Raw genomic sequence first — 220,000 nt, 5'->3', positions numbered from 1 at the left:
AAGTATGAAATAGCCAAGTACTCATCCCAAACTCGAAGTTTCAGACAACAAACACCTATGAGTGACTAAGAATCCTAGCTATGAAAAGTCCAAAAAGCAAACTATACCTCCCAAATCATATTTTTCTGAAAGGACACACCTATGAAAGGCTAAGAAATCTAGCTCAGAAAAGTCAAAAATAGCAAATTAACCATCCCAAATCATATGTTTCAGTCAACACACACCTACGAATGGCTAAGAAATCCTGCTCATAAAAGTCAAACTATAGCAACCCACTCACCCCAAATCATAGGTTTCAGACACCACAAACCTATGAAAGACTAAAAAATCCGGTTATGAAATGTCAAAAATAGCAAATTACATATCCCAAATCATAGGTTTCAGACAACACTCACCTATGAAAGGCTAAGAAACCTAGCTCAGAAAAGTCAAAAATAGCAAACTAGTCAACCCAAACTATAGGTTTCAGACAACAAACACCTATGAAATGCAAATAACTCCAGCTAAGACTAGACAAAAGTATTAAACAAACCAGTCAAACTAAAAGTTTTCTGACAACACTCTCCACAGAAAGACACAGAAATTAAGCTCAGACAAGTCACCAATCTAGCAACCCATATTGCACCGAACAGTGTTCTGACACCACACACCATCGAAAGACTAAGAAAACTAGCTCAGAAAAGTCAAAATAGCAAACTACTCATCCCAAACTATTGGTTTCAGACAACATTCACCTACGAAATACTAGAAAACCTTAGCTCAGAAAAGCCTGAAATAGCAAACTACACATCCCAAATCATAATGTTCTGACAATACAAACCTATGAAAGTCTAAGAAACCTAGCTCAGAAAAGTCGAAAATAGCAAATTACACATCCCAAATCATAGGTTTCAGACACCACACGCCTATGAAAGACTAAGAAATCCAACTCTGAAAACCCCGAAATAGTAAATTACACATCCCAAACTATTTGTTTCAGACATCATTCACCTACTAAATACTAAGAAACCTTAGCTCAGAAAAGTCTGAAATAGCCAACTACTCATCCCAAACTCGAAGTTTCAGACAACAAACACCTATGAGTGACTAAGAATCCTAGCTCTGAAAAGTCCAAAAAGCAAACTACACCCCCCAAATCATAGGCTTCAGTCAACGCACACCTACGAATGGTTAAGAAATCCAGCTCAGAAAAGTCAAAAATAGAAAATTAACCATCCCAAATCGTAGGTTTCAGTCAACACACACCTACGAATGGCTAAGAAATCCAGCTCAGAAATGTCAGAAAATAGCAACCCACACATCCTAAATCATAGGTTTCAGACACCACACACCTACGAAAGACTAAGAAATCTGGTGATGAAAAGTCGGAAATAGAAAATTACATATCCCAAATCCTAGGTTTCAGACAACACTCACCTATGAACGGCTAAGAAACCTAGCTCAGAAAGGTCAAAAATAGCAAACTAGTCATCCCAAACTATAGTTTTCAGACAACACACACCTAAGAATGGCTAAGAAATCCAGCTCAGAAAAGTCAAAAGTAGCAATCCACCCATCCCAAATCCTAGGTTTCAGACAACACACACCTATGAAAGACTAAGAAATCCAGCCCAGAAAATTCAAAAATAGCAAACTACATAACCCAAATCATCGGTGTCAGTCAACATACACCAATGAAAGACTAAGAAACCTAGCTCAGAAAAGTCAAAAATAGCAAACTACACATCCCAAACTATTGGTTTCAGACAACATTCACCTATGAAATACTAGGAAACCTTTGCTCAGAAAAGCCTGAAGTATCAAACTACACATCCCAAATCATAGGTTTCAGACAACACACATCAACGAAAGACGGGTGCACGGGGGGGGGCACAGGGAGGGCCTGGGGGGGCCGGGAGGCCATTGGGGGACCGGTGGAGGGCCTTTGGGACCCGTTGGTCCTTTGGGGGCTCGAGGGGCCTTTGGGGGGGGCCCGGGGATGGCATCTGAGGGTCGGTGGAGAGCGGTTGGGGAGCTGGGGCGAGATGGAAGCTTGGGGAACCATGGTGGCCCTTGTTGCTCCTTTTGGACCAAGTCCGACCGGTGGGCGCTAGATGGTCAGGTTGGGAGCCAGGGGATGGCCGGTGGGGGTCTTGGTGGGCCTGTGGGGGCACCGGTGGCTCTTTGGAAGCCCGGGGGACCATTGAGGACCGGGGGAGGGCCTCTGTGGTCCGGGGGCCCTTTGGGGGTCCGGGGGCCCTTTGAGGACCAGAGGAGGGCCTTTGAGGGTCTGAGAAGGGCGTTTGGGGGGCTGGGGCTCTTTGGGAGCTTGGGGGACCTTTGAGTACCGGGGGGCTTCCTTCGGGGTTGGGGTGGGGGATTGGAACCCTTTGGGGTTGGGGTAGGGGACCTCACAACACTGTTCAAATGGAACTTGTGTATTATAACGACCACAGAGTTTCACCCTCAAATTCTCTTCTAAAACCTTTCTTAAAATCTTCTTTCAAATGGCTCAAACTGTTTCGCCAAAATAATCCCATAAAATAGATAAAACGGTTTCACCCAAATAATCCATAAACGTAATTTCAGCGTGTTCCTTTTGTATGGCATCTGTGCGCTAACGCATTTCAAATTTCTAGGAAACCCTTTCCTACGTTAATCTCTTCATCTCATAAATTTTCCTAGCTAAACTATTAGGGTTTCGTTAGAATATCAATTTATCTCTCCGACTTAAAGCTCCGTGAAGCCGTATTTAAAAATAGAATTTCTATCTCTTTAGACTCCCGCATAATTCCAAGATAACATGTGATGTCAATTATGATTCCTGACACTAAAGATCAATGAAGCCCTTTTTAAAAATAGAATATTAATTTTTCTCTCTGACCTAAAGAACGTTTATCCCTCAGACCTAAGATTAAAGAAGCCTTAATGTTTCTTAATTCTCCCCTTCGTGAATCAATAATTTCCCCTAGCGATTATGTAAATAACTTTAAACTGTGCTATTTATCAGGTAAAGCTAACAAAACAACAATGAAGCCATGTTTGTTTCTTAATTCCCCCTTCCTCAGACCTAAGATTAAAGAAGCCTTAATGTTTCCTAATTCTCCCCTTCGTGAATCAATAATTTCCCCTAGCGATTATCTAAATCAAGTTCACAGGTGCTATGCTTGTGAATCAATAATTCCCCCATCGATTATGTAAATCACCCCTCATGTCATTCGCACGTGACCAAACAACAACAACAACAGATCGATTGACCTTGACACACCCACATTAGACTCGATCGATAATCCTTGAATAAATTATGTCCCGTCATCCCCACGCCCGTGAATCAATAATTCCCCCAGCGATTATGTAAATCACCCTTCATGTCATTCGCACGTGGCCAAACAACAACAGATCGATTGACCTTGACACACCCACTTTAGACTCGATCGATAATCCTTGAATAAATTATGTCCCGTCAACATTAAACTAAATTGTAGATGGCAGCAGGGGTGGGTGACACGAGTCAATAAGGCCCTTCTACTTATATATATATATATATATATATATATATATATATATATATATATATATATATATATATATATATATATATATATCCTCAGCAAAGCAAAGGCTACAGATATTTAATGCCGAATGAGCATATTTTTACGCTTCAAATCTTAATGTTCAAATCTCAAGTCACAACCGAGAAATGAAGACTTCGGATGAAATCTTGACAAACAAAGATTCGTTTGTCACGCAAACACAGGTTTGAAACAACGTTTAAAGAGGCAAAAAATGTGTGAAAATAAAGCATAAAATTGTCAAACACAAAAGTAGTCCATAATTATCGCTCACTCTATATTTTCTAAGTTTTGTTCGATGTTTCAAGTTTTGAATATCACGCTCGAAATTCGACAAAAGTCTTCTTTGGCAACTCTTTTTTCGCTGAAATTCAACAGCAATCAGCTAAATTACCAATGGATTGGTTGCGAAATATAAAAGTAATCTATGACTTAACAAAAAGGACGTGCATAGCCTAGATCTAAATTATATGCTAGCGGAATTGGAAAATTATGATAAGAGAGTCAAATAAGGTTTCAGAATGTAAACGGCTCTTTAGAATTTGACTCATTGTCAGCAACAATCTTATCTGGATTTATGGGAAAACGGAACATGAGATATGGTGCATACGATATTGAGCCATAAGATATGGTACCGCCAATGTGGTCCACCTTGAACGTATGATACCCATATTAGAACATTATTCAATAACTTAACGTCAGATATGAAGGGCCAAAAATAAATTAACAGTTTTCCTATCTCTACGTCCTATTATTCCCAACATAATGATACAACTAATTATGATAGCTTCTCTTGAACGTTGCTACTGTCAGTAGACGTAGATCGTGTTTGAAATAGATATTTGCTTGGCAATCCTTAGACTTTAGTAATAATCCTTTTATTTAGACACAAAGATAAAAGAATGGTTATTGCACACATGGCAAGACACACCCGAATAGAGAAGTTTTTCTGTGGCATATGTGGAAAAGGCTCGAACTGGCAGTCTGTTGTCCGGGTAGGACTGTATTAATATAGCAATTGGTTATGGTATTGTAATACTGCATGGACGCTACTAATCTCTTTGTTTCATGTTGCCTTTAAATTGTAGTATTGCATGCTTGTACATGCTCTAGATTAGTTTGGTTAATGGAAATACTTTCGAAGGGTGGGTTAAAATGCTACCTACCTTCTTTAACAAGGTTTCCTTGTTACCTTTTCTGCTGTCCTTCGAGAATTCTATAAATTATAGCAGATTTAAATCTATATAACTATTAGTGTCGGTAACTCCCAGCCAATCACTCACCTAAAAAACATATATGACTTTATTCTGCGGGCACCTCAAGCGAGTATTTCTCCATTGTACAGCCTGATTAAGGTGGTTTCCAATCCTCACAAGAGAGTATACGATTTTCTTTTTCTTATGACTGTCGTCCGGCAGGCCTAATGTTATTGGGAAAACCTAATGTTATTCGGAAAATATAGAAGTAAAGCTATCACAAGTTCTTTATATTCATAAGGAACTGGTTTTCCCAGTAGGTTTCACGTAATCATGACCTAAGGTATTCATGGGAGTTAATAAAATTATATTGCTGAAAGGAGAGTTGTATTTCAAATTAGACACGTTTTTCTATGCGTCTGGTTGAAAGAAGGATTGAAAATCACAAGGCTGGTTTCAACAGTATAACAGATATTACATACTAGTATATCCTGCGCAAACCTATGTATGGAATGATTATGGCTGTCAATGCGGCCGAGAAATTTTGTACAAGACGTTTATTTTCCAATCCAATAAATGAAACACCGAAACAATGCAGTATCTTAGTGTTGAATTGACTATATTCTTTTCTAAAAAGTGAACTTTACTTTGAAAAATTCCTCATTGCGGACAAATTTTGGAACATATACTTATTGCATCCATGTTCATTTCCTAATTTTTGGAAATAAATACGACCGTACGACACAATTCTTTGATGTCTCCGACTTAGACCCCTTTTTTTTTCTTGAATTTTTTTAAAGTTACTTCTTTTTTTTTAGCATTACTAAGAATTTGTAGCTGCATTGCGCATTAAGTTACGGCTTAAAGGCATATAAGAACAGATTTTCTGTCAATATTACTTTCCAAAAATATACCAGATTTCTAGCTCTACTCATGTTTACGCCATCTCTCTTTTCTACTGAATGCGAGATGATGTGGGCACACCTTCCCTAAAAAAAAAAACAACTACCAAAATTCGAACCGAATGAAACAAAAATACTTAAAAAATGGCTTTGCTATTTTGTGTTCGGCTTTCTAGTGCAGATTCAGAGGGTCGGGCTTCCCCCCCCCCCCCCATATTTTTCTTGGCGCCCTCATTCCGTGTTTTTTTTCTGTTTTTCACTCTTTTTTTAAATAAATTTGTCGATTTGGTCAATTATTTCCGCCCTTGTCACATTGCCCTCCCCCACCCCCCAAAAAAAGAAAATTGCTCTAGATCCGCCCTTGTCGACATCCCCCTCAAATAAACGAAGTTTTTGCAATGCATACATATATCCAAGTACACGTCTTCGTTTTTCTAGATTTGTCTTACTTAAAGGATCTTTGCCTTATTTTAGAACGTCCGGGCTTTTCGTGTTGATATAGTGATCAAGCTTTTTACATTGTAAATATATACCGTTAAAGTTTCGGTGTTTCGTCTATTTCCACCAAATTAGAAGTGTCTTAAGATCATTACCAAATTCTTAAAGTTCCTTTTTGACAAGTTTCTTTCAATATTTTACTTTTGCTTGATTCATTTCTTCAAAGCAATTTTGGGAGATGTTTCATCTGTTGATGGTGTTTTTCACTGTGGGGCCGTTCTTTTGCACTAAGATCTTACATCTAAGATCTCACATATTTCTGCAAAGATTTCTGTTCTTTAAACTCATCTTTGTTCTAAGATCTTACACCTCCCTGATGTTAGCAAAAAGTGTGGAGGACGCCGTCTTTCTGCCATATAGAACAATGATGAGAAAACTTTGATGATCTACTCATCATTGTTCTCAGACCGTTGATCAGAGCAGAATGATGAAAGACGTTTGAATAAAAACGACCAAAGATCTTAGTTCAAAGATTTCACTTTTAAGTGTTTTCTTACAAAAGATGTAAAATGTTAGCACATTGATGAGTGAAAAAACGGCCCCTATGTTTCAACTAACCCTTCCTTATCATTTGATCTGAGGCTACCTACAGCAAACCCTTCGGCAAATGTCTTCCTGATTCTTATTTTTAGCCACAATCGAAATTTCTTGGCATGACTTTTTCTTCTTTGCTTCAACTTAGAACCTAAGTTATATAAGTGGTATTGTTATTATTACGATGAAAACGAAGCGAAAGTAAAAAAAAACGAGCATGACATTTCAGTAAGATAGTGGAATAATAATTTTTTTCCCTCACTACTAATAATAAAGCCCGAATATTTCGGTTTGAGTTCCGAAAGCCTTGATCAACCGAAAGAAAAAAAAGAAACAAACAAAATACAAACTTAAAAAACTCACATCTAATGATGTTAATTAATATAACTATCACCATGCAACCTGGCAACAAAACAACAAAGCAGAATAAATAAGGTTGTCTATCTGATAAATGTAATGTCTTCAACTTTATATCGCAATGCCACAAGGCAACGAAACAACAAGACATGCCACATTTGATTGTTTGGCTGATATAAATTATATCAAAAACATTGAGTTGTTCTGAAGTTGTTGTCCACAAAGAGTTGCTCTTTTTGTATACATACTGCATGATATAACTGCGGTAATTTTTAGACATATGCGTTTGAAATTTAAATTAAGCCGATTTTCATGTTTTTTTTATACAGCTTATTCCTGTCATCGAAAAACGTTTTAAAACCAAAACATAATAAAGCCAAGTTAAATATATAATTCCATGTGTATTCAAGGGTGTTGGTATAGTTTTCAGCAGCTCGGGGGGGGGGGGGGTAAATGATGGTTTAGTGAAACACTTAAGAATGGTGTAGCTTTTTGTTTTGCATGGGGTCGAAACCCCAAATATTCTTGACCCTTATCCTACTTGCATACAAAACAATGTGCTTAAAAAGGTGTTAAGCGGAAAAAAAAGTTTAGTAATCGTACACAATGGCTGCATAATGTGAGTGAATAAAACGCCATACCCAGGAAAGGGTCATATCCAGTGGTTTCTCTTTCTTTCCCTTTGTAATGGCTATCGGATACCCCAATCCACATTTAGTGAGGTAAGTCGCTGATAGAACATAAATGAAAAAATGAACTTCATTACATAGATTTTTTGAATCTGTATACCCAGCTTTATATGTTGCCAATTAGCTTAAATATTTCTTAAGTTAGTGCTGTTTCGTGACTAATATGGTGTGGGGACTATACGTATTTTATTTTTAGAAACATTTCAAGAGAAGAAGTATTACAGCATATAAGGAATGAGCATTATGACGGACAACCTTTAGCGGCGAGTTTGGTTGGTCGTGACCTAACCTGGGCACTCACTCCTAAGCAGCCCGTATCAGGAAAAAATATTCCTGCTTTTCGATGTGGGGTCTGTAACCAGGTCTCTAACTGGAAACATGTAATCCAGGTATATTAGTGATGTAATGCTGTTGGTTTTGCTGTGGGAAATATATATACTTTTAAGACAAAGGATGCCCTTTCTTTTATTTGTTTTTTCCTTTCTTCATTACTAATTTTTTAAGCAATTGTTGGAGCGTTCATCGGGGATTAAGTACTCAATTAATTGAATTTTAATGCTTTTTATAGTTTTTTTGCTTCTTTTATGGCGTAATGCGAGTAGTAAGGCCATAGGCACTTGAAAACCTACACGCAAACCTACGCCTGAGGCATGGATATGTTTGGAGGTTCTCAAGTAATTGGGTTACCAGGGTCATTTGCCTATTACAATGACCTTCCGGTTTTTCTGGTAGGTAATTCTAATCTAGAGGTCAATACATCTTTCAAAGAGGAACGATAACGCAATACCGGTCCTAGTGTGATTGATTTTTCGGACAATTGCCTTTAGTCAAGAATAGTTTGTTAGGAGCGTGTCGTTGCTAAAGCTAACTCTCATTGGAAAAAAGGGGTATAAAGCTTTTTTGTTTTTGATAAGAATTGCACAATGAATGTATCGTTTGACGTGAGCATTTTTTATGAGCCAATCAGAGGTTGTTCAATATACGATAACTTGATTTGCGGTTGGGATTTGAATAAAAGAAATGGTTATGTTATTTGCTTGCATGTATAGGAATTCCCATGTTATTTGCTTGCAGGTATAGATATTCCCATGTTATTTGCTTGCATGTATAGGAATTCCCATGTTATTTGCTTGCGTGTATAGTAATTCCCATGTTATTTGCTTGCATGTATAGGAATTCTCATGTTATTTGCTTGCGTGTATAGGAATTCCCATGTTATTTGCCTGCATGATTAGGAATTCCCTTGTTATTTGCTTGCATGTATAGGAATTCCCATGTTATTTGTTTGCATGTATAGGAATTCCTATGTTATTTGCTTGCATGTATAGGAATTCCTATGTTATTTGCTTGGGTGTATAGGAATTCCCATGTTATTTGCTTGCGTGTATAGGAATTCCCTTGTTATTTGCTTGCATGTATAGGAATTCCCAAGTTATTTGCTTGCGTGTATAGGAATTCCCTTGTTATTTGCTTGCATGTATAGGAATTCCCATGTTATTAGTTGTTAAGTCCATTGCTTTGTGTTTTTACAACCAATCATGTTACACTCCCCACGGTATTTTAAAATATTTTTTGTAATAAAATGATACCCGAATCCACTTCCCCGCTTTTGGCTCCACTTAAAGTGATTCCAGTTCTGAATCTGCTGGCACCAACCCAGGTTCCAGTCCCAATCCCAGTTTCAGTGATTCTGGTCCTCTTAGTTTCGGTTGCGCCACTTCTGCTCCCTGATATCACCGTTCCGATTCCACCAAACCAGTTCCAAATTACATCAGTTCCAGAATTTATTATGCAGCTGTCCTCGTAGCAATCTATGGCAGGTCATTGACAGTACCTAGTTTATTATAGTTGGGGGGTCATTTGGAAATGGTTTTATATATTTCCCCCTGTAAAATTAAAACTTTTAAAACATACAGAGATTACCTTCTAAAAAGAGGGCAACCCCCTCTTTGCATTTTAGATGACAGTTAAGTTTTAACATCACTCCTTAGTTTTAGCAAAATATTTGATCTATTTCAATATCTTTTCATCTTTAATTTTATATTTTCTTGATTTCAATATTTTAATCGACAAGTATTTTTTACTCTGTTAGAACTATTTTGGATTTGTGGTAAGTATTTTTGTATTTTTTAAGAATAATTTATTGTTTTGTAAGAAATATTTTGGATTTCTTAGAAATTTTTTAACTTTTTAATAATTATTTCGGTTTCGTAAGAAAAATTTAGATTTTGTTTGAACTTTTTATATTCTGTAAGAACTATTTTTGATGTTGTTAGAAATCTTTTTGTTTTGTAACATGTATTTCGAATTTTGCAACAACTATTTTTTATTCTGTTAGTACTATTTTGGATTTGTCTAAAATATTGTTGTATTTCGTAAGAACAATTTTTGTTTTTTAAGAACTATTTTCGGATTTTGTTTGAACTTTTTGTATCCTGTAAGAACTACTTTCGGTGTTGTTAGAATTTTCGTGCTTTGTGACAAGTATTTCATATTTTGCAGAAGCTATTCTTAATTCTATTAGAACTATTTTGGATTTGTGTAAAGGATTTTTTCTATTTTTAAGAATAGTCTTGGTTGTTTAAGAAGTATTTTCGATTTTCTTACAACTTTTTGTATTTCGCAAGAATTGTTTCTGCTTTGTAAGAATTATTTTTGGAATATGTTTGAATTTTTGTATGCTATAATAACTACAGGGTGTTTAAAAAAAATGTACTCACACTTAGAATAGCGAGAAATCCTTTGTTTATGAATATACAGCAAAATGGAATAGCTTCAAATATAGAAGACAAATATGATTAGGAATCATGTTCATTAAGACGTGATTCATTAATGTGATTAAGGACACTGTTCAAGCGTCTGCGCTGGAAATGCCACATTCCAACACCAATTTATGCCCTAAACGAAGACGATCCTGACCGGTGAGTTGAATTCTGTGAATGGTACCTGGCGAAATGTGCAGAGTTTCCACACAAAATTGTTTGGAGTTATGAGGCAACCTTTAAATTAAATGGCATCATTAATCCCCATAATTGCACGTACTGGGCTCCTGTAAATCCTCATGTAACTCTTAAAGACCATTTCAACTTGCCAGGAGTAACAGTGTGGTGTGGGATATCTGCACTGGGCATCATAGGGCCATTTTTTATTACTGGAGCGGTTACTAATGAGAGCTACCTTAACTTGCTTCAGGAGTTTGTTGGTCTACAAATTCCTGAGATGTCTGGTGATGACGGCAAAATTTACTTTCAGCAAGAAGGTGGCCCTCACGCCCTTGGACTTCTTTCTGTGAGGATATCTCAAAGACGAAGTTTATCGCACAAAACCAAGAACAAATGAAGCTTTGAAAATGGAAATTGAAAGACAATGTCGCAATATTCCTAATGACCTGTTTCGTGATGTTTGCGAATCCCTTGGTGCGCTTTATCCGCGTTGTCTGGACAATAATGGCCATCAATTCGAACATTTGCGAACATAATTCCTTAATCACATTTGTCTTCTATATTTGAAGCTATTTCATTTCACTGTATGTTAATAAATAAAGGATTTCACGTTATTCTAAGTATGAGTACATTTTTTTGAGACACCCTGTTCTGGGACGTTGTTAGAAATTTAGTGTCTTGGAGCAAGTATTTGGTATTTTGTACCAAGTATTTTTTATTCTGTTAAAACTATTGTGGATTTGTGTAAAGTATTTTTTGTATTTACTACGAATAATTTTTTGTTTTGTAAGAACTATTTTGGATTTATTAGAACTTTTTATATTTTTTAAGAATTATTTCTGTTTCGTAAGAACAATTTAGATTTCGTTTGAACTTTTTATATTCTGTAAGAACTATTTTTTATGTTGTTAGAAATCATTTTGTTTTGTAATAAGTATATCGAATTTTGCAACTACTATTTTTTATTCTGTTAGTACTATTTTGGGTTTGTCTAAAAAAAATTTGTATTTCGTAAGAATGATTTTTGTTTTTTAAGAAATATTTTTGGATTTTGTTTGAACTTTTTGTATTATGTAAGAACTACTTTCGGTGTTGTTAGAATTTTAGTACTTTGTTACAAGTATTTAATATTTTTCAGAAGCTATTTTTAATTCTGTTAGAACCATTTTTGATTTGTGTAAAGGATTTTTTCTATTTTCAAGAATAGTTTTTGTTGTTTAAGAACTATTTTCGACTTTCTTACAACTTTTTGTATTTTGCAAGAATTGTTTCTGCTTTTTAAGAATTATTATTGGAATAAGTTTGAATTTTTTGTATGCTATAAAAACTATTTGGGATGTTGTTAGAAATTTAGTGTCTTGAAGCAAGTATTTGGTATTTTACAACAAGTATTTTTTATTCTGTAAGAACTATATTAATGTTGTTATAATTTTGGTGTTGTGTCACAAAAAAAAATATTTTGTTTTACAGCAACTAGTATTCTGTATTTTGCAGTAGCTATTTTTTTTATTATATTAGAGCTATATTTGATTTATTTTTAAATTACTGTTTTATGTGAGAAATATTTTGATTGTGGTTAGAATTTTTTGTATTTTTTAACAAGTATTTTGTATTTTGCCGCCAAAAACTTTTATTTTCTTAAAACTATCTGGGTTTTGCGTATATTGGGTTCGTTTTTTTTTAGAGTTAGTGTTGTTATTTAAAAACCATTTTCGAATTTTGTATTATGTGCTAATTCTTTTCTATGTAGTTATAATTTTCGCGGGTTGTTTCACGTTTATAATATTTTTAAGTATATATTTTTTATTGTGTAATAACTTTTAATAATTTTAGTTGTTTAAGAACTATTTTGGATTTTCTTACAACTTTTTCGTATTTTGCAAGAATTGTTTCTGTTTTGTAAGAATTATTTTTGGAATATTTTTGAATTTTTGTATGCTATAGGAACTATTGGGGATGTTGTTAGAAATTAAATGTTTTGAAGCAATTATTTTGTACTTTGCACCAAGTATTTTTTATTCTGTTAGAACTATTTTGGATTTGTGTTAACTATTTTTTGTCTTTTAATAATAATTTATTGTTTTGTAAGAAATAATTTGGATTTCTTACAACTTTTTATATTTTTAAGAATTATTTCTGTTTCGTAAGAACAATTTAGATTTTGTTTGAACTTTTTATATTCTGTAAGAATTATTTTTGATGTTGTTAGAAATCTTTTTGTTTTGTAACAAGTATTTCGAATTTTGCAACAACTATTTTTTATTCTGTTAGTACTATTTTGGATTTGTCTAAAATATTATTGTATTTCGTAAGAATAATATTTGTTTTTTAAGAACTATTTTCGTATTTTGTTTGAACTTTTTGTATCCTGTAAGAACTAATTTCGGTGTTGTTAGAATTTCCGTGCTTTGTGACATGTATTTCATATTTTGCAGAAGATATTCTTAACTCTGTTAGAACTATTTTGGATTTGTGTAAAGGATTTTTTCTATTTTTAAGAATAGTTTTTGTTGTTTAAGAAATATTTTTGATTTTCTTACAAATTTTTGTATTTTGCAAGAATTGTTTCTGCTTTGTAAGAATTATTTTTGGAATATGTTTGAATTTTTTGTATGATATAATAACTATTTGGGATGTTGTTAGAAATTTAGTGTCTTGAAGCAAGTATTTGGTATTTAACACCAAGTATTTTTTTATTCTGTTAGAACTATTGTGGATTTGCGTAAAGTGTTTTTGTATTTACTACGAATAATTTTTGTTTTGTAAGAACTAATTTGGATTTATTAGAACTTTTTACATTTTTTAAGAATTATTTATGTTTCGTAAGAACAATTTTGATTTTGTTTGAACTTTTTATATTCGGTTAGAACTATTTTTGATGTTTTAAGAAATGTTTTTGTTTTGTAACAGGTATTTAAAGTTTTGCAAAAAATATTTTTATTCTGCTATTACTATTTTGGAGGCTACTAAAGTATTTTTTTATTTCATAAGCCTGATTTTGTTTTTTAAGGAAAATTTTGGAAATATTTTGGACTTTTTTGTATTATGTGAGAAATACTATCTTGGTTGTTGTAATTTCCTTGCTTTTTTTCACTTATTTCATATTTTGCTGAAGCTATTTTTAATTCTGTTAAAACTATTTTGGATTTATGTAAAGGATTTTTTCTATTTTTAAGAATAGTTTTTGTTGTTTAAGAACTATTTTCGATTTTCTTACACTTTTTTGTATTTTGCAAGAATTGTTTCTGCTTTGTAAGAATTATTTTTGGAATAAGTTTGAATTTTTTGTATGCTATAATAACTGTTTGGGATGTTGTTAGAAATTTAGTGTCTTTAATCAAGTATTTGGTATTTTGCACCTAGTATTTTATATTCTGTTAGAACTATTGTGGATTTGTTTAAAGTATTTTTGTATTTATTACGAATAATTTTTGTTTTGTAAGAACTATTTTGGATTTTTTATAACTTTTTGTATTTTTTAATAATTCTTTCTGTTTTTTGAGAAATGATTTGGATTTTGTTTGAACTTTTATATTTTGTAAGAACTATTTTTAATGTTGTTAGAAATCTTTTGGTTTTGTAACAAGTATTTTATATTTTGCAAGAACTATTTTTTATTCTGTTAGAACTATTTTGGATTTGTCTAAAGTATTTTTATATTTTGTAAGAACTATTTCCGGATTTTTCTGAACTTTTTGTATTCTGTAAGAACTGTTTTCGATGTTTTTAGAATCTTTGCTATTTTTGAAAAGAATTTTATATTTTGTATTAACTATTTTTTATTCTTATATAACTATTTTTGATTCGTTTAAAAAAATTTTTATAATTTTTAATAATAATTTTTTTTTTTTAATAAATATTTTTGATTTTTTATTAATTATTTTATTTTTTAAGAATTATTTATTTTAAGTAAAAATTATTTTTAGAATACGTTTGAACTTTTGTATTCAATTAGAACTATTTGGGATGTTGTTAGAATTTTCATATTTTGAAGCAAGTGTTTTGTATTATGTAGCAAATGTTTTTAATCTGTTAGAACTATTTCGGATTTGTGTAAAGTAGTTTTGTACTTTGTAAGAATATCTTTGGTATTGCAAGAACTATTTTGGATTTTTTTTAACTTTTGTGTTTTTTTTTAAATTATTTCTGATTTAACAAACCATTTGAGATTTTTTTTTAACTCACATTAAAATTCGATTGTTAAAACTGAAAAAAGTTTTTTAATTTTCAAAATAGTTCTAGCATCAAAATAATGTGAGTTTCTTTTATATTGTTTCTTTTTCGTTGTTTTGCTGAGGACGGCCCTTAGATATAGGGTCGAAATATTCATTTAAAATTGCATTCCACTGTCTTATAAAATTTTCCCTGTTGTTCTACTTATTGTTTATGATGGAAAGGTAGTGTGGTCTTCGTCACCAGTACAGAAACTTCATTCAAGAAACGTGATTAAACACGTTTTGAAACTACATGCTATTTGTATGCCTTTCCTTGGCACCTTTCCAAACGAGCGGGGATTCCCCACTGGTTCCTACACATTGCAAAAAAAGTGAGCAGTACGAAAACTCCCCACTGGTTCCTACACATTGCAAAAAAAGTGAGCAGTACGAAAACTCCACGTTTTCAACCGGACTGGTTTTTTAGGGACCAATCGGGAGAGATATGTAAAGTCGACATAGCTTTATTTCATTTTTTTAAGGTTCATTTAGACGAGGTTACGTGGGCCCCCGTAACCTCCTCTCAATGAACCTGAAGAAAATGAAATAAAGCTCTGTCGACTTTACATATCTCTCCCGATCGGTCCCTAAAAATCCAGTCCGGTTGAACACGAGGAGTTTTCGTACTGCTCACTTTTTTTGCAATGTTTAGGAACCAGTAGGAAATCCCCGCTCGTTTGGAAAGGTGCTAAGGAAAGGCATACAAATAGCATGTAGTTTCAAAACGTGTTTAATCACGTTTTTTGAATGAAGTATCTGTACTGGTGACGAAGACCACACTACCTTTCCATCATAAACAATAAGTAGAAAAACAGGGAAAATTTTATAAGACAGTGGAATGCAATTTTAAATGAATATTTCGACCCTATATCTAATGGCCGTCCTCAGCAAAACAACGAAAAAGAAACAATATAAAAGAAACTCACATTATTTTGATGCTAGGACTATTTTGAAAATTAAAAATCTTTTTTCAGTTTTAATGATCGAATTTTAATGTGAGTTAAAAAAAAAATCTCAAATGGTTTGTTAAATCAGAAATAATTAAAATAAAAATACAAAAGTTAAAAAAAAATCCAAAATAGTTCTTGCAATACCAAAGTTATTCTTACAAAGTATAAAACTACTTTATACAAATCCGAAATAGTTCTAACAGATTAAAAACATTTGCTACATAATACAAAACACTTGCTTCAAAATATTAAAATTCTAACAACATCCCAAATAGTTCTAATTGAATACAAAAGTTCAAACATATTCTAAAAATAATTTTTACTGAACATAAATAATTCTTACAAAATACAAGAAGTTCTAAAAAATCCAAAATAGTTCTTACAAAACAAAAATTATTCTTACAAAATAGAAAAAATATTTTAAACGAATCCAAAATATTTCTAGCAGAATAAAAAATAGTTAATACAAAATATAAAATGCTTTTCAAAAATAGCAAAAATTCTAAAAACATCGAAAACAGTTCTTACAGAATACGAAAAGTTCAGAAAAATCCGGAAATAGTTCTTACAAAATATAAAAATACTTTAGACAAATCCAAAATAGTTCTAACAGAATAAAAAATAGTTCTTGCCAAATACAAAATACTTGTTACAAAACCAAAAGATTTCTAACAACATTAAAAATAGTTCTTACAGAATATAAAATTTAAAAAAAAATCCAAATCATTTATTAAAAAAAATAAATAATTCTTAAAAAATACAAAAAGTTTTAAGAAATCAAAAATATTTCTTACAAAACAAAAATTATTAGTAATAAATACAAAAATACTTTACACAAATCCACAATAGCTCTAACAGAATATAAAATACTTGGTGTAAAATACAAAATACTTGCTTCAAGACACTAAATTTCTAACAACATCCCAAATAGTTATTATAGCATACAAAAAATTCAAACTTATTCCAAAAATAATTCTTAAAAAGCAGAAACAATTCTTGCAAAATAGAAAAAGTTGTAAGAAAATCGAAAATAGTTCTTAAACAACAAAAACTATTCTTAAAAATAGAAAAATCCTTTACACAAATCCAAAATAGTTTTAACAGAATTAAAAATAGCTTCTGCAAAATATGAAATACTTGTCACAAAGCACGAAAATTCTAACAACACCGAAAGTAGTTCTTACAGAATACAAAAAAGTTCAAACAAATTACAAAAATAGTTCTTAAAAAACAAAAATCATTATTACGAAATACAAAAATATTTTAGACAAATCCAAAATAGTACTAACAGAATAAAAAATAGTTGTTGCAAAACTTGAAATACTTGTTACAAAACAAAAATATTTCTTAAAACATCAAAAATAGTTCTTACAGAATATAAAAAGTTCAAGCGAAATCAAAATTGTTCTTACGAAACATAAATAATTCTTAAAAAATGTTAAAAGTTCTAATAAATCCAAAATAGTTCTTACAAAACAAAAATTATTCGTAGTAAATACAAAAAAACTTTACACAAATCCACAATAGTTCTAACAGAATAAAAAAATACTTGGTGTAAAATACCAAATACTTGCTTGGATTTGAATACCAAATTCAAGACACTAAATTTCTAACAACATCCCAAATAGTTATTATAGCATACAAAAAATTCAAACATATTCCAAAAATAATTCTTACAAAGCAGAAACAATTCTTGCAAACAACAAAAAGTTGTAAGAAAATCAAAAATAGTTCTTAAACAACAAAAACTATTCTTAAAAATAGAAAAATCCTTTACACAAATCCAAAATAGTTCTAACAGAGTTAAGAATATCTTCTGCAAAATATGAAATACGTGTCACAAAGCACGGAAATTCTAACAACACCGAAAGTAGTTCTTACAGGATACAAAAAGTTCAAACAAAATCAGAAAATAATTCTTAAAAAACAAAAATTATTCTTACGAAATACAAAAATATTTTAGAAAAATCCAAAATAGTACTAACAGAATAAAAAATAGTTGTTGCAAAATTCTAAATACTTGTTACAAAACAAAAAGATTTCTAACAACATCAAAAATAGTTCTTACAGAATATAAAAAGTTCAAACAAAATCTAAATTGTTCTTACGAAACAGAAATAATTCTTAAAAAATATAAAAAGTTGTAAGAAATCCAAATTATTTCTTACAAAACAATAAATTATTCTTAAGAAATAAAAAATAGTTAACACAAATCCAAAATAGTTCTAACAGAATAAAAAATACTTGGTGCAAAGTACAAAATACTTGCTTCAAAACATTAAATTTCTAACAACATCCCCAATAGTTCCTATAGCATACAAAAATTCAAAAATATTCCAAAAATAATTCTTACAAAACAGAAACAATTCTTGCAAAATACGAAAAAGTTGTAAGAAAATCCAAAATATTTCATAAAAAAATAAAATTATTAAAAGTTATTCCAAAATAAAAATAGCTACTGAAAAATATGATACTTTTGTCACAAAACGCGAAGAGTATAATGACATCGAAAATAATTCTTACAGAATACAAAATTCAAAACTATTTTTTAAAAAACAACAATTATTCTTAAAAAATACAAAAACACTTTGCACAAATCCTAAATAGCTTTAAGAGAATAAAAGTTTTTGGCGGTAAAATACAAAATACTTGTTACAAAATACAAAAAATTCTAACCACAAGCAAAGTATTTCTAACATAAAACAGTAAGTTAAAAATAAATAAAATATAGTTCTAATAGAATAAAAAAAATAGCTACTGCAAAATACAAAATACTAGTTGCTGCAAAACAAAATATTTTGTTTTGTGACACAACACCAAAATTCCAACAACATTAATATAGTTCTTACAGAATAAAAAATACTTGGTTCAAAATACCAGATACTTGCTTCAAGACACTAAATTTCTAACAACATCCCAATTAATTCTTATATCATACAAAAAATTAAAACTTATTCCAAAAATAATTCTTACAACGCAGAAAAAATTCTTGCAAAATACAAAAAGTTGTAAGAAAGTCGAAAATAGTTCTTAAACAACAAAAACTATTCTTGAAAATAGAAAAAATCCTTTACACAAATCAAAAATGCTTCTATCAGAATTAAAAATAGCTTCTGCAAAATATGAAATACTTGTTACAAAGTACGAAAATTCTAACAAAACCGAAAGTAGTTCTTACAGAATACAAAAAGTTCAAACAAAATCCCAAAATAGTTCTTAAAAAACAAAAATAATTCTTACGAAATAAAAATATTGTCTAGACTAACCAAAAATAGTACTAACAGAATAAAAAATAGTAGTTATAAAGTTCAATATACTTGTTAAAAAACAAAAAGATTTCTAACGACATCGAATATAGTCTTTACGTAATATAAAAAGTTTAAACAAAATCTAAATTGTTCTTACGAAACAGAAATAATTCTTAAAAAATATAAAAAGTTCTAAGAAATCCAAAATAGTTCTTACAAAACAAAAATTATTCGTAGTAAATACAAAAAATACTTTACACAAATCCACAATAGTTATAACAGAATAAAAAATACTTGGTACAAAATACCAAATACTTGTTCCAAGATACTAAATTTCTAACAACGTCCCTGAACAGGGTGTCTCAAAAAAATGTACTCATACTTAGAATAACGTGAAATCCTTTATTTATTAACATACAGTGAAATGAAATAGCTTCGAATATAGAAGACAAATGTGATTAAGGAATTATGTTCGCAAATGTTCGAATTGATGGCCATTATTGTCCAGACAACGTGGATAAAGCGCACCAAGGGATTCGCAAACATCACGAAACAGGTCATTAGGAACATTGCGACATTGTCTTTAAATTTCCATTTTCAAAGCTTCATTTGTTCTTGGTTTGGTGCAATAAACTTCGTCTTTGAGATATCCTCACAGAAAGAAGTCCAACGGCGTGAGGTCCACCATCTTGCTGAAAGTAAATTTCGCCGTCATCACCAGACATCTCAGGAATTTGTGGACCAACAAACTCCCGAAGCAAGTTAAGGTAGCTCTCATCAGTAACCGCTCCATTAATAAAAAATGGCCCTATGATGCCCAGTGCAGATATCCCACACCACACTGTTACTCCTGGCAAGTAGAAATGGTGTTTAAGTGTTACATGAGGATTTACAGGATCCCAGTACGTGCAATTATGGGGATTAATGGTGCCATTTAATTTAAAGGTTGCCTCATAGCTCCAAACAATTTTGTGTGGAAACCCTGCACATTTCGCCAGGTACCATTCACAGAATTCAACTCGCCGGTCAGGATCGTCTTCGTTTAGGGCATGAATTGGTGTTGGAATGTAGCATTTCCAGTGCAGACGCTTGAACAGCGTCCTTCATCACATTAATGAATCACGTCTTAATGAACATGATTCCTAATCATATTTGTCTTCTATATTCGAAGCTATTCCATTTTGCTGTATATTCATAAACAAAGGATTTCTCGTTATTCTAAGTGTGAGTACATTTTTTTTTAGACACCCTGTAGTTATTATAGCATACAAAAATTCAATCATATTAAAAAATTAATTCTTAAAAATCAGAAACAATTCTTGCGAAATACAAAAAGTTGTAAGAAAATCGAAAATATTTCTTAAACAACAAAGACTATTCTTAAAAATAGAAAAAATCCTTTACACAAATCCAAAATAGTCCTAATAGAATTAAGAATAGCTTCTGCAAAATATGAAATACTTGTCACAAAGCACGAAAATTCTAACAACACCGAAAGAAGTTCTTACAGAATACAAAAGGTTCTAACAAAATCCGAAAATAGTTCTTAAAAAACAAAAATTATTCTTACGAAATACATTAATATTTTAGACAAATCCAAAATAGTACTAACAGAATAAAAAATAGTTGTTGCAAAATTCGAAATACTTGTTACAAAACAAAAAGATTTCTAACAACATCAAAAATAGTTCTTACAGAATATAAAAAGTTCAAACAAAATCTAAATTGTTCTTACGAAACCGAAATAATTCTTAAAAAATAAAAAAATTTCTAAGAAATCCAAAATATTTCTTACAAAACAATAAATTATTCTTAAAAAATACAAAAATACTTACCACAAATCCAAAATAGTTCAGACAGAGTAAAAAATACTTGTCGATTAAAATATTCAAATCAAGAAAATAAAAAATTAAAGATGAAAAGATATTGAAATAGATCAAATATTTTGCTAAAAGTAAGGAGTGATGTTAAAACTTAACTGTCATCTAAAATGCAAAGAGGGGGTTGCCCTCTTTTTAGAAGGTAATCTCTGTATGTGTTAAAAGTTTTAATTTTTCAGGGGGAAATATATAAAACCATTTCAAAATGACCCCCCAACTATAATAAACTAGGTACTGTCAATGACCGGCCATAGATTGCTACGAGGACAGCTGCATAATAAATTCTGGAACTGATGTAAATTGGAACTGGTTTGGTGGAATCGAAACGGTGGTATCAGGGAGCAGAAGTGGCGCAACCGAAACTAAGAGGACCAGAATCACTGAAACTTGGATTGGGACTGGAACCTGGGTTGGTGCCAGCAGATTCAGAACTGGAATCACTTTAAGTGGAGCCAAAAGTGGGGGAGTGGATTCAGGTATCATTTTATTACAAAAAATATTTTAAAATACCGTGGGGAGTGTAACATGATTGGTTGTAAAAACACAAAGCAATGGCCTTAACAGCAAATAACATGGGAATTCCTATACATGCAAGCAAATACCAAGGGAATTCCTATACACGCAAGCAAATAACTTGGGAATTCCTATACATGCAAGCAAATAACAAGGGAATTCCTATACACGCAAGCAAATAACATGGGAATTCCTATACACCCAAGCAAATAACATAGGAATTCCTATACATGCAAGCAAATAACATCGGAATTCCTATACATGCAATCAAATAACATGGGAATTCCTATACATGCAAGCAAATAACAAGGGAATTCCTATGCATGCAGGCAAATAACATGGGAATTCCTATACACGCAAGCAAATAACATGGGAATTCCTATACATGCAAGCAAATAACTTGGGAATTCCTAGACATGCAAGCAAATAACATGGGAATTCCTATACATGCAAGCAAATAACAACGGAATATCTATACACGCAAGCAAATAACATGGGAGTTCCTATACACGAAAGCAAATAACTTAACTATTTCTTTTATTCAAATCCCAACCACAAATCAAGTTATCGTATATTGAACAACCTCTGATTGGCTCATAAAAAATGCCCACGTCAAACGATACATTCATTGTGCAATTCTTATCAAAAACGAAAAAGCTTTAGACCCCTTTTTTCCAATGAGAGTTAGCTTTAGCAACGACACACTCCTAACAAACTATTCTTGACTAAAGGCAATTGTCAAAAAAATCAATCACACTAGGACCGGTATTGCGTACTCGTTCCTCTTTGAAAGATGTATTGACCTCTTGATTAGAATTACCTACCATAAAAACTGGAAGGTCATTGTAATAGGCAATTGACCCTGGTAACCCAATTACTTGAAAACTTCCAAACATATCTATGCCTCAGGTGTAGGTTTGCGTTTAGGTTTTCAAGTGCATATGGCCTTACTACTAATGCGTTGTCTCATTAGGTGTTATTTCATTATTTTATATTCAGTTTTTCTTATGTCTGTAACATTGTTGGATATGTCAAATAATTGTTGCAGTTTTAAAGGACCATAATGATATCTTTTTACATAATTATTATCGTCATATTTGCCATGGAGTTAAATTCATTTAAAATCATTCCACGTATTTACACTCGGTTAAAAACAGTTAATAGAGTTACGCCTAGTCAAATTATAAACAATAGGAATAGGACATTGAGACCAGCATACTTTGGTGTGCTTAGGTGCTCAATAGGGGGGGGGGGTAATTAGATAGGAACCCAAAAAGCAAAAAGCTGTGCCAGTGAAGATGAATATGTGCTTTTTTGTGGTTTCTAGCTTGTTTTGTGAGCATGGGCCAAAGAACCGGCCACCTTACCATAATTTTTTCTTAAATAGTGTCTGGTCTTTTTTTCCCGAATAGACATAAAAAATGTCTAGGACATACGGCATTTATTCTAACAACTTTCTTTGATAAATGAACTAAGTAATGGATACGGAAATTTCATAAAAAAATAACCCACCCGTTTGAACTGTAGCTATATTTAGGAAAAGTCCGCTAGATAGCATTTTAATTGCCGTGGAATTTGCCATAAAACTATGCTGTTTTTTTTACACTTTCAGGCCTGTTATACTCTTTTGATAACTCAACTGCCTATTAGTCATACAAGGTATATACACCAAACAAGATAAGGAACTGGTTTTCACAAATATACGATGAATGAAGTATGAATGAAAAAAGAAAATCATCCAACTTCCATAGGAGCCAGTACGCTGAATAAAACGAGAAGGACATAGCAATTTAATTCAAAGTTCTTTTTATGTCACAGTATTTTTTTTCTGGGAATATATAAATGACAGGACTTCTACAGAAAGCGACCTTCGTATCCTGACTGTGGGATACATTGTTATTATCCTTTCAGTCATTCATACGTCCCTTTAAACTAGACATGCGCAGTAGGATGAAAATAAACCTCAGAATAGACATCTATCTTGTCATCCGAGGGGTTTTGTAGAAGTGTGAGGATTTTTTCTTCTTCTTCGTTTTATTTCAATTCATACTTGTTACAACTTATTATTGGGAACAAGGGCTTGAAATGTTTCATTCCATTTCTGGTTTCATTATAAAGTTAGTCTTAAGTCGTGTTTTATTGTCATAGTTGTGTATTCTTGTTTATCCAGCTGTCAAGTTTTTCGAATTTTAATGAATCCACAGTATCTCCATTGTATTCTATGAATATTCATATAGTTTTGTCATAATATTTTATAACAAATATTATCACAGTATTTTCATAATATTCTCATAATATTGTATTTATTATCATAATATTGTCTCAATATTATAGTTCATTCATAATATTCATATAGTCTATAGTTTTATGAATATTCATAAAACTTACAGTCTTGCAGTCCTTGATCAAAATCTGATCAAAGTACGGACTTTTAAGCATGCGGCTGAGCTGCTATTTTTAATCTTTGTTAAATTTAGTTTAACTTTTATATATAGCGTCATTGTCGACTCAAACATGATGGTAATATTCAAGTTATTGAGAATAAAGTTCCTGACGATGAAACTCCAGAATTATCTCACGAAGTTGTTACGAAATTGAAACCAGAAAAGCAGAAATCCACATCAGACCGCAAAAAAGATTCGAATCTTACGGATATTAGCTTGGGAATTGGCGAGTCTGCAAATAAAAAAAGAGATCAAGGGAATCTTCAACCGACTGCAGTGAAAAAAGAAGAAGATGACGAGAAAGGTTTTTTTTTTTTGTCATTGTTGTCATTGTTTGTCATTGTCATTGTGGATTTATGTTGTTTGTGTGGACCTCACTTCCAAACTTCCCCATTAGGAATAGCAGACGACCACCACTTTAAAACATAGTTTGAGACTTGTTTAACAGCTCGAAGATTTCAGAATACGTCACTGAATAAAAATAAATAAAAAACAAAACAGTATTTTCACATTGTGGCCTGAACCTCGACGCAGGTTATATATATATATATATATATATATATATATATATATATATATATATATATATATATATATATATATATATATATATATATATATATATATATATATATATATATATATATATATTCCTTTGTAAATGAATTTAGCGTTTTTATACATATGAAAACTCTCATTTTTTATTCGTGTAATATGGGCCGTGGTTTGCTCTTTGTTGGATTACAATTTAAGATAAGATAAGATTTTATTCATTATCAATACATATACAATAATACACTGCGCTAGTCTTCCCAAAGGCTGCTTGGCCTGTAAATTAGGGGAGTATATACGGATCACAAACTCAGAGAACAATAGCCAATAACTTACTGAGAAAAAAAAAACCTACATATATAGAGTAAATAGATATATAGACTAATAAGTTTTATTTATAGAAAAAAAACGACGGAGTGACGGAGCTACTGCTCCAGCCATGACCAATAATGAAAGGAGGTTAAAGGAATAGGGATAGGCGTAGAAGAATATTTGACACCAAATGTACGTAGAGTACGAAAAAAAAAAGAAAAGTATAAAACAACATGAACATGTCAAGGTCCGCACTCAGTTTATTTTTATGTACTCTGAAATGCAATATTTTTTTTTTTTTTTAGTACCTTAATTTTGTTTAATTCATGTGGGATTACCTGTCATATTTTTGGTATATATATATATATATATATATATATATATATATATATATATATATATATATATATATATATATATATATATATATATATATATATATATATATATATATATATATATATATATATATATATATATATATATATATATATATATATATATATATATATATGTGAATGAATTTTATTTCCCACTAAATAAAGACAAGATGTCACTAGTGGAGTAAAAAATGGAAAAAAAATAGAGCAATAACACATAAGAAACGCACAGGTATATATATACAGGACAACAAATAAACACTAATATCGCAGAGCATCACAAAGTTCATTTCCAGTTAAGCTCGTATGTAACCTCTTTACTCTTTGCTGAACAACCGTGTACGGGTCGGGTATATTGTAACGGTTACTAATCGCTGTGTTATACTTCCAATGAGGCACTCGCAAGATAAATTTACAAAACCGGAAGAAGCAAGAACGTATTGTACGTTTATTCTTATCAGATAAAAGAGCCCAAAATGGAGAAAGCGCTAGCACATGTGGTGTAACCATCGCCGAAAACAGCTGGGCCCGAATCTGTCGACTACATGAAGCTTTCGAAAAGACAAGCATACCATAAGCTTTTCAGACTTTGCTAGCAAAATCATCGATTAACAAAGAACGTGTCGACTTAACATCCCAACCAATAGGGAGACCAACGTACACTGTGCTTGATGACGGTTTTACTATTTTGTCACCGAGTATTACTTCGGGGGCCGGATCGCTTCCTTTTCGATTAAACAAAATAAACTCTGTTTTACGCTCATTGCAAGACAGACCAATTTTCTCATATGAATTTTTCAGCGCCGTAAAATTCTCTTCAAAACGGGAAAAAGAACGATTTAAATTCAGAATATTATCAGCGTAATTCAATAATGGCAGATCTAGACCAAGATACAGAAAACTAGGCTTAACCACTTGCTGAGCTTCAACTATACTGATATTGTAAAAAGTTGGCGAAGCAATAGCTCCTTGACGGATCCCTTTTCGGACTGGGATAATATTAGAGGAAATTTTCATCCCACCCGGTAGACTAATCTTGACCTTCACTTTAAGTTTTCGATACAAATTACTAAAAGTGAGGACTACCGACTTGTCAAGACCACGGTTATTTGCACTCAACAACAGCTGGCTATGAAGACCGAAGTCAAACGCGCGACTTACATCTAAACCCGCCATAAGGATAGATTCACCGACACATATATAAGTTGTATATTTACTCTATTCCTATCTACCTTAGTTCTACCCTGGATGTTTAACAAAGGATCATAGACCATTGCTCAACACTTTTTCACTTTCGCCAAGTTGCCAATAATTTTAATCTAAAAATCAGGTGTCAGGTGTCTTATAAGATTGTACTTTCCAATACTTTCTAAGATGTTTCCAACAGTAGAGGTTGTGATTAAGACTTTTTCCTGCTAGATGTTTTTCTTGCATATCTTTTTTACATTAAAAAAAAAATTAAAACATAAATGTTGGACTCACATACCTGAATTGGATTCTCAACTTGTTGTATATATATAGATACATGCATTTGTTACACACTATATACCATGGTATAACAGTAGAGTAGAGAAAAGAAAATATAGTAACCCAACTTGGTGGGAATAAAGAGTTATTTACACTCTTCAAACTTTAAAACCCAAATTCGAGAACAAGAAACACTGTTTAAAACCGCTCATCCCATGAATCATGGATTAAATTTGTTCCTCCTCTGTCCATTTCACACATATGTTCCTGATTTTAATTATAGTTTCCTAAATCATTAAAAATCAACACTTTCCAAATAAAAGCGTTTTCAACGAAAAGTGAAGAGTGATAATGAAACCGAAAATGGCCTGAAATTGTTAAATGAAATTCTAAAACAAACAAAATTTAAAGTAAATGAAATTCAAGCTTAAAATTTCAAGCAAGAGGTACTTGCTGTTATTGGTTGAATTCATCCGTTCCTAACCATCCTGAGGAAGCCCGAGTTGTGCACTTCAAAGTGGTAGTCCGGTGGACCTTTCGACGAGCCACATGCCTCACGCAGTTGAACGCCAACGCACACAGGGTGCCGTGAGTTACGGTTAAATAAATTCCCGCGTATCACCTGAATGGAGTTATGAATGGTCTCTATAGTTTATCATCTACTACGGCGTCCCTGGCTTTAAGCGACATGCCCTCGCATCAAGGGATGCTGGCGAGGCCGATAAATGAGTGAACCATCCCAAGCTACATCAATTAAATAAAAAGGCCTCTTGGAGTGTTCTGTTGGAACGTAAGATCTACCAAAGAAGAGACAGACCGCCAAGTCATGGCCTATGAATTGCATAAATATAAAGCAGATGAAATCTACTCTTCCGAGACAAGGATTGTAGGTGTTTTGTCCGAAGATATAGCCATAGCAGAATCAAACGAGAAATATCGATTTCTCAACTCTAGAGTACAGGATGGATCTGGAATTCATGGAGTTGGATTTATGCTGAGCTCTTCTGCTCATCGTGCACTTCTTGTGTGGGTCCCTACTAGTCCGAGAATTGCCTTCGTCTGCTCAAAGGATAGACTATTTAACTTAAGCATCATGTTGGTATATGGACCAACCCGCGGAGCTGCGGAAGACCAAATAGAGGCATTCTACATGGAACTAGAGCATACACTGAAAAGTTGTCCAAAACAGGACTACCTTATAGTAGCAGGAGATTGGAACGGTCCAGTTGGCTCAACTGTCCAGTCACTGCATGATGTGATTGGCCGCTACACATATGGACTACGATGCCAAAATGGTGAGCGTATCATTCAAATTGCTCGAGACAATAAACTAGTGGTTGCAAACTCTATTTCAACACAAGACTTTACAACGCATCACTTGGTGCTCTAATGATAGAATTTAGCCATAATGTACTGTTTGATGAATCTGCGCTTATTAGCAGTGACTTAGATATAAAACAGGTAGTCCGAGAAGCAATTGAAATCAGACTTAAGATTAATAATAATATTTCCTTAAATAGGGACTTGAAGGAGTGTACACTAATTGCTCTATACACAAATTTAATGAAAAGTGATCTTACAAAATATTTTAAAAACCAATAGACATTAACACAGAACCGGTCACAAAAAGACCTTTGAGGTTAGCTGCCAAAAAGGCTGAATTAGCAATAAGAACGTGTTTTGAAATTATTTTTCTTTCATTTCATTGAATGGCCTTGTTTTACCTCACTTTCTTATCAGTCCTGGTTGAAGTTCCCTGAAGTAAGGAGGCTGAGACTGCTTTTGAAAATTTTTTATTTTTGGTTTGATTGGTCACATGTTGTTGTGAGTCTTTTTTCTCTTATATATTTTTGTCTTGCTGAGGACGGCCCTTGGACATAGGGCCGAAATATTCATTCAAATTATCTTCACTGTCTTACAAAAAGATTTCCCTATTCTTCTTCGTGCTTTTGTCGCCTGTACTGGATCCAGAGCATTTGGCGACCATACCCTCATAGGAGTAAAGATTCTTGTCCACCTTAGGACGAGGAAGAAGCAGCCACCAAAGAGAAGACTGAAGATCGCAAAACTGGATTCTGATCACATGAAACAAGAGTTTTGCCTTCAGCTCCAAAACAGGTACGGTGTCCTACCCACTGATGTACAAAACACCGAAGAATTTTGGTGGCAGTTTTAAAACTCAAACACTGAAGTTGCTTCCGATATGCTTGGCTACTCCTTCCCCTCGAAAAGAGCTGGATTTCCAAACGATCCCTAGAGTTGACTGAATAGAGACCTACTTCAAGCCACCTTAACAAGTAGTCAAAAGCTGAACTGAGAAAGCGCATCAAACAAAGCATATGAAAAGACTGTACCCATCACTTGGACGAAGTTACTCATAAACTAGAAAACGCAGTACAAAAGCCACGATTCTAGACGCCCCTATCAAATTCTCAAAGAAGCTACTGGAAAGAAGTCTTCTGTGCCTGACTATCAAAGATAAATAAGGCATACCATGACAGATTGTGTCCTAAAAGCTGAGCGATGGAAAATGCATTTTAGCGAACTTCTAAACCCCAGTGTGAACTTGACTATAGAAACGAAAAACAAGCCACCCTTGGTCTCAACGGAACCGTTCTGTATAGACACGTCTCCACCAGACCTTAACGAAATTATCAATGCCATCTCAAATCTCAAACGACACAAGTCTCCTGGCGAGGACGGCATTCCACTTGGGATCCAAAAAGCATCTTCCCGCCTAATTGCAAGCAAGCTACTGCCGTTATTCACGAGAATGTAAAAATCAAGAATTTATCAAAGGACTGGAAAAGTTCAGTCATCCTCACCGTTTACAAAAATGGTGAAAAGACAGAATGTGTTAATTATAGAGGAGTATCTCTCATAGACAATGCAGCCAAATTATTCGCCGCCATTCTACATTCCAAACAGGGAGAGATATGCGAACACGGGAATACCAGTCGGATTCTGGTCTCGCAGAGGATGCTCAGATCAGATTTTGTCCACTGCTTGATCTTGCAACAATACGAAAGGCACAAATCTCCCGCTTATGAACATATTCATAGAATATGTTGCCACCTTTGATTCAGTTGAAAAGAAATCCTTGTTGAAGATTCTCCTTGAAGATGGCATGCCACAAGAATTTGTTGACATCTTGGAAGCTTATTACGAAGGATGAATATCCCGAGTTAGAATCCATGAGGAAGAGTCGTCATTTTTCGACGGGGAGTGGGGGTGAAACAAGGCTGTATACTCTCACCGGGCCTCTTTAATTATTAAATTGATTGGATCCTCGACCATGCCCTACGGGGATTTGAAAGAATAGTACTTGGTAGAAATGTCAACTTGACGAACCTTAAATACGCAGACAACGTAATCCTTCTTGCGCCGGACCCAAACTCATCCCAGCAAATGCTTGACGAAGTGGTACATTTCTCAGCCTACCTCGGCCTACAAATTAAACGCGAAGAAAACAGAAGTTATTGATTTGAATCGCTACAGATTACCAACTAATTCTCAATGGTCTCCCACTTGAAAAGGTTGACAGTTTCATTTATCTGGGATCAGAGGTGGATTCGAAAGGAGTATGTGATCAAGATGTCAACAGAAAATTATCTACAGCTGAAGCAGTTTTAGCTCAACTTATAAACATCTCTGGGTCTGTCGAGAAATTAGCTTGCGAACAAAGATAAGCATATATAAGTCGACTGTGAGGGCAGTCCTACTCTCTGATGTTGATTTGTGGCCCATCAAAGCAACTCGCGGACGTGCTCTGAAGGTTTTTAACCACCAATGTATACTTTCAGTTTTGCGCTTCTGGACGTCAGATCAGACTTTGAACGACGATAACTGCCGACATCGTTTCAACATCGGCGAAATCTCAAGTGTCATCAAGCCCCACTGGCTCCGCTGGCTTGGAAACGTTTTGCGTCCCTCCCCCCCCCCCACGAAAGCCTCATTAAGCAAATACTTCTCGTTGAACCCTTACTAACATGGCGTAGAAGAAAAGGAGGGCAATTTAAAAATTGGTGGTCGCTCATTAAGCAAGATCAGGAGCCTCCTGAAGGTTTCCATATTTTCAGCCATAAATGGGACAAGCAGTGGCTAAAGTTTGCCAAAAAATTGACACATGACCGGCCATCATGGAAGACACTCATTCAGAAATTTCGTTTGGATGCCGGGTTAGGCGGAAACGTCTTGTCCCGCTGCAAGTGCAAGTAACTAGTAAGTAAGCAGAAAAATTAAATAAGTAAAATATAAATACAAATAGGAAAATATAAAGACTATAAAACTTAAGCTAAATATAAAATATAGATTTAAAACCACTGATTTGCGAGAAAAGCAGAAAAAAACTCCTCCTAAATTGACCCCTTTTTTTGCGTTGCTATTTTGAATGTGCCATAAATTCTCTTGAGTTTTAATTGCATTATGAGTTTAAATTTGGTTGTTGAGTTATTTTTGTTGTTGTTTTTGGAAATAAAAAGAGAAATAAGGTCCTCCAGAACCATTGCTAGCGCGTAGGGTGTCGAATATACGTTTCAATTTCTGTACTTTTTTACAGCGACAAGTAGCAATTCTGCCGACCCAACCTTGTGGCAACGGGGACTGATCCCTGGGCTCCGTAGGATTAAGCTATTGCGGGAATCTTTTTTAATAGAAGGAACTGACTGAGTTCAATTAAGTAAAGTTTACTGTTTTCAATATAATTCAGGGTTATTTAAATACATTTAAAACTATTTTCAGGCTTTTCTGTATATCCTGGAATGACTCATTTGATTTGTTCTTATTGTCCTTTCGTCTGCAAAAATTTCAGCGAAATGGATGACCATCAAATCCATCATCGACGAGAAGATTTTCCTTTGAAGTGCCTCATCTGCCACTATTATACCCATTCCAAAGAGTAAGTTTTTCTTGATTTCTTTTTTAATGCAGTTTACTGCGCTTTGACACCGTTGCCACCTACGCAGAAAATTACGTAAGGGGAAGGAGGGCTAATTTGTCAACACAGCAGAAAAAAAGGCAAATTGTATTAAACTTTTAATGGGAAAATTCCAAAAATCCCAAATTTTGAGGTCCAGGGGCTAGGACTCAAGAGGGGAACCGCATAAGGTATGTAAGTTGACCTAGTCGAACGAAACAACCCCCCCCTTGCAATAGAAAGTTAGTGAAAATTGAAGTTACGCGACGTTAACCTTGTAGTTTAAGATATGGCTAACCTAGATGACCTGTAATTGTTGCTGATAAATCTTAGTCCTTAATTTATCGGTCACTTTAATATAGTACATGTTATTTCTGGACTCCTTTAGAAAGAGTATTTTAATTCAGCAATTTGAAAATTGCTTCAAAGGATTATGGCTGAAAAGCCGTCACATTTCTTGTAAGTGGGTGTATTCACTCCTTAATGTCTGCTATACAACTCACGGCGTTCAATGACGACGTCGACGAAAAGGCTCTTGGGGATATGGAACATGTGTAAACAGCAGCATATGTAAAACATTCTGCAATTTAATGGTACCTTCAAATTGCTACGTCAGATCTAAGTTATCTTTTACACCAAAAAGCTTTGCTGTGGTATTTTTATCCCCTCGGGTCACTTAGTACAAGGTTTCTTCCATAGCGCAAGAATCTTATAAAATAACCTTGGACTGTATATCTTACGTTGAGTTACATTTTTAAGCTACAATACATTTTGCGGTTCCAGTATTTTCGATTCAATGAAAAATCAGACTTTTTGAGTAAATTAATTTAGAAAACTTATTCCACGAGACAAGTTTTTCAAAGAAAAGTAAAGAGCTCAATTAAGCCAAGAATGAGCAAAAATAAAATCAAATAATCTTCCATGCGTAAAATTACTACAAATCACTATCAATAAATAAATGAAACTCCAAACGAACAGAAATTACAACAAATAACCGAGTCAAACTCAAAATGAGCAAACATTAAGATGAGTAGGGCTGATAACCCCTATTCCTTCTCAAGACCAGAATACAATTTGCGCTTTACTGAAAAAAACAAACGAGCAAATCACCGTGGATTGTCAGTTAAATTGACATATAACGATATTTCTTCGTTAAGGTTTCGATAATTTTTATTTATGAAAGTAAGAAAGGTGAAAACATTCCGAATGTATTTTGTTTTCAGTAAAGCGCAAATTGTGTTCTGGTCTTGAGAAGGCATAGGGGTTATCAGCCCTACTCATCTTAATTTTTGCTCGTTTTGAGTTTGACTCGGCTATTTATTGTAATTTCTGTTTGTTTTGAGTTTGAATTATTTATTGATAGTGATTTGTTCTGGTTTTACGCATGGAAGATTATTTGACTTTATTTTTGCTCATTCTTGGCTTAATAAAGCTCTTTACTTTTCTTTGAAAAACTTGTCTCGGGGAAAAAGCTCTTTAAATTAATTTCTGTTCGTTTTTATATTTACATAGTCTTTTTCAAGGAAAAAAAACATTGTATATTTTTCCAGTTTTCTTCTATAAGAATCCATACTATGAGCTGCTATTTTCATGTTGGAGAAACTTTTTCAACAATTTTTAATCCTGTCATAAACAGTATTTTTTAATTTAATTGTATAGCTTCTGAAGTTGACCTGAAAAATAAAACTTAATATTACTCCCAAAAGATTCTATCTATGCTCTTTGACAACCTGGATACAATTACACTCTTTTTATTTATTTAAATTGTAAGAGCAGAAGTAGTAATGGTACTACTTCCAGTAATGGTTCTCGATATATTGCTGAGGTATCTTATTACCAACCATTTAACACAATGCCTTTTGATTTATTTTAAAGCAACATTTAGTTTTAAAAAATAATGGGCCAATTGCATAATTGTGGGGGGTCGGCATGCCTAATATCCCTAAAGACACAGTTGCTGGACTATTCTACTATGCTGAACAAAATGGCCGTCTCAAAATTTTGACTTGTTGCGTTTTTAAAATGAATTGGCTTGAGCGAAGGGCTTCTTGCCCTCCAATCTCTTGTTACTCTTAAAAAGCGCACCTGACATTCGCGCTGTAATTGGAGTGCAAGGGGGAGGACTTCCCCATTCATAATATCTATTAAAAACATTTTAAACAAGTAAAAACAAAGTGAAAACATTTTAAATGTATTTTTTTTCCGTAAAGGGCAAATTATTTTCTGGTCTTGAGAAGGCATCGGGGTTGTCAGCTCTACTCATGTTAATTTTTGCTCGTTTTGAGTTTGAATCGGTTATTTATTGTATGATTTAAATAAATAAAATACAGTTAAAATGTTTTTAAACTTTAATAATTTAAAAATTATTAAAATTATAAGTAATAAATGTAATTACGTGCATATTGAGCTGACAATCCACTGCCATTTTTACAGTAAAGTGCAAATTATGTTCTGGTCTTGAGAAGGTATGGGGATTGTCAAAGACATAATTTCCAGACCTTCCAACTACACTGAACAAAATTGCTATATAAAATTTTTGATTTGATGGCTTTTGGAAATTGATTTGCGTGGGGCGGGGCTGGTTGCCCTCCAGTCACTTTTGACTCATAAAAAGGGCACTAGCCCTTTCAATTCCCAATCGAATGAGCTTTTTTCGAAGTTTCTACGACAACAAGTGGCCACCTCCAAATTTCTATCAGATGCATTACGGGAAAATACGAGGTTGGGGGGGGGGGTTATCCACCCTCCGATTACCCTGAATCTTAAAAAGGGCACTAGAACTTCTGATTACCAATCCAATGAACCTCCTCCGAAGTTTATACGATCACCCTTTTTATATATAGGCTACCTTAAATGCCCCCAGGACATGGGTTTGGGGGGGGGGGCGTAAACCTGAGAGACAGAATTTCCTGTCCTTTCAATTACGTTTAACAAAATGATTATCTCAAAATTTGATTGGATTTTTTTAGGGAAATGGTGGGAGAGGGAAGACGGTTAGTTGCCCTCCAATCACTTTCGACTATAAAAAGGGCACTGGCCCTTTCAATTTCCAATTGAATGAGCTGTTTTCGAAGTTCCTACGACAACAAATGGCCATCTCAAAATTACTATCAGATGCATTTCAGGAGAATACGAGGTGGAGGGGGGGAGAGGGTATCCCCCCTCCGATCACTCTTGAGTCTTAAAAGGGGCACTAGAACTTCTGATTACGAATCCAATGAGCCCCCTCCTAAGTTTATACGATCACCTTTCTATATATACCTTATATGCCCCCAGTGCATAGGGGGGGGGGGGGTTGCCATCCTCAAAGACGTATTTTCTGGACCTTTGAATTACGTTGAACAAAAGGGTATTTCAAGATTTTTATTGGATGTGTTTGGGGAAATGAGATGTGTTGGGGAATTTTTATTGGATGTGTTTGGGGAAATGATGGGGGTGGGTGGGGGGTTAGTTTCCCTCCAATCACTTTTTCAAAGTTTTTTATTGGAGTGTTTAGGGAAATGGCGGGCTTGGGAGGGGGGGTATGAGCCCCCTCCGAAGTTAATACAATCATTCTTTCTATATACACCTTAGATGCCCCCAGGGCATAATTTACAACCCTTGCCCCGAGGGCTCTGAGGAGGTTTTCATCCTCTAAGACATAATTTTTGGACCTTTCAATTACGTTGAACAAAATGGCTATCTAAAAATTTGGATTGGATGGGTGTGGAAGGGGGGCTAGTTGCCCTCCAATCAATTTCGACTGGAAGGGCACTAGCCCCTTCAATTTCCAATCGAATGAGCTGTTTATCGAAGTTCCTACGACAACAAATGGCCATCTCAAAATTTCTATCAGATGCATGAAAAGGGGGGTGATCAGATGCATGAAATTTGCCACCCTATGTCGGTGAAAAGGGGGGGTTGTAATTTCACTAGTGGATAGAGCCTTTAGAATTTGTTCCCAGGAATTTCTGGATTCGGAATTGTTATACTTGAGGGATATTTTGTTTTGTAATAGTTATCCAATTAAGTTCATTGATAAAATAAATGAAAATAGACAGGTTAAACATGATAGTAGGGTTATTGGGTTGTCTCAGTCTGTAGATTTAGTTGTATCAAAAAGCTTCATTTCATTACCATATGTACCTGGTTTGGGTGAGAAACTTTCACGGGTTCTACGTAAATTTGGTATTGATACATATTTCCAATCGTTGAGGCCAATGGGTAGTTTTTTTAGTTCTGGTAAGGATTTAACCCGGGGAATTTTAGTAAGTGGGGTGTATAAAATTCCGTGTTCTTGTGGGAAGTTCTATATTGGTAGGGCTCACCAACAATTTGTTGAAAGGTTTATTGAACACCGAAATTCAATAGAAAAAACCCTACAATTAGGCAAGCCTCCAGAAACTTTCGTTTCAGCTTTAGCAGAGCATATTTGGCTTCAACCAGATCATTTTCTAAAATTTGATGAAGCCTTAGCTATTTCTAATGATAAGGGTTACACCCATTGGGCGAGAGAAGCCATAGAAATTAAAACACATATGTTTGCTAACCTTTCCATAAATAGGGACACAGGTAATTTAAATATTGACTCAATTTATGATAACCTTCTAAAAAGTGAATCCACAGTCAATAAGGGAGTTAAGATTTTAAGTAATCACCAGGGGACTATTTTACCTGTTCGACCAAAACGATTTGCTTCAGTAATAGGTAACACAGGGATTATTTCGCAACAGAACAATTAAAGTAATTTACAGTTTTTTTGTTTTTCCTCAGTTACTCTGGTGTCATCACTGAAGTAACTCTATATTAGCATCTTTTCCCTACGTGGATCAGTTTGCGCCAATTGTACATTTTTGTTTGTTTTTTTTTTGGTGGTGGTTTTATTGGTTTTGAGTTTTATCTTTTTTTTTTTTGTTTTTTTTTATCTTGTTATTCTTGTGTTTCTTTCGTGCTGAAGACGCCTTGTTTGTATACAGGCGAAATATCCGCGTTGTTTTTGTTGTTTTCTTTTCTCTCCACTGGCCACAGTCTCGTTTGTTTGTTTTTTTTTTAGATTTTTCTCTTTGTTGGTTTCTATCAGATGCATTTCAGGAGAATATGAGGTGTGTGTGGGGGGGAGGGGGGAGAGGGGATCCCCCCTCCGATCGCTCTGAGTCTTAAAAGGGCACTAGAACTTCTGATTACCAGTTCAATGTGCCCTTTCTAAGTTTATAGTATCACCCATTCTAATATACCTTATATGCCCCCAGTGCATAGGGGGGGGGGGGGGTTGCCATCGTTAAAGACGTATTTTATGGACCTTTCAATTACGTTGAACAAAAGGGTATTTCAAGATTTTTATTGGATGTGTTTGGGGAAATGATGGGCGTGGGAGGGGGGTTAGTTTTCCTCCAATCACTTTTGACTATTAAAAAGGGCTCTGGCTCTTTCAATTTCTAATCGAATGAGCTGTTTTCGAAGTTTTTACGACAACGAATGGTTATCTCAAAATTAAAATCAGATGCATTTCCCGAAAATACAAGGTGTGGAGGGAGGGGGTATCCAACCTCCGATCACTCTGAATATTAAAAAGAGCACTAGAACTTCTGATTACCAGCCAAATTTGCCCCCTCCAAAGGTTATACGATCATACTATTTATATATACCTTAGTGCATAACTTACAACCCTTGCCCTGAGGGCTTTGGGGGTTGCTATCCTCAAAGACATAATTTCCAGACCTTTCAATTACGTTGAACAAAATGGCTATTTCAAAGTTTTTTATTGGAGTGTTTAGGGAAATGGTGGGCTTGGGAGGGGGGTTAGTTGCCCTCCAATCATTTTCGACTATTAAAGCGGGCACTGCCTCTTTCAATTTCCAATCAAATGAGCTCTTGTCGAAGTTTTTTACGACAACAAATGCTATCTCAAAATTTCTATCAGGTGCATCTCGGGAAAATACGAGCTGTGAGGGGGGGGGTATCCACCCTCTGATTACTTTGAATCTTAAAAAGGGCAATATAGCTTCTGATTACCAATCCAATGAGACCCCTCCGAAGTTTATACAATCACCCTTTCATACTATTAACTTCGTATGTATCCACCCTCTGATCACTTTGAATCTTAAAAAGGGCACTAGAACTTCTGATTACCAATCCAATGAGCCTCCTCCGAAGTTAATACAATCACCCTTTCATACTATTAACTTCGTATGTATCCACCCTCTGATCACTTTGAATCTTAAAAAGGGCACTAGAACTTCTGATTACCAATCCAATGAGCCTCCTCCGAAGTTAGTACAATCACCCTTTCATTATACATCTTAGATGCCCCCAGGGCATAATTTACAACCCTTGCCCCGAGGGCTCTGGAGAGGTTTTCATCCTCTAAGACATAATTTTTGGACCTTTCAATTACGTTGAACAAAATGGCTATATAAAAATTTGGATTGGATGGGCGTGGAAGGGGGGCTAGTTGCCCTCCAATCAATTTCGACTGAAAGGGCACTAGCCCTTTCAATTTCCAATCAAATGAGCTCTTTTCGAAGTTTCTAAGACAACAAATGGCCATCTCAAAATTTCTATCAGATGCATTTCGGAAAATACGAGGCATGGGGGGGGGTATCTCTGATCACTCTCAATCTTAAAAAGGGAACTAGAACATCTGATTCCCAATCCAATGAGCCCATTCCAAAGTTTTTACGATAACTCTTTCTGTATATACCTTATATGCCCCCTGGGCATAACTTATAACCCTTGCCCTGAGGGTTGTGGGGGGTTAACAATCTCAAAGACATAATAGCTGGACCTTTAAATTACGTTGAACAAAATGGCTATCTCAAAATTTTGATTGATTGCGTTTGGGGAAATGGTGGGCGTGGGAGGGGGGGGGGGTTGTCTTCCAATCCCTTTCGACTGTTAAAAAGGACATTAGCCGTTTCAAATTCGAATCAAATGTACCCTTTTCGAAGTTTCTACGACAAGTTTTTCGATACGAAGTGCCCTAAAAAAAAAAAAAAATAATAATAATACATCGTACCCACATCACTCTTTACTTAGGCAGGGCTATTGCGCTGCCTATGAAAAAAAGGTACAAAACGATGGTCTTAAGCTCTGGTTACGATTTTCCTGGTTGATGTTCTGCAGGATAGCACATGTTACTAAAAATCTGCCTTCAGGATTTGTCTCCCTTGAGATAACAAGGCAATTGTTTAGTCAAATTTTTGTTATGCCAATTTGACAATTTTGTTTCTCGTTGACCAACTATCTCGGTTCTGTATATGTGAAACCTCTTGACTAGAAGCCCAAAACCATTTTATTGTTCTCCTAGCTGAGTTTATGCTGTAGTTAAATATTCTTTGCTTAGAATGTAGTGTTTTGTCAGAATAGGCTCTCATTAGAATTTATCTTAGCCTAAAGGCTTCATCACCAATTATTTTGTAGTGAAACACCATGTTTAAACCTTTTCATAATTTAGTCTGAGAAAACTATGTGCTTTTATTTTCAAGGGCTTCTCCGGAGCTGAGTTTTTTTTTGTTTTTTACATAATTTACCTCTATAGTGATAGTGAATTTATAATTATAATCCTAGATTGGCACTAAAAGAAGCCTGTAGAATAGAATTTTTATACATTTAGTAGTGATATCCGTTTTTGTCCGGTCACTGTATCCTTATGTCCTCTTTACCTAAAACACAATTAGGTCTTCTGAATCTTACGAGAAAATCTTCTTTAATTGTTTTCATTATAGTTCTTGAAGAAGGTTGCAATTCAGTTGGTTACAGGCTATTGTAAAGATTCGTCTAGGTTTTATTTATGATTTAACTAATTGTTGAAATAGTTATGCAGGTACCTCGGAAACCAATCCAAGCCTTAATTTATTTTAAGCAAGAAGGGACCAGGCTAGCTACCGAAAATTTATCCTGCAACACCATTTTGCACAGCAGGTTGATCTGTCCAAAGAAAGACAAGATTTCTGGAGCGAAAATAGGCGTTTAATCGAGTGGAATCTTTTCCTTTTTCATTTTGATTCTCATACACTGTAGAAAGCATCAAAATTTTGTCCTCAGAGCTGCGAAAATCTTCAAAGTTCCACAGCTTCCACACCGTATCAAAAAATTGCCTGTATCATAGGCAGCGCGCTAGCGCTGCCTAAGTAAAGAACGATGTGGGCACAATGTGTTTTTTCTTCACCCGGGCACTTCGTATCGAAGGAGTTGTCGTAGAAACTTCAAAAAGGGCTCATTCGATTGAAAATTGGAGTGGCTAGTGTCCTTTTTAATAGTCGAAAGTGATTGGAGGGCAACTAGCCCCCCCCACCCACACGCCCATCATTCCCCGAAACACATCCAATCAAAATTTTTAGATTGCTATTTTGTTCAGCGTAGTTGATTTCCAGATAGAAAATATGTTTTTTTAGGAGGACACTCCCCCACAACCCTCGGGGCAAGGGTTTTAAGTTATGCCCTGGGGGCATATAAGGTTTGTAAACAAGGTGTTGTCGAAGAAAGTTCAAAACATGCTCATTTGATTGGAAATTCGAAGGGTTAATACCACTTTTAATATTTAAATGAGTTTAGACGACAACAAGCCCCCCACGCCCATATTTTCCCCAAACCGATCCATTAAAATTTTGAGATAGCCATTTTGCTAACCGTAGTTGATTTCCAGATAGAAAATATGTTTTTGAGGAGGACACTCCACCACAACCATCGGGGCAAGGGTTTTAAGTTATGCCCTGGGGGCATATAAGGTTTTTATAGAAGGCGTTGTCGTAGAAACTTCAAAAAAGGCTCATTCGATTGGAAATTCAAAGGGCTAGTGCCCGTTTTAATAGTCGAAAGTGATTGGAGGGCCCCTCGCCCCCACCCCCGCGCCCCTCAGTCCCCCAACCACAACAAATCAAAAATTTTGATATAGCCATTTTGTTCAGCGTAGTTGATTTCTAGATAGAAAATATGTTTTTGAGGAGGACACTCCCCTACAACCCTCAGGGCAAGGGTTTTAAGTTATGCCCTGGGGGCATATAAGGTTTTTATTGAAGGCATTGTCGTAGAAACTTCAAGAAAGGCTCATTCGATGAGAAATTCAAAGGGCTACTGCCCTTTTTAATAGTCGAAAGTGATTGAAGGGCATCTAGCCCCCCCCCCCACGCCCATTATTCCCCCAAACACATCCAATCAAAATTGTGAGATAGCAATTTTGTTCAGCATAGTTGTTTTCCAGATTGAAAATATGTTTTTGAGGAGGACACTCCCCCACAACCCTCTGGGCAAGGGTTTTAAGTTATGGCCTGGGGGCATATAGGGTTTTTATAGAAGGCGTTGTCATAGACACTTCAAAGAAGGCTCATTTGATTGGAAATTCAAAGGGCTAGTGCCCATTTTAATAGTTGAAAGTGATTGGACGGTAAATAACCCTCCTCTCACGCCCACCTTTTCATAGGCAGTGCGCTAGCGCTGAATTTCGATTGGAAATTCAAAGGGCTTGTTCCCTTCTTAATATTCGGAAGTGATTGGAGGGGAACTAGCCCCTCCCCCACGCCCATAATTCTCCCGAACACATCCAATTAAAATTTTGAGATAGCATTTTGTTCAGCGTAGTTGATTTCCAGATAGAAAATATGTTTTTGAGGAGGACACTCCACAACAAACCTCAGGGCAAGGGTTTTAAGTTATTTCATGGGGTAGATAAGGTTTTTATAGAAGGCGTTGTCATAGAAACTTCATAAGGGGCTCATTTGATTGGAAATTCAAAGGGCTAGTGCCCATTTTAATAGTTGAAAGTGATTGGACGGTAACTAACCCCCCTCTCACGCCCACCTTTTCATAGGCAGTGCGCTAGCGCTGCCTAAGTAAAGAACGATGTGGGCACAATGTGTTGTTTTCTGGGTTTTTTTTTCTCCATACCCGGGTACTTCGTATCGAAGGAGTCATCGTAGAAACTTCGAAAAGGGTTCACTCGATTGGAAATTGGAGTGGCTAGTGTCCTTTTTAATAGTCGAAAGTGATTGGAGGGCAACTATTCCCCCCACGCCCATCATTCCCCCAAACACATCCAATCAAAATTTTGAGATAGCCATTTTGTTCAGCGAGTTGATTTCCAGATGGAAAATATGTTTTTGAGGAAGACACTCCCCCACAACCCTCAGAGCAACGGTTTTAAGTTATGCCATGGGGGATATAAGGTTTTATAGAAGGTGTTGTCGTAGAAACTTCAAAACAGGCTCATTCGATTGGAAATTCAAAGGGCTAGTACCCTTTTTAATAGTCGAAAAGTGATTGGTGGGCAACTAGCCCCCCCCCCTCCCACGCCCATGATTCCCCCAAATACATCCAATCAAAATTTTGAGATAGCCATTTTGTTCAGCGTAGTTGATTTACAGATAGAAAATATGTTTTTGAGGAGTATGCTCCACCACAGCCCTCAGGGCAAGGGCACTTCGTATCGAAGGAGTCATCGGAGAAACTTCAAAAAGGGTTCACTCGATTGAAAATTGGAGTGGCTAGTGTCCTTTTTAATAGTCGAAAGTGATTGGAGGGCAACTATGCCCTCCCCCCCGCCCATCGTTCCCCCAAACACATCCAATCAAAATTTTGAGATAGCCATTTTGTTCAGCGTAGTTGATTTCCAGATAGAAAGTATGTTTTTGAGGAGGACACTCCCCCACAACCCTCAGGGCAAGGCTTTTAATTTATGCCCTGGTGGTATATAACGTTTTTATAGAAGGTGTTGTCGTAGAAACTTCAAAACAGGCTCATTCAATTTGAAATTCAGAGGGCTAGTTCCCTTCTTCATAGTCAAAAGTGATTGGAGGGGAACTAGCCCCTCCCCGACGCCCATCATTCTCCCAAACGCATCCACTTAAAATTTTGAGATAGCCATTTTGTTCGGCATAGTTAATTTCCAGATAGAAAATACGTTTTTGAGGAGGACACTCCCCAACAACCCTCAGGGCAAGGGTTTTAAGTTATATAATGGGGTATATAAGGTTTTTATAGAAGGCGTTGTCATAGAAACTTCATAAGAAACTCATTTGATTGGAAACTCAAAGGGCTAGTGCCCTTTTTATAGTTGAAAGTGATTGGAGGGCAACTAGCCCCCCCCCCCCACGTCCATCATTCACCCAAACACATCCAATCAAAATTTTGAGATAGCCATTTTGTTCAGCGTGGTTTATTTCCAGATAGAAAATATGTTTTTGAGGAGGACACTCCCCTACAACCCTCAGGGCAAAGGTTTTATGTTATGCCCAGGGGGCATATAATGTTTTTATAGAAGGCGTTGTCGTAGTAACTTCAAAAAAAAGCTCATTCGATTGGAAATTCAACGGACTTGTGCGCTTTTTAATAGTCGAAAGTGATTGGAGGGCCACTAGCCCCCCCACCCCCAGCATTCCCCCATACACATCCAATAAAAATTTGGAGATAGCCATTTTGTTCAGCGTAGTTGATTTACAGATAGTAAATATGTTTTTGAGGAGTATACTCCGCCAAAGCCCTCAGGGCAAGGGTTTTAAGTTTTGCCCTGGGGGCATATAACGTTTTTCTAGAAGACGTTGTCGCAGAAACTTCAGAAAAGGGCTCATTCGATTTGAAATTCAAAGGGCTAGTGCCCTTTTTAATAGTCGAAAGTGATTAGTAATATTTTTTGTTGTTGTTGTTGTTTAGACCAGGGCACTTCGTATCGAAGGAGTTGTCGTTGGAACTTCGAAAGAGGTTCATTCGATGGAAAATAGAAAGGGCTGATGCCCTTTTTAATAGTCGAAAGTGATTAGAGGGCTACTAATCCCCCCTCCACTCCCACCCTCCCATTTGCCCATTATGTTTATAAACTAAATGTTGCCTCAAGATCAAATCAAAATGCACGGTGATAATGCTAATTCCCAATAAGACATCTCAGCAGTAGCCCAAGAACGACTTAGGGTATTATGTTCAAACTTTCGAGGCTACTTCTGCTTTTGAAATTTAACCAAATCAAAATAGCGTAAGTATATCCAAGCTATCAAAGAAAGTAAACAAAATTTTTTTGCGAATGGTATCAAGTTTTCCATTTCAGGTCAACTAGAGGAGGTATGAAACTAAGTTAAACAGAACCATTTGTGTCCAGATTTTTAAAATGGTGTATGTTTTTAAAAATTGCTGAAAATTTTTCTCCAGCATACAAATAGTAAGCCGAACTATAAATTATTAAAAAACGAAAAGATTTAACGTATCATTTTCTTTTTCCCTGAAAAGACTATGTCAATATAAAATGAACAGAAATTAATTAAAAAACTTTTTCCACAAAATTAGTTTTTCAAAGAAAAGTAAAGAACTGCATTAAACAAAAAATGAACAAAAATAAAACGAAATAATCTACAAAGCTCGAAACTACCACAAATCAGCATCGATAAATAAATGAAACCCAAAACGAACAGAAATTAAAATAAATAACCGAGTCAAACTCAAAACGAGCAGAAATTAACATTGGGCGCAAAACCCCTATGCCTTGCCAAGGCCAGAACAAAATTTGCACTTTGCTGAAAAAAATACAAATGTTTTTACTTTTATAACTTTAATAAGTCAAATAATTTTAACATTTTGATTACTAAATATCATTATATGTATATTAAACTGACAATGCACATTCATTTGTATTTTTTTTAGTAAAGTGCAAATTTTGTTCTGGCCTTGGAAAGGCATAGGGGTTTTGCGCCCAACTTATGTTAATTTCTGCTCGTTTTGAGTTTGACTCGATTATTTATTGTAATTTCTGTTCGTTTTATTATTATTATTGTTATTATTTTATTACCCATTATTAAACATACAAAATGTTGTAAATGGAGTAAAAGAAAAAAAAAAAGTAACATCAAATAACAACAAAATATCCGAAGAAAACTCAACTACAGAAAAACAAGATTAAGAACATTCCTACGACAAACAAAAAAGACAAATTTAAGTTATTGCAACATATAATGAAGAGAGGCTTGGTTCAAACGCCTTTGCAAATCGAACACGGCGATTCAGTACAGCTATAAGCGGGTCGGCTATACCATACTTCAGAGATATATTCGAATTAATCATCCAAACTGGAAGACGAAGCAGATACTTGCCATATCTGTAGAAAATAGACCGAATATTGCGGCGATCAGACGAAGTAAATATTTTCCAAAACGGAGATAGGGTTAGCACATGTGGCAAAACAAAAGCATTATTCACCCTTGCAAGTAGGAAACGGTTAAAGTGGCACTTCATTGAAACGAGAATTCCATAAGCTCTGGGTGTCTTTACAGCGAACAATGAAACAAGGCAATCGTGGGTTTCTTTAAGATCGCTACAAATTGGAAGGCCGAGGTACATAATCTTAGACGAAGACTTAATCGTATAAATTCCGAAAATATCATCAACTGGTACACTATCTTTAACGCGGCTATTAAATACGAAAACTTCACTCTTCTGGGGATTGAAAGAAATACCTATGTTACCATACTCCTTGCTCAAAACACGGAAAGTCTCTTCGATTTTGCTCGTTTTGGGTTTCATTTATTTATCGATGCTGATTGTGGTAGTTTCGAGCTTGGTAGATTATTTTATTTTTGCTCATTTTTTGTTTAATGGAGTTCTTTACTTTTCTTGGAAAAACTTATTTTGTGGAAAAAAGTTTTTTTTAATTAATAACCGTAAGAGATTATTGTTTATTGTGTTAAAGCCATATGAGCGTAATAATATTAAAAGATCACCGAAATTCAAGAAACACAACTTAACATAGGGAATTCAACGTAAGGTTTTACGTGACAATGTGAAAGTTCTATAAAACTAATTCATTACGTTTGTAATTAGCGACTTAATCAACTTTTAGATGAGGGAAAGAGCATTCTTTGGATTTGTTTATTTAATTTGTTTACGTGTGTTTCACTTCAGTAATCACTAGTATTGTTGAAATTTAAATACCCATCATCTTCGACAGTTTCTACCTTCCATTAAAAACTTGTTAATAAGCCGTCTGCCTGCGGTGTATGATGGTGTTTAAACATATGTCTAATATCATATCTCTAGTCCCCCCCCCCCACTGCTTGTCATTTGTCCATAGTATCACTGACTGAGAAACATCGAAAATAATTAGCACTTTAGTTATGTATACCCCTCTCCGCCCAAGGACAAATCCTCTAATATCTCCTATCTCCCCTCCATCTCCAAGGGGGGTCTTATCTTTTTTTAAACATATTTGATATTATACCAAATTAAAACAGAAGAAATGGGACCACTGAGAATGTTTATCCTAGGACCGTCTCGCAGGGGAATCCAGGCCTGTCTAGGGGCGACGTGCCACAAAAACAAAGTTCGAGGTAATTTTTTAGCTACTGAAAGCATTAGTTGCTGAAAGACACAGTGCCTCTTTGTTGCTTATTTTGTTATTGTTTTATGACAATTTTATTGTCTTTTGATTTTGATTTAAATATATCCTTTTTTCTTTTTATTTCCATGCTTTTACTCTGGGACTGAAGATTTTTTTTTGACAGCCTTCTTCGTGGAAGTAATAATTTTGTTACTATTCGCCTAATATCTTTGCAGCATATGCCTATATATGCTATGTATATATAGCACATACATACTAAGCAAGATATTAACGTTTTGACATAATTATTCTTGGCAAATTATAACTTGCTTCTTCTTTTGTGGGCAGCCCTGATGAGTCTAAAGTGACCGTGCCTAGATATTGATGTCTAGCTAAGCACACATGAGAACGTTTCTTAATAAATTTTGTTTTGTTCCAGGGACTTGAACCAGCATCATATTCTACATGGAGTTAAACCCAACGGTGAATTGACAATCAGTCTCGCAACACCGACAGTGGATCAGCAAAAAAGCGCGGTGAGGCTCTTTTGACTTACCAACACGAAGTCGTCTAAGAATATTTAGTCACGTAAGAAGGAACTAGTATCCCAGACTAACAACTATTACCAGATTTTTAACTATTTTAAAATTTAACAAAACTAACAAATTAGTTGGTTTCGATTTAGCTTCAAAATCTGCACTTGGTGTTTGTAAAGCTAGTTCCTGGGTGATAACAGAAAATTTTAGGACTTACCGTATGTTTAAGCGCCACATGGAAAGCAGAGGCTTAATCCAAGAATCATTCAGATTGGGCAAAGGTAGTTTCGAATTTGTGTGCTTCTTGAATCAGAGTTCAGTCAGATAATCAGCCAGAATCATATAGCCTGAGCAAATTCAGTTTTTATTTCGATCTGCTCTGTACCTCTATCGGGATATGAGCTGCAATCATCGTCGTAGAGGCAGCTATAGGGTGTGAGATTAGGTCGTACCTTGATTAACATTACGAACCTACCTGCTGAACGTCTCTCAATAGATCAATCAATAATACGAGTATTATGCTGTGTTTTCTTTCTTTCTTTTTTTGCTATAATAATTATTTTCTCAAATATTAGAGTATTTTTTGATCGGCTTAAAGATCCTTAACGCAGAAGTCGTGAAAAGGTCCCTAAGTGCCTAAAAGTCCCTAAGATTCCAGAAGTCCCCAAAATGGCCCCTAAAACAAGTCCCTATGGTCCCTATTTCTGTCACAAGAGAATCATTGATGAAATAGTATATTTTCTATTTCATTATAATAGTGTATAATAGTAATCGCTGATGAATCATTGATGAATAGTCTTATGAACATTAGGTGGCCGGTGTTTACACCCCAGGCGACTAACCCCCCCCCCCCCACGGAAAATACCCCCATGGAAAATACCACCCTGTGGAAAATACCCCTCTCCGGAAAATACCCCCTGTGGAAAATAACGCTTTCCAAATTTGAGAATTTTATTTGAGTTTAATATTTTTAATTTCTTTTGGGGGAAAGAGTTTTGGCACTTGTATATTATGCGCCACTCATTCAAGTTTATGCTGTGTAAAACTTGAGAACAAACCGGTTTCTTTGTTAGTTTTTTCAGCTTAGCGAGAGACAAGAAACAGAATATATGGCATATATATAATTTGGGCTATATATTTGCACATAAAGGGGGGGGGGGGTAAAGTATTTAGACAGTTTGAAATCAGAAAACGATTCTTTCTAGGTATATGGCCACTAAATATTACAGAAGAATAGCGAGGTATCTGGGAATTTTGTTAACTAGAAAAAAAAATCCAAGTATAAAGTAAATGTAACGTTTCATTTCAGTGTTTTTTTTTTCCAATTGTTAAGTGGTTTTTTAGTTAAACATCTAGAACCTAAACATTATGCCTTTACTAGCATAAGAAGAAAGGTAAGTAATTCAATGATCTACTTCTGTTTTTTTTTTATATAATAAATAATTGAGACAAAAACTTTGGAAAGTAGTGAAAAAATTGTGTCATGTTTATTAAAAGTGATAGTCATTAAGGGTAGATTGTCACTAGTGAAAAATCACTAGGGGTGGCAACCCTGAACGAAAAGGAATTTTTGGGGAACCGATTTTTTTTCGAGAAGACAGATTTATTGAAAAATTCCCAAAAATTCGGGGATTAGTCAAAGCCCTGGTATTTTCAGACAAAATCAGCCAAAAAATTTCACTAGGTCGAGAAAACTGCCAAGTAGCATTGCTACTACGCTACCCCACTTTTTGCATGACCCCCTCCCCCCCCGCAATGTGCAAATATGTAGCCCAAATTTTATAAGTCCAATGCATTCTATCACCCGTCCCTTGTCTTTGTATACTGTGAAACCAGTTTTGAGAGATCTAACCTAAGCGTAATTCTTTAGTGTTTCACTTAATCAGCAAGTGCAATTAAATACTTACCATTTGATAATAATTTTATTTTTTGAAGTCAGACAATACAGAAGTCTCTGGTCATCACGACCAAATTAAAAAAACAATTTAAAAATCTTTTGAAAACTACTGAATTTAAATAAGGTTGTTACCATCATTCTAGCATAAAACCATGCACTTGTAAACTGAACCAGCTGTGACAGAATAAATATCCAGAAAAGCTCATGGGAAATATGTAATTTGGGTTATATGCTTGAGTGTTAGGGAGGGGAAGTCAGGTAAAGAAAAGTTCCAAAGCTGCTGCCTGCCAGTAGCATAATTCAATGGACTTCCAGAAGCTACCGACACTTTAAGCAGAATAACTTGTGTTCTGACAGCCTTTCTTTGAGCAAATATTATTTTTATATGTAAAAATGGCATTTTCAGATAAAATCTGCCAACAAATTTGAAAACTGCGAAGTAGCATTTCTACTTCGATACCTTACATTTTGCACTGCGGCCCAATAGTAATAATGACATCACCACCCTTTACAAGAGCCTCGTTCGATTTACTTTACTAGTTAACTCATAAGACATATAAGTAGATTTTGCCGTTTTATTTGTAATTATTAGTTAACTTTTTACGTTTTATTTGACAAACGGATTTTTAGTTGACTAAAAAGCTAACAATGACACTACTATTAAGGATTCTATTAATATAATACTATTAAGAATTATCTTTAGGCGTCGCGGAGGGTGAGGAGGTGAAGCCACTTAGTCAATTAAGTTTAACGAGTAAGATGGAAAAAGAAGCTCTACGGCTATAAAATCGTATTTAAAAAAAAAAAAAAACAACGTGTCATTCACGTAACACTAGCACAGCCACTTACCAGCAATTCGCCACTAAACTATTACCTCAGGAGTCGGCGCATCACTTTTCACACGATTTGATACCCCAGAGACACGTATGAGCTATTCAGAACACATGCACAAGAAAAAAAACATTTGAACGTCGGTTAAAATTTCTGGAAACGCCAAAACTGCCCAAGTGGTCCTTGAGAAAATTTTTCAACATAATGTTGAAACAAAAAAGTGTTTTTCGGTTGCTGATTGCTAAGTTAGTGTTATTCTATTTTATAAGACTCGGTAGGGGAAAATCCAAATATTTGACCTGGGGGTTTGAAATCATGAAAGGGGAAAGTAAATTGTGGGAAAAAGAACTACAGGTCCGGATATCTACTTTAAAGATGCCTGAAACTGTATGCCATACAGGTAACAGCAAACCCAGGTTTTTCAGTAGCTTAAAGACTTGGTCAGTATTGGACTGCTCGAAAAACTGCTATGGTAAAAAGAATGGGACTGCTCGAGCAGCTGCTGTGGTAAAAAGAACGCAGCACAGTAGACTGTTAGCACTATCCCGAATTCGGTACTTATAGATTTGTATATTAATCATTCTGTGAGTTTCTATTTGTCCAAGAAGTGATGAAAAAGAAGCAAAAAAGCAAATTAGCCAATCATGAAACTGTAAGCAGTTGCTGTCGGCAGTTTTGTGATGACAATCGAAACGTTGTCAAAGCAAAACTGGATCAGGTATTCCTTTCTTGTTAATGACTGTAGCCAAGGCCAAGGGTGTTTTTACACATGTGAAAAAAAATTGGAAGATTACGAAGATAAGTCTGCGAACGAAGATTAGAATTTGGAAGCTACAGGGGTTAAGTATAGTTCTGGAGCGCGGGTGCTCCAAGAAACGGAGGAGGACGTGCTATATGTTTGCCTGATAAATTGACTACGGATTGTTTTGGGTACCAGACTGACTGACCGCATCTCAAACAATAAGCTGCATGAAAAATATGGTTCAATACCGCTTTCTGTGACTATAGTGAGAGAAAGGATGAGATGGCTGGGACACGTTCTGCGGATTGTTCTTGTCTGCCAACCGTCTAAGACCAAACCAACAGCAGGTCGTCCACGAATGGGACAGGAGGATGTCACAAGGAATGATCTGAGGGAAATGGGATCTTCTTGGATGGTATAAAGAGGGAGGCTTTAAACTGATTGGGATGGAGGAGAAGGAGCGAGTGCAGCTGTTTTAGCCTCAGGCGGCTTGATGCTGCAGTGAGTTGTTGGTAGTAGTAGTAATAATAAATTTCAACATCAAGATTAATCTATATCATATTTACCATTTCTAAATTACCTTCAAAAGGTGATTCTTCCTCACTTGAAGTTTTTTTTTTTTAAAAGCACGTTTTTGAATTTTCGGTTGCAATGGACTAGAGATCGTCCTACCTATACTAGGTTGTGCTAAATGCCGCAACCATGGTTGCAATTATAAATTGTTGAAAATAAAATTAATGGAAGACAAACCAATTATGTTAGTGGACGCAATAGAGTATGATTTTAGTTGACTATTATAGAGGAAAACGCCCATCAGAAATAATGTAGTCAATCATGAAACAGATTTCTGTTTCAGAAAGGCAGGGCGAAGCCAAGATTTTGAGTTTTGAGGGGGGATATAAAGATTATGGTGACAAAATTGTCCAGTTTGCTGACAAATGTGGACAAATAAGCTAAATTAACGCCAAAGACGCCTGAAATTCCAAGGCGTTGGCTATGCATTCCGACGTCTTGCAACTTTGGGGGGAGTCCACCCCTTAGCTGCGCCACAGCGGAAAGGTACCTTGTAATAAGTTTCATAGCTCTCATTGTGTCTTTACTCAAATCTCTAGGAAAACTTTTGTCTTTTTATCTTGCGCATTCGGATTCTCTACAGGGGAGAAAAAACAGCTTGGCTTGATTTATTGTTTTTTCAACTGCCACATGATGACACAGACTATGTTTCAAACAGTAAAGTCTACGGAAAAAGCGGTTCGATCCCTCTATCCAGGACTACGAGGAAAAAAAAGCTTAGGTGCTTGGGTAATACTTATGGATAACAATTAGTCAACAATTGTGCTTTTTGGCAATTCAGCTGGAACCAAACGAAAATCAGGACTTACTAGAACGGGCTTGAAACAGATCATAAAAAAGGACTGAAAGAATTTGGAAGCTCATAAGAAGAAGTAAAGAGTGAAGATCCGAATTGAGTAGAGGAGGAGAGAGTGCAGTTACGAGGACTAATGATCGTTTTGAGCTCAGATGAGTTGTTTGTTGCAGGATAATATTGTTACTGTGTAAAATATATCCTAAAATGAGCCATTCCTGAGGGTATGAACTCGGGTTTGTTTTTTATAGTTTCATTTCAGTGTTGAAATACTCCATTGCTTGTAGTGAATTCTAAATATAATAACGACTTTTCTCCATCTGTAAAATTAAGTGAGTTGAGGGATGGTTTTATAGCTTGACCCTTTGTTTCTTGTGTCTCTTACCCTATTGTCAAGCAAATACATCAGGGATTTTGTTGCATGTGTAAGATTTGACACCGACAAAAGCGAGAGGGTTTAAATTTCCTGTGGATAGAATACGTTTGATTAATGACTTGGCTATTTCGTCTAAATTGCATTATTCGGCAATTGACGAGGTGCGCTTACTCTTATGTTTTTATTTAATCTTTTATTTCCTACTTTTTTTTTTCTATGCATGTGTTTTTGACTGAATTGAACGATTTTTATGCCGTCATATGTATCATTGAAGTAAAACAATGAGGTTGAAGAAGTTTTGCTGTATGCAGAAAAATGACATTTTGCCAGGAAAAACCTAGTATGGCCATAGCGGTTTAAAAACTTACTTTTGTGTTTCATCGGCTGGAGTTCCCATGTGTTTTTTCTTATATTGGGCCTTGGTACAGTTATTTTTTCCCAAGATATTTAATCTAATTAAAGTTTCCATCTTTTTTTCAGATTCGTAAACAAGAAAACATTCAGATGAATCCTGAATTATCGGACAAACCAGATAATCCACCTCAAATAAATGTACTGCAATGTCAGGAGTCAGAAAATAGCTATGGAAACGCAGATAGTTTTGATAGCCATCAAAAAGATGACATCGGTGAGGCATACGATATTGACATTGACCCACTATCGTTGCCAATTCTTTCTGATTCTGTGACATCACAGCTTTCTGAAATCCCTCTAGTCTGGGTGTCCAAGGACTCAAGGTTTTTTAAGCTGTTTAAATGTCGTCATTGTCCATTTGTCGAGTCAGAGCTCGAAATTATTGAGAATCATGAAGCACAGCATTTCATAAGTGACGATTCGAAATTCAAGTGCAGCATTTGCAATTTAACGTGCAGTGACGTTTTCAGTCATTTAATACATACAGAGCTACATAGTTATTCGTCCACGCGTATTCATGCATTTGTTGAGCCACAAGTTTTTTCCTCAGTCCAGCAAGATCGTATTTGTGAAGCTGTTATAGCAAATGGACCTAGTCCTAGCCAAGTAAATGATGTTTCCTTAGATCCAGAAAGTGAGGAAAACAAAACTAGTGATGGACCTTCCTCTGTTACTGAGCTAGAGAAATACTGGTGGCAACTTGTAAAGAATTCAATAGAAGACGATGATAGGGTTGAAGAGCCTTCTGTAATCCGCTTACTTAGCAATAAAAAATCAGATTCTGTGATATCAGAATTATCCGCTTTAAGAAAAGAGTTGTCAGATGTAAAACAACAAAAACACTTTCCTATTTCGGGTTTAGACCTGCGTAAACATTTATCTGGTCATAATGAAATTATTGATGGCAGATGTAACACGCCGTCTTCATTTGGGGCCTTAGAGGGGACTAAAGATCCATGGCTTAAAGGTAATCCCTGGTATATCTACCCTACTTGTAAGAAAAATGGAAAAACTAAGGAAAGACGGTATAAATGTCCCAAGTGTCCTTCAGCTTTTGATAAACTTGATCAGTACAAAGTTCATATTCAACTCCATGGTTCCCAGCAGAAGTACAAGTGCACTGATTGTGACTATAGTGTCAAGTATTATGCAAATTACTTGCAACATATAAAGAAACACGAAAATCATAAACAATTGCTTACAGAAAGAGAACAAACTTTATCTGAAGGTGCTGAAGCACTGGGAGAAGATTTTAATTGTAATAAAACAAACGTCTGATGAAAAGTCTGAAGAGCGATCCAGCTCTAATCATCCACTAGTTACTTATACCCACATGCTTTACTTTACTGCTGATGCAAGTTGAAACTTTAATGTATAGCTTAAGTTTTTTTTCTTCTTCGTTATTGTACTTTTATTTTGATACTGAATAGGCTGAACTTTTAAGATTTTTATTTCTCGTTCCTGTCTGTAAGCTTTGTTTGAAAAACATCATCGAAGCTGAAGCTTTTCTTTTCGTTGAATAGTGTCGTTCGATTATATTTCGGTAAGCATGGCGTCCAATAGCCTCTTATCTCAATAAAACTTAAAAGGCCTTCATTGAGCCTTCAAGGCTCACGGATCAAGACTCGATTCTATGTACCGCCAAACATGCCTAAATTAAGGTCAGTGTTGTAAAATCTGACTTCTCCTTTTTGGAGTGACCCAACGTAGAGGAAGATGATCAGATATAAAATAGTCCTTTAGATCTAGCCCTAGACTTGTTTTCTTTAATTGTATTAGCTGTTGTAGTTCTCTCTTCTTCATAAGTGTTTCTTTCGTTGATTGATTCAGTTGAGTGATAGCTAGTCTTGAGTCTAGTTAGTGTTGTGTTATAGAGTAATTAGAATACATTAGGTGGAAAGTATGGTAGAAGGTTTTGCTTGGTGATTCAGCTAAGCTTCGTATTTCTAAAGGGGTGCTAGACATTGTATAGAGCAGGGTGCAGGAATTTCCTTGGATTTGGGTTCGTAATCGTAAAAAAACAATAGAGGGGCCATCGTGGGAAAATTAGAGGATGATTTTAAGAAAATGCGTGATTTCTGCGAAAAAAAAAATGGCTAACCCTTGTGTTTTATTAAATCAATTGCACATCAATGATGTCTATTGGGTTTGAACTCACCCAGTTTTGCACATTTCGGATGGCTCCTGAGCCCCCGAATTTTCTACCTAAATGACTACTCATGTTGCTGGCTCTTTATTCTTCTTCTTTTATGTATATGTTACTGGGAATGTCCGCAATTTGGCGAATGTCGACATTCACCGGTGAATGTCCAAAATATCTTTTTTTCTCCTTGGATTTAGTCAGCGTTGCCGGCCAAAGTTTTCAATTTAATGCAAGGTTTGATGATGACAGGTTAGGTTAGATTAGATTAGGTTTGGTTAGGTCAGGTTAGCTTGCCTAAGACTAAAAAAGCTGACTCGCAAAGCTAATTGAGTCCAAGCAGAGGAAAGGAATTTCGAACATTCACCAGTGAATGTCGACATTAACAAGATTTTGGATATTGACGGTAATATAAACATATGCGCGATGCCTATGAATCGAGATAGTAAAGTTTTTGCCTAAGCCAGTACCTTTTGGATTCGTCAAAATATGTCTAAAACAATATAGGATCATGTTGTACAAAACTGTAAGCGTCAAGAGGAACTTTGAGGAAATACACTTAATACAAAAAACCATGCAAATTTGGAGTCTGCTTTTATGATTTAAACTAATTATTGAATTTTAGCATGTCTTATATAATCACCATTAAATAGGGATATTGTATTTGAAGTACCAGGTACAAGTTGACCAGGATTGAACGAGAAAAAAAAACCCTGAAAAACTTAGGTTTTCAAACTAATGTATCAAGGCCGTATCCAGGGCAAGGGAGGTTACTGGGCTTGCCCCCCCCCCCAATTTTGGCCCGACTCGAAAAAACGTAATAAAATGCATAAAACAAATCTTTGTGTGCTTTTTAAAGTTTTTTGTACCCCCCCCCCCCCTGCCCGAATAAAATACAGGATTTGCCCTTGTAGTGGTGTAATATCTAGAAAATGTAGCCTTTTACATTTCGAAAAAAGGCGTATTTTCAAACAAATATATATCACAAAATTTAAGTTAACTAAAAGAAATGGACCCAAGCTAGACAAGCAAGTATATATACATCTGGTTTGCCTTTGCCTGTCCTCCTGCTCCCTTTTCCTCTTATTAGTTTGTAGGTTATAATTCCTCTAATATGATAAAGTAAGCTGTGATTCAGTTAATATACCTTTCTCTCAAATTTTTCCGAGCAAATAAGTAACCCTTGGGTAAAACTGGACTATTAGTAAATATGTAACAGCAGCAAAATAGCTATTACGACAATAAATTGATATTAAAATTTATCGGCAATAAATTAAATATAATTTCTTTTTTTTTTATAAGGTGAAATTTGAAATTTGGTACCAAGCAGGTCATAACTGAAACTTGTTTTACACATCGTATGCACTATTTTACACGCACAGTATCTGACACGGATCCAAGAAAGACGGTAGGAGTGACCTTCCCCCTCCTCCAAAAGAAAATCACCTTGAACATTGCTTTTTTATAGTTTTTTTTTTTAATATTATTCATTATCATGAATGACTTGTCTGTAACATAAAACGTAGCGTTATTAATATTATTAGTTAAAAATTTGTATTTCTTTCTCAGCCTTCCAGTTACCCCCCCCCTCCTCGAAAAAAAAGAAAGACGCGACTCTAGGTCCATGCCTGTAGAGTGTTCAAGCAGTAATCAGGAATGTTTTGCAAAGGATCTAAATTTGGAGGTTGTATAACTTAAGTTACTGTGTGAAGTATGCATGACTTAAGTTTACTTAAGTCAGTTTTTTCCTGAAGCTTCTTGAGCACTTACATTAATAAATTTCGAATATCGAAAATGCCCAAACTATTATCTGGATTTTTAACCAACAGTTCGTGTTTATTGGTTTGAACTTACCTGGTCGAACATATACAGATCTTTAGTGGGCTGTATTTGACACACTGGACATAGAGCTAAATATCAGTCGTATAGTGTTTAAATCAATGTCTAGTGTCCTTGAGATCTTGGGCTCAAGTTCCCCTTATTACTCTCCAGTTTTTGTATTGTCTAAACTAAATTCAGAGCAAATACTTTTAACCTAACATTTAACCAAATTTTCCCGTCTAATCTCCCAACCGTAAAAAGCAGAGAGTAGTGGTGCCAATTCACGAAAATGTGACGGGGGATGGGTGATTTATTTCGATTCTCTCCAATGAAAATACCAAAAATCGTATTTTGTTAATGAAAATACAAAAGGGGCATTGGTATAGATAGATAATTTTATTCCTATAAATTTATTGGGATAATTTTATAGGGAGGGGGAGGGGTATAAAAATTAAGTGGGTGGGGGAATGCCCTCTCCCTGTTGGCACAACTGGTAGAGAGGGGCAAAAAAATCAATCTTGTAAAATTGTTGTAGTTGTTTGGCTGTTGACGCTTGTGATTTTTTGCGTTATCCGTGCAATTAGTCATGCCATATTCAGTTTGTATTTATTCAGTTGTTCAAAAGTTTAAGCTAGTCATAGCTCTTTCAGTACTTTATCATTTTCGAGCTACGAGCCTCGAAAAGTTCATGATTCCTTATGAGATACACTTTTGTATGTTGATGGTAGTATGATAAGAGTTTGAATCCTCTGCTGAGAATACAAGAAACTTCTTAGGAAGTTTCACTTATTTGTGTCTGCAAGAAACAAGTGTTTTTTTCTCTCTTTTATGCATAACTCTTATTCAAGATACCGTAGTAGCATGAAATCATGTTTTCTATCCATTTTAGAGATGCATAAATTTTACGAAAACGAAGTTTTTTCTCCATCGTTTTATATGCTAGTCTGAAATAATTGCCGCTTAACTCCGTCATAAGCATTATTCATTAGTTGTGATTTTCATATAAAGTGAACTGCTGTAAAAAATCTAGTTTCATATTCATTTTTTCTCTTTTTATATTTGGTTATGCTATAAAGTCGTGTATATAGTAGATGAAGTTCACATTATTGTGCCTTTATAAGTTGAACTTTTGTGTCTTATTGATGAAATGTGATTGTACTACATTTGTTTGATTTAATATACCTTTTTTAAAAGTAATAAAATTATCATCGGTAAGTTGCGCATTATGAAAGAATAGGAGTTTTCTATATGGATATTTCAATAGGTATGTAAATTAAAAAAAAAAAACTTGGTCTTACATTATCTTACGCATCAATACTCTTAACAATTAGGCAAGGTTTTTCATTTCTGTTTCTTTTTAACTTGTAAAACGTTTTCCCACAGTCCTTTTTACTGCATGAAAACAAAAGCTAAAGCTGTGAAAGAGAACAAAAACCTTCCTAAAATTTCCCATTTAAATTATTTAAATTATTCTAAATACCCATAAAAACATAATTATGAATTACACTTATAAAGTTAAACTCATGCCATCTTTTCTAATGCCATCATTTTGCTACAATATATTTCTTCATCCATTTACCATCCATCTTATCTTAAAAATTCCAGCTCTGTAGGTATGTACTCAATAGTCAGGAGCCTGCTGTGGATTGACAAATTTTAAGATGATCTTTAACATAAATTCTTGTTGATATATGTAAATTCATGTTGATATATAAATAATTGTTGAAGTTAAAATTAACCAACTTCAGTGTATTTTTGAAATACCATCAAAACTACCCGTAAATTAGTGACAGTAGGACAACCGCCAAAATGAAGAATATAGCATTTCTCGTCCGAAATTGTACCTGTGTGCTCACCGTGTGAACTATTTAAAATATTTGCCAAAACTACGTTATATTTAGCATTACAGAGTCGATAGACAATCGACATTTTGCCGATTTTCATACAACCTGACTTAACTTCAATTGTTTGCTGACTTAACTTCAGAGCTCAATAAGCTGTAAGGCGTTTTTTTTACAGGTAGAATTTTTTGGAATATTTAAATATTAGCATAGGCGTCTTTTTTTTGGGGGGGGGGAGGTGTGGTGGCCCCAATAATTTAGAAAAAATATATAATTCATTAATTAAATTTAAAACTGTTGATCTTTTAAATTTGAACTTTGCTTTTAAGTTTTAGCAGATATTTTTTCCTGTTGTTAGTATAAGAAAAATAAAACGCGAAAAACAGGGGTGTATTGCATTTCCTACTGTGGTCTGCCTTAACATATATGCAATACCTTTGAAACTTCTTATTTTACACTACAGACACCAGAGCCTTGTCGTCATGAAATTAGGTGAGCCTAGTTGATGACAAAATTGCAAAAATGTTCTATATTTGCTGTTTTACAACTTGCTCAGGTCAAATTTGTTTTCCTGGTAGGGCCTAATGGCCTATATAAGATTATTTTACTCTCTAAAAACTATCAGTTCAAAATTAGATTTTCTTGTTTTTAAAACTTTCGAAAGTGGACATAATACACCCTCTACATCTGTAAACAGAACAGAAATGGAATCATTAAAAAATAAGAACATAATAATTACAAATAAAATAATACAGTGATTTTAATTTTCTGAATGAAAAAGAAGCAAAAATAATCGAAAGGAAAATATGAATTAGTGTTTTTTATAATAATATTCGTATTATTTCTAGATAGGTTAAATTGGTTGTAGTTTGATCACGAGGTTGGTAGGGAGGGGAGGGGGTACTTGATTCAGAATCCATATAATTGGTTTAATTTTTACTTCCAATTAGGACCATATTCAGATTTTTTTTTTTGGGGGGGGGGGGTGTAGTTCACAAAAGGATTTTTCGGGGAAGGGGGTACAAAAAAAACACCCAAAAATTTTTATAGTTATTTTTGCTAATTTTTAAGAGTCTGAAAAACATTTCAGGAAGCCCCTACCCCCCTCCCCTGGATACGGCCTTGCCATCCCATATCTAATTGAAACTCCAATAATGGCCCAAATTCTCTTATCTGTAATTGAAATGCCTCATAAGCGCTGATAACGTCATATTCTTTGCCTTTTCTATTCATATATTAATCGTAAATTTATAAATGCCTTTATTTAAGATACCATGCTCACTCTTCGTTATATACTTTTTTCTATATATGCCTCTCAATTCAGTGCCCCAGCCATTTAAACATTTTGATTGGAGGGCAACTAGCCCCCCCCCCCGCCCCTCATTCCCCCAAACACATCCAATCAAAATTTTGATATAGCCCTTTTGTTCAGCGTAGTTGATTTCCCAGATAGAAAATATGTTTTTGAGGGCAAGGGTTTTAAGTTATTCCCTGGGGGAATATAAGAACGATGTAGGCACACTATATCATTTATCATTTTTTTTCTTTTATAGAAGGGCACTTCATATCGAAGAACTTGTCGTAGAAATTTCGAAAAGGGCTCATCCAATTGGAAATTGGAGTGGCTTGTGCCCTTTTTAATATTAAAAAGTGATGGGGAGGCAACTAACACTCCTTCTACGTCCACCATTTCCCGACACACATCCAACCAAAATTTTGAGATAGCCTTTTTGTTCAGCGTAGTTGATTTCCAGATAGTAGTTATGTTTTTGAGGAGGAAAGTCCCCCAAAGCCTTCAGGGCAAGGGTTTTAAGTTATGCCCTGGGTACTAAGGTTTTTATAGAAGGTGTTGTCGTAGAAACTTCAAAAAAGGCTCATTCGATTGGAAATTCAAAGGGCTAGGGCCCTTTTTGATAGTCAAAAGTGATTGGAGGGCAACTAACCCCCCTCTCACACCCACCTTTTCCCAAAACATCCAATAGAAATTATGTTTTTGAGGAGGACACTCTCCCACAGCCTTCAGGGCAAGGGTTGTAAGTTATGCCCTGGGGGCTTATTAGGTTTTTTATTGAAAGCGTTGTCGTAGAAACTTCAAAAAAGGCTCATTCAATTGGTAATTCAAAGGGCTAGTACCCTTTTTAATAGTCGAAATTGATTGGAGGGCAACTAAACTCCCTCTCACGCCCACCAGTTCCCCAAACACATTCAATCAAAATTTTGAGATAGCCATTTTATTCAACGTAGTTTTAAGTTCTTGAAATTAGATCTTTGAGGAAGACATCCCCCCCCCCCCCCCGACAGCCCTCAGGGCAAGGGTTGTAATTTATGCCCTGGAGGCATATAAGGTTTTTATAGAAAGCCTTGTCGTAGAAACTTCAAAAAGGGCTCATTCGATTGGAAATTGAAATGGCTAGAGCCCTTTTTAATAGTCAAAAGTGGTTTGAAGGCAACTAACACTCTTTCCACGCCCACCATTTCCCTAAACACATCCAATAAAAATTTTGACATAGCCGTTTTTACCACGCAGTTTAAAGTTCAGGAAATTATACCTTTGAGCAGGACACCCCTCCCCCCATAGTCTTCAGGGTAAGGGTTATAAGTTATGCCCTGGGGGTATATAAGTTTTTATTGAAATCTTTGTCGTAGAAACTTGAAAAAGAGCTCTTTCGATTGGAAATTCAAAGGTCTAGTGCCCTTTTTAATAGTCGAAAGTGATTTGAGGGCAACTAACCCCCTCTCACGCCCACCTTTTGTGGTAAAGCGGTTTTATGGTATTAAGGTGAAGTTATGGTTGTTGCCTTATTTCTCCCTTTTAATGTGATATAACTATAACCCTAAGATAATTAAATTCTGGTAGCTTGGCTTAGGCTATAACCTGACTAAGGGGGCATCCCAGCTGGGAATATTCAAATGACTAGGATAAGTTACTAGAGAGGTTGACTATTATAACACACTTTTATTCAGCTAACATACACTAGCACAGGGTTAGATAATATGTATATATTTCGCTGGGACTGGTGGTCCCAGAAAAACAACAAGCATAAGAAATCTACAATAAGATATAATACAATAAGATACTTAGACGCTTACAATAATCTTACAATATTCCAAGATATTTCTAAATCAATGGACCAGAGGTCAGTCCGGCATAAAGTTAGTATCTCCCCGCCCCTTCCCATAAAATGTATCTTATACATCTTCTCAACCACACCTTATCGGGACCCACTGACGCACATAGCTGCGAAATGGTGATTTCTCAATTTCCTATTAAGCATACACACGCCAGGATGTGTTCCTTATCTTAATAAAAAAAAGGTATTTCTAAACTTTTGTATTTGCGTCTTAGTATTTTTACTAAATTCCAAATTTGACTAAATTAGAAGGCGTCACCACAATACTCCCCGTTTTGAGAAGAGTTGCCCCAACTCTCAATATTTTACTTTTAAAACAATTTAATTTTGTACATGGTTTACAGTCATTTTTGGGTCATACTGTGCATATATCCTCATTGGGTTTACTTAAGGTAATGTTTATGGCCAAATATATGCCATGTCTTTTTTTTCTTGGATCTCAATTTTTGGAATGTATCCTTGTTATTCCCTTTTCTCTCTTTTTCTTTTTGTCTGTAGGATTATAAAATTCTCTTTTAACCCTAATCCTTATATGCATCTTCTATTTTAGTTTGACCCACATTGCCTTAAGTATCATATTAGTGCTTGAGTTAGAAATGCCTTGGATAAATTATACATAACAATTCTGGTTTTTGAACTGTCGCATATTTTTCCAACACAAAGCATTTTCACATATTCTTTCAATAATATAAAGCCATTTAGGCTACGTAGCACTTTCTTTGATATTTTCTAGGCCTAATTAAAGTTCTGGTTTTTTCTCACCTTATAATGAACTGGTAGCAAAGTTCTTTAATGCTGCATACAGTTTCCAAAATATTAGTTGACCAGTTCTGGTTTGATTTCTGATGATATGAGCTGTTTGTATCAGGATACAATTGAATTGGCTTTGAAATTTGCTACTTTCCAAAAATGCATCAAAAAAATTATTGAAAAATTGGATCCGAAACGATGTTACGAAAAGTTGGTTTCCAAAAAAAAACTAAGGCTGTATCTAAAATAAATATTCACAATAGAATACAAACAAAGCATAAAGTTTTATATATATAGTAAAAAAACACTCAATTTTTTACATATCACTGCATTCGTTTTTTTTAAGCAGAGGTTAATTACTTTTACTTACTTCTCTCTTTTCACTTTGAACGTTATATGTCGCTTAACTAGAAACATTATATTTCTTCCTGGAAATTTTTTGCATTATCCTTTTTGAACTTCATATAGAAGTATTAATCAGTTAACGGATTATTACATCATAAAAAAATATTTGTACGTTGACTAGAAGTAAAAAAGTTTATATATGACATTAAATCACTAGTTAAAACTTAAAGTTACTTCTAAAATAAAAATACAGTGAGTACACAAACATTGTGTAATAAACTTACACAAGCATTGTGAAGTCACAAAACTTAGATTAAACATTTATCAAAAAAATACAATTGGTTAAAGTTTTAAAAGTTATTTTAAGACACTATATAGTTATATAACTAAGTTTTTTTTAATAAAACACTCAAAATACCAATTCAATATATTTATATGGATAGTTTAGGTTATATATATATATATATATCAACAGAAGTTATGTTGATACATAACTTGATTGTTTAAAAACCAACAATAATTATGTACCGTAACAATTTATTTAATCCCTGCAATATTTGTTCTTTGTACAACTTTTAAATAAGCCCGTCAAGACTTTTATCTGATAAGTCTTAACTTCAATTAAATATTTACAAAAAAAATCAACTCTAAAAAAAATAGATTTATCCACTATAACAGAGAAATGTGATTAGCCTCTTTATAAGGGCTTGACAATAGTTCTTATAACATGACTTTGCTATTAAAATTGATACATTTCAAATTTTATACGATAACAATTCCATATTTATTAAAGGTTTTCAAAATACCTTTATAACTATATTTTTTTCTATAACATTTGTTACCACTATATAAATTTTCTATATACAACTATATACATTTATTTTTCGCTTTTTTTTAATCTTTGTTTTACAACTTTGGTTCTATTTCGTACCAACTTGTTTCATTAACTGTTTTTAGCTCACTCTATGTCTGTTTGATTCTTCAAACTTATGAGCTTTTTAATTCTTTTTGAATTTCAGGTACTTGAGACAGTTTTATAACGTTTTCGCCTGTAATCTCTTTTTGTCAGCTTTAACATACCTTTTGGGACAAGGCTCCGCTTACAGCATAGATTTGATAAGCTCAAAATTTAGCTATTCAGCTTTTTTTTACCTGTTTCGACATTATCAACGTACTTGTGCCTGAATTTAAGGATTGCTTACCACAAGTTTCTTCTGGTTGCTCAATATACATTTCCAGGTTCTCTTGTCTGACTGCTATAGCTGAAAGAAGTGTTATGAACCTTCACATAACAGTTAATTATTTATAGTATGTCTTCTTTCAGTCATTGACTCAGTCTTCATTCAGTCATTGACTAGTTAACACAAGAGAGTTATATCGTACTTTTTTGGATATTTTAACTTGGATACTTGGTAAATTTTGCAATGGCTGTTGTCAGCTCTATCTTTTTTTTATCCCGCCCACTGTCATCAGTCGCTGCTGGACATTCGTACACACAAGGTGTGCGGACGTATTGAGAGAGAGATTTTGCTTATTTCATTTTGTCATGTGCCGAAGCTATGTAAGTGGGAAACCGGGCGTTTGCTCAATTTAAATATTACAAGCTGTGGCCTTGCAAAATTACGCGGGTGATACCCGTCAAAGATGATGGAAGTAATTATGAAGTTTGCTGTTACGGAACTGACGAAATTAAGTAGCGTCAGAGAATATATGGGCCTACGCGGAGAAATATGAAGAAGCGCTGAGAGATGGCAGAAAAATGTTCAGCAAGCAATAAGGCTATGTACGGAGGACTCGGAAGGCTTAGCTGGGGATTTATCTGAGTCAGTTAACTTGGTGCAGTCAGGAATTGTTAACCTTCGTGACGGCATACATGATGAAATTCGTAGGAGAGTGGAAGACCAGTGCAGGAGATTAGGGAGTTCTTCGGTGACAGAGAATAAGTCAAATTTTTTTTATACTGTTACGCAAGATGTCTATGAGGCGATTGATCTCCAATTCAAGGGTAAAGTTGAACTGATTGAGAAATCACTTTGCGATTTGCGGGTAAGAATTGTTTAAAATTGCGCAAAGCTCCAAAAGCTTGAAACTAAGCTGGATGATATAAACCAGTCTTCTCTTCTGACTAAGATCATTGTATCTGGGATAGACTCTCCCGCGCGAGATTTGCCTCACCTTGGTGAGAAAGTATTAGCTCGACTTAACAGTGAAAGGGGACTCAATCTTGATAAATCCGTTGTCAAAGGTGCAAGGCGTTTGGGAGGTGCCTCGGAAATAAAACTCCGATTGAACTTACATTTTTTACTGAGGCATCTGCAGTTGAGATCCTGCGCAATCGCAAGAACGTGAATGGTTTCTGAATCTATGTAAATGAGGGTCTAACCAGGGAAAGGCAAGAAATCTACAAGCTTGCGTGCAATAACTTTGAGTTGAAAAATGTAAGGACTTTACGAGGTGTGGTTTATGTCAAGTGCGGTTCGCAAATCATTCCGTGTAAAACGATTTCCGACGTAGTTCAGATTCGAAATGTGTCATATGAACCTGTCGTCTAAATTAAGAAGCGGTGAATATTTCTTTTCTTTTTTTTTTGGCTTATGGATCGTTTTCAGTGTTTTCTTGATTCTTGTTTGAAATTAGATGTTATTCTAAATTCAGCTACCGAAATTGATAAAGATATGCCTTATGTAAATAATCTACCTGAATGTGATTATTCTTCAGGCGACTTTCTATCGGATGAAACAAAAAATTGTGATTTTCCGATCCGATCGTTACATGTAAATGCCTTGGGATTACAAAGTGCATTCAATGAACTGAAGCTCTTGCTTGCATCTAGTCCTATAGACATTGTTGGAGTTTGCGAAACTTTTTTGTCTTCTAATACACCTCTTACAATGTTAGACCTGCCCGGGATGAAGTGTATTTCGCGTACAAGGTCAGATGCTGTATATTCGTGATGACTGGTCTTTTAGTATTCTCAGTGATTTGTCTGTATTTTATGAAGAATTATGTGAGACTATTTTTGTTGAAGTTGTACCTTTGGGCTGTAATCCACTTATTATATAATCCAGTTCGAACTGCAGCTAAGCTTGCAACAAAACGAATCCATTCAATTTATAATTAATAAAATGGTTGATGAACTTGTGAAATTTAATTAAGGGTTATGGTCCGGGGTGTTAGTTGACCTTTTAATGTTTTGGTCTAAGTATAAATATATTCTTAATTTTTGATAGATTTCAATTTATATACTGTGAGGAGGCGAGTAGAATCAATATAGACATTCAGTACATGGAAGTGTTTATTTAATATATTTCCATTTATATACTGAGAGGAGGCCAGTTGAAAGACATTCAGTGCATGGAAGTGTTTAATTAATATGTGAGTTTTGTTCTTATTTTTTTATTTTTTTCTTTCTTTTTTGGTTTTTGTTATCTTTATGTTTTTATTTTTTTTTTTTTAAATGTAATTTAAGTTGTTTTTTTTTTTTTGCTTTATTTATTTTTTTTTTTTTTTTCCGTTGAGAAAGGCTACCGGATGTGGGGCCGAAATATTAGGAGCTTTTGTGCATAATTAATTGTTTTGTAGTTCACTGCTTGTTAGAAAATTAAAACCCGTTTTTCGTGTTTAAAAAATTTTTTTTTTGTTTTTGATAGGTCTTTCCTAAGCCTATATTTATGTGTCCAGTTTTATTCAATAAATTTTACAGGTTTTTGCGCCAATTGCATTCTATGGTCAAATTCATTATCTCCTGATTTTTAAGGGGGAGTGGGGTTGTCTATTGTTGCAACCTGTATTTTTTTGAAAATATTTAAATTTCTCCGTCCAAAAATGTTTGTGTTCTAAAAGTACTGTATTTTTCAGTTGATTTTTAGAACACTTTTAGTTAAGTTTTGCGCCGCATTTTCTAGCCCAATTGTCCATAAAATTGCAATTTTTACGATATACTGGTTGCCAATTTTATCCTAGCTTTAATTACTATTTTATTTGCCAAAGAAAGGGAGAAAATAATTCCCTTGACAAGGCTGAATAACTTAGAATGTAGTTTTCGCTATCTGTGGCTTATTGATAAGCTTGAATCTGGGAAAATTATATGAATGAATTTATGTTCGTTACTGCATGCTTTTTCGTCGTATAATGTTCTGTTTAATTTAAAAATAAATGAATGTGTTTAGTTTGCGTTAGTGTGTCAACGGATTGGGATTTGAGTGTTTGGGTTGGCATAGGTGACAACTAGTTGTTTAAACCAGGGATCTCCCGTGCCAGTTCGTTTTCTCAGATCCAATACGTCACTAGAGTTAAAATTATAACCTTGAACTACTGTGGTTTGCTTGTGACGATTGGGTTTATTTTTGGCTTATTTTAATGGATTTTTTGTCGTTGGCTTTTATCTGCTGGTAAGTTTTCGGTTATAATTTATTTTTATATTGCTTTTCCTTTCTTTTACCTAGCACTTTTTTGTTTTCTAAGCTTATTCTAAGTTTCGCTTTAATCTTTATAGCGCTTAATTATTATCCTTATTTTTTTCCTTTTGTAACTAATAAAAAAATTTATTATATTACACTATAACTAATTATAATAAGATTACAGCCAGCTTATACATGTAGTGCACTTAATGGATAAACTCTTGCTGCATTTCCCATTATTATTATTTTTAACTCCCGTAAAAAGAATTGTTTCAAATTTGACTGGGGAGAGGGTCAAAGATGAGTAGATGCATTGTATGTACTTAACAACGAGAGACCAGCAGTAATTGACCTCACCCCAAATTCGCTGGCTTCCTATGACCCTGTTTCAGTAGTCTACCCTCCTTGTTTTCTTTTTTAACAACCAATTTTTTTTTATTATACATATCAAAAGTATTGCCTTTTAATTCTGGTTCTGAATATGCATAATTCAGTTGGTTTCACTACACCCATCAGAAGTTACGTGACAATAATTAATTTCTGTTATGAAACGTAATTTTTGATAAGTCTTATCTGAAAACCATTGACGAAGTCTTATTTCACCCTGGAAACAAAATTAGTGAAGGAAGCTGTGATGTCACTTATACCTGAGTTTCCTTTTTTCTGGGAACCTACGAATCTCTAGGCTATAATTTTTTAAGAGTTTGATTTCTTCGTTAATAATCTTTACTGACGAGATATATTATGTAGGAAACTTTGACGTTGTTAATATACCGATTAAAGAAAAAAATAGATTTAGATATTTCTTTTGAGGATTTTTTTTACTGGTTTTCTTTTTCCCAGGTTAACATTAGTTTATTTAAATACTAAACTACGGGGAGCAAAACTAGTTCTCCCTTTTTCCGTTTCCTGATCTTAATTTTGGATTCCAAATTTTGTTTCTCCTCTTTATAATATTAACCAGTTTTCCCGTGGTCTCTATAGTGTGGCTTACAACGCTCAGAATTTGAGCGTGGTTTTGTTGCTTCGTCCAATGTCTTTAGCCTCTGTTTCTTTTGACATTTGGCCTTTTTCATTAGTGATTTGGCCACTTGTGCTGCTGAAGAAGGAACTTGCTGCTGTCTTTCTGGCATCTTAACTTTTCTTCATAGTTTTTCTCTTAAGGGGGTTTTTCTTAACGATGGCCCAGGTTTAGTTATATCTGTTTCTGTAGAAGAATTATCAGTTTCACATTCTGTTAGCTTGCGTCTGGTAGATGGCATTTTTTTCCAAAAGCCATTTTTGTGTTAAGACTGTAGGCGAGTCTAGTGTATGAAATTCAGACAGTTCTTGGATTTCTTCCAATTTTTCTTCATCTTTGGACGTAACCCCTGGTTTATTATCTCTTAAACTAGTAGTTTGTTTTTTAAACTCTTCTCTCTCACTTTCACTGGTAGTATCCAATGGACATTGAACACCGCCCCTCTTCTCTTGTTTGTTGTAGAAAGTTTTTAGCCAAGACCGGGCTAAATATCATTTCCACTTCTCTCAACTGCTGTGGTCGTTAAAAAGGCTATAAAATTCATATGGCCTTCTGATATATACTGGTGCAATTGTTTCATCTATTTCTTCATCTGCAGAAATTGGCTCTTATTTTCATGGTTCTGGGAAAAATCCTTTTTTCATTCTACTATGGTGTACTATTTCTTCCTTTTCGTTTTACTGATGCTATAAATCATAGGTTAAGTTATTTGGTAGAATTTTTACAATTCTGTAAGCTCCATCCCATGTCGGTTTTAACTTTTTTGTCCCTTCCGGGTTGTTTTTGTGTACATAGACCAAGTCTCCTAAACAATAATTAGTCTTATTTTGGCTTTTTCTGTCATATTTTTCTTTTTGTTCTGTCTTTACACCTTCCGAATTGTCTTCAACCTCTTCCATAGCTTTTTTAATACGCATAACCCTTTCTTCTTTATATTAGTCCAGATTGTTATATATTTTATAATTCTTTTTTTCATCCATACAAAGTATCGGATTTTTTAGATGATGTAAAAAAATGGCGTTTCTTTTAAAGAACATAAAAGGGTCGTATTCACTTTAAAAACTACGACTGGTATGTGGTCGTCCCAATTCTCTTTTTCTTCCCTTACGTGTATCTTCAGCATGTAAGCTAATTCTCTATGTTTTCGTTCATCTTTTCCTTTAGCTGACTCCATGTACGATGAGGTATACTAGCGCCTTATACATAAATATTCCGTAATTTGTCTAATAATTTGGCTCTAAAGCATGGCCCATTGTCACTAAGTAAAATTCGAGGGAAAATCCCGTGTTCCAAAAATAGCCGGTTGACTAAAACTATTGCAATGGTTTTTGCCTTTTCGTCTTTGAATGGGAAAGCATATAAATATGAGTTGAAATGATTAAATATTGTTAATACACACCGATTTCCTTTCCTGAAAACAAGTAAACTTCCTCCTGTTCCTCAAATGTCTATAGAAATTAATTCTCCTACCCCTGAAGAGGTTGGGTACTGACCTAATTCAGCCTTAGGTGTCTTTGGTAGCGACTTTTGTTTGGCACACTCTTGACAGTCTGTAGGAAAGTTTTTACTTTTGAGTAAATTTTTGGAAAATGAAAATTCCCTTTTAGTCTACCAATAGCTTTAGCTTCTCCCATGTGACATCCACTGGTTGTGTGTGCCATCTGTGAAATTTCTCCTTCAGGCGATTTTGGAATTACTGGAATGATTTTTAATTCATTTTATATATATTCTTGTGGCGCTCTGTAATACCTATATTGAGATTTTTACTTTCATCCAAATCAAAATTATCTAAGTCCTTCAAAAAATGTTTGAAATGTTTCGGCACCTCTGTTCCGTTTATTAAAAAGGATTTCATGGCTGCAAAAAAATCATCTTCATTTTGATGATTCGAAATATTTGCCTTAGATAATATTTCCACCCCGCCCAGTTCGTCTTGGATGGCGGTTATCAAAATTCCTTCCGTATCTGGGTTTCATGATAAATAGTCTGGTAGAATGTTTCCACGGTCCTTTACATATATTGGGGTATATAAATATGCTTGAAGATGTAGTATCCATCTTGTCAGCCGCGCTGAAGTATTTTGCATCATTCGTAACCAAATTAGCGATTTTTGATCCACGCGTAAAATGAACTTTTTTCCAAGCAAAAATTGACGAAAATATTCTGTAAAACTAAAACTGCTAGACATTTTCTTTCAACCGTTGAATATTTTCTTCCTGCCTCTGCCAGTGACCTGCTGGCTTATTGGACTATTGATTCTACCCCTTCAGAATAAATATTTAATAACATAGCACCAATTCCATGTCTAGAAGCATCTGTTTGTAAACAGAAGTCTTGTGAAAAATCTGGTAGTTTAAGTATTGGCGCCTTTAATAGTTGCCTTTTTATTTCATTCAGCGCTTGTATTTCGTCCGATGGAAGCAATACAATTTGCCTGATTTTTTCAAAAGGTTGGTCAAGGGTTGTACTATTGTCGCATAATTTCTAATATATCGTTGGAAATAACTTAACAAACCACACACTTATCTGCAGCTTTTTTGATCTTTTGGTGGTTGTAATTGTTCTACTACCCTAAATTTTTCCGAATTTGGCGAAATAGTCCCTTAGTTTATCAGATGTCAAAGAAAAATTAGTTTTGGTACTACTATTTTTTAGCTTTTCTGGTTTTAATTTTAAGTCTGCTTTTTCAAATTTTCCCAGTATTCTTCGAAGTTCAATTAAATGGTCTTCCAGGTTTTCAGGAAACAAAATTACATCATTTAAGTAAGCCAAGGTATCTTTTTCTTTCTGGTTCGTTATATTTTAACACCAAATTCAATAGTCGACTAAAACAGTTTGGACTGAATGATAAGCAAAAAGGCATACGTTCGAATGCAAATTTTCTTCCATCCTTTAAAATTACTGGTGCCATGGGTATTGTGTTTGGGTCTAAAGCTATTAGCCAGTATCCCGTTACCACATGAAAACTTGTCTAGTATTTTGAGCCTCCCAGCGAGTCTATTATTGTATTAATTTGTGGTTAATTTCATAACACCCTTTACAGTGACTGCATTTAGCGCTCTAAAATATATGCATAATCTCCACGTATTGTCTTTTTTTCTGACGATTACTAGTGGAAAACACCGATCGCTAAGACTCTCTTTAATTATACCCTGTTCTTCCATTTCCTTTATTTGGTCCTCTAGCCATGGTTTTAACTGATAAGGTGTTTCATACGGTGATTTTTTAATTGGAGGGACCTGTGTTGGTATTTTGTTCGTGATTAAGTGAGTTAATACGTAATCTGCTTTGTGTCTTACGAATGTCCATCTAAAATTCCAAAGAATATTTTCCACCCGGGTTTTTATATTTTACGGTAAATGTTTTAGATTAAATTGTTGCAAAAAATAGTTTTGGTCATTCCATACTTTTCTTCCGGTTGCGGTTTCGACGATATTTGCTCGTGGCTAGTAAAATTTACGCTTAATTCCGAGCTGCCTAGTGATTTTATTTCTGAATTTGAAATTTTTTCCATCGATCCTACCGCTATTTGGTTTAACTTTACTTTATTATTACTTTTCTTTTGTATTTAATGTTGCTAACATTTGAGCTGATGTTCCCCCTTCTATTGTGATTTTCCAGTTTATTTTTAATTTATAATCCGTATTGTCACTCTCTTTATCTGTTGTTACGCAAACTTGCCTTTTAGTCTCGTTTGGCTGGCTTATGGTTATTGCATCAGTTAGGGGTTCCCATACGATCCCATATTTTCTTACAGCATCTTCTTTTAGAATACAAGGAAATGGTAGTTGCTTATATATTATCACAGCTACTGTTATTTTTTAACCCCTGGGATAACTTTTAATTGACTTCCCCCCAAAATTGTCAGCTTGTCACCTGTTACTGATGTCAGGGTTTCTGGCATCTGCTTACACGATTTTTACACTAGGAGGAAACCTCTTAAAAATCTCCTCTAATATTAATGATTTAGACGCACCCGTATCAAGCAAACACGGTAAATTTTGGAAACACTCAATTTTAAAACGACGCAAAATCGGTTGATTATTATTATTCGCATCTGTATCACAACACTCTAAACAAAAAATGGGTCTTAGTAATGATTCAGCTCTTTCGACCCTTACAGGCTGGTTTCTCCGTTTAAATGTCCACTGTTTGACCAAAAGTTTTTGGGGTTATCCCATTTTTCTCTAGCGTTACTATTTTGACCCTGGGTGTAATTTGCTGTTTGATTTTTAGGCCTAAATTTAGGAGAATTGCTCGGTGTTTGCCGAGTATTATTTGTTCCATGCCTTCCTAAATTTCTGCCCCCCTCCCCTGTGCTCTGAACTGGTGTATTGTGTCTTGTTTTGTACGTCTGGCCTTCTTTGGGTGTTGTATGCCGGCAATCTGCCGCATACTGATTTGGTTTGCCACAATAATAGCAATTGAATTTTTTCCTATATTGCTTGGTTATTTGCCCTTCCGAATGGGGTCTATAGCTATTTCTGTATATTCCTGACCTGCCACTATTTGCTCTACTATTTTCCTCGGGAGGAGGAGGTGGGTGCCCATAGTACTTGGTATTCCAAATCATTAAGGATCTAATACCATGGGATTGGTCGTCAAATGGGGAGGGGTCAGTCCATGGTGGGAGATTTCGGCCTTTCTCGCGCCTTTTTAGTTCACGATTTGGCTCCCCAAAGCTCACCCGCTTTTGTCCCCTTTCCTATTGTACACTTTCTTGGGTTCCTGTGTTATTTATTGACATCTGATCAAACTTTTTCATGGCCTCATCAATTTTTACCTCTGTTTCTACTAGGATTATAGCCTGCTCTAGATTTTCTGGTCTCCGTGATAATATTATTCTTAATAGCTTATTTGGTAACCCTTGTGTAAAAGTATGTAATTGTACTTTTTGTACCGTCTCGTCACTTCCGCCTTTCTCTAACTGTAAGCATACAGACTTAAAAATTTTGTCTGCATATTCACTAATACTAGTTGAGGTATTGAATGTCACTACCTCTGTTCTTAGCCGCTCGGAATCACTCGTTTCTATGAACGTTATTTTAATAGATTGAATTAGAGTTTTAATGTTCTTGGGTTATGTTTCCTTAATTGTTTCAAAGTGCTTAGGGGTGCTTCCCTTTAACCTAGCTGCATCGCATTGCTCTTTGACCTTCTCGTCAAATGTCTCAGTTAATTCGTCGAAAATTTTAATTTTTCGATAAACTCATCGACATCTGAAATTCCCGCGTTTTCTGGTATAATTTTGGCAATTTCAAGTACCGTTGAAACGAACGCCATTTTTTCATCTGGTAAAGCCATTTTATTTCAATATACAATTTTTATTTAGTCCGCTCCACCCAGTTTTTCCAACCGCCAACAGCTTTGGTAAAGTGGTTTTATGTTATTAAGGTGATGTTGTTGTTGTTGCCTTATTTCTCCCTTTATATGGGAGATAAACCATGGCCCAAAGATAAGTAAACTTTGGTAGCGTGCCTTAGGCTATGACCTGACTAATTAGGCGTACCAGCTAGGAGTATTCGAGGGACTAAGTTTAGATTGTAGAGAGGTTGGCTATAACACAATACTTTTATTCAGTTAACATACACTAGTACAGGCATTGGTAATATATATATATATATATATATATATATATATATATATATATATATATATATATATATATATATATATATATATATATATATATATATATATATATATATATATATATATATATATATATATATATATATATATATATATATATATATATATATATATATATATATATATATTCCGCTGGGACTGGTGGTCCCAGGGAGACAACAAGTATAAGAAATATACGATAGTTAATAGTACAATAAGATACTTAGGCACTTACAATAATCCAAAAATATTCCAAGGTATTTCTAAATCAACGGACCAGAGGTCAGTCCGGCATAAAATTAGTATATCACATCCCGTTCCCATAAAATGTATCTTTTATACATTTCGTTAACCACACCTTATCGGGGCCCACTGACGCACATAGCTAGGAAGTGGTGATTTTTCAATTTACTATTAAACATTCACATTCCAGGATGTGTTCCTTATCTTAATAAAAAGTGGTATTTCTAAACTTTTGTATTTGCGTCTTAATATTTTTACTAAATTCCAAATTTGACTTAAATAGAAAGCGTCACCACACTTTTCCCCAAATACATCCAATCAAAATTTTTAAATAGCCATTTTATTCAACGTAGTTGAAAGTTTTGCAAATTAGGTCTTTAAGGATGATAACCCCCCCCCCCACAACCCTCAGGTCACGGGTGGTAAGTTATGCCCTGGGGGCATGTAAGGTTTTTATATAAAGCGATGTTGTAAAAACATCAAAAAGGGCCCATTCAATTGGAAATTAAAAGGGCTAGTGCCCTTTTAATAGTCGAAAGTGACTGAAGGGCACCTAACCCCCTCTCACACCCCCAAACACATCCAATCAAAATTTTGAGATATCCATTTTGTTCAACGTAGTCAAACGTTCTGGAAATTAGGTCGTTTAGGATGATAATCCCCTCAAAGCCCTTAGCGCAAGGGTTGTAAGTTATTCCCTGGGGTCATATAGGGTTTATATAGAAAGTTGTTGTAGAAATTGTAAAAAGGGCTCATTTGTTTGGAAATTGAAATCGCCCTTTTTAATAGTCGAAAGTGAATGGAGAGTAATTCACCCCCCTCTCACGCCCACCATTTCCTCAAACACATTCAATGAAAGTTTAGAGATAGCCATTTTGTTCAACATAGTTGAAAGTTCTGTAAATTATGTATTCAAGGATGACAAACCCCCCAGAGCCCCCAGGGCAAAAGTTGTAAATTATGCCCTGGGGGCATATAAGGTTTTTATAGATAGAAATATCGTAAAAACTTCAAAAGGGGCTCATTCAATTGGAAATTGAGAGGGATAGCGCCATTTTTAATAGTAGAAAGTGATTGTAGGGTAACTAACCACCCCCTCACGCGCAACATTCCCCCAAACACATCCAATCAAATTTTTCAGATGGCCATTTTGTTCAACTTAGTAAAAATTTCTGGAAATTAGCCCTTTGAGGATGACACCCCCCCCCCCCAAGCCCTCAGGGCAAGGGGTGGCAGTTATGCCCTGGGGGCATATAAGGTTTTTATTGAAAGCGTTTCTTAATTTGCACTTTAGTGAAAAAAAATACAAATGAATGTGCATTGTCAGTTTAATATACATATACTGATATTTGGTAACTTCAAAAGGGGCTCATTCAATTGGAAATTGAGAGGGATAGTGCCCTTTTTAATAGTAGAAAGTGATTGTAGGGTAACTAACCACCCCCTCACGCGCACCATTCCCCCAAACACATCCAATCAAATTTTTCAGATAGCCATTTTGTTCAACGTAGTAAAAGGTTCTGGAAATTAGTTCTTTAAGGATGACAACCCCCCCAAGCCCTCAGGGCAAGAGTTGTAAGTTATGCCCTAGGGGCATATAAGGTTTTTATTGAAAGCGTTTCGTAATTTGCACTTTAGTGAAAAAAATACAAATGAATGTGCATTGTCAGTTTAATATACATACACTGACATTTGGTAATCAAAATTTTAACATTATTTGATTTATTAAAGTTATAAAAGTAAGAAAATTTACATTTTTTTAGTAAAGTGCAAATTACATTATGGCCCTGGGAAGGCATAGGGACTTTGAGCCCAACTTATGTTAGTTTCTGTTCGTTTTGAGATTCACTTAGTTATTAATTAATCTTTCTGTTCGTTTTTGGTTCCATTTATTTACAGATGCTGATTTTTTGTACTTTCACACTTGGTGGAGTACTTCACATTATTTTCGTTCATTTTTCATTTAATGGAGTTCTTTACTTTTCTTTGAAAAACTTATTTTGTGGAAATTTCTTTTTAATTAATAAGTGGTATAAACCTACACTCTTTTCTATTGTTATTAGTTTTAACATGCAGTACGAGGAGACCAAGCTTCGCTTGGTGAAGGGAATTTCAGAAACAAAAATGATATTCTGTGCCCCCCCCCTTTAAGAAATACTTGCCCTGATTCACATCCACACAAGAAAAACTGATCTGTAATTTTTATAGATATAGCTTTTTGTAACAAAGATCCAAAGGGGAAGGTAATTTTGAACTCTAAAAGTTAGTTTTGCCTCTTTGATTGGTATCCCTGACAAGTTTTAATTAATCCGAGGTTTCTGCCACTATGCTGCCAAGATTTATTCAAATTTTCTGGATATTACTTATCAAACATTGCCCGATGGTTAAGTTAATAATTATTTTTTCGGGTCTAATAGATCCAAGGCATGTAAAAATTCAACCTCGAGAGCAAAGTGGCACAGTGATAGACAGCGATACCGCTTACAAAACAGAAATAATTCTTACAAATACAAAAAGTTCTAACAAGATCCAAAATAGTTCTTGCAAAACAAACTTATTATTACAAAATGCAAAAAATACTTTATAAAAATCCAAAATAGTTATAACAGAATAAAAATAGTTGCTGCGAAATACAAAATACCTGCTACAAAACACAAAAATTCTAATAACATCCAATTAATTCTACAGAATATAAAAAGGTTCAAACAAAATCCAAAACAGTTCTTACAAAACAAAAATAGTTTTTAAAAAATAAAAAAAAAATCTAACAAAATACAAAATACTGCTTAAAAACAGAAATTACTCTTCAAAGATGCAAAAATATCTTATAGAAATCAAAAATAGTTCTAAAAGAATAGAAAATGCTTGCTGCAAAATGCAAAATACTCTTCAAAAACGCAAAAATTCTAACAACATCCAAAATACTTCTTACAGAATACAAAAAAGCTCAAACTAAATACGAAGTAGTTCTTAAAAAACAAAAATTATTCTTACCAATTACAAAAATTTTAACAAAACCCAAATAGTTCTTAGAAAACAAAATTATTCTTAGCAAATACGAAAATATTTTACACAAATCCCAAATAGTTCAAACAGAATAAAAAATTGTTGCTGCAAAAATGCACAATACTTGTTACAAAACACACAAGTTTTAACAACATCGAATATAGTTCTTACTGAATACATAAAGTCGAAAAAAGTCCAAAATAGTCCTTAAAAACAAAAACATTTCTTAGACAGTACAAAAAGGTTCTAATAAAATCCAAAATAGTTGCTACAAATCAAAAATTATTCTTACAAAATAAAAAAAATACTTAGCACAAATCTGAAATAGTTTTAAGAGAATAAAAAATAATTGCTGCAGAATAACACAAAAAATCTAACAACATCCAAAATAGTTCTTTCAGAATACAAAAAGTTCTACACAAGTTCAAAACAGTTCTTACAAAACAAAAAAATTATTCTTACAAAATAAAAAAACTTTACAAAAATCCAAAAAGTTCAAACAAAATAAAAAATAATTGCTGCAAAATACAAATGCCTGTTAAATAACAAGAAAAATTCTAACAACACCCAAAATAGTTCTTACAGAATACGAAAAAAGTTCAAACATAATCTAAAATAATTCTTACAAAACAGAAATAATTCTTACGAAATACAAAAGTTTCTAACAAAATCCAAAATAGTTCTTAGAGAACAAAAATTTTTTCTACAAAATACACAAAATGTTTTACAAAATTACAAAATCTCTAACAAAATCCAAAATAGTTCTTAGAGAACAAAAATTATTTCAAAAAATACACAAAATGTTTTACACAAATCTGAAATAATTCTATCAGACTAAAAAGAGTTGCTGCAAAATACAAAATACTTCTTACATAATGCAAAAAAGTTCAAACTAAATCCACAATACTACTTTAAAAACTAAAACAATTTTTACAAAAGAGAACAAAGTTCTCACAAAATCCAAAATACTTTCTAGAAAATGAAATTAATCTTCAAAATACAAAAATACTTTCACAAATCCAAATAGTTCCAACAGAAAAAAAATTGCTGCAAAACATGAAATACTTGCTACATTACACTAACAATCGAGCAACATCTAAAATAGTTCTTACAGAATATAAGATATTCAAGCAAAATCTAAAATAGTTCTTACAAAAAAAAAAATTCTTATCAAGTACAAAAAGTTTTAAATCAGAAATAGTTCTTACAAAACAAAGTTATTCTTACAAAATAAAATATGCTATACACAAATCCAAATAGTTCTAAGAGAATACAAAAAGTTCAAAATAAATCTAAAATAGTTCTTAAAAAACAAAATTATTCTTACCAAATACGAAAATACTTTACACAAATCCAAAATTGTTCAAACGATAGTTCCTGCAAAATTGCAAAATACTTGTTAAGAACCCAAAAACTTAACAACATCGAATATAGTTCTTACAGAATGCATAAAGTCCAAAAAAATTGCAAATAGTCCTTACAAAACTAAAATATTTCCTACATAATACAAAAAAAATCTTATAAAATCCAAAATAGTTGCTAAAAATCAAAAATTATTCTTACAAAATAAAAATACTTTAAACAAATCTGAAATAGTTCTAACAGAATAAAAAATAGTGGCTGCAAAATACAAAATACTTGTTACGACACACACAAAATTCTAACAACACCCAAAATAGTTCTTACAAAATACAAAAAGTTCTAAACAAATACAAAGTAGTTCTTAGTAAACAAAAAATTATTCTTACAAAATAAGAAAACTTTAAACAAATCCAAAAAATTTCAAACAAAATAAAAAATAATTGCTGAAAAATACAAACACCTGTTAAATAACAAGAAAAACTCTAACAACACCCAAAATAGTTCTTGCAGAATACAAAAAAAAGTTCAAACAAAATAAAATAGTTCTTACAAAACAGAAATAATTCTTACAAAATACAATAAGTTCTAACAAAATCCAAAATAGTTCTTACAGAACAAAAAATTTTCTTACCAAATACTTTACACAAATCCAAAATAGTTCTATCAGACTAAAAAGTGTTACTTTAAAATACTAAATACTTCTGACAATACACAAAAATTATAAAAACATCCAAAATACTTCTTACATAATACAAAAAGTTCAAACTAAATCCATAATAGTTCTTTAAAAACTAAAATAATTCTTACAAAATGGAACAAAGTTCTAACAAAATCCAAAATACTTTATAGAAAACAAAATTAATCTTCCAAAATACAAAAATACTTCACACAAATCCAAATAGTTCTAACAGAATACAAAATAGTTTCTGAAAAACTCAAAATACTTGTTACATTACACAAATAATCTAGGGACATCAAAAATTGTTCTTACAGAATATAAAATGTTCCAATAAAATCCAAAATAGGTCTTACAAAACAAAAATAATTCTTACAAAATATAAAAAGTTTTAAACAAATTCGAAATAGTTCTTACAAAAAAAAATTATTCTTACGAAATAAAAAAACACTATACACAAATCCATATAGTTTTAACAGAATAAAAAATAATTGATGTAAATTAAAAAATAATTTTTAAAAACACAAAAACTCTAAAAACATCCAAAATACTTCTTACAGAATACAGAAATTTAAAAAAAAAAAATCAAAAATAGTTCTTAAACCAGAAATAATTCTTACAAAATGCAAAAAGTTCTAAAAAATCCAAAATACTGCTTACAAAACAACAATTATTCTTACAACTCTAGTTCTGAATATTTTCCAAAGAAGAGAAAAAAGTTACACTTCTGTTTTGGATTTTTCCATGGAAGAGAAAAAAGTCACGTTTAAGTTCTGAAATTTCGCAAAGAAGAAAAAACAGTTACTCTTCTGTTCTGATTTCCCCCAAAGAAGAGAAAAAAAAATTAAACTTCTGTTCTGATTACACCCAAAACACTGACAAAAAGGTTCAAATTCAGTTTTGAATTTTTCCACATAAAAAGAAAAACTCCAAACTTCTGTTCTGTATTTTCCAATCTGAACTGCCAAAGTCACAATTTGGTCACGTTGCTATGCACCGTGATCTATGATCTGGGAATTTTTTGGCATCATTCTAACATCATACACACACAATGACTGATATGCTTTCTAGACAGTTTTGATGAGAAGTTTCCAACTTCTCTTCTGCATTTATTCAAATAAAACTGGTATTAAGGCAACAAACAATTTGCGATTTTTTGTTCACGAAATCAAATACTTCACTCACGTCCCGATTTCTGTAATCTATTAATTTAAAACCATAGATGGTGTCGTTTTTTTTTTACTACCCAAGTGCTACAATCTTTTGTTCACTAAAATCATAGAATATAAAAAGTTCAAACAAAATCCAAAATAGTTCTTACAAAACAAAATAATTCTTACAAAATGCAACAAGTTTTAAACAAATTCGAAAGAGTTCTTACAAAACAAAATCCAAAATACTACTTACAAGACAGCTACACTTCTGTTGTGGATCTTTCCATGGAAGAGATAAAAGTCTCACTTCAATTCTGAATTTTTCCAAAGAAGAAAAAAAAGTTACATTTATGTTCTGATTTCACACAAAACACTAAAAAAAGTTCAAATTCTGTTCTGAATTTTTCATAGAAGAGGAAAAGCTTACACATCAGTTCTGGATTTTCCTATCTGTACTGTAAAAGTCACCATCTGATCTCGTTGCTGTGCCTCGTGATCTATCTTTCCGGGAATTTCTGGGCACCATTCCAACGATACACACTGTGATTGAGATGCCTACTAGACAGATTTTAAGAAAAATGTAAAAGTTCTCTTCTGTATTTATTCAAATACAATTGATTTTAGGCTAAAAACAATTGGGTTCGTTTGGGCTCAGTTGGCGGGTGCACACACTTACTGAGCCCAAACGGCCCTAACTCAAAAATCATTTAACATAATGTAACTTAAGTGAAAAATCAGTTGTGTTGCCATCTATAACTTTAGTGAAAAAAGATGGTAGCACTTGGATAGGAAAATAAAAACATCACCATCTATGATTTTAAATTCATAGATGACAGAAATAGGGAAGTGAGCGAAGTATTTGCTATCGCGAACAAAAAATCCCAAATTGTTTGTTGGCTTAAAATCAATTGTATTTGAATAAATGCAGAAGAGAAGTTGAACACTCCTCTTTAAAACTATCTAGCAAGCATGTCAATCACTGTGTGTGTATGATGTTACAATGATGCCTTGAAATTCCTTGATCATACATCACGGTGCATAGCAACGCGACCAAATTGTGACTTTGGCAGTGCAGATGGGAAAATCCAGGACAGAAGTGTAAGTTTTTTCTCTTCTATGGAAAAATTCAGAACAGAGTTTGAACTTTTTTTCAGTGTTTTGGGTGAAATCAGATCAGAAGTTTAATTTTTTTTCTCTACTTTGGGGGAAATCAGAACAGAAGAAATATATAGTCGTTAATCAAGGCCTTATCTAGGCGGAGTACCATATTTAGACCCCCCCCTCCAACAAAGGGGGGAGGTTACCAGGTTTGACCCCAACCCCTCCACACCGAATTTTTGTCCCACTCGGTAAAACGAAACCAAAATGCTTATAAACTAATTTTTGACGTGTTTCTTAAGTTTTATAAGGCGCTCAGGCGTTAAAAAGGGCAGTGGGAAAACGGTGATTTAAAAGTTAAAAGGAAACAGAAATGAAAACCCTTGCCTAATTGTTAAGAGTATTGATACGTAAGATAATGTAAAAACAAGTTTTTTTTTATTTTGTTAAATTTAGTGGGAAAACATACCTATTGAAACATCCATTTAGAAAATTCCTATTCTTTCAAAATGCACAACTTACCGATGATAATTTTATTACTTTTTAAAAAGGTATATTAAATCAATCAAATGCAGTACAATCACGTTTCATCAATAAGACACAAAAATTCAACTTACAAAGGCACAATAATATGAACTTCATCTACTATATATACAACTTTACAGCATAACCAAATATAAAAAGAGAAAAAATGAATATGAAACTAGATTTTTTTTTACAGCAGTTCACTTTATATGAAAGTCACAACTAATGAACAATGCTTATGACGGAGTTAAGCGACAATTATTTCAGACTAGCATATAAAACGATGGAGAAAAAACTTCGTTTTCGTAATCATTAGCAGGCTTATGTTTAGAAAAATTTATGCATCTCTAAAATGGATAGAAAACATGAACTTGCCATTATTTCATGCTACTATCGTATCTTGAATAAGACTTATGCATAAAACAGAGAAAAACACACTTGTTTCTTGAAGACACAAATAAGTCAAACTTCCTAAGAAGGTTCTTGTATTCTCAGCAGACGATTCAAACTCTTATTATACTACCATCAACATAGCAAAGTGTATCTCATATGGAATCAAGAGGCCCGTAGCTCGAAAATGATAAAGTACTAAAAGAGCTATGATTAGCTTCAACTTTTGAACAACTGAATAAATACAAACTGAATATGATATGACTAATTGCACGTATAACGCAAAGAAAACACAGACTTCAATAGCCAAACAACTACAACAGTTTGCAAGATTGATTTTTGTTGCCCCTCTCTGCCAGTTGTGCCAGCAGAGTAAGGAGCATCTCCCCACCCCACTTAGTTTTTATTCCCCTCCCCCTTTCTAGACAAATATCCCTTTTGTATTTTTGTGTACACAATACGATTTTGGTATTTTCATTGGAAAGAATCGAAATAAATAACCCATCCCCCGTTGCATCTTGAAAAATACATTTACCCTGGTTCGGTAATTTTACTGAACCTTTTACTGGTTTGGTCGTCTCTGGCTTATGTTTGGCCACCAGACAAAAGAAAAAGAAAAGTAACCAGGGGAACATTAAAGCTTATTTTCGGCTATAAAATTAAGAAAGAATATGGTCATTATAAAAAACTACAAAATGAATTTCATTAAGGTTTTAAAAAAAACTAAAAAGTGTTAATTTCAAATTATACATTGACTTATCAACACCAAAAGTAAGCCGATCCGCTAATCTTGGTGTTCTACCTTTCAGTGGTGGCAGTTTTATTTAAACTTCTGTCTTTAAGACACTATCCATCTTGTCAGTTAGCGCAAAATCTCTTACTCCAGTTTCTTTCCAAAAGTGGACCTAAAGTTCTTCAGTTGCTACTTTTTGATAATGATAATATTCTGAACAGAATTCCCTTTCTTGCTCTTCAGCTCAATCAGAATGTAATCACCAGCTTTGACTTTCTCAGTGTCAAATTAGAAGTTGCTGGTAGGGGGCTTGTCTTCAATGTCTATGCTGGGGTCTGAAGAATCGTTGTATACAGAATCATCGACGTCAGAATCGTCACTCTAACTGTAATTCTTGTTGTGAGAGACACGCTTTGTGCTTTTTAGTCTTTTCACTTGTCTGACTTTCTTCCGTTCCAGGACTAGGGCTTTTTGGCAGATACAGCTTTTATCCTAGCAGTAATGCATTCTTTAATGGGGGTTGCAGTGAGCACTTCTGACTTTTTCATATTTTTTTCCTATTGATGTTTTGGGTTTGACTTGATTGATAAAATGCGGCAAGTAAAGCAAAGAATGAGAGGCAGTCATGCAGCCAGAAGTGTTTTCTGAGCTGATCTTGATGGTTCCTGGTAAAACTCCCCTGAGTAAAATTTCCGGACACTGTTTTTGTGGGGAAATAAGTAGAGGAGGGACTGTGTTCCCAACACATTAACACCAGCACAAATCGCGGTCAACTGACCTCTTTCTGTTGAGTGACCTTCCCTCCTTACTTCTGGCCTCGCTGTGCAAACATTTTACCAGGCTTGTGGATTTTTTCAGACCTGATTCGCCAGAACTTCAAATTTCTTATGGTCTGAACATGTGTTTATATAGGCCTCAATCCAGGTTGTAAAAGAAAGCTCCTGCACTCTTATAGTTGAAAGCAGTTGTCCGTCATAGGCTTGTACTTTTTGGCGCTCTTACTGATAGAGTTTTAAGGCAATCCATAAAACCACGGTACCAATCTTTGCTTGTAATTCCTCAACTGTCTCCACTGCCTTTGCAGTTCTGTTATCCGGTACTTTTATGCTCTTAATAATGGCATAATTGCATGCAAATTTACACGCTTCTAGGGGAATACAGTCAAAAGCATATCGGCTATCGTTTTCAAGTAAGTTTTGTCTTTTTTCTTGTTCCTCTGTAAATATTTATCATGTCTTGTAACAGGGTGTAAAGAAATTCAGGTCCAGACTTTTTTGAGGGATATTCAGCTTCTCAACTTTTTTTTGTATATAGTCTTGCAGCGTTCCTCTAGGGACACCCATGGTACTTCCAGAGAATCCAACTGACTTCTTGTAGAATAAGACAGAAAAAACTACTACTTTATTTTCTTCTGGATCACAGCCACCTTTCCTTCTTTTGTCCTCTGTTTTACTTTTAATAATTTTATCTTGAATGAAATTTAACAGGAAAAAATAGAACTTCAGTTCACCTACTGTTCTGAAAGGATTAAACAACGCCAGAACTGATCACGTTTTGGGTTTTAAACTTGCCTTCAACCTTTAAATATGCTGTTTACACAGCTTTTACAAGCAGAGCCTACTTTTGGACACCTTGGGACGGAATGCCGAATTTCACTATCCCACGGGATGAAAAAATACTAACAGCAAACTGGTGAAGATGGTACGTCTCGGAAGCTGCCAAAAACAGGCAAATAATAATAGAATACAATATGAGTTTTCTAGTATTCATAATTAGGCGTAGGCTTTCAGACAAAATTGAACAAAATTCCAGAGTTAATCACCATAAAACCTGATCCAATCTGATTTTTTTGGTAAAAGTATTAATTAAGGTCAGACATTTTAAAAACATACATTGCCATCTTGCAGAGCGTTTATAACCCACCAGAAGCCCCATAGGTTTTTATATTGAAACTGTCTGCTTTGGCTAAACGTGAGCCGGTCTCCCCTATACCAATTTTGATATTTAATTTTGCCCAACTGTAAACTTTTAAATTGAGTTCTTAGAAGAAGCTGTTATCTAACCATAATGTGGTTTGTGTCAAATCGCTTTTGTGGTGTTTATGTTTTCTGGAAATTGGAAGTAGGATAGTGGGTCTCTTATGTTATACTGTTTCGGGAAAAGTAGAACATGGAAAATGCTAAAGGCCGAGTTTTAGTGATATATAGAATGACTAGTTTCTAAAGACCTATATTCAAAGGACATCGGGAAGTATTAGTAAGATCCCCCCCCCTCCATCACAGAAGTGGAGGCCCCCCTCTACACAAGATGCTGCCTACGCCCATGTATATATTTGCACATTAAGGGCGTGGCGTAAAGTTAGGTTAAATTAGGCTAGGTCACTTTACTCCTACACCCCCCTAATGTACAAATATATCCAGCCCAGTCAAAAATTTTAAAAATGTGTGAAAAATTCAAATTTTTTTCAGAATATGGGGCTATGCTTAGGCAACGAATAGGTACTATTTGAAAGATAAAAATGGCTTTAAACGATTGTTTTGCCTGTTATTTCAAGCAAATTTATGGTCCTATGTCAATTTTAAGTTCTTGGTCAACCTTCTTAAGACCATGGGCGGGTGTGCCTTGTTTGCCTCTTTTTTAAATTCTTGATCAGCATGCATAAGACTCTAGGCAGGCATACCTTTCCAAAAACAAAACTGACAAGTATGTGTCCAATAAGAGAGTCATTCATACTTTTGCCATTTACCCGTGCCCCAGCCATTTAAACATTTGCCTCTCAATTACTTGGACTATCTGTCTTGGCTTTTCTCTGTCTACAATTACCCAGCCCAGTCTTGACGCAACCTATGCAACCTATTGCCCAAAATACTTGATAACTTCAATTCAATTATTGTCCCAAATTAGCTCAAATTATATTATTATATAAACTAAAGTATTTTATTTTCATGATATTTTTGCATATTCAATTAGGATTAACATACGTTTACTTCTTGGGTGTGTTCCGTACAAATAACACGTACCTCTGCTTTTGAATAAAGAAGCAACAAGACCAATACTTTTCGAAATTTGTAAATGTGGGATGAATGTTTTCTATGAAAACATAAAATGGCAATTTTCAAAATTTTCACTGATGTCCCAGTAATTATAAGAGCTTAATTAGAATAAAAAGAAAATACTTTCTATGTTTTTGGGGGGAAAAACTAAGGTTATGAATCGATAAGGAAAAAAATTAAAAAGAAAAAGCAAATATTTCGATTAGATCACCGATAGCCAAGTTTCAGTAATCGTGGTATAAGCCAAAGGTACCAATTCCAGAAAATACAGGAAGGAAGCATGGATTTTGATTCTCTGCACAGAGGCGCCAATTAGGGGGGCAGGGGGGGGCCATGGCCCCCCTACACTTTGAAAATTACCTTCTTATTTATATTTCACAGCTATTTTCTATTTTAGCTATGTGCTATATTAAACCAGCAACTGGTCCAATAAATACGACCAACAAACTGGTGCCCTAATTATATAATCTTGTTTTGAAATGTCTAAGAGCGAGCGTGTCTACACTATTTTATTTCCGAGTAGGGTTCATTCAAAACTAAGCTTCATGTGGTCAGTACCCGTTTGTTATTGTTCTTGTGAAGAATTCGTTGTAAACTATGAGTTTTGTATATTGCCTTTTTTAGTAGCTGTGAAAGGAAATGTGTTCTAGGGTTTCAAGGGGTTTTGGTCAGCAGATTCTTGACGTTGTTGAATAGTTTATGGGATAACTAGTCCCAGTGGAGTGTATGGGACTGTCGTGAGCAGGAAATGTAAGTGATTGGTTTATGGGGTTTCCAAGCGGGGTAGTTTCACCGTGGAGTATGGGAGTGATTTTCTAAGTGAGTTTCTACGTGTTTCTTCTGTTCTTCTCTTGCCGTGTCTGAGTTATTTAATTGTCTAATACTCTTTTAAATATGTATAAAAAGCGACAACAAACTGGGGATTTTTTTTTCGGTGAAAATGTGGAAGAAAAATGAAGAAACTTTAGTGCAAGAAACTGGCAATAGTGTCAGCGCCCAAAGTCTCGGGTTAGTTGAGATAAATTCCCCCACCTGTGACATAATTTCGGAAACAAGCGGAACAATAAATGGCTCCGATCAACATGAAAGTTCGGTCTGCATCGCTGAACCCCTTGCGGGTTCCAGTAGCAGTCAAGAAACTCTCTCAGATATCTCTCGGACGCGTCACGACAAACCAGCTCAACTTATTCTTGAGAGATATCCGGCTTCCATTTCTAACGGAAGGAAATTCAGTGCACATGACTATAAGACTTATGAATGGGTTGAATACTCAAAAAACTTGAATTCCGTGTTTTGTTTTGCTTGCCGACATTTTTCTATGGGGACTCTAAGGGCTGGAGAAACTGCTGGAAGAAGGGCTTTCATTGAGTCAGGATTTTGCAAGTGGAAAGACAGTTCTGCTATATTAAAGCAACATGATGATTCTGAAAGACATAGGCCTTGTATGTCAGCATGGACGGAATTTAAGATAATGAGTACTGGTACTTCGAAATCTATAGCGAATGCCTTAATTCAATCCAGATCTCAAGAGGTTCAGAAAAATAGAGATCATGTGAAGTACATTTTTCGCGCTATTTGCTTTCTTGGCCGCCAGGGTCTTGCTTTGAGGGGTCATGACGAATTAGAAACATCTGCAAACCGGGGTAATTTAGTTGAATTGATGGAGGACATGTCTAAAGGTGACGAAAAGCTGAAGGCCAAGTTACAGCGCCGATATGGTCACTATTGCAGTCATCAGTACCAAAATGAGGCAGTTACACTGATAGGAAATGCCTTGCGCCAAGATATTATTTCAGAAGTAAAATCAGCTAATTACTTCGCTATTCTTGTCAACGAGACAAAAGACGTTTCTAGAAAAGAACAATTAGCGATTCTACTCAGGTACATATCAAATGGAAAAGTAGTGGAGCGACCAATCGGCTGCTATCACATGCACAAATTAGACGCCGAGAGCTTATCCACCTCGATTTGTGAAACTATAGAAAAGCTTGGTGTTGATTTAATGTTGTGTGTTACCCAATTTTATGACGGCGTATTCGTTGTGAGTCGGGAATTTAACGGAGTTCAAGCAATGCTTAGGGAGAAGGTGCCTCATGCAGTTTATTTACACTGTCACGCCCACAGATTGAACTTGGTTTTGACTGATTGCCTAAAAAATATCAGTGAACTTTCTGAATTTTTCTCTGTGGTGCAAAGACTTTACGCATTTATATCATGCAGCAATACTCGTCACGAGCTATTTGTGGAATCCCAGCGTATTAGCGGGCAAACAGTCTTGGAGCTAGAGAGGACCGTCCAGACTCGCTGGTTTTACGCAGTCCGCTCTATTTCGAAGGTGAAGGCCAGATTTGATTGTATTGTTGCTGTGCTTGCCGCAGTCTCTGATAGTTCCAACGGCGAGGCAGCGTGTGAAGCAAAAGGACTACTGGACAAAATCAACCCTGCCTCTTTTGTTTCAACTTTACACATAATGGAAAAAGTATTAGTCATTGTAAATTGTTTATCAGAGCAACTTCAATCCGGAAGTTTGTTGATTTATAAGGCACTTGCACTGATTTCTGGGACATATGAGACACTCCAAAAGTTGAGAAATGATATCGAATGGAACAACTTAAGCAAAAACATATCTGAATTCTTAGCTTTAAACGATATCCAGGAATCGAAATCTCCACAATCTAAAACCAGTGCTCGAAACAAGAGAAGTCAAGCCATTTCCATTCGTCTCAAAGCCTTTCTTTCAAACTCAACAACCGGTAAACGCAATATCAGTCAGCCAGTTAAATCAGACTGCGGTAAACTTCTGTACTTTGAGGTAATAGATCGTTTCACGAGTGAGATGGACCAACGTTTCATGCAGAATATGCCTCTGCTCGACGCTTTATCTGCCTTCGACCCCTCAAGTTCCAATTTTCTCGAAATTTCAAAAGTGGAACGAGTTATGTGTCATTATCCAGAGATTCTCGGTGTTGACGACCATGCCATAGAATCCCAGCTTTCTCTTGCGAAGCTGCATCTGTCAAAAAGTGATATTTCAAAAATGCATCTTCTTCGAGCTATCGAAATCTTATCCGACCTCTCAGTTGCCTATTCTGCAGTGCTAAAACTGATGAAGCTAGTTGCTACTTTGCCTGTGACCACTACCAGTAATGAACGATTCTTCTCGGCATTAGGGCGTGTGAAAGACTATCTGCGATCGACGATGGGAAACGACAGACTCAGTAATCTCATGATAATGGCCGTTGAAAAAGAGGAGGTAAAGAAACTGGATTTGGATAGATTAGTCAACGATTTTGCCAAGCAGCGACCTCGCCGCTACCCCCTGTTTTAGGTATGTTTGCTAAATGTTGTTCTTTTTTTTGCATCTTAATTAAAAAACAAAATCGAAAAAAAAATCCTTGCCCCCCCCTACATTTTCGTGAATTGGCGCCACTGTCTCTGCATAAAGATTCTTCTTCTTCTAATTCACAGCAGGCGGGCTATTCAGTTGGTACTATTTAGCCCTCACTACTTTTTGCATAAAGATACAAAAAGATATTTTTCAAAAATTTTAAGGGTAATTTTTGATGGAGAAAAAATAAAACGTCAATCTAAAGGTATTGTTTTACATCTATGGGGTAATTCCCTTTCTGTAGGTGCCCCTGTATATAACATGGTAAATAAAAAAACAATTATTAATTAAACTGATAAAGGGTACTATAATTCTAGTGATTTCTATTCAATAATCCAGTGATTTATGTGCTAATTTAGTGATTTTTTCAAGAATCTAGTGTTTTTTTTTCACTGGTTGCCATCTCTGCCCCTGCCTCGACTGTCTGTCTGAAAGAAAATGTTGAAGAAGAAGAAAAGCAAGAGCGGAAAAAGTTAATTCAATTAAAAAGTTAAGCTTTCTAATTCAAGTGGTTCAATTCCCCTGTCCCCTCTTTGCAGGCATTGTAATATGAATAATGAAACCATTGCCTATTTGAATGTAATATGCTGACGTCTGCACAACATACCTTGCTTTCTAAACTGTTAAAATACTTCAAACACCACAAAATCCCACTATCAGTCAAGAGCCTAGCCAACTATACCTGTACACAGAGCATAGAAATCGACATCTATCATCTTATATTTGAACTCCTAGAGTCGAAAGATCTGCTGAAAGATATCTGAATATATCTAATAAATATGAGGCAATCAAGCCAGTAGCTCTGTAGCCCACAGAGTGAAGCAAAAGGAAAAGGGCTAAATAGTGTTACTGAAAAGCCCGCCTGCTGTTAAATAGAAGAAGAATTAATTCACAGTCCAAAAGTTAAAAAACTCCAACCAGAATAGCATGTTAGAACTGCATTGAGCCTTATATCCACAGCAGTGCATAAAAAAGGTCACAGACTTCAGCAATCTCTGTACCTCTGTGGTGCTTTTTTTTGTTATACTCTTAAGTGTGAATAGTGTAGACCTGTAGGCTAGCACAAAATCAGGTAGGCCTAGATTTCACAACCAGGGCTAACTGATTATTAAAATAGCATTGGCAAATTTTTACCAAATCATATTACGGTAAAGTTCTACCAAATCATATTATTGAGTTTGGAATAAAGTGAATACACCATTTGATAACTTTTTTTTATGCTGATTACAAATAGCCTATAATAATCATTTCTAACATAAATAAGTTTCAGCCCCCCCCCCCCTATGTATGCCAATTCAGGGTTAGGTTAGGTTGTAGAAATATATACCCTGAATTGGCATATAGCCTATAGGGGGGGGGGCTGAAATTCATTTCCAATAGAAATGATTACTATAGCCTAGCCTATTTGTAATCACCATAAAAAATGGCGGTAAAGTTCTACAAAATCATATTATTGAGTTAGGACAAAAGTGAATAGGCCTACACCATTCAATGCCTTTTTTTATGCTGATTATGAATATAATAGCCTAATCATTTCTATTGGAAATGAATTTCAGCCCCCCCCCCCTATATAGGCTATACCTAACCTAACCCTGAATTGGCATAGAAATGCTTATTATATTTGTAATCAGCATAAAAAAAAGGCATCAAATGGTGTAGGCTATTCACTTTATTCCTAACTCAATGATAGCCTATGATTCTGTAGAACTTTACCAAAATGGCATTGAGTGGTAAATTCACTTTATGCATAGGCCTAAGTCAATAATATGATTTGGTAGAACTTTACCCATATTATTGACTTACAAATAAAGTGAATATACCACTTGATGCCTTTTTTTATGCTGATTACAAATATAATAATCATTTCTATTGGAAATGAATTTCAGCCCCCCCCCCCTATATATGCCAATTCAGGGTATATAGTTCTACATTAGGAGGGGGGCTGGGTGAAGTTTAAACTTACCTCTCATTTACATCAGAAAAAAAATTGCCCCCCCCCCTAATGTAGAAAAGTATTCCCTGAATTAGCATATATAGGGGGGGGGGGGGGCGGAAAATAAATTCCCATATAAATGATTACTATAGGCCTATTTGTAATAAGCATAAAAAAATGACAGTAAAGTTCTGCATGTTTGAGATCCGAGATGTTAAAATCAGCTACACGCTTCCCATCTAGGGGTGGAGAAAACAAAATAGAGAGCCAGGATGCTCATCTACTGGCTTTGACTGAATGCATACATAAAAAATCTGATTGTAAGCTGCTACACATGCCAGAAAAGCATAGCAGGAGTCTACAAAAAGAGCCACTAATCTGCTCACCAGTATCAGTTCCCCCATGGCAACAAGTTGCCTGTGACATATTCACCTGGCATGGAGCCAGCTACCTCCTAGAGGTAGACCACCATAGCTGCTTTTTTGAAACTAATCCGTTGCAGGATTTAACATCAGCAGAAGTAATTTTGAAACTGAAGTCACATTTTGCCTATCATGGAATACCCCAGGTCATGATGTCCAATATTGGTATTCAATTCATGTCCCAAGAATTCAAGAGGTTTGCCAGAGACTGGGAATTTGACCTAAAAACTTTGAGCCCAATATACCCCCAGTCAACTGGATTAGTAGAAAAGACTATCAAGACTTGTAAGAGCATCATGACCAAGGCAAGTGAAAATGGATTGGACCCATACCTTGGTATTCTGGAATACTGTAACATCCTGGTTGACAGCTTAGCTGCCCCTCACTAATGCTCATGAGCTGCCAGCTCTGCTCAAAACTGCCATGCACGCAAAAGCAATTGGAAAAGAGAGTGGTATAGACTTCTGAATTTTGGCAAGCAGAGAGATTGCTCAACACAGGTAGAAGTCTTATCATGACTGGCATGCTAGAGAACATCCCAACTCAGAGGAGGCAACCAGGTTTTCTTCAGAAAACAGCCAGAAGCACTGTGGAAAAGTGGGAAATTATAAAAGAGGCAGATGAGCCTAGATTGTACTAACTGTCATCTAAAGATGGTGTGATTCTTTGCCAGAACCAGAGACACCTAATCAAAGTAGCCTCTCATTCCATGCCTGATGATAGACCTGCCATGGACTACACCCCCCCCCCCCACAGGAGCTGTATCAAGGTCACTAAAACAAAGTCGAGTTACTGATCGCCCTGACACTATCACAAGCACAAGTCTGCACAGATCATTGTAGAGATTCCCGACAACTGCCACCAAGCCTGGTATGACTGTAGTTGAGCCCCACCTGCCTGATGGCGAACCTTCCAGTATAATTCCAGCACAAGCCACAGCTGCTAAGGCTACGAGATCTGGCAGGGTAGTGAAGCCACCAGAGAGACTAAACCTATAAAGAGTAACCAAGTAATAATGTGACCTTTGTGTCTAGTGTTGTTCTGCCAAAAACCATTGCATTGATGGCAGTTGATGGGAGTGAACCTTGCGCCTCTGTAGTGTTCTTTTGTGTCCTGCAGTGAGTGATAATTTGCAAAGTAATTAGCAGTTAGTGGAGTGAGCCTAGTGCCTCCATGCCTAGAGGTAAAAGGTGCTCATGCTTTTGAAAATAGCTGAAGGAGGATTTAGCATTATGTGATGCCTTGCTCTCATGCTTGTGGTCGTTCACCAGCTTGCTATTACGTGCTTATGCTTATTTGCCTTTATGCGCTTTTGCTTGCTTAGCTTCGCTTATAGTGCTCTTTATCATAGGTGCCTGGGTTTTGAATAAAGATTTATCTACCAAATATTGCAACTCCGTAGCACAACACATCATCTCAGTGACCAATCTTGTAATGTTGGTTTGGAACAGAAGCAGAGACTGCAGAGGCAACATCAACTGTACCCAATGGTGCCAGTGTGCAGGGAGTAAAAGAGCATTTTATGCAGTTCCCTGTGCAAGCAAGCTTTGAAGTAGAAGCATTCAGAGCATTAAATTCATCATCACTGACAACTTGCACAAGTCCATTTTTGCTCAAGTTTGCTCAGGTGACCTAACCAAATTAACCACTGAACAAAATATTCTGAACTATGCTTAATTCAATTGAACAATATCTTGCAGCCACTGTACATAATTTATTGTAAACATTCGACAGTGGAATTTTCAGAGATTTACTTAATTATTGCTTATATTAGATGTAATTACTATTGCCTCATGGTATCATTTTGCAGCATGCCAGGGTACTTTCCCTGGCACACTAGTGTGCTGGATCCTAATATTTGGGAACCAATGGCCTAGAGCTATATCTAGCTCCATTAAGGGATGACTGGTATGCAATCATAGCAATTGTTGATTTGGAAATAATATTGGATATTACATCAGATGAGGGAACTGTTTGAAGTAAACCCTAAAAAGTTCTGAAAACTACTTTAAAGCCAACAAAATACTAAATTATCTCATTCCTTTCCCAAGGAACCATTACTTCACATTACCCCCCCCCCCACCTTCCCTCTGATAAATAGATGTACAGTCCACCTTAAATACTGCCTTTGTATTTTACAATAACACTACTCTTTTCTTTGCTGCTCGAGGAGCACTCACCATTGTAAATTGTTTACTTTTGCTTTTTGTTATTACAAAGTACTATGTCCATATTTGAGGTCACCACCTGATATAGATCTCACAGTAAAATGTGTGCTACAAAGTTCTGCCATGGGTCACATTTCCACCACGCATGGTATTGTCCCTGCAATGCTTGGCACATTTTGGTCAAGCTTTGCGTGCACCACCTGGTGTATGTGATCTCTGAAATTTGGCACCCTGCAGGCAGTATATGAAGTGGGCTGTGTATCTACTCATCAGGGGGCCTGGCGAGGTAAAGCAATGGAACTTTAGAAATGAGATAAGTAAATATTTTGGTTGTTCTAGAGTATTTGTCTGAATTTCTCAGGGTGTCCGTCAAAAGGTCACCTTCCCATTGTCTTAAGTATTCATGAGCTTTGAAGAGAGAATCCAACTTTCAAACGGTATTTGATTTTCCTTGTGATCCCATATTGTAAATAATTTAATATTTAATTCCAGCAATTTTGTCAAAAAAGACTAGCAAATTCCTGTTTCAAAGATTCTAGAATTTTAAAAAGTTTTTTTTGTGGTATGTATTCAGTTAGGCTGCATAAACACCATTAGGGTGGGATGTGTTTTTAAATTGAAATTAGTTATTTGTTAGGTCTTTCATAATATTTGAGGACATACCAATTTCTAATGCAAGTACATGCAAATAATGTAACAGTGATATTGAAAGTAATATAAAAATAGTTAACAAACATTGATAAGATTTCCAGAGCTTCTTCCAGAATTGCTGCATCCCTCCCCTACCCCCTAATGACAAGACATAGCCTTTAGCTATATTGAAAGTTTGTTGACTTTATTTGGTTTTTAATACTTAGGTTTTGCGACAATCTAAATGGTGTGAGTAGGATTTTAAAGCATAACCCTTTTCCACCAACAAAATTGAATATTAAATTTTTGTTTAGATTATAAATATTTTGTTTCACTGATAATCCAAACCATGAAAATAATACTGTCCCGGTTACAATTGGGATTTTGAGTTCACAATCTAGATCGTGAATTTTACGACTGTTTGAAAAAAAGAATGTAGACATTGTTGGGTCATGGGTTAGGTTTATAAGTTTTGTTGTTCTACAGTTTGCTGTTTGACAATCCAGCTTTGTAACTGGTTTTATAAACTTTGTAACTGATGATCTTCAATATTGTTTAAAGAATCTGGATTGTCAGATGGGAATGTCTTATATTAGTTGCTTTTCCAAATTAAAAAAAAAAGATAAACATTTCCTTAAGTTTTTTAAGACCTTATAATGAAGAATTTAGCAGACCAGTGAGGCTCAAAGCTCTTTGCTTAGGTCTTGTGTGGGTTAAATTGTAGGTAATGGGGTTTTGCTATCTTTGAAAGTAGTTGAGCTAGGAGAAATCAAATCTTCAGGAATAAACTCAGAGCCTACATCTTGTCCTGGCAAGCTGTTATAAGGCTATGTCTAAGGCTTAGAAAATTGCATAGAAAGCTTGGTCTTATCTAGCCTAAGGAAAAAAGGATTTTCCTTAATTTCAGTGGTCTTCTTTTCTTTGAGTCTATATTTGAAAACACAATTCCAATGATTTGAGCAGGAACTTAAGCCTTTTTGTTTCTTTTTTAAGACATATTTTTCCACATCCTATAAACTGTTACAAATAAATCAGAATTCACTACCACTCAAGTGGTGCACCAGCTGTTGCGTGCTCAAAGTGTACCAGACATTGCAAGGACTTAGTAACATGTGGCAGAACTGTGCAGCATGCTTGGTGCTCCAAGATGTGCACCAGGTGCAAGATACCCCCCTTTCCCCTCCCCCTTTACCCCTCCACGAAGTTCCAGTTCCCTTTATTTCCTTACTTGTGACTTCCTCCCATCCTATTCAAGGATGACTTGCTTTTTATTTGGCACCAGGCGGCAGCGGCGTCCCGAGGGGGGGGAGGGAGGTGCGTGCCGCCCTTCCAACGGTTTTGGCATTCGGTAAAATTTTCGTCGAAGGCAGAAATTTCGGCAGAAAATTTGCAAAATTGCCCGAACTTTTGCAAAATTCTTGATTTCTGCAGAAAATTCGGCATAAATCAGGTAGAGATTCGGCAAAATTTACGAAGATCGCCTCCCTCCCCCCAGTGAAATGAGTCTCGGGACGCCCCTGCTAAGCAGACAACCAAAAAGCACGATCCTTGCCAGTCTGTTACCCTTCTTCTTTAAAATATTGCCAAGCCGTCTTTACCTTTCTTTCATTATGTCCCTAGAAAGTGGGATCAAAATACGTTTTTCATGTAGCTTATTCTTTGATATAGGCCCATGGTCTGTTAAATGAGTATTGAAGACTATCCTTAGAAGGTTGTTCTTGAAAACATTTTAAAGCCCCCATATTTTAGCACCATACTTGATCCCTATCAACACCTTTACTTCCAAAATCCTAATCTTAGTTTACAGGTTTATCTTCCTTTTAAACTTGTTCCAACTGTGACACAAGTTCTCTGTGGGACACCACAGAGGACCAACTATCATCACTGAAGCTGGCAGACACACAATTCATCCTATTGCTAGCTAGTACGGTTTAAGGTATTTTAAGGTAAAAATCATCTTGTGCTATGGCTATTCATTTGTTTACATATTCACTGCATCCATCATCTTTACTATTAATACGACCATGGTAAGTGAAGCTATCCAAATGATCAATTCTCCTGTTACCCAATATTGGCTCTTCATCCTTATTACCAAAAAGCAAAAAATCTATAATATTTTTCTTTTGATGTCTTTGTTGGTTTGTGCTTATTTCTTTCTGAAATTTCTGAATATAATGACATAAGAATACTGTCATTATAGACCTTAGTTCTGAAGAAAGATAGACTAGACTGGTATTATTTATGAGTGATAAGTTCAAAAAAATATGCAAACGAACGAAGTCAGAATTGGGTAGGCTATGGCCTAGAGTTGTATAAAGAGAATTTAGGGGGGAGGGGGTTGGGCATGTAGTTATGCTAGAAGCAAGTCTGAAAATCCATTAAATGGAAATCTTTTCATGTAACAATGCAGGAATTTGGTTATTATTCTGTTAACTTCAGAAAAGGAATCTTGTACCAAATTTATCAGATAAACAATCACTTTTCAAAAAAGGTGTCTTTAATATCTTAAACGTAAGCATTTTACATAGTTAAATGGAACTTGTAGATATTTTTGTGATTTGATATTTGAACTAATTTCTGAAAGTATCTTTCATCTGGACCTAGACTACTATTTGCTTTCAAATATAAGGTAATGTACCAGTTACCATCATACAGGTTCTGAGGTCTCCCAAATTTTAGCTGTTTGGTTGTTGAATTTACACCCATACTAACCTCAAACACTAAAATGCATCATGCGTGTAAAATAAGATTAATCTTCATGTTTAAAAATTAGTGTTCTTGGGTTGAACTTTTGTAAACCAGTCAAAGAAGAATAGGCTAAGCTGCAGAAAATTAGGTATTCGATTGTGAGTATAAAATTTTTAGTATTAGAACTACCAATGTGTTTTTATGTGTGTTTTGCTTATATACTTTATTGTTGAGAATGTATAAACTATCAAGTAAATGATAATTCTTCAGTGCATTGTTTGCACAAACTGTTCTACAGAAAAAAGACAAAGGAATGAGCAAAATGGTCAACATTTTTATCTTTTCTAGCAAACAGAAAAATGATGGATTACTGGAATCACTTTGACAGACTTGGTTTAAGTGAATCAAAACTTGACCCTGACACATACAAACTTATGATTTTATTCTGCAAATGTGCAAAAGAGCTTGGTATAAAGGATACCAGAATTGCTAGTTTCCAGATAGCATGGAGCAATCTGTTGCTTCAAAATGCACAACTGGAGAGGGAGTTGGAATCGATGTTAGCTTTCAACAATTTTTGGAAAGCAAAAATTGTCAAAGCTGAAGGGCAATTAAATGTACTGCGACAGTAAGTGTTTCTATTTATAGTCACTGGGAGAGTAAATTGAAATGTCCACAAAAAATGGGCTGTTTTAATAATTCTTATCACAGTGGTCACGTTGTACTCTTAGCTCTGTTTTTGGTCATCAAATCACTAAGGACTGTCTCTACTTTAAATTTTAGTAGAATGACTCTGGTAAAATTCTTCGTGAGTTTCTCAGATCTCCAGCAGGAGAGGAAATTAGTTTTGTAACAAGGCACAAAAATATCTTTTATCTGGCAGCATTAAACTCAGTTTTTGCCAATTAGGAAACAAGCCCTTTAGGAACCCACAAACAGGAAAATTGTTATTTAGTTTTTTTGCTTTGTATTAAACGTTCACATACAGGCTATGGATATTTTCCTTTTCCTTCTTATTCTGTTATTATTATGATCATGCCTGCAGAAATAGGGAGGAAAAGGATTAGATTAGCCCTGCCTTCTCTCTCTCTAAGATAGGTCCAAAGGACTATCTCTCCTTGGGAAAATTTTGGCCTGATAATTTCTCTTTCTTGTTTGTCCTCTCCTTTAAGGATCTTTGTGAATTGCATGTAACGTATGCCTATGCATATAATATACCGTAGAATGGGGTTACTTTGGTCCTGTGGAGTAACATTGGTCCAAAATCTTAAAAAAGATTTATGAGTCCATATTTTTTCCTAGGCTTATAATAGGTTGTTTATTTGTTGTGAAAATAAATAGGTTGTTTTACAATAGGTTGTTTATTTGTTGGTTGTTCTGTTGTTATATTGTTATGAAAAATCTCTGACCCAGCTGACATTATAAGGCTAGTTTGTTTGTTAAAAAAAAAAAAAAATTGGCAATTGCAATTTTTACATTTTTTTATATCATCAACCAAGTGTCCTCCATAGTTACACTTGACGATAAGCCAGTGGATTTTTTCAAATAAGCTGTTTGCCATGGACCTTAGCCACAAGCACTGTGAAAATTTTGGAAAACAACCAAGATGTCACTTTTTACAAATAAGGTGAGGTAACATTGGTCCATGGATGGTTTTGTACTAATCAACTTATATGCCTGCCTTTTGAGGTGACTAAGTTCTAAGGTAACTAAGATGCCAAGAAATCCAAGGAGACTGCTGGGAGCAAGATTTATCTCAACTATACACCGCATATCCTTGAGAATGCTCTGAGAGATATTGAGAATAGAAAATTAACCCAAAGAGCTGCTGCTGAGAAGTATGTAATCCCCAGAAGTACCCTCATAAACAAACCAGAAAAGCAACACCCATAAGATGTTGTAGATCCGCTGTGCTAAACAGGGAAGAGGAAAAATACTTGGTCCATTCTGTATGCTATGTATCAGAGTGACTTTCCATTGGACTGGTACGACCTTAAGTTTTTAGTGAAAAGTTGTTTAGATAAATGTGGCAGAATTGTCAAAAAGTTTCAAGGAAACTTTTTGACATCTACCAGGAATAGAATGGACAAGAAGCTTCTTGAAAAAGACTTACAGTTTTAAGTGAAAGATTTGCTAGTAACATCAACAGAAAAGAGCAGAGGCCTCACATTATTACTGAGTATTTCAACTATCTGAAGGAAGAGCTTGAAGGTGTTGACCCTGAGGGTGTCTATAACTTTGACAAGGCAAACCTTACAGATGATCCAGTATAATAAAAAATCTCATAAAACTAGGCAGCCCAAAATCCAGAGTCGTCAATACTTCCAAAACGTCAATTTCACTCATGATGTGTGGAAATGCAGCTGGGGAGGTGATCCCATTAATGGTGTATTCAAAAGTGTAGGCCTATGGTCCACATCGATAGAGAATGGCCCAAAAGGTGAATGATACAGCAGGTCAAAAATCAGGATGGTTTGATACAATTTACTTTGAAAACTTTTTTGAAAATCTATTGCTTCCCACACTAAAGAAATAGGACATAAAGAAGATAATTATTTCCGATAACATGTCATCACATATCAGCGTGTCTGTTCACAAAATGTGCAAAGAACGCAACATTCGTTTTGTCCCACTGCCAGTCAACTCGAGCCACTTAACACAGCCACTTGATGTTGCTTACTTTCGTCCAATGAAAATAGCATGGCAAAAGACACTTAGGTTCAAATTAGTTAAAGGCTCCAGAAGCACAGGTCTTCCCAAAAGTGATTTTCCGAGGTTGTTGAAGGAACTTTTGGATGATGTTCATGAAGGTAATGGAGCAGCGAATGTAATATTGGGATTTCGAAAAGCTGGAATTGTCCCATCTTACCCCCAGGAAGTACTAAAACGGTGCCTATTAAACAATCTATGTCATAACGAAATGAAGTCTCATGTTAATGTTTTTTTCATTCTTTGCAGTCAAACTGATCTTTAAAATACAAATGTTGGACCAAAGGTAGTTAACCAGTACTAGAACTATCGAATTATGCTTAAGATATAGGAGGCCCAATGTTACCCCACACCCTGGGGTAAGATTGGTCCAAACATTAAATTAAAAAAAAAATAGAAAGTGAATAATCAAAAAAAATATGGAGGAAACTATTTCCAGAGAGATAATCCCACAGAACTCCAAAGACTACCCCGTAAAATCAATCCCACATATTGATTTACAGGCTAAAGTGTACGAAAAATGGTACAAAGTAATCCCATTTTACGGTACTTTGTAATTTGATGTGCCTGTGCTTAATTCTAAATGTGCTCAACTTGAAAGAGTTTTGCAAACTTTGATCATTCAATGCAATTGTCAGGTGTCTATAGAAAATCCTTAAAAGAGTGTTATGAATTTTATAAACTATAATGTTGGCTTTGAAAATTCAAAACATATTGAATTATAATGGCACATTCTAGCGGAAAATGAAAAAAACTCCAAAATTATTTTTTCCGGGGAAGAAGAGTCTGTTTAAATAATGACAAAAAATCACATTGCCTATCCATCATACATAATATAATAAGACAACAAGGAATTCTTTGAAGACAGTGAATGAAATATGACCTACTGCTAAAGGGAATATTTTGGCTATTTGACTAATGGCTGTCTTCTGCGAAAGATAATGTAAAAGAAAGAAAATAAACTAACTCACTCTAAAACCCATCGATAAAACCATATATAAATATTTGATAAAGTTTGGCCTCAATAAAACCACAAAATATATAAAAATTTGATAAATTTTTTGCCTCGTTACCTCACAAAGTATCGCGCAAAACCAACAATAAAGGTTATTAATTCATGTTAATCTTATTGATTAAAAATTTGAACAATTCCTTATTGCAATATTTGCTCTTTTTGCAGCTAGCCTTGTATGCCTCTTGGATACGGGTCCATTTTGATTGGCTACCTATTTTGTTTTCTATTGCGTAGTCATTTCTTTTTATCATTAAATTTGTGTACATTGAGTTGAATGCGTACTCATCCAAGCCTCTATTGAAGGATGTATTATTATTTACATTTTTCTTTATTTGAATTGTTTCGTCTCATAGAATTGATTCGCTGGGACTACCAAAAATAAGATTGTTTAAAGCTGAATCAAAAGGTATTGAACAACTATCAGAATTTAGTGCTTTTGTTTATGCTTTCTTTATGTTGCTGTTAACGTTTTCTTAAGTTTTGATGTATTTTATTAATTTCCACAATTTCAAGGTATTTCGTATAACCCTCTTTGACGGGTAACTGGGGTTTTGTCTTTACCAGAGTTAAGAAAATTCTTTACAGTTGAGTTAATTTTAAGAATTACAGATAATTTGCTTTTAAACAGACTTTATTCAGTTTTATAGTAAATTTTGGAGTGTAAAAGTAGTAAACCGCGTTTTTTGGTCTCTTTAAATCACAGTTTATATAATTATCCAGTATGATCTTTCCCTATCTCACCCATTATAAAAACCCGGACCAAGGTGTGAGTGCTCCAGAGAACTTTTTTGCAGATAGAAACATAGGCGGCATCAGATCTTTTCAGGGGTAGACAAGTCAGACTGTGATCTAATCGGAAACAAGTGGAAACCCGCTATTACGAATAATGCACTTTGTTGGAAACAATCGGAAACAGACTAACCCGCTAATGCAGAAAGAAGTGGGAGGAGCTTTTTGTTCGCACCGAGAACGAAGACCAGAAATGATCTGCGATAAGCTTACTGGATAATTATATGAACTGTGCTTTAAATATTCTACAGATATAACAGATCTATAGACTAAAGCAAATCTTTTGCCAAATAAGATATTACTATTGATAATTTTTCAGTGCCAAAGAAGCCCTCATACACAAATCCAACTTGGAAGCAGTAAATTCAAAGAAAAAGTTGCAAGAGATTAGCATGTTTAAGAGCAAATGCGGAGACTATGAGCAGGACATAGCCAGACATAAGGTAAAATAGCCAGACAGATACGGTAGTTTTGAACAGCATTTCTTTAAGCTTGAACCAGAGCATTTCTTCTAATGGCAAAATATAAGAGATTTGGATTGCCTCATGTATGATACGCTCTTTAACTCAAATTGACACAAGAACGTATTACATTAAAGAAGACATCTGCAGGCCAAAGCATAAACACAAAGATAATCTTGTCTCAGTAGGTATTCCTTAAAATAATTACTAAATGTAACTGCAGCTTTTGGGTACTATAAGATAAGCTACTGATTTTAATACAAAATAATAAAGATCTAATTATGATAACAAAACAATAAAAAAAACAACTGCAAAACGTATAAAAGATTTGTTTTTCCGTGTGTCAAATTTTAGTGTTGCCTTCTAAGAGTTACATCAAAACACGCCTTTATATCTCTGTTTATTTCTGTCCTATTTTATTCTTGAAATATCAATGATAAAAACTTGAAACTATTTAATTACACTTTTACAATGTTGTGCCTCTTCACAAAATGGCTCCCTAGGGCTGTAGCACGAGTCTTAGTAGGACAGCCAAATGGTGCAAATCACACTTTTACAATGTTGTGCCTCTTCACAATGTTGTGCCTCTTCGTGCTGCATCCCTAGGGCTACAGCACGAGTCTTTGTAGGACAGCCAAATGGTACAAATCTGCTGAATATTACCTAGTCCTAGTGTAATAGATTTTCTGCAGTTATGTATTTTCCCAGCTTTTGAATTTGGTTTAGTTTATCTAATAAAATCGCGCTTACTTCCATGATTCTGTGTGTTTAATATGTTTTAGTGCATCTGTTATGACAGCTTTATTGCAATGACTAATGATCCCAATTCCTTAATTAATCGGTTTATTTCTTGCTTAATGTTGAATTTAGATTAAGGAAGATGTGGATGAAGTATAAGACTGGACGGAGGCATTTTCTAATTTCAGCTAACGAATTATAAATAATTCGTCTGCTAATAGGGCCCCTGTATAATCAAGAGAGCTTTTTTGGGTATTTGAATTTTTATTGATTGAAACTATAAAATGTCTAATATTCAACTTACTATTGTGTCCTTAAATTCCTCTACATATCTCTGTCTGGAACTAAATATAGTGTACCTTGAAAACGGGCTAGGGAAGACGTGAAAGACAAGACTGAAAGTGTTGGGTTAAGAACAACTGAAAAAAGGGTCGACAGAAGATGGCATAGCTGAATACAATGGCTTACATTCATTACCTTGTGGAGGTGCTTCATTCATTCCATTTTTTTTGGCACTTAAAAGATCATCGCACTAAAATCAAAAATTGAAGCCTAGCCACAGAAAGTGTATATGAATAGGACGAAAAAATCTGATCAAAACACTTAAAAATGGAGCCAAAAAGGCTTTTAAAACACAGGTCGCTATAAAAATTTCATCACCAATAAAAAAAAGCATTAATTAGATCCCATAGAAAGAAAAGGGCTATGGTGTGTCTGCACTTGCTCATGAGGTCCCAGTTGAACAAGTTTTGATGACGTAAGAAATAAGAGTGCGTTGTTTACAAGCTCATCATTCGCAAGAGTCAACCTCAGTACGCTCCACTGTCGTTCCAAGTTCAAAATGCTGCTCAAAGGTTCAAAATAAGGTATTCATCTGATATTTCTGTTTTCTAATGGGATGGAAGGATGTCAAGTACTTCGTGAGTTGGTGTTGGATGAAAAAGTAGTCAAACTTTTTTGAATGAGAATGAAATATTATTTTATTGCAGCTGTTGGATAAAATAATTTATCAGTTCGAGAACTCGCTAAATCACATAGAATTGATAGATTCGCATTTTGAAAAATAAATCCTTTAGTTCAAAATAACGAAAATATATAAATCTTCTAAAATTATCGTTTCATCAATCGTTAAGTTAGTATTAAAAATAATACTAACGTTAAGTTAGTTTACGTTAACGTTGAGTCAACCGCTAAGTTAGTATTAAAAATAATACTAACGTTAAGTTAGTTTACGTTAACGTTGAGTCAACCGCTAAGTTAGTATTAAAAATAATACTAACGTTAAGTTAGTTACGTTAACGTTGAGTCAACCGCTAAGTTAGTATTAAAAATAATACTAACGTTAAGTTAGTTTACGTTAACGTTGAGTCAACCGCTAAGTTAGTATTAAAAATAATACTAACGTTAAGTTAGTTTACGTTAACGTTGAGTCAACCGCTAAGTTAGTATTAAAAATACTAATCTAGGTCTTTCGAAACTTTATATTCATTCATTTATAACTGACAAAAAATCAAAATTTTCCATCAAGAACTTATTCAGGATTTTTTTCGGTGGGGGCGGGGGTACAAAAAACTTTAAAAAACGCATCAAAATTTGTTTATATTCATTTTTGTTACATTTTTACGAGTCGGACAAACATTTTGGAGGATAGGGGGGCTCAATTACCTACCCCCCCCCCCCTGGATACGCCCTTGTTTTCCGGACTTGAATGAAGCTATATCCACTGGCTCTTAGTTGAGTTTCTTCTTTAGTATAATACAGGAAATTTTGAGCAGTGTATGTGTCTTATCCTTTAATAGACAAGCCATATTTTACTTGGAAGTGATCAAAAATAAATAAATAATGACGCATATCTGAATAAAGTTATAAAGATTGTGAGCGTATTTGCCCAACAGTTGTTTACGTTTGACGATGTATTACTATGGCTTTTAAATGTGTAAGTCAAGCAACTATTTTTTAGTAATTAATATTTTATTGCAGTCACCTATCCAAGCTTAAATTTGTTAGGTTTAGAGAAGGAGGGATAAACATGGAGCCCCTTCCCCATTTGGATGCATCTGTACCTACTATTTTCATTTATTTAAATGGACTTCAACACATTTGTATTGTTAATTAGGTCCTTATTTGCTATAATGTTTAAATTGGAAACAGTTTTTAATTTATTTTCCATGTATTCTTTTTGTTTTATTTTTGCAGAATAATTTAGAAGAGGCTGGCTATCACGAAAGATTAAACCATTCAAACATCACAAAAATGAAAGCTGAGCATGATTCTTTAAAAGAGGAATTGAAAGAGACGATCAAGGAAGTTGAGTCCTATCAAGATTTGCCACCTGATTTAGAAATGGCCCGGTTCAAAGTTGCAGAAGCCAAGAGGAAACTTGAAAAGCTAAAACAGAAGATTGGCAGGGAATGCCCAGTAGCACCGTGATATTTACATAAGTGTATTTTACTTGGTTTTCAAATTATTTGTCAATTTCAGGGAGGCACAAATGAGGCATATTATAGTTTAAATCTTCAACCTGTGTGAAATGTATATGACAGTATTGAGTCTAAGCTATTATATCCAGTAGTACCGTGACAATTTACGCAAATGTCTGATTACTTGATTTTCAAATTGTTTGTCAATTTCAGGGATGCACAAATGAGGCATATTATAGTTTATATCTTCAACCTGTGTGAAATGTATATGACAGTATTGAGTCTAAGCTATTATATCCAGTAGTACCGTGACAATTTACGCAAATGTCTGATTACTTGATTTTCAAATTGTTTGTCAATTTCAGGGAGGCACAAATGAGGCATATTATAGTTTATATCTTCAACCTGTGTGAAATGTATATGACAGTATTGAGTCTAAGCTATTATATCCAGTAGTACCGTGACAATTTACGCAAATGTCTGATTACTTGATTTTCAAATTGTTTGTCAATTTCAGGGATGCACAAATGAGGCATATTATAGTTTATATCTTCAACCTGTGTGAAATGTATATGACAGTATTGAGTCAAAGCTATTATATCCAGTAGTACCGTGACAATTTACGCAAGTGTCTTATAGTTTATATCTTCAACTTGCATGAAATGTATATTTATTATTTTTTTTTTTGGGGGGGGGGCTATGCTTCAAAAAGAATGCTTCTTTGATAGCTCACTGAAACTGAATTTGAATTTCTCCCCCCCCCCCCCAAAAAAAAAATAGAATAAGTGTATGTATATATTCCTATCACATTGAGATGCCTGTATGATTTGTCTATATATTATTCGTATCTTTGAATAAAAACCAATTGTTTTATATTTAGCAGTGATTGTTATATATCTTAGCGATTAAAGAACAGGAATAAATACAACAGTTCGGTACAAAATATCGATACTTGCTTCATTTTCAGTTGGTTTCACATCGCATGTCGTGTAAGCTACGCGATACACAGTGCCCTAGTTTTTTTTTCAAAGTTTGTACCAAACTTGAATCAGTTTTTCTTACATAGCTTAAAAGCTTCAATTTATTCAAGGAAAAAAAATGATGGACTGCTGGTACTTCTTCACACCTACTGACATCTAAATATATCAGAGCCAGGTCTAATTTTTATTTCATACGGTGTTTCAGTGATTTAATTATACAAAATCACAGCACATTGTAACAAGTTTTGGACAATTGAACTTTGAAGCTCCTAGCTTATATCAAACGGGATGCTAGACACCGAGCTTTGAACCTTGTCAAATTAAAAAGGAAACAGCTAGGAGTTTCTGAAGCCAATACAATGCACCTAAGTTGAACCATGGATAATATTTTATTTGTATTTATTTGAGACGGTTAAATACTTTAAAACTTTTTTCCCGCTTGTTTATTTTAATAATTTTTTTTTATTTGAAGTGGATTTTTAGGAACTGTGCCCCTTCACTTAGATTGTCTGTCGGTCAACTCAATATTATAGCCAAGCTTGCTGATTATGTTGGGTTTTATAACTTCTGCGATAATTTGTCAGGATATTACCAAAATAGAAAACGACTCATAACTCGAGCCCAAGCCAGTAAGATTTGCAACTCTAGTCGTTTAAGAGTCACTTAATTTTTTCGATATTTGACTTGGTTTTCTAACTTTAGACCTTAGATCCTCCTGTGCCGCCAGAGACACCCAGGGCATTCACGAAGAGCCGCCAGTCGTCCCGCATATGCGCCGCCGCCAAAAAATTTTCCCAATGGGGTTGTATCGTTGTGTGAATGTTGGACAGGCCCCATTGATATCTGCGACGCAAGATGTGTTTTGTTCGGAGACTTGGTTTTCTCCTTTTTCATAAAAAGGATTTACCTCTTTTTCTAATTAAAATATAAATTGCGATGGTCGTAATCAGAGATAACTTCGAATCTTTCATTGCAGCCTGAAAATAATTTTTTTTTGGGGGGGGGGGGGCTGAGTATTGAGTTAAAACTCTCAATAGTGGCTGAACTGTTTTCTTTTCGAGGGAGAGAAGAGGGGGGCTTTGTAATTTCCCCCACATAATCTTTCGTAGCATTTAATGAAAAGAAGAAGCAAGATTGCAATTTTCGGCCAAACGGCCCAGTTAGCCGAAAACTGGGATCTTTAATGTGTGAGCAACAGAAAACAAACACGTCACTAAGAAATAACATCAAAGAATACAAGGATATTTAGAAAATCCAAACTACTTATAAACCTCTTGATGTGGCAACTTTCAAGTAACCTCTGTCGAAATTAAGAATACTGGCATCATAGATAGCGTACCCATTGCGGGGTCAAATTAACAAGCAATTGCCATAACACCAGTGGCATAAGCAGCATAGCGATAAAGAGTAAAATAGAAACAAAAAATTTTGACAGCTCTTGCATTTTTCTTGGAAACGCTAGCTAGCATTGTTTTTTCCTGGAGACCAACCTGACTTTCCAATACTGTCAGTTTCTCCTTGCGCTTCAGATCATGGCCTAGACCTTTTTTGTTTGACATTATTTCAACTATAATTATTTCCCCTGTGGATCACTATCGTCAAAGAGAATTTCAGTGGAAGCTAAACAGTTAAAGTAGGCATCTTGTGTTTTTTTTTTTCACATAAAAGTCAGTAAAGGGATCATGCGGAGTCACTCTTTTCATATCTAGTCACTTTTAGATGGAAAAAGCCACTTGTCTCTTTTTACAAACTCTTAAAATAAGATCTGGTGACAGCGTTGCTAATTGTATGTTAATTGACTACTGGTAAAAATTTTAAATAAAGGCATCAAGAGGGATTGATGCCACGTGCTTCTGGAATTCTTTCCGTTTCACTGTGGCCTATCTTGAATACTTTGTATTCAAGGTGGGCCAGGGCTCTTGGCCGACTTTGGGCTCTTGGACCCTACCGAACACCTGTATCTCTAGGGGTGTACCAGTGTTGCTGATTGGAAAGTGCCTTTATGTTTTCGGTTTACAGCAAAATCCTAAGCTGTGCAAAAGGTTTTCAGACGCTGAGCAGTAGCCTAATAGTGACAGCGACAAAAATCAAGTTACGCTGAAACTGAACCCGGCTCAATTACGATTATCTGTTAGTCTGAATGCACATGAAGGCTTTGGAAAGTCAGTAAAACTCTTGAGTTCGTCCTGATATGGGCATTAAAAGTTGTAAACTCAAATCTTTCTGCAACTTCATGTCAGACGTCGAAAAAGCTTTTTGGGCAATGTTTGGAACAGGAGTACCGGGGTGAATGAAGCACTTTACCCCTACTTTAGAGAGCTCCTGCTAACCGAACTGAGATAATATTGTTTTGTTCTTGTATGCGACGAGACAATAAACACAAAGAGTCAGAAGGAACTGTAGATACGAGTCTGATTTGGTCTGAAGCGGGTGGGAAGCTTGTCGACAGGCATTTGAAGACTTTTAATTTGCCTTGCTATAGCTGATGATCTTGCAGGCGAGTTATGTGACTCACCATTGTTTGTCTTTAGAAAATATGCACACTTCCAGTTCTTATAGACCTGATATATTTAAGAAAGTACTCAAAAGTTTTGATAAAAAGACAAGGATTAATATTGGCCGAAGTGGCTTGGTGAACATAGTGACTTGCAAAATCTACTCCACACACAATGCGTTCAAGAAGACTATGGAAGAGCTGAGGAATAGTTCCTCTAAGCCATTCGTTTCGTTGCAATACTTCCATTGGTGGAAACCAATGGCCTAGCAGACTAGAGGACCTGCAGAAAATCCAAAAAGAAAAGAGTTTACCAAAACATATCTCAACAAGCTGGGTTACACTTGGCCCGAAAGCGGATCGACTGCTAGAGCAGTGGTCAGCCCACAGGGACTTTCCCCTCAAATCCATTCCCAACAGAATCCTGCTCTTATGAAGTTGCCAGCAAGTTTTAAAATAGCGAAAATTTTAAAGCGAGAGACAATGAAGGCGGAACTCACACAGATCTACAGTCTCCTCCGGTTTTTCGATTTTTGCACGGGAGTGCTGGCGTTGAGCAACGTCTTTCGAAGCCAGTTCAGATTCTCAGTTATGAAAGAAACGGAATGATCGAGAAGTTGCTGAATGCTCGACTCACTATTGTCGATTGTGTCAACATCTTTTGAGGGCCGAAAAATATCCCTGTTGCAAAACATTAATTTAGCCAGAAGGTCAAAGAATAGCTTCCAGCCTCTCCTCGAGCAAGAAGTCGGGAAGAAAAGGGTGAAACAAGACATAAGGGAGATAGAGGAAATAATTATCAGTCACAGAGAAATTGAAGAAACGAAACGGAAATTACGAACTCGAGGAACAGGAAGCTACTTTTTCTGCAAAACAGAAACATTCAGACAAGTTACTTGGAGCTGGATTTGAGAGTTTGAAACAGGGTCTTTATAGTATGGACTCTGACTTGGAATTGGCTAAAACAATGTTGAAATCGTATATAACGACTAGAGGAGAAGAAAAAGTGTTAGAAAATTGTTCACTCCATCAGCAATCAGATCGAGAAACGAAAACAGATTTAGATCGATTGTTTGGCTTCCAAAATATTAGTTTGATTTCCATTTTACGTGTTGAATTCAAGCTATGATTATTATTCTTGTTTTTTATACAGAAAAAAAAAAAACGAAGAAACAAAATGAGAGAAAGGAGTAGTATTAGAGAAAAGTAGAAAACCAATATTTACCGGTTTACTACTATTTCTGACCCTAAGGATCTTTGCAGTTAATCACTTTCCATATCTAAATCCCATTAAATTCACTCTTCTCAACAAGTCTACCCCGCACAACCATTATAAGTAGTCTAGTCAAATCAAATGACGAGAATTGCTTGATCATACGCCATTAAAGGTTATATTACGTATTTGATGAAAAAGTGGCTGTCAAAAAGAAAATAATAATAAAAGGAAAATTAATTTAAACCACGACTCATGGGAGACTGATGACAGAGAGCTCCAGTGTCTCCATAAAAAAAAAAAAAGCACCATCTAGAGTTTCTGATTGGAATGCTAAAGCTGCTTATCATTCTTAATTTCACTCGACAACTCTCTGCCTTCCTTCCCAAATTTTTTTGAATGCAAGTAGGTACGAGGTTATAAAATTTGGCGACCCACCCCATCCAAAAATAAAATTTGATTACAAATTGTTAGAAAAAAATTATTTGTTTGCTTATTTAATACACATAAACTTCAAAATAATTGTATAAGACAAATACATGAAATTAATAATTATATTCATTTAAAACTTCGATAATGGAAGTAAACATTGTTTCCTGTGCGATGGATGACTTTGTTTGTCACTACACATAGATTTCGGATTATCGGTAACGACATTAATCCTATTCCCAAATTCGCGTCCAATGTTATCGAATAAGTATCAAATTGTTTCGATACTTATATTTTTAATCTCCGAAGGCTGAGAAAACAACTTTACACGAATAAGTGGTGACAAAAAGCATTAAAATTTATATTACTTTTCGCTTACGCTTGGACACTTCTTTTGACATTACTGCTACTACTAACAACGTACTGCAACACCAAGCCGCCTGAGGCCAACACAGCAACCCACGCTCCTCCTCCATCTCAATCTTACAGCCTCCCAAGAAGTTCTGTCATCCGCAGAACTTGTCCAAGCTATCTCAACCTTTTTCTCATTGTAGCTCTAAAATACGTTTGAACTACATTTTCGTAGAGCTTATTGTTTGAGATACGGCTAGTCAGACGGGTACCCAAAACAATCAGTAGACAATTCTCTGGAAAACATCTAACAAATCCTTTATCTTTCGGAGCATCTACGCTTAAAACCATGTTTGACCATGTCCATCACTTTAGCTTCCAATGTTTTAATCTTGGTTCTTAGACTTACCATGGCAAGAGTGCTAAATATGCATTTCTCTTCAGCTTCCCCTTTTCTTTGCTATGAACTTTTATGTCACATTTTCTGGGAATGCTAAGAAATGCACATAAACAATTTATTTTTGGACGACCGAATTCTTTTCCGAAAATTACTTTGTCGTACAACTTAAAAAAAACTTTTTCGCATGCGGATCAATGGTCTGCGTTACGCAGGTACCGATCTCCTGATTCGATGCCTTCGGCCGAGAATGCAATGCGTACTTAGGGGCAAATCATCCGACGCTTCCTGTGTTTTCCCTCAGATTTCTCCAGGTACCCATTCAGAGCTGGTTCAACTCTGGCTGAGCTTATAGGGCTTAAACCCTCTAGCTTCTCGGACGAGCTATTCAACTTACCAATGCCATGAGTGCCCCCCAGCAATCTTTCAATGTTTTAATAATTCATTTCTGGTTATTTTACAACAAAGTTATATTTTGCAGTCTAATTGTACTGTTTTTAGCATTCCCATCTTTGAATATTAAAATTTTTCAGGTAATTACATTTCATTTGAAATTGCTCCAGAAAGAAAATATGAACTTTTCTGTAGAAAGCGTTTGGAGTTAAGTTTTTTTTTTTACAAGTTCTGTCTTGAGCCAATAGCTACCATGCTATGTCCTTGCCACATTCCACAGAAGTTGATTGACATCCCTACGACGTATCCCTCTTTAGCTCTAGTTTAGCGCATAGCCAAACTAGGCTGTGCGCTGTTCTTTCCTTCATATTGTTCTTTGGCTAGGAGAAACATGAAGAAAATTTTAAAATAACTTATTTAGCTTTAAAAAAACAAAAAAACTAACACAAGGTTTTGCAGTTTATTGAATACAAACAAATATAAAAACCCTACAAAACACGATAGAGCTTTGTATTAACATACAGTGATTTTTTGTGTTTTAAATGCTCAATTTACATATTGGTATACAAAATACTTAAATAGTTTGGACTAATTCAACATCCTGCTTTCAAATTTTATTCTTTTACGGCTTTTTTATGTTTATATGGAACAACGGCTTAAAATATTAAAACAAAATTACAGAAATTTAATTTAATTTATTAAATTTGTCGAAGACCATGCAAACATAATTTCAGCTTCCCACTACTGAGCAAAATTCATTGAAAAAAAAAAAAAAAAAATTTTCCTATGTTGGCAGTTTACCACTGACCGTGAGCAGATCAGATACGACACCAGGACGGGCAAAATTATTTCAAATAAAAATACAGTTCTACAATTGTTGTTAAGCATAAATACTATACTCCCTAGTTAACAATATACTTTTTTGGATCTTCTGTCTTGATACTAAGGGGGATAATTCACTAATGCATCATGACCTGGATTCAGACGAAATGAAGATTCTTATTTGGACGTTTCTTCCATTGTTTCTATTTTTGATTCTGAGTCAACCTTATGTTCCGCCATGACAACTTCTTCTACTTCTCCTTTAGCTTTCTTCTTTTTGTGTGTTCTGCAAATCAGAAATATATACCATGAGAAATTCAAACAATTTCTCGAGTTTCTTTCTTAATATGCTCACATCATGCCAGTACAGAGGGCTGTTTTTTCCCCAAACTCTATACAGAATCACAGAGAAATGGGTTTAAGTGTTGCCATTAATATTGTATAATTAAATAAAATAATTCTGATTGTTATTCGTGATACCAAGGATTACGAATAATGAGTTTCATTCGCCTGGTCATTATTTACATTGACTGCAAATGGTAAATCTGGCCTCCGCAGTGTAAGGCCTGCGGGCCACTTTAGACTACGGCCCAAGAAGGCTTTCGTTTACAGACACAATCTCGGGATAAAAATTTAAATAATATCCTCCTGTTGGTTCTATGAAAGAAAAAAAAGTTCTAAGAATAAAACGATAAAGATATAAATTTAATTGTTAGGGTGTTTTTCATAAGACAACTAACATAGGAAAAAACAAATCTACTTCTGAAAAAGCTCGGTCGCTAGCAGTTGTTTGAAACAATCTTGGTACATGGGGAACAAACAATATAAAATTTAAGCTGTTGCTTTTCAATATATTTGCTCCATACCATATTTATATAGTATATTGATTTATTATAGATTTATTAATAACCGCTTGCTTTTTCTCATTAGCAGGCGGCGTTAGGATTCGGTTTTGTCGTTTCTGACAACAAAGGGTTTTCGGCGATTGACCAGAGTATTCGTTATGAAGCTAATTGTTGTCGATCTTTGGTAACAGAAAAGACAAAATATAGTCCCATAAATCCCAACTTTTTTGCCCAAATATATTAATTCAATGTATTCATGTGCTCATTGATTATGAAACTCGGTTGCCCTACCAACAATTTTTGAGTTACGTTGACAAAAAACAAATAATGAAGTTTTCTATCTTGGGAATAGTAGTTACTCCCATCATTAAAAATCCCTGGAATACATATCCATCGTTGAAAGTTGAAACATTTGGTTTTGACTACTTTACAAAAACGGCTAATCTAGAAATGTAGCAAAGGCAGCTGAAATTATACCCCAACAACAACACTGTTAACAACATCTGTTAAGATTAAAAAACGACAGGGTGTATTTAATAGAAGTACTACAATTTTACAAGTTTAACTAAGATAAGAATTTTAAAAGGGGAAGAGCATTCCCAAAAAAAGAGGGAAGAGCTTCCTTTATCAATTCAAAAACGTTCATCTACTCGAACGAGAGCACGCCTTACCATGACTGTCCAGCATATAGGGAAACAACCATATGCCAAAAAATATCTATAGAACAGTCAAAAACAGGCCGGATCATTATTAATAAGTTTTAATACCTAAGAAACACTACAATAGTCCAAACTAGAGAACAACTTCTTTTTATATAGCGTTATTACCTTGAAAAGTTTTTTTTTTGTCGCTTTCCAAAAATATTCATTTTCTATCTAAATTTATTGGTCCCTATCAAACTAGTAGATTGGAGCAGGGATACGTTTAGTTAACCAAATATTGGAATAATTCCAATTAATTTGGAGTTTCCAGTGAAACTGCAATCGATTCTCTGACATAAAAATAAAACAAGTAATAGAATCATCACCGTCTATTTCCTAACATTTAATTTGCAAAATGCGTCAGACAAAAATAAGAAACCTTAGAGGCTGTTGACTTAGGATGGCTAAGACACTGATGTCCTTCCAGCCTCAAATAGTTTAACAGCATTCACTATTATCAGAAAAGTTTCCAGGGACGTTGCGGATTTTAGATAATACATTTCACCCTACATCAGTTTTATTCTACCAGCAGGCATTCAAACATAGTGGAACTCACAGATAGTGATCATTAGTAAGACACGTCAAAAGTCGAATATAACCAACTGCAAACGGCTTTTTCTGTCACTGGCTGAACCTTACTGAAAATCTGACAATCCTAATACCGTCCGAGAAAGGAGTTGGATCGTTTATTTTTATCCTGTCTATAATGAATGTTATGAGCTTACTTAGGCTAGAGTCAGAGAGCTATACACGCAAGAGATTTGTTGCTTGCCAATTCACTTAAAAGTGGCCATGGTCATAACAGCGGTAAGTCACATGAGTGATAAGAACTTCATCCTGGCAGAAATATCACCCGTTTCTGGCAGGGTTGCTGCATTGTAGACGGAGCAGAGGAAAAGCGTTCTATTACAAGCCGCTTTTGAATCAGTACTGTACAGAAAGAAATGATAAGGGTCATATAAATAAATATGTTCGATCGTCGATAAAGCATCATCGCTTTTTGTGTGTCGGATCGAAACCCATACCATCCGGCGATGGAGTCTCTCAATACAATGAGCTGCCAGAGCTATCAGGCGAGGACATAAGCCTAATGACCAACTGGGAAGAAACCATAGGGAAATATCCTACATTTGCGTCTTTAAGAATAAGCATTAAAACATTACAATCACGTCGGTGGTAGCAGTGTAGCAGAGAATATTTTGGCCCCAAAATAGGAAACATTAAAGTCAAACAACTTTTAAATCTTGTGCTTTAAAGCGCAATTTCTGACATGTTTGCTACACTTTTTTACCTTTTTTAATTGAAATGGACTTTAGTTGAACCAAAGTCGAATCGATTGTATTTGGTTGAAAATGGCACGTATACAACTGCATGGAGATTGTTGTTTGACATACGTTCAGTCAAATGGGTGCCTAAAACTATCCGTATGACATTTTCCCTGGAAAACTTTAACAAATCTTCCTCTGCCTTGTAAAGCACCCACGTTTCAGAACTAGTAGCTTCCAATATTCTATTCTAATTCGAAGACTTACCTTCTTATGCTTCAAAACTCAAAACTGTGAAAAAAACCTCTGGATCTTCGCTATTCTACTTTTTTCATTTTCATTGGATTGACGATATTTACTAATAATAGTGCCCAGGTAAGTGAAGCTATCCACTTGATCGATCTTCTCGTTACCTAACATCACCTCTTCACCTTCGCTTAATCCTAGTATAAGATTTCATATGTTCTTAACATTAATTTTCAAACTTATTCTTGCATTCTGAACTCTCTAAATCTCAAAAAGTTCATCATATCATTTTTACCTAGGATACTCAAGTCCTCTAAATAATCCAAATCTAGGAGAGTTTTACCTTCTCATTTGATTCCAAGCTCTCCCATAGCCTTTGCCGTGGTCCTTAGGACAAAGTCCATCAAAACAATCCATACAAACAAGGATAGGACAAAACCTTACTTAACTCCAGATTCAACATCAAACCAAATGCTCACACCCTACATTAACCGGAGCGGTACTGTTCTCGTAAACAGCGCTAATCATTTTGATGTACTTATCTGGTATATCATACAAGGATATCATGAAGTATACAACTGCGCATCCCTAGGTTGGAGACATAAACGCAAAACCCCACACGTTCTTACTTTTATTGCAGACACTGGAGCCATTATTTTTGAACAGTGCCCATGCCTGTTTATTTGCTGTTCTCTGTCAACTTTCAATCTACTCAATTTTTTCGTCTTCCTTTTTTTTACGGTGAACTTAGGTCACTACTAAGGTATTAGCATTAATGTGGATCTGGTTGTAACCTAACACTAAAATTATATAATTTTTTTTTTTTGTGATAAGTCAGTGTTTTCAAATACCCACTATTACGTCTTCTCCGCTTTAGGTCACTGACTTTTCCTGAACTTGGAAAATTTCTCTTTCATTGGATTTCATACATCATTTCAAATGTTTCTTTTTTTTGTGGGTTAATCTAAACCTGGTTCAATCTAACCCGCGCACTATTTAAACAGGTGACAGTAAACCCATGAAAAACTCAATCCAGATTGAGCCCATCTGCCAACACCCAGGTTAGCAAAAATCAACCCATAGAAAAATTAAAATATGCAAAAGCTAATTTCTCGACAGCCCGTAATAGGAGACCTGGTCAAAGGCATAGGGGCTGTATCCGTAGGGGTTTGGCTTACTTTGCCCGTTCAATATTATTGGGGTTGAGTTTGCTGGATCGAATCTTCTGTAAGTCCCCCCAACACACACACACATAAACTTTTTATAATATTTTTATCTTTTTCAAGTGAGACATAACTTTTTTTTTAACATTACAGACCCAGATACAAGAACTAAAAATAAAGCCGTTAAAGGGAAAACAAAATGAAGGAAAAAACAAGCGATTAGGTTTGTGTCACACATTTAGAAATGCACGATAAATGAAAAATTTTGTTTTTGTTTTGGTTTGGACAATTGGGTTTAAGAGGTAGTGGTGCTCGTCCGGAGATAGTTCCCATGCAATTTGGCGCATGATGAACGACCCTCCAAGTGCCTCTAGATATCCAGCTAGCCACAGGGGAACCAAGTGCACCTAGGGACGGTTGGATTGGCAGCCCTCCTCCCGAAACCCTTATTGCTACGAATGGAATCAGATTTAATTCAGCCTCGGATATGTATTCTCAAATCCCGCCTCGACCCCGGACCGCCCAAGGACGATCCCCTCTGAGCAGTTTACCTACCTTGGTTCAATTGTCTGCTCAAACGGAAGCCTAGATGCCGAAATATCAGCAAGATCGGCAAAAGTAAACTCTGCCTTCGGTCGCCTTCTAAAAACAGTCTTCCATAAACCCCAGATCAGCCGCCTCACCAAAGCACGAATATATTCTGCTTCGGTTGCCAGCGTGATGCTCTATTCTGCCGAGACTTGGTCGCTGACTCAGACACAGACGCTGAAGGTAGATGCCATCCAGACGAAACACCTCCGAAAAATCGAACGCTCCCGATGGTCCGACAGGGTACGAAATTCGGAAATCCTCAGGTCCTTCAAACTCCCACCCGTGTCCTAGCAGCTTGAGTCTCGCTCGCTGCGTTGGTATGGTCATCTGCTCCGTCTGCCTGTCCAAACACCCGCCCAGCTCATCTTCGATTCTGACCCAGCTGCAAACGGCTGGAGGCGTCCTAGGGGAAGACCACGTATCAGATGGGCGGACGTCATCCGTGATTGGCTCGCCTCCAGAAACATCAACCCGGCTGAAGCGACAACCCTCGCCCTGAACCGACCACTCTGAAGAAGAATGACGGCGCTGACGACTGGTTCCCTCTACGCTGGCGACGCTGTCGAGCAAGAGCTTTAAGTAAGTAAGTAAAAGTTTAAGAGGCATCCCACCGTAAGTGGAATCCCTTATATTAAAATTTAAGCAAGTTTAAAAGATTGATTATTAGCAGTCTTTGGAATGATTTGTTCTGCGTTTTATTTATACAACGGATACACTGAAGGATTTCACCACTGTTATTGCAGAGCTGACATTGAGGCGAGGTGAGTAGGAAGAATTAATAGAAGGGGAGAAGATTACACATACCTCTGGTCTTTTCTTCCGCCTTCTCCTTCGTCTTCAGAATCAGAGAATTCATTGTCTGGTTGCACTCGCTTATCAGAGGCTCTGATTGATATCCTTTCATCTGAATTTTGTTTTTCTTCATCATCTGATTGTTCATTGATCGCGTCCTCTGGTATTGCTAAAACATTCATATTTTAAATTTAGAAGCAAATTTGTAAAACTGATTGCAATATATTGTGTATTTTCATCAGGCCTCCTTAATTTAGGTTTCTCGGCCCATATCTAGTTTTTTCATTTTCTGCATTATTGTTGATGTTTTTTTTAGCCCTTCCTCCGTAATCCGCGCTCTTTTCTTTGTTCTCTGATGACACTATTCAAGTCATACAAATAATTCTCAACGACAATAATTACTACAACTATAAGTAATTGTAGTTGAAGACTCGGTGCAATGATTATAAAAATCTCTACTTTCTGTTAGTCCTTTCCACATGCTAAAATCATTACGATACTGGTTAGTTTATCATTGCCTTTCGTATTACGTTTTTAATCCGTCAAATATTTTTTTAAAGTATTTGGTTATTATTTCTGAAACCTACTATTTACAATAATGGTAAGCAACAGAAAGTATAGAAGTATACATGAAATTTCGAGAAGAGCAACACCACACCCTAGATTCTACTGCTAATACAGACCATACGAACTAAACTGAAAGTTCATTTAATCCACTATTGTGTAACACCTGATTCTTAGACGGGGAGGATAATTTAGTAAGCCCTACCAGACAAAACCTGTCAAAAACTAACTAAATTCTGCTCTATCTTGTGAACCCAAAAACACTTATTGTATATTAATATACATGCAATTGGCTATGTTGGTAACTCTCAACTGTAAAAACAATCATTAGACGTTGTACGACGGATACCTGAATCTACTAAACAAGTATTTCTTATTATCTGACTATACAGTAAATCAAGGCCGTACCCAGGATTTTTTTTCGGAGGGGGTTTTACAAAAAAAATCGGGGGTGGGGGGGGGGGGGTTCTACACAAAAAAAACTAAAAAAACGCATACAAAATTTGTTTGTATCCGTTTTTGTTACGTTTTTACGATTCAGCCAAACATTACAGGGGGGGGGGGTCAAACAGTGTAACCCCCCCCTGGATACGGCCCTGCAGTAAATAGGTTTCAGATCCTCAATTTTGTTTTTCTTTTTTTAGGTCAGCAGCCCAAGAGGGCACTGCTGCTGACTAAGTTGTAGTTCCTTTAAGCAAAAAAAAAAAAAACTATTTGCAATGTGTTGTCATGCGACAGCGGAATTTTTTGTGCGCTTTTTTATAATTTCCACAATAAGCCATAAGACTTACCGCTATTGGTAATAATAAAATAGGTCGCATATGACCTGAGAACTGGGCACTATTCTATCTACGCAGGCCTCATAACGCCAAACGAACAATACAATTATTTACGCAAAAAGTGTTCTTCTACATTTTAAAAATAACTTGTTCAATTCTCAATAATCTCATTAATAAAATATAAAAAAAAATTATCCACCCAAAAACATATTTTCGTTTTAAAACTACTAGTTATCGTAAATTGACAAATTTGCAATCACTATTTATCCAGAAAACACCTCAATTGGGCAATGGGCATGAAGTGTCATTTTATTTGTTTATCTTTATGTGTGTTAGCTCAACACAAGTTGGACCTCCCCGCTAATCGATTACAATACGCCTTCACCTGAATGCTCAATAGCCTGAAGTTTTCCCTGTTTTAAACCCATAGACCCCCAAGCCCCCTCCTGGTGCATCAGGTGACAGCAGGATTTATTTATTAAATTAATAATCAGTTTTGACTAACTACTGAACTGACTTTTCATGGGAAGTGATTTTGCACATTTAGATTTCAAGCAGCACAAAAATTCCAGTTAAGGAAAACTTAATGAGAGCGATTATGATAAACAAGGATCATTTCGACCCAATAAAAACCGTACTTGTGAGCAAAATGTGCACTTCCCTAGTTTTATAATGCAAGAAGAATTTGCATATATATCTCTACTTACCTCTACTTAACTCAATTTACAAATAATTAAATGGGTGTTACCTCTATCTCTACTTAAATTTACAAAAAAACCCGTGTTTTCTTTGAATGCAGCAATGAAAAAAAATAACCTGTCTAACAATAAATGCTGTAAATGCCTGTTTAACAATAAATTGATCTGTTTAACAGTAAATTAATAAATATTATGTTCAATTACCTTGCATTTGAACTCCAGGTGCACAAGGCAACATTCTCAGATTCTCAAAAAGCCTTGTCCTGTAAGAGACAAAATACGCCATATCATAACCGCAATACATTTGTAATTTTAAAAAGCACAATACAGACGAAAAAAAGAGGGAGAAAAAAAATATTATAAAGCAATTGAAAATCGTTTCACCAAGTCCGAAAATATTAAATACTCTAAGAGAATTGAAGAGACGCGATAGAGTCATAGATAGAAAATATCTATCAATGTAATTGTTTATATCGGTAACTCTTAGCCTACTGCTAATCTTCAGCTCTGAAAACAATTTTATGTGTAGTTTCTGGAAGTTTAGGCTGTTTTGTCTCAAGGCTTGGGAAACGTAAAACTTGATAACTTTTTTTTAGAGGGGGAAAATAGAGGGACTGAAATTTGTGTAGAGGGGAAGGCCTTTTTATATCACAAAAAAGGCATGCACTATGTTTTTCTCTTTTATGTCTTTCATGACTTCTTGCCCCAAGGTCTACCGATCTATAAGGAACACTACCTACGAGTTCAACGCCATTTACGTGAAGCAATCCGTGCTTAGATTTGTAAACAATTCGTGGTTTTGCATTACGATAATACATCAACTCACGCCTCATCCTCCGTATTTACCAGATATTTACCATCATTTACCATCATCGAATTTACCATCAACTCCGATGTTCTGTTAATAGACATTATGAAAACGGGAAATACGAACTTCCTGGGAGGGTTTAAAGAGGGAGGTTTTGAATACACTGGGATGGAAAAGGAGCGTGCGTAGCTGTGGTGACCTAAGGCGGCTTGGTACTGCGGTGAGTTGTTAGTATTATCTTTTCTCTTATCTTTATTTATCCGACACTGTGATTTACTAAACGAACTAAATAATAATTGAAATAGATTTTGAACTTATTTTATAGTATAAAAAATTGCGATGACTATTATTAGCATCAGTAATATTTTATTTACACTTAGAACATCACTGGCCTGGAGGGTTCTCCATAAAGGATTGTCAAAATATAACATATGCTTGTTTTATGTAAGAATAAAGACTAAAAAATTTCATACGTAAAACATAAGAGGATTGGATAGCCAATATTTTTTGACAAATTTCTAAAATATTTTATTTGTATCAATCCTAAAACCAATTTACTTTATCCCCCCCCCACTCTCTCTAATGGTCAGATATATAGCCCAAATTATACATTCTATATGCATTTCTCCATTGATTTGCTTGTTTACCATTAAATTAATTTGAAGAAAAGAGTCATGTATAGAAAATTCACTGTATATGCACAACTCAGGGTAAGGCCTGTATATCTATCAGGGAGGAGGGAGGTTAAAGTTTATGGGTATACCTGAAGGAATGATACTCGTAAGTATTTTAGAATGCTTTAAATAAGTTTCCAAAATTCTATAGGTTTCTCTTCATGAATAAAATGCATTTTTTGACAAAAACTGCATCTTCATATGCAAAATGACGAACGAAGTAATGCATCATACGTTATAACCATTAGCGACGTCATTGAGTCGTTGCAATGACGTCAGATACTAATATATAAAGAAGCATACTGTCAAGTCGCCTCATTAGTCAGGGTTGCAGCGGTAGCTGCAACCCTGACGATCACGAGACGATCACGTCCAATACTAAGAAATACAAAAGCCCATAATTCCTAAAAGTAGTGTCAGATCAAAACAAGAAGCACACTATTAGAACCGCCTTGTCCGAAACCTCTATATAGGACACTTACCATCCCTTGGCTTGAATAACGACGAAAAATTTATTGACTTGAAAAACAAGAAAATTCGCTTGAACTACAATATTCTGCAGATATGGCATCTTTTTTTTTCTCCCCCTCTTTCTCTTCAGCTAGCAGGGCACTGGAACATCATAGAGGGCTGTTCAATGGCTCATTTTAAAGGAAATTGATGTATTTAAAAACTTTTTATAATTGACAAAAATAATTTTTAAAATAGAATCAATTTTTTACGAAAAACTGCATTTTCATGTACAAGATTCATGAATGACGTTATAATCTTAGTTTGTAACCAAATATGGCGCAAAAGTAAATGCATTATTATGATGTTAGCTATAATGGCATCAGTGTATTTTTACATATTTTCAGTTCAGAATCGCTAAAGTTATTATGCAAACTGCAAAAATTTTTATAGTGTCTGAGCAATAGTATTTACTTTTTAATTCAAACTAGAAAAATACTAGTTTGAGATCATTTCATCTCTCACTTCAAAGTTTATAATTGTTACTTTAAAAAGTGGCTTAAGTAAAAGTGATAGCACTGAATAATGGTATTATATTATAATGAGCAGTTAAATCCTGAAGGACGAAAAATATCTGACAAAAGAGAAGAACAGCCGAAAAACAATGAATTAGAAAAGTCATGTGGTGAACAAAGCAATAAAAACAACCAAAAAGAGACAAAGAAATGCGTCGTAATGAGTGGGGCAGCAATCAAACGTAAAATGGACAATCCAGACACTTTTGAGCAGCCTAAAATCAAAAAACGTAATTTTAACCGTTGTGACAGTAAAAGTAGCCTAGTTGCTACTGACGAGGATATCACGCTACGCAATGCATTACCGACTGGATCAAATTCACAAGATGGGATGAAAGATAAAAAACATAAGACTGTTGAAGAAATTTGGGATATCTGGCGATTGAAATTTGGGGGATCTTCAGCATTCAAACGTAAACTGGACAGTCCAGACAATTTTGAGCAGCCTAAAACCAAAAAAACAAATTTTAATCATTCTGACAGTAAAAGTAGCACAGTTACTACTGATGAAAATATCACACTGCTCAAAAAGTCACTTGGCGAAAAAAGATACAAGAATGACAAAGACGAATATTGGAACAGCAAACAAGAATCAACAGAGCAAAACAGCAAACCTATTTCTAGTCCTAGATAAGAAAAATTAAACACGACAGGAAACCACACAGTCGAGGCCGGATCAAATTCGCAAGATTGGGTAAAAGATAAAAAACACAAGACTGTTGAAGAAGCATTTGGGGGATCTGGATTAGAGAAAACACACCAAAATGAAGTGACTGAGCATCTTATTGAAGAAACATATTTGCCAAAAATACCTTTAGAAGAATCTGTTCAACAGCCACAAAACTCGGACCACGAGGAAGGATTAGATCAAGGCAGAGAAGAAGAAAAAGAAGAGTGCGCCAGTGATTTTAATGTTAGGAGGGAGAAGAAAAAAAAAGAAAAAAGAAAGCATCGAAAAGAGAAGGATGAAGGTATTGTTGATAATGAAATGATGACTCGTCTTATTAATCAGATGAAATCAGCATCGGATGATGATCGGGAAGCGAATAAAAATCGTCAGTTAGGCACCCAAAAAATTTCAATGCTTCCCCTTGTAGTAAACCAGTTAAGAAAATCTGATCTACAGTTTGCCTTTATTAAGCATAATATTCTTGGGGTTTTGGCCGATTGGCTTGCACCTATGCCTGACAATAGCTTGCCAGCTTTGACCATTCGATTTAAAATTTTACAAGTGCTCCTTGAATTTTCTTCTGTGGATCAGGAAACACTTCAACAATCAGGTATTGGTAAGGCTGTGATGTATTTATATAAACATCCCAAAGAAGTCAGAGAAAATAAAAAAATTATCGGTAAACTCATCGATAAATGGGTTAGACCTTTTGACCTTCAAATAGACTCACGACTACTTTCTCACGAAGAACTTGACCAAAGATATACAGAACAAGGGAATTGTCATCGGTCAGATCATGAATTCATAATAATCGGAATACCTAAGGGGAGAGAAGTCAAAAAGGGAGAGGAGCAACTAAGACCCGGTGACCCGGGTTGGATCAGTCGAGCTCGTGTTCCTCAAACCTCCACTAAGGATTATGTTAAGAGACCTCAGTATTGTGTCAATGGGAATATTTCCATTGACAAACGAAAAAAGCGTTATGAGCAGATGTTGAAAAAATATAAAAAATTGAAAAGTTTTGGTAAACCTCCTAAGACCTTGAGTAGAGATGGGACATTCAAAGACATTCAACCCCCTATGGAAGAGAGAGATGAGGGAAAAATACCTGAAGAAGATTCCGTTCAGGCACCTCAAGACTCTTAATGATTTTGACTATGTTGGCAAAGAAGAAAAGAAAGCTTCAAAAAAAATGATATGTACAATAGTAATAATTATTAGTGAGATGAAAACAGGATCAGATAATTATCGGGAAGCAAATAAGAAACCTTAGCCATGCATCAAATGTTTATATCTCGAACGTGATAAACCACTTGAGCAGGTTAAAATAGTTTCAAGCCATTTTTTAGCTTAAAACCTTGTTTTAAGCCAATATTTTTACAGACAAACGAATCTATGAGTGAGACAAGTATCTTCGATTACCATATCAAAACATGCTATTAGTGGATTTAATTAAATTGACAAATATTAAAACGAGAACAAGTTTAAACAAATTTTTAGTGTCAATAGGACATAAAGGCATTTAGAGTAGTATTTGCTCATAAGCCATTGTTAGTCTTAAGGTATGGTGTGATGCAAGTTTTTTCCTTCTTTGGCAACTAAGCACATCTTAGATTAAAGCCATTGTTTGGCTACTTTGTATTTTGCTTACTTTTTTTGAAGGAATATTATTTCCTTTCAATTAGAAATACAATCAAGTCATTAGATGGGGAAACTCTATAAAACAAACAATGGAGAGAATTCAAAAAATTTATATGTGGTTTTGATCTTAATATAGCCATCATCAGAGGAAAGCATGGAGAAAGTCTTGGAGTTTACTTTGGTGTACCCTTGATTAGCTTGTTTTATAATATTACTTGCCCGGAAGTGGAGCTTTATGGGGATTGTAGTTATTTTTTCCTGCAATGTTCGTTTGAATTGTAGATGATTCAACAACCAAAATACTTCTTGTCTCTCTCCACTGCGAAAATTTACTTTTGCGGTGGAATTTTTTAATATCCATTTGGATTTAGCACCCATAGCCTGGAGAGCATGATATTCAGAAATTTTTGTGCACAGATAATGTTCTAAAGAGTAAGAATCGATGATATTGCACTTCAATTTTCCTGCGCTTACACTTAACTTTTTATAATCTTATTAATCGTCATTATATGTGGCCTACCACTTTTTTGAAAAAAAAAAAAAATTCATATTTGTTTGTTTAACTCTTCCTTACGAGTTCGACTGTAAGCATGGATTTCAAAAAATTTTGATATATACTTATTTAATCTGATTTGTAAATGATTCTGATTCAGGATTCTTTCTGTTTTGCTTTTTTTTTTTACAGAAAATACCACATAAACACGATCAACCAAGTACTATGCTAAAAAACACAAGACTAATCAATTTTGTATCTGAGGGCCTTGATTATAAAAAACATAAGTTTGCTTGTGTAAAGATTGCTGTGACTTTAAAATACTTACTTTATTTTATCCATGTATTCAGTAGTATTTTGATTCCCCATATTGGATGGACTAATATGTAGCTTAAAATCTGGCCCAAAATATTCGAAGTAGTCATTATATGGCAGTTCATTTGCAATTTCACAACTGAGAGCCACGGAGGTTTCATAAGTCCAGCATCTAGCTACGTTTCGAATTGTGTATCCACCGCCTCCAAGAAGCAAAAGTGGTACGCTAAGTTTCTTGAAAAACTCAACACATTTTCCATGTCCTATAAGAAAAATCAACAAATCAATTAAATTAAAACATGCACAGTGAGGCAATAGCTAATGTAAGAGCTCTGTTTCAAATGAAAACCTTTAGCTTGTGCAATGTTATTATTCTTTTTTTTTTAGCGCTGATTTTCACTATTAGCTTATTTAGTAGCGCTAACACTGCCAGGGCAAAAGTAGCTCGTGACTGTGTTTTCCAACGCTGCTCTGAAACTGGTCAATACTGCTTAAACGGATAGAAAAAGAAATCTTGATAATGTCTGACCAGAATGAAAAAGTGGGAAATTAATCGATCATAAATTTACTAATATTTGAGCAATCATAGACAAGTTACGGACATTTTAGTACGAGAGACACTAGGACGTCTCGAAACTGGACTCTCATTTGTCCTCAAAAATTTCCAGAGGCCAAGTTAGTTTAAACTGTATAGCCTAGACTAGGCTCTCCAAGGCTCCAGAATAATTTTGTATACGCTAGGATAAAGAGTGAGCCAACTGGATTAGAAGGAGATGGAATTGAAACCACCTAAAATGTGACTTGCGCGATAAATGACCAAACTCATTACATTTAAGTGTCTTACAAATACAAAAATGGATTAAAAGAACTTAAAATTCTTTGTGAAACTTCATGAAAATCAACTTTACCGGAAGTTGTGGTGTACGTTTGAGGATACGAGCACTTTTTCAACCACTGACATTAATTTTTATATGTTTAGACTAATGGTTTGTTTATAATGATTGTAAGTTGAGTATATAATAGAGGCATATTGTACTGGCACGTTAACAAATTGAGAGGTAGTAGTCAATCCGGACTTGTCCCAGTTAAAGATAGGAATGGGGTGGCAATTAGCGATAAGACAAAAGCTAAAGCGAGATGGGCCGAACATTTTGAGAATTTGCTTAACCGAGATAGAGTTGCAGAAAAAAATATAGAGGAAACGGAAAAAGTTTGTTAGACCTTGGATGTGAAGGAAGATTTGTTTTGTGATGATTAAATAAAAACAGTAATAAGAGGATTAAAGAATAATAAGGCTCCAGGTGCTGATAGGGTGGTAAATGAGTTTCTTAAATATGGTGGCTCTGAGGTTAGAAATAAGTTATTGGAGATTATGAATATGATTTTTGAAAAAGGGGAAGGACCTAATGATTTTAGGAAAACCTTAATTAAGCCACTTTATAAGAAAGGTGATAAAAGTGAGTGTGGTAATTATCGAGGCATTAGTCTGGTCTCTGTAGGTAGCAAATTGCTTAGTAATATGATACTTTTTAGACTGAGAGATGCCGTAGACAAAGTTTTAAGAGAAGAGCAGTGCGGTTTTAGAAAAGGTAGAGGATGTGTTGACCAAATTTTCACTCTTAGGTTAATAATTGAGAAGTGCCTAAGTTTTCAAACACCTTTGGTCCTCAGTTTTATAGATTATGAGCAAGCGTTCGATTCTGTTGATAGAGGAGCTTTAGTAAAGGTTTTATTCTTGTATGGTATACCAGACAAATACATTAAAGTGATTAGTGCTATGTACGAGAATAACACTGCTGCGGTTAGGGTGGGAAGTGAGGTTGGCGGCTGGTTTTGTATTAAATCGGGAGTTAAGCAGGGTTGTATTCTATCCCCCTTTATATGGATTATTTTGATGGACTTTGTTTTAAGGAGCACAGGAAAGGCAATGGGAGACCACGGAATCAAATGGGGAGGAAAAAGTCTCCTGGACTTGGATTATGCTGATGATTTAAGCATCCTAGATGAAAGTGTGAGCAAAATGAATGAAGTTTTAGAGGTTTTGCGAGTTCAGGGTGCTAGTATTGGTTTGAAAATTAATGTTAGGAAGACCAAGTCACTAAGGCTAGGAATAAATGAAGATAAAAAGGTGACGTTGGGTAATGAAAAGATTGATCAGGTGGGCAGTTTCACTTACCTTGGTAGTATTATTAGTAAAGATGGTGGGAGCAGTGAAGATGTTAAAAATAGAATAGCCAAGGCTCAGGGTGTTTTTTTCACAGTTAAAAAAAGTCTGGAAGAATAGGAAGATAAGTCTGCAAACCAAGATTAGAATCTTAGAAGCTACAGTGATGACAGTGGTCAAATATGGCTCTGAAGCATGGACGCTCCGAAAAGCGGATGAAGATTTGCTAGATGTTTTCCAGAGAAATTGCTTAAGGATTGTTCTGGGTACCCGGCTGACTGACCGTATTTCAAACAATAGGCTATACGAAAAATGTGGTTCAATATCGCTTTCTAGGTCTATAATGAAAGAAAGGTTGAGGTGGTTAGGGCATGTTGTTCGGATGAAGGATGACAGATTGCCGAAGATTGTTCTTTTCGGCCAACCATCTAGGGCTAAACGGAAAGCAGGTCGTCCCCGTCTGGGTTGGGAGGACGTCATAAAGAAAGATTTAAAGGAAATGGGAACTTCGTGGGCGGGTGTAAAAAGGGAGGCTTTGAATAGATTGGGGTGGAGGAGGAGCGTGCGTAGCTGTGTTGGCCTCAGGCGGCTTGGTGCTGCGATGAGTTGTTAGTAGTAGTAGTATATAATAACCATTCGTATGCTATTCACGCTAAGTCAGTAGTTTTACAAAAATGGTTTATTTTCAATAGTCCAGGAATAAAGAAGACACTACTCGGGACAGATATGAAACTAGACTCTCCTTAACAAATGTACGCTCAGAATATATAAACAGAAATAGATTAAGACCAAGAACATGAAATTGACCTCTATGGTATAAGTAATCTAGTGCATAGTACGCAAAGGACCCCTGGTTTACTACAAACCATAGTTCTTTACGATACATCATAGCAATTGCTATTACGATACATGAGAAAAAGGTGGTCGTAAAAATATCTAGGTTTATGTCCTTTGAACTTAACAAATATGTGTCCCGCATGATATCTGACTAATAAAGAAATACACATCGATAATGAAGTTCACAACGAGCTGACGAGAAAAGGCCGGATGTAAAAGGCTGGATTTGTTCCGGTGCTGCGAGATTGGTTGGAGGCTTCGATCCGTCATAAGCTCCTTTCCTCCGTCCATATTACCGAAAAGAAAATACTGCTTGCGTGGCCTCATAATTGCACCAGATTGAGCCTTTCACAAGTTACTTAAGCAAAATCGTGGCCGCAAGTAGTGCTGCACGGTGGCCTTGAGAAGTAGCACCCCTCGAGTAAATTATAGCCTAGTATAAGACTAAGCATTTGCACAAGATTCTGATTAATGGTATTCCTGTATGGTATACCAGATAAACACATAAAGGTGACTAGTGCTATGTACGAGAATAACGATGCTGCATAGCCTCATTCCCTATCTTAACAGATAGGAAATGAGGCTAGTAGCTGGTTTCGTCTTAAGTCAGGAGTTAACCAAGGTTGTATTCTATCCCCATTTATATGGATCACTTTGATAGAGTTTGTTCTGAGTATAAAGGCAATGGGAGGACACAGAATCAATTAGGGAAGTAAAACTCTCCTTGACTTAGATTATGGTGATGATTTGATCATCCTGGATGAAAATATTAGCAAAATGAATGAATTTTTTTGAGGTTTTGAGAGCCATGGTGCAAGAATAGGTTAGAAAATTAATATTGACAAGACTAAGCCACTTAGACTGGGAATAAGTAATGGCGAAGAGGGGATGTTGGGTAGCAACAAGATCGATCAAGTGGATAGCTTCATTTACTTAGGTAGTATTATTAATAAGGACAGTGGGTGCTGTGAAGATGTTAAAAGTAAAATAGCAAAGGCCCAGGGTGGATTTTTTCACAGCTGCAAGAAGTTTGGAAGAATAGAAAGATAAACATACAAATCAAGATTAGAATATTGGAACCTAGAGTGATGACAGTTGTTAAGTACGGTTCTGAAGCGTGGGCGCACCAAAAGACAGAAAAAGATTTGCTAAATGTTTTCTAGAGGAATTGCCTACGGGTATTTTTTTTTAGGTACCCAGCTGACTAACCGTATCTCAAACACTAAGCTGTACCGAAAATATACTTCAATCCCACTTTCTAAGGCTATAGTGAGAGAAAGGTTGAGATAGCTAGGATACGTTCTACGGATGAAGAATGACAGATTACCAAAAATTGTCCTTGTCAGCCAACCATCCAGAGTCGAACGGAAAGCAGGTCGTTCCCGAATGGGATGGGAGGATATCGTAAGGGAAGATTTAAGGGAAATCGAAACTTCCTGAGAGGGTGTAAAGAGGGGGGCTTTGAATAAATGAGGATGGATGAGGGGCGTGAGCGGCTGTGTTGGTCTCAGGTTGCTTGGTACGGCACGGAGTTTTTAGTAGTAGTAGTACTTCGTGGACTATTTATTACAAATTTGTGGATCTGTATAGATTGTCCTTAAAAATTATATTAACCTTAAAAAGATCTAAAGTTGACATAAGGCACAACGAACGGCATCAAATCTTGTTGTTTGCGATTGGCGTTTCCTCTCCGTATTCCATTTCACGTTTGTACTCAACCTTATGTTTTTATGGCTATTAAATACTATCTCTACTATTAAATTTGATGAACAGCCACTATTTGAAAATTTAGCCTAAAATGTCGTATATAGAACATCCCCACTGAGACATTTCTTTCGTTAATGTCTGGCTGAGAAAAATAGTCAAGAATTTACAACTGGAACTTTTATTTCTTCCTTCCTGTTTCGTAAAACTAGTCGAATTTCAATAACTCATGTTACTGTGCTAGCGCTCGACTTTATGTATTAACTAACATTAATTATTTCAAAAGACGGAGAGATATGTGGAAAGAGAGAGAGAGAGAGAGAGAGAGAGAGAGAGAGAGAGAGAGAGAGAGAGAGAGAGAGAGAGAGAGAGAGAGAGAGAGAGAGATACGAAGAAGATAAGTAACTTTTAGTGTGAGATTGAAGCAACCAAGACGATCACCACTTAAGCTGTCAGCACCGCACTGAAGCACGACGGCACTTGGTTGATAGGTTTCCATAACTTTGCTCATGATAGGAACAAATATTTGTTCATAACTGTCGTCATCTATACCGTCTCTCAATGGAAAATTAACTGCGTAATATTTCCCTTTTCCAGCACCAATATCCTAGAATAACCAAACAGTTTGTAGCAGTTAGTTATTTATAACCGCAGAAGGAAAAGATGAGTTACACGACAAAAGGAATACAAAACCCCTGCCTCCTCCCTCTAGATACCCAAAAGTTGCAAAAAGCACCAAACTCTGCAATATTTGAAAAATACATAAATCTTTTCTGGCAAACACAGCTTTCTGCTAAACTCCCATCCTCCCCTGAAAAAAATCAAGCAAAATTGTGACTTTTATTTCCGTATGTAGCTTTTGAATGTAGCAAGAGGAAAAGACGAAAAGCTCAGAGTGGCAGAATAAAAATATTCGAAGTAAAAAATTAAAACAATTGTTCGGTAACAAATTTAAATTTAACATATATTTAGGGTTTTAATTTACGGTACTTAGTGCATTTAGGGTTTCTACAAAATAACCGAATAAAAATCCCTGACTTTTCCTTTCTTTCTTTTTACTTTTGCTTTAAAGGCGTTTCAATGAGGTCGAGGCAAAGATACTATGGAGCCATCTGCTCCTAAAATTAAGCTACAATTCGTAATATTTTCTTTGATACATGATAAGGAACCTTTTGGTTTGGCTTCAATAACCGATTTTTAAACAATAATTTCTAAAGTGTTGTGAAACCGTCAATACCTTAGTTACAAAATGATTTACAACAATAATACGAAGAACAAAAGGGAAATCTTTTTGCAAGACAGTGGAGATAATTTGAATGAATATTTCGGCCCTATGTCCAAGGGCCGTCCTCAGCAAGACAAAAATATATAAGAGAAAAAAGACTCACAACAACATGCGACCAATAAAACCAAAAAAGTGAAAATTTAAAAGCAGTCCTAGCATCCTTACTTCAGCGAAGTTCAACCAGGACTCTTTTTTTTTTTTTTCTCCATGTACCGTCCCCAAAAGATATGTTTCAAAAAATACGAATCTAATGCCCAATTTTCAATATGTTCCACATAAATATTTGCCAGTAACCCGGAGAGGGGAGCACCCATCGCTAAGCCCTTAATTTGCTGGTAAAAAGAATTACGGAATTAGAAATATATTGAGTATTTGTTACGAAGTTTAACCAAGGTCATTAAGACATCACAATCTATTCCTGCTGCTGAAGCTTCTATTAAGTGATAATTTTCTTTGATTTTATTTTCTAATAACTGTTCAGATGCTGTGACATCAATATTTGTATACATTGAAACAATGTCAAAGCTACTTATAATTGTATTTTCTGAGATATTTACGTTTTTGAGTTTTTCAACTAAATCTACCGAATTACATATATATGATCTTTGAGAGTAAAGCAAAGGTTTAAAGGCTGTACATAACCATTTCCCAATATTGGATGTGGGGGCTTTCGTACAAGCTACTATGGGCCTTAAAGGAATGCCTTGCTTATGTAATTTTGGTAGACCATAAAACTTTGGGCAAAAGCTACCACGGGGGAAAAATGTATTGTATAGCTGTGGAGTAATTTTACCATTTCGTTTTAAACTTTTTAATTCATTTATAATTTTGTTTGCAAATTGATCAGTATGATCGTGGGTTGTAGTTCTATAAATTGTCTCGTCATTTAAATGAGAATAAATTTTTGTATCGTAATCTGTCGTATCCATGACAACCAGAGAATTGCTTTTATCTGCTTTAGTTATGATAATGGATGAATCTTTACGGAGATTAGATAGTATTTTTAGGTCATACAAATTATCTGGTTTTTTACCATCTGGGTTGGGTATAGATGTATAAAATTTGTGCACAGAGGATTCTAGAGAGGAAATTAAACCTGCCACAGGGACATGTCTTGGAAGAAAAGAGAATTTTGGACTTTTTTCGAGAATTTGAATTTCCTTTGGTTCAAGCGTTCTAGAGGATAGATTAACAACAGCCGGTCCAGGAGTGAATCTTGGAATGCAACTAGGTCTATTGCTATAAAATTCATGTCTGAGGTTTTCTAAATTCTAAATAAGTCAGTCCCTTGTTAAGTTGAAACCATGACTAAACAAATTTCTTTCATATCTAACAGCATGGCTAATATCAACAGCGGACAGATTTTCAATTTAAAGGTTTTCTAAGGATTTCCTTTTATAGAAAATAGAATATCTTTTTTGTTTTTTGTCTTTAATGATGTGTATTAATGATTTAAATTGTAGTGTGCGAGCAAAGTACACTTCTTTCCTGGTATTTAAGTGTAATCTGAATATTAAAGACTTGGTAATGAGACTTTCAATTTTGCAAGATTCCAAGAATTTCTGCTGGTTAATGATAATAGCATGTTTTTTGCCTAAATTGATAAAGTAAAAGATATCATTGGTCAATACCTCCCCATAAGCAAGACGAAAATAGCGACGAAGACCACACTGCCTTTCCATAACAAACAACAATAATACGAAGAACAATAGGGAAATATTTTTGCATGACAGTGGAGATAATTTGAATGAATATTTTGGCCATATGTCCAAGGGCTGTCCTCAGCAAAATAAAAATACATAAAAGAAAAAAGACTCACAACAATATGTGCCCAATAAAACCAAAAAAGTGAAAATTTCAAAGCAGTCCTAGCATCCTTACTTCAGCGAAGTTCAACCAGGACAAATTGAACTTCGCTGAAGTAAGGATGCTAGGACTGCTTTGAAATTTTCACTTTTTTGGTTTTATTGGTCGCATGTTGTTGTGAGTCTTTTTTCTTTTATATATTTTTGTCTTGCTGAGGACGGCCCTTGGACATAGGGCCAAAATATTCATTCAAATTATCTCCACTGTCTTGCAAAAAGATTTCCCTTTTGTTCTTCGTATTATTGTTGTTTGTTATGGAAAGGCAGTGTGGTCTTCGTCGCTACAAAATGATTTTCAACGGGAATGAGACAACCGCGTAATAAAACTACGAACAAAGTCAAATATAAAAATAAAAACTGAGCCAATTTCATATATGGCATGTGAAGAATATTCCTGTGGGAACAAATTCTTACGGACATTAGCCTAAATTTTACTTCAACAGATAATACCCGCGAATACGCTGACCAGTAGTTTTCAATTATTAAGAAAAAATCCAACACGTGGCATGAAAGATCCATCCAATTCAAAATATCAACAGTAGCCTACTGTTCTAAGATCAAGCAAAAAAGCTATTTCTAGAATCTTTATTTCTTCAGTTTCCGTTCCACCACTAAAAGCAACCGAAATGCATTTATCATTTTTCTTCGTAGTTTCGACTATGACTCATTTCCTCATTTTGTTTCTGTGACCTGATGCCATAGGCTATACCTATCTTAAAAGAGTCAAGCCTCGAGCGAGTCACACTATCAAACTTCTGAACTATCTCAATCTATGCATAGGTCAATCAAGATCTTTTCCTGTAATTTATGTACTGCCGACAAAAACCTCACTCAACCTTGAAGTTACCATGATTCAAGGTTTAAGGGGATTTTTCTGATTACCAGCCAAAAATCAGAAAATTTACATCCGTTTTCCTTCAATTTTCGGCTCAATCGCCGAAATGGACGAATTTCAACGACTCAATCAGCATTTGATCGGGAATGTTTCGATTACTTTAATGCAGATGTACTTAGCGAAGTCAAGATACTGCAGGCGAGAAGGTAGAGCATCGTCTTCCAAAACTCTTTTTAGGATTTTTCAACAAAGAATCCAGCTATAAGTTTCCAGAAAGGAACAAGATTAGCATTAGGTCAGAAGCTTTGAGGCTGTATTTTCTGCTGTCGAGACATTAGTTAAGCTATTCTTTCCGTTAGAGGTGTGAGAAATTCTTCGACAGCCAAATAAAGGAAAGGAGACAAAGCAACTTTGAAGTCTCTCGAGAATAAGCTAACTGTCTCCAGCAACAGTTTGAAAAATATTGTCTTAAGGAGGCCCTACAACGGTGAATCATCTTGATCAAAAGCTTCCGTCTATCGATTGACTCAGGCATGATTGAGCGTCTAGGAACCTGTTTAACGCTGGAGTCAAGCGTTGACGGTGATTGATAGAAAATTTGAAAGACTCAATCATTTTCATCAAAAGCAGTGTGTTAGATTAGCTTTGGTCAAGATTTAAGAGTCGTTTGAAGGTTGGTTAAAACACACGTCAGTCGATTGACGATCAAAATGATGGACCGTCTGATGGCCTCCTTTAGCATTTATTAAAGTGTCCTGAAATGCAACAGCCACGTAATTTTTTTAAGCAAGGCAACAGTAATCTCACGTTCAGATTCAATTTAGGACAAATTGAACTAAATAAATTATAGCACTTTTTTTTTAATTATATAGACAAAAAGTGACAAAATGCTTTTAATTTGGCAAAACACATGCGGATATTCCTTATCAAAACAGAACCTACAAACAGCACAGACCATTTTGATTAAGTACACACTACCGTGAGCAAGGACATTAATCATATTTTATATATATATATATATATATATATATATATATATATATATATATATATATATATATATATATATATATATATATTATATATATATATATATATATATATATATATATATATATATATATATATATATATATATATATATATATATATATATTAGTTAGTTCGTTTTGCAGAGGTAATCATAGTTTCCAAAATAAATGGTGCACAACAATCTTTTAGGAGTCAATTGAAATAGTGATAATAAAAAAAGATACTGGTGGTATTTTTATAAGCTGAATTTATTATAATTTAGTACAAAGAGATTCAACTCACATTCTTTCGTCTTAGCAAAAGATGAATTGGTTGTCCTAATACAAATCAATTCAGTAGATACGCAAGATTAGCCGCCAGGGAAAGAATTCATACCCAACCCAATTTTAGAATCGTGTTTCATTTGTGGCTTGTTTTTGTTTATTCATTTTACTCCTTCTATTCAGGCCACTTCAAAAAGTTAGTTTTTTCTTTGGCACTGAGGACGGCTTAGCAGAAGTCTTTCAAAAAAAAAAAAAAAAATATCTGCTTTATGTTTTCGCTGGATGAAAATTACCCTTTGAGTTGCATTCCCTTTTGCGTTTGTGCATTTTGTTCTCAATACATTTTTTTTTTTTTTTTTTTTTTTTTTTGTGACAAGAACTACAACTGTGGCATTGCTTGCTTCGGTCATTTAAACAATAAAATTTAATCTTGTCTAAAAAAACACACCAGTTATATAAACGACGTTATTACAAAAAACGAGTTACAGAAGGCAAAACTCACTCTTAAATCCCCAGTTCCAGGGAAATATTCCCCATACTTATGAAAAGAGACGGTCATCACTCTATCAGTCGTATAAAAAGCTTCTTCAACGCCATCTCCATGATGAATATCAATATCAACATATAAAACTCTCTGGTGATACTTTAAAAGCTCTAAAATGGATAAAACTATGTCGTTCACATAGCAGAAACCGGAGGCTTCTGATTTTTTAGCGTGGTGAAGTCCACCAGCCCAATTGATGGCTATATCTGTTGATTGTTTATTGAGCTTCACTGCACCTGCTACTGATCCACCCGCAGATAACTGACAAAATTCGTATAATCCGTCGAAAACGGGACAGTCTTCACCAACATTAACTGAAATAATTAACGTTCTGTTAGCATTATTTTCATATTTTCTTCTCAAATGCAACAATCATTTAATGATGGTATTAAAGCATAAACTGATGTGAAAATACCACTCTTTCTGGTTACTCAGACTAACATACTGAGTTTAGAACAATCAAACGTAAACGGCAAAAAAATGGTAAATCATATACAAAGCGATAGAACAAAGCTAACGTCACAGGCCTGAGCTAAATCGTTCAATTACTGACATATCAGGCAGTTTATTGTATCAAACTGTACGTAAAGAGCAACCAATGCTAATACTAAACAAAATTCTGAAAACGGTATTGAAAAACAACATTCACAAAAAATCTATGTTTTACTGTAATGGCAAAAACAATTAAGTTTAAAGTAAGCCACAAAAAGCTATGGTCAGAGGAAATGTGCATATCTCCAGAAAAAAGGGAAACATGCATTAGAAGGAGTAAAATCTTGATGAAAATTTCATCATATTCAACATGTCCAAGAATCTGATACCCTAGGTTTCAAGTTCTTATTATAGAAAATTCAAAAATTTTCAGGTTTTCCAAAGAGTGTCTATTGTTTTTTTCTTGTTGTTTCTTGTCCCAGGAATGATCGTATCGAGCCAGTGGACATAGAATATCGATACAAAGTTTTAGTGCCCTTTAAAAGTAACAACATAGATGGTACTACAGGACAGGGTCAATTTCTGCCATTTTAAACTGTCAATCAAAATTCTTGGTCCAATCATGGCCAAAATACTATCGAGCAGAAATTGTGACACGGCCGATCGATACAGAATTACTGCAAGACTACATACATAGCCTACTATTTCATATAAAACCATACTGATTTCTGCCAAACTATGGCCAAACTAGGACTAAAAGACTATCTAGTAAAAATTATGAGACGGCCAAACGACTTAAGAGCTAATGAAGCCTCCCAGTTTTTAAAGTTTTCAGTATTGCCCAGAAAATTGGAGGGGAAGGTGAAGGGGCCAATAAGACATTTCACAGGAAGAGGAGGTATCCAAAGCCTCGAAAATTCATTTCTAGGGCAAGATTTTCTAACTTTTTGTGAAATGGATTTTAATCAGTGGAATCTATTCATTTGGAAGAATATACTGGAACTAATCACGCAATATGGATGCTAAGGGGATAATAGCTCCCCAATTATTAAGGAATATTTGTAGTGTGAAATAACAGATTACGTTTACATAATACTATTTGGTGGTTTGACAGACTTTTCATGGTTAGTAAGAAGGACATTGAAAACTGTAAAACATTGCAAACTATTTTTATGCATATATATAAATATATAAATATATATATATATATATATATATATATATATATATATATATATATATATATATATATATATATATATATATATATATATATATATATATATATATATATATATATATATATATATACATACATACATATATATATATATATATATATATATATATATATATATATATATATATATATATATATATATATATATATATATATATGTACATACGATGCTTATACGTTTATCCTTTTGTTTGATGCCCTGATGCCACCTCCCCCCCCCCCAAAGAAAAAAGATGGCATATCATAAACTTGCGGGCACAAAGGATGTTTCACAAGGGAGCAATATTTTCTCAATGTACAAAAAAAACGTTAAATAAAAAATAAATGCTATTAGTAAAAATAAACATCGACGAAGAAAGTTGAAATGGACAGGAATTATCAATTTAGAGGGGCTCGGCCCCCCGTAAAATTAAATTTACATACACACTGCTGTAAGAGTAAAGAAACTTGATAAATTTAGAAACAAAAGTTGAAAAAACTCAAAAAGGGGGTGCAGCTCCCATCAAGGTCGACCATAAAATTCAACCTGTCTGAGAACCATAGAGCAGAAGTTTCAAGCTCTTATCTACAGAAATACACACACACACACACAAACAAAACACCCTCCCTTAGCCAGGGATGTATACTGTTTTTTTTTTCAAGGAAATATAATAGAATATTACAAGAGTAAAATATTAGAAGACGGCTCATTCAAAAGAGAATTTGAACTATTAGAGTCAGCTTTAAGCGATAAAAGAGATCACACTACAGGAGTACCTGCTTATGCCGTTTTGCGCAACAAAACAACAATAATGGTCAAAAAAAGGTAAAAATCTGTTGAATGAAAATTAAGATAGCCAATAGGTTTGGATGTATTAAAAAATGAATTTTATGACTTCCCAATTTCAAAGAGCATACTACAACTTCACACAAAATGAACTACCATTATAGACTGCTCAGTCAGTATTATTAAGGGCAATACAGCATTGCGTGGTTGTGCTCCAGTTATTAATGGTCGAGTCACTTGGTTTTACCGACACTGCGTGTACTATATCTGACGTACTTTCTTATCAGTAGGCTATCACCTTTCACGCCTTTGTCCTTTTATTGGAAAATACGAACACATTTTGCCAAAGACCTTCCAAAAATAAATTGCTCAGGAAAAATATTAAAGCTATTGTGAACACTCAAAATTCATTTCACCCAAATCATGAATTCATGTAGAATGGAGAAAAAAAGCAAGAAAAACTTACATCTTTGCATCTGTTTATTATATTCTCCCATATTATCAGGTCGAATACTGCGAAGGAAACGAATGTAATCGTCACTATGAAACTTTGTTATTTCATCGGCCGTTGCTTTATGAGGACGCTGAAATGAATATTTTCTGAACATTAGATTACACAATCATTTTATAAAATATGAGTGACTGAACAAGCAGTAAGTACGCTGAGTCTGGGCAGCTTACAGTTGAATGAATTCCCACACAACTTCTGAATTTCAGATGCCAGGTGAGGCAAAAAATACCCAATCCTGTTGCAGGTACAAGTTAGTAAGTAGGCAGAGGAACAAGACCTACCAGCTTAATGAAAAAAGTTTCAACAACAATTACAGGTAAAACTGTTCCTATTTACAGGCAAATAGCCTTTAGTTACAGGGGGAAACGCAGACACTTAAAATCATTACGTATTCCAGTTCCTTTTTCTTTTATTTCTATGTTGACAAGATCGAGAATAGGATTTTGCTGAAAAAACGACGAGCCTGTTAGAAATACCAATTTGATACCGCGAGAAAGCACTGTAGTCCAAAAAAGAGAAGGCAAATGGTACGGTAAAAGTTCAAAATTCTTCAAATTTCTGGCAGAAAAAGTGGGTGAACCAAAAGGCTAATGTTTTTTCTCCTTTTTCAAAATTCTATTACAATCAGACGAAATCAGCTATTTTTTTTATTTTGCTTTGTAAAGTCTTTGTATTCTGTTTTCTGCTCTGAATCAATTTGTTTGTCTCAGATGAAGTGAGAAAATGAACTGGGGGCCCATCTAGGAGGAAAAAATATACAGGCCTCCCGCTATATTTTTTGTGAAAAATATAAACTTTGTGAACTTTTGACCACAAAAATATGAACTTTTGATGGCGGTTTTTATGAACCAATGATAAACCTAAATTTAAAATATGAGCACCTCAAAAACTGCCCGTGGGCACAAAAAGTTTCAGTTGGTGTTTTGCTATAAAAAGTCGTGCCTGGTATTATCAAAATCTTCTCTGATATTATCAAACATTTTGTACCATCTATTCAACTATAATTACAGATGTCACCCTAACTGGTTTTTAAGCTAGATTACAGGCATGATTTTTTCCCTAAGACTAAAAGATAGCTTACTACAAGTAGATATAGGGACAATATAGGAAGCAAGTTAGACGCAAAAATTTCTTTTTGAACAAAAGAAATGTATGTTAACAAAACATACAGTGTTACAGTTTGAAAGGTTTTAAATAAAACCCTTGCACATTTGCTTTGCTTGTCCTTTATAAGGACAAAGACAGCAACCGCAAGTGCTTTTCAGCTGATGACAAAAAAATTATGAACTTCATGAACCTTTTTTCTAAATTATGAACTATTTATGAACTTAGGTTAAAAATATAAACTTTTTTCATAATTATGAACCCATTGGGAGACTGGAATATATCATTCTAGTAATGGTTGGTTATGAGGATAATCGTTTCAACATCTATTCAAGCAAATTTATCAACAACCTTCATGGGTACAACAAAAATCCTCAATTGCAGCAGACAATCGAATGAAGCTTTTCAACAAGCATTATTTAATAGTGACAAATTTACTGTTGAAGATAACTATCTGTATGAGTGAACATAACATGAATTCATTTTATTTCCAGTTCTTTCTTCACTTTTTTTTATTTTAGTTTTTTACCCATTTCTATTCTCTACTATTTCGGTAAAAACCTTCTGAAAACAGGATTACCAATAATTCAAATACCATACTATATAACGATACATTAAGGTGGATACAAGCTTTTTTATGGTCGATTTATGATTACAAGCAATTTATCAATCCTACTTTATATAAATAATAGTAGGCGGAATATTATTAGTTGATAATATGATGTTAAATTAATCTTTCAAATTAATTACTGATCTTAAATTATAGTCTCAAAAATCATTTAATATGCACTTACTCCAATCATTTTTATACAATCCTGAAAAAGGTTTGTGCCAGCTTTGCTTCACACTCAGACTATCTGTCTTGACGGCAACTTGATTTCAATTCAAAAATCAATTTTTGAATTAAAATCAAGTTGCCATCAAGTCATGGCTAATTGTAGAAAAAGCAAGACAGATAGTCTGAGTGAGAAGCAAAGCTGGTATAAACCTTTTTCATGATTGTATAAAAAGGACGCATTCGTGCTCAGGTTGTTAACATCTTTTTTCTAATGCTCTTATTTGATTTTGCTTGTTTAGAGGACTAAATTCCCACAGATAATTTTTCCAAAGATTAAATATTCAAAGAAAATCACAAACCCATTTAAAATACCAAGGACATAAAATTAACCCATTTTTTGCCCCTTGGACCCAAAATTATGAGGTTTTTTTTCAAAATTAGGAGGCTTTAGAGCAGTACCACATTTTGTCAGTGTTACCACGTTGAATCGTGAAAATAAATATGAAGAAATAATTGGAAAAATTTGACAATGTTTTTTGTCCATAAAAATTGAACTTTAACAATCTGCTAATTCCCAAGGATACATCTTCAAAGGAAAGCTCTCTGATGCCACATGTTCTTAGTGTCCTTTGTTAATTTTCCACTGTTTTTTTTTTCTTTTTAGATTTGGTGCCTGCTACTACCAAAAACTGCATAACTACAAGTAGATGTCGTTTCCATTAAAAACAGAACTGAACTGGACAGTTGTAAAACTGTCCTTAGTACTTCAAAGCTAGGAGATTCATCAAATACAAGTAATGCTGTGACAACTAGTTGTGGAAATAAAGGTAGGTGTGATCTTAGAATGAAGTATAACAAACAAGATTTTGTTTGTATAGAATATGAATTGTTATGTTAGGACGAAACACAAAAAAGTGATTATTGCTTAAAATATTAACCAAAGTAAATACAGCAAAAAAAAAAAATTACCAAGCACTTTTTCTAAAACAGTTATGTCTCCAAACACATCAAAACTGAAAAAAAAATTCTCTACTATCCAGAGAAATGAAAAAAATAAGACTGAAAACAAAAGCATGGAATAATCATGATATGTCTGATTACTATTCAATGATGATTATCTACGGCGTTACTGTTTAATGGTTTCAATTTTTAGTCTTAGCATATTTTTTTTTTTTTTGGTGACAGGAAAAAAAATTTCCTTTTTACATTTGAGTGAATTTGGAAATAAAAGCATCTTTTAAAGTTTTTCATTAACATACACTAATCAGCTTGACTATCAGTATATTGACGAGCAAATTTAAGTCCATCTAATAAAATGGATGGATCATAAGGACACCCCTCCTGATAGAATCAGAAAATAATAATATATGAATCCACTATGTTGTGTTTAGCCCCCTCCTCCTTCCTCTAGAATAAGTTGTGATTTATCTTAAAGGTTGTACCTCTGTGTATCAATGGGTAGGTCAGTCAAGACGCTTAACACCAATACAGAATTTTTTTCTTCAAAAAAAAAGAAAAAAAAAATTCAGATTTTTTCACTATTATTTAAAGCCACATTGTTTCTTTTAAATATTAAAAAAGGTAAATCAAAACAATTACTTTTCAGCTGTGTTGATGAATATTTTATTAGGAAGGAGCCTAAAAGATATAAAACAGACTGTAGTAAAAAGTTTATTGGGCTTACGTAAATTTCCATTTTCCTATACAGACCATAATTGAGTAACAAATTATGAGTCATCCTTATACGGTGAGGCTTCATGGGGTGCCCTTGGCCATAATAATAATTGCCAACATCACCTTAAAAATTAAAAGAATAGTGTGTTATTGTCAAAACTGTAAAGATAAATTTGTCAAGTAACACAACTTGGAAGACTGGGTCAAGGCTTAGCCCATCACGATTTTCTGAACTGTATCACCATAAAACCAAAAACCCCAAATTACTTAAATAAAATATTAGTGTAGGTTATTCAAAGCCCATGGGAGGAATAATTGTAAGCAATAATACCGAGGAATAATTGCATTCATTACATGACTCATAAATGCAAGAAGAAGCAACAAAGTTGATCTTAGCCAAGGTGACAAATAAATGCAAACATAAACGAAAAAACGTACTGAACTGTTAAAAGACCATCCCACAATTTACTAATTTCTAAGATTTCCAAAAAAATAAGATTATAAGGGATACCGTCAAGATTCTTTGGAATTGTTTGGGGTGTTAAACTATGATCTCTGCATAGATATGTGTATTTTCCATAACAGAGAAGTAAACTAGGGCTTGCATTAAAGTGCACAATTAGACACAGGAGATTTTATTACAAAAGCCTGTTTTTTTAAGAATAAGAAAGACATACTGAGCGTTAGCTCTTATGAGAGGTATTGGACGACACTTAAAACAAAAGGCAATGAACAAAAAAGAAGGAAACAAATTAGTTAAGAAAGAGAAAGACAAAACCAAACAAGGTCAATTTTCAGCCTTCCAGTATTATTTACTGGCTGAAATTCGCCACAGTCATTTTATCTTCTTTTTTTTTAATTCGTTTTCTTTCGCTTTTGCCGTGCTACATATAGAGCCAGTATATCTTCAGAACGTATTTATAGAGGATTCTTTCAAGAGGAAGGGGGTACACAAAAAAAGTGTTCAAGAGTCAGTTTGACCTGGAGCATGATAAAAAGAGAGCACCATACCCTTGGGCCAACTGTTGTCAAGAGGGAGCATTCTGATATTTACAAGATTAGGGCGGCCATTCTGAAAGATGAAAGCCCATTTGCTTCTGAAGATAATAGGATACACAATGTAGTCACTCATGCTTATATCTCTAATGAATATGTATCGTCAATTTTACATGCATATGTGACTGTTCAAAAGGTGTATAAGAATATGTTACAGAGCAAATAAATGGAGACCTCAGCCTATGCAGTAAAGAAGGAGATCAACGAGATGTTCATAATTGGAAAAAAAGATAACAATAATGTTCCAAGACAAGACAGTGGATCTCAAGAAAACTAAGAATTTGTATGACAGACTGATGATCCTGGCAAATTCCAGCAGAGTCACTAGCCAGAAAGAGGCTATTGGGAACTATGAGTTCATATTCTGAGATCAAGGGCCGTTTTTCCACCAGACTTACTTTCTCAGGAAAAAAATTAAAAAACAACAGACACACTGTTGATTCACCAGGCTGTCCTTGCATAAGAGCAAAACCCACTAGATACACAGATATTTTTTTCTTTTTCCCAGGCGTCCCACTGTTAGTCATAGCAAACTATTATCCCATGCTCAAGAACACACTCATATCTATGGTATATGGAGCTGTGGAGAGATTCTACATGGAGGACAATAGGGAGAAAAAGAACAAAAGCTTTGCCAGCCATCCATGCCTTTACTAAAGCTGATAGGACTGGAAGGTCCTCTGGTATCAGAGAAGCGACCTGGCTGAAAGTGTACACAAAGGCAAATAATGATGTTATCATATTCCTACCCTACAGCTACCTTGTACCCTTGAAGCTCTAAAAGACATGTTCTGAGAGTCTGTGAGGATAAGCCAGCTTTGCTCTGCAGGATCACCAGATGAATTCCTTGCAGATAGGCTATGACAAGGCAGTTGTGATAATTAAAAGTGCAACATATGCCATTTTGGTCAAAAATGAGTTATGTATGTGTCATGGGTAAACTAAGCACAAGGAATTGAATGGTGGTGTCAGAATTGTCTTATCTTGTACCGTTACGAAGATAAAAGAAACATAAGTTATGTATATGTCATACACATACAGAGTTCAGTGAGGTAACACCAAAATTGAATTGGATATTATTCCTGCCTGGGTTTATTTTGGTGAGGTCATAATTTATTCCAAGTGAGTTGTTGACCTGAGTTAACTTTAAGAGGATTATAAAATGGAATTTACTTTGCTTTTAGTTTAACCTATATTTCGATATTTATTAATTCAGTATTTTTTCTTGAATTAATATTGAGACTGTTTTATTTGTGCGGTGATTGCGATAGTCATGAAAAGCTCTGACGAAACGCCTGAACTTGTATATTCTCCGGTTCTGAATTTTATTCAAAGCAATTTACTAAGCGGAATTGAGAAGGATATTATTAAAAGACCTGGTATGGAGTTTTTTGACGTGAATATAGTCAAAGAAGCTAAAAGTTTACTGTGGCAAATACGTGCACCTGAATCAGATTGCCCAGTACGTAAGGGGAACAATGCACTTTCTAGTCATTTTAGTGACATTATTTCTCTGTTAAGATCTCTTGACAGTAGTGACACTTTTGTACCTATGTTTGTGATAAAGCGACCTACAGAGGTGCCATGTCTCCCTGCAAATGCTTATACTTCTTTACTCTCTAAGTTTAATGAGCTGCAACGAGTGGTTGTTGAAATGTCAGGGAAACTTGACAATTATCAGTTGAATTTTTCTCAATTACCCAAACCTACCCCAGCAATTGACACTCATGCGACAATTATTGTCTCAAATGTGCCTTCAGATCTGTCTTATCCGATTAAAAGCAAATTTGTTTTCGATCAAATAGCTGGGCATGAATTAGTTTGTATTGTGAAACCTGTTAAAGACAGATGGTATGTCAATATCAATAAATCTGCAACTGAAGATTTTTGTACTTCGGTTCAGATCTTTATTACCGGAGCAATAGTTAAAGTACGATCCAAGCGCTTTTTTGGGATTCTCAGAGGTTTCCAAGTTGATGCTGACCTTTCAGTTATTAATAGGCTTCAAGGTATAATAAGTGCAAATTGACTGGGCCAGACTATGTCACTTAAGCTTGAATTTGAAGACTCCTTCACTCAGTCTCCTTCTTTCAAAGAAGAAATTAAAGTTGGATATGAATTTTTTTCAAATTCACGTATTTAAAGAAATACCTAAATGCTGCTTCAAATGCCGAACATGCGATCACTTTCAAAGTGCTTGCACCAGCAATGTCCCGAAATGTGCCAGATGTACTGGGCCACATCTTTCCACAGAGGAGATTTCTTGTAGCGCTGCTTCCAAGCTTACTAATTGTGGTAAAAATAATACTTTTTATAGCTTATCCTACCCTGTACCTACGGAAATAACGTCATGCTTCGACCTTTTGTAATGAATTTGGAATTTTCAATAATATCGCTTCATGTTAATGGTACAAAGAATAATGACTTTGTTATTGATGAGCTCTACAATAATTTTGATTTGGTCTGTCTACAGGAGCATCTTCTTACAGACTTTAGTATTAATGTTTTGCGTCGGAGCCTTCATCATGGTGTGTGTTTTACTACTGCCAGAGCCACAAGAGGCCGCCCATCCGGCGGGCTAGCTTGTGTTTTTAAGCGCAATCCTAATTTGGTTTCGCCGGTGATTTTTTACTCAGATGAGTTTTTTTGGCTGTTTGTATGGGCACTATAGTTTTCATTAATTCTTATCTGCCTTATGATGACCGTTCTTCCAGATCGATGGCTAGATATGCTAAAGCTTGTAACACGTTGAAGTTTTTAGTGGAAAAAATTCTTTCTATTTCTCTAGATTATATGATCATTGATGACTTCAATACGGATATAAATAACTCATCAGTGAGAAGTGATTCGTTGTTAGATTGCCTTCCATCTTATCATATTATACCCAAAACTCATCCGTTTTCTTACATTCAACATTCAGGCAGTAAGAGCAATATTGATCACATTATTTTCTCAACCTAGTATTACTACATCAATAGTGTTTGTATATGCTGAAGAACAAGACTTAGACTATCTCCCTATCTCACTTACTCTTACACTGAATTTAAACCCTGCAAGTTTTTGTAAAGTACCCGGTCTTCAAAATGGTTTGAAAAAAGTAATTGGAAGAAAGCTGTTGTTCCTCTCTACGCGTTTACACTAACAAGCCTGCTATCTGCTATACGAGTTCCCTATCATCTGCTTCAGAGCTCTATACAAGAGAATTGCGAAAAGCACCTGGATTGCTATTATAATCAAATAATTAAATGTCTAAAAGATGCTGAAGCAGTTGCAGTGCCGCTGCAACATGTTAGACGTGGTACGCAAAAACCTATTTGGTCTTTAGATCCTAATTTAAAAACTTTGAAAAATAAAGCTAAGGTTTGGTTAAAAGTCTGGAATGAATGTGATAGACCGCCCCGTGGAATTGTATCTGACCTTAAGCGTAAGACGTGCAGTGAATATAAAAAATATCTTAAGTCAATGCGTTATCGTGGTATGAATTTTCCAGTGTCAAAGAGAGAATGGCGAAAAGTTATTAATTCTGAGTCGATTAGAAGTGATATGCCAAGTAGTGATTGTCTTACTGCATCTGCTTGGTATGGCCATTACTCGTCTATTTTTTCCAATGTTAATTACCGTGTGTATTCTTTGTATTCTCATTCTCTTTCTGCTATTTTTAGTACCCCTCTATCTCAGTGTCTTTGTGTTATTATTTCTCTTTCATTCATAGTTGAAGAAATTAAGAAACTCAGATCAGACACCTTTAATAATGACGGCATCTCTAGGGGTAACCTTTTATTAGATTGATCCCCCCCTTAATGGCTAGCCAAACCCACATCCCAAGATTCGTATTTATACATCAAGCGTGACGGGGAGTTTTTTGTGTGGTAATGTCTATTTAATTGTAGAAAGGATGAATTCTACTTTTTATTTGCTCTTCTTACAAACCAATTACTGTCTCTTGCACTTTTAGTAAAGTTCTTGAGCATGTATTACTACCTTTTGTGACTAATAATATGCTTGAGAGAGATAACCAGTTTGGATTTAAGCTTTAAGCCCGGAGTAGGTTGTCAACATGCACATCGTGTATTATCTTCTTTTTACTCCTTGAAAATTCTTCTAAGGGAAGGAGTATGTATCTTTGTACTTTAGATCTATCAAAAGCTTTTGATAGTGTATGTAATAGTCAGTTTTTTTCTGCTCTTTGTGGTTGCGGTGTCAATCTATTGGTTATTTTGCTTCTTCAGTACTGGTACTCTAATTCTTTTCTTTGGCTGAAATCTGTACCAGCATCTATTATTAAATAGAAAAGAGGTTTAAGGCAAGGTGGAGTTTTATCTCCAACCTTTTTTAATTTATGCATTTCAGGAGTTCTGGCAAAGATATCGGCTACCTATCTCTCTGGTTTTTCTGATGTTTCATACCTGGCTTGCGCTGATGATCTGCTTCTTATAAGCCGTACTAAAACTGGTTTATCAAAAATGGTTTCTTGTGTTGCCACTTCTTTTTCAGACATAGGCCTTTCTCTTAATGTAGATAAATATAAATTTCTTTCTTTTAATAACATTTCTAGTACTTCCCTTTGCTGTAGTGGCTTTACTACCCCTCTCATAGATTCTCTTCGATGGCTCGGTATTTCTATTACTAATAGTCTCCCAAGCTTGCACCAGCGACAATCTCAGATATTAATGTGAAAATTTATTTAGGATATTCTAAGATTGTTGCCAATAGAGGTAAATATAATAAACTCGCGTTGGCCAAGCTCTATTCAACTTTTTGTGACCATTCAATTCTTTTTGCTTCTTGAATTTTTCTCTTTCTGAAGAAAAATGAGTTAAAAAGAATCCGGATTAATTATTTTATATTTTGTAAATTTTTGTTGTTTCTTCCACCTTGGACCAAAAACCGGGTAATTATTAATAAATTTATTGTTCCTAATATTACCGAAAAACTGGAAGCACTACACAGAAAACTTTCAAATACTGCTTGTAACTGTTTTTCTCCGCACCATCACCTTATCAGAGCCTCGTTTTCAGGTACCGGATTTGAACATGGGTTGCTATTGGGTTCTACATCAAGCGTTTTTAGGGTTGTGGGTTCAACACGTATCCGCTTCTAAGCATTTTCAGCTACCGGGTTCTTCCCGTGTTTGAACCCGGGTTCCTTGAATCTGGAACCCGCGGAAATACTGGGTTCAAACCCGAGTTCTGCATTCATTGGCAATAAATTCAAAACCGACTAACCATCTTCAATTCACAGCCCATTAGTTTTGCTCATTGGCGTCCCAAAGAGTTAATTTTTAATTGAAAATCAAGTATTTTGCAGTAGGAATCAAGACATGGCTAATTGTAGAAAAAGCCAAGATAGAGAGTCTGAGTAATTAAGAGGGAAATCTATTCCTCAGCATCAAGCATTTTCAGCTACAAAGTTTAAACCCCGTGTTTTCCTCGAGAACCTTGAGAAAACGCTTGATGCACTAGACCAGAACAACCCGTGTTCGAACCTGCTGAGCCTGAAAACGCGGCTCAGGTTTTTTCAGTCGTATAAGTTATTTTTCTTTTATTTGTTTAGTTGTTTTTCTCTGTTTGGTCTTTCTATATTTTTTAGTATTGTAAAGAGTGAGTAAAAATCAAATAATGATAATAATAATGACAGCTTGTGTCCATATTTCTGGATATTACTGCTAATTAGACTCTGCAAGTTGTCAGTTTTTTCTCTCTTCCTCTTTTCCCCCTCCTTTCATGTTATTTCTTTTTTGTTTTAGTTTCCTTTAAATTATTATGTGTTACACTGTAACTGGTAATCTTTGATTTCTATATTGATTTATGTTGCATTTTATGTGTTTTTCCTCGTGATACTCCACATATTGTACCTCTGTACACTGTGGATTAGAAATAAATAATAATAATAATAATTGGTCAACTAAGTACAAGGAATTGAATGATGGTGTCAGAATTGTCCTATCTTGTACTGTTACAAAAATAAAAAGAAACATAAGCCTCTAAATGGCGTATCTCTTTTTTTTTCCGGTCTTTTTGCAATTCAGAATGACAGAAGAGGATTATTTTATGGAACTATAACAAGGGGACAAGGCATCTGTCTCCTTTTTTGTCAAGGAAAAAGGAAACATATGCCTTAAAATGGAACAATTTTGAATTCGCTCGGAATAATTGAATTTAATTTATACCACTGAAAAAAACATAAAAAGCTGGTTAAGAATATGTTCCTTTATCCCTATTAGCTTCACCCTTCAGAGTGACCACAGCCAACAAACTTTTTCCGTTTTTTTTTTGCTCTACTGACAAGTTAAAAAAATGTAATTATTGTTTATTATATACATAACCTATCCCTATATCAAGCTGTTGATAAACCAACTAGATATAGAATCTTCCAGATCTCAATCTTATTACACCTTATTTTCTTTAATAACCAAGAGCTTTTGGAACATATTGGGTTCTTACCTACCATTAGTAAAAGTGACCACATAGCTGTAGAAATACTGCTCTGTCTAAAGACTGTGACTAATCGATTTATTAAAAAGGTGTTCACAGATTACAATTCTATCAAAGAGGAACTGAACATGGTAAATTGTAGTGAAGCCAAAGAAATTAAGAAGCAGCTTAATAAAAAAAAAAGAGATCTGGGAAAAAAAAGCAATGGAGTGTCCAGACCTGTACAAGAAGTTCAAAAGAGCAAGAGATAAGTTGAGAAATTTAACCAGCAAACTTTGCCAGAACCATGAAGCCGCACTAGCCTAAGAATGCAAGCAGAACCCAAAGAAATTTTGGCAATATGTGTCATGTGAAAGTCCTGGTCGGCGATCAGTATCTAAACTAACTGCTTCAGGAGCTGAACCAACAGATGTCAAAGAAATTGCAGATGAACTGGACTGCCAGTTTCTAGTAGCACATCAGATACAGACCCACCCAATATTTAGCCCACACAAATCCACCATCCAATAGAGGCCATTGAGATTCTTAGTTCAAATATCCTCAAATGATTTAAATTGCTAGATGTCAGCAAATCAGTTGGGCCAGATAGGTTACATCCACGTCTTCTAAAAGTAGTTGCTGAAGACATTCTCAGATTCATATTGGAATCCAAGGGAGAACTTATTCTTGGTTTCTATCATATCTATCTGGTTGACTTATCTTGGTTGATCCTCTCTTTTCCAACCCGTCTGAAATAGAGTTTGGTGTTCGACAAGGATCTGTGATTGAGCTGATACTTTTTTTAATTTACGTTAATGACCTTATAAATGCAGTTTAAAGCCTAAAACCTACCGCTTGGTGTTGTCTTTGTCAACCTGCAACTGTCACTAGTTGTGGCAAGAGTTCATCCTTCTCTGATACACTTATAGCTTTTGCGGATGACAGTAGTCTTGGCACAGCTGGCGAAAGTAAGTCCAATCTCCGTTTAAATATGGTTGCCCATTTTGAAAGGGTTACTCAGTGGTTTGAAATTAATTAATCTTGCCTTAAATGTTGGAAAGTCATGTTTTCTTATTTTCTCAAGAGTGTCAAGGGCTTTTTCTGGTTTAAATAAAATACATGCATCAAGGGCTTCTCTTAATAGGTCTAGGGATCATTGCGTTTGATTCCTGGGCAGCTTGCTTGATGAAACTCTCTTCTTCAAGCCTCATATTAACCTCATTAAAATGTAAGTCTCCAGAAGCCGCGGGATCCTTAAAAAATTGAAATACATTGTTTGTTTGGTGATGTAAATTTATTATTTAAAAAATGTTTGATGAATGTATTTGTTTAATTTTTTTTCTAAGTATTGTTTCTCCCCTGTTTTTTCCTGGCCATAGATCCTTACAGGGGAGAATATACTGAAATATTTGTATTTTTACGTGTAATTTAGTGTTGATCTTGGTATTTGGTGATATATTTCATGTTTTGTCTTTTTCAATAATAAATTCAATTCATTGCCAAGCGACTCTCCCAATTATTCTAAAACTCCCAATTTACCATACCAAGGAAGTGCCAACTGATTCGAAAACAGCACTTGTCAACCCTGTGTTGAAAAAGGAAAATAAATCCAGCATTGAAAACTACTGTCCCATAAGTGTAACTTCTGCTGTTGTCCAAATCCTGCAAAGAGTGGTAAATGACTCTGTCATGAAGCATCTCTAAGTTAATGGGATACTATCACCCGGCCAACATGGTTTTCAACCAGGAAAGTGTGGAGAAACAAATTTACTTGAGACTTATGATGCTATAACAGACCTGATTGATCAAGGCTTACCTGTGGATGTCTTGTTGCTTGACTTTGCAAAAGCATTTGACAAAGTTCCACATCCACACTTGAACAAAAAAATTATGTCATGTGGAATTAATGCAGACCTTGTTGGCTGGATCTCAGCTTTTCTTACAGATAGAACACAGAGTGTGAGGATTTTACTGATGAATGAGAATAAATCCTCTCTGAGAGATGTGGAGCTACCAGTTGTGTCCTGCAGGGTAGTGTCTTATGACCTACCCTATTCAATATCTATATGAATGATATTTTTCAATCAACTACAAATCATCTAACTCTCTATGCTGACAACTTAAAGTTGTTTGGTGCAGTCAATCATGAGCCACTACAAACAGATCACAGCCATATTCAAAACAGAGCAAGAACATGGAACATGAGCTTCAATGTTGACAAATGTAGTGTTATAAGCCCAACCCAGGTTTTAAGTATACTATGGTCAATCCAGCTGTAAACAATATTCAAGAGCTGCAAAGAGTAGATAGAGAAAAGGATCTTGGAATCATTGTTGACAACCATTGTAAATTCTATTCAAACAGCAAGAAGACTGTGTCTCCTGCATATCCTGTGCTAGCACTCTTTTTGTGAGGTTGTATAAGGCCCTTGTCAGACCATTGCTTGATTTTGGAATGTGTATAGCCTAACCAAGATATAGAGGTGACATACAGCTTCTGGAAGGGGTGTAAGGAAGAGCTGCAAATGCAGTATCTAAGAAGAAATACAAGCCTTATGATAAAATTTTGAAGGAGCTGAAATTGTGTACACTGATTTAACAACAACAAAGAGCTTATATGCTTATGACACATGAGCCTACTTCACAAGACTCCCCACCCCCAATTTATTTGTCAATTTCCCAAAATATTGGCAATGCCTGGAGAGGACATTAAAAGAAGCTGTTCAAGGCATCTGTCAAAACTTGACACCAACAAGTTTTTCTCCTGCCATATAGTGAATTGGTGTGCTGGATTTACGATTCTTTGTCCAAGAGGGCAAGAGTTTGAATCCTAGTGTATCCAATTATTTGGTTTGGGATGGGCTCAATGGCGTGACTCTGTAGGCTCAGCCAGAATCAACCCAGCTCTAAATGGGTACCTGGAGAAATGATAGGAAGTATATAACTTGGGTAAAATTCTACTTTAGCTACTTTTGGCTATCTTGAAAAGGGGCAAGCTTTGGAAAATGAAAATTTCAGGGATGGGTCTATAGGATAAAGTGTCTCCCAGGAAGGTATTTTGAAGCACAGGTAATTTTTCTTTATTCATATTATTGACTTACAAATAAAGTAAACATACTACAGTAGTTGATGCCTTTTTTATGCTCTTTCCTAAAATAATAATCATTTTTGTTGGAAATGAATTTTACCCCCCATCCCTATATATACCAATTCCAGTTGGTGGGTAAAAGTTTAAACTTACTCTCATTTACATCAGAAGTAAAATTTACCCCCACACCCCTAATGTGCAAATATATACCCTGAATTGGTATATATAGGGGTGGGGGTAAAATTCATTTCCAACAAAAATGATTATATTTGGAAAGAGCATAAAAAAAGGCATTGAGTGGCATGTTTACTTTATTCCGAAGTCAATAATATGAATAACAAAAAATTTACCTCTCCACTCTTTCTCCCTCTAGAGGGTCCTGGAATTTGCCTACATGACAGGTTTATTACCTATTGAAATTTTGACAAAAAAAAACATTTTAATTCAATTTTCAGTTTTTTTTTCTCTGGCTTTAATTCTGAAAATACAACTCCTGTTATTTGAGTAAAATTTTAAGCCATATCAATGTTTTTTTTTCAAAATTTAGGAAATGTGTTTGCATATTTTCAAAACCTTATAAATTGTGATTCAGCAAAGTTGTGAAACTGAAAACAATTTTGTTGTATTTCGTTTAAGCAGAAGATCTATTTTGTAAGGTTTCACTTTTATAACACACAGATTTTTAAAGGTTATCAAAGGTCAGGTCCCTCTAGAGGGAGAAAGAGTTGAAATAGGTACTTCAAAATACCTTCCCAGGACATACTTTAGCCTGTAGACCCATCCCTGAAAGTTCATTTTTTTTTTAACCTAATCCCTTTCCAAGATAGCCAAAAGTAGCTAAAGTAGAATTTTACCATAACTTGGACTATATATCTACAAATTAGGGGGAAGGGAGGTAAAGTAAACAAAAAAGGCCTCATGAAAAATGTGTTACTATTATTATGTGGACATCCACCACATGGCTAATATGGGAGTAAAGTTCATTTGTGATGCAAATGGATGTTATATTTAGATTAAGGATGCAATTCTATGTATATTATTGCACATTAGGGGGGGGGAGGGTATATATTCTGTGAATATATAGGTTCTAAGAAATTCATGAATTTCTAAGAAAAACTGGAAAAATGAATTCGGGCCAGACACATGTCTAAACATGGGATTCTAGCTAGACACACTTTTGAATGCTGCTTAAGCAGTGTTCACAAGTATGTCTAGCTTGAATCCTATGTCTAGACAGAATCCAATGTCTGGGCAATAACCATTCACAAGTAGAATTTGTTGCTTAGATAAAACTATAAATTTAGTTTCAAATTGTCATTTCTAGCCAATCAAGAGAGCTTATGCAGGCAAAACTTTCAAAATTGTAATCCCTATTTTTACTGTCACAAGATAATGGATGAGATAAGCAAAACAATTGCCTTAGTGTGCTTCACTATTATGTCTGGTGTTGCATATGTGCCTAAAATGAAAAAAACAATTAACAAGAAAACAAAAACTTAATTTCAATTTTATAATGTAAACATAGACTATATAATGAAAACAGTGGATCTTGACACATTCTGATTGGCTGTAATCAAACATCCTAGACATTGAGTTCTAGAGTCTAGCCAAGCACCTGGTAAATATCTACAAAGGAATATTATTTGTTTAGGACTATATTGAATACACTATTTGATGGCCTTTTTATGCTTATTAAGAATATAATAAGCATTTATATCGGAAATGTATTTCAGCCCCCCCCCCCCGATATAGGCTATAAATGCTTATTATATTGATAATCAGCATAAAAAAAGGCATTGAATGGTGTATTCACTTTAGTCCTAACTCAATAATATGATTTGGTAGATATTGACCAGCACCTTGTCTAGCATGTCTAGCTAAGCGCTAAATTTTACTTGTGAACGGTTGTTGCCTAGACATTGAATTCCACCTAGACACATGCCTAGACATGGGATTCTAGCTAGACACACTTATGAATGCTGCTTTATATCCAGCTGGACTCCTAGGCTTAAAATACTGGTTGGTTGGTCGGCTAATTCAAAGGTCAGTATATAGGCTATATACTTGTGCTTCATATTATAAAGTAAGAATTGTTTTCTGAGCATCTTTCCTTTTATCCAGTTACTTATTTAGGCTTATATTGGAAGTGCCTATCAAAGGCTACTTGAAATGAACATTAGAAGGTATGGTATTAGCTGGTGGAGTAGACCTAGCCTAGGCTAATGGATTCATCTTTTAGCTAGCAAGATCATCTAAACATCAAAAATCTACCAAAAGCAATTATCTGTGATATCTTTAAGGAAACAGGCTTAAAGAGAGGAATCCCTTGTCCCTCTGTGCAGCTAAAGCTGGATTTTTATTATGTGACTTGTACACCCTCAAATAGCCTACACCATTGAAGGAATGTAAGAAATCTCAAAGAGAAACACAAAAATAACATAACTTAGATGGTAACTTGAATATTAACTCACTGTCATAATAGTAGCAAACTCTTTTTTTACTGTTGCTACTCATGTCAAATGATATTAGCCTATAACCCAATTCCAATTTTTACAATGGACAGTAATGTACATGTACACCCTCAAAATTTAATTTCTTCCACTTCCCCTTAAGAATAGCACTTCTAGGGAGCGCTGAATTGTTCGATTTTAGGCGTTGTGAAACATTGCAAAAATATATTAGTAAGTAGTAACAGCTTAAACAGCAGACCTTTTCATAAATACTTGAGTGCCTTTGATATTTCAATCTCGAAAAGTCTATCTTTAGGAATATCCCTAATCTAATATGCTTTAGAATCAGATAATAGTATTAGGTTACTGGTTTTACATTGTAATTCAATAATGTGATGCTATTCTTTAAAAACATTAAACCTCTTTCAAGAACAGTTTGAATTCTCTTAATTCTCGTCAGCTCATTTAGTTAAACTTCTACTTGAAAGTGACTTAGAGACAATATTTTTTATCCACTTCCACCTACTCTAACATAAAACTTCAATCCCCCTTGCCCCATCTCCCCCCAGCCTTTCTAAAACAGAACCTAAGAGTTTCAACTTTATTTCCCAAGCCATATCCGAGAAATGCCGTATATATTACTTTAAGAATTTTGATACACATCTTAACTTTTGATTTAACTCCCGCTCAAGTCATAATTAAGGTCACCTACCTCATCTTCTCAATAATCGCCGAAAGTTCTAACTTTATTTTCCTAGATGCTCAAAAGATATTGCAGATATGCCATTTTGATAGACTAGTGACGCGTAATGTCTCCTGATTTACCTTGCTACTTAAATTTACATAGATTATAAGTTCCTTAAGAGCTGGTAATGTACAAAATTCTGGCAGATCAGAGGAAAAAAATAATTTATTATGTAATAGTTTATTATTTAAACCGTAGAGATTATTTAAAAACTTGGTTCATATAGCAGCTTTTGATTTACTGATGAACCTCCGGGAATCTTTGTCTAGCGAACGATGTGTAAATTCTTTCCTGTAAAAACCTATCGTTGAACAGGCGTATGTTTTTAAGCCGAACAGGAAGAAATTGGTCTTTTTACGAGATTTTTTTTTAGGGGGCGGGGGCCCCAAGGCTTATGGTTGTAAGTTTCAAATTAATCAGAGACAACAAAAATTGAATACCCAAAATCATTTCTAAGTTGTGTCTTAGAAGAGTTTATGGCGGTAATAAACTGTTATCAAGTCCATATTAGCCTGACCAGGTACAATTCGAAGGAGGTTTTGTTACTCGCGACAAGTAAACTAGGTGTGGAGTGTCCGACTCTAAAAAAAAGAAGAAAAAAAAGAACTATCGGAACTGCGTAGAAGCTGGCTCCTCAAAAAAAAATCAACATCTCTATAGCCCCGTATTATATCTTATAAAAAGTCTATTTAGGCCTATCTTAACAAGGTAACAAAATCGAATGGACCTACCAGTAATAATAATAATAATAATAATGATTTATTTACCCACCATCTACAAAAGATTATTATAGTGGTGCAAGGAAAAATAAAGGGAAAATAACTAAATACACCAATAAATAAAAAAAAAACAAAAAAACACGAGTGATTATTGGAGAAAAATGTCATCTATTCAGTATCACTTTTATCAGAGACATCTCAGGGATTATCGACCATTCTTTGACAGGATTCATAATTCCAAATTTTTTAAGACAGGAATTTCGGTTCCACTTGGGAATAAACAACAAACTTTACATATCTAAAATAGCACTTATTATTTTTGTCTATGTCACTTTCGGCAAGTAGATGAGTCGCACCGGCGAGGTTTTGGCAAACTGGGCGATAAATATAAGCAAGTGATTTAATGGAGTATCGCCCCCGATTTGGAACAACAATCCCGTAAGCACGTTTAATGGCGAAGGTCGTGTGCTTCACAATGGATTTTCTGGTTTTGTGGAGCGATTCATAAATCATTAACCCGAGGTATTTCAACTATGGCACAGCAGGGACTGAATGATTTACAAGAGAAATACCATCGCTCTTAGCCGTGTTGAAAGCTAGAAACTCACAATTTTCAATATTAATTAAAAGTCTGGTTGACTGAAATTCGTTTTTAAGTATGTTTAAGTTATCTTGCAAGTCGATCTGCTGAGAAGAAGAACGTCATCGGCGTAAGCTATATAAGATTAGTCGGTATCGTGAAGTAGAAGAGGTGAAGAGATATGGTTCAGAATCTGAGAGATTGCATGTTTAAATATGGCAGGACTAAGAACACTGCCTTGCCTCATGCCTCACGAGTCCGTTGATTTTGAATTTAAGTTATCAAGTATTTTGCAGTAGGTTGCATCAATACATGGCTAATTGTAGAAAGAGAAAAGCCAAGACAGATAGTCCAAGTAATTGAGAGGCAAATGTTTAAATGGCTGCGGCACGGGTATAATCATGTGCCTCTGGACAACCAACACCTTTTTGGAATCCGAGCTGGTTATATCCAAAAAGTCCGGTGTCAAGCTAGGGAAAAATAGCATATTCAAATATTTTTCTCAAAATGCACGATACACTGATAGGTGTGTAAGATTTACAATCATTGGTGTTTTTCCCTTTCTTCGCAACCAATGTTATAATTCCTTTTAGGAAACTGTCGGTGACAATGCCCCTAGTAACGCACATTTGTAAAAAAAAGTGGAAGATGAGAATACAAGCTATCAGGTAAGTTTTTAAAGTGCATTATTGAAAGGCCGTCAGCGTCTATCCCGGTCTTACCTTTGGACAGAGTTTTTCTTAAGGTGGTTTTAAGCTGTTTCAGGGATATAGCGACAACGTAATACTGTCCTGAGAAATGTCCAAGCCAGCTAAATGACTTTCCAATTTCTAGAAAGACGAGATGCAGCTTGCCATGATATATATTCCGATGAGGGTCTAGAGCATAAATAAACGATTCGGTGCTGAAAACCCCTTTCGGCCTCCTTCTTGTGTCTCAGTGACAATGTTTTCCTTATCTAGCAAGCACCCTAATCTAGTATCTAGAACATTTTTCTGAAATTTTACTAAATGTTGCCATTCGTATAATAGTACAATCACTGCTATTTTGCTATTATTTATGAATATTAAAGTCATCTCTAGAATCTAACTTTTGTTGTGACAATCTTCCTTGTTCAATACTTTTTTCGTTAAATTTCGTGATGAGATAATCTAAATAAAAATTTCATTCTTTCATATTTTCTTCATTTTTTTCTTTTTGTGCATAACCACGTAAAAAACATACAATGCACGGATAATAATATTTACAATCATCATCCCTTCTACTACTTTTCTACAACAATTTTAACAACAACAGTATCATCTCAGATTTTTTCTTGAACAAATTTCACAATTCATTCCTTCATTTTTTTTTCATAATCACATAAAAACGCACAATGCACAAATAATATTACTTACAAATTTCATCCTTTCGACCACTTTCCTTCAAACATTTCAATTACCATCTCCAGTCTCATATATTTATGTTTGACCTCCTATCAAACAGTTCGTGGTAACGAACTGTAAGTAAGGAGCGACTAGGCCTAATAGTAACTGAAACTCTAAAATGTGGAATTTTGATACCAATAGATACATCAGAAGAACTGGATTTTCATGTTGACTCCAAATATATAAGATTTATTAAGTTTAATTTTGACAATCAAAAATTACGATACTTAGAAAGCTTTCCTGATTTTCAAAAAAAGGGAAATCACTACCAAAAAGTCAAGTAATCACAATGTAAATCATACAATCAGATTCCCCTACGACACTTCTTTTTTCCACAAAGTCGTCTGATAAAGTTTTTAGATAGCCATTTAGTTCAGCATAGTCAAATGGTCCGAAAATTATGGCTTTGGGGATGATACGATCCCAACAGCCACAAGGAAAATGGCTGAAGCCTATGAAATTTACCCATTGTCTATATCTAGTATTTGTTATTGGAAATTATACAGACATTTTTCAGAGGGAGTTTTTTTCACGGGGATAATATTCCGTGTAGAGGAAGTTTCCGGGGTTGAACTTCCCAGGGGAAACTTTACACCGGGGAATTTACCAAAATTTCTGTACGACATTCTTTTTATTCGTCTTATTTTTTTTTTCGGCGACTCAATTTTAAATGTGGAGATGTTCTAGAGGAATTGTCCAGGGGAAATTTTCAGCGGGGATGGGATTGTCTGGATGATTTTTCCAGGAGGGGAGGGGGGACGTAACTCCCTACGCGAGAATTTCTCTATGAGGGAATTTTTCATAGAAGAAAATTTCCGTTGTGGTGGGGGGGAGGGACTCCCTGGGAAATATTTTCACGGAGAGGTTGGGATTTTTGGCATGATTTGAAAAACGATCAGAAATTAAATAAAACACAAGTCGTTGTTCAAATGAAAGTCTGCTAAGGGTCTCTTTTTCAGGCGGTATCGTCTGCAAGAAATTTTCCGAACATAAATTGTTCTGTAGACGAGGGGTGCTGTCATTTCCCCAATATCTCCTTTTTACTTTAAAGTTCGAATTTTTACCCCAATTCTTTAATTGAAATGGGTAATCAGAAGCTTTTTTAAAAGTACTAAAAATCTTTAATATGAAGATTGAGGTATCGAGAAGGGGACAGCCCCCATCATATACGGAATAACTTCAGTTCATTTTATATTTTAATGTTGTTCCCCTATTTCCAACTGAAAAAAGTCGTTTTCTAAAAGTTTAATCCATAACATAAGATCAACTACTAGATTTCCTAGCTTTTTGCTTTTACATAAGCTTCTAATATCCTTTATAAACTTATAGTGAAATGGACACTCAATGAAATAATGGTGTACATCTTAATTCTTTACTTTACAAGCCTAACAAACAGGACTATCCATCTTCTCTACTCTAAATAGCCGAACATTTGTACTTATGTAATCTGATCGATAACGGAATAACAGTTTGAAATTTCTCTTATTCAACTTGCTATAAATATTAAATTCAAAGCAATTAGGTTTTTCTGTGTAACAAGAAAAGTGTGGCTTAAATCCCCTAATGTTTCCAGTCTCTTGTTTTCTCAGTCTTCTCTGATTTCACCTAAACTTAACCTATACAGTTTAAGGATTATATTACCGCTGTTTTCGCAAGTTTCTAGAAGCCTTGGTTTTTATAGCCAAATTGTAGAAGTATATGGTGACTAGTTTCTTGCTTTAAAACTAGAGCTACAATGGAGGACTTTAATTTGTCGATGGGGTGTGCTGCTACTTCCAGGCATTTTAAGATCTTGGAGAGAAATCTTATTATAGCACGAGGAAGTCTTATAGAGAACGACGTGGGAGTAATTTAATTTTGCAAGCAGTAATTTAACATTGTTCAGTGTTATTGTTTTTCTTAGTATTTGTTTTAGTGTACATGGCAACTGGCTTCTAAATACATGTATTTATGTGTGTATTCCTTTTATATAAGCAGCGCTACTTCACAGCCTATTATTTACTGCCAAGATTGGCTTAATCAAAACAGTTTGAATTTTGACTTTCTGAGTAGTTTAGTTTTCTTGGAAAAAAAAATTACATGTATAAAACAATTTTAGATCATTTTATTAACTTACGTTACTTACCATGGTTCCCGGTCATTTTTGGGGGAATACATGTTGGTCCAAAAACTTACCATTTCTGCGAGTACTAAAAATTCTGGTACATAATTTAAAACAGGCTATTTCTCAATTTCTTTATCTCCAGCCCCATTTAAAGATTTTTTTTTATCTCGAAGATGCATTCCGTCTCCGAAAATAAAATTGGGAATCATCTGGTTTGGTTGTTTAGGAATGCCCAAATCTAATACCTGGAAATGCAAATTTCAAAATAATTAAATAGTAACTGTTTAACCTTTTTTTAGTATAATCTTGGTTAAGAAAGATCCTGTTTTGGTTGTCTAGAAATAATTAAATTCGTGCATGTGACAGTCAGCAGGTAACAAGCATGTTTGCCGACCACAAAATGCTCCTGGAATTAATTTGATATGCAATTGATTAAGAGACATCTACCAGTACCCTATAAAGTACCTTCTCAAAATGAATTGCAAAGACCCTTCATAAATTTAATGCAGACTTTGCTCTAAAAACGCATTTTAAAGTTTATAAAAGGCTTTTAGTTTACCTTTGCCCTACTGTTTTAGTGTCTTATATTCATAGCTTGTTATTGCAAAACCTTTATCACTCTATTGCAACTGATTACAATTATTTCAATATGTAAACAAAGCTTAATTGCCTGCTAAGATTTAAACTCTGCTGTTGATAAGAATAGTGGTAAACGTCGGAGTTGAGTTTCCAGTGCAAGAGTAAAGAAATGCTATTTTTATTTTTTATCTTGTCATTATCGGTAAGTTCAAGTAGTCTTGTTTAACGATAGTCCAACTCAAACTAATATTACATTATTAATTCATAGCTTAATCAAGAAGGTGAGGTATTTATTTTTTAGCCATGGCGTACACAAAGTAAAGTCTCATTTAAAAAGAAGGCCCAGCGCTTTTTTCAGCACTAGGTTTACTGTTAAGGACAAGATCTTTGTTAAAGCACTATGCTTCCAAAGCCTATTTTATGCTAGTATTGATATTCCGAAGGGAAGATGCATTACAATAAAGCTCTTAAACAGGACATGTCTCTGGAAAATAATAATATTTTTTCAGCTGAAAGTAAGGAGCAACTTTAAAAGTTAAGATGAATAGAAATTATTCCGTATTTGAGGGGGCTGCCCCCTCATCAATCCCTCGCTCGTCAAGCTACAGTTTTTTAGTGATTTAAAAAGATTTCTTATTTTATATAAACGGCTCTTGTGTTTAAGGAGGCGTCTTAAAGAGTTAGGACAAAAAGTCAAACTTTTGCGTAAGGAGCGATGTATTGACGAAGGGGCAGCCCCCCTCCTTTATGGGATAATTTCTGTTCATTTTAAGTTTTAATGTTGCTCCTCACAGTCAGTCGAAAAAAACTTGTTTCTGATTGTTCTTTAATTTAATTTCTGATCGTTTCTCAAATGATGACTGTAGAAACCACCTCCCTCTTCAATAAAAATTCCACCCCACGAAAAATTCCTCCATGGAAAGCTTCTCCCGCGTAAAATGCGCTAAAAACATTTAACTGCCGTTCGAATAAGCCCTCTCCCTATCTTCTAAAACTGTTGGTTCGATACAATTATCCTTGGGAAAAACAATAAATAAACACGTATCCGTGATCTTACCTCTGGCAAAAAATACAAAATTCAGCATTTTTGCAGATGGCAGCCTGAATCCTCTAGAGTAGGTTTGTCTGATACGCTGAATACGAGGGTGCGACTTTCATCAATATTTCTTTGGGGGTATTTCCTCACTTCAAAATCAAGCAAATCTTCTCAAGCTTGAATTCGATGGATGACATTCACGCATCTGGTTTTTGATGGAAATTTTGATGGAGAGTTACTTAGTATCACAGTTCCATATAGACATTTGATAAGTTTACATTTATTCAAGTTTGAAAAATGTTCTATTATATAAAGTGGTTTCGACTATTGCAACTTGAAGGAGTTGATAGTGATAATATGAAGACAAGAGTCCCCAATGTAGTAGTTTAAATTGGAAAGGACTCTCGACTAACATTTCAGTGGGATGAGATATTCGGTATATATGTTATACATTTGAGTTAATATAAGTTGGAAGAACAATTATATTTCGTTTCAAAAGTGAATATAATATATATATCCACACTACAACATGAATTGAATGCAATCATGAAGTACATTGAAGAGAATGGATTCACTCACCTCAAGAAAAAAGAGTGAATATATATATATATATATATATAATCTGATGAGGTCAGTGCCTGCGTGAGAATAAAAGTAAACGAGATGTGTCGAAAGTTTGATGCCGGATTAGGGGCTATCGCGGATAATATCAAACTTGCATCTGAACTGTGTGCTCAGCAGCTCGCGGGGTTATCGCAGCATTGTACTACCATAAGCGACGCTATTTCCCAGGGCTCACCCACTCCCTGTTCAGCAGCGAATCCGCCATCAAAGCCACTTTACTCGGTGGTTGTGAAAGCAAACGATATGCCGCCTGAGTTAACGTCCCCACAATCCCGGAAAGACTTCATTGCAAAGGTTTGCCCAAGCGACGTAAGCTCCGATTCTCTTACTCTGAAACGTAACAACGATGAATGGAAGATTCTTGTCCAGTCTCGAGATGCCGCTACCCAACTTGCAGAAGCAATGAAAAGGAAGAACATAACCACTAAAGTCAAAGTTCCCCAGTTTGTCGGTATCATGAAAAGAGTACCCTCATCAGTTAGCGAGAGTGAACTCTGTCAAATTGCTGGTTGCGATAAAGTGGCGCAATGCGGATCTACGAGAGCGTTCAAGTTATTCTATGCAAGTCGACAAACACTTGAAAACGCTATCGCGAACCCGCTGAAGATTTGTTTAGAACTGTTCAGGATTGAAGAGTTCCGCTTTCTACCGAGGAGGTGTTTCAAGTGCCATGATGTTGGTCATTTAGCAGCTGACTGTTCGCAACCAGAAAGGTGTTCGCGCTGCGGTGGCGATGGTCACAGCTCTAGTAAGGACAACCCATGTAGTAATCCGCAAAAATGCCTAAACTGCGGCTCTAGTAGACACTCTTGCTACCATGCCGCTTGCCCCTTTAACAAAGCCCAGCCTAACACTAGCACGTAAATGGAAAATCGAATATTCTGCTGGAATATGAACGGTAAAGTGTTGGACAGAATCCCCCTTCTAACTGACCTTTCTAAAGAATATAACTGTATTTGCATACAGGAACACTTTCTGACCGATGATAGTGTAAACCTTCTAAAGTTTTCCTCGGATATGCATTACCTCGTTCAACCTGCGCGAAGATCTGGGACTCGGGGTCGTCCCTCTGGTGGCCTAGCCATAATCACGCGCTCTAACTCGGGGCCCCCGTGTGTGTCGAGCAGAATGAATGGTTCCAAGCTGCCAAAATGCATGGCGTGTTTTTCGTAAATGTTTACTTACCAACCAATTACAATGACATCGCTTCAGAAAAGAAGTTTGCAAAAGCATGCCAGAAGCTCGGAAAGTGCCTCCTCAGTGTAGTCCAGAAATCATGCCCTGTTATAATTCTTGGTGACTTTAACTGCAATCTCGACGATCATTCCTGCCCTCGGGCTGTACTATTGCTGAGCGCCTTACCAAGCGGATTTAAAGTTGCTAAGAAGGATAAGTGCTATTCCTATATCAGTACCGCAAAAACCGTCTCAAATCTTGATCATATAGTAACTTACAAACTGGACCTAGAGTCAGTCTCGGTTGGATCTGACGGTGCCTATTCGGATCATTTACCTCTCTCTTTTGCAATACCAGCCGTCAGTCCCCAGTGTGCTCCAAAAACCAAGCCTGAGCCAACACGTGATTGGAAAAAAGTAGTCCGTGAGCAGTTCCAGCTCAATTGTGAACAAACTTTGAAGAAAATTAAAGTGCCTTTCCACCTCCTACAGTGGGATTGTGGCCTAACGGAAAGCGAGATACGCCTGCAACTGAACATGTATTTCTACGAAATTTGCCACTCCTTAAGAGTAGCTGAAAGGGTTGCTTTACCAGTACGTAGCGTCCGACGTGGGTCGCGAGTGAAAGGATGGGCCTCTAACAGTGAGCTTGTGAAGGCACGAGCAGCTGCCAAGTTCTGGCTGGGGGTTTGGCACGAGTGTGACCGGCCAAGAAGCGGAGTAGTCAATGAATTGCGGGTTTATACAAAACGGCGGTTCGCGAAAGAGCTACGAAAACATCGTAGTAGCCTTAAACGAGAAACAGTTTCAAAAATCATTGAAAACCCTAATTTGGTCTGGAAGCTCCATGCCAGGCCTGTAGAAAGTACGGGACAAAATGCTAGTGATATTGATGAGGAAATATGGGTAGATTATTTTGCTGCTGAATTCTCCCCACCAGATGAAGTGAAAAATAAAAAGTTTAGCGAAGAGCTCGATCAGCTTATGACGAAAGAGCATAATTACCTCGTGATTTCTAGTGCGAAAATAACCCACCTTTGTCAAAAATTAAAGAAGAAATTATCCACCGGTGCCGACCAAATCTGTGCTCTACACCTACTGAATGGTGGTCCAGTTCTATCGGAGCATTTAGCAATAGCTTACCAAATTATACTAACACATGGTATTGTACCGGATATTTTCTGTTTAGGTGTGATCACTCCAGTTTTGAAAAAGGGTAAACCTGCTCATGAACCATCGTCATATAGACCCATTACTGTATCATCTGTGTTTTGCAAGCTATTTGAAAAGCTCATAATTTTGGACATTAAAGCTAGTTGCAAAGTGCCTCCCCACCAGTTTGGATTCCAAGCTGGCTTAGGATGTGCCCATGCCTTGCATGTAGTTGCAAATGTTCTACTGGATGCCCACATTTCGAAAGAAAGCCTAACTATAGGTGAATATGATGTACGGCGGGCTTTTGATTCGGGTATCCATTCTCAGAATATGGTTGAGCTGAGAAAGTCCGGAGTTGACCGTGCTATTGTCAAACCCTTGAACGACATGTATAGTAGGCTCAAGGTCCGTATTAAACTGTCAGGTAAATCAAGTCGTAGGTTTGCTGTGGTGAAGAAAGGTATACAACAGGGAGCCGTATCATCACCTGATCTGTTCAACAACAGCATATCGACGGCCCAGTCAAAAGTGGCCCCTTGCTGTATTTTTAAAGGCATTGACGTGTCCCTAGTTGGGTTTGCAGATGACCTTCTAAACTTTTCAAGAATTTTGTCTTCTTTGGACTCTAACTTTAAAATTTTGGAGATGGAGTATGATGAAATCGGGTTGAGTTTTAATGTGACAAAATGTGAAGTACTGTTATTTAACTGGAATGACTCTCAACCCGAAATCCAACTGGGGTCACAGGTGGTCATGCCCTCTAAGTCAATTGTATACCTGGGTCTGCCGATCGGTGAAACTCTTCAGCATACAAGAGCACTGCTTGTAAAGCACATCGAGAAGAAGATCAGGTCAGCTTATGGAGCTTCGGTTTCCTCCAAGCGTAATCTAAATAGGTCGCTGCGTGCACAAATATTTGTTGCTGTTGCCTTACCCCATGTTCTTTACGTTTCGCCGTTCTGGAAGTTACTTACAAATTCGAATAAAGTAACTATAAGAAGAATATTCTTCAGGTACCTCAAGTTCCTACTGGAGATGCCATTAAGAACAAGTAATTCATACCTAACGAGGCGGTATTCAGTACCTGACCCATTTACTGCGGTGGAAGCGTGTCTTGAAAAGTACCGTGATAGAGTAGAAGCGAGTAACCACCAGTGGACTGCCATTCTTACATAGTTGTATTATAGTTCCTTCGTGATTATTTTCATTTCAAGAAGTTTCGTTGTGTTTTGTATGTGCGTTTTCTTCTCTTTTGTTTTTTATCCGTCTTTTGTTCAATTGTGACAGGTTTTTCCAATATATTTATTTATTTATTTATTATTTATATATATATATATATATATATATATATATATATATATATATATATATATATATATATATATATATATATATATATATATATATATATATATATATATATATATATATATATATATATATATATATATATATATATATATATATATATATATATATATATATATATATATATATATATATTTTTTATATATATATATATATATATATATATATATATATATATATATATATATATATATATATATATATATATATATATATATATATATATATATATATATATGTATATATATATATATATATATATATATATATATATATATGTGTGTGTGTGTATATATATATATATGTATATATATATATATATATATATATATATATATATATATATATATATATATATATATATATATATATATATATATATATATATATATATATATATATATATATATATATATATATATATATATATATATATATATATATATATTTTTTTATATATATATATATATATATATATATATATATATATATATATATATATATATATATATATATATATATATATATATATATGTATAATTTTATTCTATTAATACATTTCTGACAATAAAATGATTTATAATGATTTGTTTCATTGTTAAATATCTTTGTTGATCGTTTACTCCTCTCCCTAGGGTACCAATAGACGTTGAGAGTGTACACAAAGTAGAAACATTCTTCGTTCTCTGGCTTTGTTAGTATAGTCTATAACCGACAGTGGGAGTGTCAAAAAAAAATATGGATGAATTTGAGAACAAAAGATCATGCGGAATCTTGTGATTTTGGAAAAATTTTTGAATCTAAAAGATCAATCTAAGAAGTTATCAGCGCAAAAGAAAATATTTTCTCGAAGAATACTTGACGATAACATAGACAATGAGTCTCCAACTTTGGATTATTTTATGAGGCTTTTACGTTTGGGCCAAAGGGATTTACTCAATTTATTGACATATTAACCAAAACAAAACAAAATGATATTGTGGATTTGCTTTTTAACACTGCCTAAAAACATTCAGTTTTCTATGTTGATTTAAGACTCTATCCAAATAGTTTTTTCAGTCTCTGGTTTTTCGCGAGAACGATCGACAACTCAAAAATCCTGTCCAAACGCGTATAATTGATTTTGACGTCACTCGATTACTTCTCTCTAGAAAAAAAAACATTAAATAAAAAAAAACAAGTTTTTTTTTAACTGAAAGTAAGGAACGACGTTAAAACTTAAAACGAACAGAAATTATTCCGTATATAAAAGGGGCTGTCCCCTCCTCAACGCCTCGCTCTTTACGCTAAAGTTTTTCATTGTTTAAAAAATAGAGTTGTGAGATAGACAAACTTTAGCGTAAAGCGCGAGGCATTGAGGAGGGGACATCCCCTTACATATACGGAATAATTTCTGTTCGTTTTAAGTTTTAACGTCGTTCCTTACTTTCAGTTAAAAAAAACTTTTTTTTAATTTAATTTTTGAACATTTGAATTAATGCAGGTTTTGATTTTGGCTCACCGTACATGAATAATTAAAACAAAATTTGTATATTAATTTTACTTTTATTTGTTTAAATGGCTCTCTCGAAACTTGTTTAATTTTATTTACGAAAGTTTTTATTAGTAATAAATATACGTAACGTACGAATTAACTTACGTAACGAACTTCTATATTTATATATTTTTAATACATATATTAGGGGGTTCGCCCCCTAGTCAATACCTTGCTCTTTAAGCAAAAGTTCGAATTTCTTTCCAGTTCTTTAAAAATGACCCCTTAATCGCAAATTCCGTTAATTAGAATAAATAGCTCTTATGAAAGTACTAAATAATCTTTGGCTTAAATAGCGACGTATTGACTAGGGGGTGAACCCATTCATATAGGTAATATTTTCTGTCGTTTTAAGTTTTGATGTTGCTCCTTACTTTCAGTCGAAAAACTTGTTTTTTATATATAATTTCGGATATTTTTTTTAAATAATGCTGGGAAATCCGGCGCCCCCTTCATAGCAATGAACCTTCCCCCATGAAAACTTCCTTCATGGAAAGATCCTCCCACATAACCCCCGACCCCCCCCCCCCTACCAGAAAAAATCCCCCTGAAAACTTCTGTATACTTCCCAATAACCAATACTATATGTTAACATTAGGTAAAGTTCATAACTTTCAGCCCTCCCCCTGGGAACTTCGGGGGATTAACTCATCCTAAAAGAAATAGTTGTCATATTTTCAACCATGCTGAACAAAATGGCTATCTCAAAATTTTGATCGGGTGACTTTGGGAAAAAAATGAGCGTGGGAGGGAGCCTAGTTGCCCTCCATTGTGTTGGTCAATTAAAAGGACACTAAGACTTTTAATTTCCGTTTGAATGAGCCATCTCACCATATTCTAGGGCCACTGGGTCGATACGATCACCCCTGAAAAAAAAAAAATAAATACGCATCCTTGATCTTTCTTCTGGCAAAAAATGTAAAATTCCATATTTTGTAGATAGGAGCTTGAAACCTCTGCAGTAGGGTTCTCTGATACGCTCAATATGATGGTGTGATTTTCATTAAGGTTCTATAGCTTTTAGGGGGTCTTTCCCCCTTTTTTTCGAAAATCAGCCAAATTTTCTCAGGCACGTAACTTTTGATAGGTGGGACTAAACTTGATGAAATGAAGTCAGCATTAAAATCTTATTCTTTTGATATATGTATTGGTATTAAAATTCAGTTTTCTACAGTTTCGGTTACCATTGAGCCGGGTCGCTCCTTACTGACAGTTCGTTACCACGAACTGTTTGAAAGAACGTTCGTTTTGTTCACAAGTCTGTTTCTATTTGGTGGTGTAGGAGTCAATAGTGAAAAAAATGTTCTACACATACCCACTATGCTTATATACATTGGGCAGCTGGTCATCAAGTGAGAACTGCACTATTGTTGATGACTGTAATGAAAAGTGTAGGTTATGCAATCCATGTAAATTGCATAGAGGGTATGCGAATAAATTAAGGACTGTTATTCCTTTCTTGAAGAGGTTTGTAACTCTCACACTAGTGGATATCAATGCTCCAATTGCCACTATCATAAGTGGGATCAATTGGAAAATACTTAGCCTGATATGATTAAAAAAACACTAATCGTGATTTCAGTTTATTTCTTAGACATTGGTACAGTCGTGGATTTAAATTGTTTTGGGAAGAAAAATTTGGAAGACGTTTCAATCGTAAAAAAAACAAGAAAGTCGGGTTTTTACGTCATCGTTGTGCGGATAATGGTAGATATGATTATAAACCTCCTGATTTTTATTTGACTGTTACAAAAAGTGGTTCTTCACATGAGAATAACGTGTGTGGCATTACTTCGAATAAGCAAATTGAAACATGTCAATTTTACAATAGGAATAAAAATAGTATCATTGAGTTCACTAACAGATAAAATAAAACGAAGTTACATTATATTGTAGAAAATATGACCCTGACTTTGCACACTGGGATCAGTCAAGTTGAATCCCAATGATCTGCCAACACTAATAGTTGTCGCTGACCACCTAAATAAAGAAAAAGAAGATATTCTAGAAGATGAAGACAAAAGACATTTTTATTGTACAAAAATGTTTTATTAATAAACAAATTTACATACATTATTAAAACACTTTATTCTTAGGGTACTAAAATCAATATTACACAGGTAGAACAGGATATTTTCTACTATGAAGTCTTTCAATCGAGGATTGCCTACATAGATATTGAGAAATTGATTGTAATTTTAGTCATAACATCTATAAATAAAACATAATAATGCGTGAAAACCACAGCTTTTGGTTGATAAATCTTGTGCTCGCTTCCAAATTTGAACAATATAATTCCCACTTCTTTCAAGGAAGTTTTTGCGTTGAAGCGTGTAGAATGCATAGACCAAGGTAGACCAAGAGGATAAAAAATATATTCTTCGGTGTTTTAAAGATGCGCAGCCAATTGCCCGTTTTTACATTCAACGGTCTACTATTAACAATGATAATGCTATCGCTAGCGTTATGAATTTGTTCAAGGAAATCCGATGGTATACAATAGGATTTGTAATTAGAAATGTAGGGATCCAAATTGAATACATTGATTAGTGTCGAGTGTACTGCACATTGATTAATCTACTGCACAGTCGATGAACTACTATTAACAATGATAATGGTTTTACTAGAACTATGAATATGCTCAAGGAAATCCGAGGGTATGCAATAGGATTTGTATTCTGACATGTATGGATCCATGTAAGATAGCCTACATTTATTATTTGATTTGCGTTCATGATGCCAAATGTAATAGAACACTACCGTCGGGGGTAATTTCCGAATAGTATTCAAATTGATCTAGTGAGATTAATGCTACAATCTGCGTCAGAGGTTCGGCAAAGTTACAATCTAAACGTACAGTACCCGTTCGGACAATACTCATATTTTGAGTACCAGACAAGTCCAATACAATGATACCGTGACTTCTTCTGGACATTGTGATGGTTATACCATTGTCAAATAGTTGTGAATCTCGATCCAAGGATTGCATTGTTAGTTCATATAGGGTCCTATAGGATTTATCAAAGGATAAATTTTAGAGAGGAATTCCATTTACTTTAGACACAAGAGAGGAAAGTCCAAACCTTTCAAATTCATATGGGAAACTTGTCCGTGATCCTACGGCACTGGCACTTTTTCCAAAATCCAAAGCAAATTTTTAAGGAATTTCACCATTGATACACATAGAGTCGGTGTAGGTACTTGAACCCGTGGGAATATGTCATTGGGGATTGTGTGATGAAGGAACAGTTTGATATTATTGTCAGTGGGTCTTAATTTTTCAGTTTCCAAAGCAACAGAATTCACAACCTGTTTTTTTCGTACGTGAAGTGCTGCCGAGGTGAGACTGACATTTGCGTTGGGTACTGCATTAAGTGTCTTTTCAAGATGAAATTGGACGGGTCGATGTTTAACTTTATGTCAATCTGAGCATTAGGAGGCATCCATTGAGGTATAATAAATGTTTCATGATTTAATTAAGCAACTAAATGATACTCCTTGCTCACCGCCCAAGTGAGTTCACCATCAGTATCAACATTCCATCTATAGTCATAGCCCATCGCCAGACCTCTCAATCTCTTATTGGACTTTGTAGTCATCAGCATAAAGTGTATTTAGCTTGTATAGTTTGTTAGATTTTTGCTAGTGGTCACCATTGTTCCATTTATGTAGACACTTGTTTGTCTAAACAAATTGTGAAGGATACAGTTTTCATAGGATAAGCCATCGGTAAGGGTGGGAAATTGACTGTCAGAATCTTTCGTCGTCCCAACTCTTAAAAAAATAAATCTGGATGATAAATCTAAGAAATAGTCTTCATTAGAATAAATTTGACAATATATGTTTTCAGAGAGTGGTTGTTGTGGATAGAATTGTTCATAGCAGCCATGTTTTACGCTGACATCTACACTTTCTGCATTGAAAATATTTAGAGATGAGGGGACTGTGGGGTGGGATTGCTTGTAGGTTAGATATGTCATTTCAGTCTAGGAAAATAAATCCTTTTCGATCTAACAATTTTTTTCCCTTGGTTTCTTTTTTTTCTTCGACAAAAGTAATGTATTTCATTTTAGACCTGATTAGAGACTGATGAGTGATGGGATGTTTCTCGATCTTTTGAAAATTTTTTCACTTTGTTGTGATCTCAATCGCTAGCCAAGGGATCGTGCATTAGTCCTGAGATTTTGCAAGACGCTTTCCTTAAAATCTTTGCCAGCACCCATTCGTGTAGTGTAGAGAATACGAAATCTGCGACAACAAGAACAATTTATTTTTTTTAGCCAGGGGTAGCGCAGAGCGAAACAACTTTGCAAACCAGCTTCCAAAGCCATAGCCCGACATTGATGTACGACCCTTGAAATAGTCAATTCAAAGACCAATTGTCGTCGTCTGAGAGTAGCAGCAATCAATATCAGGACAAACAAATATATTTTTTATTTTAGCCATCTCGTTGTTGAATGGGTCGAAAATGACATATAATCACAGCCAAACCTTTGGTGATTGATAAAGGATCACCTAATTCACTTCTTAATGCTAACTGACAAAGTTCCAAATACAAAGTTTGTACAAGAACATACTGAAGACGCTTGATATTGTAGTGATTAAGGTGTTCGTTGGTGGTTTATTGCTCAAGAAGACGTAGGAGGGGACGTTGCTATTACCAACTCACGATGTCTCAACAAAGGATGCATAAAGAAATATACAACTGTTCAAGGAGAAGCCGGGTGGGTACTCTGCAAAAATATAACGATCCGTCCCGCTGGCAGTTCCAGCATTTTTACCATTGATTATATTCTGTTTAAAGCAAAGAACACCTTTCAGGTTATCGTTGACATGAATCATTTCATTGTCAATGGGTGAGCTAATGTAAATCTTGCCATGTTCCGTTGAATAATTAAACTGGAAAGCACCATTCTTACGATCAGAAATTTTTCTATTGATTACACAATACAAATCAGTCATACTACCAAATTCTTTTTATTTTAGTGTGACATAGGAGTTTTCACCAGAGTTAGGTTCTTCTATCCATTCATAATCCACAAGGAGTGGCCAAGCGAGTAGTATAATTGTTATCTCATATGTACGATCTTTTTTTCAAGATATCATATTTATTTTTGAGAATACAATCGACAAGAGTAACTTCATACATTTCCTTATTCAATTTGATGGCGGGGGAGAGTTTTGTCCAAAAATTCCTTGTTTTGTTCAAATCATTGTAGAGGAGATCAGAGACATTAAACATAAACGACACATAGAAATCACTGGGCATTTTGTACGTATTCAGCAGATATCCAAGAATCTAAATCAGAGTTGCATCCTAGACAACAAATAAAATTACTGTTTCTTGCCCCTATGAGTACAACTCTTTAGTATCTTTTTGATCTGATACATTCCACTCTTTTTAACTTTTTGTAATTCATAATCATAAAAACCACCAAGAATCTCATCATCTTTCAGATCAAGTAGATGATACGCTACGGGTTTAGTGTCTAAGACTCTGGACCCTTTTAAAAGTTTAGTGGACCATAAGTAGCTCTCCTTTTCAAAAACATTAGCAGTTCGATTGATTTGAACAGTATCACCAAAATTGAATTTCTTCTTTTTCACTTCCCTCCTTTCATTGGAATATTGCTTAAGAAAAATGTCAAGTGTATTGCCATCCCCTCGATGAACCTCCAGAGGGGTAGAATTGGATAGAGATCGATGAAGGCGTTGATTATAAATCAACATGATTTTATCCAAAGCATCAATAACTGCAGCAGTATTTTCAATTTTCAAAATCTTGAAATTAAAAGTCGAATAGTTCTTATCAATCGCTCAGCCAATGCTGCCTTCATTGGAATATGACTGTGATAGAGCATAGTATTATATTTTAATAAAACCTTCTTTACATGTTGATTAACAAATTCACTACCTAGATCCTTTAAATCTTCCTATAACAATCTTGTTCAAAGATGGATTCAAGATCTTTAACAACTTCATCACCTCTCTTTACCTGCAATAGAATAGCACATGCAAAGCAACTAAAATACTAATTTTAAGTAGAATGTACTTGCATGGATCATTGTGACGCCGTTGAATCTCATTTAGATCTGCTTGTAATATTTACAATGGGTAATAGGCTTTATTTTCCTGATACTGACTACTGCGAACTCTTATGATTTCAATGTAGGGTTTAACTTGCTTAATTCTGTAAATACTCTGGCCCTAGCTTGTTTTCAAGTCCGTTAACTTGAGCAAGTGTCGTGGGTTACCTTAAACTCCCTAATTCACCAAAATTCCCATAAAAATGATTCAAAACTTCAGCCATTTTGAACGCAAACACGTAGTGAAGTGCCCACTGCCCTTTTGCATACTAAAAGGTGAGGGTGATGCAATGATATTGAGACGCCTTCACTTGAGTCCCTTTACTATCATCAAATCCTCATTGCCACTTGGTGTGCTAGCATTTTCACAAAAAATGATCTAAAATCATCTTTTGATATTTGACTAAATTCAATTAATCGTTTTAAATTATGTTTATTACCAATAAGACTTTTTGGGAAGTTTTACGAATTTGAAAATTCATACAAATAACTGTCAAATGAAACAGTTCTTTGACATTTTTTTTATCAAAACTTATGTAAAATCAAGTAGATTGTAGGTCATGTCGTGCTCACTTGCCTCACATGCCGATGTTCACTTTCAGCGAGATAAGTCAAAAGTCTTTTACATTGCTCACGATGAGATTGAGGCATTAGGTCTGCAACACTTTATAAAACTTTTAATAATGATGAATTTTCTTTTGGTAGAGATGATGGCGGTTGTGGCGGCAGTGGTGTTGAAGTTTCTGAATTTTGAGTAATTTGGCTTTTATTATCAATAACATGTACATTGAGTAATATCTCAGGGTAGAGTTTGTTTGTCGACTTGTCGAAGTACATTTGGAGCAATCGTTGTAGGCAATTGTCTCATTGTTAATGAATTTATTGAGACTGTCCTCGAAGTGCTCCTTTGGTAAAAGGGCAAGTTCTATTGTAGTCAATTTGTTGGGTTTGGCCATTTTTCGAAGGAAAAATGTTTACAAGTCCTCCATTGATCTGCAGTAAAAGTGTAAAGAAGCTATTACCCGATTAATTAAGCCGTTTTCTTTTAACGTCGTTTCTGTTGATTTTAGCTACTGTTATTGCACGTACAAGTGAATGATGTTGATTTGCCTGTTGCTTAACTACTTCTGGAAGTTGAACATTGCCTTTAATTAAATTTAAACGAAGGTCTGATATGAGACTAATGAATTCTCTGTCAACAGCGTGTTTGAGTATGGCCTTCCTAAGCCACAGTTTTTTTTGAATTGCCTAGGAAGGAGAATATATGTCTGTTTTCATGTAGTTTCTTCAGTATCATGGACTCAACTAACGGTCTTTTTACTGTTTACTGGAAGATATAGGGTAATTTCATGTCAGAAATATCAGTGACTACACGTAAATTTTCGGGTATAATCTGATTGAGGTCCAGTAGAAAATAACCATAGGGCTTATTTGTAACCTGATTTTATACTGACAGTAGAAATTTTGGTTCACCAGGATATGTTTGTCTTTTTAAATTATGAGGGAACTTGAATTAGTAAGCACAATTCAAAGCAAGTGTCCTCATACATTTGCCCTGATGCAAGAGATTGTTTAGGACTAGGGCTACGGAAATATATTCATGATGAGATCAGACAGTATATAATTATAGCATCTCCTGAGACTTTCCTTCAAAGGATTAAGCTAAATCATCAATAATCAACCAAGAATTTGGTTCAATTATATTAACAATTTCAAGTCCCTGTTTGAATTTTGTGTCTGGTGCAATAGTCTTTATGTTATCACAAGACTCTTGCCAGACGCTGTAGCAATAGTAAATGTTTTTTGGATTTTCAAACAATATTTTATCATGATTTGAAATTATTTTTGTTAAAAGTGTCATTTTGCCAGACATTAATTGCCCGCAAAGAAACGCTCTGAATTGACTTTTAACTACTCTCCCCCAATGTCAAAATACAAGTAACTGTAAAATAATTCTATCCATTGAATACATAATAATTTCGTATGTTCGAGAACGAAAAATTAAGAATAATACATGTTTTTTTGTCTACAATAAAAGCACTACAAAATTGTTTAAAAAAACACTTGAATATCACATTTACAACAATACAATTACACTTAGAAAGGGGCCCCGCCCTCAAACCCCCGAAAGAGCGCAGCGGCTGCTGGCAGTGGCCGGCTAAAAGCCGGATACATCCCCCCTTCCAGACCAGCAATGGGCATGGGGACGAGAAAATAATTAAAAAAAGACATTTTTACTCGTTTTTATATATACAAAAGAAACACTGATATACAACGACAGCTGTACCTTGCTAGGAACATAAAAAAAAACTTTAGAGATGGGATAGAACCTCCCCCCCCAACCTAAGGATATAAATCTTTATGGATCCCCCTCCCCTCCCGCTATCTATTGAATTTTATCCAGATCAAGACAATGTCTATATTCTACACAAACATCTCTGTCCAAAGTGATGTCCATGGGATAGCAACTTTACACCGTACGCACATACATAGACTTTATCTGATACGGATGACATGACATTTTATTCCACTCTGTGTAGTCTTTAATTTTTACAAAGCGAATCGCCATGACTTTTGCTCTTAGACAGAGATTAATTTCCACACAGTTTCTATATACACTCATATCGATTTTTTTTTTCACACGGACCTAGGCACCCCCTTACAGACTTTGTTTATTGTCTCTTGATATAGTTGCGCACAGTACACCTTTGGACCTTTAAGTACACCATTGGAAATCAAGTCGCTACCAGTCTCAAATGTTAAAAATAATAATTTATTTGGGGCCTGGCGCTTAACTAGATCGGGGTAAATGGACTCATCCCAATTACTAAAGTCCCTTCGAGTGCTAATATGCATATCTTTTTTCAAATTTTCTAATAAATTTTCTGCTTTAACTCTTAGCAAAAGTGAATCGGTATTCCCGTAATATGCTTGAACTTGTACCTCACTCGGCCATTGGCGCCTCTACACATGGTAATTGAATTCCAACACAAGTTTTTTGAAATGTATAAAATTGTGCTATCAGCAGTCATATTATTATTTAAAAAACACTTCGTTTTTCAACTGTAAAATATAAATAGTGTGAAATTTCGATCGGCAATGATCGGCATTCTTTTGGCTCGGTTATAACGTCACAAAAACTCCCATTGCTCACACTCTCGCATATTACAAGGGAAATATACACCGATTACAAGTAAAATATACTTATATGGACAATTTTGACGTCTTTCAATCTCGTCTAGATTCAAAAGATCTGCTTGTAATATACGCAACGGGAAAAGGCTTTAGTTTTTCGATAATGACTATCGTGAACTCTATGATTTCGATGAAGAGTATAACTCGGGTCAATTTATAAATATTGTGTCGCTAGCTTCCATTGAAATTCAGTGATTTGAGCAAATGTGGTGAGGGAACTTAATTTTCCCACTTCACCAATATATTCACAAAAAAGCTTCGAAACTTCTGCCATTTTGAACTTAAACACGTAATGAAGTGCCCACTACACTTTTGCATACTACCGAATAAGGGTGATGCAGGGATATTAAGAGGCCTTCTCTTGCATCCTACCACTCGCTCAAAATCCTTACAACTAGCGTTTCATTTGGAGTGCTAGCGTTTTCTAAAAATGATTGAAAGTCATCTTTGTGGCCAATCTTGTGATCAATGGAATGGCATATGCATAGCGACAAAAGAAACTGATTGCAAGTAAAATATACTTGTATAGACTATTGTGACGTCTTTGAACTTCCACTGGAGTCAAAGTATCTGCTTGTAATATATACAAGGGGAAAAGGCTTTAATTTTTCGATAATGAATACCACAAACTCCATGATTTTGATGAAGCGAGTAACTTCTGTTACTCACTTCTGTCGCGTTCATTCTGTAAATGTTCTGCCCTTGCTTCTTTTTAAGTCCAGTGACTTAAGCAAGTTTGGTGGGAAAACTAAAACTTCCCATTTCACCAATATTCCGATAAACATGTTTCAAAACTTCATTGATTTTGAACGTAAAAACGTAGTGAAATATCCACTACCCTTTTGCATACTACTGAGTAAGGGTGATGCTGCAATACTAAGACGTCTTCGCTTGCATATCCCCACTCGCTTCAAATAATCCCCACTTGGAGTGCTAGTATTTTACAAAAATGATTTAAAATCGTCTTTTGATATTTGACAATATTCCATTAATCCCTGTAAAATATGTTTATTGATAACAAGACTTTTTGGGAAGTTTGATGAGTTTAAAAATCCATGCAAAAGATTGTTAAATGATACAAGTTTTTTGCGATTTGTTATAAAATCTTATATCAAATCAATTATATTGTAGGTGTTGCCGTGAACTATAATCTGATTCCTTTTACCATCAATTTGGACAAGTTGATTTTCGGCAGGATAGGTCAAGAGTCTTTTACATTGCCCTCGATACAATTGAGGCAATAGGTCTGCAACACTTGTCAAAACTTTAGACAGTGACAACCCTTCTTCTTCTTCTTTTGATTGCCATGGTGTCAAAATTTCAAAATTTTGAGGCGTTTCCTTTGTGCGATCAATGACATTTACTTTGAGTGGTTTTTCGCTGTAGGGTTTATGCCTGTCCCCTCGTTGAAGTGCATTTTGAAGCAAAAGTAATTTTTCATCGTCGGCAATAGTCTAATTGTTAATAAATTTACTGGGATTGTCCTCCAAGTGTTCTTTTGCTGAAAGGACGGTTTTTATTCGTTTCGGCTTGTGGGGCCTATGCATTTTTTTTTAGAAAATACTGTTTACAAGTCCTGCAATTACCGGCAGTAAAACTGTGGAGAAGCTACTAACCGCTTAAAGGAGACTTTTTATTTTAAAGTTCTTTTCTCTGCCTTTGCCTGCCAGGGAACGCACAAGTGAACAATGTTGCTTTGTCTGTTGCTTAACTACTTCTAGCAGTTGAACATTACACTCAGTGAAATTTAAACAGAGCTCTGATAATAGATTAATGATTTCTTTATCAACACTATGTTTGAATAAGGCTTTCCTAAGCCTCGGTTAGGAATTACCTACAACGGAAAATAAATGACTGCTTTCATGTTTAATTGTCGAAAATATTGGTGACTACACACTAATCCTCGGATGCGTTCTCATCGAAATTCAGTAGAATGTAACCATAGGGTTTTTCGTAGCCTGATTGTATGCCTAAGGTAGTAATTTTGGTTCAACGGAATATATTGTTTGTTTAAAGCTATGAGGGAACTTGAATCATGAACAACCCAGTAGATGATATAGTAAGTACAATTCAAAGAAAGTGTCCTCATACAATTGCTCTGATGAAAGAGATTGTAGAGGACAACTGTTACGAAGTTTTTTCATAATGAGATCGGACTGTGAATAATTGTAGCTCTTCCTGGGACCGTTCTTCAATGGATTCTGCCGAGTTATCAATAATCAACCACGAGTTTGGTTCAATAATATTAAACGCGTCAGGCCCCTGTAAGAATTTCTTGTTTGGCGCAATAGTCTTTGTTTTTTCATAGGACTCCCGCCACACGCTGTAGCGATACTAGATATTTTTTTACTTTTCTCAAAACATTTTATTACGATTTTGAATTATTTTCGTTAGAGTTGTCGTTTTGCCAGACATTGATTGCCCGCAAAGAAACGATCTTATCGGAGTTTTAAATTGATTCATATTACTCTTCTCACTGTCAAATTACTACTAACTGTAAAATGCCTCAATCTCTAGAATAAATAATAATTTCATATGTTCTAGAAAAAAAAATCAAGAATAATACGTTTCCTTTATTGACCATATCATATTTTTTCTCTTTTTTACATAAAAAAGGTATTTTGGAAAACAAAACATTTTATTTAAATAAAATATGCATTTCAAACCCCTAGAAGGGTCTCCCCAGAGGGTGCTGAGATGACTGTGGCGGCCAGCCGAAAGCCCTATACCCCCCTGGAGGCCTTTGCAGCCACTGCGGCGGCCGAAGGTCGGGTCGGGGCTGCAGTGGTGGTAAAGTATTATAACATTAAACGCTTTTTATTTAAAGATATAGAAAAATACACTGGCATATAACAAAAACTCTTTCTTGCGCACGGAATAAACTTAAACGCACTAAAACACTGCTGACATGGTAAAAGGACCCCCTGCTCCCTTCTAATATTGGATTTGCTCCAGACCGAGATGTTGCTCGTATTGCCCAGATTCATCTCTGTCCGAAGTAAGGTATTGTATATGGGACGGTACCTTAACTCCATCCAAACACACAGAGAATCTGTCCGATATGGCTGAAATGGTATTTTTATTGCTCTAACACAGTTTTAAATTTTAAACTGTACAGTTTTTAAATTTTAAAGAGCAAATCACCATGACTTTTGCTCGTGGGACTAGACTAATTTCTACATAGTTTTGTATAAACATTCATGCCAAAATTATCCTTCACATAGTGTGTAGGCCCTCCCTTGCAGACATTTTTGATTTCTTCACTGTTACTTTGCACACAATACACCTTCAGTAGTTCAGACCGGCAAACACGCTGTGCGAAATCAAGTTGCTCCCCGTCTCATATTTTACAAGTAAAAGTTTATTTCGGGCCTGGTACTTCACCAACTCTGGGTAAATGTACTCGTTCCAATTGGTGAAGTCCATTTGAAAGCTGATTTGCTTACCATTTTCCAAACCATCTAGTGGATTGTCTATTTTAACTTTTAACAGCAGTGAATCAGTGTCTCCTTGATACACTTAAATTTGTCCCTTCTCCGGCCATTGTAGCCTAAACACATTGTAATAAAATTTCATTATGAGTTTTTTTTATATCTCTACAATGGCAATGGCAGCGGCAATTTTCTTATTGAAAACTACTTTTCTCTTTTTTCTATGTAAAAAGACCATATTCGAGTCTTTGAGGGTAGATTATGTAAAGTTCAGATCAGCAATGATTCGAGCATGATCTTTTAGGTCTGTCACAACGTCACAACGACACCTATTGTGCAAATTCTTGTAAATTTTACCGAAAGCTGGATTTCAACTGAGTTTAAAATTTCTTTTTCAACCTTCATTTTTGTTTCAGAATTTTTACTGACAAAAGTACCATTAAACGTCTTTAAATAGGGTTTTTGGTCGAATGAGAGCTCTATGTATTTTTGTGACCTTGAGACCGTTGGCTAATATCCATCTCAAAAGAACGTGATTTAAAACCATATTCTGTTTCGAAGAAATATTTTGCGGATTCAAAGAGTCCTTAGTCACCGGTCTGTTTATACACGGGAAAAAAATCTTTTACCAAGTCTTGAAATTCCACTGGTATTTCACCATCAATTTCAAAAAAAGCATCTTTGCGGTCCATTCTCATCAATAGTGGAAATCTCGGGGAAATTGGCAGCACAAGGATTGTTCAGCCATTTGTTATTACCACACGGCAAAGAGTAATGAGACATTGCCGACGGAAAAAGGGATTTCATATTCAGAAGACTGCATACGAAATTTCAGCGGTGCGTTGTCCAGTCGGATCAGTTTCCAGGATACGATCTTCGAGGAAAAAGATACCCTCCCCTTATAGGTCTCGATACAAATAGATGCTGATCCACGTTGGTAATCAAGCCTATTTCCTCTTTATTGATTTTAAGGATTAAATCCATCACCAGACGTTGAGTTGAAAAATAATACCTCAAACCCAACCCTAATTCCTCGTCGATTTTATCCGTGTTTTTATGCACAATATCCAGCAACGTCAATACATCACTTGACAATTACATTTTACAATAGCCCCCCCCCCCCATTTTTACACTCTACCTTAGCCCAAACCCACTTAGCAAATTCATAGTTGGTAGTTGTGCATTGAGAATCGTGAAGTGAGATCATAAGACGATACGATGGATGGCTATTTTCCCTCACGATGCCTTGAGATGGAGATGTTGTAATCATACGGCTATATGCCCTTACACGTTAATAATTAATACATTTCATTTGGAAAGCGCAGCTTAAGAAGGGGGAAACTATTAAAATTTTCGCTTAACTGTACTTGAATTAGTTGACTTAGGGATTTGGGGAAGAAACTAAAGAAGTTAAAAAATGGATTTTATTAAAGCACGTATTACCATAATCAATTGTTTTACATTTCAATTCTAATTGTAACAGCTTCTCAGATGATTTGGGTATGATATTATATGAAAAAGAAAAATATACCTTTTGGTCATCTACAGCTTCACCTATCTCCAATCTTGCCAACGCTGGTAATGGGAGTTTCAAATTGGAGTTGGAATTGCGCATATAAACAGATAGAAAATATTGCTGTTTAAATTACAGTAAAGTTTAAATTACATGATTTATGGGCCAATATACGGAAGTTACTCCCCCCCCCCCAATACAAATGGGTTGCTCAAATTATCATAGTCGTGAATTGAATCCCTCCCGCGCTACCCTCAACCAATTTCCCCTTATAAACCCTATACATTTGTTTTGTTTTTAATGGCCAAATCATCCTCTGGTGATAGGGTAATTTGATAGGCTATATTGCATAACCGTGAAATTGATTTATTTGCAGTCCAATAAGTGCTGCCATGGCTACGTCCATACAATCCTTCCCACTCAAAGTCTCAAAAACCTCTATCAATTGCATGGCATTACACAAGTCTCTTTGGAAATGGGCATAAGAGACTACAATTGGTTCATGTTTTTCAACACGATTTAAATTTGATGGATCGTACACATCTATGGGTTGCTCAAATTATCATAGTCGTGATTTGAATCCCTACCCTCAACCAATTTCCCCTTATAAACCCTATACATTTGTTTTGTTTTTAATGGCCAAATCATCCTCTGGTGATAGGGTCATTTGATAGGCTATATTGCATAACCGTGAAATTGATTTATTTGCAGTCCAATAAGTGCTGCCATGGCTACGTCCATACAATCCTACCCACTCAAAGTCTCAAAAACCTCTATCAATTACAGGGTATTACACAAGTCTCTTTGGAAATGGGCATAAGAGACTACAATTGGTTCATGTTTTTCAACACGATTTAAATTTGATGGATCGTACACATCTATGAGTTTGGCTTCGAAGTCTAAAATCACTTTATCACTCTGTGGAAGTGAATTCTAAAAATCCTTGAATCGCAAGATGGCCTTGTCACCGCTAACCGTTTCCAAAATTTGGTACCAATGATACTCGTAATGCCTCATATGATGTTTAAGCTTTCTTTCGGTACAGAATCTAGAAAGAGACATTGGACAAAATGAGCAAGCAACCCGTTGATTCCATTTCCCCTGACCTAGAACCCGACTAATATATGTTATTGGAAAAAATGTCCAATTGAATAGGGTGTACTTGCAGCCGCATAAAAAAGCCATACCCAGTGTTTCAAAAATTCAATGGACAGAACCCTCACTTGATATATTACCCCCTTATTAATTTTGTGCTCACCCCACAAAAATATTGCTAAAATGGAGCGGCAAAAATGGTTGGGCCTAGAGGCGTCAAAGCTTTAAATCCGGCCTGGGTGAAACAAAATCTTGAGCTGGTGAGCTTTCAGAAATAAATATAATTATATACCTAATATTCCGTTTAATTTATTATTTCTTACCAACTCTGTATTTTAGAATAAAAAAATATTATTGAAAAGGAAATTTTGAAAAACTTGAAACTTTCGCAATCAAAAACAAACAGAAATTAATTAAAATAAAAAAAAACTTTCCGAAAAAGAAGTTTTCCGAAGAAAAGTAAAGGCCATATTAAACTTAAGATCAGAAGAAATAGAAACCTACAATAACTAAAACTCAAAATAACCAGAATTTACTATTAAAAAATAAATGAAGCCCAAAAAGGAACAGAAATTAAATAAACAATCATAGCAAAACAACATACAACAGGTATTAATATAAATTAATAAATAAATCTCATAACGATTAAAGCTTAAATCGAATGTGCAAATCAAGCTTAAAATGAACAAAATATTTGCCTATTGCGGCATAAATGAAACCCAAAACAAACAGAAATTAAATGAACAGTCATAGCGAACAAAAAAACAATAGTTACTAGTAAAAATGAGTAAATAAATCTTAAAAGGAGTGAAACTTAAATTGAACATGCAAATACAGCTTGAAAAGATCAAAAATCTCTGCAAAGAAGAGTTCGGGTTTTTCCTCCTTCTTTCACTGTAAATTTTTAAAACCTACTGCGTAACTTGTCGCTTATTTGAAAACGAATTATATTACAAATATTTTTTTTACCTATTACAACATTGAAACTAAACATAGAAATTACGGTAAAATTAAATTTTGAACTGATGAGCTTTCAGCCATTAATATCATTATATATAGGAAATATTTAGTCTAATTTTATTAATTCTTTCCAAGACTATCCAAAACAAATATAGCTTCACTACAAACAAGAGTTTGAATACTTCCCCCTTCCCTAGCTGTAACATTCTAAAACCTACTGCGTAATTGGCGTTTTACTGAAAACGAATTATATTACAGATATTTTCTTTTGTACCTATTACAACATTGAAAATAAACATTGAAATTACAGTAAAATTAAATTTTGAACTGATGACATTTTAGCCATTAATATCATTATATATAAAATATTTACTTTAATTTTATTAGTTCTTTCCAAAACTGTTCACAACAAATATACCTTCACTATAAACAAGAGTTTGAACACTTCTCCCTTCCCTAGCTGTAAAAATTTCTAAAGCCTACTAAGTCATTGGTGCTTCACTGAAAACAAATTCTATTTTATTTTCCAGTTATTGCAGCATTGAAAATGGAAATAAAATTACAGTGAAATAAAATCTTGAACTTATTATCTATCAACCATAAATAGCATTATATATCAAACATCCAGCTTCTTATTTGTACTTTTCAGGACTGTTCCAGTCACATATAGTTTTCAGTAAAGCGCTAATGAGCCAGTAAGTTTTAGGCTTTTACAGTAAAAGAAGGAGGCAAAACCCAAACTATGCCTTGTAGAGATTTTTGCTCGTTTCAAGCTGGATTTGCATATTAAATTTTACTCGTTTTAAAATTCATTTACTCTTTTATATTAGTAACTATTGTTTGTTTGTTTGTTATGATTGTTTTTTTAATTTCTCTTCGGTTTGGGTTTCATTTATGCCTCAATAGCAAACTATTTTTTTACCTTTTAAGCTTAGTTTGCATATTAAACTTAAGCTTCAATCGTTTTGAGATTTATTTATTCATTTATATTAGTATCTGAGTAGAAAGGGGTCAGGAGGTCCGGGTCGAACCACGTGGTTTATGGTTTTTGTCAGTGAGAATGAAAAAACAGAATTTTTCTCACTTGAAAAAACAGGAATTTTCGCACTTTTATGGATGTTTCTTGGACGACGGTCAATTTATTTGTTGTTTTTCATGGATGTCAACAGTAATTTATGTCTGTTTTATAGTTTTTGTCAGTGAGAATGAAAAAACAGTATTTTTCTCACTTTGATGGATGTTTTCTGAATTATTGAATCTAATGGGGACAGAGTCAATGACACTTCCTTCAAGATCTTGTTTTGTTGTTGTTTTGGCCAAGTGCACGCTAAGGGCGAATGTTATGCCGTCCAGGAATTAGGAAACAGTTAGATCACGTGTTTCCTTCTCAGCCAATCAGCGAGTCAGTTAAATCTCCTTTCTCAGCCAATCAGATCCTCGCTTACATATGGTTTTCCCCGTTACATAACAATTCACCCTTGAGATTTTGTATATAACTGGCATGCATTGTGATTAAATTATCAGAAATTATTGTGATACAGTTGAAAGAACAAGAATGGATATTATTGATGAGCTTGAAGTATTGGGAACCTCAATTCACCATGTAAGTTCTGTTTTAGTACATTTTCATTTTTATTTTCAAAATAAAATTATTTTCCTTGGTCATGCTCCAGTATATCTAAGTCCACCATCCCACACAATGCAAACATCACTATGCTATCTTTATACTAACTAGAAAACATAAAATATGTTCTCTTTAGCACATAAACCTAACCCCTCCCCCACTGTTTTACAACGATATTTCTCGCATTAGAAATAATTCTCTTTTAGATAAATTCTTGCTTTTCTGTATTGTGATTTAAAGTGTCCACTGACTTCTGTTAATTCTTAAGGCATTATGCCGCTCTGTCTTGACATAATGCTCTGCGCGAGGTTATAATGAGTTTGTCCCCTTTTTCCTGTGTGTTTACGATAGCGGCAGCCAAGTCAAAGGAACTGTTTCTCCGTCAAATTAAAACACTTTCCGACAATTGCAATAATTAAGCGCAGACCTATGCACTCTCTATTTGGATAAGTGAAACAAACTATTTTCAAATTAGTGTCTAACACTATCTTTGGTACATTAGGTAAAAGGGGGAGGGAGGGGGCAATGCCTAGCTTCTAACAGCTTCGTTGTAAGGGCATTATGTAAAAGGGGGAGGGAGGGGGCAATGCCTCAATTCTATCGCCATCATTGTAAAATGAATACAAACTGTTTCTTCGCATGAAAAGTAAGGGGGGATTCGTTGTGTAGACATGTACATCCCTTTGACAAGAAAACTAATGTGTAAATATATGCGATGCGTCTCTAGGCATGTTTTTAATTTTTTTCAAGCTTTCTTTCGATACAGTTTCTTTTATATTCCCAGGCGGGGGAGGGCGTGAAAACTATGGTTTTTAACTTTGAAATGGAAGGCCAGAAAGAAAAGTCTTTAGGAGATGCATGAAGCTTATATTATGCGTAAATTGAATAGCATTTTAACCTATGTTTGCAAAATTTAGGCCTACAGGCCGCTGGGTTAACGATCTTTTTTTTATCTAATTTAAAGCCTATAGACTGGAACATTTAATTTTTTCTAAATGGTAAAAATAGAAACATTGATTTCTATCCTAAGGCTATAGACTACTGATAGTCATGATTTATTTTTTCACAAGTTGTCTAATAAAAACGATTGATTTCTAAGCCTTGACAATAAATTCTTTAGAAGGGGGTAATAATTTTTCTTCTGGAAAAAAAGGGGAAAATTATTTTCCATACTAAATGTTTTCTTCTTTTAATGACACTAGTGAAGAATATGTGTCGCCTCCCACTGAAAGATCTAGGGTCCAAGATAAAACCCCTATGAAGGCAACAGTTGTTCAATATGGCCGTTGGCCGAAACCCTCCAGCTCCGCGCTGCCTGCTCAAGTTTCATCTGTGCAGGCAACAATGCAGCCTGGAAGAAAATTAAAGAGAGAGTGGGCGGCTTCTTTCCATGGACCTTTAATACCTGTCCCGTCTACACAAGAGCGTGATGTTACCGCACCGTCCATCCTCCAACACAAGCTACCCGGGCCATCTGGCACTCAAGTGCAGCCAGGATTTGCAAATGTGAGCATTTTTACCTCTAGTTATAGAAATATATATCTATTTCTTCCAATGTTTTTTTTAGTCTTTTCTTTTTCACTATTTTTCAACACTGTAAAAGTGTCTGTCAGAGATAATTAATTTTTTTTTATTTTCTCTATAGTCCTACAACCATTGTTTTAAATTTCTCCGATCCCCCCTCCCTCGGAGATATCTAAATATAATGTTTTTTTTTGCAAAGAAACCGCTCTTTTTCTAATCTTTCGAATTTTATCTGTTCCCCCCATTGTAGGCATCTTCACTATTTTAAACCTTATAACAATATTTTAAGCTAATTTTCTAGTTTACTACTTTCTCACCATTTGAAACTCAAAATGCTATTTTTCGCCGTGAATATTATAGTTTTAATTTTTGGCATAAGGCTCCGCACAGACATATAAATAGATCTGTTTCACCCCTTTTCCTGTTTTGTTCTATGATTAGCGGTTAGTGGCTAGGCCAAGTCTAGGCTTTCTATGCTTTTTACATAATTCTATGTTTGTCCAAAAATAGTGAAAGTCTCTGCAAAATTAGTGAGAGATAGTTTGGACATCTTAATTCTATATTCTATGCAAGGTCAAAAACTGTTAGACCCCCCAAAAATAATACGAGTTATTTATGACGGTGCTGAAAAAGGGGGCGGGAGTGTGTTTTTTTCTCGATCAAATTAAAACGGTTTCATGCAGACACTTTCAATAATTAAACGCAGGCTTGGGAAGCGCCGCGGGAAGCGCCACGATGGCTGGCTCGGAGGGGGAGCATTAAATAGTAGAAATTGGGGGGTGGAGTTGTTTGAACAAAATCAAACAGTTCCTCCTATGTCATGTTTTAAAATGTAAATATCTTATATTAAGTCGGAAATTGGAACTTTCAGAATATCGATAGAGTAGGGAACAGTGAATTAACCAAATGCTACTATGTGCATACTGCTACTACTACTACTACTAAGTGCGTTTTAAATAATACATAAATAATAATCCAAATTTTAAACAGTTGGGGTGATTTGAACACTCTGAAAATAAGCTATTTTTCATTTATAGGTTGCATTGATCCCATACTCGTCGTCATCATCATCATCATCATCATCCTCATGAGTTGTAGAAGGAGAGGACGAGACCTATGGGGCTCTCCAACAATTCATAATGGAGCGACTGTGTACTGGAAATACCAGATAATATTGATGATTTTTTAAATGATTTTCATTTAAATGTAGATAATAGCACAGTAGAGCAGGGGGACTTGAGTCAAAACACCTTGTAGCTTTTGGACGATTTTACAAATGAATTAACTGGGAACCCTCCTCCTCTAGCCTCCGATACCCTAACGAATCCACTTCAAACAACTGAAGTGGAGCATTCGCATACCCCAAATATTGAACAATGTGGGGGAGGGGTGTTGATAATATACAAGAGGGGGAGGGGGGTAATGTCCAATTTACAACTTTTCCCGAATTTCACTTATCTAATACAATTTTAAATGCAATAGCTGTCTACACTGCAACTTTTGGTGACCCTTTTAATTCACTTATGGGGGGAAATTTTGTGTTTGACCCCGTAGAAATTGTGCATGACTATGTAGATAGAATTCGGGCATTGGTGGAGAACCAAATTCAATTGTGGGGAGGGGGGAGGGATTCAACTAAGGTTTCAATTGTTTTAAAGATGTTTTATTTAAATGAGGGGGAAAGTGAAGTTTACCATCATTATATACATTCCGAGATGCGTTTGATCTATCCAAATTTAGAGAATTTTGAGTGTGTTTTTGCGAGTGGATAGGTCAAATTATTGCGCATCTCGAGAACTTTAACGAAAATGGGCGCGGCTCTGTTTTTCTTTATGTTGAAAATTTAAGCGTTAATATTTGTAAATTTAAGAGATTTTATTTTATGAGGGGGGCTGGGGGAGGGTCTGGGAGGTCAATAGTTTTAAATTATAATCCAGATTTAGTAGATTGTCAAGGTGTCCAGAAGATCTGTTTTGAAACAGCTGAAAAATGTTTTAAGTATGCTTTCCCCATATCAGCATTCGAGCCTCTAGCACGTGACGCTACTAAGACGAATTTAGATGATTGGGCTGTACATGGGAAGGACGGGTCCAATTTTCCCATTGTAGATTTCACTTGTTTAGAGGGGAAATACCCAGTAACGCTAAGATCCATTGATATTTTTGAAAGGGCTAATGCTCATTTAAATATCGGCGTTACTGTGGTTCAGTATGAAACTGAATTTGAAGATGGGGTTCGTTTCAAAAAGAAGGGGGTGGTATTCCCAGTATGGGGCCCGTCAATTGATTTGGTCAAACACTGGGTTTGGTTGTTGTACACACCACCATCTAGTGACCTTGCCAATGCAATTGGTCATTTTAACCCTATCACAGACATCAGTAGAGTTCTGGGAGAGGGTAAGAATAAGGGGGTATGTTTCTACTGTCCAACATGCCTCTCTAGATTTTGGACTGAATTAAAGTTGCAAAATCACATGAGGCACTGTAGACGGCATGGCTACCAGACAGTGGAAACGGTTTCAGGGGATAGGGCCATTTTACATTTTAAAAATTTTCAAAACACCCTCCTCCAGTGCAACAAAATATCTTGAGACTGTGAAGCTAAGCTGGTGGTGGTGAATAATCCTCGATTTTCAAACCGAATCAAAGAACATAAGGCCATTGCAGTGTCCCATACCCATGCCCGAAGAGACAGTTCTAACACCATACTGTTGATAGAAATAGTAGAACCATTGGATGAGGAGGACGAGTGCTTGATCAAGGCACTGACTAAGATAATTGGCACGGTTAATGGCGCTATTTCTCATTTGAGAAATAGCCATTATCCAATGGTGTTGTCTGCAGAGGATCGTCTCGCGATTAAAAATAAAAAAATATGTTGGGTTTTTAAGGGGGAGTTTGAAGAGGGGGATAAAGGGACTAAAGGGAAAAGAGGGGCGGGGAGGGGGAAAGACAGATCATAATTACTGGTGGCAGCGACTTACATCTGTGGGGAGTAGTTTTAAAGGGGTAGCGCATCAATCGTGTAACTTAAATGTTAACCAGCAGTGTTATATCCCAGTTTTTATTCACAATTTATATTAAGTCCTAAAATTTATTTTACCGGAACTGGTACGTATGCACAGGGAGGGAGGGGGAGTACAGTCCATGGGTAAACAGTTCATTTACCTATAACATTATTCCCAAATCGGCCGAGAAGTTGTTGCTTCTCGAGCTGAAATGGCAGGCAGTGGATAATGGGCATACGTGTTTGAATAAAATCAGGTTTTTAGATTCTTTTAGTTTTTTTCCCAAGTCATTGAGTCAATTGATTCAAGTGCAGAAAAGCGAAAATTTTTATAGCTTTCCCTTGCTTAAACAGCACTTTCCAGACAGTTAAATGTATGACCTATTGACCTGCAGAGGTGTATACGCATACGACTATTACTGTTCTGGCGCTCGCTTAAGCGAGGTGAAACTACCTCCAATTGAAGCTTTTACAATTCACTCACCAGTAGTTAATGCACAGCCAAGGCTTATGAGTTTGCCAAGAAGGTTCGGGATAAGGAAAATTTTAAAAATAGGTGGTATAATTGTAGAATGTGCTTGGCCAGTAATGTTTTAACTCTGTTGGATATAGTCTGCAAGAACACAGACCAAATCTATTCAGAGTTCGGGTTAGATATAGGCTACTATTTTTCCACACAACATTTGGTGATGGATTTGATTTTAAAAATTAGTAGGGAGGAAATAGGCCTAATCACCGACGTAGATCAGCACCTTTTTGTAGAACGTTTAATGAGGGGGGGGTATATTTTTCATGGGGATTGCGTCTTATCTACTAATCCGAGCGGGCAAAACAGCACCGGTGCAAAGTCAAATGCAGTTTTCTTGGAAATGAACTCATTGTAACCCTCGGCAATGTCTCACTACTGTTTGCCGTGTGGGAACTATCAATGGCTTGAGAATCCTTGTGAGTTCCCCGACATTACCACCGTCGAGGACAATGGGCCGCTATGATGGTTCTTTGAAATTGACGGGCACATTCCACTGGCGCTTCACGATTCAGTCAGAGATTTTGTTTTTCCCTGTATCAATCGGCCCGTCAGCAGGGACTCACTGAGCCCCTACAATCGATCATTGGTCGAGGATATGGGGATGCACTGCACCCCCTCTAAGCAAAAACTGATTGCTGATTTGGACCCTAAGGAGAATATCGTTGTTCACCATGTGCTTTTGCACTGGATGGTGAGCAATGGTCTCAAGATCACCAAAATACATAGGGTCCTGCAGTTGAATCAGTGACCATACTTGAAGGCATTTATCGATACTTTTGTCGATAAACGCTCTAGGACAAACTCCAGAGTAGAGAAGGAAATGTACAAACTCATTCTAAATTCAGCGTTTGGCAAAATGTGTGAAAGTGTACGTAATAGATCTCGCTGCGACGTCGTGACTGACCCTCTAGAGTGTGCACGAATTATTGCCGATCCCAATTTTACATCGTTCACGAGCATAGAGGCTGGCATGGTTCTTCTACACAGGAGAAAGCGAAATGTGGTACTGAACAAGAATATAGCAGGCGGCAGTTCAGTACTAGAAATTTCCAAAAAGCTCATGTTGTCGTTTTTTTACAATGTGTGCAAGGTGCAATGGCCATGGGAGGGGGAGGTTCAAGTTTACTATGGGGATACAGATTCTCTGCTGTTAAAGGTAAATGGGACCGAAGATTTATTGGGTGATCTAGAAAAGGGGGAACACATCAGCTTGCGGTTGGATTTCACCAACTGGTATCCATCCCTCTACCCCGAGTTGATGAAACGTCAAGCCCCCAACCAATTATTTATGTTAAAATCAGAGACGGGGAGTGATTTGATATCCAGGGGGGTGTTCCCGCGTCCCAAAGTTTATTGCGTTAAAACTCATAATGGGGATGAAAAGCAGGCGTGTAAAGGGGTGCCTACACATTTTGTAAAGAGCAATTTCAACATAAGCGTGTACAGAGACTGTGTAGAAAGTAGCCTAGTGCCGAGAGCACAAGTGCTTGCAATTCGCTCTCTACAATATAGAAATTATACTGTGAGAGTGGAAAAAAAATGCAATGTCGTGTATATCCGACAAAGTCTATGTGCTCGAGAATGGTGTAAGTGTCCTGCCTCATGGCCACTACCGTATTTCAGACCGAGTTGAATGCATAGACTATCGCAATCAACTGGGTCTGGATAAATTAACCTAACCAACTAATCTAACCCAAGCACTAACCGCCACCACCACCACCAACCTTGCATAAATTAACCAACTAACCCAACCCGTTCATAAATTAACAGACCCAATCTCACCACCTTAACCACCTTAACCATTGACTCAACCTAACCTGTAGCAGTGACGAAAACTATTGTACTGTTTTCGTTCCCCGCGGTTCCCGGGGGGGGGCTTCCCGCGGCCGGCTCCCGGGGGGTGGGGGTCCCGCCCGTGACCGACCTTCGGCCCCATGACCCTGGGGGTGGGGGGGTCTCTCCATTTAAATTCATAATGTTCAACTGTGCTAGTTCATGCTCCAAGTGTTTTTTTCTGTTGTTTTCAAGTGTTGTTGTTGTTGTTCAGAAAAGTGTGCTAATGTACATAAAGTGTTCATGTTGATGGACAAAAAAAAAGTGTTGTACAGATAGTGTTATTGTTGATGGACAAAAGTGTTTTTATATTTTGTTGTACATAAAGTGTCATTTTTATCATTGTCAGGTTCATGTTGAACAAATAGACGTTTTCATGTTGCCGAAATAAATGCTGCCATGAAATATTGTCAGGTTCTTGTTTAACGTATAGTATTATTTTTATCGTGGTCAGGGTCAAGTTGAACAAATAGAACTTTAATATTGCCGAAATAAATGCTGCCTTGAAATAATGTTTTTTTTTGTTGTTGTTCTTGTTAACGTACTAAATAAGTCAATTGATAAATTATTTCTATCGTTAATGCTTTTCCATTGGGAGCTCATTGATTTAAAGTTAGATACAGTCCGATTGTTGTCAACAGCAGCAGCATGTATCAATTTAAAACACCCTTCATATTGTTTCTGTGTTGTCCCTCAATGTCGGGGAAAACAACACTTTTAGCTAAAATAATTCAAAATTGTCAGAAACTATTTGTGGAAAAGCCGAAAAAAATCTACAAGTGCTAGAGTATTTGGCAGGAGTCCTATGATCAAATAAAAGCTATTACCACAACCATACCAATACAATTCATGCAGGGACTTAATGTTTTCAATAGTATTGATCTGAACTCGTGGCTGATTATTGATGATTTGGCTGAATCCATTGAACAGTTCTCACAGGAAATGCTACAGCTGTTCACTGTTCGCTCCCACCATGAACACATTTCCATAACCCTAGTTTTACACAATCTGTTTCATCAGAGCAAATGCATGCGAACCCTTGCTTTGTATTCCACTATCTATATTATCTATCGAGTTGTTCGTGATTCTAGCTCGCTAATAGATCTCAATAAACAGATATACCCCGGTACCCCGAGATTGCTGCTATCAGCGTGCACTCAGGCGACTAACAAGCCCTACAGTTATATTTTGCTGGATCTTAATCAGAGCCCGCCCGAGGATCTACGTGTAGTCACAGACATTTTCAACAATGAAATTACAGTATATCTTCCGGTGAACAGTAGAAAAGGCTATTAGTTGGCGTTATGACACTGAATAAACTACACGAACAACAGCATTTATTTTCCGTTTTAAGCACTTCAAAACCATCGCTTAGGCAAATCATACTCAAATAAGGTGTTTGAACATTACTTCATTAATATAATATCTAAAATTTTTGTTAATAAGAACGGGAGAAAGATTCAAGAGTCAGAATTTGTTCCACAACCGACACATCTAAATCGTTCAAAAGAACACACCTATGCTTGTCCAACAAGGGAAAAAATTTAAAAAGAAAACATCTCCTTCGAGCGGGCGGTAGCTTTTTCACACTTTTACTGCCAATAATTGCAGGACTTGTAAACTGTTTTCTCTAGAGAATGGCAAAACCCTATAAATTGACACCCTTTGAACTTGTCCTCTCGCCCGTCGAACATTTTGAAGACAATCTAAGCAAATTCATTAATGATGAGAATATTGCCGATGACAAAAAACTGCTTTTACTTCAAGATGCATTGCGACTTGTGGACAAACATAAACTCTATCGTGAGACACCCGCCGTCGCTGTCACTAATCCCTCTGAACAGGAAACGTCTCCTCAAGATTCTGCAGCAGCAGCACTGCATCAAAGGAGAATGACTTGAATTCAATCTTATTGAAAATTGGAAGACTATTGCCACTGACCTATCAAAAACAGAGCAAAAGAGTATTATCATATCTCATGTTGGAAACTGGTGGTGATCATCATCAACTTGAAGTCGACAGCACAGGGAAACAAATTATAATTCAGGAAAAAAGTTATAATCTACTTCATCTAACTTGTGATATGGTGACGAATCGTAAAGGACTTTTATCATTTGACAATAATCTATACACCTTTCTAAGTGTATCAAACTTTCCCAAAAGTCTTATTGGCAGTAGGCAAATTCTTAATAAACTAAGAGAATATAGTCCTCCAACAACGCCAACACCAACTCCATTTAAAAAAGAAGAAGATTCAATATTTGAAAATACTAGCAGCAGCAGAACCACTGATTTTATAACACCTATGGTTGCTAGTCAAAAGCGAAGACGAATTGATTCACCCTCCAGTGTGCAAAAGGGGAGTGGACATTACACTACGTGTTTACGTTCAAAATGGATGAAGTTCTGAAAGGTATCTATGAAAATATTGGTGAAGCGGGAAGTTTAAAATCCCCCAAAACGCTTTTTAAAGTTGTCTCCGGTAGCATATTGAAAAAAGCAAAAGAGTATCTAGAGAATGAACCGAGTTACACACTGCACCGGAATCACAGGCTTCGCGGCAAACAATATCGACAAACTAAAGCCTTATAAAAAGGCCTTCTCCTCTACACAAAGTTCAGTCCCTCTATTGGTTTTTCAATATATTCCCGTAAACACTTCCTATTTGGAACTCTTTCAGTTAACACTAAGAACTGAATTGGGTGATCCCATAGCAATTTCAAAAGGTTTGGCTGTGATTACATGCCATTTTCGTCCCATCATTCAAATTCAACAAGATGTCTAATAGAAAAGTGGTATTCACTTGTCCTGATATTGACTGCTATGTTAATACTCTTGGACCAAGACAGCAGGGCAATAGAATAGACTATTACAAGGGTCGCTCGTCAATGTCTGGCTACAGTCTTGGCAGTTGGTTTACTAAGCTGTTTCGCTCTTCACTACCACTGGCTAGAAAATATCTTGTACCGGAAGCGACAGATTTTGCATCCTCTACACTATACGATTGGGGCTCCGGCAAGGATTTTAAAAAAAGTGCTTCGGAAAATCTTAGGTCCAGTGTTCCAACCCTTGGCGAGAAATTAAAACAAAATGGTAAAGGCTTAAAAAGGTCAAGAAACAATGCATCACTCATCAGTCTCCACTCAGGTCGGAAACGAAAGACATCATCCCTCTTGTCAAAGAAAAGAATGAAAAAGCCGACCCTTAGTGTAAACAGAAGAAGAGGCCCCAGGAAGAAAATTGTTAGATCGAAACTAGATTTCTTCTCTTAAGATGTCCTACCTACCGCATAAGGATTCTCAACCTTCAATCACCGCCTCATTGAATCTATTCAATGCTGAAAATGTTGATTTGAGTGTCAAGCATGGTTACTATAAACAATTTTATTCTCACCAATACGTCTCTGATAATATCCACTTTCAAATTTATTCCAATGAAGACTACTTTATAGACATGTCTTCATCATTTATAGATTTACAAATAAAAGTCCGGAAATATCCGATAATACAATGCCAATTCGAGCCGATGGAATATCCTATGAAAATTGTATATTACATAATTTATTTCGTCAAATTAGTGTCTACATCAATGGCACGCTGGTGAGCACAAGCGCCAATCTCTCAAATTATACTAGCTATATGCAATTCATGTTGATGACACCCAAGTCATACAAGGAATTGAGAGGCACCTCCAAAGGATATGAATATATTACTAATACTGATAGTACAGATGCACTTAAAAATGCTACAACTAGTGAATTACATCTAGTTGGAAAAATATATTATGAAATATTTAATATACCCCAATAGCTGCCGCCCAATATTAAAGTGGATATAAAACTAACGCTTGCACCCTCCAATTTCATATTGAGAAAAGAACTTGCTGCCAATCCTGATGTAAGTCTCTCCCTCACCTCGGCAATACTTCATGCACGCAAACAACAGGTCATAAGTTCTGTTGCTTTGGCAGTGGAATAACTGAGAACCAATGGAAATATTATTAAACTACTTGTTCCTCATACAAAACAAAGAAAAAAAATATCCCGTTTGTGCAGAATAAAGTGGTTAAAGTCAATTTTCTTGATTTTCAAGCCAATATATTTTCTTTGTTATTCAAGCCAAAGGGTGGTAAGTTTCCTTTATAGGGGTTTCGGACAAGGCGGTTCTAATGGTGTACTTTTTGTTTTGATCTGACTATTTGTCTAGGAGTTAGGGGTTTTTATATTTCTTAACATTGGACTTGATCGTCTCTTACTAGGTTGCTAGCTACCGCTGCAACCCGGATTCAATTTTTACGTCACGTCGCTCATTAAGTCATATATGGTTTTTAGTAAACAATAGGTTTTAGATATTACGTCATGTCACTTATTACGTCATATATGGTTATTAGTAGATAATCGGTAAAATATTCGTTCTTTATTATAATAGAGTTCGTTCTTTATTATAATAAAAAATTAAATTTTCCATGAAAAATAATTAATTATAAAAAAAATTAAGTAGAAATGGCACTAGATCTAGAGATTTCCTTTAAAATGAGGCATTGAACAACTCTCTACAATGTCCCAGGGCCAAGCTATCTGTGGAAAAGAAGAAGAAGAAGAAGAAAGAAAAAAATATCCCGTTTGTGGGATATTTTTCTTGGCCGAGTGGTCCAAGGCGCTGGTGTTAGTCACCAGTCTCTTCGGAGGTGTGGGTTCAAATCCTACCACTGGTATACGATTATGACGTCATTGATCAATCTTTAATATGAAATATGCAATTTTTCGTAAAAAACTGATTCTATTTTAAAAATACATTGTTTTAAGTACAAACGTTTTTAACACCATTAATTTCCTTTAAAATGAGCCATTGAACAACTCTCTACGATGTTCCAGTGCCAAGCTATCTGTGGAAAAGAAGAAGAAAGAAAAAAATATCCCCTTTGTGGAGAATAACGCCAATATATTTTCTTTGTTATTCAAGCCAAAGGGCGGTAAGTTTCCCTTATAGGAATTTCGGACAAGGCAATTCTAATGGTGTACTTTTTGTTTTGACTTTTTGACTCCTTTGCTAGGAACTATGGGTTTTTATATTTCTTAACATTGGACATGATCGTCTCTTACTAGGTTGCTAGCTACCGCTGCAGCCTGGATAAATTACGTATAATAACTTGCTTAGAAGGCATCTTACTACAAAACAAGAAATAATATTTTCATCTAATTAACACTTCTTATGACTCGTATCGAGTATCCATAACCTAACAAAAAGTAAAACTACTTTTTAAATTTTCAAATATTTTTTTAGTTTGAATGAAAAGATTAAAATTATTGCTCAGATATCATAAATATTTTTGCAGTTTACATAATAAATTTAGTGATTCTAAACAGAAAAATAAAATATATATTAAAAAATTGAATTTTTTGGTCTGAAACTATATAGTCAATCCCACATCGGGTAGTTAGAACCTAACCAAAAATAAAACTAATTTTAACATTTTAAGGTATTTTTTTAGCTTGAATTGAAATATTCGAACTATTGCTCGGATACCATGGATATTTTTGCAGTTTACACAAGCTGAAAAGAACGCACAGGATGATCTTTGTAAATTGAGAAAAAATTTACGAATGTTTTACCGGGATTACGAAAAATATTCAAAATTAAAGATTAAAATTATCTCTGAAAGAGTAGATTCTGTTGAAAAGTCAGCTAGACATGCTTTCGCAAAACTTCATAGTAATATCCAAAAGAAATGTTGCATATTTAGTGAAAAGCTTCTAAGGTATGGACCGGCAACTGTGGAACAGTTTACAGATGTAATGGGAAATCTTATACATCACTGTGAATATATGGAGGCATAATTGTCCTTAACTTAGTTTCAGCTTAAATTCGATGATCGAGCCTTTATATAATTATAGGTGACTTCAGCCATCATAATTTCCTTGTCAGATCTAGTTTTAGAGTATTTTTCAATAGTTGTCTCGTACTTTTCAGGACAGTTTGTTCTAATACACAGAGAATTTTTTGCCAAATATTCAGTAGAACTAAAAGAACTGTTTAAAACACAGTTAGAAATATTTTTTCTTGAGTCGGTGTTCCAGGAATTTGTTCTAAATCATTAGTCTTACAAACACATTTACTAATAACCCTAACAGGCTCGTTTTCGCCATAATTGAAAAACATTGCTTTTCCTTCGCTGTTGATAGGTATGCTTGTATATATATTTTTATTGCTGCTACATAAACTGCAATTGCTCCTTCCAAAATTAATATATGAATTTTCTTAAGAAGTACGCCTCCGTATATTCACTGTATTGTCGAACATTTTCCATTGCATCTATAAACTGTTCCGCAGTTGCCAATCCATACCTTGGAAGCTTTTCGTTAAACTGACAACATTTCTTTTGGATATTACTATGAAGCTTTGCCAAAGAATTTCTAGCCGACTTTTCAACAGCATCCGCTCTTTCAAAGAGAATTTTAATCTGTAATTTTGAATACTTTTCGTGATCCCGATAAAACATGCGTAAAATGTTTCTCAATTTACAAAGATCAGCCTGCATTTTTGCCATCTTCTTGAATTTCTGAATGTAATTTTTCCCTTTGTTCTTATGCGTTCTTCGGTACAACCTCGCAGAGAATTTAATTTTTTCATTATAGATTTTGTCACCCCAGTAACGCTCCTTGATCTTTTGTTTGGCTGTCTCAATTTTTACTTCTCGATACACCTGGACGGTTGAATACCTTTGCTTTTGGTTTTTCTTATATTTGATGCGGTAATCTTCATCATTGTGATAACTCTCCTTGAACTTTTGTTTGGCTGTCTCAATTTTTGCATGTCTATAATCTTCATCATTGTGATAACACATCTTGCTGTTTTGTTTTGCTCTCTCAATTACTACTTCTCGATACGCCTGGTCGGTTGAATACCTTTGTTTTGCTCTCTCAATTATTACTTCTCGATACGCCTGGTCGGTTGAATACCTTTGGTTTGCTTTCTCAATTATTAATTCTCGATACGCCTGGTCGGTTGAATACCTTTGCTTTTTTCTTTTCAAGTTACTATCTCTGTTGTTTGTGTAGTACTGTTTTTTCAACTTGCGTATAGCTTGCTTTGATCTAACCATTATCTAATCCAGAATGAGAGAATTTACATCTTTGTCGTTCTAAAGTAGTAATTATGACGTCACGGCGTAATGATTTTATTGACGTCATGGCGCAATGATATTATTTCATGACGTCATTAGAAACAACAATATAATTTCGTGTTTTTCTATTCACGTCATAGCTCTAATATAAAACTATGATGACATTAATTATTTATCTAGTAGTGTTTCAGACAAGGTAGTTCTAATGATGTACTTTTGTTTTGATCTGACTCTATTTTTAGGAGTTTTGTTATATTTCTTAGCATTGGACTGATCGTCTCTTACTAGGTTGCTAGCTACTGCTGCAACCCAAATTCACATATATATTTATGAGAGGCAGCCTAGCCGAGTGGTCCAAGGCACTGGTGTTAGCCACCAGTCTCTTCGGAGGCGTGGGTTCAAATCTTACCGCTGGTATACGATTATGTTTGAAAGACTGCAGTGTGAAAAGACATCGAAAATGCAGTTTTTAGTGGAAAAATTTATTCTCTTTTAGAAATAATTTATTTTAGTTACTATAGATTTTTAACCCAATTATTTTCCTTTAAAATGAGCTATTGAACAACCCTCTACGATGTTCCAGTGCCAAGCTATCTCTGGATACAAAAAAAAAGAAAAGAGAAAAAAATATCCCGTTTGGGGAGAATAACGTGGTTAAAGTCAATTTTCTTGATTTTCAAGCCAATATATTTCCCTTGCTGTTCAAGCCAAGGGACAGAAACTATCCTATACAGGGGTTTCGGACAAGGCGGTTCTAATGGTGTACTTTTTGTTTTGATCTGACTCCTTTGTTAGGAACTATGGGTTTTTATATTTCTTAACATTGGACGTGATCGTCTCTTACTAGGTTGCTAGCTACCCCTGCAACCCGGATCCTTTAAAATGAGCCATTGAACAACTCTCTACGATGTTCCAGTGCCAAGCTATCTGTGGAAAAGAAAGAAAAAAGAAAAAAAGAAAGGAAAAAATATCCCGTTTAGGCAGAATGTTGTAGTAGCTGCCACTTTTCTTGATTTTCAAGCCAATATATTCCCCTTGCTGTTCAAGCCAAGGGACAGAAAGTTTCCTATAAAGGGGTTTCGGACAAGGCGGTTCTAATGGTGTACTTTTTGTTTTGATCTGACTCCTGTGTTAGGAACTATGGGTTTTATATTTCTTAACATTGGACGTGATCGTCTCTTACTAGGTTGCTAGCTACCGCTGCAACCCGGATAAGAAATCTTATACATCACTGTGAATATATAGAGGCATAATTGTCCTTTACTTAGTTTCAGCTTAAATTCGATGATCGAGCCTTTATGTAATTATATTTCTTAACATCAGACGTGATCGTCTCTTCCTCTTTTCTATTATAATACGTTGCAAGCCGGATCTTAAGTTACTACGGGCTACAGATCGGTCTTTACTGTAAACTTTCGCAAAACTTCATAGTAATATCCAAAAGAAATGTTGCATGTTTAGTGAAAAGCTTCCAAGGTATGAACCGGCAACTATGGAACAGTTTATAGATGTAATGGGAAATTTTATAGATCACTGTGAATATATGGAGGCATAATTGTTCTTTACTTAGTTTCAGCTTTAATTCGATGATCCAGACTTTATGTACTAACTTACATCCAAAGACTATGACGTCATTGTTTAATATTGTATATAAAACATTAAGTTTTTCGTAAAAAAATTAATTAAAAAAAAAATTAAGTACAAATAGCGCTAGATCTAGAGATTTCCTTTAAAATGAGCCATTGAACAACGCTCTACGATGTTCCAGTGCCAAGCTATCTGTGGAAAAGAAAGAAAAAATATCCCGTTTGTGGAGAATAACGTGGTAAAAGTCTATTTTCTTGATTTTCAAGCCAATATATTTTCTTTGTTATTCAAGGCAAAGGGCGGTAAGTTTTCTTTATAGAGGATTCGGACAAGGCGGTTCTAATGGTGTACTTTTTGTTTTGATTTGACTCTTTTTTTAGGAGTTGGGGGTTTTTATATTTCTTAACATTTAAGTTGATCGTCTCTTACTAGGTTACTAGCTACCGCTGCAACCCGGATCACTAATCAACGTCATATTGCTATGGGCTCACGCACCTTCACCGATTTGTCCTTTATCAATGGCGAAATTCTATCAAAACTCGCTTTGGTATTTGTAAAGTGCACTAGTGCAATAGGATCATGGACTGGATGCCCACATAGATGCTAGATGTTTGGATTTTCATCTCTTTTTTGCAAGTAAATAGTACCCCACTCTACAATCTATCTTTTGATAAATCCTATAGAACATTGTATGAGTTGACCATGCAAACCCTAGATCATGACTCTCAACTATTTGAAAATGGTATAATGGTAAATGGAATATATGTTTGCTAGAATACATGGTATCATTGTTCTGGATTTGTCTAGTACGCATGATCTGAGTATGGTATGTACGGCGAGTTTTCATTCGGAGTGTAAATTTGTCGACCAAATGCCTGAGAATATTGCACTAATTTAACTAAATCAATATAAAACCAATTAGGAAATCACTCCCGAAGGCAGTGTTCTATTAGACTTCGCGCCGTAAACTCCAGTCAAATAAGCAATGTATTTAATATGGACCCCGACATGTCCCAGTACAAATCCTATTGTCTGCCCTCGGACTTTCTTGGAAAAATTCAAAGTGTCAACAATACCTTAATTATTATTAATAGCAGTCCGTCGACTGTTCTGACTGGTCATTGGCTGTGCATCTTTCAAACAATGAAGACGATTGAATTTTTTGATCCTCTTGGTCTACCCTATACATTCTACACACCCCACATCAGCAACTATATTGAGAGCAGTGGGAAAACTATCATTCAAAATCGGAAGAGGGTGCAGGATCTAACGACTAAAAGCTGTGGCTTCCATGCACTACTATATTTTGTGTTCCGATGTCGCGGCTATACTTACAAGCAGTTTCTCCACATTTATGTTGACAATCCACGTCTGAACGACTTTCTAGTGGAAAATATCCTCTCAGACCTATACAGTATTGATTTCAGTGCCCTAAGAGTAAAGTGCTTAAGAAATGTTTGTGAATTTGTTTATTAATAAAATGCATATATATATACAACAATGTCTTTAAATCTTCACTTTAGATTTCTTCTTCTTCGATGTATAGGCAACTGTCGTGAACCACTAATGCTGGTAAATCATTTGGATTCACTGTATATTGATCTTGATTCACTGCAAAGTCAGGGTCACATTTTCTACAGTACAATGTAACTTCACTCTTGTCATATCTCTTTGTATAGTCAATGATACTATTTGCATTCATATTATGAAATTCACAAGTTTCAATCTGTCTATTTAAAGCAATATCAAATACAATGTTTTCAAATGGTGAATCACATTCGGTAACTGCCAAATAAAAATCATTTGGTTTATAGTCATAGTAGGCAGTGTCTTCACAACGATAACGTAGAAACCAAACTGTCTTGTTACTCCAACAGTTGAATCGTAGACCAGTTTCCTCTTCCCAGAATAATTTAAATCCACGACGATACCAATCTCGTAGAAATAAACTAAAATCATGTTTGGGATTCTTTCCAATCATAGTAGGGTAAGTATTCTCCCACTGATCATATTTATCATAGTGACAATTGGAGCACAGGTGCCCTCTAGGATGAGAGTCACAAATCTCTTCAAGACATGAATTACATCCTTTAATTTGTACTGCATAGCCTCTATCTAATTTACAAGGATTTCATAATTTACACTTGTCACTATAGTCATCAATAATTGTACATTTCTCACATTGAGTCCAACTGCCAAGAGTGTACATGCACAATGGACATGTATAGAACATTTTTTTCGGTTTCCGATGTCAACTCTCTCACAGCTAAAACGAAACTGATCGTCCTCGCTCGATAAATTCAGTGAGGGGAATGGGGAGAGGAGTAACTCTGTGACATTACCTCTTTCGAATGGTGGGGGAGCCATCAACATTGAATCCATTAACAATGTTTTCAAAAGTATATCCACGATATGATTCTGCTTTGTTCCAATTAATATATCAGTAAATTGAGTACAAGCATTCGAATTATATTTTAAAAGTTTCATTACATAGTTAAAAAGTGGAGAAATAGTTTTCATTATACTTACAAATGTTCCCTGACGAAAGAATATCCCGTGTCGAAGAGATAACTTGAGAAAATCATTATCACAAATTCAATGATTTTATATAAACACTAGATTTGATCGAATTCTCTCTTGATCTAATTCTCTCTTTCTCAAATAAGTTTCATACATAGTCCAATGGGGGAGAATCACTCCTCATTATATTGTCAAGTGTTCCCTGATGAGAGAATATCCTGCGTTGAAGAGATAACTCGAGAAAATCGTCATCCAAAATCAAATGTTTTTCCATAAACACTAGATTTGATCTAATTCTCTCTTGATCTAATTCTCTCTTTCTCAAATTTATTCATTTTTCAATCCTTTCACTCTGACTGTGGACTCTAGACCGACCCTGATTCGTTAGCCCTAACCTAACCTAACCAGAAAGGGATCGTTTTCAATATCGAAACAATTTTATTAAATAATTACAACAACAACAATAATACAATTAGCGATAATACAATTAGCATGTACAATTAGCGATAGAGTTTAATGTCTTCGATATGTTTCACTAATGCACTTAAAGCAAATTGAAGTCTATTGACATATGCTATATCAACTTTTGCTGCGAAACATAATTGATCCTCCATTTTAAATTTGCTAAGGGATATCACTATCTTGCATATACTACATCCCATTCCAGACAAAGCCGTGATCCTTTCGTGATTTCCACCGCAATGTTAGGTGCTCTTGCATTATTACCATCAACTCCACTATCAACTTCTAATAGGGTAAACATTCCACTCGCCATCACAAATATATATCCAAATGGGTAAAGTCAAAACTGTTCTTCTCACTCCTTTGAATTCTATTCACAGACTACTAAAACTATAGCAAAAACCCTTTCCTTATATTTTCTGTAAACCTCCGCCGCTAATATGTCAGCGAGTATCTGATTGGCTGAGAAAGGAGATGTAACCGACTCGCTGATTGAATAAGAAGGATCATAACATTCGTCCCTAGCATGCACTTTGCCAAAACAACAACAAAACAAGATCTTGAAACAAGTGTCATTTACCCTTTCCCTGTTAGATTCAATTATCCAGAAAAGATCCATCAAATTGAGAAAAATACTGTATTTTGATTCTCATTGACAAAAACTATAAAACAGACATGAATTACTGTTGACATCCATGAAAAACAACAAATAAATTGACCGACACTCATAACCGTCGTCCAAGAAACATCCATAAAAGTGAGAAAATTCCTGTTTTTTCAAGTGAGAAAAATTCTGTTTTTTCATTCTCACTGACAAAAACCATAAACCACGTGGTTCGACCCGGACCTCCTGACCCCTTTCTACTTACCTGTAGTGTGTTTGTTTGCTATGATTGTTTATTTCATTTCTGTTTGTTTTGGGTTTCATTTATACATTAATAGTAATTTCTGGTTGTTTTTAGGTTCGAGTTATTGTAGCTTTCTATTTCTTCTGATCTTAAGTTTAATATGACCTTTATTTTTCTTTAGAAAACTTCTTTTTTGCAAAGTTTTTTTTCAATTGATTTTAGAAAAAACCTAATATATTATACGATGCTTTTTAAAATCTGAAAGTGGGTCCTCTTGTTACATTCTACAGCCACTGATTCGATAAAATCGCCCTTGTCAAGGAAAAATCTCCAAGTCTACCCCCCCCCCCCCCCCCCACAAAAAATAACTATTACAGGCACCTGGCCCAATACTTTTCGGGAAAGTTCCACATTTTTCTTTTTTATAGATAGTGGCAATAAAGTTAAGCAAAACTTTTTTACGATAATCCATTGATGGGTACAATTAAAATAGATGAGTCTTACACATTCGGAGTCAAAATTTAAACCAAGTTCTTTTGATTTAGGCCACAAATTTTTATCAAATTTTTTTCTTATTGAATATCTGTTTCTAACGACAAGATCCAGTCTTTATCTACTGTTCATTCATTACCATGGATTTTTTAAATAATTAAATGAAAAAACAATTTTTTTTCAAATAAAAGTAAGGAACAACCTCAAAGCTTAAGATCAACATAAATTATTGTGTATGTTATGGGGGTCTACCCCTCCTCAATACTTCGCTCTTTATGCTAAAGTTTTTCTTACAACTTTTAAACCATCCTATTATTCTAATTAAATGGCCCTTTGTGTTTCAAGAGTCGTTATTAAAGAATTGGGACAAAAATTCAAACTTTAGCTTAAACAGCGAAGTATTGCTGAGGGAAAAACTCCCTCGTATACGTAATAATTTGTGTATGTTTTAATTTTTGATGTTGCTCCTTACTTTCAGTTGAACAAACATGTTTTCTTATTTAATTTATGATCGTTTTTAAATCATTCCGGGAGATCTGACTCCCCTTGCATTGTAAATTTCATCCCCCACGGAAAATCCCTCCAGAGAAAGTTCTTCCCACTTAAAATACCCTTTTCTACACCGGAAAAATTTCCCCTAGACATTCCATTTCTTCGAAAAGCGTACAATTTCTTCGAAAAGCGTACAGCAAAAGATTTCTATTAGTGCCTTTTCATTTGAAAAAAGACTTTATGTTCTGATTGTTTTAAAATCATATTGTAAATCCCCTCATCCTAGGAAAAGTTCTCGCACAAGTATCCCGTCCCCTTGTAGAATATACCCCCTCCCCACCCATTACTCCCTCTGGAGAATTTATCCCTTGAAAAACTCCCCCATGGAAAATTTCCCATGCGTAAATTTTCCTGTGGAAAGTTCACCCCCTCCAGAAAGTTCCCTTTCCATGGAAGATTCTCCATGTGAAAAATCCAACAGTGGAAAAGTCAGCCCCCCTCTCCGAAAACTGTCTACATATTTTCCAATTATAAATATTATACGTAAACAATGGGTGAATTTCGTGACTTACAGACCTTTCCCCAGATGCTGTCAGACCTTTTGCCAGGCCTTTTCATTTGAAAAAGACTTTATGTTCTGATTGTTTTAAAATCATATTGTAACTCCTCTCATCCTAGGAGAAGTTCTCCCACAAGTATCCCGTCCCCTTGTAGAATATACCCTCCCCGCATTACTTCCTTTGGAGAATTTATCCCGTGAAAAACTCCTCCATGGAGAATTTCCCATGCGTAAATTTTCCCGGGGAAAGTTCACCCCCTCCAGAAAGTTCCCTTCCCACGGAAAATTTTCCGTGTGAAAAATCCACCAGTGGAAAACTTAACCCCCCTCTTCGAAAAATGTCTACACATTTTCCGATTACAAATCCTATACTTAAACAATGGGTGAATTTCGTGACTTACAGGCCTTTCCCCGGATGCTGTGAAGGGGGGGGGGGGTCAAGTTGTCCCAAAATACACAGTTACTGGACTTTTTAAGCAGGCTGAAGAAAATGGCTATCTCACGGAATCTACTTAGGTTTTGAAACTTTACGGTAATGCTTTCAGTGTAGGTGTTGAGAATGGAAGAGTTAGTAAGGCGTAAGCAAATCCTAACCCTCTTTTCTTTTGAACTTATAAGAATGAGGCTGTAGTAAAGAAAAGAAAAAAAAGGAAGGAGTAAAGAATTCTTTTTGTAAAAGATCTGTAGCAAACGTTTTTGAACAGGTTCAGTTTATCTAATAAGTTCACTAGAAAGAAGAGGGTGCCGCCAGACTGCAGAAGTGTGTTCCAATAGCGGTCTGAAAAAAAGGAGCGCACACGATATGTATGCCTCCTTGAACATTAAAATTTTATTCAAAAGGTTAAGCACGGAAAGCAATGAATTTAGAGCAACATATGTCCATTGAAGATCATTTGAAGTTGTCACAGCAAGAAGTTTAACAGGTTTTACTGTAGTTCGGGTGGGTAAAACGTCAAAAAAATGGATGAACATTATGAGGATTCATGTTTCGGTAGATTGTAACTCGAAGGGCATAGTCCCACAGTAGTCGTGTGCTTATTATATAAGAACTGTATAGTTATTTTATAATCCATTCGCATATCATTTTTTGGGAAATGTGCTTCTTTTGTGATTGACTGCAAAGATACTTAAACTAGAAAAAACAGGAGCTTTTATTTCAACGAAACCTCTGTATGTTGTTGCACAAAACTTCAAACAAAACTGTAAATATTTAACGCAATGGTGGTGTAAGTGCTACTGTACAGCTGCAAGATCTTACCCTTAGCAACCTCCGAAGCCTGGGATCTGTATGTGTTCTATCATTAACACCTTCGGTACATCCTAAAGGCCAGGTGAACTTCTAAAGTCGGCAGCGATTCCAGCAATAAAGCTGGAAACCTGCCTCTAATTTCAAACGTCATTAAAAGCAGGTGCCTCCAGTTTCGGCCACGTACTACGACGCCCTGACGACACGATATCGAAGCAATGATCGAAATTTATTCCGTTGTCGTTATGGGGGAAGTGAGATGGCGGTCAAAAGAAAACCTGGCTATTCACCATCAAGTCTTATTTGGATCCGCATGGCAGGTTCTGGAAATGCGCCAGACGCTGGGACCGAGAGGGGTTGCCTATCGTCAAGCTTTGAAATGTGGACTGACCTTTAACAACAGTTTTGCAGAGCTTTGAAGGACCCGATAAAACAAGGAAGCTAAGATCTGATTCGTCACAAAATGAGCAAAGTCCTGACCTATCACAACCATGAACCAAGTTGCGACTAACTGTAAGTATGACCTACGTTTTGACTCGGTGCAAATATGAGCTAGGACCTGACTCGATCCAAGATCTAGTGAAGTCTGCCAAGAGGTTCAAATTTGGACAGCTGAAATAGAAACAAGTTCTTAGATAAAAAAAATCTGCAGGTACCAAGGATCAGGTCTTAACTAAAGGTTTTTCTAAATTGTTTTTTTTTTCAGGTACATCTTGATGTTGCACCTTCATCCCAAGATAATCCATTAGACGGAGGTAGAGCTCCGCAATTTTTAGAAAGAGTTCCAAGGAACAGATTTAAACCCACTGAAAGTGAAAAGAAAATGTTTTACCAGGGCTGTACTTCGAATTTATTTTTAGACCCGATGAAAGTGGTTTTTAAAGTACCGTTGAATAATACCCTTAGCTATACAAATATATGCAAACTTTACTGTGATAGTCACACTGATGAGCAGTATGTAATTCTTATGGATATGCCAAGTTCAGATGGAACTATTGACAAATTAGCATGCGGCTGTGCCAGTAGTGAAACAGTGCGGTATTTTGTACCTAGATTTTTATGCAGTAAAAAGTGTGGTGAAGAAACATGTGGTGGAAGTTTTGGATTTTTAAGCGTTTATAAATCTTCAAGCAGTAGTGTAAAGCATTTTAGCTATATGTTGAATTTTTTTATGACTTTTTTAGTTCTACTATAAATGAAATTTCACCTTATAATCATACATTATATATTTAGTGCTAGATAATAATTGAAAATCTCAGTTTACCTGAATAAATCTGTATATTTTACTAATTGATATGGTGAAAACTGTTGTTTTTAAAGATATATCTTCTTACGTCATCCTCGAAAGATGCTTCGCTAACGACCAAGGTCTAGAGAAGAACGCCACCACCCATGGACTCATTTCTTAACGCGTGACATATTGTAATAAAATGTTTACTCTTGTAAAACCTTTGTTTTTTAAATATTTAAAGTAATTCCTCACCGTTGTTTTAATAAAACCGTTTTATTACCCTATTTTCGACCCGAAATGTGTTATCTGAGAAGATTTTAGTGAAATACTGAGCGTTGGCTGGCGAGCAGGGTTGCCACCCTGACCTGGAAGAATTTACTAAGTCGGAGAGGAAAAATTTACTAGATTGTATCTGTTTTTACTAAATGCTCAAAAAAATTTTTACGCGTGCGGCTACGCCGCACGCGCACGCCGCACTATCAAGCATCGATTTTTTATATAGGAGGATAATCAATGCGATTTTCACATTCTTTTTTCCTTTTTTCTCCTTTTTTCTCTCTTTTCCTTTTTCTTCTTTTTTTCTCTTTTCTTCTTTTCTTTCGTTTTCATAGTATGATTGAAAATTCTGGAAACCTACAAGTTCATATATATATATATATATATATATATATATATATATATATATATATATATATATATATATATATATATATATATATATATATATATATATATATATATATATATATATATATATATATATATATATATATATATATATATATATATATATATATATATATATATATATATATATATATATATATATATATATATATATATATATATATATATATATATATATATATATATATATATATATATATATATATATATATATATATATATATATATATATATATATATATATATATATATATATATATATATATATATATATATATATATATATATATATATATATATATATATATATATATATATAGTGTTACATTTCTACTTACTTTTAATTTCTCTCAGCAGGCTCCTTTTTCCTCAATAAAAATTTTTAAACTGAGGAGATTCACCTATTCACCTTGGGTGGCTGGGTTTTGTTTTGATTCCAATAGATTCCCAATCATCACAAATCCAAGTGTCATTATAGCTTCATTTTTAGTTGGTAAGATTTGATACAAAGAAAGCTGATTTTGTCGACCTTTAGACGCCGGAAGTGAATTGTCTGTTTATGAAAATAGGTGACTGCTTGTCTGTCTCTAATACAGACAAGCACAATTGTAAATTGTAACACAGACAAGCGAAAATTGTAAATTGTCATGTGTTCGACAATTTTTTTTCCCTGAATTCAAGGAAAATAAAAAAAAAGGTTTGTTAACTATAAATCATGACTTTTTACTAGTTTCTACTAAATTTCGGAAAATTTACTAGATCCTCTAAATTTACTAGATTTTTTTTTACTAGATCTAGTAAAATCGTACTGACGGTGGCAACCCTGCTGGCGAGTTTATCTTTATGGCTTTCGTGAATTCTTAATCAAACATTAGTATAAGGAAAGGTGACAACAAACTTTATATTTTTGTGTGGTATAAATGTGAAGAAAAAAAGAAACTTTAATTCAAGGAGCTGGGAATAAGCTTATGGAGGAAGGCTTTCAAAGAAATACCATCAATTTTGTTAAGAAGTAAGAACCTTTAAAACAATAGAAAAGAAGGTATCTTGCACCCTATTTGAAATGTGTAAGAAATATCCTTTCAATTTAGAATTATTATGAACTTGATATGAATTTTTCTAAAATCCAGTTTAAGCCAATGGCATTTGAAGGGTAATTAAACCCGACAAAAATACAAGCAAGAAGAGTCAACAGTAAAGTTTTCAAGACGAATAGTGACAGAAGGAATTTTAAAAAGGATATGATTCGAGCATACCTTCAGGTAAGAATTTAGTTTCTAAGTACATTAAGGGATGGAGACGACCCCTATCCATAGTAGTGCCCTTAAAACAAATAACCGGAGAGTATACTTAAATTGAAGCTAATAGGATTTTGTAGTGGAAACTAACAACTAAAACCCCTTCCCCTCTCCCCATTTCTATGATCTAACACGAATATAATAATCACTTTTTTGTCGCGTCAAAATATACTATACTGTAACAATTTCATTACTGGTAAATTGATCTTGTTAGAAAGCTTGTGCATCTGGCAAAGAGATTGTTTAAATGAACCATCGGCTATGTAGGTTAAACCATAATTATCGTTAGTGGCACCCACTGTCAAAACCTTTTATATCCGCCCTGTCGTTAGCTGATTTGAACAGAAGGGTCATTTTACGTGACATATGCTATTGTTTGCTCCGATAATCTTATATCATAAGAGGGACACAATACTTAAAAAATTATAACATTTTAATCTATATTTCAGGAGAACCTGAGTCACGAAGGGGTGTCCCCCTAAGAATACGAGGGTATGCGATGACATTGGAGAGACCATCATGCAAAGCGAAGATGTGGGACCTTCACGATCTGGTCTCAGCATGCAAAGCATGGAGACGGGGCATTCACTGACCACCATGCAAATCGAAAGAATTAATTGCTGCCCTTTCGTAAGAACGTAAAACATCAAGGGTTATTATGGTTGAACATTGTCTTAGTGATAAAAATTAACTTTTTCATGTTGGGAGGCTGAAAACGTAGCAATAAATTTACCCGAATAATAGGGTATCGGGGGAGGGGAGGGTTGGCTCTTGTTCGAGGCTTCAGAACCTTCAAAAAAACAGCTATAGGCCTTTCAACATGGTGATTTCATTCTTTTTTCAAGTTAATAAAACCGTACCATTCTAAAGGGTGGGGGAATAACTGGGATGTTGGGGACATTGTTCGATGCTTCTGGGGGCACTGCCCCTCCAAAAATAGCTAGAGGCTTTTTAACTCTGGTAAAATAATATATCCTTGTTCGGATTAAAACCAAATCATCTCAGAGGGAAAATAACTGAGGATGTTGGATCCCCCTGTTCGATAGTTCTGGGAGGGGGTTTGAGGGTCCTGGCCCTTAAAAAATAGTTATAGGATTTTTTAGCATGATGAAAATAATGCATTCTTTTTCAGATTAATGTCATAACTGTTTCAAAAAAACTTCTTATTCTTTTTCCAGTTTTCCCCTGAAATACCAGCAGAGATGAATAACAATACAAATAGCTAGTTTGACTCGATAACCTATTGGTGGACTGGTTTGGTGAGGCAGATATGTGACATACCGACCATCAGGATGTACTATCCCCCTGTCGAACACCATTTGTCTACTCTGGATTGGAAGGCAATTTGCCCTAAGCTGAATCCATCGACATAAAATCATAGCCGGTAAATTGAATTTAAAATAAATTTCCTCTCCAAAACCTGATTATAGGTTTAACCTGATTATAATGATTCAATGTAGCAGAATTTAAAACCAGCCCTTGCCAATACTGAATTTCTTGACCCTCTAAGATAAATCGTACCTGGCTTACTAAATTTGTTGGTAGATCAGGGGAACCAAGACCGTCATTCCATAAGTAAGCCATTCCCTCACTTTCTAGTAATGACCTAATTTGGGATGGCCACGACCTTTTCGAATCATAGCTCAACATCTGATAATAAGCAGCACTTACTAGTCTGTCTTCATTGCACCCAATGATCTTCAACCAAAATCTAAGCATCAAAATAGACCTACGTAGTTTTAACGAAAACAGGCCCATATCACCTTTCAGAACCTGTGAATGAGTTGTCTGATGTAATCCAAATAGTCTTTTATAATACTGGAGCTGGAGGGACTCCAACTTCTGTGCCGCTTATCCGCCCCAAATCTCCGCTCCATACTCTAATACTGGTCAAATTTTTGTATTAAATATTCTTTTGTGCATTTTTAGGTTTTTAATTCCCATTATCGTCGGATTTCTAAAAATTGCAGACATGGCCACTTTACCTCTATTAATTAATTCATCAACATGACTCTTTAAACATCCATTTTCCGATAAAACAAATCCTAAATATTTTATTCTTTTACTTACTTTAAGTTCCTCATTATTAAATTTAAATTTACAATTATCTTTTCCTTTTTTTAAAAATAACAACTTCACTCTTTTCAACATTCAGCCTTAGTTTTTTCATCTGCAAATAATCATCTATAAGACTCAAAAGCGTCTGCAGATCTTGCGGTGTGCTAGCCACCAAGGCAATATCATCTGCAAATAATAGTAGTGATAGTTTATGGGTCCCTAGACTAAAATTCGGAGCCCATCTATTCTCTAGATAATCAACAACATCATTTATAAAAATATTAAACAAATTAGGAGAAAGAGTGCTGACTTGTTTTACACCCAGCTTAATATTAAAAAACATAGAAAACCTGTTACCAACTAGCACGATTCCACTCACACAAATATACATACTCACTATCAACCTCACAAACAAATGAGGAGGCCAATTCTAACCAGGGCATCCTTTAATAGCTCTCTGTCGACACTGTCGAACGCCTTGTGGAGGTCCAGAAATCCCACATAAAGACAAGTTTTTCCCTTTCCGTATTTATCAGTTAATACCTTTAAAATAAATATTGTATCTACCGTCCCGTACCCTGTTCTGAAACCTCCTTGTTGTTCATGTATTATATTATTTTTATATAACCATTTAGAAAGCCTTGTATCTAGTATTTTCTCCATTATCTTACTTAAAGCAGGGACTAGCGCTATTAAACGATAATTCATGTGCAACTTAGGGTTTCCTCTCTTAAAAAACGGCATAAGCAAAGGTCTCTTCCAATCACTTGGCCATTGTCCTGAGGTTAACACTTTATTACAAATAAAAACAAATATAGACATAAAAATTGAAAGAAAATTCTTAAATAACGTTATTGGTACACCATCGACACCCGCAGCCGAATCTCCTTTTAAATTCTTGAATACAAACTTGACCTCATCATTACTCACTTCCCCTACTAAATCATAATCATGTTCCTTCATGGGATAAACAACCATCTCTGTGGTATGTGTTATCTCTTGTAATTCTGCGCAATCACCTTCCATGCTTTCTAGGTAATCAGGCCATGAGTTGGCGTCTGGAGCCACCTGTGTCTTTCCTTTTTCGTTTCCAATATCATTCCTTATATAACCCCAAAATTTCTTAAAATCTTTATTTCTAAAATAATTTGCAATATCCAGTTTCTTCTTAATCTCAAAATCTTCTTTTTCCTTTTAATTAACCTTTTGTAATCTCTTCTTTTATCTTTATATTCGGCTAATCTTAAACTTTGCTCTTCATGTTTATCACATTATTTTAAAAGATTCAATAAATATCTGACCTTTTCTTTCATTAACTTACACTCCAAATCAAAATATCGCTCGTTTTTATTTTCATTTTCATTCAGATTACACGATGCTGAACAACTGCATATTATTTCATTTAACTCCATAATTATACCATGTATATCTTTTCCATCTTCTTCTAACTCTTTCAACTTATTTTTTATATGCAACTTCATAAGCTCCCTTTTCAAATTTTCAAAATCATTATCATTTAAATAATATTTAATTCGTTTTCCTAAGCCCTCTAATCTAAGCTCCCTATTAGATAAATTTCTAACTCGAGGAACAACATCCTGAAGCTTCCCATTCTTCAGCTCAAGCTTAATAGCTCTATGATCGGATCCAACTAAATCTAGTACATCAATACCAATCGATTCAGGTACAAATTTCGTATTAATCAGCGCATAATCTACAACACTTGGAGTTGGGCCCGAAAGGCAAGTGAACTCGCCCAGACCCTTATCATTTCCAAACCTTCCAGTCGCAATGATCAGACCATGTTCCCCGCAAAGCGCCAGGAGCTTTCTTCCCCAAACATTTATTTTTCTTTTTTCATCTTTATTACTTCGCGGTAATCTACAACAAATTGGGACCAAATCCCATAAATCTGGGATTAATAAATCTGGAACTTCAACCTCAACGCCGGTATATAAGCATTGAAATCCCCCATCAAAACGCACTCAAAATCACTATAACTTTCTTGCATTAGCGACAGTTCATCATCTAAAATTTCTCAAGTATTTTCTCGACTATACGAACTATTTTGTGGAGGGATATACACACCACCAAAAATTTATCTCTTCCCCCATTTAAAACAAATACGTAGCAAAAGTAAATTTTCAGATCTACTATTAACTCTTTCATAACCATCAATAGCTGATGATTTAATCAAAACCAAAATACCACCATAATATCTATTATTTTTTGCTGGTTTACGCACAACCTGTTCAACCAAATACCCTGGGAGAGGTGATAGGAGAATGATCGTTCCATGTTTCAATAAACGAAATCACATCAAACGAAAGTAATTCGTCATATAAATAAGGTAGCTTATCACGTAGTCCTTGCATATTCCATGACACTAAACTCAGTATATGACTCTTTATTTCCTATGCGTCTATGCTTTCTGTCAGTGCAATAATATCACTAGCCATTTCTTGGAGGTCCTCGTTCCTGGCCTCTGTCGAAGAAAAGGCAAAATGGTAATACTCACGACTGCGACTATTAATATCTGTTAGCACTCGCTGACTATTATCAACAAAATTACGGGAAAAACCACTGCGAGGTGTTCTGTTAAGTCCTTTTCTTGGAGAATGGTTTCCTCTGGATGCCACGTTACGAGTGCCTGGTCGATGTAGGTCATTAGGGCTAATAACAGCACTAGTATGTCTTTTAGTTGCCGATACTTCCTGAGAATAGGCTGTTAACGTTATAACTGCTCTCGGCATCGATATTATTGGCATCACTATCTAGTCCCATCGGGATAACATCAGGGTCCTTTGGGAGTCCAGCACTAGGGGGAGGACCAATATTTTTAACTGTCACCAAGTTACATTTAACCTCAATCACAGCCTTTCCATCGTACCTGAATATTCGGCCTTGGATAAACAGCTTGTCACCTCGTAGCATTGCATCACGGCCGTCGTTCTGTGCAAGATTCATAATTTTCTTTAAGTGTTTACGGACTTCTCTTTGTTTAGCTGTGTAATCTGGGGCCACCGATAGACCTCCCTTTCTCAATAAGAAACTATTTCTTAAGATATAGTCTCTGATTTCGACCGAGTTTAGCTTCACTACTACTGGCCCTGATTTCAATCTAAAAATGTCACGTACATCACATCGACTCATTTTGAGAGAAGGCATAGCACGGTTTAATAAATCCATTATTTCTTGCTTCACAGTATACTCGCCATGGTGTTGCGGAGTATAATCATAAATAATCAAATTTGTTCTTTTCTGCTCTGCTTCGAGCTGGTTGGCTTGTTCAGATATGATTATTAGGTCTGATTTAACATTTTCCAGCTCTTTTTTAATTTCTTCATTTGTCTCAGCATTTCTTGATAGCTGTGTACTAATGTTATTCATCTGTACTTGTAAGGCAGCAATGCTATCCGAAGTCCAGGAATTGCATTAACTTTCTCCGAAAGCGCTAGTAATAAATCCAATTTGAAATTTATTTCTCGCAAAAACTGGGCATTTTGCATTTTCTCGGCCTTTAAGGTTCGGTTTGCCATTTTCACACTTAGGATCTTGTCAATGTACAAATGTAGTCCTTAATTAATCTAGTAATGTAACAAAGCAATAAGTTATTTTTCTTGTTTTCGAAAAAGATATTCACAATTTTGGCACAAAGCCACACACAGGTAAAAAATTGGTTACGCAAGCTGTCCAGATTTAATCCTTTATTTTATCCGATTGAATTGCTCTTAACTCTCTGAACTCTGAATCAATCAGTGTGGCCAGATTGTGAACAAAAAAGTAAGCCGCAGCCTTTGAAAAACAAGCCAAAAATAAGCCAGACAATTTTTTGCCCAAAATCTAACTTTACTTTTAATGGTGTCCAAGTTTTGACGGTCGTTTTATAGAAATACTCACCACTATTCAGGTGCTTTGATCCTACTGGCATTATCCACCTTTCAATTCGTTCCCTGGTTTGCGGAAGTTCAGTTCAAGTGTAGAGATTATTTTGAGGCTGCATTTAGTAGAATCGCGATAAACGCTACCCCATGTGGAACTCTAGAGACTTTACAGAAATTCCCGCGCGCTATGTTCAGAAAATGCTCGACCATGCTTACTTTCCTGTCCAACAGATTGGGGAAAATTATTGACGAGGACGTCCACTGGTTCGATTTCTCCTGTGTTAGTTCGAGCACTGTCCGTGTGTGCGCCGCAATTTCTGTATCCCATAATTTCACTGAGTCGGACCTCCGATTACTATTATGATACTCTGTGACCAAATGCAGCACAACTTACAATGCCTGCCCCAGGCCCTGGGGGGTAGTGAGGACACCCGAATTTTTGCTATCTGACTTTTGAGCAATTTTGAACTTAATGGCTATCTCAAAATATTTATTGGATGTATTTGTGGAAAAGGAGCAGGGGGGGGGGGCTACGGGCCCTTCAATCTCGTTTTACTCTTAAAAAACTGAACAAGAAATTTAAAATTCAAATCAAATTAGCCAACTCTTACGTTTTTACAAGCATCCCTTCAAGAATAGACATATATTCCCCAGGGCGTAACTTACAACACCTGCCCCTGGGACCTGGGGGGCTGTGTTGACCCTGGATTTTTTTTTATATGATATTTTAACTATTTAAAAAAAAGCTATCTCAAAGTTCTTATTGGATGGGTTTGAGGAAAAAAGGGAATGGAGGGGAGGTGGGGCTAGGTGCCCTCCAATCCCTTTTGACTCTTATAACTGAACTAGAACTTTCAATTTCCAATTAAATGAGCCCTCTTTGAAGTGAATATGAGCATCCCTTCCATAAGACTTATATATGCCCCCAGGGCACAACTTACAATGCCTGCCCTGGTCCCTGGGGGGTTGTGTTGGCACCAGAATTTTTGTTATATGATCTTTGAACATTTTTATTGGATACATTTGAAATTTTTATTGGATGCACCAGGAAAAAAAGAGGTTTGGGGGGGGGAGCTGGCTACCCGCCAATATGTTTTTATGCTTGAAAAGTTAAATAGAAATTTCAATTTCAAATAAAATTAGCCCTATGTTAATTTTATAGGTTTTGGCATGCCATTTGTCCGAATGCCCAAAACCTCCCCCCCCCCCATGGAAAAAATTCATTCATCTTTCTCAATAGCTAATACTTTATATAAACAATGGACAAATTTCATACATTAAATACCTTTCTCCAGGGGGTTTGTGGGGTCAAGTTACACTTGTAGTTATGTTATTCCGACTGATTAAATCTTTTAAAAATTAATATTTTCCTGGTTAATTTTTATTATAAGCCCACCCAGCATGAGCAGTCTGGAGGAGAGTATGGAGGAGTTGAATTTGAATTTAATTGGGGATCAATCACCCCAGGGTTAAACTAAAATTCCCCCCCTCAAAATAGGAACAAATTGAATCCCAAACTGCAATCCATGATTTCAAACAGCTCTTAAAAAGGGAATTTAATGGATATGCCCAAGTATATGTTGATCTGATCTTTAAGTGAAGAGGGATGTGGAAGTGGATGCTTTTTAAAAGAGCTCAGTCTATGCATTGTGAAAAAACACAAGTCAGGGACCAGCGCGCTAACAACTGGAGTAGCTGCAGTCAATTTGTGATGAGAGACTCTAATTAACCTGAAACGGAGCAATTAACGTACAGCAAAATTCTCTGACTTTAAATCTGCTCTCTATATTCTATGAAACACTAACTTTGAAACACTGGGCATAGGCCTACATCAAACCAAAGAAAACCTATGCAGCCTTGGAAGATTAGGCTTTGTTACTAAATTTCAATATATACCTAGTCATCTAGGTAAAGAAGGAAATGAAAATGCAGACAAGATAGCAAAGCAAGAAGCAAAAAGCCAAATGGAACCAGTGAAATCTCTAACTATAAGGGATACAACTAGATTATGACTAAAAACATTGCTTGAATTAAAGCCACTAAATTCATCCCCCTTTCCAACCAGTATACAATCAGTCTGGTTCAACTGCCTGTGTTCAAATACAGCTAACTTCAACCACCACTCTCCTTCATACAAAATAAAGCAGCGAAATGGAGAAGTTGCCAATAGCCCATTTTGCAGGTACTGTAAAAACACAGAAGAAACCCCTGAGCATATACTGTTGAATTGTAAAATACTGGAAAGAAAACTGCCAATGGATCTAAATCTACAACACCCTATATAGTAGGTCAAAATATGCTGACTATATTGAATTAGATAAACCCTACTATGATGTTACCTCACAATATTAGCTAATAGCTGATTTACATCTTTCCATATTCATCCACATTTTCAATATTAATAAGCAGTGTTTACAACAAGGCAGTTTACTATTACAGTAACATAATTTTTACAACAAGAGAAACTATGTAGTAAGGGATTATCTCATTCATTAAAAATTGAATTCTCCCAAGAAGAAGTGTATAAACTTATCATGAGAAAAGAAGAACAAATTAAAGATTTGGATATATTGTCAACCCAGCCCAGAAAGAAGAGGGGTCAATGATCTGATTTTCAGGGCACTTGC

At 35.3% G+C, this 220,000-nt stretch overlaps 5 protein-coding genes across 11 annotated transcripts in view; 4 read left to right on the top strand and 1 right to left on the bottom strand.

Moving 5' to 3' along the window:
- Positions 1-54,312, top strand: part of LOC148944301 (uncharacterized) — a 149,441-nt gene extending 95,129 nt beyond the window's left edge. For 2 of the 3 annotated variants that reach the window (XM_089099777.1, XM_089099779.1), the window contains 5 exons: positions 7,924-8,116; positions 23,970-24,222; positions 31,370-31,526; positions 46,253-46,349; positions 52,042-54,312. In XM_089099777.1, coding sequence (XP_088955903.1) covers positions 7,924-8,116; positions 23,970-24,222; positions 31,370-31,526; positions 46,253-46,349; positions 52,042-53,253 — 1,912 coding nt within the window. In that variant the 3' untranslated portion in view covers positions 53,254-54,312. Of the gene's footprint in view, positions 1-4,437; positions 4,547-7,923; positions 8,117-23,969; positions 24,223-31,369; positions 31,527-46,252; positions 46,350-52,041 lie in introns of all 3 variants that reach the window. The other variant, XM_089099778.1, reaches the window with a different exon arrangement.
- A 34,838-nt stretch (positions 54,313-89,150) lies between these two features.
- LOC148944300 (HAUS augmin-like complex subunit 1) lies at positions 89,151-105,513 on the top strand. Of its 5 annotated transcripts, none has more exons than XM_089100784.1 (4): positions 89,151-89,172; positions 96,873-97,152; positions 101,357-101,480; positions 104,433-105,513. In XM_089100784.1, the coding sequence occupies exons 2-4, from the start codon at positions 96,884-96,886 to the stop codon at positions 104,664-104,666; spliced, it is 627 nt and encodes a 208-aa protein (XP_088956910.1). In that variant the 5' UTR covers positions 89,151-89,172; positions 96,873-96,883; the 3' UTR covers positions 104,667-105,513. The 5 variants fall into 5 exon arrangements, with proteins under 5 accessions (XP_088956910.1, XP_088956908.1, XP_088956907.1 ...); XM_089100782.1 differs by lacking the exon at positions 89,151-89,172 and adding an exon at positions 89,352-89,612; XM_089100781.1 differs by lacking the exon at positions 89,151-89,172 and adding an exon at positions 89,352-89,658.
- A 5,846-nt stretch (positions 105,514-111,359) lies between these two features.
- Positions 111,360-155,183, bottom strand: HDAC1 (histone deacetylase 1). Its single transcript, XM_089100445.1, has 9 exons — positions 155,067-155,183; positions 142,050-142,162; positions 138,439-138,556; positions 135,493-135,848; positions 130,118-130,317; positions 125,019-125,270; positions 119,584-119,642; positions 117,351-117,507; positions 111,360-112,021 (listed from the first exon to the last, which is right to left on the bottom strand). The coding sequence occupies exons 1-9, from the start codon at positions 155,107-155,109 to the stop codon at positions 111,913-111,915; spliced, it is 1,407 nt and encodes a 468-aa protein (XP_088956571.1). The 5' UTR covers positions 155,110-155,183; the 3' UTR covers positions 111,360-111,912.
- Positions 121,897-123,702, top strand: LOC148944299 (uncharacterized). The gene is made up of 2 exons (XM_089100563.1): positions 121,897-122,494; positions 122,540-123,702. Exons 1-2 carry the CDS (start codon positions 121,897-121,899, stop codon positions 123,700-123,702), a joined length of 1,761 nt encoding a protein of 586 aa, XP_088956689.1.
- A 6,156-nt stretch (positions 155,184-161,339) lies between the features above and the next one.
- Positions 161,340-209,651, top strand: LOC148944297 (uncharacterized). The gene is made up of 2 exons (XM_089100451.1): positions 161,340-161,401; positions 208,922-209,651. Exons 1-2 carry the CDS (start codon positions 161,369-161,371, stop codon positions 209,408-209,410), a joined length of 522 nt encoding a protein of 173 aa, XP_088956577.1. The 5' UTR covers positions 161,340-161,368; the 3' UTR covers positions 209,411-209,651.
- Positions 209,652-220,000: the final 10,349 nt, after the last annotated feature.

Source organism: Artemia sp. Qi Xiang Cuo, chromosome 14, assembly GCF_049724085.1.
Source record: "Artemia sp. Qi Xiang Cuo chromosome 14, ASM4972408v1, whole genome shotgun sequence".
Lineage (NCBI taxonomy): Eukaryota > Metazoa > Arthropoda > Branchiopoda > Anostraca > Artemiidae > Artemia > Artemia sp. Qi Xiang Cuo.
Note: the sequence above shows the minus strand (reverse complement) of the source record. Positions and strands in the feature narration are given on the sequence as shown.

What these genes read in the sequence shown, in the direction of transcription:
- LOC148944300 (XM_089100784.1), top strand. Translation starts at nt 96,884, where the DNA reads ATGATGGATTACTGGAATCACTTTGACAGACTTGGTTTAAGTGAATCA. An exon ending in CAATTAAATGTACTGCGACA is followed by an intron (nt 97,153 to 101,356) that starts GTAAGTGTTTCT and finishes ATAATTTTTCAG; the next exon opens with TGCCAAAGAAGCCCTCATAC. An exon ending in AGGACATAGCCAGACATAAG is followed by an intron (nt 101,481 to 104,432) that starts GTAAAATAGCCA and finishes TTATTTTTGCAG; the next exon opens with AATAATTTAGAAGAGGCTGG.
- LOC148944299 (XM_089100563.1), top strand. Translation starts at nt 121,897, where the DNA reads ATGGTATTATATTATAATGAGCAGTTAAATCCTGAAGGACGAAAAATA. An exon ending in AGAATCAACAGAGCAAAACA is followed by an intron (nt 122,495 to 122,539) that starts GCAAACCTATTT and finishes TAAACACGACAG; the next exon opens with GAAACCACACAGTCGAGGCC.
- HDAC1 (XM_089100445.1), bottom strand. Translation starts at nt 155,109, where the DNA reads ATGAGTAGCAACAGTAAAAAAAGAGTTTGCTACTATTATGACA. An exon ending in AGTTTGCTACTATTATGACA is followed by an intron (nt 142,163 to 155,066) that starts GTGAGTTAATAT and finishes TTAATTTTTAAG; the next exon opens with GTGATGTTGGCAATTATTAT. An exon ending in ATAGGAAAATGGAAATTTAC is followed by an intron (nt 138,557 to 142,049) that starts GTAAGCCCAATA and finishes TATTCATTTCAG; the next exon opens with CGTCCTCATAAAGCAACGGC.
- LOC148944297 (XM_089100451.1), top strand. Translation starts at nt 161,369, where the DNA reads ATGCTATTTTTATTTTTTATCTTGTCATTATCG. An exon ending in TTTTTATCTTGTCATTATCG is followed by an intron (nt 161,402 to 208,921) that starts GTAAGTTCAAGT and finishes TTTTTTTTTCAG; the next exon opens with GTACATCTTGATGTTGCACC.